We start from the raw sequence: 288,358 nt of genomic DNA on the forward strand, positions 1-288,358 counted from the left end.
GTTTCAATTGGATCTTGGGATGAAGGTACATGTAAAGTTTCAAATAGATCTTGGGATGAAGGTAGATGTAAAGTTTCAATTAGGTCTAGGGATGAAGGTACATGTAAAATTTCAACTAGATCTAGGGATGAAGGTACATGTAAAGTTTCAACTAGATCTAAAGATGAAGGTTCATGTAAAGTTTCAACTAGATCTAGGGATGAAGGTACATGTAAAGCTTCAATTAGATCTTGGGATGGAGGTACGTGTAAAGTTTCAATTAGATCTTGGGATGGAGGTACTTGTAAAGTTTCAATTAGATCTAGGGATGAAGGTACATGTGAAGTTTCAATTAGATTTTGGGATGAAGGTACATGTAAAGTTTCAATTAGATCTAGGGATGAAGGTACATGTAAAGTTTCAACTAGATGTAGGGATGAAGGTACATGTAAAGTTTCAACTAGATCTTGGGAGGAAGGTACATGTGAAGTTTCAGTTAGATCTAGGGATGAAGGTCGATGTAAAGTTTCAGTTAGATCTAGGGATGAAGGTACATGTAAAGTTTCAACTAGATCTTGTGATGAAGGTACATGTAAAGTTTCAGTTAGATCTTGGGATGAAGGTACATGTAAAGTTTCAACATGATCTTGGGATGAAGGTACATGTGAAGTGTCAGTTAGATTATGGGATGAAAGTCGATGTAAAGTTTCGATTAGATCTAGGGATGAAGGTACATGTAAAGTTATAACTAGATCTTGGGATGAAGGTACATGTAAAGTTTCAACTAGATCTTGAGATGTAGGTACATGTGACGTTTGAGTTAGATCTAGGGATGAAGGTACATGTAAAGTTTCAATTAGATCTTGGGATGACGGTACATGTAAAGTTTCGGTTAGATCTAGGGTTGAAGGTACATGTAAAGTTTCAGTTAGATCTAGGGATGAAGGTCGATGTAAAGTTTCAGTTAGATCTAGGGATGAAGGTACATGTAAAGTTTCAGTTTGATCTAGGGATGAAGGAACATGTAAAGTTTCAGTTAGATCTTGGGATGAAGGTACATGTAAAGTTTCAGTTAGATCTAGGGATGAAGGTACATGTAAAGTTTCAGTTAGATCTAGGGATGAAGGTACATGTAAAGTTTCAACTAGATTTTGGGATGAAGGTACATGTAAAGTTTTAACTAGATCTAGAGATGAAGGTTCATGTAAAGTTTCAGCTAGATCTAGGGATGAAGGTTCATGTAAAGTTTCAACTAGATCTAGGGATGAAGGGACATGTAAAGTTTCAACTAGATCTAGAGATGAAGGTTCATGTAAAGTTTCAACTAGATCTAGGGATGATGGGACATGTAAAGTTTCAACTAGATCTAGGGATGAAGGTACATGTGAAGTGTCAATTAGATTTTGGGATGAAGGTACATGTAAAGTTTCAATTAGATCTAGGGATGAAGGTACATGTAAAGTTATAACTAGATCTTGGGATGAAGGTACATGTAAAGTTTCAACTAGATCTTGAGATGTAGGTACATGTGACGTTTGAGTTAGATCTAGGGATGAAGGTCGATGTAAAGTTTCAGTTAGATCTAGGGATGAAGGTACATGTAAAGTTTCAATTAGATTTTGGGATGAAGGTACATGTAAAGTTTCAGCTAGATCTAGAGATGAAGGTCAGTGTAAAGTTTCAGTTAGATCTAGGGATGAAGGTACATGTAAAGTTTCAACTAGATTTTGGGATGAAGGTACATGTAAAGTTTTAACTAGATCTAGAGATGAAGGTTCATGTAAAGTTTCAGCTAGATCTAGGGATGAAGGTACATGTAAAGTTTCAACTAGATCTTGGGATGAAGGTAGATGTAAAGTTTCAGTTAGATCTTGGGATGAAGGTACATGTAAAGTTTCAACTAGATCTTGGGATGAAGGTACATGTAAAGTTTCAGTTAGATCTTGGGATGAAGGTAAATGTAAAGTTTCAACATGATCTAGGGATGAAGGTACATGTAAAGTTTCAATTAGATCAAGGATGGAGGTACTTGTAAAGTTTCAATTAGATCTTGGGATGGAGGTACTTGTAAAGTTTCAATTAGATCTAGGGATGAAGGTACATGTGAAATTTCAATTAGATTTTGGGATGAAGGTACATGTAAAGTTTCAATTAGATCTAGGGATGAATGTACATGTAAAGTTTCAACTATATTTTGGGATGAAGGTACATGTAAAGTTTCAACTAGATCTTGGGATGAAGGTACATGTAAAGTTTCAGTAAAGTTTCAGTTAGATCTAGGGATGAAGGTACATGTAAAGTTTCAACTAGATTTTGGGATGAAGGTACATGTAAAGTTTTAACTAGATCTAGAGATGAAGGTTCATGTGAAGTTTCAGCTAGATCTAGGGATGAAGGTACATGTAAAGTTTCAACTAGATCTAGGGATGAAGGGACATGTAAAGTTTCAACTAGATCTAGGGATGAAGGTACATGTAAAGTTTCAACTAGATCTTGGGATGAAGGTAGATGTAAAGTTTCAGCTAGATCTAGGGATGATGGTACATGTAAAGTTTCAACTAGATCTTGGGATAAAGGTACATGTAAAGTTTCAGTTAGATCTTGGGATGAAGGTAAATGTAAAGTTTCAACATGATCTAGGGATGAAGGTACATGTAAAGTTTCAATTAGATCAAGGATGGAGGTACTTGTAAAGTTTCAATTAGATCTTGGGATGGAGGTACTTGTAAAGTTTAAGTTAGATCTAGGGATGAAGGTACATGTAAAATTTCAATTAGATTTTGGGATGAAGGTACATGTAATGTTTCAATTAGATCTAGGGATGAAGGTACATGTAAAGTTTCAACTATATTTTGGGATGAAGGTACATGTAAAGTTTCAACTAGATCTTGTGATGAAGGTACATGTAAGGTTTCAATTAGATCTTGGGATGAAGGTACATGTAAAACTTCAGCTAGATCTAGGGATGAAGGTACATGTAAAGCTTCAACTTGATCTATGGATAAAGGTACATGTAAAGTTTGAATTAGATCCAGGGATGAAGGTACATGTAAAGCTTCAATTAGATGTTGGGATGAAGGTACATGTAAAGTTTCAATTAGATCTAGGGATGAAGGTACATGTAAAGTTTCAACTATATTTTGGGATGAAGGTACATGTAAAGTTTCAACTAGATCTTGTGATGAAGGTACATGTAAAGTTTCAATTAGATCTTGGGATGAAGGTACATGTAAAACTTCAGCTAGATCTAGGGATGAAGGTACATGTAAAGCTTCAACTGGATCTAGGGATGAAGGTACATGTAAAGTTTGAATTAGATCCAGGGATGAAGGTACATGTAAAGCTTCAATTAGATGTTGGGATGAAGGTACATGTAAAGTTTCAATTAGATCTAGGGATGAAGGTACATGTAAAGCTTCAACTAGATCTTGGGATGAAGGTACATGTAAAGTTTCAATTAGATCTTGGGATGAAGGTACATGTAAAGTTTGAATTAGATCTTGGGATGAAGGTACATGTAAAGTTTCAGTTAGATCTTGGGATGAAGGTACATGTAATGTTTCAATTAGATCTAGGGATGAAGGTACATATAAAGTTTCAACTATATTTTGTGATGAAGGTACATGTAAAGTTTCAACTAGATCTTGGGATGAAGGTACATGTAAAGTTTCAGTTAGATCTAGGGATGAAGGTACATGTAAAGTTTCAACTAGATCTTGGGATGAAGGTACATGTAAAGTTTCAACTAGATCTAGGGATGAAGGTACATGTAAAGTTTCACAGCAATCCTCCAAGTAAGTTTTTTAAGAGCTGTGAGAACAAACTTGTACTGGCAGATGATGAGCCATCGCATAAACACTTATGGTCTCGGACCAGTAAAGCTAAAAACAAAAAGTATAATACATATCGACCTAATTGTCCCATCCAATGACGTAATCCATGAGCAGGAATTGTACAAGATGGAGGTAAGAATGTAATGTCATACAGTATGCACTGAATGTCTCCACCCAGGAATATAGCCCTAGAAAAAAGTTGTGGTTGGGAGGAAGGAAAGCTGAGGATCTAACAGTATTCCAACTATGATGTGAACAGAGTCAGGAGTTGTTTAAATATCAGAACATTTTTTAAACCAAAATGTGTCTTTAACCTCCTGTTCTCATCCAAGGACAAAGTTAAAGAGACAACACAGTAAATATAGAAAGTAAAATCTGGGATCATAATATTCATAATTTGCAGTGAATTAGATCAAAACTTAAAGTATAAAAGAGGGAATCAAAAACTTGAACCAAAATGGTCGACTACTCAGGGGTCAGATTAATAATATTCATAAGATCAGTGTGTGATAATGCTGTATTCAAAACTAAAATGAACTGAATGGGCAAAACTTGAAGCAAAATGTGTCCCTGGTCTAATTCTTGACCACATGACCCATCTAGGACATATAAATATTAAGTCAATAAAGTTAGGGTTTACTAAGATACAAGTGCTGAAAAAACCCACAAAATGCAGCAATATAATTTTGACACCATGCTTGTACCCAGGGGTAGGAGTAGTATTGATATAAGGGGTAAATGTGATGATGTTATATTCCAAACCTTAATTGAACTGGTAATGGAATTTCAGAAAGGTAAGTGATACAAATTTCAACCAAAATATTTAGCAAAAATGTGTCTGGGGCAGGAGAGATACTGAGAAAAAGGGAGTATGTGATTTTGTTTTGGAATACATTTGTCAGGTAATGGGCTATAGAGTCAACAAGAACCGATATGTCCAAATATAAACTACATGTTCCTGTCTTGATGAACATAAAAACTATATGCTGGTATGTTTTAGGGCCAGAAAGTATATCCAAATTCCTGATGGCCGTTAGAAAAGTTAAAGCAAATTTAACTTTACCCTCATTTGTGCAAGGATGAGGAATGTAAAGATTTGATGCAAAGAATGGAAACAATAATTTGTCAAATGTCAACAGCATTTAGGAAGTTAAATTGTGCACAATATATGACCTTGTCCTCTCAACAATATATGACTGTTGTAGAAGAGAAGCTTGTTGCTGCTCAATATTTGTTGAAAGAAAAAGAGGGGAAACAAGTTAACGATTTCATACTTTAATGGATAAATTAAACAATTTAAATTACACATTGCTGCATAACAAGAAAAGTGTCTGTCATATGTCCACAACATTAAAATGAAGCCATTCTAATTATCTGATCTTTATTTATTCTTGGAGTTTATTATCACTGACATGTTCTGTAAGGAGATTTTACCCTGAAAATGAAATACAAAATATAAAGTTTGTACATTAAACTTCTACAAGTGTACAGAACATTTTTTAGTATGCCCAGCACCACAGTGGTAAGGGCATATGGTATTACCATTTATTTTAGTTATGCCCCACCACCACAATGATAAAGGCAATATGGCATTACCATTTATTTAGTTATGCCACACCACCAGTGGTAAGGGCATGTGGCATTACCATTTATTTAGTTATGCCCCACCACCAGTGGTAAGGGCATATGGCATTACCATTTATTTAGTTATGCCCCATTATCAGTGGTAAGGGCTTATGGCAGTACCATTTATTTAGTTATGCCCCACCACCAGTGGTAAGGGCTTATGGCAGTACCATTTATTTGGTTATGCCCCACCACCAGTAGTAAGGGCATATGGTATTACCATTTATTTTAGTTATGCCCCACCACCACAATGATAAAGGCAATATGGCATTACCATTTATTTAGTTATGCCCCACCACCAGTGGTAAGGGCATATGGCATTACCATTTATTTAGTTATGCCCCACCACCAGTAGTAAGGGTATATGGTATTACCATTTATTTAGTATGCCCACCACCACAGTGGTAAGGGCATATGGCATTATCATTTATTTAGTATGCATACCACCACAGTGGTAAGGGTATATGGCATTATCATTTATTTAGTATGCATACCACCACAGTGGTAAGGGTATATGGTATTACCATTTATTTAGTATGCCCACCACCACAGTGGTAAGGGTATATGGCATTATCATTTATTTAGTATGCATACCACCACAGTGGTAAGGGTATATGGCATTACCATCTGTCACTTGCTTACGGCTTGCATTTCAGTATGCTGGTTAGGTATTAATGTTTCATGAATTTATTTATTAATTCTTTTAAATCTGTAATGTAAAATAAATTATCAAGAGTTACTCCAGGCCACAAATTTGTTCATGTCATGGTATGATAATTTGACAATTCATTTATTATAATGTATATTACAAATGATATCCTCTTTTGAGCTCAAAAATGATGCTGGGTTATGAGTATACGTGCTCTTTTAAAAACAAGCAAATATAATATTCATCCATGAGATCATCATTAAAATTAAGATTTTTCTTTGTAAAATACATGTCCCCAATACAGACCAATGTCTAAGTCTAGAAAAGTTTGAAAAATGTGAGAAACTGATATAATGCAAATCTAATCAGATCATCCATAAGGGAAAACAAATAAGCCTTCAACATTTCATTTATATATGAGCTTGAATATTTTATACTTTATTGTACTTTAAATTTTTTTAATTTTTTTTTAAATTCCATGTCCAAAAGTTTTAAAAGGTCCATAAAAAATAAAACTTGCTGCAATTGCTTGAAATTCTAATCAGTTTATCTACATATGCATACAACTTTGTGATTTTTATCTGTGTGGAATATCCACATATGCATACAACTTTGTGATTTTCATCTGTGTGGATTATCCACATATGCATACAACTTTGTGATTTCTATATATGTGGATTATCCACATATGCATACAACTTTGTGATTTTTATCTGTGTGGATTATCCACATATGCATACAACTTTATGATTTCTGTGTGGATTATCCACATATGCATACAACTTTGTGATTTCTATCTGTGTGGATTATCCACATATGCATACAACTTTATGATTTTTATCTGTTTCCTAAAATACTCAGAATAGTGGACATGCATAAGGAAGCTCATACAGACCAATTCAAGATCAAAATTAATTACTGTAGATGCTTGAAAATATGTTCTATGCATAAACAGCAATGTGAAGAGAGTATCTATCACACTCAACCAAACAGTGTTTGTTAATATTTGCTTGAAGATTGTATCTATCACATTCAACCAAACAGTGTTTGTTAATATTTGCTTGAAGATTGAATCTATCACACTCAACCAAATAGTGTTTGTTATATTTGCTTGAAGACTGTATCTATCACACTCAACCAAATAGTGTTTGTTAATATCTGCTTGAAGATTGTATCTATCACACTCAACCAAATAGTGTTTGTTATATTTGCTTGAAGACTGTATCTATCACACTCAACCAAATAGTGTTTGTTATATTTGCTTGAAGATTGTATCTATCACACTCAACCAAATAGTGTTTGTTATATTTGCTTGAAGATTGTATCTATCACACTCAACCAAATAGTGTTTTTAATATTTGGTGAATGAAGATTGTATCTATCACACTCAACCAAATAGTGTTTGTTAATATTTGCTTGAAGACTGTATCTATCACACTCAACCAAATAGTGTTTGTTAATATTTCCTTGAAGATTGTATTTATCACACTCAACCAAATAGTGTTTGTTAATATTTGCTTGAAGGTTGTATCTATCAAACTCAACCAAATAGTGTTTTTAATATTTGGTGAATGAAGATTGTATCTATCACACTCAACCAAATAGTGTTTGTTAATATTTGCTTGAAGATTGTATCTATCACACTCAACCAAATAGTGTTTGTTAATATTTGCTTTAAGACTGTATCTATCACACTCAACCAAATAGTGTTTTTAATATTTGGTGAATGAAGATTGTATCTATCACACTCAACCAAATAGTGTTTTTAATATTTGGTGAATGAAGATTGTATCTATCACACTCAACCAAATAGTGTTTGTTAATATTTGCTTGAAGATTGTATCTATCACACTCAACCAAATAGTGTTTGTTAATATTTGCTTTAAGACTGTATCTATCACACTCAACCAACTAGTGTTTTTAATATTTGGTGAATGAAGATTGTATCTATCACACTCAACCAAATAGTGTTTTTAATATTTGGTGAATGAAGATTGTATCTATCATACTCAACCAAATAGTGTTTGTTAATATTTGCTTGAAGACTGTATCTATCACACTCAACCAAATAGTGTTTGTTATATTTGCTTGAAGACTGTATCTATCACACTCAACCAAATAGTGTTTGTTAATATTTCCTTGAAGATTGTATCTATCACACTCAACCAAACAGTGTTTGTTAATATTTGCTGAATGAAGATTGTATCTTTCACACTCAACCAAATAGTGTTTGTTAATATTTGCTTGAAGATTGTATCTATCACATTCAACCAAATAGTGTTTGTTAATATTTGCTTGAAGATTGTATCTATCACACTCAACCAAATAGTGTTTGTTAATATTTGCTTGAAGATTGTATCTATCACACTCAACCAAATAGTGTTTGTTAATATTTGCTTTAAGACTGTATCTATCACACTCAACCAAATAGTGTTTTTAATATTTGGTGAATGAAGATTGTATCTATCACACTCAACCAAATAGTGTTTTTAATATTTGCTGAATGAAGATTGTATCTATCACACTCAACCAAATAGTGTTTGTTAATATTTGCTGAATGAAGATTGTATCTTTCACACTCAACCAAATAGTGTTTGTTAATATTTGCTTGAAGATTGTATCTATCACACTCAACCAAATAGTGTTTGTTAATATTTGCTGAATGAAGATTGTATCTTTCACACTCATCCAAATAGTGTTTGTTAATATTTGCTTGAAGATTGTATCTATCACACTCAACCAAATAGTGTTTGTTAATATTTGCTGAATGAACTTTTAATGCTATATTACTGAGGGGTGATAATAAAACTTTAGGGGAACTACTACTACCATCTCATAGATCCAGTGTCCTCCCCCACCCCCACCCCAAGCTATAACTTTCAGGCCAAAAGTTATATGCCTACCTAGGTGGCAGTTAGAGATCTCCCCTTGATACAGGTATTGGTGCAAATTCCTTTGAACTCTTCAGTTACTACTACATTGCATAGAAAATATACCTGACCGCAGTGGAAACTATACAGTAATATAAATGAATTTTCTATACAACCTGTCAGGTATACAGTAATATAAATGAGTTTTCTATACAACCTGTCAGGTAAATAGTAATATAAATGAGTTTTCTATACAACCTGTCAGGTAAAATCAGTATAGCATCACTCCTCCAACTTTCTTTAAGATAGAAAACTTAAAAAATTCTTTTATATGGATTGTGAGGCCTCTCTGTCTGTAGAGAGAGTGCTATTCAGTGCAAGCAGAAGTAGTAACTGAAGAATTCACATGATATGAGAGTCCCTGTATCGATGGGAGACCACTCTAACTGCCACATAGGGAGGCAGATAACTTTTAGCTTTCTAGCTGGGAGGGCTGGACTTGTGAGGTAGTAGTAGCTTTTGTATTATGATCAGGTAACATATTTGAAAAAGAAAATAAATGGGTGTGTGTACACTATAACTCTATAATGAAGAAGACATGGTTGCAGATGCATTTGGTTGGAAACGGGGATTTTCTGATAGATATTGTAGTAGAAAAATCATTCATAAACAGCTGTACTTCATTTGTCACAGGTAAGTCTATACTCTTAAACCATTATATTTACATAAATACATAATGAAATGTAACAATAGCAAATGAAATAACCATTATATATACATAATGAATTGTAACAATAGCAGATGAAATAACCATTATATATACATAATGAATTGTAACAATAGCAGATGAAATATGTAAAATAAATACATGCTGCTCATTCTATTCCATACAACCAGAAAAGTGAAATCTGGAGATTTCACTTAAAAACAGGAGAAATTTAACGGACCCAATTTTTATATATAAAAGGGCAACAACAGCAATAACAAACCAATTTCAAAATATTGATATTTAAGTATGATTCAGCAGCAGGCAACCAAAACCAATATACAATTCAAAATCATCAAATATTAACAACTATCTTCAGTACAACAAAGCACAAAATATCAATATTTTCTATCTTGAACTTAAACAAGTAGTGTAAACTTGTTCTACTTAAACATGACAGCATCACTACTTATTAAATACTGTATAGGTCAAATAAATAACAAAAGTCTTGTGTACAAGTATAGTCTAAGTGACCAATGTACAAGTATAGTCTATGTGACTAATGTACAAGTATAGTCTATGTGACTAATGTACAAGTAAAGTCTATGTGACTAATGTAAATATGGTCTATGTGACTAATGTACAAGTAAAGTCTATGTGACTAATGTAAGTATGGTCTATGTGACTAATGTACAAGTATAGTCTGTGTGACCAATGTACAAGTATAGTCTATGTGACTAACAAGTAAAATACAGTACTCACTCATTATATGAGATCCATATACAACCTTATAGTAAAACTACCTTATAATGAAGTACGTGATGAAATGATATTCATTACCATACCTGTATCACAACAGGAATGGAGTTGCAATAAAGGAATGCTATATTTCAAGTGATGTGTAGAATGGAGGCTGACTAATTGAGACTAGCACTAGACATGCTTAAAACATCATATTCAAGGGAAAGGAAAACTGATTTTGAAATAATGAGAAAAACATGGAGCAAAAAAATCCCATAAATAAAAATACTAATTTGGTTTCATAGATGTCAAAGGTATTTTAAATGACGAGTCCAATTAAATACAACAGTTTGTTTCACTATTTAACCAGGATTGTCCATCCATCCATACATACATCCATATATACATCTTTCCATCCATACATGCATATATATATAAATACATACATATATTTTCCTTTGGTTTTACTGATGTAATCTATTTCACAACAGTAAAACAAATGGGTCCTTGATTACAAAAATGCTCCTTCCTTTATCAATACCCTGTTAATAATAAGGCGATTCAAAATCTTGTCTACAGTAAAATATCAAATAGCATAATTTGGAATCATTATTTGCATCGCTGAGGCAAAGCTATTTAAAACCTAGTAATCTCCCCTTGTTAACACTCCTTTGTCTCTGATGATTGAGAAGAATGGTTCCTCTGAGGCAGTGTAACCACTACTTGGGGTTGCTGATTAGAGCCTGAAAGAAATAAGAAATGCTTTTGAAATGAATATAGCCAAGTAAAGGCTGCAAAATTAACAAGAAGGATATGCAAATATATTCACTTGCCTGCATCTCATCAACAAATTGAAACCAGCTGATACACATAACCACACTGGTTGGTTATTTTCTTGGGGAGGCAACTCTATAATGCTACCTATAACATATTTCCTGTAAACTACAGCAATTGTTAACCAACCAGCTTCAAGTTCTAATTATTTCTTCTTTGTATTACTTTCAATAATGTTATATTCTTGTAATCCATTTTATCAAACAGTTTATAAATTATTCTTCCTGCACACACAGACAAACAGCTTAGTCAATACCTCTGACATGGCACAGGAGCTTACACAGAAGTTTTTTTCAGGGGCAGTAATCTGGCAGATAGAAGAAGGGGTTGTCTTACCTCTTTTACACCTTGGGCACTGGCTTGGCCACTTAAGACACAGACCCCCCCCCCCCATGACTTGGGGGCATCACAAGTAGGGATACTAGCTGGGGCCTGGGCTTGCCTACTTTACAAAAGACCTTGGAGATCGTGGAGTTTAAGGCCTGTACTCTTGTGAAGATCAACTTGCATGGCGATCTCTTTTTGGTGACCTCCTGAAGGAGGAATTATTGTTTCCAGCATGCTTCCATGTTCCAGATCACACGAGTTACTCTTATGTGGGACTTGATGGATTTTGAACCATCCCTATTCTATTGCCCTATTCATTCTGTTCTCCTCACAATGGTTTACTAAAAGATGCACCCTAATATAGCTTTCTAGGAACATGAAATATGGTTGTAATAAAATTTAATTACTGTATGCAAAAACTGGTCCATATTTTTGCTTTCATCCCTTTTTCAATTTTATATCAGAAACAAAAATAAAAGAAAAAATAAACAGAAAATGGCATTTAGAGGCAAAAAGGACAAAAAGAAAAGGGATTAAAGGATCTGGGATTGATGCTGCCCCCCTCCCCCCTAATTTATCAATATGGATCTGTTATGGTGTAATTATATTTCGGTGAAATGCATCATGTTATTTTCCTGGGACACTCACCAAAGTCCACCATCTTACCACATTTCACAACTGGGCATAGGACCTGGTTGCACTTTGGTCTGAACAATGACAATGTTCATTTATAAGCAAGGTTGCCAAAATGGTCAAGAACTGATCATAAGTGACCCATGATCCCCTCCCACCAATGTGGATAATCTTGCTAACTGCATGCAGACAGACCCTTATTCTGACTCACCGATGTCACCATTCCTGTCCAGGGAGCTATTTTCTGGGATTACTAACTCTGTTTCAATATTCAGGGGTGGGTCGTCATCTACCAGGTTCACTTCTTCCATGCGTCTGTTCAAGATTAGGGAATATTTCTGTTTGTTTCCAATGCGTCTGTAAAACATACAAGAGTAATAAATAATCTGCATATCTCAGTGAAATGGCGGTCTATTCATCAAAACATTTTTATGATACATTGGGGATGAATATTTCCATCACAAGTTAAAATGTTTTGCCATGCAAATTCAATATTCTAAGGATTCTACATCACATGTGGAAGAATGTACCTTTTTGTGCTGCTGTGAATTTATTTATTTTCATGGGTAGCAATTTTTGTGACTTTGTATTTATTGCATTTTAGAGCACCCACAAAATCTGTATTAACAGCAGTAATGCATTACCTGTTATTCAACAGTCAGAGGTTGTCAGTCACTGGTAATCCACAATCACAGGACTTCAAACACTATTCACCTGTGTTTGATTTTCAGTCTGAGAACAGGGATTGGTTCATTAACCCTCCCCCATTCCTATGTTACTGTTTAATCTGGATGGGAATGTGGAGTCAGGATGTATTCACCAAACAAGGGAGGGAATAAGATCAGCATGCTCTGTTCCCTTTTAACTGCTATTGGATGTGGAGACACTTTCCTTTTTGGGAAGTGAGTCTTCCTAACCCCCTCTCATGGTGCCATTGATGTTCCTTTCTTGGTTTTGGGTTAGGGCAGATGTGACATAGAAGGGATCAGTGATCCTATTTGCCTAGAAGGTCCACTAGCAGGGTTTGTCACATCACTCCATCATGAACAACTTTGGGATGAGAGCATTAACATCAGTGGAAGGACTTATTAGGAGGTACAGTCCTGTCTCACATTGGGAGCAGGCAAAAGTTGATACAGTCATTTCCATCATGGCAGACTCAAATGAATTCACAGAGGATCTGGTGTTGATAATCCCTCCCCTTCCAATATGGTCCCGATCTCATGGCCGCCCCCTCCCCCCCCCCCCCCCCCCGATCAGGTCAGGTCAGATCAGGAGTTTGCAGAAAAAGAAGTTTGGATGGTTGAAAAAGCAGTGAATGAAGTTTACTGTCCCCCAGACTTGTGTCCTATGGCTTCTGATGATTAGGACAAAAATCAGTCTGGAGAGGCTCCCTGAGACATAATCTCATCCATATCTTTTGTTGCTCTTGCATTCTGCAATGGTCCAGGAACTTACCCACTGATGTTTTTTTCAGGGAAGGTAATCTGGCAGGTAGAAGAGGTGGTCTGACCTCTTTTACTCCTTGGGCACTGGATTGGTAGCTTAAGACCCCACCCACACCCCCGTGACTCTGGGGTATCACAAATAGGGATATTAGTTGGGACCTGGATTTGCCTGCTGGGGTAATTTGTGATGCAGATTTCCAAAATACTGGGATGATTCTATTATAATAACTGGGGCTGCAAACAAACCCAGAAATTTATTTTCAAATATCCCAATTAAATGTTAGTAAATCCTACCTGCTGGAACTTTTATTTCATTTCATTATACTTGACACTGCTTTGAAATGCATTGAATTACAATAAGTCATGATCCAAGCCATACTCAAATATTTGGGTTTCCATACCTTTCTTTAGCCACAATAGCAATACTACTTATTACTATGTATGTATTTGTATGTATATAAAGTTCACAATGGTCGTTGAAACTGCTTTTTTAAATTTTGCAAATTTATGTCAGATGATTAAAATACTCATGAAAAGCTACTAGATGTGTATAAAAACAGTAAAACTTTCTTATATAGTTTACTTCAATTAAAGCTACTGTTGACAATCAGCAATCATTTCCATACCTGAAGATGTATTTTTATACATCTGTATGAAACAATATTTTATAGAATAATTATTTGCATTAGTAATAAACCTGGATATATCCACTGAATCATAATTGCCTTAGATTGAGCTACACAAATTAAAGTTTTCACTTTTCATGGATAATGTGTCAATTTTTGGCAGGAATACCTAAGAAAGCAATGTAATTTCTGGCATCATATTAGCTCCAAAACAAACAAAGGAAAATAAAAAAAATTCTATATTTCTACCTTCCTCTGAAAAGGAGATTTACAAAACAATTATGTTTAGTTTTGACTATTAATACACTGTATTTAAACAAAACTGGGTGGGGCAAACCAATACAAAAGGGGAAATTACAGACTAATTTTGCCTCAATCACCCACTAACATAGACCCACCCACTAACAAAGACCCACCCACTAACACAGACCCTGTAAGTATTTGGATTCTTCAACATGTGTCTAAAAGCTGACAAATAAGCAGACAGCTCATCCATTAGCTATGGATACATGTTTCTTCCTTAATTACAAAATATTTTTGACTAGCTGATTTGATAGTTGACAATTCATAATGCAATGATCCATTTTGTGGTTTGGATTACATAAATTCAACAAATGGCCCAAGATTCATTTGCCAAGACAGGCTTTGAGGCAGGTGGTCCAGCATGAAATTCTAAAAGATCCTTTTGACTACTTCTGATAACCAAATTATGTCATTTTACTTCATGCTTTATTTCATCGTCAAGGGAATATAGTTTTTAATAGTGTTTAGTATTCAAATTTTTTGACTTATATCTGCTTGGTAAATATGTTGCAAAATTCCTATCCTTTAAAACAGAACAGAACTTCAATTTCTGAAGTGAAATGAATGGTGCCATAGAATCACTGGGCACCTGTATTCCACTGACACTGAAAATGCAACCTAAAATTGTATGATGTTTGATGAAAAAACATAATTTGTTTCATAGTAAAGACGTGTTATTAAAAAAGGATATCCTCCTGCACTCTATGTCCAAGTCAAAAGAGGATGGTATTCTGTATGCTGGGACTACGAGTTGGACTGGGATCATGTTCTTTCCAATTATATAATTAAATATGGTCCCCCACCCACCAACAAACCAATTTTTGGGTGATTGTGAGGGGTGGGGTGGGGGGTTAATGATGCTTTTCACACATTATTGGTTAAATCTTGCTGAGGACATGGGAGCAAAGGTATGTTCTCAAGGACTCACACTGTGGCCACTGACAAAAGCTGGCTTAAGTTCATACCGAACCTATGCATGACCCTTGAATTATGAAAAAGACACTTTACCAACAGAGCTACTGTGGCTCCCCTGAAGAAACCATTTCAAAAACTCGATCAATTAAATATCCTGGTCATCAGGAATTAACAAGTCCCAAAAGCACTTAGTTTGCGTAGGCGAATATAATTAATTATATTCATTCATTCATACTTACTTTTTATAATGACAGACAACAATGATAACTATAATAACCCAGATAACTTACTTTTTATAATGACAGAAAACAATGATAACTATAATAACCCAGATAACTCACTTTTTATAATGACAGACAACAATGGTAACTATAATAACTGTAGCTAATGCAACTGGAATGATGATGTATGCAGCTGAAATGGAGTTTGAATTCGTATCTGCATTCTTCTCTGTGTTTCCATCATCAACTGAAAAATAAGACAAACCCTTCTTCATAAGCAGCATGAAGCAATTAACAGCTCAGTTCATTACCTTCCTATTAAAGGTGTTAAATCTATAGTTTTACCTTGACAATTAACAGCTCAGTGCATTACCTTCCTATTAAAGGTGTTAAATCTATAGTTCCACCTTGACAATTAACAGCTCAGTGCATTACCTTCCTATTAAAGGTGTTAAATCTATAGTTCCACCTTGACAATTAACAGCTCACTGCGTTACCTTCCTATTAAAGGTGTTAAATCTATAGTTCTACCTTGACAATTAACAGCTCAGTGCATTACCTTCTTATTAAAGGTGTTAAATCTATAGTTCCACCTTGACAATTAACAGCTCAGTGCATTACCTTCCTATTAAAGGTGTTAAATCTATAGTTCTACCTTGACAATTAACAGCTCAGTGCATTACCTTCCTATTAAAGGTGTTAAATCTATAGTTCCACCTTGACAATTAACAGCTCAGTGCATTACCTTCCTATTAAAGGTGTTAAATCTATAGTTCTACCTTGACAATTAACAGCTCAGTGCATTACCTTCCTATTAAAGGTGTTAAATCTATAGTTCCACCTTGACAATTAACAGTTCAATGCATTACCTTCCTGTACAATCAACCTTACTTAGAGGTGCGTTATTTCTTTGCCTATGACCAGTAACATGCCAACAACTCTGTGGACGAGTTCTTAATGTTCAGGTAATGATGGTCACATTGTTTTAATAATAAGCTCAGTTTTAATCAAACCTGATAAATCTGTAAATGAAGCATACTTTCAAGAAAGGAATTTAATCTGCAAGTAATAGTTCTAGCATGTCAGTTAACTTTACTTTTGCACATTTTTTCTTTATACATGTGACCTAAGCAGGTCTACCAGCTGTTTTATGGCATGATGGCATGAGTGACTGCACATAATTACATAAAAGATTAGCTTGTAGACACATATTTAATGAATTGAATTGACGTCCCACAAAGAAGTCTAAAATATATAACACTATAACTAGTTTTGGATTTAGCTCCAACCTTAGTTTGATTTTTTAAAAAAAAACAATAAGTTTAATCCATGTAGTACATGCCATAGAGAATTACTTCTATGAATAATATCAACTTTAAAAAAATCAAATATAACATTATTGAATTTATATGAGGGAAAGAGAGAGATAGTATGGCAATACATAGCTGTTCTTACAAATGCAAAGTCTATACTTTTATATTCTCAAAAGGCAACACAAAAAAATATTGGTTATTGAATGAGGGATTTTGTATGAAGTCACTATTTAACAAAGAAGAAAAAATAGACACATTTAAATTTGACAATAAGATGAAGTTCTCTTCCAAAGCACAAGTGTCAACATATTCCTACTTGTAAATGAAAGTGTTGTAAGCAGCAGTGACGTACCTACGCTGATTTTTTTTAACAGACTATATTTTCAGTTTACAACATACAGAGATGGAATGGGGTAAGAGAGGAACCACGGAATGGGGTAAGAGAGGAACCATGGAATGGGGTAAGAGAGGAACCACAGAATGGGGTAAGAGAGGAACCACGGAATGGGATAAGAGAGGAACCATGTGCATTGGTTTTTAAAAACAGACTACTGCATGAGCATGTATATTGCCAGTAAATTTGAGAGATAAAACCCTAAATTAATCTCAGATTTCATAGTGGAAGTTTGTAAAGGGTTGAAATAAATAAACATGATACATGTATTAAATATGTATTTCTTCACTAATCCATTGTTGAATGAATTATAGGTGAAACTAATTGACAGTCACAATGATACATACCACATCTTCATTAATTTCCACTTTGTTTGAGATGTCTGTTTCCAGTTGTCCACAGACATTATTTGCTAAGCTTGATAATTTAATCCAACAAAAGGTACTGGAGCAACTTAACAATCTCTATTTTAGGTAATATATTCAGTATTTTCAGGTAGTGCTAAGCCATATTTTTGGAAAACAAAAAAAATGACAAAAAACTCATTCACATCTTCTGATGGAAGTAAACAGTTGGAACAAAGTTTCTATTCTACTTAACTTCAGTTATGTTCACAAGTCTTTGAACAAGGGTGACTTGTCAATAATTTGACATCTTATTCAGCTTAAAAATGCATTCAAGAGTTACCTCCTTTACTGTATATTTATTAATCAAGGATATGTTCTATGTACATAATGGGAAACGGAATTAAATCAACAGAAAAAACACTAGTTTTCCACCCAAATTTGGGAATGAGATAAATCTCCGGAATAGTATTGTTATACCAGTTATATGAAGAAGAAAAAGACTGGGCATGGATAGGTGGGCGGGCATATGTATATATTACTGAATGCAGTAGGCGGTAGTCCTAACCATTATTTAAACCTTGGTATGCATGTGCTTTCTGTCAAAGCACTTTGCATATTATATAAATTTGAACTGTCCTTCATGAAAAGATTGGATACCATCTTTATGCTCATATTTTTGAAATGTTCTAAATATTTTCCTCTGAACCATTTCTTTTTCTTCACAATACAAAAGTTTTGGGCAGATGTGGTCTGAAAATTTTTCCTTCTAATTTTTAGATGTACTAAATAAGACTTACAGCTTCATGATGAAAAAGAAAAGGTATTTTGATTTAATGTTGCACACATTATTTGAAAAAGAAAAACCTGACATACACTGCCTGACAGTAGCCATTTTAGGATTATCAACCAACATCTTACACAGATAGCACATTTGCCAAAAAAAAAAAAAACCATACATTTTGATAGAGTTGGTTTTCATTAATTTTAATTTTCATTTAATGAAATGTGTGTTGAATCAGTCCTATGAAAGATGATTTGTGACTTCAGTTTAATATTGTCAGTCCCTCTTAAACCACATCATTAATTTTAATTTTCATTTAGTGAAATGTGTGTTGAAACAGTCCTATGAAAGATGATTTGTGACTTCAGTTTAATATTGTCAGTCCCTCATAAACCACATCACTGACGAGCTGTCTTAATTATAAAACACACTAAATACAGTATACACTGAAATCATCAGCCTCATTATCAAATAAATCTTGCTAATCATTCAAATAAAATAAACATTTTGATTTATTAGATTACTAAATAAACATAACAATCCTGTCCAACATTTAGAATTTTTAAGATCCCATTCTAATCAGTTAATATACTGTTTCTCCAGTTAGTTAGATAATATTAATCTTGTACATTTATCACTTCAAGTTGTTTCTTCGTTTCATTCAAGGAAAGACAGAGAAAGAGAGCTGCAGACAGACTTGTGCAAACATGATGTGATTGTTTCCAAAAACTTTAAAATCTGAACAAATTAATAAAAAATGATAATTTTTAAAACTCAGAACAAAGAAAAACAAATTTTCTTTCAAGTGTTCTCTTATGTCTTACAATACAATGATCCCCATCTTATGATCTGTGATGGTGGCCTTATTCAAGGAGTGGCCTCTCATTAATGGGACAAAATATTTCAAGCACAGGTTGCCATTGTACTAATTTTTCACAATATTTTTATTTAAAAAAATATGTTTGACATAAATTTGACATTTTATATCAAATACCAAAATTTATGGTAATGAATTCCAATTTCTGATATGAAAACTCTAAGATTTGTGATCAAAAATCTAATATTTGATGTCAAATATTATACATGATGTTTGATATGAAAAATACAAATTTTTGAGAAAAATCATCATCAAGTTTATATAAAATAATACTAAACTCATTCCACCCTTCATTAAAATGAAACTTAGAGGAACTACATTGTCTTCTGCATGGCATAAATCTTATGATATCCCTACATTGGGTCCTACATTGTGTTGACATAAATCAGATGGTATCCTTACACTGGGCCCTACATTGTGTTGACATAAATCAGATGGTATCCCTACACTGGGCCCTACATTGTGTTGACATAAATCAGATGGTATCCTTACACTGGGCCCTACATTGTGTTGACATAAATCAGATGGTATCCCTACACTGGGCCCTACATTGTGTTGACATATATCTGATGGTATCCCTACACTGGGCCCTACATTGTGTTGACATATATCTGATGGTATCCCTACACTGGGCCCTACAATGCGCTGCATGTGACATATATCTGATGGTACCCCTACACTGGGCCCTACATTGTGTTGACATAAATCAGATGGTATCCTTACACTGGGCCCTACATTGTGTTGACATAAATCTGATGGTATCCCTACACTGGGCCCTACATTGTGTTGACATATATCTGATGGTACCCCTACACTGGGCCCTACATTGTGTTGACATAAATCTGATGGTATCCCTACACTGGGCCCTACAATGCGCTGCATGTGACATATATCTGATGGTACCCCTACACTGGGCCCTACATTGTGTTGACATAAATCTGATGGTACCCCTACACTGGGCCCTACATTGTGTTGACATAAATCTGATGGTATCCCTACACTGGGCCCTACATTGTGTTGACATAAATCTGATGGTATTCATACACTGGGCCCTTTATTGTGTTGACATAAATCTGATGGTATCCCTACACTAAGCCCTACATTGTGTTGACATAAATCTAATGGTATCACTACACTGGGCTCTACATCATGTTGACATAAATCTGATGGTATCTCTACTCTGTATTGATATAAATCTAATGGTATCCCTACACTAAACCCTACATTGTGTTGACATAAATCTGATGGTATTCATACACTGGGCCCTTTATTGTGTTGACATAAATCTGATGGTATCCCTACACTAAGCCCTACATTGTGTTGACATAAATCTAATGGTATCACTACACTGGGCTCTACATCATGTTGACATAAATCTGATGGTATCTCTACTCTGTATTGATATAAATCTAATGGTATCCCTACACTAAACCCTACATTGTGTTGACATAAATCTGATGGTATCCCAACACTGAGTCCTACATTGTGTTGACATAAATCTAATGGTATCCCCTCACTAAGTCCTACATTGTGTTGACATAAATCTGATGATATCCCAACATTGAGTCCTACATTGTGTTATAAATCTGATGGTATCTCTCAGAATCCCATCCTTTTTCTTTGTGATTCTATCCCACTTTTTCTCTGAGATTCTATCCCACTTTTTCTCACTGATTCTATCCCTCTTTTTCTCTCTGATTCTATTCCTTTTTCTCTCTGATTCCTATCCCACTTTTCTCTCTGATTCCTATCCCACTTTTTTCCGATTCCTATCCCGCTTTTTTGTCTGATTCCTATTCCACTTTTTTCTCTGATTCCAATCCCACTTTTCTCTCTGTTTCCTATCCCACTTTTTTCTCTGATTCCTATCCCACTTTTTTCTCTGATTCCAATCCCACTTTTTATCTGATTCCTATCCCACTTTTTTCTCTGATTCCAATCCCACTTTTTTCCCTGATTCCTATCCCACTTTTTTGTCTGATTCCAATCCCACTTTTTTCTCTGATTCCAATCCTACTTTTTTCCCTGATTCCTATCCCACTTTTTTGTCTGATTCCTATTCCACTTTTATCTCTGATTCCTATCCCACTTTTTTCCCTGATTCCTATCCCACTTTTATCTCTGATTCCAATCTCACTTTTTTCTCTAACTCCTATCCAGATCATCTTGAACCAGTGGTGTGAAGAATTACCAAATCAGACCAGGTCTGACCACACTTAAGTACCTCCTGAAATCTGTGTAATTTCTCTCTCTCTCTTAATATATTTATACATACAATTAATTTTCTTGTAAATGAATATCAAAATTTAAAAGCCAGAGAAATGCTAAAACCATATTGATTATTCATATCATAGTTGTATGGTCTTACTATGGTAGAAATTGAAACTTATGGCTGTATTTTTAATATATATAAAAATTCTGTCTATAAAAATCTTTTTTTATATATACAAAATTGATTTTTTAATATAAAATATTCTATTTTTATATTAAACGTTATTCTGATATATAAAAAAATGCTGCATAAATAGTAAAATAGCACCCCAAATAAAACTCAGCTATATTAATTTCAGGAAAGTTGGCCTCTATATCAAATGGGGCTGTTTTTTTCCTGAGAAGGGTCCTCTCAAAGGGATATCAGTATCTCAATTCCTAAATGGGGTTTTTCCCTGAGAAGGTTCCTCTCAAAGGGATATCAGTATCTCAATTCCTAAATGGGGCTGTTTTTTCCTGAGAAGGTTCCTCTCAAAGGGATATCAGTATCTCAATTCCTAAATGGGCTGTTTTTCCCTGAGAAGGTTCCTCTCAAAGGGATATCAGTATCTCAATTCCTAAATGGGCTGTTTTTCCCTGAGAAGGTTCTTCTCCAAGGGTTATCTGTATCGCAATTCCTAAATGGGCTGTTTTTCCCTGAGAAGGTTCCTCTCAAAGGGATATCAGTATCTCAATTTCTTAAGGAAGATGACAATTCTGAGTAATTTAAAACTCACATCGGACAATCTCTGCGCCAACTATCTTGATGAAGTCATTCCGTGTGAAGAGTGGGAAGGAAAGGTATTTTTGCCGGGCTTGATGGATCAACATGTCCACTACCTGTAAAAAACATCAATTGTTACACTAATTATTTCTCTATCAGTCTCTGAAGTCATGAAGTCAAGCACAAAATTAAAAGTACATCCATATGGCATGCTCTGCCAGTATCATGAAGGGCAAAGTTTTAGTAAACAGAGGCAATTACTCCAAGAGATTTTGTCAGAAAATGTTTAATATTCAATTTTATTTCAATCATTTTAATGTAGAGCCTCATACCATATTTTAGTTTCAAATCTTGAAACCGTGTAATAGTATTAGAGTGGAAACAAAATTTTTAATCGACTGACATGGATAAAACTACAGCCTGTCCCACCCCAATTTGATAGGGAGTAATAACTCAAAATCTAAAATTCAAATCTGAAAACCATATTGGAACCCCTCAATATCATTGAAATTTTGTAAGATACACAAAAATAATTTGAGTCACAAAATAAGGAAGAAATACTGTGAGGTCATTAGTATTCATGGTGTACCAAGTTCTGTTGTTGCAACAAAAAAAAAGAAATTACAGATGATTGCCTCTGAAATAGTGGAGCATATAATTTTTTGAAAAATTAATATTTATATACAGCTAAGGGTACCAATGATCAAAAATAACTTAAAACCTTGCAATAACAGTCCTGTAAAAGAAAAGATAAAGTCAACAAGAATTATACAAGACCTTGGAAACTCTTTAGTGACTTACAACCTGCCTGTTGTAAACTGCCATGCAGGCTTACTTCTTCAAGCAAAAAATTTACATGGATTTGGTGTAAATGAATGACATCAGAATCTTATCTTGTGGCAATCAGGATGTTCTGAATGTTATTTAGATTCATAACATGTCATACATTTTCTTTGAAATTTGCTTTTGGTCCATCAACTCTGACCTAGCAGGTGAATATGTATTGTCCATTGTAGAAAAATGTCTTGAATACGTATTGTCCATTGTAGAAAAATGTTTTGAATACGTATTGTCCATTGTAGAAAAATGTTTTGAATATGTATTGTCCATTGTAGAAAAATGTTTTGAATACGTATTGTCCATTGTAGAAAAATGTTTTGAATACGTATTGTCCATTGTAGAAAAATGTTTTGACTACGTTAAATTTGTTAAGTTTATGCTACTACTGAAGGATTTTCTGTAAATTCATAAGGTGAAAAACACCTTGCAATTTCCAGTAGTGAATTTTGAAATAAGCTACTGCATTCATCATCTCCTGAAAGATCAAAAACAAATGTGCAATCCTTATATTTACATTAGTTTTACCTAATTTGTCAAATTTAGGAACTTTTGATAGGATTTTATCAGTGAAGAAAAGCTATTGCCACTGAATACGCAGTTTTGCCATTGCCAGTTTTTTCTATTACACTGCATTCTGTTAGTTTGGTTTTTATAAATACTTGTTTTATTTTGTTATTTGCTATCAGTAATGTAACATTGTATATTGGACTTGACCTTGTCCAAAATAAAGTTAATTTTCTACTTGACCTGAATCGTAGATTTATTTAATTCTGTTAACAACTAATACATAGCTAAAATATTCTGTATTCACATGGGTTAACTATTAAGATTATTATCTTTGCCTGAGTCAAGGACATTTACCATGTTCTTTATTAGAATTATTTTATTAGTAAACATTTGTTTACCATGTGTTTACCATGTTCTTTATTAGAATTATTTTATTAGTAAACATTTGTTTACCATGTGTTTACCATGTTCTTTATTAGAATTATTTTATTAGTAAACATTTGGAACTTTCTAGAATTTTTTTTCTCTCATTAGGTTATAGTTTTTTAAAAATAAAAATGTTCATTGTGACCTGAGATCAAGTAGAGGACTATGTCCAGAAATTATTTATTCATGCTATATGATCTTTAGCAGAATCAGTTGTATTATTGTTGTGTCCAGTAATTTATTTATTCAAATTATTTACCATATATAATCATGTATAAGCTTGTTCATGTTTAAGCTGACCCCCCCAACTGAATAGGTAAAAGCATTAAAAGTGCATGACCAGTACACAAGCCAACCCACAAGTCCAAGAAAACAGTACAAGTTACATTAGCAAAATTTTTGTTTATAACTCTCTTGGTGTTGGCTTGTATTGTTATTATTTACAAATGTTGTAAGTTAATAAAAAAATTCAAAAATTTATTGAATTTATTGTTTTGTTATAGTTCCTGCTTAATTCAGATTTGTGTATAATTTGACTGGATGATGACAAGAATTGAGCATTCGCAGGTTGGTGTCACAGTACCTCTTCCTTCTGACTCTATTTAATTATTGTTTATTCATATGTTATTGCATTTGAATTTTGTATCAACGCACCGGTAATTACATTTTCATTTTGCCTTGAAACTGTAAATACCTAACTCATTAAAATACGACTCCAGTACGATAACAATAAACAATAACATTCGCATTTAGGCTAGTGACCATATTTATATCATGGTGCCACCACATGTACATTGACGGTTTGAACTTGTGCTGGATGGAGAAGATACCATGGAACGAAGTACATTCCTTGGATTTGAATCATAGGCACAGCTACACTAAAGTTAAATAATATCTCCGAAACACAATAATGAAATTTCAGAAATGATGCTTCGAAAGTCACTGTAATACTGTGAAATGTGAGTTGTAGCATGCTTTGATGAAAGCAACCTTAATCCTTGTTTTTACAAAGCTACAGTAATCATGCTAATATTATGGAATTAAAAGGATAATGACACATCAAAGTGCTGGTATAGCTGCTGGTCAAATTCCCTCTTAACCCAAGCCAGTTTGAGGGTTTGAATAAGTATTACCTGAATTGTCATCGGAAAAAGAAAAAAAAATCTGCCACTTAACAAAGGAGATTCCAAAACAAACAGCTTTCCAGTATAGAAAATTATGATATTTTCAGCCAAAACACAAAACTAAAATAGATAGATGATATTTTAGTTGACCTATATCCAAAATGTTAGCCTTTATTATCACTATTCTTTCATGATCATGCAACAGTGAATATAATCTGATTATTTAACTTTCACAATAAAACACATGTACCTTTTCATAAAGACTACCTCAGTTTGTAGGATTGCTTATATCATTGAAAAAGAGTAACTCATAAGCATGTGAATCAATGTATGTCTATCTGAAATTCAATCTGGAAGAATGCGGTTTGGTAGAAACAATGAATAAAGCAAAATCTGCATCTTTTATTTTTGGGAATAAATAAGGATTAATGTGAAGCAAAGCATGATTTGCACTGTGTAAGTACTGTACATTAAAGTACAGCCTGGTCTCCTTGATAAACTTTAACCAACTGGGGAACTGTGAAGTCTTTATTTACCTTTATTTAATTTCATGTTGAAGAAATCTGAAAATATGCACAAGCAAAATAATAACAAAAAGAATCACAGTAATTTATAAAGAGTTTAGTAATGTACTTTTTATTTCATGCATATGTCTTAGGACATGGAAGAAAAAAATATTATATTTTCTTGTCCCAAGATTACAGCCATTATGTTAGTCAACAAATTGTTTTGTTTTCTTCAAGTATAGACCTTGCCCCACAGATAAGCTCCCCCCTTCTTCCAGACATTTATGTTTTCCTAAATTATTCAGCTTATATGAGAGTATATAAGGAATTCACTGGAAATACAAGGTGCTCATCAAAAATAATATTCTTGGAAATAGTTACTTGAATTTATGGTGAAATTTCAAATAAGTATATATTCTTGGATTGAATTATTCTGATCCAAAAGGATGTTTGCACATCACCACTACAAGGGCCACCACAGGGACATCAACACCTTCAGCATTTGATTTTTTTGGATTCCCACCAAAGTTTATTCAGAACTTTAATTATCAGGACTTGTGTCAGTAATTCTATGATTCTTTGGGATTTAATTCACAATATCATAAGTTATTTTTACATTTTTCACTTTGTATTATATGAAAGAAATTATTAATTGAATATTACAAAGGGAGTTGCTTCTTACTATTTTCTATTACTTATTTTAAGACCAAAAATTTGTAATACTAGTCTGGTACTTGTATCATTTGTTTCTGCTGATGTTATTTGTAAGTAAAATAAATATAGTGGTAGCAGACATGCGCTGGAGCCAAACAAAGTCTAACAAGGAATGTGAAACCTAATGCATTAATGAGTAATTGAAGCAAGTTTTTTTCCTATACTGTATAAGACAAAAAATAATATAATCTTATAAACATGTGTATATATCAGTATTATGTATAAAAGGAGTGGGGTCATATTCTGATGACTAGTGCCCATCAACTAAAAGATCATACCTTATCTGTGTCCTCTTCTTCATTTTCATTTTTGCCAGGTGGCTTTGCTGGCAACACAGTGACATCAACAACTACTGGCTTAAAGGGTTGTATGGTGATTGTCAATCGTGAACGTGGCACTTCTAAAATCTGAAGGAAAGGAGCAAAACAAATTCATCATTTATTAAATATACTAGCAACAATAGGTACATATTCAATTGTATCCAGGCATCATGTAATAAATATACTACCAACAATAGGTACATATTCAATTGTATCCAGGCATCATGTAATAAATATACTACCAACAATAGGTACATATTCAATTGTATCCAGGCATCATGTAATAAATATACTACCAACAATAGGTACATATTCAATTGTATCCAGGCATCATGTAATAAATATACTACCAACAATAGGTACATATTCAATTGTATCCAGGCATCATGTAATAAATATACTACCAACAATAGGTACATATTCAATTGTATCCAGGCATCATGTAATAAATATACTACCAACAAGAGGTACATATTCAATTGTATCCAGGCATCATGTAATAAATATACTACCAACAATAGGTACATATTCAATTGTATCCAGGCATCATGTAATAAATATACTACCAACAATAGGTACATATTCAATTGTATCCAGGCATCATGTAATAAATATACTACCAACAACAGGTACATATTCAATTAGGCATAAGATGCCAAAAATAACTTGACTCACATCTTTAATACAGAGATCATGCACAGTGTGCCAGAGTAAGAGGAAAACATCTTTAATACAGAGTTCATGCACAGTGTGCCAGAGTAAGAGGAAAAGATCTTTAATACAGAGATCATGCACAGTGTGCCTGAGTAAGAGGAAAACATCTTTAATACAGAGTTCATGCACAGTGTGCCAGAGTAAGAGGAAAACATCTTTAATACAGAGTTCATGCACAGTGTGCCAGAGTAAGAGGAAAACATCTTTAATACAGAGTTCATGCACAGTGTGCCAGAGTAAGAGGAAAACATCTTTAATACAGAGATCATGCACAGTGTGCCTGAGTAAGAGGAAAATATCTTTAATACAGAGTTCATGCACAGTGTGCCAGAGTAAGAGGAAAAGATCTTTAATACAGAGATCATGCACAGTGTGCCTGAGTAAGAGGAAAACATCTTTAATACAGAGTTCATGCACAGTGTGCCAGAGTAAGAGGAAAACATCTTTAATACAGAGTTCATGCACAGTGTGCCAGAGTAAGAGGAAAACATCTTTAATACAGAGTTCATGCACAGTGTGCCAGAGTAAGAGGAAAACATCTTTAATACAGAGATCATGCACAGTGTGCCTGAGTAAGAGGAAAATATCTTTAATACAGAGTTCATGCACAGTGTGCCAGAGTAAGAGGAAAACATCTGATCTGGAATATTCAAGGAAACAGTTTCATACAGAATATCAATTTAACAATCATTTATACTGAACACAAAACAATGGTATCTGTTGACAATACTGACAATTTATTATCTTACATTTCCTTGTTTTTATATTTTACATATTTGTTTTTATATCTACTGCTGTTTGGTGTACATGTACTTTTGAAACTGATAAAGCATATTATGTGTAAATGATTAGGTTGGTTTTGTGGAGTTTTCTGCACATGACAGGTTATACATGGCACCAGTATGTGGTGGAGAAAGAATACGGGAAGAACCACTGACCCACAGGAAGCTGCTGGCAAGCTTTCTCACATACCCGAATTGGCTGAGCTGAGACTTGAAGTCACATGGACAGAGGTATAATGTACGAGTAATCTGAGCTGAGACTTGAACTCACATGGACAGAGGTATAATGTACGGGTAATCTGTCAAGGTAAGAGTCTTAACACCACTTGGCCACCAGGGGCTTTATACATAAATGAACATTGTGCACTAGTATATTCAGGTGTAGCATGTACACTGTGACTAAATGAGGTCTTAGAATGTGTTATCTCATTACCTCAGTCTGTGACAAGAAAATGACATTTTTAACTTCAAAAGAAGCTTTTTTTAATGAAGATTGCAGTAGTAAGATAATAAATTTTTACCAAGTCATTGTGTAATTAGAATCATCATGTAGTGAATTAATACATTTTCCAAGCCATCATGTAATTAGAATCATCATGTAGTGAGATAATACATTTTCCAAGTCATCATGTAATTAGAATCATCATGTAGTGAGATAATACATTTTCCAAGTCATCATGTAATTAGAATCATCATGTAGTGAGATAATACATTTTCCAAGTCATCATGTAATTAGAATCATCATGCAGTGAGATAATACATTTTCCAAGTCATCATGTAATTAGAATCATCATGTAGTGAGATAATACATTTTCCAAGTCATCATGTAATTAGAACCATCATGTAGTGAGATAATACATTTTCCAAGCCATCATGTAATTAGGCTCATCATGTACTGAGATATTACATTTCCCACACAATCATGTAATTGGAATCATCATGCAGTGAGATATTACATTTCCCAAGCAATCATGTAATTAGAATCATCATGTGGTGTGATAATACATTTTCCAAGTCATCATGTAGTTAGAATCATCATGTAGTGAGATAATACATTTTCCAAGTCATCAAGTAATTAGAATCATCATGTACTGAGATATTACATTTCCCATGCAATCATGTAATTGGAATCATCATGTAGTGAATTAATACATTTCCCAAGCAATCATGCAGATAGAATCATCAAGTAGTGAGATAATACATTTTCCAAGTCATCATGTAATTAGAATCATCATGTAGTGAGATAATACATTTTCCAAGTCATCATGTAATTAGAATCATCATGTAGTAAGATAATACATTTTCCAAGTCATCATGTAATTAGAATCATCATGTAGTGAGATAATACATATTCCAAGTCATCATGTAATTAGAATCATCATGTAATAAGATAATACATTTTCCAAGTCATCATGTAATTAGAATCATCATGTAGTGAGATAATACATTTTCCAAGTCATTGAGTAATTAGAATCATCATGTAGTGAGATAATACATTTTCCAAGTCATCATGTAATTAGAATCATCATGTAGTGAGATAATACATTTTCCAATTCATCGTGTAATTAGAATCATCATGTAGTGAGATAATACATTTTCCAAGTCACTGTGTAATTAGAATCATCATGCAGTGAGATAATACATTTTCCAAGCCATCATGTAATTAGAATCATCATGTAGCATGTGCTAACAATGCATGAAGGTCAAGGTCATTTATGCATTATATATCTGTTTTGTTTCAGCAATTCTAACAACAATTTCGAAGTCGTCACACATTCTAAAAGTAAATTAAAATGGTTCAGCAAGTGAATGTAAAATATGAAACTTGCATACTGTTAAGTGATACCATATTTAGTTTTTTTGCTCAGCACATTTGGTACACATATTAATGGTATATTCCTAACAAATACAAAAATGATTTTTTAAACACAAAAAATCTGAATTAAGGCAGGACATGCAATTCTGAGAGAGTATGACTGACACCATAAACTTGTCAAATCAGCCTCAACAAGAATAATTGTATAACAAAAACTAATTGGTATCACTCATATTTGAAAAACACGAATCAGGTGTGAAAAAGAGACACTGTGGTTTAATGCCATTTTTAGCACATGATAGGCCTTACGCAGCAGTCGGTATATTTGGTGGAGGATGAGTCGATAAAGACCCCAAGAAAACCACTGACCCCCAGGAAGCTGCTGACAAGCTTTCTCACATACCACACTGGTTGCCAAGAACCCATAAGGACAGTGGTGACATGGGAGTGATCTGTAAAGATGACACCTTCAACCATTCAGCCACCTAGGGCCCCTTATTAAAAAGAACATCGTCTGGCTAAATTCAACCATTCAGCCACGCAGGGCCCCCTTATTAAAAAAAAACATCAGGCTAAATTCACCCATTCAGCCACCCAGGACCCCTTATTAAAAAAAACATCAGGCTAAATTCACCCATTCAGCCACCCAAGGCCCCTTATTAAAAAAGAGCATCATCCGACTAAATTCAACTATTTAGCTACCCAGGGCCCCTTTTTCAAAAAGAACATCACATGGCTAAATTCAACCATTCAGCGATCCAGGGTCCCTTATTGAAAAAGAACATCATCTGACTAAATTAAACCATTCAGCGACCCACGGCCACTTATTAAAAAAAGAACATCATCCAGCTAAATTCTATCAAAAAGGATTAAACTGATCCTGATAATTCTTGATCTATGATAGAAATGATCTGTGATAGAAATGATCAGCTGCAAGTTGTAATCCTAAAATGAAATCTTTGGAGATAACTTCTGTAACAAAAATAAAGTCAGTGGGATCCAAGTGTGAAGTTGTGACAAATTCATTTATATTTGTGTTGGTATTTGCTAGAATCATCATTACCACTACCACCACTATCATTATGATCATCATGATTGCAACCACCATCACCACCATCATCATCAATGATGCTACTGTCACCATCACCTACAATGCAGCTACCACCAGCACCATCATCATTATCAATATCATCGCTACCACCACCACCATTATCATTATCATCATAACCATTATCCATTAGAGAACAAAAGCTATAACTCAGGCACTATCTCTAGCAATAATGAGAACGTTACCTGTGCCACATTTTGACTAAAGATCTCCACCATTGCCTGCCGTATTTGTAGGTTGCTGATGTTGTAGGAATTGATTTCAGGAGAAATATTCAATCTTACAGTTGTAATGTCATCTGTATACAAATGAAACAAAGAATCAGTTCTAATGGAAAATGTTTCAAAGATCCATTTTTATAATTGAACCTTAATACATTCTTATTCATAAACATATTCCAGTCATGTGATATGCTAAATGTATATAAAAAAATAATGTTTTTTTGGCAAATTGGTAAATAATTTGCACAGGGTCCAGGTTCATGAAAATGTATAGTCTCAATTGTAGATCACTTGACATGTGATGTTAAAACTATGTTATCCTAGTGCCTTAATTTCATGAAAACTAACCTACTACCTTAATTTCATGATAAATAACATACTGCCTTAATTTCATGATAAATAACATACTGCCTTAATTTCATGAATATCACTGCCTTAATTTCATGATGAATGTCACTGCCTTAATTTCATGATGAATATCACTGCCTTAATTTCATGATGAATGTCACTGCCTTAATTTCATGATGAATATCACTGCCTTAATTTCATGATAAATATCACTGCCTTAATTTCATGATGAATATCACTGCCTTAATTTCAAAATGAATGTCACTGCCTTAATTTCATGATGAATATCACTGCCTTAATTTCATGATGAATATCACTGCCTTAATTTCAAAATGAATATCACTGCCTTAATTTCATGATGAATATCACTGCCTCAATTTCAAGATAAATATCACTGCCTTAATTTCATGATGAATATCACTGCCTTAATTTCATGATGAATATCACTGCCTTAATTTCATGATGAATATCACTGCCTTAATTTCATGATATGTATCCTACTTGCCTTCATTTCATGATAAATATTATACTTGCCTTCATTTCATGATCAATATCATATTGCCTTAATCTCATAATATTTATACTTGCCTTAATTTCATAATTATCCTACTTCCTTAGTTTAATAAATAACCTACTGCCTGAATTTCATGACAATTATTCTAGTGCCTTAGTTTCATCATAATAATCCTAATTTATTGGGATGTCATCTGCACTGTCATAAACAAACTTAGTGTAGACCCTTTCTATCCATGGTGTCACCCTTTCAAAATGGCAGCAGTGAGCTGAATCAGATGGGTTCTCCCTATTGAGGACAAATAAATAAATTTTCCCAGTCCAATAATTTTCCAATTTTTTGGGTGATTATTGGCAAGGTAAAAGATGTGTATCACTTCCAGTACTTATGAACTTTTCTGTGTGGAAATCTTCAGAACATATCATTGTCTCAACCAGCTTAAAAGCAACTATAGTTTGAATCATGAGTAGTCAACTGCTGCATTTTGTACAGGCTCTCACTCTGGTAGACATAAATGTGACAGTGTACAAATTGATGAACTTCAAAACACATGGGTCATTTAACATGTTGTAGCTGTAAAAAGCACTGTTTTCATAAGGAGATCAGGTGCACATTAAAAGTGTGGACACATATGTATATATGGTGCATATAGTGCCGTACCTGCAATAATTATACAACCTTCTACATATAAATCCTCAAAACATGAGCATGTTTTAACCAGATTATTAGCAACTATAAATTCAAATCAAGACATGCCAATTTTTTTCTGCTTTTTGTGATGCTAAAAAATGTATAGTATTTTTTTTGTACCCTTTGAAATTGTGTTTCCCCACCCAAACCTGGAGGACCTAGGGACACAAAATCCCATGCTCTTGGAATTGTCAGTGTAACACTGCATATGTATGTATGTGTTAAAAGAAAGGGTCAACAATGAGTTTCCTCACACCACTGATCTGGGTTCCATCTGGACTGTCACACTTTGCCTGCTCTAGCAAGACACAAACCTACTTTTGCCTATTTACATATTCATTATTTTTCCCAATTTAGCTGTTTTTTCATGTCCTGAAAAAATTAATTTCTTGCATTTTTTTATTTTGCATTTATAAGGACTCATATACATGTACATTACTTAGAGATACTGTAATATAAAGTATATTTTTGTCACCTGAAGTATAACAAGCAAACAAATGAATTCCTGGATAGAAAGAAAGATGATTCCTCTTCCTGCTACAAACAGGCCATATGATGAAAAATGAAATATTCTGCCCTAGCATTAGAAACTTACCATATACATGTATTTGCTGTGTATAGAATATGGAGCTAACAGAATTGTAAACCTCCAATGTCAAAGTATAGACTCCTGCTTTAGTGAAAACTTCATACATTTTGTCCTGCCAGGTGAGGGCCCGGATCAAACCAAGGACCTGAAATGAAAGTAAAAGGTGGACTTAACTTCAGTAAAAACAGCATACATTTTTTTGTGGACTTTATTTACAATTTACATTTTTGTCCTACTTATATTCACACAATAAATAAATATATTTGCTGACTCTAAGTCTGTATTTGATACACAAGTTATTCATCTTTATGCAATACTGATGAATTTTTCATACAGGCTAAAGGTCAATTTGAATAAAACCAATTTGGTTATTTCACTATTATCATAGGATTTATTGAAAATTCTCAAATGCTTTAACCACAGAACCAGTCCAGAAAGAGCTATGAAAGTCATACCTTGGCCCACATTGGCTTTCATAGATAGTCAATAAAAAGCCAAACCCAGTCCAGCAGAAAAAATGAAGCAAAACAAAAACAATGCCCCGTTTGTGCCACCGACTGCACCGTGAGATTTGACAATGAACAACAAATCATTGCCAAATTAACATATTTAAGGAAGCTATAATGCAGTAGCACTATGGACCTCAAATTCAAAATTAAATAAAATTTAATTAAAAAAAAAGAAAGAAAAAAACTGTTTCGACATAAGCTGAGATTTTTACATAAAAAAACTACTGTACTTGATTTGGAAAGTACCAGAATGTGTTTTTACAGTCAAGGTTAATCTCTCATCAGCCACTGTTATATTCAGGAAAGGTAAGATATTGTATTCCTAACAAGCTATTTAACACCCATGAAATTATCAATGTTTCTAATAAGCCATAATTGTCATTGGTCTGTATTAACTATTGTATTTAGCTGAAGTACATCTGACTGTTTAATTTGCCTTAGCACTAAAGCCACCAAGCAGTTCAGTGCCTTTATTGCTGTATCACTGATTAAACTGAAGACCAGTTTATTGTCTACCAATGTTTATTGACACAGAAACAAATCACAGAAAGGATTAGCAGCGGCATGTCTGTTGAACTTGCAGCCGCTTTCTGTACTCTATTGCAGTGCAGCCCAGAAGAGCTAAATGTTCATTTGCATAATGCAACAACAGTATAAATAGGCTCTATGCAAACAATTAAGTGTTTCCAGTTAAATCGGATTTAAAAGTGAGTTCAGTATTTATGAGTGAATTAAAACATTTACTCTTGCAATGGAGATGTCCAGGAAAAGGAAAGCTTATTTTGTTAATAGGATTGTGATTTTAAGGGATTCATGGAGGGTGATGTTGAGGAGGCTAAAGCTGTACTACAGGGGCATTTTAACTCATTTGACGATGTTCAGCACTTGATCAAAATTGAGGAGGACTGCCCCACTGTTCAATGCAAGACAGATGCTGACATCGTCCAGTTCTTCCTCTGTGCAAAAAGAGAAAATTTAAATCCCAATCAACAGAAAGTAGGATCTAGTATTGACAGTGTTGAAGAGGACCCGCTGGAAACATGAAATGCTGTTTCTGAAGCCATTTTGCATTCCAGAAAGGACTGCTGCAACTAGAAAGCGAGGACACTATGCCTTTGAACATTCTGCAGCTGAGAAATATCATGGACTTTATTTGTAAAAATCTGATTAGGTCTAAACAACCCAACTAAAGTCATGAAATATTTCCAGTAGGAAATGCACATCATGTGAGTGAATAGTGTTTCTATTTGGATTAGTACCTCCTTGTGAACAAACATGTTTGTTTGGGACAGAGAGTGAGATCTGGATATTTAATGTAGCTTTAAAAAATTTCAGTCGTATTGCTACGATATCTGTAGTGTGACAGTTTATAGTGATGTCTAGCACTGGGGCATCATGCCACAGACTGTTAAAATGACCATGATACTTTTCATAAAGGCACTGTTAAATTGACCATGATGCTCTTCACAATGGCACTGTTAAAATGACCATGATGCTCTTCACAATGGCACTGTTAAAATGACCATGATACTCTTCATAATGGCACTGTTAAAATGACCATGATACAATTCATAATGGCGCTGTTAAAATGACCATGATACAATTCATAATGGTACTGTTAAAATGACCATGATACTCTTCATAATGGCACTGTTAAAATGCCCATGATACTCTTCATAATGGTACTGTTTAAATGACCATGATACTCTTCATAATGGCACTGTTAAAATGACCATGATACTATAGATTAGGGTTTCTGAAAACAGTCATTTTTGAAAAACAGCTGTTTACTGTTTTCAATTTTCAAAAAACAGCTGTTAACAGCTGTTTTTACTGTTTTTTCCATATTTTCACTAATTTTACAGTCAATAGCTTATTTTTGTGATGAACACCGTTTTATTATATATCTTTCATGATAAGTTCTAAATCAATACATTTTTACTTCTTATAATAATATTTCAAGAATACAAGTGCATTAAGCGACTTGTCTGAGAGACGCGATCTTAATTTTGTACAGAAATTCGTACAGACCGAAAAAACTCTTTCAACGTCCGTTGATGTTGGTTTAGTGGATAGAATTGCGTTGTACAATTTCTGGAGATTTTCAGTGTGCTGGCCAGAGTTCCTGAAGAGCGTGAATTCAGACTTGAGCCATTTGAAACTGTCTTGCCCTCCAACTGCAATTGATGATCCATCTTTCTGAAGCAACAAATTCAATTCATCTTGAAGAGACAAGTTCACACTTTCAGCATCATTTGACAACTGTTTGACAACATCTTCTACATCGTTGACTTCAAAATAGACAAGACGCTAGATTTCCTGCGAAAGTAGACCTGCACACCTGCATTCTGCAGTATGCGCCAAGCCAATGACAGGTCCTGCACTCCACATGCAGAATGCAGACCACGATGACTAGCAAGCCAAGCAACCCAATGGCCAAGCCCGGCACAACGGTGAAGCCGGCCATGACCACAGAACGTTGGAGCTTCAGCTGTAGTATATTTTTGTTTAAAAATTTCCATTAGAAACAGTAAAACAGTTAGAAAAAAAAACAGCTGTTTACTGTTTTTTGATTTTGGACGAAAAACAGCTGTTTTACTGTTACTGTTAAACAGTTACCAGAAACCCTACTATAGATACTGGCACTGTTAAATTGACCATGATACTCTTCATAATGGCACTGTTAAAATGACCATGATACTCTTCATAATGGCACTGTTAAAATGACCATGATACAATTCATAATGGCACTGTTAAAATGACCATGATACTCTTCATAATGGCACTGTTAAAATGACCATGATACTCTTCATAATGGCACTGTTAAAATGACCATGATACTCTTCATAATGGCACTGTTAAAATGACCATGATACTCTTCATAATGGCACTGTTAAAATGACCATGATGCTATTCAAAATGGCACTGTCAAAATGACCATGTTACTATTCATAATGGACTGTTAAACTGACCATGATGCTATTCATAATGGCACTCTTAAAATGACCATGATATAATTCATAATGGCACTGTTAAACTGACCATGATATTCATGATGCCACTGTTAAAATGACCATGATGCTATTCATGATGGCACTGTTAAAATGACCATGATACAAGTTATAATGGCACGGTTAAAATGACCATGATACTATTCATGATGGCACTGTTAAAATGACCATGATGCTATTCATGATGGCACTGTTAAAATGACCATGATACAAGTTATAATGGCATGGTTAAAATGACCATGATGCTATTCATGATGGCACTGTTAAAATGACCATGATGCTATTCATAATGGTATTGTTAAAATGACCATGATACTATTCATAATGGCACTGTTAAACTGACCAAGATACTATTCATAATGGTACTGTTAAAATTACCATGATACTATTCATAATGGCACTATTAAACTGACCATGATGCTATTTATATTGGTACTGTTAAAATGACCATGATACTATTCATAATGGCACTGTTAAAATGACCATGATACTATTCATAATGGCACTATTAAACTGACCATGATGCTATTTATAATGGTACTGTTAAAATGATCATGATACTATTCATAATGGTACCATTAAAATGACCATGATACTATTCATAATGGTACTGTTAAAATGACCATGATACTATTCATAATGGCACTGTTAAAATGACCATGATACTATTCATAATGGCATTGCTAAAATGACCATGATACTATTAATAATGGTACTGTTAAAATGACCATGATACAATTCATAATGGCACTGTTAAAATGACCAAGATACTATTCATAATGGCGCTATTAAACTGACCAAGATACTATTCATAATGGTACTGTTAAAATGACCATGATACAGTTCATAATGGTACTGTTAAAATGACCAAGATACTATTCATAATGGCGCTATTAAACTGACCAAGATACTATTCATAATGGCGCTATTAAACTGACCATGATACTATTCAGTTTCTGGATTTACAGTAGTGAATACTATACAGAGATTGCATAATTTTGTTAAAAAAGTTTAAATGACTGTCAGTAGGCAAAGCATTGTCAATAGGTCAGTTAAGGATATACTGTTCTAATCTGACTCTGTGAGCACTTAAAATGTGGACAAAATTTGACTTGTACATATTATGGACTAATATCTATATAAAAGTCTACATCAGGTAAATAAATGGAACAGACAAATGAATGAGGCAGTATCTAGCAAAGGACTCCTCAAGATGATGTATAAATATTTCATGATAAGAAAGCTTAGCATGTCATACCTTGTTTTCAAAAATCCAAGCATAATGCACATGTTCCGGATGGATAAAAGTCTTATTGTTTGCCCCTAATACTGTGACATTGAAATAGGTTTTTCTTCCTGTCTGGGCTCCCCATGGAATCTCAACCAGCACCCCTGATATAACATCTGTGATGAAAATCAATACAAATTTTATCATATTTCAACACGTAAGATCTTTATTAAGGTGTTTACAGCAGATAGAGATTTCATGTGATCTTCATAATTACCTTCCCTGAAATCAAAGTCTGGCTTATCCTCTGGTTTTATCTTTAAGGCAGAAATTACCATATTTACTTATATCTAAAGTCTGATATTTAGAATTACTTGGAATTTAAATCACAATATTGTAAGTGTCTTCTGAATTTTCACTTTGTCCTGTAAAAAATAAATTAAATTCTTTAGTAAACTACATTTTTCCTTGAATACTTACTTAATCACAATAAATTACAAATATAAACCCTACTACCTCCCAAATCCAGCATTCCCAAAGACAAAAATTTGTCTTCTCTGTTTACATTATGTAGACAAATGGCAATAACTCTTTACTATTACCTCCCCTTGATAATTACATGGTGGTGTTAATATTAAGCTAAGCAGAACATCGTGTAACGAGATGTTCGCATCGCGTGGAAGATGGGAGGGTATTAAAGTAATATAATTGAGTAAGTATTCTAGGATCTAGAAAATGCACAATTCACTGAAAAATTTGCATTGTCCTTTGAACATATTCCATGATCACATTAATTTTAAGAGAATGGGTTACAAGCTGACAGTATGCTGAACATCCTACCCATATCAAGAGGGAAGATGATTGGATTCCCCATATATATAAATGTCAACCACTCTCCTAACTTCCAAGCATCACAACTGATCAGAGGTGAAGTGGTTAAGTCTGGGAGAATGAAAAAATAGATCTTCTTACCACATACAATTTCTGAATGAATCCAGCAAAAAGCTGCCCATACATGTATTGTGCCCGTCTCAGTTGGGTATGGTAACCAGTTGTGTGACTGAGACTGGGTCTTCCAGAGCCAGCATTTGTCACTGTGGAGATAAAACTCCAGAAGGTTGACTGTGCATACCAGCGTTTGTGTCCTCAGTGATATTTTTGATAGAGAAATGACAGTCGTGAGATTGCTTTTATCTCATAAGCCGAGATCTTCATGAGGCGACTTTGTTCTGGTGATATATCAGAGCATGCCATGCATATGACCTACTTCAACCATGATGAATGGGGTTGAGGGTTTATGTCTCTTTCCAAAGTTTAACTGAGAGAAAGAGGCATTTCTGAGCTCAGTCCGCTTCAGATAAACTCTGAGCAGACAAAATGGATCCTGCTTGAAAGCCTTTTGGATTGTGTCAATACAGAAGAGAGGCTGTATGATGACTTTTTGAATGGCCACCAACAGCAACCAATTCCTTGCAATGAAATTGGGCTGCATTGCCAAGTCATCTGATCAAAACTGACGGTAGGATGGGTCTACAAAGGGCATGTAATTCACTGACTCTGCATGCCAAAGTGAATACAATCAGGAAACCGGTTTTGTGAAAAAGGAACTTCACTGAGGTGCTGGCTAAAGGCTGAAATTATTTGAATTCAGCCAAGTCAGAATCCATTTAGTGAGTGATTAAGACCTATGCAAATCTAAGCTGAACAACAGAGACCTGTGTTATAACCAAAGTCCTCGTGATGATGGAATGTGCCCTTATTAGTAACTGAAGCCATCAAAAAGCCAAAGAAAAAATTTAGCTACTTGTGGGAAAGAGGCACTCAAAGGGATGATGTTATTGACTTAATAGTCCCTGAAAAGGCAACACTTCCATTCATAAACCTTTAAAGTGGAAGGTTTTCTAGCTCATATAATTCTTTCCACAACTGAAGTGATCAATTGTCTCTGCTGCAAGGCAATCAGGACAAGAACTAATCATGAAGGAGAAGACAGTCACGGCAAAGATAGAACAATATGGTCTGGGCTCTTTGAGAAATTCAGCCTGGCTGTGATCTTCCTGGACAGGTCCAAACAGCTCCAGGATTTGTCCCAGTGGACAGGGGCAGTCAGAATCGTGGTGAACTTCTGGCCACTCAATTTTTGTATAACCTTAGGAACTAAAATCATTGGGATTGAGGGTAGGCAAAAGGTCACAGACCCTCAAAACAGAGAGAAAAAGCATTGATGGACTAAGCCTCAGTTTTTGGAAATGGGGAGATGAAGGTGGACAGTTTGTGATTCCACATGGTTGTGAAAAGATCAACCATCGGATGCCCACATAGCTGGTAAATCTGATGAAAGACTGATGGATGGAGGGACCATTCAGTATGGAGAATCTGTTCCATCCTTGACTGAGAATTATCCAAACAATGCATCTGCCAGGAGTAGGTCTGATCTGGATGTTGTTGTTGCATTGTGTGCATCAACAGTGCAATGCCCTGACCAGAATGATGAGTTGATGTGATTTGGTATCACCCTGTTTGAGGAGGTATGTTACCAGTGCAGAGTTGTCTAACATGATGAGCACATCTTGTTCTGAAGATGTTCACTACAAAAATGAAGTGCTTTGATGACAGCTTTCATCTCCAAGAGACTGATGTGGAGACATGTGTCCTCTGGATTCCACTGATCAATGACAGTGTTGAAATCATAACAGACAGGTTCCTCAACCATAGATGCTTGTATCTGCACACATCTGGTTATGGTGCGGCTTTTCAAGAGGTATTCTTGTCATGAGCTAGCCTTGGTTGTGCCATGGATCCATGCTAATCCAGTACTTGAGTGGCATGGAAGGGAGATAACAACATCATCGGTAAAGGGAGACAAATATAGAGACAACTCAGAAGGATATCATTTTCTGCTCAGTTGCAGAAACTCCCTGGATCCATTTGGTGTTGGAAATGGATTGTGTGAGGACAATGATTCAGACCACCTGGAGTTGGGAAAGATGTGCCAGGATGAGGAGAAAATCCATACCAGATGGATGAACATATGGGTTGCACAAACATGGGACAACAAAAAAAAACTGGTTTCTTCTTCAAATATGTTACCCTGTCATAAAACCTTAGGACAATAGGTAAGAGGTGGAGGGAGATACATTACCACAGAGAGACATTCTCTGGTCCTCTTTGGTGTGTGAGACTGAATGTGTTTAGGTTGACAACCAAGCGCAGAGTGCCGTGTTTGTAGCTGAAGGAACTCTGATAAAGGAGAAGAAGAGCTGAAAGTGATACTTTTGTTGTTGTGGGGTTTAACGCCATTTTTCAGCACACGATAGGCTATAGATGGCAGCCAGTATTAATAGTGGAGGAAGAACCCAGGAAAACCCCAGAAAGAACCACCAACCCATGAGAAGCTACTGGCAAGCTTTCTCACATACCCACACTGGCTGAATCTGAGACTCAAACCAGCGCAGACAGAGGTGAGATGGCAGTGATCCATAACGGAGAGTGCTTTAGACCACTTGGCCACTCAGGGCCCCGAAAGTGATACTAAGACCCCTGGAAACCGCAGCATAATTGTATATAAGAAAGGCACTGAAACATCATTACTGATACTTATGAAGCGGAGACTAAAATATCCAACATGAGACAATATTCCCTGCAGGAAAGGCCCAACAATGCTCTATACAGGTAAAATCGGTAAAGAGTCATATATATAACTATGAAGTGGACGCTAAGACAAAATAAAAAACTTACCTGTATTTATTCAGATGTAGCAGAAATTAGACAACAATATTAAACAAGTTGTCTACATGATGCACCAGACCTGCACTTATTAATACAGTCTTAGCAATGTGAGGGATGCCACTGTGATCCAGACAGGTACCAAGGGCGCCTAAGTGTGTGAAGATTGAAGTGATAACACTGAAAAGTCAGAAACTTTGTTGCTGATAAAGCAAAGAACAGACAATTTGTAAATTTATTGATGAAGTAAACATTCCTTTTAAGATGAAACTCCTCCAACTTTTAATCTGGGAGGGCTGGATTTGTGAGGTAATAGTAGTTCTCCTATGGTACTATGATTGGGTAAGATAACTGAAGAAGAAATCCATAGTTAACTGTTATGAATGCCAGAAGGGTGATAAAAAAAATAGTGTGCCTGAACATCAACTTCAACAAATTCTGTTACAATGCAGTCATGTACAACCATGCAGTCAGAAAATGAAGAAACTAAGTCCACAATGTGAAAAAATTCTCATAATTATGGTCAAAATTCAATAATATATATCACCTGTAGAGTAAACACTATAACATCATAACAAAATAACAAAATCTCAATGGATGGTATGATAATTAGCACAAAAATCCAGTGGGAGGCAAAGTGAATGAGGTCGTCAGTTCACAGCAAAAGCTTAAAACTAACATAACCTGTAGGTGGCAAGTATATTTTTCACCAGATCTGAGCCTAGGTTTTGCATATTATGCTCTCTAAAATTATGATGTGCCAACACAAACCACATCTAACATCTATTTGAACTGATTCAGGGGCAACTACTTCATAATGGGGTCTTAAAAAGTCAACAAGATAAGCTCCAATACCTCTTTTGTCTGGTGTTTAGTCACTACATAGTGTTTAAACATTTGGGAAAACATACTGACCATGCAAGCTTAATCAGTGACACCTCTATCAACTGGCCGACAAAATAATTGTAAATTAAACCTAGCCACATAAGCTTAGTTGGCATCATCTCTATTAACTGTCTGATGAAATAATCTGTAAACTAGACTTACTGAATTTTACTTCATTAAATTACTTGGGAGTTTAATGGGTAAACAAATCAAAGGACCAGTGGATATCATGAGATTTGAGAACTGCTATGATTAATGTCTGGTTGCTCATAGCATGTGCCTGGCAAAACCTTTGATCTACTAGGTATGTCCAGCAAACAATGGGTTTTAGGATGACTGTCAATTTTACACAGTACTTACCCTCTACTTGTATACTGATTGTGGCCTTAGATGATCCTTTGTTGTTGGAAGCTGTAACTGTTACATTGTACTGCCCTGGTTGTTTATATATGTGGACCATTCTGGATGCATTTTGAAATCCCTGGATTGTCTTACGTGGGGAGCCATCTCCAAAGTCCCAGCTGTAGTTAGTTTTCTTCCATGAATACTATACAAATAAATAAAAAAATAAATGTGGTACTTTTCATTTTAAAAATTTTGATTCATTCTTCTAGTCATTAAAAATGCTGATGCTATATTTAATTTCTTTAAGAACTGTTTCATTTCTGGTTTATCAATTTTTGTTTTGTTAACTTCCAAGCTGTAAGAGAATATCAGTGGGAACAAATTCTTGAAACTGGGCTTCTTTGCAACAGTTTCAGATTTGTATATAGTATGTTTGTCCAGTAATAAAGGTTGTCCATGTAGCACATTACTTTATTCCCCATATAAATTTGATCAACTTTTTTACCTATCAAATATTCAGGTGTCAAAAATAAATTGTCCCAATTACATTTATGTCAATGGATAATGCTATGAATTACTCAGTATTTTGAATAACGTTATTCATATTCATATTAGTATTCATAGTTGTATTCATATTAGTATTCATAATCATACTAATATTCATATTTGTATTCATATTTGTTTTCATATTAGTATTCATATTCATACTAATATTCATATTAGTATTCATATTCATACTAATATTCATATTAGTATTCATATTCATACTAATATTCATATTGGTATTCATATTCATACTAATATTCATATTAGTATTCATATTCATACTAATATTCATATTAGTATTCAAATTATTATTCACATTAATATTCATATTAGTATTCCTATTCCTATTGTATTTGTATTCATATGAGTATTCATATTCATATTAATATTCATATTACTATTCATATTAGTATTCATATTAGTTGTCGTTGTTGTTCTAGGGTTTGACGCCATTTGTCAGCACAAGATAGGCTATACATGGTGGCCAGTATAACTGGTGGAGGAAGAACCCTGGAAAACCCAGGGAAGAACCACCGACCCACGAGAAGCTACTTGCAGGCTTTCCCACGTGCCTATACTAGCTGAGCCTTGGACTCGAACCCACACAGACAGAGGTGAGATGGCAGTGATCCGTAACGGTGAGCACTTTAGACCATTCGGCATTCATATTAGTATTCACATTAGTATTCATATTAGTATTCCTATTCCTATCGTATTTGTATTCATATTAGTATTCATATTCATATTAATATTAGTATTCATATTACTATTCATATTAGTATTCATATTACTATTCATATTAGTAGTCATATTACTATTCATATTAGTAGTCATATTAGTATTCATATTACTATTCATATTACTATTCATATTAGTAGTCATATTAGTATTCATATTAGCATCCATATTTGTCTTCAAAGTACAGAATGGTCATCTCTTAAAATATTTTTGAAAAAAGTATTGAAAATGTCTGTCTGTGTTGCTAAATGTCATAAAAAGTGTCAAAAAGGCATTAACATTTTGTGACAAATTATTGTTTATTTTTCTAACCATAAATGTTATTATTAAACCATGTAAATGGTGCACTACTTTGCAGATTTACTATTTGGAGTATTAATTGATTGTTGGATTAATCCTAAGTTTAGGAAAGGCAAACACTTTGACAATCAGATGAATTTGAGATCAGAAGAGTTGTACCCAGTACATATACTGTAAATCAGTCATATTTCAACTGAAATTTATTTTCACATACATTAGGAAGAAATGGAAAATTCAAATTAAAATATTTTGGGATTATAAATGCAAGAAGACTATTGAGAAGCACATGCAGTCCCATGAAATGACTGTCACAGTCAAGATTCTGTAATGTACAAATATGTTGATCAATTAATAATTTTTCATTTTTATTAGTTTTAAAACTTACCCTTGTAGCATTTATCAGGTATTATTAATTACATATGAGATAAATGGCTAAACAGAGTAATTTATTTTTCGGTGACTTACTAGTTCTTCCACTGCAGGATTATGCCTTGTGACAATATGGTGGCTTTCAAAGTCCTAGAATGAGATAACTAAATTACTACCATTCGCTTTTCTGGGTTTTTTTTATACTCTCTTTCTTGTAAACTTATAGTCCATAAAAACATAAATGTTTCCTATACTTCAATGTTTCTTAAATAGAACTGTTGTTATTAAAAGTTTTCTTAAGAATTAGCTGAAAATTATAATTAATATTAATTGCCAGAAACCAATTTTTTTTGTGGCAAAATATGTTACCTAAATCATAATACATGTACCTTAGGATAACTACTACTACCTTGCAAATCAGTACCTCCTGGGCTAAAACATTTTAGCCAAAAAGATAAAAGTTATCTGCCCACTCAGATGACAGTTAGAGTGATCTCCACTTGATACAGGGATTGGTACAAAATCCCATGAGGATGCCAAAGTGATGACATTGAAAAGCCATAAACTTTGTTGTCCAAAAAAAAAAAAAAAAAAGAATAGTTGGTTTATAAATGGTGTATACTTTTAAGAAGAGATTTATAAATGGTGTATACTATTAAAAGAACACTCCTCCAACTTACTTTGAGGTAGAAAACTTCCAAAATGCTTGTATGTGGATTGTGAGGCATCTTTGTCTGTAGAGAGTATGCTACATGGCACAGCGGATGAAACTAGTAACAAAAGTATTCATGGGATTTTGCACCAATCATGTGTGAATGGGACATCACTCTAACTGCCACCTAGGTAGGCAGATAACATTTAGCTTTTTAACTAAAATGTTTAAACCTGGGAGGGCTGAATTTGTGAAGTACCATATATATTGGGACACAAAAAGTATTTTTTTCCTGTCCCAGAAATTATGGTGAAACTTTTTTCACCTAGGTTATATGTCCCAAGACTTATGAAACAAAATAAATTTGTGTTGAATTTGCACCCCCTAATGCATGTTTGCAATAAAATAGATAAACAAAATGGTTATTCAATAATAAAATGAAAGAAACTAACCTTGTATCATTATAATTTATTCCTCTTTTTTTCATCACGAGCATTAAAGAACAAAATATATCCACTAACTCTGTGTATGCAGTGTAGGCATCCATAATGTAGTGTTTATTAGGCAACCATAATTTAGTGTTTATTAGGCATCCATAATGTAGTGTTTATTAGGCATCCATAATGTAGTGTGTATCACTTATGTCACACAACACATGACACATTGTTCATTGACGTGAACATAGAGAACCAAATCATATTTGTTTGTACTCAAACGTTTAAATATGTTATCCAGCTTAAAACTGGATCCAACAAAACTGCAAACAAGAGGGAAAAAGTCAAATGATTGCTTGAAGGCATCTGTCAATCATGCATGACACAGTGTTAGGTGCAAAATAACCAAGACTGTATTATATCCAACTATGTGACAGCATCTCACAAATAAAAATCATTATTTGAATATTCATTCACTTGAGTGCAAATGACAATCTTTTCAATAGCATGGGTTACACAAATATACCCACAAACATCAATGCCCATATATTTTAATTATGACTACAGATGCCAAGCAAATATAATCCTGGGTGGTGAATAAACACAACTGGCAGTGAGCAATAAGCTTATTGTTTGAAATTACCCTCAGGATCTCAAAGACAAAGGTTATTTTTATTACAAAGCAAGCCAACCTTAGAAGCCAACTTTGGATAATTTTCAGCTGATTTTTAAAAAAGGATAATAAAACAAAAGTTATTTTATTACAAAGCAAGCCAGTGTTGGAAGCTGACTTTGGGTTCTTTGAAGTGTGCTGATTTTATTTAAAATATACATAGTTGGCCAACATAGGGAAGCTAACTTTGGTTTCTTTTTCCTAGTATGCAAGAGAATTTAGAAAATAAATTGAAACAATGGAACAGTTTTTAAAGTGACAGGCTAGAAGAGAAGAAGATGATTTCACTGACAATATGATCATTAACATGGATGAAATTCGAGCGTACTTTGATTCTTGGATGGACTGTTGATAAGATGGGGGTTAAAAGTGTGAGAATTAGCATGACTGGTGCACATTTTAAAGCAAATCTTACTTAGTCCTTGCAGTTTCTGCTTCAGGAGATATGTTGCCTCCAATGATACTTATTCACAGCATGAGAGAGCTTAAACAACAATCATGCACCAAACGAATGGATCATAAGTGTGCAGGAGAAGGGTTGGGTTGATGAGATACTGCTGCATTGGGTTAAAGAGTTTTATCTGAAGTACACAGTTTTATATTTGTTAAAAGTAATTTCGGTTGAAGTGCATTTTCCAAAATATAATTTTTGAATGTTTTAAAAAATGTCCCACAACCTACAAAGAAACAAAAATGATGTGTCCCATAACATAGTGTACAAAAAATTACATTAAAAATTGATTTATGGTGTCTCAACAAATATGGTGTCCCAATATATATGATAAATATGGGAGTAGTAGTTCTAAGGTATTATGATCAGGTAATGTATTTGAAGAAACCACGGAATTCAATGTATATTGTTAACGTTACTTTGATGGAGATAGGTTGTAAATGAGTATGTCTGTATATTCCTGCTGTCATTTGTAGAAATTATTTTTTTTACAGTAAAATCTTTCTTTGCAATTACTTACCCAATTATAATACCTTAAGAGAACTACTACTACCTCACATATCCAGTCTTCCCAGATAACACATATAGCTAAAAGTGCTAAAAGTTATATGCCCAACAAAATGACAGGCAGAATGATCTCTCCTTGGTACTGGGATTGGTTCCAAATCCCATGAATATATCAGTTAATACTGGAGTGGAAGGCATGCTCTCTATATGGATGTAACTGCATGGATGCAGGGATGGTTATGTGTATTATGATTGGGGAAGTATTTGCAAAGAAACATATTTTATTAGTTATGTCTTTGACTACATTATCCCATCTTAATACCTTATGAGAATATGTATGAGGTGGAGGAATGTACATCCCTTTACCCCAGTCCCCTAAGGTATGTGAGACAGCTTCTAGATAACACCACTGCAGAAGACTCCATCTGTCAGTGAGTGGCTTCCTAAGAGGGAAAATGTTCCCTCCCACAAATCCAGCGGAAGTCATGAAGCCACATCTAGTATACCTGTTGAATAACCTGGAAAGGTGACTTGTTGCACCATGACTATAGGTCCCACCATATCAAGTTGAGGCCTTTGGTACAAAAGATCTCAGAGGTAAAAACTGGAGAATGGACTCCAATATCCATTCCATGGCATGGATAATATCAGTTCAAGAACAGTTCCAGTGAAAGGCATATGCTTGTAGCAACTGCTCCAACATCAAAATGCATGTCAAATTCAGTGAGCTGATTTACTTAATCCAGGACAAACGTTCTATACTGTTATATCATCCTGTCTGAGTGGTAAAAATAAACATGATGTCCCTCAATGCAATGGCTCGGATATTTTAAGATACCACTTCAAAGCTTGTAATTTATCTTGTATGTGGTCTTGAGCTAAGTGTCCAGAGTAGAGTGATTACATTATAAAAGTCTAGTTACCCCTATATGGGAGCTTGTTCTTGGCAATGAACGATGAAACTGACCCGTCATGTTGGAGCTGCATGAGTTTAGGCTAATTCTGTCTGTCATCACTAACGAGGAAGCAGGTGTTGTATGAAAGGCGAGTCAACAATGATGTCTCTGCAAGTGGGAGGCAACATGAACAATATTCATCCATCGTGTTGGAACTGCAAGTAAAAGGGTCCACCAAGAAATGTGTTGCTGATTTTGCCTGCCAACTGCCAAAGTAGTGAGGAGGTAGGATTTTGTATGATAGGTTAAATAATTAAGCGATTGAGTGCAGTTCTATTGGTGTCTTGTTCAGCCAGGTCTTTGTTTCATGTGATATCTTCTCTTCAATTTTAGTTTAACTGTGATGGGTGCTGTTTCTCATTGAAGAACCTATAAAATTTGCTATTGTGGTATGGATGTCTCCATTGGAATAAAGTACTCTGGTGTGAACCACTTAGCATGTATTCCATTGCTATCCTATACTGACCTGGTTGGCCCTGTATTACCTATTTTGTATTGCCTAACCCTAACCCTATATTCCATTGCCTTCCTATACTGACCTGGTTGGTCCTGTATTTTCTAATTAAGTAGAGTAATCAGGATGAAATGAGAGACACCTTTGGTTCCTGTATCGTGTTTGGAATCAAGATGTTTAAATGTGTATACATTTGGTCATTCCAATGTATAGGGAGCAGCAATTAGATCGACCCTTGGGCCCAGCATTGGTGTGACAAAGGTTGGGGCTGTTGGCATTCCACCTTGACACTAATGTCCATCATAAGTTGATCCCCTCAAGTATCATATAAAACTGAGGGATGAAAAGGCCATTCCATTTGTACAAGCTCCTGCTTGCAGAAATAAGAGTCCATCAATACATTAACATTGAACTGAAACCTGGATTGCCCTTGAGGACACCACTTTAGTAAATCCCAAACAAGAAAACAAAGGTCCAAGTACTTGTTCCACTTTGCTGTTTGTGATCAGACACCACAGGGAAGTTACTGGGCAGAATAAGAACTTGGTAGGTTCACCAGCCACCAATGACAGGCTTTCAAAAACCAGCATCCTTTCAATGATGTGGGCATATAAATAATTATCCTGAGAGGGCCACACTCTTACGGCAGTCTGAAAAGGTAGGAGACTTGCTCCCTCTAGTCCTCTGTGTTCACATTCGAAGCAATCATGATTGTCAGAAGATGTGTTTGCAGAGGAATCACCAAATTTGGGTCTGAAGCGCCTTCATAATGCAACCTCAAATGGTTGCCAATTTGAGAGAGTTGGTCCAATTGTCAGGGTTCATACTCTAATTGGACAACATAATCAATGTTATCAGTTACCATGGACTAAGATGTCCACTGCCATAATGAGCAAAACTCGGTGAATGTTTACTCTAGTTGATGGATTGCACCAGAGAGACATAAAACTTACCACTGCATGAATTCAAATCTCCTTTTCCCATGGAACACATTCTTTGTACTTGAACATCGAGTCCAGACCTAGTCAACCAAATCTTGAAAGGGTATGAGGTCTACGATGTCAAGAAATTAAGAATGAAATTAACACATACAAAATGTGTCCTGCTCCAAAATATAACGAGTCTGTTGTTTGTAGCCTGTTGTAGAAGAATCACAGAACTTCTGAAAGCTGTTTGATTGGGGCATGAAATTACACCTCTTGCATGTCCACACTGACTGCACAGTGTTCACAATTGACAGTGTTAGGACCATTGTTGTATTCCATCCCAAACCCAAGAGTGTAAGAGAACTGATTGAGTGTGCTTAGGTTGAGGATCAACTCATAACAGTTGTAGTTGAAAGAGCTTTGGCCAGAAGGTTAGAATGTTTACTAAATGTCCCCAAGAAGTATTGTTGGATCCACAGGTCATCATGGTAAATTTTCTCTAATCAGTCTTGAAAGATTGGAGTCTTCTTCCTACAGGGATGTGAGATCAGGGTGGGATGTGAGATCAGGGTAGGATGTGGGGTATCATGACACTGAAGTGGGGTATCATGACACTGATGTGGGGTATCATGACACTGATGTGGGGTATCATGACACTAAACTGGTCATCATACTCAGGAAGAGCTTGATAGTACTATGTGAGTCATGGAACTGGACAAGTTTGCTTTCTGTTGCCTGATATTGTATGATTGATTGTGGTGATGGTCCACTGTGGTCAGTTATATGGCCAAATCTGGTTATGAAGGATCTTGGTTGGCATGATGTAGTCCAGTTATTAAGGTTGGTATGGGTTATTGGCATGATGTAGTCCAGTTATTAAGGTTGGGATGAGTTATTGGCATGACGTAGTCCAGTTATTAAGGTTGGGATGGGTTATTGGCATGATGTAGTCCAGTTATTAAGGTTGGGATGGGTTATTGGCATGATGTAGTCCAGTTATTGAGGCTGGGATGAGTTATTGGCATGACGTAGTCCAGTTATTAAGGTTGGGATGGGTTATTGGCATGACGTAGTCCAGTTATTAAGGTTGGGATGGGTTATTGGCATGATGTAGTCCAGTTATTGAGGTTGGTATGGGTTATTGGCATGATGTAGTCCAGTTATTAAGGTTGGGATGAGTTATTGGCATGACGTAGTCCAGTTATTAAGGTTGGGATGGGTTATTGGCATGATGTAGTCCAGTTATTAAGGTTGGGATGAGTTATTGGCATGATGTAGTCCAGTTATTGAGGTTGGGATGGGTTATTGGCATGATGTAGTCCAGTTATTAAGGTTGGGATGAGTTATTGGCATGACGTAGTCCAGTTATTAAGGTTGGGATGGGTTATTGGCATGACGTAGTCCAGTTATTAAGGTTGGGATGGGTTATTGGCATGACGTAGTCCAGTTATTAAGGTTGGGATGAGTTATTGGCATGACGTAGTCCAGTTATTGAGGTTGGGATGGGTTATTGGCATGACGTAGTCCAGTTATTGAGGTTGGGATGGGTTACTGGCATGACGTAGTCCAGTTATTAAGGTTGGGATGGGTTACTGGCATGACGTAGTCCAGTTATTAAGGTTGGGATGGGTTACTGGCATGACGTAGTCCAGTTATTAAGGTTGGGATGGGTTACTGGCATGACGTAGTCCAGTTATTAAGGTTGGGATGGGTTATTGGCATGACGTAGTCCAGTTATTAAGGTTGGGATGGGTTACTGGCATGACGTAGTCCAGTTATTAAGGTTGGGATGGGTTACTGGCATGACGTAGTCCAGTTATTAAGGTTGGGATGGGTTATTGGCATGACGTAGTCCAGTTATTCAGGATGGGATGGGTTATGGGATGTATGATCCATGTTCCCAGTTCATAATTCTGATAGGAGAGACTGTCACTGATGCTTGTTGCTGCTCTCCATCCCGCTGATCAGGAAAGATATTGTGCAAACCCTTGGATGCAAGCTATAACTGACATCTGTTTATAAAAGACAAGTCCAAGATGTATTGCAGGAATGAAACTCAGAGAAAATTACACATTCTGAATGGTTGACAGGTCTCGCCCATGGTCTAAATCTGCCAGATGAAATAAAGCAGAAACTATATACATTTAGTGGAGTGAGTGTACTGCTTTAAGCTTGTAAGAAACAATGCAGGGTTACCCACTATGACAAACACCTATAGAGGGATGCACAGGATATGTACAGGTAGAAAAATATCATCAGTTAATAACTCGAAGTGGACACTAAATAAAAAATTCAAGTCACCAATGACCTATAGACAAGTGAATTTGACTGCCTGTCCAGGTAGAAGCACTGAAGCTTTGCTTTTGGTATTTACACAGACCAAGTGGAAATGCCAATTGCTTAGATGCCTAAAAATCACTCAAGCATCAATACAATAACATTGCATGAGCTGTAAGCTACTGTGTAAACCATGTATAAAAAACTGACATGCACTTATCTGACCAGGGAGGAAGCTATACAGTAATATAAACAAGTTTTCTATATGACACATAAAATACCCGTACATAAAAAAGGAACTTAAATACCATACCATGTAGGTGCTACAATATCGATTATGAGACAATTTACCTGTAGGAATAGGCCAATGACAAGTGCTAGCAGACAATTTACCTGTAGGAATAAGCCAATGACAAGTGCTAGCAGACAATTTACCTGTAGGAATAAGCCAATGACAAGTGCTAGCAGACAATTTACCTGTAGGAATAGGCCAATGACAAGTGCTAGCAGACAACCTAATGAAGGCAATGAAGTGTTAATATATCCTCAAAGTATCATTTTCAGCGCCCTTAAGAAGAAATCGTAGATTATGTAAACAACGCAAGCTTTATTAAAATGTTCATGTACATTTTGAATCATCAATATACCTGCACCAAAAGTCAAAACTTGAAACTTATTCAATGCTGCAGACATCTGTACCATGAAAGTTCATTTATGAGTATTACATATTGCTGGCTTTGTTCATGACATCATCTGTTTCAGAGTGGATGATCATATTGTCACTCATGGCCATCGTAGAAATGAGAAAATGAAATGGCAACAATGGCAAATATGACACCAAATAATCTTAACATGAATCAATGCTTTAAATTTTTGAATGGGTAATAAAGTGTATCATGCAATTTGATGTGTTTTTGGTCATTATTATGCATAAGGCATATACTTGGATTTAAACAAACTCAAAGCATTGTTTTTACTTGCAGCAAAGAGTGAAGCTACTGTCAACAAAACATCTGAAAACTGCATCATCAGCCACGTTATCAAGTGATACCATCAAAATACAACACACTGATAATGAGTTTTATATCCCACTAAATTCTTGCACACACATATAAATTATAACTATAACCTGAACTATTGCGAAGTCACACATGCTACTAGCGCAAGTATGTAGATACCAGCAAATGATGGCAAAGTGCTTTAATGTCAAGGCAAAACTTTGTCATCATAAGAAGAAAGACAAGTTGTAAATATAGAATGATTATACTTCAAGTGAATACTCCTCCAATTGTAGGACTTCCAGAAACTTAGCAGAAGTTTGTGTGGTGAGAGTGTGCTTCTTGGCACGAGAGGAAGTAGTAAATGGTATATTCATGGGATTTGGTACCAACCCACATACCATAGGGAGATCAGTCTGCCTGACCACCACCTATATAGTCAGATAACCCTTTTAGTTCATTTTAGCTTTTTATCCAGGATGGCTGGATTTGCAAGAAGTAGTAATATATATTTCCTGTTCTCTTTTTCCTAAACTATTTACTTTCATCTTATAGTGGCACAAAATAAATGTCTACAGGTGCCTAAACATTTTCTCTTCCTAAAAAGTGATTAAAATTCTGTTCCAATATTACCAAAGATCAGATTTTGAGATTTCTAAATATAATTTTAAAGAAATGAGTATTTTACTCCCTAGTTTTGGAATTAATTTTGATAAGTAATTTGTAAATACCATATAACACACACCTGTGATATGAGACCAAGTCTTAATCATGAAGATGTTATATCTTAGGGAATGCATCAAACAACTTGGTGACCATAAAAGTGTGTGCTCGATTATTGGACTATTTTATGGCTGTGCTCAGTATTATTGGACTATTTTATGGCTGTGCTCAGAATTATTGGACTATTTTATGGCTGTACTCAGAATTATTGGACTATTTTATGGCTGTGCTCAGTATTATTGGACTATTTTATGGCTGTGCTCAGAATTATTGGACTATTTTATGGCTGTGCTCAGTATTATTGGACTATTTTATGGCTGTGCTCAGTATTATTGGACTATTTTATGGCTGTGCTTAGTATTATTGAACTGTTTTATGGCTGTGCTTAGTATTATTGGGCAAAACAAGAGAAAACCACATCCACAGAATATTTAGAACTTGTCCCTATCAGGCAGTCTATACTGACAGAACATGCCATAATAAATAAAAAAAAACACAGACATGCTCATAGCAGGAGTAGTATGATGAGAACTATCAAGTAAATGCTTAGAAGTAAATTGCATATTTTTAATGCATTAAAAATTTTGTTTTTAGTTAATTACTTGCACGCAAATACACTGCTTATCCTATAGCTATGCAAAGACAAGTTTGCCAAAAGTAATCAGTTAATATAAGTGATTTACAGTGGCTGCTGCTGTAAAACAATTAATATTACCATGTCAATTATCTCACATACTAAGACGATTAATATTACCATGTCAGTTATCTCACAGACTAAGACAATTAATATTACCATGTAAATAACTTCAATTATCTCACATACTAAGACAATTAATATTACCATGTAAATAACTTCAATTATCTCACATACTAAGACAATTAATATTACCATGTAAATAACTTCAATTATCTCACATACTAAGACAATTCTCCTAAGCAAGTCACGATGACAGTTAATCTTACCGTTTCCTGAGACAAATGAAATGTTATGTTGGACTGGCTTGGTATGTGAATATACCACTTCTCTGTCTCCAGGTTGAGTCCCTTTGGGGCCAATTCAGGACAAGGGGCTTCTTTACTCTCATACTGTGTTGCAGAGCCCCCGTGGCAAGCATCAGCAGCAATTTTTCTATACCTGAAAGATCCAACAAATATGGGAACAAATTCCTCTTGTTTTCAAACGCTATTAACCCACATGCTGGCCATGTATTGGCTTTATAATCATTATTTTTATTTTCATCTAGTCTATCCAAAAACTATGAATGTAAACAACTTACTTTTAGATTTTGTGACTTAAAATCAAGAGAACATTTAAATTTTGACCCAATAAAAACAAATTATTAATTCTGTGATGAGAGTTGTTTTCAAACTAAAATGTTATTTATTATGAAAGGACTTTTAATGGCTGACTACAAGTGACAGGACTTTGGATGGTTTGCCACAAATGACAAGACTTGGATGGCTTACCATAAGTGGCAGGACTTTGCATGGCTTATCATAAGTGGAAGTAATTTGGACGGCTTACTGTGAGTGACAGGACTATGCATGAATTACCATAAGTTTGTTATAACCTACCCTGATGACTTGTTGTATACTTCATTTATACACTGAACCTCTACCATGTCAGTGTTGAACCAGGGGGCCATTTCACAAGTGTTGGTCTCTGACAGAATGTATCCAAAGTCACTGAAAAATTACAAAGAGAATGCTTCAATTCATTCTTTTCTGTTAATAAATATTCATTGACTGGAACAATGATCCAACTATTTCCATAGGACCATTGTTTGTTGGGTGTTTAAATTTGTGGTAAATTGTACCCCCTGCAAAATAATGAATTCCCAGTATCTGTGTCAAATCAGACTATACATCATGTGTGCAATCATTGCTTAGTTCAAGGTAAATAATGAATTCCCAGTATCTATGTCAAATCAGACTATACATCATGTGTGCAATCATTGCTTAGTTTAAGGTAAATGATGAATTCCCAGTATCTATATCAAATCAGACTATACATCATGTGTGCAATCATTGCTTAGTTCAAGGTAAATAATGATTTCCCAGTATCTATGTCAAATCAGACTATACATCATGTGTGCAATCATTGCTTAGTTCAAGGTAAATAATGAATTCCCAGTATCTTTGTCAAATCAGACTATACATCATGTGTGCAATCATTGCTTAGTTCAAGGTAAATAATGAATTCCCAGTATCTTTGTCAAATCAGACTATACATCATGTGTGCAATTATTGCTTAATTCAAGGTAAATAATGAATTCCCAGTATCTATGTCAAATCAGACTATACATCATGTGTGCAATTATTGCTTAATTCAAGGTAAATAATGAATTCCCAGTATCTATGTCAAATCAGACTATACATCATGTGTGCAATCATTGCTTAGTTTAAGGTAAATGATGAATTCCCAGTATCTATATCAAATCAGACTATACATCATGTGTGCAATCATTGCTTAGTTCAAGGTAAATAATGAATTCCCAGTATCTATGTCAAATCAGACTATACATCATGTGTGCAATCATTGCTTAGTTCAAGGTAAATAATGAATTCCCAGTATCTATGTCAAATCAGACTATACATCATGTGTGCAATCATTGCTTAGTTCAAGGTAAATAATGAATTCCCAGTATCTATGTCAAATCAGACTATACATCATGTGTGCAATCATTGCTTAGTTTAAGGTAAATGATGAATTCCCAGTATCTATATCAAATCAGACTATACATCATGTGTGCAATCATTGCTTAGTTTAAGGTAAATGATGAATTCCCAGTATCTATATCAAATCAGACTATACATCATGTGTGCAATCATTGCTTAGTTCAAGGTAAATAATGAATTCCCAGTATCTATGTCAAATCAGACTATACATCATGTGTGCAATCATTGCTTAGTTCAAGGTAAATAATGAATTCCCAGTATCTATGTCAAATCAGACTATACATCATGTGTGCAATCATTGCTTAGTTCAAGGTAAATAATGAATTCCCAGTATCTATGTCAAATCAGACTATACATCATGTGTGCAATCATTGCTTAGTTCAAGGTAAATAATGAATTCCCAGTATCTATGTCAAATCAGACTATACATCATGTGTGCAATCATTGCTTAGTTCAAGGTAAATAATGAATTCCCAGTATCTATGTCAAATCAGACTATACATCATGTGTGCAATCATTGCTTAGTTCAAGGTAAATAATGAATTCCCAGTATCTATGTCAAATCAGACTATACATCATGTGTGCAATCATTGCTTAGTTCAAGGTAAATAATGAATTCCCAGTATCTATGTCAAATCAGACTATACATCATGTGTGCAATCATTGCTTAGTTCAAGGTAAATAATGAATTCCCAGTATCTATGTCAAATCAGACTATACATCATGTGTGCAATCATTGCTTAGTTCAAGGTAAATAATGAATTCCCAGTATCTTTGTCAAATCAGACTATACATCATGTGTGCAATTATTGCTTAGTTCAAGGTAAATAATGAATTCCCAGTATCTTTGTCAAATCAGACTATACATCATGTGTGCAATTATTGCTTAGTTCAAGGTAAATAATGAATTCCCAGTATCTTTGTCAAATCAGACTATACATCATGTGTGCAATCATTGCTTAGTTCAAGGTAAATAATGAATTCCCAGTATCTATGTCAAATCAGACTATACATCATGTGTGCAATCATTGCTTAGTTCAAGGTAAATAATGAATTCCCAGTATCTATGTCAAATCAGACTATACATCATGTGTGCAATCATTGCTTAGTTCAAGGTAAATAATGAATTCCCAGTATCTATGTCAAATCAGACTATACATCATGTGTGCAATCATTGCTTAGTTCAAGGTAAATAATGAATTCCCAGTATCTATGTCAAATCAGACTATACATCATGTGTGCAATCATTGCTTAGTTCAAGGTAAATAATGAATTCCCAGTATCTATGTCAAATCAGACTATACATCATGTGTGCAATCATTGCTTAGTTCAAGGTAAATAATGAATTCCCAGTATCTATGTCAAATCAGACTATACATCATGTGTGCAATCATTGCTTAGTTCAAGGTAAATAATGAATTCCCAGTATCTTTGTCAAATCAGACTATACATCATGTGTGCAATTATTGCTTAGTTCAAGGTAAATAATGAATTCCCAGTATCTTTGTCAAATCAGACTATACATCATGTGTGCAATCATTGCTTAGTTCAAGGTAAATAATGAATTCCCAGTATCTATGTCAAATCAGACTATACATCATGTGTGCAATCATTGCTTAGTTCAAGGTAAATAATGAATTCCCAGTATCTTTGTCAAATCAGACTATACATCATGTGTGCAATCATTGCTTAGTTCAAGGTAAATAATGAATTCCCAGTATCTTTGTCAAATCAGACTATACATCATGTGTGCAATCATTGCTTAGTTCAAGGTAAATAATGAATTCCCAGTATCTTTGTCAAATCAGACTATACATCATGTGTGCAATCATTGCTTAGTTCAAGGTAAATAATGAATTCCCAGTATCTTTGTCAAATCAGACTATACATCATGTGTGCAATCATTGCTTAGTTCAAGGTAAATAATGAATTCCCAGTATCTTTGTCAAATCAGACTATACATCATGTGTGCAATTATTGCTTAGTTCAAGGTAAATAATGAATTCCCAGTATCTATGTCAAATCAGACTATACATCATGTGTGCAATTATTGCTTAGTTCAAGGTAAATAATGAATTCCCAGTATCTGTCAAATCAGACTATACATCATGTGTGCAATTATTGCTTAGTTCAAGGTAAATAATGAATTCCCAGTATCTATGTCAAATCAGACTATACATCATGTGTGCAATTATTGCTTAGTTCAAGGTAAATAATGAATTCCCAGTATCTATGTCAAATCAGACTATACATCATGTGTGCAATTATTGCTTAGTTCAAGGTAAATAATGAATTCCCAGTATCTTTGTCAAATCAGACTATACATCATGTGTGCAATCATTGCTTAGTTTAAGGTAAATAATGAATTCCCAGTATCTATGTCAAATCAGACTATACATCATGTGTGCAATCATTGCTTAGTTCAAGGTAAATAATGAATTCCCAGTATCTATGTCAAATCAGACTATACATCATGTGTGCAATCATTGCTTAGTTCAAGGTAAATAATGAATTCCCAGTATCTATGTCAAATCAGACTATACATCATGTGTGCAATCATTGCTTAGTTCAAGGTAAATAATGAATTCCCAGTATCTATGTCAAATCAGACTATACATCATGTGTGCAATCATTGCTTAGTTCAAGGTAAATAATGAATTCCCAGTATCTATGTCAAATCAGACTATACATCATGTGTGCAATCATTGCTTAGTTCAAGGTAAATAATGAATTCCCAGTATCTATGTCAAATCAGACTATACATCATGTGTGCAATCATTGCTTAGTTCAAGGTAAATAATGAATTCCCAGTATCTATGTCAAATCAGACTATACATCATGTGTGCAATTATTGCTTAGTTCAAGGTAAATAATGAATTCCCAGTATCTATGTCAAATCAGACTATACATCATGTGTGCAATTATTGCTTAGTTCAAGGTAAATAATGAATTCCCAGTATCTATGTCAAATCAGACTATACATCATGTGTGCAATCATTGCTTAGTTCAAGGTAAATAATGAATTCCCAGTATCTATGTCAAATCAGACTATACATCATGTGTGCAATTATTGCTTAGTTCAAGGTAAATAATGAATTCCCAGTATCTATGTCAAATCAGACTATACATCATGTGTGCAATCATTGCTTAGTTCAAGGTAAATAATGAATTCCCAGTATCTATGTCAAATCAGACTATACATCATGTGTGCAATCATTGCTTAGTTCAAGGTAAATAATGAATTCCCAGTATCTATGTCAAATCAGACTATACATCATGTGTGCAATCATTGCTTAGTTCAAGGTAAATAATGAATTCCCAGTATCTTTGTCAAATCAGACTATACATCATGTGTGCAATCATTGCTTAGTTCAAGGTAAATAATGAATTCCCAGTATCTATGTCAAATCAGACTATACATCATGTGTGCAATTATTGCTTAGTTCAAGGTAAATAATGAATTCCCAGTATCTATGTCAAATCAGACTATACATCATGTGTGCAATCATTGCTTAGTTCAAGGTAAATAATGAATTCCCAGTATCTATGTCAAATCAGACTATACATCATGTGTGCAATCATTGCTTAGTTCAAGGTAAATAATGAATTCCCAGTATCTTTGTCAAATCAGACTATACATCATGTGTGCAATCATTGCTTAGTTCAAGGTAAATAATGAATTCCCAGTATCTTTGTCAAATCAGACTATACATCACGTGTGCAATCATTGCTTAGTTCAAGGTAAATAATGAATTCCCAGTATCTATGTCAAATCAGACTATACATCATGTGTGCAATTATTGCTTAGTTCAAGGTAAATAATGAATTCCCAGTATCTTTGTCAAATCAGACTATACATCATGTGTGCAATTATTGCTTAGTTCAAGGTAAATAATGAATTCCCAGTATCTTTGTCAAATCAGACTATACATCATGTGTGCAATTATTGCTTAGTTCAAGGTAAATAATGAATTCCCAGTATCTATGTCAAATCAGACTATACATCATGTGTGCAATTATTGCTTAGTTCAAGGTAAATAATGAATTCCCAGTATCTATGTCAAATCAGACTATACATCATGTGTGCAATCATTGCTTAGTTCAAGGTAAATAATGAATTCCCAGTATCTATGTCAAATCAGACTATACATCATGTGTGCAATTATTGCTTAGTTCAAGGTAAATAATGAATTCCCAGTATCTATGTCAAATCAGACTATACATCATGTGTGCAATTATTGCTTAGTTCAAGGTAAATAATGAATTCCCAGTATCTTTGTCAAATCAGACTATACATCATGTGTGCAATCATTGCTTAGTTCAAGGTAAATAATGAATTCCCAGTATCTATGTCAAATCAGACTATACATCATGTGTGCAATCATTGCTTAGTTCAAGGTAAATAATGAATTCCCAGTATCTATGTCAAATCAGACTATACATCATGTGTGCAATTATTGCTTAGTTCAAGGTAAATAATGAATTCCCAGTATCTTTGTCAAATCAGACTATACATCATGTGTGCAATCATTGCTTAGTTCAAGGTAAATAATGAATTCCCAGTATCTATGTCAAATCAGACTATACATCATGTGTGCAATTATTGCTTAGTTCAAGGCAAATAATGAATTCCCAGTATCTTTGTCAAATCAGACTATACATCATGTGTGCAATCATTGCTTAGTTCAAGGTAAATAATGAATTCCCAGTATCTATGTCAAATCAGACTATACATCATGTGTGCAATCATTGCTTAGTTCAAGGTAAATAATGAATTCCCAGTATCTATGTCAAATCAGACTATACATCATGTGTGCAATTATTGCTTAGTTCAAGGTAAATAATGAATTCCCAGTATCTATGTCAAATCAGACTATACATCATGTGTGCAATTATTGCTTAGTTCAAGGTAAATAATGAATTCCCAGTATCTATGTCAAATCAGACTATACATCATGTGTGCAATTATTGCTTAGTTCAAGGTAAATAATGAATTCCCAGTATCTATGTCAAATCAGACTATACATCATGTGTGCAATCATTGCTTAGTTGAAGCTCAATAATAGCCGTCAACAGGCATAAATGACAAAGTATCAAACAATGCAGTGATTAATAAAAGATTTCGCACTCAGATTTATAAATCAGTTAATTTTCATTCCTAAATAAGTGCTATTCAACAATGTAAATGTAAAAAGCCTAAGGTTATTAAAAATATCAGGCACTGCATCATACAAAAAAGTAAAGCTGCCATTGTATGAATATGGCATAGCTGTTCCGTCAAACAATGATCATGCAATAACTAATTTTGACCAGTGAATCATACTGTCTATTCCTAAAAATAATTACAGTAACTCATTTATTTCTGAAAAATTATTCATGCTGTAGTTGAAGAAATTAGAGTATTCAGATTCATGTGAAATCTAAGAGAGAAAATTCTAGTGGTTTGAAATGACCTTGACAAGTACATGTGCATACACACTGAACTATAAATGCCCTTTATCTTTCCTTGTTAATTTTGGATTTTTGCATTGAATTCTGACACAGCATGACCTATGCTAACATGTACAGCCCTTCTACAGTATAAGGTGGTGGTCAGGATCCATAACAACAGACCACATCATGTACTGAACCACATTATATTGAGAACCACATCATGTACTGAACCACAATATATTTAGAATAGCATAATGTCAAAATGTTCTATAGAGGGCACCATCAACATTTGCTAAATATTGGTGTTTTGAAAAGGAGATAAAGATATAAGACAATGTTTCACTTTGGTTTGTTTTAAACCATACTGTTATACATTGATTTTGGTCAGGGGGTCCAGACTAAAATGACGTTATATCTAGAATCATGTTAAAATGAGGCATTTTATAATAGAGGAGAGCTCAAATTTTCAATTAACAGCAGTTTGAATTAACTGCTGTGGTGGGCATATTGGATGTCAGATCATTTTCATTTCGGACAAACTAGATACAAGAATTTTTTCAGTGAAAACTCTGTGTTGATATGACCATCCATTCAGGAGGATAATATTTTCAAGTTGGCAATTGTGATAGCCATATTAGTGAATTAGTGAGTAGCACCATTTTCAGGTTTTAAGTTACAGCAGTTTAAATTAACTGCTGTGGTGGACAAATTGGAAATCAGATAAAGCACCATTTTCATTCTGGACAAACCATAAGAAGTCTTTTAGTTCAAGCCTGAAGATATAACCATCCATTCAGTAGTGATAACAATATTTTCAAGATGGTTACTGTGGTGAACATACTAAATGTGCAAGTGGCATCATTTTCGTAGAAGTTTCTGGCTTTTGTTATTTGTTTTTGTGGGGCTTAACACCATTCTTCAGCACATTACAGGCTATACATGGTGGCCATTATATTTGGTATTGTGGGGTTTAACACCATTCTTCAGCACATTACAGGCTATACATGGTGGCCAGTATATTTGGTATTGTGGGGTTTAACACCATTCTTCAGCACATTACAGGATATACATGGTGGCCAGTATATTTGTTTTTGTGGGGTTTAACACCATTCTTCAGCACATTACAGGCTATACATGGTGGACAGTATATTTGTTTTTGTAGGGTTTAACATCATTATTCAGCACATTACAGGTTATATATGGTGGCCAGTATATTTGGTATTGTGGGGTTTAACACCATTCTTCAGCGCATGACAGGCTATACATGGTGGCCAGTATATTTGGTGGAGCAAGAAATCAGGAGGACCATCAAACCCCCATGTCAATAGGATGAGTAGTAATTATAAGAATTTCAAGATGGCTGCTGTGGTGTGTTTTATATTTTTGGCTTGCCTCAGCAAATTATGAAGTCTCGATGGGGATGAGGTGTAACTATTTTTAGCATTTAATACAATCCGTGTTTAATGTTGTAAAGAAATACTTGTGATTGGCGACATATTTCAAATATCGTTGGAATGCTATATGTTAGTGTATAACATTTTCAATTATGCCATTAATTAAAACAAGCCTGATTTTAATTGCTTGATTGTCTTTTAATGCATCAAGTTAATAACCTGATGCAACAAGTTTTCTATTTTTTTGCCGCAGGCATAAAAGATACAGCATATTTGCCTCCACATCGTGAAGTACGTTTGAATACTACGACGTCTTTTTCATGAATAGAATTCCAATAATATAAAGATTATTTTAGCCTTGTGGCATTTGTTTAGACAAAAATGCATGATAGGTTAAGGGTTTGCATAACGTCTTTTTATAGGACTGTACTTATTCCTGAAATGTGTGACAAAGTTAAAGAGATTCATTGTGCTGAGTAGTCTTTGTGAAGAAGTTGTTTAAAAGCTTTTGAGTAACAGTGGCCATATCTGATGATAGATTGGTCTAATTGGTACATATATGAAAGGACATTATACAGTTTTTGAGTTTTTTTTAAAGGTTTTCATTTAGTAGCAGATGCCATATTGAATCAGATTCATTTGAACCAATGTGAAAGATCTTCATGATGCCAGTATGATTTCTGTCAAACCTGGTTCAGTAGTTTTGAAAAGATGCTGTATAATATATTTCTAGTGTTAGCAATGGTGGTGAAATTGGATGACGGATCAGCACCCAATTAGTAATGGTTGTGAAACTGGATGAGGGATCAGCACCCAATTAGTAATGGTGGTGAAATTGGATGATGGATCAGCACCCAATTAGTAATGGTGGTGAAATTGGATGACAGATCAACACCCAGTTAGTAATAGTGGTGAAATTGGATGATGGATCAGCACCCAATTAGTAATGGTGGTGAAATTGGATGATGGATCAGCACCCAATTAGTAATGGTGGTGAAATTGGATGACAGATCAGTACCCAATTAGTAATGGTGGTGAAATTAGATTACAGATCAGTACCCAATTAGTAATGGTGGTGAAATTGGATGATGGATCAGCACACAATTAGTAATGGTGGTGAAATTGGATGATGGATCAGCACCCAATTAGTAATGGTGGTGAAACTGGATGACGGATCAGCACCCAATTAGTAATGGTGGTGAAATTGGATGACGGATCAGAACCCAATTAGAAATGGTGGTGAAATTGGATGATGGATCAGCACCCAATGAACAAATTTTAAAGGTCTTGATGCCAAAATGCTCCTTGTAAAATCAAGTGCAAATTGGTCAAATGATTTTTTAGGATATTTTTAAAATAACAATTATGAATGGGTAATGCATGATGGAAGAAAGACCAAATCCTAAGCTCACTGGTCCTTATGGCCAGAACAACACAAAGTATGAAAACACATAGTTCTCAAAACAGCACAAATTTCCACAGTATTTCCTTTAAGTTCTAAAATATATACATTTTATCTTCTAGTCTTGTTATTCTTATTATCTGATACAGTCAGTGATATAAAAAATTAATATAAAATCAAAGAGAATATTAACATTACTGGTAATATACTATGAAGTTTAATGAATCCATATAAATTCATAATTACATCAATGTATCTTGGTGTATATTACAAATTTCTTTTCTGTTTGTGCTTTAAAACAGCAACATGAAAATAAACACTTATTGCTTTGTTAATGACATAATATTTGTGACAGACTCTTGTAACAGATTTTGATAACTGTCATCAATAAACACTTCTGACCATACCACTGAAAATCCTCTCGCTGGCATTGACATCTTGTTGTGCTTTTCACTCGATTATAGTCACTGCCATAGTAACAGTGGGCAGTCAATATTCTTTTCTCCAGGATGATTTCCTGACCTAAAATACACTGAGAACCAGTCTGAAAAATAAAATGACACCCAACAAAAGTCATTAAAACAGGAGTACTGTAAAGAGCACATTATAAACCCATCCTGAGTTTAAAAGGCTCCAATGGAGGCATTTAACAGTCTAAATTAAATGTAGGCACTTAACAGGGTAAATTTAATGTGCAGAGCTCATTGTTTTCTTACTAGACTTACCATGACTATGATCACTGACCTTTTCAACCCAGAATCTCTAGGTTTCTTTATTACCCTAAATGAAAGTCATCAACAAAGTTTGATAAAAGGATTTACTTTAGAATAAAAGTTCTTCTGCAAAATCTATTTTTAGCCACAATGATACTGACCTGTTGTCACCCAAATCAAACTTCTATTCCATACTTTAACTGCAAGGCCACCACAAACACTGGTCACTGTATGTGGTCCACAACTGAAGTTATTTATGCCAAAAAAACAGTATTCCTTTTATCAGTCATAATGACCTTGACCATTTACCTTGTGACCTCAAAATATGTTGGCTTCTTCCTTGTCCCAATTACAAGCCATTCACAAACTCTGGGATCAGGTCTGTGATGTAGAAGTGATGTTACTGTGTGGAACCTAGTTTTCTTATTTCATTCACTGAGCCTTTGATCTCTGACTTTTTGACCCCACAAAAAAGAGACTTCTTCCTTAATCTGTGTGCAAGCCATCCACAAAGGTTGGTACAGTTATGTGATGTGCAACTAATTTTATTGTGCAGAAAAGTTTTCTTCTTTCAATGGCAGTGACACTGACCATGCATCTTTTGATTGAGAATCAATGGTTCTTCCTTACTACATAAATTTTGCAAACTCTGTACAAAGTTTAGCAACTGCAGATGGTGGAAACTATTGTTATTATTTTGGTCACAATCACCATGGCCTTTGAGTTTCTGATCCTGAAATACATAGTGTTCTTTGTTACCTCAATTCCAAGCATCCTCAAAGTTTTGTCACTCTAGATGAAAGACAACTAGAGTACCGGTAATTGTGTGAAAACAGTAACAGGCAGACAGATTAAAAATATATGTTCTACTTTACAAAAGGGTATATAAAAATGAAATAGAACCCACTGCACATAAAGTATTCCCTCATTATAAGGCCCTTTATTATAATGTATTCTCATTATAAGGCTAGTCTGGTCATAGATCCCATTCATGAATTGGTAGTGAAGTTATATGTTTAATGTACTTCATAATAAGTTGGTCTCACTATAAGGTGGTACACTCTATGGTTCAAATGAACAGCATCATAATGAGGGAGTACTGTACCTGGACTTCATTATAATGAGGGAATACTGTATCTGGACTTCATTATAATGAGGGTGTACTGTATCTGGACTTAATAATAAGACAGCCTCACTATAAGGCAGTACAGTAAACACACGATTTATGCACATATTGTGTTCCTAAGAAACCTCACCTATGCTGAATTCGTGTGACTCAAATCTATCTATATCAATGATGAGCCCAATTCTTCATCCCAGTCAAACACATCAGAAAATGGCAGTTCCTTCTTAGGAACTCATGCTGCGTGTCCATATATATATATATATATGAACATCATATGAGGGGCCCCGAGTGGCCGAGTGGTCTAAAGCGCTCTCCGTTACGGATCACTGCCATCTCACCTCTGTCTGCGTGAGTTCGAGTCTAGGATTCGGCTAATGTGGGTATGTGAGAAAGCTTGCCAGTAGCTTCTCGTGGGTCGGTGGTTCTTCCCGGGGTTTTCCTGGGTTCTTCCTCCACCATTAATACTGGCCGCCATGTATAGCCTATCGTGTGCTGAAAAATGGCGTTAAACCCCACAACAACAACAACAACATCATATGATGCAGGAGTACTCTGTCATGTACTTCTTCATAAAATGGTCTCACTATAAGGTGGTAAACTCTATTGCACAAATGAACAACATTATAATGAGGGAATACTGTATCATGTACTTCATTATACACTGAACTCACTACAAGGCAGCTTACTTCATAGATCTAATGGACAGCATTGTAATGAGGGAGTTTAATTTCATGTACTTCATTATAAGCTTGTATACTCTATGGCAACTATAGACTACATTGTAAAGAGGGAGTTTAATTTCATATACTTCATTATTAGCTTGTATACTCTATGACACCTATAGACTGCATTTTAATAAGGTAGTATAGTTTCATGTACTTCATTATAAGCTTGTATACTCTATGGCACCCATAGACTACATTGTAATGAGGGAGTTAAGTTTCATGTACTTCATTATAAGCATGTATACTCTATGGCATCCATAGACTACATTATAATGAGGGAGTTAGGTTTCATGTACTTCATTATAAGCATGTATACTCTATGGCACCCATAGACTGCATTTTAATGAGGTAGTATAGTTTCATGTACTTCATTATAAGCTTGTATACTCTATGACACCCATAGACTACATTGTAATGAGGGAGTTAAGTTTCATGTACTTCATTATAAGCTTGTATACTCTATGGCACCCATAGACTGCATTATAATGAGGGAGTTAAGTTTCATGTACTTCATTATAAGCGTGTATACTCTATGGCACCCATTGACTGCATTGTAATGAGGAAGTACTGTATCTGGAAGTTGAAGTAAAAAAAGAAAACTTGTGACCCTTCACGTGTAAGATGCAAATCTTAATGTTTTCATTTTATTCATATTCTTTAAAGCACATTTTGTAGTGAATTGTTTCTGTAAGAAAAGTTACCTGATCACTTTAACATCAGGAATATAAGCCTTTTAACTCCCAAATCTATCACTACATCTTTTCTGTCTATATCATATAGACAAAGGGAAGTAATTCCTGCTATGTACCTGCCCTTGCCACCATTAGGTGTTGACAGTTTAAAGCTGAGCAAACTACCAACAAAAATACTGGTGGGTGGAAGGGTCTTTAAGAAATGTGATTGGGTCATTATTCTTGGAGAAACAGAATTCTCTTTTGAATACATTCCCCGATCATATTAGCTTTAGGAGAATAGGTAATAGGTAAAGGGAATGCTGAGTATCATTGTTATGTACATCTATATATTTTTAACTCCTGGTACGTGATTTTATCTAATTTGTATAATTTTTATTCATGGCTGTAAATCATACAGAATACCTTTAGTTAGTTTTTGCTACCTGACATGAATCTGTCAAGAGCATATTATTGTGTAAGATCTATAAATAGATGCTTACATATGTGTTGACATTTTTTAATAATAATTTTAATAAGACTTAAATGACTCCTTTGGCTTAATTTCTCATTGGCTGATAAGGTTTTGATGTTTATGGAAGGACTCAGTAACTTCCCATTAGTTGGACTAGGTCACATGAATAGGCAAGTTTGTCACAAAATGAGTAGTGCATTATATCATGTGGGGTCTATTGCAAAATACAGTCTATAGTCACAATAGACGGTGTATAGAAAGAGAGAACTGAGCAGTCAGTTTAATTCTGATTTTGGAGTCATTCACATTTCTTGTGTTCCTGTTGTAAGTCTGCAGATGTGTTTTATGTTGTACTTAGATATTATTCGAGAGAAAAAAACATTTGTTTGGACTGTTCAGTGGAAATAGAAAGTGCTTATTATTTGAACTATAACTGAACTGTTATAGCTTATTTAACGGAATTTTGAACAATGCCATCTGGACATCACAGTTCTTGGAGGACCAGTACATTTCCAGTTTTAAAATTTATAAGGAACATTTCATTCCTTTAGGACTTTCATGGACCTTTATAAGGACTAGTTTAGATTCACTTCATAATACTCTAAGTTCCTCTCACATTTTCATGTATAACTTTGATAATTAAAATGTTTAAGTTTTACAAAATTTTTGGGTTTTGCTTCTTTTTTGTTACTTAGTTTATGACCATAGAGTCATACCTGTAAATTGGGGGCTCATCTTGCATATGAATTACAGAGAAAATGAAATTATCTTGAAATTTAAATTCATTTTGTTTCTCAATTTTCTTAGTCCCAAATCTTTTTGATTTTATACAGTGGAGCCAGCAAGTTTTCACAATGTCAACTAATGTGGAAAACTGACCCAGGACCTGTCCCATATAAGAGTAGCAATCAGAATAATCTTACAATTATGACCCCTTATTTTCAATATGCTCTATACCCCTCTTACAAATATGACCCCTTATTTTCAATATGCCCTATACCCCTCTTACAATTATGACCCCTTATTTTCAATATACCCTATACCCCTCTTACAATTATGACCCCTTATTTTCAATATGCCCTATACCCCTCTTACAAGTATGACCCCTTATTTTCAATATGCCCTATACCCCTCTTACAAGTATGACCCCTTATTTTCAATATGCCCTATGCCCCTCTTACAATTATGACCCCTTATTTTCAATATGCCCTATACCCCTCCTGTCAACTGACTGACAGTCCATCCACAGCCCTTGTATCTGGGTCCAGAACCAGTGAGACAAATGTGGGCAATTTGCAATTACACTTTATTGCAAAAAGGTTGATCATCAGAAGACCCCAAATACACAAATCTGATGAAAAGCCAATGGGAAGAAAGCTGGCCAGGAAACTGCTGGGAATGTGTCCAATTTGCACATCAATCTAAGTTGGTAACACCAACAAAGAAACTGCCAAATAAGGCCACACAGGTCAGGTGATTTTGTGCCCCCATTTCAGGAGGTAAGTCAATATGACAAAATTGTTGGATATAATCAGGACTGACTTCCCACAGTGTCAGTCCTTCCAGACCTGAAAATGCCTTTTTATGACTGCTTTCATTTCTAGATAGTTGATGTGAATAGGCAATTCTCCTTGTCCCCATTTGCCACTGACCAGCTTTGTGATGCTAACATAATACCTCTACCGCCGATAAACAGCCTACTGGTGAGCACCAGACTCCAGCTGTTCAGATGATGCTGGATCAACCTATTCCTGCAAATAGATGGGTGAGCCATGTCATTTTGGAGAGCTTCAGATTTTGTTTATCCCTCTCTTCTTTCTTCCTCTCCTAAATAACAGATGTGCCATCATACTGGAATCTATCATACCTACTAGCCAATTTCGATTTGAGTAGACCAGAATCTTGCACATGTTTCCAAAACGGAAACTGTCTTGGGTGTCAACATGGCTCAACCATACATACTGGTGGCTGTACATATCATTTTCAGTTGGAGTTTCTCCAGAGGAATTTCTGTTATGAACCAACTGTGGTTGTGCCACTGAAACAGGAATGATTGCACCTTTTGTGTGATATTGACCTTTCTGGTCAAGTGGACTGGAAAAGGGGTACCATCGAGCCAGCAGTCATTTGTTAATGGACACGTAAAAAGATGGCACAGAAACATCAGATCTACTGCAGCTGTAATGAGTAACCCATGGAGTTGCAAGAACTGAATTCCCCATCTTGTTGAAACTCACCGAGTTAATCCAGAAAGGGAGCTGCCAGTTAGATGGGCAGTTTCTGAGCTGTCTGCCTCTGAACTTCTTCAATTTAGTCCCAAAACAACAAAGGAAGTCATTCTTAAAGCCAGGGCATGATGAAGTGTGACACTTCAACATGCATCATAATGTCTCAAGTCAAGATTGGAGTTGTTGTTTTTGTTATTGTGGATTTAATGCCATTTTTCTGCACACAACTGGTGGATGCAGAACCTGAGAAAACCCCAGTAAGAACTAACAACCAACAGGAAGCTACTGGTAAGCCTTCTCACATACACACTATGGCCAAGTCCAAGATTAAAATCCAGGCAGAGAGAGGTGAGACAGCAGTGATTGGTAAAGGCCAGTACTTTAGACCACTATCTAACCAGGGCCCCCCCCACCCAAAGTCAAGATTGTCAGAGGAAGTCAATGCATTAGCTATTGTATGGTTAGCTATCAAAAACCTGAGTAATTCAGGCAATCAACTCCCATGCCAATTTATCCACCAGTCAGACAATTTTCTTGAGGCCAGATCAGGCATCCAAGACATGGCAACAATATTTCAAACTAGCTTCAATGTGGCAAGAAATGCATTCTTATCTATCTTATAAAATGGAGGGGTAGATATGCTAACCACCATTTCATTGTTATCAACCTTATAAAATGGTGGGGTACACATACTAACCACGGTTTCATTCTTATCAATATCAAGAGGTCAGTATGGTAGGCAGTGAAATGTGTCTTATTCCAGAGTGATGAGAACGTGGTTGGTACTTGGCTTTCTGAAATTAAATCTTTAGCCTTCCTCCAGGTCACATACATTTGGACAAATGATTGTTAATTTCCTTGACTTTAGTAACATAAGTAAAATTGATGGCTTGAATTTCACACAAAATGAATTCTGATTAATAGGATACTTGTTACATGAGATCTTGTGTATGGAAACAAAACTTAAAAACTGGCAACAGGGGAGGTAACGGCAAGAGTTACTGCCAACTGTCTATATGATATCAACAGAAGAGAATTTTTGTCTTTTAGTAGGGTTGGAGTTGGGAGGTAGCAGATTTATATTCCTTACATTAATATGATCAGGGAATGTATTTAAAGCAGACACAGCATAGCAAGTTTCATCAATGGTATAGGACAGAGTTTAGATACAAGATCTGATCAATGGATGACCCAACTCAAGAAATCATAACCAACCACAAGATATCTGCAAAAGTTGGCATGTAAACAATACAGAATACAGAATAAATTTTTTGATTTTCACAATGACCCTGGCTACCTAACATTTGTTATGGAATAGTGTACAATTTTGAAATTCAATTTCAACATGTCAATACTGCGTGATAAGCTGTTGTAAATTCACCTTGTAGTTTCACAAAAGATAGCTCATTTTAAAACTCTCTGCAAGCAATTCTAATTAAGCCCATACTAATATAGGGTTAAAATATTGTATTATCTAAATTGTACTTGGGGATGATGATGATATCCAGGTCACAGATATATATCAATGGAGTATTATTCAGTTTTTGTTTTGTTTTAAATAATAATCGACAGTTAAAAAAATTTAAAGTCTCACTTGAGACTCTATTAAGATTCATACCCTGGAAAATAATTCAATTCGTATAAAAGATATATTTATGTATTTTTACAATGGAATTTTTCTTTCTGTTCTTTTTAAAAATCTTTTCATTTTAAAAAGGGATATGATAATTCCATCTAACCCCTCACTTCCCTTTCTCATTTCTAACAAAATAAACCACACCACAATACTCTGCTTATTTAATAGAAAAACAAAATTTTTAAAAATCTTCCATCCAAAATAAATTACCAGCAGAACTACAATTAAATCTAGATAATCTAGTTCTGGCAAGCATTCGTCTGGGAAAGTAACCAGACTGCAGACTGACCTCATTGGGATTGGCTTTCCTGAAAGTAGGGCTCCAGATGGTGTAGTCAGAGGTATCACACTTTCTTGTTAACACTGACGAGAAATCCAGTCTAGCCATCAGCCAACCACTGTTGCCATCAGTTGTATGACCCAGGATACTAAGGAAAAAATATTAGTCTTATTATCACTGAAAGGGAGACTTGTTTAAATCAGTCATAAGTGTAATATGAATTAATATTCTGCTTAATACTTGACTTAATCTGATAAATACCCAAGTTAATTAGTCATACTGCTTAATACTTGAGCTAATCAGTCATACTGCTTGATACTTGAGCTAATCAGTCATACTGCTTAATAATTGAGTTCATGAGTCATACTGCTTAATAATTGAGTTTATGAGTCATACTGCTTGATACTTGAGTTAATCAGTCATACTGCTTAATACTTGACTTAATCAGTCATACTGCTTAATACTTGAGTTAATCTGTCATACTGCTTAATACTTGAGTTAATCAGTCATACTAATTAATATTTAAGAATAACTGAATATATGCCCATATGAAGAAACTTACTGATCAGCTTTCATTAGAGTGAAACCTGTCTTGAGTGAACACCCACCACTTCTATCATTAAAATGAGGTTTCTCCAGACAGAGGGTCTCTCTTTAAAGGTCACAATATAAAACCATTCATATGTACATGAAAAATGTGATCTTTCATGACAGGAAATCTTCAAAAACAGAGATATATGGACAGAGTCTCTCACAAGATACATGGACAGAGTCTCTTACAAGATATATGGACAGAGTCTCTCACAAGACATATGGACAGAGTCTCCCAAAAGATACCAAAACTCATATAAAAAATCAACAGTATACTTTGTAATGATAAGCATTATATTTAGTTTTATCATGAAACAATAGTCATTATAAACAACAACAATCCCATGACAAAAGCTTGACTTATCACATGTCTTGGGGCTTGGCACTCTGGTTTTTGTCCAGTATCCCATGATAAAAACTTGACTTATCACATGTCTTGGGGCTTGGCACTCTGGTTTTTGTCCAGTATCCCATGACAAAAGCTTGACTTATCACATGTCTTGGGGCTTGGCCCTCTGGTTTTTGCCCAGTATCCCATGACAAAAAGCTTGACTTATCACATGTCTTGGGGCTTGGCACTCTGGTTTTTGTCCAGTATCCCATGACAAAAGCTTGACTTATCACATGTCTTCGGGCCTGGCACTCTGGTTTTTGCCCAGTATCCCATGACAAAAGCTTGACTTATCACATGTCTTGGGGCTTGGCACTCTGGTTTTGTCCAGTATCCCATGACAAAAGCTTGACTTATCACATGTCTTCGGGCCTGGCACTCTGGTTTTTGTCCAGCATCCCATGACAAAAGCTTGACTTATCACATGTCTCTGGGCCTGGCACTCTGGTTTTTGCCCAGTATCCTATGATAAAAACTTGACACACTAATCACTTTGGCATTTGTGTGTTCATCTGTCTGTCCATACCATAATTAAAAGTCAATGCTAAAGAAATTTTAGATTAAGCTCCATGTTAAAATTTTTTTGCACTGTACTTAAATAAAAGGTAGCCTTAAAAAAATGGAAGTGACTTGTTTTATTTATATCAGTTCTACAAACCTGCTATGTTGAAAACAAAGCACACATGATTCTCACAATAATAAGGAAATTTAAAAGTAGATTTTTATTGACGTCATCATAATCATCAAGTTTGTCGTGATCATCACCTCTACTACAACCATTCTTTTCCTCCTCCTTCACCACCACCACCACTGTCATCATCAGGATCAACACCAATTCTACTCCTTTTCCTCAACCACTACCATCACCACCACCACCAACCACTATTATTGTTGTTGTCATTATTATTACATGCAGCATAACCATTATAACCCTTGTTTGTATTCACTACAGTACATCATCTCTAGCAGTAGGGCCATTATCACCATCTACCTACACAACAGCATGCCATAATACCTAACAATCAAGGTATTTATCCCTGGTTCATTGACGACACCATTTACATGGATTTCATGAGAAGAGAACTGGTGAGTTTCCCATGTAGCACCCTCTGTGCAGGAAAAGCTGCAAATAGATCATAGTATTGGTCATTATTTAATGGTAGCTAAGAAAATGACACGCTTAATTAATTATTGTCGCCTTCTTTATATTTGCTGAAAACTTCTATCAGCCCAGACATAATAGACATAGACATAATAGATTCAGTTCTTAATCTTGCTGATATACAATTTTATCAAATTTAGAGCTGGGTAACAGAAAATATTTTGTACTATGGTATTTCTGAACATACCACAATACACTCCATTGCATACCACAATTATAGTAGGGACCAACAATTTCATATTCTTGTGAGTAGGGCTTGTGATATTTTGGGGCAAACAGCTGAACAATTAGCTTCATTGGATTTATTGCCAAATAATGCCATATTATATCCATTATATTATTTGAAGAACAAAAAATTGTCTTCATATAAAATAAAATAAGGTATCTTGGCTCAAAAGATAATCACAGCCCAGAACCAAACACCCTGAAAATCAAATGGTCGGTACCTTACAGTACACAAAATTTCTAAGTGTATGTTAACTGTATAAGCACTGTATCTTAAGGGGGATGATTAAACTTACACTACAACTGACACTCTGTAAAGGACACCATTTTGAACATGGAGAGCTTGTTGATAAAATTTGGAAGTTTTGATAGTGAAGCTTATAATTTGCTAGCTACACTATTGATATAATAGACAGGGAATCTTTGAGTGGGATGCAAAGACACTATTGATATAATAGGTAGGGAATCTTTGAGTGGGATGCAATGATATTATTGATATAATAGACAGGGAAACTTTGGGTGGGATGCGAAGACACTGTTGATATAATAGGTAGGGAATCTTTGAGTGGGATGCAAAGACACTATTGATATAGTAGACAGGGAATCTTTGAGTGGGATGCAAAGACACTATTGATATAATAGACAGGGAATCTTTGAGTGGGATGCAAAGACACTATTGATACAATAGGTAGGGAAACTTTGAGTGGGATGCAAAGACCTGGGCAAGATATGTATAGCTACACTATTGATATAACTGGCAGGGAAACTTTGAGTGGGATGCAATGATATTATTGATATAATAGGCAGGGAAACTTTGAGTGGGATGCAAAGACACTATTGATATAATAGACAGGGAAACTTTGAGTGGGATGCAAAGACCTGGGCAAGATATTTATCAGCAAGGGCCAGTAAACATAAAACACAATGCAGTGTTTATCTACCCATGTGTCATGCGTCAAATATACACACTTTTCCAACCTGACACAAAAAAAACAGTGAGAAGTTTCAATTTTTTCTATGCCAAATAAATCTGCAGCAGATACCAAGAAGGCCAAGTAGACCTAACATTGCTCACTAGACTTATCATATGTACTTTCTTTGGGCTGTTCCATTCAAACATACATGGGACCCTGGGAGAGGCACTTTTAAATTGGGGTACTCACCCATAGATGCAATTTAGAATTTTTCTTATCATTTTAATATGAACTCAGCGAAATCAAAGTATCCTGGCATATGTTTTTAAAAAAACTGCCTTCCCTGGATACCATATATGTTTAATGGAACAGCCCTTATAAGTCAAAATTTTTTACTAAAAATTCAATTCATGCAGAGAAGGAATTGTCATATAAGTGTGACATACAAAAATTTGATAAGTCAAGGGAAATATTTAAAACTTTGTATGTTTGCATTACACACAAAATACTGTTAGTTCAAATATTTGTAACTATTCACATTTAAAAATACATATATGGTACGCATTGTGTTTACCCATTTCACTAAGATATTCATTGTACAATATTTGTACCTATATTTGGATTTTAATTGAACATTTTAAATTAATATTACCACAAAGTGAAGTGTTCATTACTGAAGGTGTTTGCTAGTGAGACTATTGCTTCAATTTAATGTTCTCTGAACAATCCATATTTTTTATATATTTTGTGTTTGTTGTAAAAACACCATTTGTATTAGATAAAACAGAAGTTTTGATTTGATTTGCATTGCTTTTTTCTGAAGCTAGATCTAATTCCAAAGTAATATTTCGCAAGTGATATGCCAGTACATGTGGAACAAGCCCTGAGCTTGCAAATGCACTACCACTTTGTTTTCCCAGTTCACAGCTCCTTTGATCCTACAGTCATTCTATTTATCTACTTTGAGTGTTACTTGTTGTATTCTTAGTTTATTCTTTTCTATTATTAATTACAAATGAATCATTTTAATCCCAAAGGTTTATTATTTTGCCAATTTTTAAAAACTGCTTTATCCAATGTTACTTGTTTTTTTATAATTGGCTTTGCATTTATTTTGCAATGGGAAGAATTTCTTTTTAACACAAAAACTGATTCTCAATAGTCAATGACATGTGTTACATCCTTTGCATTCCCTTAGAGAGAGAGAGAGAGAGAGAGAGAGACAGACAGACAGACAGAGAGAGAAGAAAGGTACATGAAAACAGAAAACTGCACTCAATTTTATTATTAAGTGCTGACCAGTCTCATAATAATGGTCACATGATACCTTGATAATATAAGCCTATTTACTATATTTAAAAAATCTGTATTAGTCACGTACATGTTAACAGGATCAACCATGTGATATGATACTGATGAAAGAATTACTCAAAATCAGAGACAGCCTCTAGAGTGGTAACAAGTTCAGTCTCAGTCGATCAGATGCAAGATCATCACAATAATATGTATCTCATTACTCTTGTGAGATTCTGATCATACAAGTCTTTAATGTGCTTGATCAAAATCAGATCAGAAATGCCGCCTCCAGAGCATTAACATGGTCATCCAATGAATGAAAAGATCACAACATTAATATGCGTGGATCTCACATAATCCAAGTTTTATAAAAACTGGGTCAAAAATATGGCTTCCAGAAAAGTAACAAACTCAACCAATTTGATGCAATATTACTACAATAATGTGTCTAATTCATTATTAAACATGTCGATGTTGATGTCATAAAGATATATTCTGAGTCAAATTCAGATCAAAAATATGGCTTCCAGAAAAGTAACAAACTCAAACAATTTGATGCAATATTACTACAATAATGTGTCTAATTCATTATTAAACACATCCAAGATCTTGATGTCATAAAGGTATATTCTGAGTCAAATTCAGATCAGAAAAAAAATCAAGATCACCTAATTAATCACATCAAATTTAACTGAGATTTTGATGTTATAAGCCCACATTCCAAGTTTGATTCAAAACAGAGTAGTAAGAAGTACATGTCTGATGAATGGACAACACACAACTCATGACAGATGAGTTGTGTGACATGGCAATTCTTTTGTATTGTTGGTACATTATTCCAATACAATCAGTTGGAATACCTATGGAACTCACTCAGATTATTCAAAACTTTTGAAGTTGACAAAACATTGAGGATTGCAGGAATTCCTACGCCATACTGTAAGATATTTTGTATTTTAGGGAAATGAATTACAATTTTCAATTATACAAATCTTGTCAGTTTTGCTCTTTCTTTTTACTTTTTTTAAGACCACATAATCATAACATTAGCCTTATGGCTCAGTGATCTACAAATTTTCATATGTTTCCAATGAAAGGAGTACTTCTTTGTGATTCTGTTTATACTTTAACTTCATTTTCCTTTCAGCCAAAAAAATTGCAGAATACAATGTATGATCATGATTATTGTTGTTGTTGTTGTTGTGGGGTTTAACGCCATTTTGCAGCACAGATCATGATTATTGAGATTCATGTATATTTATGTGAACAGAAAATTTATTTGGATCTAAACTTTATTTTTATCGTTATATATTATCACAAAAACTAGTCATCCTGACAAAAGTCATGTACCCAATGCACTGAGGTGATCGATCTGTCCCCCATGCACTGAGATGATCAATGTTTCAGTGTTGCAGTGAAATGGTTTTCATTTAAAACAATTTTTAGTGACCATAAACAAAAGTTCTGTGATGAGTTTATTAATTTCATAGGAAAAGAAATGAAGTTTTTTCTCTATTAAAAGAGCAATTTGACAAAGTCACACTTAATAAAATGTACCATGAAAAGAATCTCTGAATAAGTATTTTCAGGGCAAAAGAGTGGAAACTCTGATCTACTCATAAATATACAGGTAATTTAAGTTATATGCTATGAACTATAAATGGTTTTATATTTTAAATATGAATGTTTCAAACTACATGCTGTAAAATTCAGCTCCACATATATTCTACTGGCTGAAAACTCAAATTTGTACAAGGTAAAAACTCACTGGACTTCATTAGTTTTGGAGTCTGGGTCATCTATAATGGCAGTAATGGCCCCTCCTTGGTCCAGTATATTCAGCTGGTAATTTCCATGGAATGGAGCCTAAAAAATTTGATATCTAAATCGATCACCAAGTCTGCAATTGTTATGTATATCTATATTTTCTGTACTTCTTGGTACATGACAGTATCTGTATTAGGTGTAATTATTGTTCATAACAGTAAATTGTAATGATCATTTAAAATCAAGATATTCAATAGCTATTCCTTTTAGACAGGTATAACTTTCTATTATAAGATATTAAGATATAAATTGGTGTTTATGTAGGTATTTATGATGATTAATGATAATAATAATAAATCCTGTTGAGACATTTGGGGTAATTTCTCACTGGCTGGTGGGGTCAGGTGGGTTCTTAGAAGAATTAAGTTATTTCCAATTGGATGGGTTAGGTCAGATGGGTTCTTTTACAATGTGCAATATTTGCCAAATGTAACATAGTAGGAGCAAAATGTGTTTTCACACCTTATGCTTGTATATAAGAATGTGGAACTGGACAATTGGTTCATTCTCATTTCTTGTGTTCTTGTTGTAACATCAGTCTGAACAAATGTTTAATGTTGTGTTTAGATATTATTTGATAGGAAACATTTGAACTAAAAAGTGCTCATTGAACTAAAATATTATTCGTGGACAATCGAGAATTATTCAAAAGAGTTCTGGACAATGTCATTTTGATACATCAAAACTGTTAGCAGACCAGTACATTTGAGAATCTGAAATTCATTTGCAACATTCAATTCTTTTGGACTTGACCAGTGTATGTTCCTCTTAAATTTTCATTTTGTAAAGTTGTTTAAGTTTTACACAAATTGTTGGTAATGCTTCTTTCTGTTATTTAGTTTATGACCAGAGAGTTGTAACAGAAAAATAATACATGTACATTTTAAGACCTGTGATAAACCAGGCTTGTAAAATTGATTTCATGCATGTCATAGGTACATAGATTTGCACAAAAAATGCACCAAATTTATTTTGGCAGATTGACAGGTATTATCATCATCATGAGATAAATCAAATCTTCATTAGTTGCTTATTTCAAGTAAAAGTTTTGAAATTTTTTGAAAAATTGAAATGCTTGCTCAACTATGTTTGAAAAAAATTAACTATTCAAGAGGCTTCATAAATTTATTATGAAGTAAGCACTCAATTACATTTAGGATTCTCTATGTATCTTTCCAAAGATCTCTATTTATGCACAATAAATTTTACAGTGAAATCATTTTTACTTCCGAGAATGCCAATTTTGTCTTAATTCTGAAGTTGTTATAAATCTGTTGAAATGTCTTTGCCATAGATGAGATTTCAGAGAGAGGCTTATTAATGCATTAGGTACAATAAGGATATATTTGGTAAAACAATGATGCCAACAGAATGAGCAAAAATTCAAGACAATTTGGATATAGTAACAAATATGAGTGGAAATAATGTCTGCTCATGATAGTCTGATACAAACCATTACAATAACATCAAAATGTATTTTTATTCTATAGATGTATCACATTTTTAGTTATTCTAAACAGATCCGTCCTTTTTGATGTCATTTATTCACTTCAATATTGGACTGTATGTGTGTGTATACATAACTTGGAAGGAGGAAGGAATACTTTTTCCCCAATTTTTTTAACAAATTTACTGTAGATCACACAAACTCTCCTTTTTAGCAAAAGAAAGAACTTATTTAAGTGGTAACTGTTCCCTTTAAACACACATGGTACCAGAAGAAGGCAGTTTGTAAAAAAATGTATACATGCCAGGGAACGCTGCTTTCCCAAAGAGCTCATATGAGAATTATTTAAAATTCTATACTGTATCAATGGGTGATTACTCCGTGTTGAAAGCACCTTATCTTGGTTCAAAATGTATTTCTGGAACAGCCCTGAAAGAAATCTCCTAGATTTGAAATCTAAACATTTCTTATCACAGTCTAGTAGTCTAAGCACAGTTATCTTGCACTGGTTATTGGAATCTCCACAAGAAAGTTATTGGAGACTCCACATGAAGGTTATTGGAGACTCCACATGAAGGTTATTGGAGTCTCCACATGAAGGTTACTGAAGACTTCACATGAAGGATATTGGAGACTCCACATAAAGGTTATTGGAATCTCCAAATGAAGGTTATTGAGGTCTCAAAATGAAGGTTATTGGAGTCTCCACATGAAGTTTATTGGAGTCTCCACATGAAGGTTATTGGAATCTCCACATGAAAGTTATTGGAGACTCCACATGAAGGTTATTGGAGACTCCACATGAAGGTTATTAGACTCTCCACATGAAGGTTATTGGAGACTCCACATGAAGGTTATTTCAGACTCCACATAAAGGTTATTGGAATCTCCAAATGAAGGTTATTGGAGTCTCCAAATGAAGGTTATTGGAGTCTCCACATGAAGTTTATTGGAGTCTCCACATGAAGGTTATTGGAATCTCCACATGAAAGTTATTGGAGACTCCACATAAAGGTTATTGGAGACTCCACATGAAGGTTATTGTAGTCTCCACATGAAGGTTACTGAAGACTTCACATGAAGGATATTGGAGACTCCACATTGAGGTTATTGGAAACTCCACATGAAGGTTATTGGAGTCTCAACATGAAGGTCATTTGAGTCTCCACATGAAGGTTATTGGAGACTCCACATGAAGGTTATTGGAGACTCCACATGAAGGTTATTGGAGTCTCCGCATGAAGGGTATTAGAGACTCCACATGAAGGTTACTGGAGTCTCCACATGAAGGTTATTGGAGTCTTCAAATGAAGGTTATTTGAGTCTCCACATGAAGGTTATTGGAGTCTCCAAATGAAGGTTATTGGAGTCTCCACATGAAGGTTATTGGAATCTCCACAAGAAAGTTATTGGAGACTCCACATGAAGGTTATTGGAGACTCCACATGAAGGTTATTGGAGTCTCCACATGAAGGTTACTGAAGACTTCACATGAAGGATATTGGAATCTCCAAATGAAGGTTATTGGAGTCTCAAAATGAAGGTTATTGGAGTCTCCACATGACGTTTATTGGAGTCTCCACATGAAGGTTATTGGAATCTCCACATGAAAGTTATTGGAGACTCCACATGAAGGTTATTGGAGACTCCACATGAAGGTTATTGGAGTCTCCACATGAAGGTTATTGGAGACTCCACATGAAGGTTATTGGAGACTCCACATGAAGGTTATTGGAATCTCCAAATGAAGGTTATTGGAGTCTCCAAATGAAGGTTATTGGAATCTCCACATGAAAGTTATTGGAGACTCCACATGAAGGTTATTGGAGACTCCACATGAAGGTTATTGTAGTCTCCACATGAAGGTTACTGAAGACTTCACATGAAGGATATTGGAGACTCCACATTGAGGTTATTGGAGACTCCACATGAAGGTTATTGGAGTCTCCACATGAAAGTTATTGGAGACTCCACATGAAGGTTATTGGAGACTCCACATGAAGGTTATTAGAGACTCCACATGAAGGTTATTGGAATCTCCACATGAAGGGTATTGGAGACTCCACACGAAGGTTATTGGAGACTCCACATGAAGGTTATTGGAATCTCCACATGAAGGTTACTGAAGACTTCACATGAAGGTTATTGGAGACTCCACATTAAGGTTATTGGAATCTACACATGAAGGGTATTGGAGACTCCACATGAAGGTTACTGGAGTCTCCACATGAAGGTTATTGGAATCTCCACATGAAGGTTATTGGAGACTCCACATGAAGTTACTGAAGACTTCACATGAAGGTTATTGGAGACTCCACATGAAGGTTATTAGAGACTCCACATGAAGGTTATTGGAATCTCCACATGAAGGGTATTGGAGACTCCACATGAAGGTTACTGGAGTCTCCACATGAAGGTTATTGGAATCTCCACATGAAGGTTATTGGAGATTCCACATGAAGTTATTGGAGACTCCACATGAAGGTTATTGGAGATTCCACATGAAGGTTATTGGAGTTTCTAGATGAAGGTTTGATAACATACAATGGTAACATGCACTTTGACAACATTATAATGTTCAACATAACTTTTGCAATAAAAGCAAGCTACATATGTAATGGAACAACAGAGAGAATAGCTATTTTTGTCTTCACTTTGAAGAACAGAAAAGTAATCAACAAAGAGGCAAGCACTGGAACATGGAAATCAAAGTGGAAAGCTCTGACCCTTGCAAAAGGTATATAATGTAATCATCATGACTTGGATTTTCTTGTATTGGTGCCAACTCTATTATAGATCGGACAATTTTCTAGTAAAATTATATTTCTACAATAATACTTACACAATTACATTAATATTAGTGTTATAAGAATAATTCCAAATCAAGCCCTGGTCCCCATTTGCTGCTGGCCATATCAAAGTCTGGCAATAAGTGGGCTCCCCAAAAATATGTGCTGGTGTCTGTACATATCAACACTTCCAGCTGGGGTTTCTTCAGAAGAATTTGTGGTTGCACCACAACAAAGGAATGATCATACCTCATTTATGATATTGACCTATTTTAATTGAGTGGACTGCAATAAGGATGCCACTGAGCCAGCAAAGTCATTTGTAATGGACATATATAAAGCTGGCCCTACAGGGTCAAATATGCTGCAGCACTGAACTCAATGATATCACCATCTTGCTGGAAATGCACTCTGAGCATTTGATGATCCATATGACATGGATATGAGGGAGACATACAAGAATTCCAAGTCCAGGTGGGCAAAGCACCAGGATGGATGTGTATGAAGGTCAGATTTTTCCCAGTTCATGAGAAAACCAAGATGATTCAAAAGGGATAGATTATTTCTGCCCTTTAGGAAAATAAAACATTCCATACATTTTGGGGTTTTTAGATTATCCATATATGTCATACTTACTGTTGAGGAAGTAGTCAACTGGAACAGGGTGATGAAGACATAATTTGGTAAAGATGTTTAGACTGAACAGAAGGACTCAGAATGAGTAAACTTTGTTGCTGTAAACAAATCAAATAAACTTTTACAATACCGGATGAATAGGAACATGAAAGTAGGTATCTATAAAATCAAGACTGATGGCATACTCATCTATACATGCCAACCCCTGGCGAGGAAAAAGTGTAATCCAAGTGGACAAAAAGAGGAATCCAAGCAGAAAAAGAGTCATCCACATATAACATGATAAAAAATTCAATGAGCACATCTACAAAATGATTTATTTACCCCTTCTGGTCTTTTAACATCAATTACTGCTTCAAATTTTCATATATAGCACTCTGAGCTTTAAAATGCAACAGTCTCTCAAACTGCATTTCAAAACACTTTGTATCAGCTAAGACTATGAATGTTTTGCACACCAGTAGAGCACTAAGTGCTGGGTTACAGAGCTTGGATCTGAATTCAGTTTTATTTTTGTTAACAATACTGAACAATCTCTCACAGTCAGCATTAGAATGGTAAAGAACAAATATTCTTTTCATAACCTGACAAATAAGAGGAAATTTATATTTTCCAGTTATTGGATCTTTTAGCTGTGAAATAAGGTGCCATTGCACATCAACTCTGTCTGCACGAAGTACATTGTCAGATAGAATGCCAACTTGATACTTCAGGGGTTCTCCTTCTAATTTATCAGCAGCCTTTCCTGTGGCAGGGTGCATCATATGACAGGGATAACCTGATATGTACAATGATGAAGACATTTTTTCAAAATATAGAATGCAACTCTTTTATGAATTCCACTCATCACTGATGCATTATCAGCTGAAAACCCCATATAGTTCTGCCAACTTATGTTTATTCAAAGCATTATCAAGCAAATAAAAAATGTTTTCTCCAGTGGAATCTACTGTTAATTCTGATAATCAAAGAAGAGCACTCTGACTTTGCTGTGACGGTTGCACGCATTGGGGTGGGGTTCTTCCAATATATATTAATTAAATTATGATGAAAGTTCCACCCGGGCTGGTGGGGTTAGGAAGTTAAATTAGTGATGAGGTAGATTTACAGCTCTGAGCCCCCAGTCAGCAATGCTGATGGCTAAATTATACAGAACACGAAGATGAAATTCAATTAATAACAATTTAATAAATTTGATAATTTAAAATGATAAACTCTCAATCTTTCCCTTGACCAAGTGACAGCCTAATTCATCCTGTGTGAGTTCGATTTTCCCCCTGTCCTTGCGTCTACTCATCTCTTTCTTTCCCATTAATTCCTTCCTTCCTTCCGTTCCTCCAACACCTCCTTCGACTCCGTTTCCCTCTCGACTATCTCCTCCTCCAATTTCGCTCCCAAGTTCCTCTTCCTCCCTTCTCTCCCCTTCTCCTCCTAGACTTCAACTTCCCCTGACTTCTCTGCTTTCTTCTCCTTTCCTCCGTCTCTCTATCTGAGACTACGGGACCAAACTGTAACTGGTCTGTCCCTCAAAGCTTCCTTATTTGAAGCTGTCTGTACTTAGAATTTCCTGTTCTAAGATATTCCTGTCAATAACGAATGGCTATTCAGAGTTACGCTAACCTCCTCTGGGCAATCTCTCTTAGCGAACTAATTCTTGCCGGAAGATGCGGAGATATCATTCTACCCAAATCAGGGTCTCTCCCCATCTCGATTCTGATTGGGTGGCGCTGTGACCCTGTCCAATCGTCTTAGCGGCCAGTTCAACCTTGCTGGCTGTCTGCAGGGAAAAAGTTAAGGTGATAATTGACTATCTGGCGGCCTTGCAGCTCCTTGGTCTAGCTCTCCACTTCTAGCCACGGCAATCTTACGTAATGGATTAGTGATAGCCTGCGGCAATGTTTAACATCAAACAATGGCTTGTCAGAATTACCTTGATTATACATGTTTCAAACTGGGGCTACTCTGGGTCAGGGTAAACGTGACATTTGCCCTTTTTCATTGTCAAAGTCTCTTACACAGACTGGGTACAACATGTTGTCATCATAATCACTGCTCCCATCAGTTGCAATACAAAATGGCAGATGCATATTTTCTACAATTTTGGAATCAGGAAACATCCTTTTGAACAAAGGACCAACATAGGCTCTAGTCCGTGTTGTGATAAGAACTCGGTAAATAACGCCTATGTATTTATTAGTTCTGCTTTAAAAAAGAAGTCACAAGTTACCTTAGTATTGGAGTTTGTAAAACGAGCTAATTCAAGGTTTCTTTGTTTTACCATCATGACCAATATTGAAATTCTTTCCACACAGCCTGCAGTAGGCATGAAGCTGCCCTAGAATGGAATGCTGTTTAGTGTAATTCAAGTATTTATCTTTGAAACAGTTTTTAGTCTTTTTCTAATTGATCTGTGACATTATCTGAAAAACATTTTTGCTCTAACACACGCATCTACTAGAAAAAAACTTACTTGACTTTTAGTGCCAAACACCTATAGACTAGTTCTGTATCAGATATGAATTAGAACAAAGAATCTGCAAGCAAAGATTAAAAATTAGAAAACCAGTCATTTCTCTCTGAACTAATCCATACAGCTGCTATAAATAGAAACCGAGGTCAAAAGTTTGAAAGTAAAACCAGCATGTTTCTTGGAAATAGGGCAGATGCTATAAATAGAATATAATACTGTTAGGAAAGTGTATGCAAGGTTACGGACAAGCATACTCTTATGTCGTAGTTATGTAGCAGCCATCTTTTCTAGAATACAGTCTGAAAGATTACTGGGATGTTAATAAAATTAAGAAAACAAATTATTAATTTTTTTGGGAAGGGGACATACCAAAAACGCATAATCCGAATACATTTAAATGCAAGGCATAATTTAGTGAAAAAAAGCATAATGATTATGCCAAAAGCGTAATGGTATCTTACTGTCTTCATCTTGAAACTGTATAGATCTCATTGTCTCTATCTTGAAGTTGTATAGATCTCAGTGTCTCTGTCTTGAAGCTGTACAGATCTCATTGCATAGATCTCATTGTCTCGATCTTGAAGATGTATAGATCTCATTGTCTCAATCTTGAAGTTGTACAGATCTCATTGTCTCGATCTTGAAATTGTATAGATCTCATTGTCTCGATCTTAAAGTGTATATATCTCATTGTCTCTATCCTGAAGTTGTACATATCTCATCTTGATCTTAAAGTTGCACAGATCTCATTGTCTTGATCTTGAAGTGTATAGATCTCATTGTCTCTATCTTGAAGTTGTACAGATCTCATTGTCTTGATCTTGAAGTTGTACAGATTTCATTGTCTCTATCTTGAAGTTGTACAGATTTCATTGTTTCTATCTTGCAGTTGTATGGAACAACCATGAATAGAACCTTGCCAATGGTAGTTTTGTGTATCTCCATTGTTCAGCATGGTAGGCAGTGGAATATGTCTTGAACCAGAACAATGAAAATGTCACTTGAACATGATTTTCATACCTCAGCATACCCCCAGTCACATCCAGACAAACATTAATCAACTTGATTTTTGTTGACTGTGTAATGTTATGTATATTTGATTTAATTTATATTTGATTGAATTTAATTGTTTGTTTTTTAAGTTTAATTTTTTTTAAATATTCCATTACACGTTAATGTAATGTAATTTCATTTACTGGATTTGACATTGTCCAGAAATTTAATTCAGTAGTAAAAAAGAAATAATAGAAACTTTGTATATAATGCTCACCTAGTTACTGACCTTGATTCAGAACCACTAAGAGTTCTAGTAAACAATTTGTTAAAATTTTTTAAAAATTCTTTATCAGAGTAAGATTCATAAAGTGTAATCAAGGCTATACTTGGAGTATGTGACAAACAACATATATCAATTAGGTTTTTCCAGCAGATTGACTCACATCCAGGCATCTCTTTTGCGTTGTAGCTAGATTTATTATTGATGTTTCAAGAAAGAATAGTCATTAGTGCATTTTAGAAGTTAAAGTGTTTTATATTGTGACCAGATTTTAGGCTAATTATTTTATTTTTCTTCAAATTATTTGGATTCCAAGAGATTATTTTCCCTGGAAATACTTGTGCTTAAATTAATTCTTGGACAAAAACATTTATTGAAATTTACACAGAATAAAAAAACTGGAATATTATTTTCTGTGATTCAACAAAGAACTGTTGACACATCAGTATGATGCTGACCACAGCATACATCATCACCTTCCATTTTGGATTTCATCTGGCTTCGAAGTCACTTTTATTTGGACTTTTTATTACTAGAAATTCTTTGTTTTAATTTTTGGAATATTTTTGGATTTTATTCATAAAAAAGTTTTTTTTCTCATTTTTACCTGGTTTTTCAAGGGAAATAAATTATTTGTTAAATTTTAGAAAGCTTGTTGTCTTACTTTTTCAAGTAACAAAGAAAACTGGGGTTGCTTGTCCCTGGATATATAAATTTAGGCTAAAATATTTCAGAACACTTTGTTTTTGAAATTTAAAATCCCCATGTTTTTGAAAAAAAATTTAAATCCCAAGAATTATTTTACACTTTAGAAATCTTTAGTGAAACCAGCAAGCTTTTTTACAACATCATCAAAAGTGGAGATCTTTTTTTAAAATCCTAACCAGGAACAGTTGGACTGTTTGAAAAAAGATGAATTGATTCAACTTGCCAGAAAATATGATCTTTCTGAGGCAAAAACTTCCTTAACGATGCAAGAAATAAAAAATATTTTTGTCCAATATTTGGTTGAAAAGAATGTTTTTGGATAAAAGTGCTTTGGTTTCGATCAGTAAGTCTGTGTCAGACTCTGACATAAAAGTAAAGGAATTAAAATTAAAATACAAGATGGAATTAGAGTTAGGGAAGCTGGAACTTCAGAAAGATAAAGAAGAAAAACAAATGCAGTTGCAATTGGAGAAAAAGAACAAATGTTATTACAGAAAAAACATTCTCGTGGGTCGGTGGTTCTTCCCTGGGTTTTCCAGGGTTCTTCCTCCACCAGTTATACTGGCCGCCATGTATAGCCTATCTTGTGCTGAAAAAATGGCGTTAAACCCTAGAACAACAACAACAGAAAAAACAAAACAAATGCAGTTGCAGTTACAGAAAGAAGAAAAACAAGTGTTGTTGGAGAAAGAGGAGAGAGAGAGAAACAAATGTAGTTACAAGCAGAGAAAGAGGAGAGAGAAAGACAAATGCAGTTACAAAAAGAACAATTGAAGTTACAGGAGACAGAGAAACAAATGCGGTTACAATTAGAGAAAGAGGAGAGAGAGACAGATGCAAAGGAAGAGAGGGAATATCAAATTAGAATAAAAGAAATAGAACTGGCAAATTCCCATTTCACAAACAAATTTTTGTTTTGATGTCACTAAGAATATTAGGTTTGTGCTGAAAATTTGAAATGGCAAAGGGAGAATTGGACTCAATTATTACAGTGTGCACTTTTTGGCGAAGCCTGAGATATCTATGCATCCCTATCAGTACAGCAGAGTGCTGACTATGATTTGGTGAAGGAATGGATCTTAAAGGATTATGAGTTAGTTTTTGAGGCTTATCGTCACAAATTCAGAAACTATAAAATAGAAGCTGGACAAACTCATTTTGAATTTGCAAGAAAAAAAGAGCAGTTGTTTGATAGATGGTGCTTAGCCAAGAAAGTTTATCAAGATTATGAAAGTCATAGACAACTTGTATTACTTGAAGAGTTCAAGAACTGTGTCCATAGTGACATAAAAACTTATCTTGACAAGCATAAGGTAGAAACCTTGGAAAATGCTAATTGTGCTGCTGACAAGTATTCCTTAGCTCATAAAGTTTCTTTTGTAAATAAGACTTCCACTCAGCAGTCTTGGGGCAGAAAAGTATTTCAGTCTAATATAAGCCCTTCTAAATCTCAGTTTCGCACAACTTTTAAAAATCAAGCTTCTGATAAGCTTGATAAAAAATCCTTGTCTCTTCCTACATGCACCTATTGCAAGAAGAAAGGAATGTTATATTTGATTGCTACAAACTGAAAAATAAGCATCAGAATCAAGACAGACCTATTCCAAATGCTCTTGTTTCTAAGAGGTCAGGGTCATGGTCATGTATTGAAAGCAATACATTTGTTGGGTCTAATAAACACCAGTCTGATTTTATTATGGAGAATTATGAACCATTCATGTTGAAGTGTTCTATATCACTCTTGGGTCATTTGGCCAATCCCATCAAAATTAAAATTTTAAGGGACACAGGAGCTTCTCAAAGTCTTTTATTGTCAGGTACTTTGCCTTTTACTGAGAAGTCTTCTTCTAATGAAAGTGTTCTTACTCAGGGAGTAGATTGCAGCTTTGTTAATGTTCCTCTCCATTGTGTAAATCTGTCATCAGACTAAGTCTCAGGACCTGTGATAGTCAGAACAGTGGCTGCTCTACCCATTGAGGGCATTCATTTATTACATGGCAATGACCTAGCTGGAGATAAGGTTGTGGTTAATCAATTTGTAACTGACATCCCTTGTCTGGATCAAAAGTCGATCCTATTGAAAAACAATTCCCTGATTTATACCCAGCTTGTGCAGTTACTAGAGCTATGGCAAAGAAAGCTCTTGAGAAAGCTCTTGATCAGGAAATTATTCCTTTAGCTGACACATGTATTGGTCAGGCTTTTGATGAGGTCACTTTCACTCCTTGTTTGGATCAATCAAAAGGTATTATTCACAGTGATCCTCTTTTAACTACTCATTCTCGTTATTCTATTCAGGGAGACAAATGACAATCACTTGTCATTGAACAGGAAAAAGATCCTGAGATCTCGTCTTTATTTCAAAGGGCCATTAGTGAAAATCAAGCCACTGAAGTACCTGTCTGTTATTTCATTAAAAATAGATTTCTTATGAGAAAATGGATACCCCCGAGGTACCTGCTGGTGACGAGTGGTCAGTGAACTATCAAATTGTAGTTCCAAAATCATACAGACAGGAAATTCTTAGTCTAGCCCATGAAACTCCTTTGGCTGGTCATTTAGGGATTAATAAGTCTCATCACAAGATCTTGAGTCACTTCTTTTGGCCAAAAATCAAAAGTGATGTGTGTAAATATTGCAGATCTTGTCATACTTATCAAATGGTAGGAAAACCCAATCAGAAGATAACTAAGGCTCATCTGCAACCTTTCTTGCATCTGACAAACCATTTAACAGAATAGTGGTAGACTGTGTTGGTCCCTTACCTAAGACCAAGTCAGGTAACCAATACTTGTTGATCATAATGTGTGTGTCAACAAGGTTTCCAGAGGCGATTCATTTGAGGAATATTAAATCTAAAACAATAGTAAAAGCTTTGATAAAGTTTTTTTACTCAGTTTGGTCTTCCCAAATCTGTCCAATCTGATCAAGTGTCAAATTTCATGTCTGGAATTTTTCAGCAAGTTATGTATGAATTAGGCATCCAAAAATTCAAATCTTCTGCCTATCACCCTGAGAGCCATGGGGCTTTAGTAAGATTTCATCTTTGAAAAATATGATTCATCATATTGTTTTGATACGGGTAAAGATTGGAATGAAGGCATTCATTTACTATTGTTTGCTATTAGGAAATCAGTTCAAGAATCTTTAAGATTCAATTCTTTGAACTAGTTTTTGGACACAGTGTGTGTGGACCATTGAAGCTGCTGAAAGAGAAACTTCTTTCTAATGAAGATACTCAAATTAATCTTCTTGATTATGTTTCCAATTTTAAGTATAAGTTGTCAAAGGCTTGTGAGGTTGCAAGAGTAAATCTGCACTCTACTCAGTCAAAAATGAAATTAAGGTATGATAAAAACTCAAAGGAAAGGAGTTTTCAGCCTGGTGATAAGAGTCCTGGCTCTCTTGCCCATACCACAAAATCCTCTTCAGGCCTAGTATTATGGTCCCTACACAGTTGAAAAGAAAGTAAATGATTTAAATTACATCATAAATACTCCTGGGAGGCAAAAGCAAAAACAACTTTGCCACATAAACATGTTAAAGGAGTATATTGAGAGAGATAGCCAGGTTAAACATGCAGTTGATTTAGTTGTACCTGTCCCACTCAGTTAAGATTTAAGTGAAGGAATACCATCAGACTCTACAGATTTTGGAGTGACAAATCTTCGGAATTCAGAAATTATGAATGATCTGGACCAGAAAATTTCACATTTGCAACAACATGAAAGAAATGAACTTAAACAGTTATTATTTGAATATGAGCACTTACTTCCAGATGTTCCTTGAAGAACAAAATTTTTCATGGCATTGAATATGTAAATTAAACACCTGTGGAACAACACCCATACAGGATGAACCCTCTTAAACAGGAATATTTGAGAAAAGAAATTCAATATTTGTTGGAGAATGATTTTATTGAGACCAGTAAATGTGACTGGAGTTCACCATGTATACTTGTTCTGAAACCAGATAAAACTTGCCGTATGTGCACTGATTAAAGGAAGGTGAACAGTGTGAATAAAAGAGATTCATTTCCATTACCAAGAATCGATGACTGCATTGAAAAAATCAGAAATGCCAAGTATGTCACCAAATCTGACCTTATGAATGGATTTTGGCAAATTCCTCTGATGGAAAGAGCAAAGAAAATTTCAGCATTCATGACTCCAGATGGACGTTATCAATATAAGGTGATGCTGTTTGAGATCTGCCATGCTAGTTAACATTTCTAGGACATGTCGTGGGACATGGACAAGTTAAACCTATAGATGCTAAGTTCAAGGCTTCTCTGAATTCCCTGTGCCTGTTAGTAAGAAGTAACTGATGCGATTTTCAGATATGACTGGATACTATCAGAATTTTTCCGTAACTGCTAAACCCCTGACAAATTTATTGAGCAAGAAAACAAAGTTTCATTGGACTGAAATGTGTTAGGAGGCTTTTAATAAGTTAAAAGCCATACTTAAAAGTGCACAAGTTTTTACAGCTCCAAATTTCAGCCAATCATTTAAACTGTCTATTAATGCATGTGATGCTGGAGTTGGAGCAGTATTGATTCAAGAAGACAAAAATGGTATTGATCATCCACTGTGCTATTTTTAAGATATTAAATAAGCACCAAAGAAATTATTCAACAGTCAAGAAGGAATGTTTGTCTTTGATACTGGCATTAAAACATTTTGAAGTTTACATTAGTTCAGCTCCTTCTTCGATTATTGTGGTTTAGTGATCACAACCCCCTTACTTTGATTGGCAAGATGAAAAATAAAACTCAAAGACTACTAAGGTAGATTTTGTTGTTACAGGAATATAATATTGACATAGTGCTCATCAAGGGGAAAAGATGATTTAATAGCAGGTGCACTTTCCCGTGGCGAAATGGACATATCAATCACTAAGGCATCCTGTTATGACTCTATGGTCTTAAACTAAGTTACAGAAAAGAGTGAAACCGACAAGTCTTTTAAAATTCATGAAATAATTTATTTCCCTAGAACACAAAGCGAAAATTTAAAAAGAACTTACAGTAATGGAAATTAAATTCCAAATAGTCCTAACAGTTCTATCACAAGTACAAATATATGAAGATCCAACTGAATTCCAATGGTGTTCCAAATAAATTCCAATACTGAATGTGTTGACGTGCTGTAGTCTTTAATGTGCTAATGTGCCATTGGCCTGGATGTGGTGATGTGCAAACAGACTTTTGAGTATCACATTAATATTATCCAAAATGTCTTTTTCTGGAGTCACTATAATTCCAAATTAAAGATTTAGTCCAAGAATATTATTCAACATTTTGTAATTCCAGTGAATAATAATTTAAATAAACTGACCCATATAAAAAACTGAACACAATAATAAGACTGTATTCTGCTTCAGATATTAAGGTAAGAATGGATATTCCTAATGTAAACAATATTATATACCCCTCTACTTGACCTAGGTTACTCTGTCAACTTAATGGCAAATTTCTATTCTGGAAGTTTCTAAAGTCAGAATCAAGACTATCTTTAACTCAAATTAAAGTAAACATGTTTACAATTAATAATTATCTGAGTATTAAATCATTGAGAAATATTAGCTATATATTATGTTGTTTAGAAAATAAATATCACTTGTCAGGTACACCATTAACTTGATCTTGGACAATGGTCATGTACAAAATACAGATATATATATATAACATATAATTATAGAAAAAAGCCAACAAACTATCCAAATTAAATAACAATCAATCACATGATTGCAAGGTAGGATATTTTTCTATTGGATTACTGAATTTTATGCCAATATGCAGAATTTGTGCTAATGCAACTTCGATCCAAATGATTATTTATTGAACATATTTTTTAAATTTAAATTCTGTATTAATAAAGATATTGAGGAGTTTGATATACATGTATAGTACGTACACAGAAAAGCCCCCAAACATTTACATCTAACTCCATCTCACCTCAAACCAACTGACACCTGCATCAGAGCTGATGAAGACCTGTGCCTCTAACGTCAGAAACTCGCCAATCATTCCATGAGCCATTATTAACCCTGGGGCTGCATCCTTTGATATCACAAATGGGATGGAGAAAAACCGATTGGTGGCACCAAGATGGAAATGAAGGTAACAGTTCTGAAATTATGGAGAAAATAAAAAATTGCAGCTCACTGAGTAACATATCTGAACTTGACGCCTTTCTGCTTAGCAACATTTTGGTTCTCTAAATTACTTTATAACTGCAGTAAGTCAAGTATTATAGCATGAGTCAAACTGGAATAACTGACCAAGATGTCATAATTGAAACAAGAAAAGCTGTTGCAAAGTTAGTGGTGGACAAAATATGAGTCATCTTGCAGTATTGTTTTCTTAATGACAATAGAGGCTCATACATAAGCGTAATTTATCTGTTACAAGCCTTGGCAAATAAAATTTGAAATTACAAAGTGATTTTCAGACATCTTACTTGAAATAAGCTTTTATTTAGCACATGATGAAAAACACTGATTCAATGGCTTAAAAAAAGAAAGGTAATGAAATGACTTTATTTGCATGCCCCATATATTATGCTTTTGCCTTGCATGATATCATTCATGGTATCGAAAGCTGTTATAATCTGTAATATAACAAAAATACAACATTGGTTTATGAGTATAAACAACAGAGAAGTCTTGTGAAAATATATTTTTCCAATGATAATAGAATTCACTAAACATGTATTATCTTGACTGATGTCATCAACATACAAAGCAATTTATCGCACAGACATCAAGTGCTCTAGACACAGCTAACACACCTGATGTGATAGAAAAAACTGACTCATTAAAATCTTATCTTGTTAACCAAACTAGATTTTGAATGACTGTACAACCATGCTTACTGTTGGATTTGTACATGCGGCCCTGGAATTGTTGGGGACAGGAATTAGGTCCCAGTGACCTCCCTTGTCAAATGTAATGACTGTCTGGGTCTGGGTGAGGGCTCCCTGTTCTCCACGTGGCTTGGTAAATTTGTTCACAATGTAAACACCTGGCATTCCTTGCACCTGTAAGAAAATGGCAGTCATGTACGCTTAATATTGCGAATGTTCAATATGTCACTGACTAAAAATGATGTGTTTTAATTCTAATAAAACTGTTTCAAATCAGCTTAAGTTTCTTAGTAAACATTTGACCCAAGCAAAAAAATTACCAAAACTGCCACTAAGATTATAAAAGAAATCCAGTTTTAGCCAACAACAATAATATTCTTCATAAGTGTAGTTAGGAGTTAGAAAGTAGAATGAAGAATATTTGCAAAATAGTTATCTGCATGTATATTTCTTTTACTATTTACTATTAGTTGTGGTATGTATATCTATATTGTGTGTTTAATATTTGTCCACTGTTTGTAGATTGTAAGGGTCATTTTGTAAACAACATAATACACAGCTAACTTTTGTCCATGAGTATTGACTAACAATAAGATAAACGTTGCAAACATATTTACTTGGATCTGAGTTCAGGACACTGGTTTTCCCCCTAGAAATTCCTGGCCTACCTGATGTTTGTCATGTTCTTTATTTAAATTAGTAAAAGATTGTTTACAGGTTAAAATGTTCTGGAAATGAACGTTTGACCCTCATCCTGGTCCTCTTATTTTGTCTTAGGCTTTTATATTTAGGTTGTTTACTTAAGAATTATTCATTCCTATCATAACATTTTTTGTTGTTGTGTTGAGTTATTGAGAGGATTTATTTTTTAAATTATTCATTTGACTCATTGATACTTTTGGACTAAATCTCTATTTTGGATTATTGTGAATTCATTTAGAGACATTCTGGAATATATAATAGTGATAAATCAAGACTGTTAGCTCATCACCACATTCCAGGCTACTGGTACAGCAGCACATTCAAGATTGGGATTAGTTTGGAAACCACTAGAATTTATTTGGAACACCCTATACTTTTAGATTTGTGACAGAACTTTAACATTAATTGAAACATTACTTACGTGCTGATCTCTAATTAACAATTTCAATGTATCTAATTAATTTCAGTGTATCTGTTGTTAATATCGAGGTAATATATGGTTTTCTGTTTGTCATATGTGCGGACTAAACAAACTGGTTTAAAAGATCATATTTCATATAATTAGAAAAGTGATATTTACTGTGACTCTTGTGCACGCATGCCAAAAATTTCTGGTCGGTTTATATTTGCTAAGTTTGTCATCATCTGTCTAAATTCAATTTAAAATGATAACAAATTTGCAATACAGTGATACAATTTACATGATTATCTCTGAGTGTGAATCTATTGCTGCATAAAAATGTTAAACATAATGATAATTTACACAAAAGTTTTCAACACAGTGATACAATTTACATGATTATCTCCACGTGTGAGTCTGCATAAAAATCTTAAACATAACAATAATTTACACAAAAGGTTTCAATTAGAATTTTGATGATGTTGCAGTTATAAGAAATATTATAATAGTGAAAACTGTACTTGGTGCATGTCCATGATGTATGATCCTGGAATCCTCATTCCCATCACATTTTCCAGTGACAGAGTGTAGTACTGACCAGAAACATCAGACAGATACAGATTTGCTATGTCTGTGGCATGATCCACTACCAGAAACACCTGATTCTCTTCCGTGCTGATAATGTTATAGTCCTGAAGAAATTGAAAAGAAACTAGATATGTGAGAACACGACAGATTTTCCCACCAATGTGATGTAATGTAATTGAAGCAGAAAGATGCAAGTCAAACAAGTGTCATAAAAGTATGTCGCAGAAAAAGGTGAAACTTAAACTTGACATAGATTGTCTTAATGTACAAAATTATATAAAATTTGCTTTCAATACATGCTGTCCATCAAAAGTTATTAAGCAGAAATAAAATTTCACAATGTAAAGTTTACTTTGACCGTAATTACCTCCAGTACTGTTTTACAAAACTGCAGTTCCAAACCCCATGGAGCTCAATGGATACTTGACACCTCTCAACTTAACGCAATCCTTTAAAAAAATAATTCACATGGGCCATGGTGATGGCAAACATCTTTCCCATCATGTGACACAATCAAAGCAACATATGATGTCCACTAAATTAATTACTGCCCTTCCTTCCCCAAAAATCTGAATATTCACTTTAATTCTTCTGCATTATTAAAACATTTTAAGAGGTTTATTGTCCCTTTCAGCCTGACATGTTGCTTGTTGGATGCTATTAAATAAATATAAGCAACAGCATGATCATGCAGACGTTTAGCATCAAACAATTGCATAGTTTAAAGCATCTGATGTACTCCAGTAAAATTAGTCCGGTTCACTGACCAGTTCCATTGAATCTAATATAAAAACCCAAATCAAACATGAACAAAACAGTATCTGGATCTTACCACAAACAATAATATTTCTATTATTTGTGCTTTTATTCTGTCCTTATTTTAAGGGTAATTTTGGTAAGACTTTCAGCAAAATCATACGGGGTGGCAGGTCTGACAAGACTTAAACTGTTGCAGAATCATGTGCTGTTTGTTGAAGGATTAGACAAAAGACTGCTCTTAAATCAAACAGAGAGAAAAACTGTGACCTTCTTTTGTAAATGGGGGCTCTTAAGCAAAAATTATTTTTAAAAGAAAACAAAACCCTCAAACAGAACTCATATTTTGATCTTGCATCTTTGCATGCCTCACAAAATGAAATGATCATAACAATGCATCAGTGAGTACTTAACCACTGTGTGGAGTATTCCTGAGTTGTAAAATCAAAGCTGCATGCTCTGGCTTGTGATTCTTGTAACTCATGGCAACACAGAGTTTGTAAAATAGCTATGTTACAATATCAACATTTTGGTGTCCAAATTGTGTTCATAATGACAATTACAATATCTTTTACTTGATGAAGATTTTTTCTGGGAACTGAATATGTAGGCAAAACAATTTTAAAACTTACTCCATATTCAGCATTTGATCAAACAGAATTCAAACCTTTTGTTTTTATTTTATAAATTGATTGATAACAAGTTTCACCCATATCAACTGATGCTGTAAATCTGGTATATCTAAACAGAGACAATATTCAATAAATATTTTTAAACCATTATATTTAATATTTTGTTTAAAAAAATAATATACTTATTTATTGGCATGTTCTAGTTTTGATAGGATTATCACCTGGAAAAAGATTAAAAATGAAAGTAATTATTACATCAATTATAAACCCTTATTTTGAACACTGGTAGACGCAGATCAAGGATTTTTTAAATGTGGGTACATTTTATTGTGTTTATGAAAATGTTTAAGATGTCATATCTTTGCTAAAAACTTCTCCCAATTATTCAGTAATTTGTATCAAGCTGATAAGCAGAATTTACTTAACATCTTATGATTTCAATGTGTCTTTAATTGTTTATTCTATCTTATTATACGAATCACTCGCTATTGGGGTTTAGACACATCCTTTTAAATCCTCTATACAATTCAGTTTTATAATATTTTAGGGATTTCTCAGACAGACTACTGTCACATGATGAAAGATGGCACTGCCATTTCCAACTGGATATTAAAAATCATAAACAGATGCACTGAACATAAAAAATATATAACATTTTTAAAAAAAATATGAAGTGATCATTGACAAAGGACATTATATCCACATTATAGTACAAACTGTCCTGAGTGACCTGTGCTATGAGTGAACACCTGCCATTTACAACCACAATCATCATGCATGGGTCAATTTTGTTACATAAATGGAGTGACATCTGTGACCACCTGTAGAATACGACCAGAGACCATTATTTTCAGGCAAAAAATGCAGTTTAACACTGCTATGAATGAATATTTTACAAAAACAACACTGTTAATGTTTATTTAGTCTGTTGTAACCACAACTGCTTAGGAAGTGCAGATTGTTCTTAAACAACACTGCTGTGCATGACTGCATCACAATAACAACACTGCTATGCATGACTGCATCACAAAAACAACACTGCTATGCATGACTGCATCACAAAAACTGAGATCAATACCACTGATCTTTATTTAATCCCTTAAAATCATGACCATTTATGAGAGTGTTTCTGCTATATAGAAAAAAAAAAAACAATAGATGAGTCTGGTTACCAGTTCCTAAAATCTATAGGAGATTCAGGTAGCTATAGACCATAAACCAGACTAAAGTACATGTCTTTAACTGCCATTATGGTGCCAAAGTCCTGTAAATCCCCATAATGATTAACTACTGCTTCATTAAAAGGAGCTGTCACAGATGTACTTAGTCAATTCAAGGGTTTGTATTGTTTATTTATCTTTTGTGAAAAACTGCAAAACCCTAATAAGACCTCCTTTGAAAGGGCTAAATTCATACAGCTGAGTGTCATTTGAAGTGCATCTGTAATGCCTGTGATAAATGAGGTCTTTTCCATTGTCTTCATGGTGCTTGTTGAGTTTTTGATGTTACAGTTATTAAAATCCACACCAAGTCAAAATTTGTTGACTGCGTTGCACCTTTATTTATCAAATTAATCTCTTGATGTCATTGGTGACAAGCATTTTAGTTAAATTCATACACAGGATGATTAAAGTATTATCATAGCTAACAGTGTAATTCAGCATAGGATGATTTAAGTGTTATCACAGCTAACAGTTTAATTAATACACAGGATGATTTAAGTGTTATCACAGCTAACAGTTTAATTAATACATAGGATGATTTAAGTGTTATCATAGCTAACAGTTTAATACACAGGATGATTTAAGTGTTATCATAGCTAACAGTTTAATTAATACATAGGATGATTTAAGTGTTATCATAGCTAACAGTTTAATTAATACACAGGATGATTTAAGTGTTATAACACAGCTAACAGTGTAATTCAGCATAGGATGATTTAAGTGTTATCATAGCTAACAGTTTAATTAATACACAGGATGATTTAAGTGTTATCATAGCTAACAGTTTAATACACAGGATGATTTAAGTGTTATCACAGCTAACAGTTTAATTAATACATAGGATGATTTAAGTGTTATCATAGCTAACAGTTTAATACACAGGATGATTTAAGTGTTATCATAGCTAACAGTTTAATTAATACATAGGATGATTTAAGTGTTATCATAGCTAACAGTTTAATTAATACACAGGATGATTTAAGTGTTATAACACAGCTAACAGTGTAATTCAGCATAGGATGATTTAAGTGTTATCATAGCTAACAGTTTAATTAATACACAGGATGATTTAAGTGTTATCATAGCTAACAGTTTAATACACAGGATGATTTAAGTGTTATCATAGCTAACAGTTTAATTAATACATAGGATGATTTAAGTGTTATCATAGCTAACAGTTAATTAATACACAGGATGATTTAAGTGTTATAACACAGCTAACAGTGTAATTCAGGATGAGTAAGTGTTATCATTGCTAACAGTGTAATTCATACACAGGATAACTGAGTGTGTGTGATTTGAATTTTTAGCCTAGCTTTAACAATTTTTCAGTTGCTATGATGTTTGCAGTGTGGCAGTTTATAGTGATGTCAAGCACTTTGGCATCATGCCATAGACATGTAGCATGATGTCCCACCCAGTCACATTATCCTGACACCAGGCCAACCAGTACTAACACTAACCTCTTACTGCTGAGCACCAAGTGAGGAAGCTGTTAGTACCATTTTTATAAGTCTTTGGTATAACTCGACTGGGGATCAAACCCACGACCTTCCGCATCCAAGGCAGACGCTCTAACCACGAGGCCACTGGAGCGGTCCAGGATAATTGAAATATTACCATGTAATTCATACACAGGATGATTTAAGTGTTATCATAGCTAACAGTTAATTCATACACAGGATGAGTAAGTGTTATCATAGCTAACAGTTTAATTAATACACAGGATGAGTAAGTGTTATCAGAGCTAAAGGTGTAATTCATACACAGGATGAGTAAGTGTTATTAGAGCTACCAGTGTCATTCATACACAGGATGAGTAAGTGTTATCATAGCTAACAGTGTAATTAATACACAGGATGAGTAAGTGTTATCAGAGCTAAAGGTGTAATTCATACACAGGATGAGTAAGTGTTATCATAGCTACCAGTGTAATTCATACACAGGATGAGTAAGTGTTATCATAGCTACCAGTGTAATTCATACACAAGATGAGTAAGTGTTATCATAGCTACCAGTTTAATTCATACACAGGATGAGTAAGTGTTATTAGAGCTACCAGTGTCATTCATACACAGGATGATTTAAGTGTTATCACAGCTAACAGTTTAATTAATACACAGGATAAGTAAGTGTTATCATAGCTAACAGTGTAATTCATACACAGGATGAGTAAGTGTTATCATAGCTACCAGTTTAATTCATACACAGGATGTAAGTAAGTGTTATCAGAGCTAAAGGTGTAATTCATACACAGGATGAGTAAGTGTTATTAGAGCTACCAGTGTCATTCATACACAGGATGAGTAAGTGTTATCATAGCTAACAGTGTAATTCATACACAGGATGAGTAATTGTTATCATAGCTAACAGTGTAATTCATACACAGGATGAGTAAGTGTTATCAGAGCTAAAGGTGTAATTCATACACAGGATGAGTAAGTGTTATCATAGCTACCAGTGTAATTCATACACAGGATGAGTAAGTGTTATCATAGCTAACAGTGTAATTCATACACAGGATGAGTAAGTGTTATCATAGCTAACAGTGTAATTCATACACAGGATGAGTAAGTGTTATCATAGCTACCAGTTTAATTCATACACAGGATGGGTAAGTGTTATCATAGCTAACAGTGTCATTCATACACAGGATGAGTAAGTGTTATCATAGCTAACAGTGTAATTCATACACAGGATGAGTAAGTGTTATCATAGCTAACAGTGTAATTCATATACAGGATGAGTAAGTGTTATCAGAGCTAAAGGTGTAATTCATACACAGGATGAGTAAGTGTTATCAGAGCTACCAGTGTAATTCATACACAGGATGAGTAAGTGTTATCACTGGTAACAGTGTAAATCATAGACAGGATAAGTAAGTGTTATCATAGCTACCAGTGTAATTCATACACAGGATGAGTAAGTGTTATCACTGCTAACAGTGTATTTCATACACAGGATGAGTAAGTGTTATCAGAGCTAAAGGTGTAATTCATACACATGATAAGTAAGTGTTATCATAGCTACCAGTGTAATTCATACACAAGATGAGTAAGTGTTACCACTGCTAACAATGTAATTCATACAAAGGATGAGTAAGTGTTATCATAACTAACAGTGTAATTCATATACAGGATGAGTAAGTGTTATCATGGCTAACAGTGTAACTCATGCACAGGATAAGTAAGTGATATCACAGCTAATAATGTAATTCATATATATGATGAGTACGTGTTATCACTGCTAACAGTGTAATTCATACACAGGATGAGTAAGTGTTATCATAGCTAACAGTGTAATTCAAACAAAAGATGATTTAAGCATTATCACAGCCAACAATGTAATTCATACACAGGATGATTAAATGTAATCATAGCTAGGAATCAATGGACAATGACATGCAACAATACATAAACATAGCAGGGTATACGTAAACATGGCAGGAGTATACATAAACATGGTAGGGGTATACATAACCATGGCAGGGGTATATATAAACATGGCAGGGGTATATATAAACATGGCAGGGGTATACATAAACATGGTAGGGGTATACACAAACATGACAGGGGTATACATAAACATGGTAGGGGTATACATAACCATGGCAGGGGTATATATAAACATGGCAGGGGTATATATAAACATGGCAGGGGTATATATAAACATGGCAGGGGTATATATAAACATGGCAGGGGTATACACAAACATGGCAGGGGTATACATAAACATGGTAGGGGTATACACAAACATGACAGGGGTATACATAAACATGGTAGGGGTATACATAACCATGGCAGGGGTATATATAAACATGGCAGGGGTATATATAAACATGGCAGGGGTATATGTAAACATGGCCGGGTATACATAAACATGGCAGGGGTATACATAAACATGGCAGGGGTATACATAAACATGGTAGGGGTATACATAAACATGGCAGGGGTATACACAAACATGGCAGGGTTATACATAAACATGGCAGGGGTATACATAAACATGGTAGGTCCCCTGAGTGGCAGAGTGATCTAAGGCGCTCACCTTCTCATCTTTACAGGTCACTCTCATCTCGCTCCATATGTTTGAGTCTCATCTCAACCAACATGTGAGAAGGCTTGCTAATGGTTTTCCACAGGTCATTGGTTCTACCCAGGCTCTTCACTGCTTCTTCCTCCACCAAATATACTGTCTGCCATGTAAAGCCTATCATATGCTGAAAAATGGCATAAAACCCCACAAAACCAAAACCAATCACGTGATAAGGGTATGCAACATAAACATGGCAGAGGTATACAAATTCGTGTGTGAATTGTCATATATGCTCCAGCCTGATATGCACTGAATTGCAAATATCACAAACTGATACAATTTGCCAGGGGATCATTATCTACATTGTTTACACATGTTGTTAAGTGAATGGCCATGACTTTGATCTACATTGTTCAGTTTACGCACGATCTTTTAACTACTCATTCTCTTTATTCAAATCAGAGTGACAAATGACAATTATTTGTCAATGAACAGGAAAGTGATCCTGAGATCTCCTGTTTGTTTATGAGGGCTATTAGTGACACTGAAGCCACAGAAGTACCTGTTTGTTACTTTGTTAAAAACTGGGTCCTTATGAGAAAATAGAGACCACCTGAGGCGACGAGTGGATGAACTATCAAATTGCAATTCAAAAATTGTATAGACAGGAACCTCTTAGACTAGCCCATGAAACTCCCTTGGCTGGTCATTTAGGGATCAATAAAACTTATCACAAGATCTTGAATCACTTTTATTGAAAGTGATGTTTGTAAATACATTAGATCTTGTTACAATTATCAAAATGGTAGGAAAACCCAATCAGAAGATACCTAAGGCTCATCTGCAACCTATTCCTGCCTTTTGACAAACCATTTAGCAGAATAATGATAAACTGTGTTCGCCCCTTACCTAAAACTTAGCCAGGCAACCAATACTTACTGACCAATAATATCTGTATCTACAAGATTCCCAGTGGCAATTCCTTTGAGGAATATTAAAACTAAAACAATAGTAAAGTCTTTGATAAAAATTTTTTATACATAATTTGGCCTTCCCAAATCTGTCCAGTCTGATCAAAGGTCAAATTTTATGTCTGGAATTTTCCAGCAAATTATGCATGAATTAGGCATCCAGCAATTCAAGTCTTGTGTCTATCACCCTGAAAGCAACGAGGCTTTAGAAAGGTTCATCAAGCTTTGAAAAATATGATTTGGTCATATTGTTTTGATACTGGAAAAGATTGGGATGAAGGTGTTCATATACTGCGGTTTGCTGTCAGGAAATCAGTTCAAGAATCTTAAGGATTCAGTCCCTTTGAACTAGTTTTTTGACATAATGCGTGGATTATGGAAGTTGTTAAAAGAGAAACTTCTCTAAAATAAAGATACAGAAATAAATCATATTGATTATGTTTCTAATTTGAACGACATGTTGTCAAAGGTTTGTGAGGTGGTAAAAACTAATCTGCACTCTACTCAGTCAAAAATGAAATTTAATGAACACGATTACAACACGATTACGTGTGATACTTACTTCGACGAGGTCATCATCTATAACGAGACAATTGGGAAGATCACTACGAGACAATTCAGAAATTCTTTGACAGACTCACTGATGCAAATTTGACGAATAATTTATCCATAAGTGAGATTTGTCATGCTTAAATTACATTTCTAGAACATATCATGGGACATGAACAAGTTAAACCTATATATATTAAAGTCAAGGCTATATCTGAATTCCCTGTGCCTATCAGTAAAAAGTAACTGATGCAATTTTTGGGTAAGGCTGGATTCTATTGGAAATATCAGGAGGTTTTTGATTAGTTAATGGCCATAATTAAGAATGCACCAGTTCTTTCAGCTCCAAATTTCAATCATTTAAAATGTCTGTTGATGCAAGTGATATTGTGGTTGGTGCAGCATTGATTCAAGAAGACAAAAATGGTGTAGATAATCCTGTGTTCTATTTTTCTAAAAAAATTAAATAAGCACCAGAGACATTATTCCATAATGAATAAGGAATGTTTGGCTTTGATACTGGCATTGCAACACTTTGAAGTGTGTATTAATTCAGATCCTTCTCCAATTACTGTGTTTAGTGATCACAACTCCATCACTTTCATTGGCAAGAATTCATAATAATTCATCTTATGTAATTTTGTTTGTCATGTATATTTGCATAAATCTTTCTTTTTCTTTATGAGGGTAAGCATTGTGTATATTTAATTTGCATTGTTTGTTTATTTATTTATTTCATTATATGCTATTGTAATATTACGTTATATGTTGGACTTGACCTTGTCCAAAATCAAGTTTATTTTCAACTTGAACCACCGCTCCGGTGGCCTAGTGGTTAGAGCGTCCGCCTCGGATGCAGGAGGTCATGTGTTCGATCCCCAGCCGAGTCATACCAAAGACTTATAAAAATGGTACTAACAGTGTTAGGACTGGTCGGTCTGGTGTCAGGATAATGTGACTGGGTGGGACATCATGCTACATGTCTGCGTCATGATGCCCCAGTGCTAGACATCACTATGAACTATCACACTGCAGACATCGTAGCGATATGACTGAAAAATTGTTAAAGCCACGTTAAAAATCCAAATCACACATACACACACAACCTGAACCAAGTTTTTTAAAAATTCTGTAAGCAGCTGATACATAGCTAAAATATGCTCTATCTGTATGAGTTTAATATTAAGATTATTATTAGTAGAAGTAAACATATTTACTTTTGTCTGGGTCTGGTCTGGGTCTAGATTATTGGGACTCTACTGGCATACCTGACATATTCTATATAATAATTTTAGTAACAGACCTAATTATAACTAACATTTTATCATTCTAAACATTTAGAACCTTCCAGATTGAAATTTTCATTTAGGTATTAGATTTTATTAATTGCTAATTGTGACTTGAGGTCAAGTAGAGGACTATATAATCTTGTCACTGGAAAGACTACTATTTCAAGCTTTAAGATCTATTGGAATCAACTGTATATTGTTGTGTCCAGTAGTTCATTTTGGCTGGAATTTATTTCTTCAAATTATTTAATTCAAACGAGTTTTCTCAGGAAATACAGAGTGCTTATAACAATATTCTTGAACAGAGACATTCACTGGGATTTATAGTGAATTCAAACCTGGAATTATATTACAATACCGTGTTTCAACAAAAAGACTGTTGATACCCTAATACAGGCCATGACAGACACAGCAACAATTTCAGCATTGGATTTAATTTCCACTCAAGTTTATTCAGAAATTTTATTTTATAGACTTGTGCCTGTATTTAGAATTATTTGGGATTCAGTTTGCAATACTGTAAGTTCTTGTTTTTTATACAAATTCTCTCTGCATTCTTGGGAAATAAATTACTTGTTGAATTTTACAAAGCATGTTGCTTTTCACTCTTTTCTGTTACTTAATTTAAGAACATAGACTTGTAACAATTGTTATGTTGTTATGTGAGAGGCCATGACTTTGATCTACATTATTAAGTTTAAGCATGTTGTTCAATGATACTGATCTACATTGTTTACACATGTTGTTAAGTGAATGGCAATGACTTTGATCTACATTTTCAAGTTTACGCATGTTAAGTGAATGGCAATGACTTTGATCTACATTTTCAAGTTTTCGCATGTTAAGTGAATGGCAGTGACTTTGATCTACATTTTCAAGTTTACGCATGTTAAGTGAATGGCAGTGACTTTGATCTACATTGTTTATGCATGCTGTTATGTGAATGGTTTGTGACTTTGCTGCTAGCACACTATTATATGAACTTTTTCTTACCCTTTCTCTTACTACTCTGGATAGTGCAGAGTTTATGAAAAATTTGAAAAACAGTAAACTGTTAATAAAAGAGACCAAACTACAAAAAAGATGGACTCAATATTCAGGTATTACTTTGCAAAGCAAGCACAAAATTTTATCAACTAAGTGGCCCATACTTGTTTAACCTTTGAAAATGTTGGTTTTTAGTTCAACCACTTTTACTGAATACAGATCTACCATTTGAGGATATATAACCAATCCCTAAAATTGTTCCTGGTTTGGTCAAAACTCTTCCTTAAGAGCTTAACGCTGTTTTTTCTGAAGGGCATTATGTAAGCTGTGTGTCAGCAACTGAGAGTTTATGCCATGATAAACTCGGAAAAAATGTTAAACTCTTATAATTGCAATTCTTTATAATATTTTTATATTTATTATTTTCTTCTTTTTTAAAAGATATTTCCTATCAGTTCTAGATATTGTTTAAGCACATGAATTCTTGTTGAGGCATCTGCTATGTAGCTATTTACAGAACAGGGAATTCTCCATCTGTAATGTAATAGCTACATCAATATCAAACAAAAAGTTCTACTAATGGTAGGCGATCTAAGGTTTTGAACATTCCACAGCATGGTCTTAATCTTTTATCTAAACTGGCATATGTTTTCTGAGTAGAATTCAATATTGAAAGCAAAGGATGTGTTGTTTTGTCTAACATATGAATGGCTTTAGGATTTTATGTTATCACGAGTTCATTGTGACTTGTGAATCGCTATTGTCAATTTTCATGTCTTGAAATCTATTTTTGTATTGATGAACAGTTTAGCTTATCTACTGGAGCTACTTACAAATGAAATTAAGACTATCATCAAATATTTATAGTGATGGGGCTCCAATAGGCAAACAGTTCAAGACATCAACACTGACAATTACGATGGGTGGGTGGGGTGTAGCTAATCTTCCACCCACCCCACATCGTAACTCTCAAGGTCGGCATCTTACATTGTGGGATTGTGAATCCAATTGTTATAATGTTAGTCTTTGAACACCCCAATCCCTGCATCCATTTACCTATAGTTTTAAATTCATTTGTAACGAGCTGCAGTAAAAAGTGCTGTACCCACAATGCTCTTGGCAGATTTTGAGTTTCCCAGCTTTTCTTTTTCAACTCTACTAAAATAAAGAATTATTTATATTCAGAAAAACAGCAAACGTGTGTTATTTCATTTTGTCAAATCTATTTATTCAATTTTCTACATAAAATACAAACCCACCATTTTTATGTCATTTTAAAGGCATGCGTGTGTATGCCTTCCATTTCAGTGTTTAAGTTAGTTACTTTGCACATGACTATTCATTGAAGTATAAAGTAGTTCTACGTACAGTTTATACAGAAATGAATGCAACTGGGTCTGATCATATGATTATGTTCTGACCAATAGAAATCATCCCTTCAATTATCAACTGATGCAACTACAATTATATAATGATCAAAGGAAGGAATAAGACTGGTTTTCACTTAATTCTTATATAAAGCAGTTTTCCCCTAGGAATGTGCCTATCCTACATGACTGCCCTTAATTAATTCTGCAACACAGCAACAAAGTCATGATACTATTGATATGCACTGGTTGTTTTTATACCAAAATGACAACTTTTATCAGCATAAAAAGACCAATTTGAGTTTACAACAAAAAAAAAACACCCTCATGCTATTGATACTTACATAAAATATTTCAAACAAATAGATTCTGTATTTGTATCTATAACTCCAGTCATCTGCCGTTCTGCTTTTGACTACTACATCTAGATTAAAGAAACGAATTTGTGGTGTTGTGGGATGAACACCATTTTTAAGTACATGATAGACAATACATGGCAGCCAGAATATCTGGTGGAGAAAGAACCTAGGAAAGCATCGGGAAGAATCACCAAATATGGGACACTGCCGGCAAGCCTTTTCACATATCCACATTGATTGAGCCCAAGACTTCAATCCACAGTGACTGAGGTGATATGGCGGTGACTGGTAAAGGCCTTAGACCACTTGGTAGTACATGCATTGATGTGTATCAGATAACTACCACACTCATGCACAAAGTTACAGGTACAAAAGTTACAGTCACATGTACTGCTGAATTAATGCATGCAAATTATGACACACACACCCACCCAGCCCCCCAGTGATATATGACTATCCCATGAGAATAAATATGATTGTATAAAGTTTACCTGTGGGACATGTGGCACTGGGAAATAACTTTTCTTGAATGGTCCCCTGTTGTAAGACACATACAATTCTTTTAGCTCTCCAGGCTTCTGAACGAAGATGTACTGGTTTTCCACGACAAGGGAGAGAAGTTCAATGGTTCCAATTGCTGTATCATGGGTATTATCATCACAATTGGGAACAATACAAGACCTGTAATGAGCAGTCCCCATGAAGTCCTGAATTTCCATATGGACTGTAAGTAAATCCACATCCTGCCCTGGCACAGCCCAGTAGAAACGCTCTGTCACATGATCTTGCAACAGCCTCCATGATTTTCCAAAGTCATCTGACACATAGAGCTGTCATATACAAAGGGTTAACAAGAATGTCATGAAAAATAATCACCTTGTCTCTCTCTCTCCAAGGTGAAACCAATTATAAGCTGCTATTATCTCATCAGATGAGATGATTGACCTTGACCTTTGTCCCTATGACCCCTCTGACTTCAGTAACCATTTGAAACTGCAATGATATTTACTTCAGAAATTTTTTATCATGAAGGCAAATGATAATATTTTCTTGATTTTCTAAACTTTACATTTGAAACAAATCAGAAATTAAGAAGTTCAAAATTTTAATGCAAGACTGTGAATATGGTCAAAATAAAAACTCAAAATCAGGTTATTCATTACAACATGGTTCTTGTTACCAGGCAGGCAGGCAGGTATGATCATAGATCTCACCGCATTATGTAATACTAACACAGCATCCCCTCAATTACAATATCATTCTTATTACCAGGCTGGTATGATCATAGATCTCACTACATTATGTAATACAAACACAGCATCCCCTCAATTATAACATGATTCTTGTTACCAGGCAGGTAGGATCATAGACCTCACTGCATTATGTAATACTAACACAACATCCCCTCAATTATAACATGGTTCTTGTTACCAGGCAGGTAGGATCATAGATCTCACTGCATTATGTAATACTAACACAGCATCCCCTCAATTATAACATGATTCTTGTTACCAGGCAGGTAGGATCATAGACCTCACTGCATTATGTAATACTAACACAGCATTCCCTCAATTATAACATGGTTCTTGTTACCAGACAGGTAGGATCATAGATCTCACTGCATTATGTAATACTAACACAGCACACAGCATCCCCTCAATTATAACATGGTTCTTGTTACCAGACAGGTAGGATCATAGATATCACTGCATTATGTAATACTAACACAGCATCCCCTCAATTATAACATGGTTCTTGTTACCAGACAGGTATGATCATAGATCTCACTGCATTATGTAATACTAACACAGCATCCCCTCAATTATAACATGGTTCTTGTTACACCAGACAGGTATGATCATAGATCTCACTGCATTATGTAATACTAACACAGCATCCCCTCAATTATAACATGGTTCTTGTTACCAGACAGGTATGATCATAGATCTCACTGCATTATGTAATACTAACACAGCATCCCCTCAATTATAACATGATTCTTGTTACCAGGCAGGTAGGATCATAGATCTCACTGCATTATGTAATACTAACACAGCATCCCCTCAATTATAACATGGTTCTTGTTACCAGACAGGTATGATCATAGATCTCACTGCATTATGTAATACTAACACAGCATCCCCTCAATTACAACATGGTTTATGTTATAAGGCAGGTAGGATCATGAATCCCAACTTGTATGTATTTCACTATAAGGCAGAATATTAGACTGGTTCCCATAGTGTAATATTGAGGGAGTAATGTATTAGCAAAAATCTTAATGAAAGAAAGCTTCATTTAAAGATCTGTTGTGAATGTTGCAGTGAGCTAGATATACAATGCAACATGTCATTTACAGTGGAAAAAGGAGTTACTGAAGTAACACTAGATTAACCTGTAATGTAGATTGGGATTGCTATAGAAAAGTTTGAAAGCAGTTGACTTGGTTTGGTGTCTTATGGCACACGAATGTTATTTAGTGCAAAGGCATATATTTACGGGGAGAAACTTAATACTTAACAGAATTGCCCAAGGACACATCATAGTGGTCAGTCCTAGCTAATCCAATGGTAGGATTCAAACCCACACCAACACATCATAGTAGCCAGTCCTAGCTAATCCGATGGAAGGATTCAAGCCCACACCAGTTCAGTCACAAGACTGGCACTCTAATCAATTAAGCCACCATGCTCCTCAAAAGTGAATCACACTTAAACATTACTAGTACAGGTCATTAATGGAGGTAAGATGAAGTTAAATAGAATAGAAGTTATGTATTATACAAGAAAAGCATGCAAAATGGAATTAACAACAGATATAATTTTTAAATACAAACTGTCATTGACAGAAAATGATTCCTTGATCTTTTTCAAAATGCACCCACCCACCCCAAAAAAGACATTACTATTTCAGATACAAACAATTTGTTGGGCTCTGAGCATTGTCACATAAATACATCTTCCATATTCACCATCTCCCTCTACACACACACACACACACACATCTTGTATTTCTTGTACATCTTCCATATTCTGTCTCCTTCCACACACACACACACATTTCTTGTATTTCTTGTACATCTTTCATATTCTCTGTCTCCCTTAACACACACACACACACACACACACATTGCTTATACATCTTTCATACTGTCTCCCTCCACATGCACACACACTTTTTTTCTTATACACCTTTCTTCCATATTCTGTCTCCCTCCACAAATATGCATGTATTTCTTATAAATCTTCCATATTCTTTGTCTCCCTCCACATACACCCTGTGAAGTGTCGAATTTTGAATTGTATTGAACCTTAAAGTTGAATGCATTGAGCATTAAAATGTTATCGCATTTAAGCCAGAATAGTCTTTGTGAAGGGTCACATTGACCTTTCTTCTTTTCTCTTCCTGTGTCAGTGATAAAACTAAAAAGGCTAGAATTTATGACTGAGTGAGATTTGACCAAGGGCATTGCTACGCTGTCCTGAGAATGTAAATATCTGAGCTACCAACCATAATGCTTGATAGAAGCCCATGTCAAATTATCATTTTCAAAGGGAAATTGATATACCCTGTAGTTCACAGATTCTATGCTGTCTAAATCTGATGAAAGAAATTATTATCTTGGGGAAAATTTAGGAACCACTGTCTATGATTGGGAAGAGTAAATTAAGGCCTAAACTTTAGAAGCAATGTGAACTTAAAATGACGACCTTAGTCAGAATTCTTTTGTCTTAATTTTCTGAGAGAGGAGTAGTTTTGGCTCCAGGGGAAGCCTAAAGAGAATAGTGCTTTCCTCGTTAAACAAGAAAGGGACCAGGTGGCTGTCTTGTGAGAAAAAGACAGGGTTTAGTGCTAGGATGCACAAGTTCTGAAAGAGAACAGCATTAAGGAACAGCTTTCTTGGAAGAGAGACAGGTCAGTCCTAAGATGGAAGTCCAAAGAAAAAGAAGTGACGAGTTCAGAATAAGGGACTAGGAAGTCCTGGAAGGGACAAAGCATAGAGAATAGGAAGTCAAGGAAATAGGAAGATGCTGATACACAATCATAGGAGGAAGGTGATGCAAATCAGTCATGGACATTGTGCTCTTTTCACCACTCATTATTATGATGAAATAAATCCAAACTGGACAATGCTATTCAATTCTGTTGACATAAATTAGATTGAATTGGAATTGCTGCATTTAATTTGTTTGATTAAATTTGTTATTTTTCTTGTCTAAGGGGGCTCGTATTACTTTATTTCTTCCCAGTATTCTTGCTGAGTTCTCTGTTCAATTTCTATTCTTTTTTCACTCCAACTGGGCTATAACATCAAGGGAAGTCATCCTCTAGATAATGCCAGCCAAATCCAATCAACCACCCCACTTACTAAGAGGGTGACATTACACACCCACATAAATCTCTTATATATCTCTGAACATTATCTGACTCCCTCAATGCACACATATTTCTTATACATCTTCCATATTATCTCCATCTCCCTCCACACACACACATACACATATTTTCCTACAAGAAAATGGAAAGTCCTGCTTTAATTCAACATATGTTTATATGAAATAAATTCAAGGTGTCATCTGTCATCCCTATCCCCAACACCTTCCAAATGGTTGGTGCTCATGAGTATAAATTACCATATGTCATTCTATATGCAAACTGAGTTCATACCATTTTTATCTGTTCACATTTTTAAAATCAGAATAATAAATGACCCTGTAAAGGACATTTTCTGTATTTTGACTATGCATTAGAGTTGCATGAGAAAAACAGGAAGCTAGGTTAGGGTGTGAACTACAGACTAACACAGAACAAGCTGAGTACTCTACCATAGGTGTATTTCAGCTATATCTGTTAAAACCCTGTTCCAGCTATCATTTCCTCTTGTAATTTGGAGAAATGTCCCTGTCAATCAATTCGTACCAAGCCCCATTAGACACCATTGATCCCCTTCAGGTGCCAAAAGTGAAAAGCATGAAAAACATGCTCAACTGACATATGAAACTGGATTTCAAGTTGCAACCTCACTGAGGTTTAACCCAACAGACCCCAACAACCTCACTGGGGTTTAAACCCAACAGCATTCTACTACCTAAGCCAATGTTTCTGAGCTCTTAATGTAGCCTATAAAATCTAACCTGCAACTGAGGTAAAGAATAAGCAAGCATCCAGTCTGCCATGTTTGGATGAAGAACCAGTCTACTGGGGGTGAAGTCCAGATGGATGGATGACCAAGTCTCTCCTGTGTCCTCAGTTATGTGTAATCTCTCATTTGTTGTGTCTGTCAGTATCAGCTGGATAAAAAATATTCAATGTAGGAATTTAACATTGAATAAATAATGAAAATAAAAGGTACAAAATATCTTAAGAAATGAGACTAGTTCTATTATTTATGTTATGCCAACTGTCAAAAAATATAAAAATGTTTGACCTTCACCTTTGGGTGAAGTCATGCTAATTAATCTCTCATGAACACTTTAATATCCATTCTTATGCACCAAGTTTTCTCATTTTTAACATTCCATTCATTTAGCAGGCAAATACAGGAGGGCAGATAGAAGAATCTGCAAGTCTTTTTCCTGTGAAGGAAACATCTTAAAGTCTATAATGAAATTAATAACATTCTCAACATTTTGGGCCAAAAAATCTGTATATTGCAAATTTTATGAGCATCATACACCAAGAATACATATATGCTGCTTGTTTGCTTGGTATTTAATGGGATATAATTACATAATAATGTATTTTGTGCTTACACATTAGGAGTAAAAAGCCTTACCAAAGGATACATCAAAGCAGTCAACCCTGCCAGATTGATATTTAGACAGGATTCAAACATGGCTTGCAAGTCTGCCTGGCTGATATTAGACAGGATTCCAACATGGATTGCAAGTCTGCCTGACTGATATTTAGACAGGATTCAAAAATGATTTGCAAGTCAGCCAGACTGATATACTGACAAGATTCAAATATGGATTGCAAATCTGTCAGACTTATATTTAGACAGGATTTAAACATGGCTTTCACATCTGCCAGGCTGATATGTAGACAGGATTCAAACTTGAATTGCATGTCTGCCAGAATGAAATTTAGACAGGATTTAAACATGGCTTGCACATTGGCCAGGCTGATATTTAGACAGGATTCAAACTTGGATTGAAAGTCTGCCAGACATATTTAGACAGGATTCAAAAATAGATTGCAAGTCAGCCAGACTGATATACTGACAAGATTCAAACATGGATTGCAAGTCTGCCAGGCTGATATTTAGACAGGATTCAAACATGGCTTGCATGTATGCCAGATTGATATTTAGACAGGATTCAAATTTGGCTCACAAGTCTGTCAGACTGATATTTAGATAGGGTTCAAACAGATCGAAAAGGACCAATACAGCAAAATTTCTTATGAGAATGGAGCATTATGAAAATTACTATGGTAACATATGGCATTTTCTTAAAACATAAACATTATTTTATTTTACACACAGCTCTATCTTACAGCACATGTTCATTATTTGGTACAGTACTCTGACAATCTTCCTGCCCTGACCTCACTGGCATTGACCTTATAGGAATTGTTACATCATTTGAGTTGGTTCATGGGTTGTATGTGGCATCAAAACAAAGAACATGGCAAGTTTTCTTTTGGTTTTTATCAATGCAATGGCAGCTTTCTCTTGGTTTCTGTCAATGCAATGACAAGCTTTCTCTTGCTTTCTATCAATGTAATGGAGAGCTTTCTCTTGGTTTCTATCAATGCAATGACAAGCTTTCTCTTGCTTTCTATCAATGCAATGGCAGCTTTCTCTTGCTTTCTCTTGGTTGATATCAATGCAATGGAGAGCTTTCTCTTGCTTTATATCAATGCAATGACAAGCTTTCTCTTGGTTGATATCAATGCAATAGAGAGCTTTCTCTTGCTTTCTATCAATGCAATGACAAGCTTTCTCGTGCTTTCTATCAATGCAATGACTAGCTTTCTCTTGGTTTCTGTCTAGAAATTCCATGCACCAACAAAGTGTTTTGGAGGAAAGATGGCACATGTTAAGTACCTGTATGTTTTCTGTGGTTAACTAAAAAGGATGGGCCTTATTTAGAGGCTGTAAAAGTATAGACTAAATAAAGGCTGATTTTAAGGAAACAAGTTGCATGCCGTATGGTTTTTGTGCTGTAAGTATATAAAACAATAAAAAGTCACCGTTTTTCCAGGGGCAGGAAACTTCATCATCTTGCTGATGATATTTTAATCCTGATCTGCCCAGTGGCTGCTTCTACTTACTTGGTTTTCATTGTAAAGTCAGAAATGCTGAAGACCAACGCTATACACAGCACAAAATACTCCAAAATTTGTTGATAAAGAGGTATCAAATTGTAACAATGTTTCCATGTCTCATTCTTAATAATCTGACCAACTTTTTGTTTTAATATCTTGAAATAATTTTGAGTTATTGTGTTCATACACGCAAACATACACACTCTCTTGTAAAACCTACAAAATATGATTCTTACCATCAAAACAGGGACATCATTATTTTAAGAAATTTCAGGTTATAAAGATCTGTTTTACCATGCATCTGATATATAAATGTCCTTTATAATTGATTTGTGGTTAATATCCAAGAAACAAGGTATGAACTTTTACCAACAGAATGGGGACACACAAATACACGCAAAGTGTCAAAAATTATACGTTGAAATAAGGACATTACATAAGTATTATTTTAATTCTAAATAACTATCAGTTTAATCCATTCTTAAATTAAAATAACTTTATTGGCAACAATACACTTTAGAATTTAATATGTCCCACAAAGTTTCTAATTTTGAACCTTTGTGTACTAAAATCTGCCACCTTGAACCTTTGTGTACTATAACTTGCCTCTTCATTAATAAACCAATGCATAAGATCTATTTGATATGAAAAACACACCAAAATATATACTTTTAAAATGTCTTTCTTAGAAGAATTAAGTTTTCTTCCATTGGATGGGTTAGGTCAGGTGGGTTCCTTTATGACGTGGGATATTTGCAAAAGGTCACGTAGCTAACAGTAGCAAAATGGGTTGTCACCACTTCTGCTTGTATATAAATTTGTGGAGCTGGACTGTTCTGGTCAGTTTTATTTCTTATGTTCTTTTTCTAAAATCAGTCTTCAGATATATTTAATGTCGTGTTACATATTATTTGAGAGGAAACATTTGCCTAGATTATTCATTGAAACTAAAAAATGCTCATTGGACTAAATGTTATTCTAGGATTGTTGTGAATTATTCAAAGGAGTTCTGGAAAATGTAATTTTCATTCATCAGGACTTTTGGCAGACCAATTCATTTGCTGATCTGAAATTCATTTGGAACATTCGATTCTTTTTGACTTTCATTGAACTTTTATTTATAATTATTCTGGATTCAATTCATAATGCTGTAAGGGCCTCTTAATTTTTTTTTTACAACACTGATATATCACTTGTTGCTTTTGCTTCTTTCTGTTAATTAGTTTATGACCAAAGAGTTGTAAGACTAGGATGCTACTTTTGGTTATTCTCTTCAAATACTCTCACAAGAAGATTAGTACACCCAAACAAATAAGAATTTAATATGAACATGCCAATCAATAATATTAACCAACCATATTAACTACTCTCCATCCTAAAACCATCTTTTTACCTGATCTACATGAGTTCCGCAGAGATGGAAAAAAAATGCTTGAATTAGTCATATCAACACATTAAAAGGTATTTCTATGAATCAATTGGAAAACATATAACCAGCAGACCTTTGCAAGTAAAACCGTATCTTATATAATGGGTTTTACCACGACATGTATTCGGCAAGAAATAGTATATTTCTCTCATAAAATTACATCCATTCAACTTACTATGGGATTTTTAACATCTACTAGTGTCGTTTTGTTTATACATTAAGCAATTTAAGATTTGTATCCTTGAACAACTTCTATGAGATGCATCTTGCATACTGAATTGGTTAAAATGTAAATGACAGAGCATGAACCAATGGTACATCTTAGACAAAGGTTCTAGCACCTGGCATTAGTTACGTTTTTACCTTCCATCATTGGCATTTTGGAACTAACTGATATTCCATTATTGGCAATTTGGAACTAACTGATACTGTGCTTTCCATCCATAGTAGAGCCTCCATTTAATTGGTAGGGTTGTTTAAATAGGACCTTTATAAAGTAGCTGATTAAAATACATTAACTGAATTTTCTGTACAAATAAAGCAAGTCCCAAATTCAATCAAATAACTTTATCTTGGGTATTAAAAACTAAAGGAAAACAGAGCTGTATATATTACATTTTAACTTCCTGAATAAAAAAATACCTGAGAATAACAGTTCACCTTTCCAGTTGTCTTTATTCACCTTTCCAGTTGTCTTTAGAAGAGAATTAACTTGTTGGGTAAGTTTATAATCTCTTTGTTCATATCCATCAAACCAAATGCAAGCACCTGGATGTGAAAATACTGGAAATATGTTGGTCCCAATATTACATACAATAAGAAATAAAATGTTCCTATTGGAAAAGTTAAGGAGCAAATGATGGAGGTAAATATTATGTTCTGCTGGAAAATTATAGATTATAACCCTAACTTACTGGAGCACTTCAGTCTTAGTTGTATCATAGTCAATGAAATGTGTCATTCAGCCAAGCTTAGTTGTATCATATAGTCAATGAAATGTGTCATTCAGCCAAGCTAAGATGTATCATAGTCAATGAAATGTAATTCAGCCAAGCTTAGTTGTATCATAGTCAATGAAATATGTCATTCAGTCAAGCTTAGTTTTATCATAGTCAATGAAATGTCATTCAGCCAAGCTTAGTTGTATTATATAGTCAATGAAATGTGTCATTCAGCCAAGTTTAGTTGTATCATAGTCAATGAAATGTGTCATTCAGCCAAGCTTAGTTGTATCATATAGTCAATGAAATGTGTCATTCGGCCAAGCTTAGTTGTATCATATAGTCAATGAAATGTGTCATTCAGCCAAGCTTAGTTGTATCATAGTCAATGAAATGTGTCATTCAGCCAAGCTTACTTTTATCATAGTCAATGAAATGTGTCATTCAGCTAAGCTTAGTTGTATCATATAGTCAATGAAATGTGTCATTCAGCCAAGCTTCAATATGAAATCATTATACAAATATTGTTTGCTAACTTTGTTTTCTGTAAGATATTAACAACTTTCATTCTAAATATTGCGTCAAAGGTATCCATCAAGAATACTGTTGGATGGTGTTCTCCACTTCGTTTTCATCCTTCACTCACAGATTTATGAAATCCAGAGAGTTCCTGAGCCTCAAGCAGATTCCACCATTCTCTGTCCTCAGCAGCAGCTTACTAACTTTTGAGACCTGGATTGAATACAGTACTTCTTTCTAAACCCAGATATTGTAACCCAGATGACTGGTTAGAATTGTCTTCATGTTTATCAGTTGCAACATGGTTGCATTTTGTTTTCAGTATGGTATTAGCTGAACAGAATCATTTAAGCTAACACCATTTCTGAAAGTTCAACCTAATTTTGTCTCACTGCTTCATTCTGTGTGGGCCTAATATGGGAAGAAGCAGTGAATTTAACGGAGCCATCATTTGTCATTTTCCCTCTTTTTTTGATAGTTTAAAAGAAAAATTGTGCCGCCAGAGCTTCCTGTGCACAAAGTAACCAAAACAGTATGGACATGGGCCATAGTCGACTACTAGGAAATTACTCCATGTAGGCCAATAGGGTACAGCCCTTGATTGTTGTGGATGTAATTGGCTATATTTCTGAGTTTATCTAGGATCTCTCTCTTTTACCTCTCGTTTATTTCGAGAACTGTCAGCAGCCCATCGATTTGAGTACAGGTTCGAAACAGGTAAATCAAACTATTGTATTTGTAATTGATTTCACAACTTTAGGAGTTACTTTTGGTATGTAATCATTTTGTTGACAACTGTTCTTTTTTATATGGAAATTACTTGGATTATATGTCATTCATGCATGCTGTTGTAGTGTTCTTTGAAGCCTTGGGCTTTGTATATTCCTCTAGTACAGGCAATCCAACTTAAGCCCATATGGAACAATATCTGAAGTGCACGAGTCATTAGATTATAAAGCGAAGACTTTATTGCTCATGATCTGGGTACTTCCTGTAATCCAGAATAAATAAACATTACTGATCGTATTATCACCAATTACATTAATGAAATTGTACAGGAAACACCTAACTATAAACTAAATTAGCAATACATATACACATGATTTTCACACCATGCAAACCTAATTAAATGGCAGCACTAGTCTGAAAATGCTTGTGTCATTAGAACCTGTACCTGGTAAATACATGTAAAATCTAAGTTACTTGCTGCCCATTACTGAATTGCAGCTATTGATCATTCAATAATGCATGTAGGATTTTACTCACGTTTGACACTTCTCTGAGGTCTGCATCTGAAAAGCTGATTTAAAGAATGGCAATACTTCTGATCTTAAAATATTTAGAAAAATATAATAATAACTGCATTATTGGGAAGATATTTATGTTCATTTGCTTCTCATAATAGACCATTCTGGTGGCCTAAGTCGTTGGAGCATCTGCCTTGGACTCCAGCCGAGTCATTAGAAAGAATTATAAAAATGGTAGTAGCAGCTGCCTCGCTTGGTGCTCAGCATTAAAAGGTTAGTGTTAGGACTGGTTGACCTGGTATCAGGATGTGAATGGGTGGGACATGATGCTACATGTCTGCAGCATGATGCCTCAGTGCTAGACATCAATATAAACTGCCATACTGCAGACATCGTAGTGATATGGCTAAAATTGTTAAAGCTACATTAAAAAATCTGAAAAACACAAAAAACTTCTTGTAATATAAGAATCATATGATTGCAATTCAATCCAATGAAGACAGTGTACATTAGTTCTTCAATTCCAGTTCATTCAGTGTGAAATCGGCAAAATTTTGAAATAATTATTAAAATCTATGCCATACTATTTGCAGCTGAAGGCAGAATTTTATATTTAAAATATAAAATGGATTGAAAATTTTATTACATTAAGATATGAATACATACTGATCAATGCAAATCGTTACTAAGGCAAACCACAGAGGTTTTATCACTGTATTTAGAAAAAATACATTATTTTTCCAGCCGGCAAACAGCATACATATTTCTCCTCTTTTGCTTCTTTGTATGAGCTAAGATCAAAACCCCATAATATTCTAGACAATACTCTATATCTTTGATTTCATGACGGTATTCATTATACAATACTTGTATATACAGTTATCTGGGTATTAAAGATTTGAAAATATTACCTGTAAATTAAACACAACCTACCACAAAGTGAAGTTCTATCAATGTTTTTTACCATATGTGTTTACTAGCAAGTATATTTCTTCCATTTGTGTGCAAATCTTAACAACCTGAACTTTTATTAATATATGTTTTACTTTACAAACACTATGTTTGATGCAATAAAAGTTTTGATTTAATTTTTATTTTCCATTTCAATAAGTTATATTTAATTCCCAAGTGATATTTCCCAAGTTTTCTGCCAGTACACATGATCTGATAAGCTCTTGGCTTGTAAAAGCATTACTCAGTTCTTTGTGGGGGCAAGTTGGCAATCCTTTTTGAAATCAAGCAGCAAATTTAGTACATGTACATGTACTCGTTCCCTGGCAAGTAGAGTTCTACAGCATGAAGTGAATGTTTGATCTAATACTTTAGCTTGAAAAGGAAACATCCTCTTCATTTTCCTATGTAACAACCCTTTGATCGAGCCACAAGTTTCATACTTGTTCAGTGACAAGTAACTTCCATAGTTATTTGAACTCCCTGTCATCTTGCTGCAAAATTGACACTTGTTCTGTTGCAGGCTTTAATAAGTTTCACAGACTGTATGATTAAAGCATTAAATTTCCTATGTAAATAAAATGTGAAGACAATATTTATGATGACTAGACAATGATTTAAATGACTAGACAATGACTTTGTACCTGATAATATAAGATAGTGGCATCTATAGGATACTTTGAATCACAAAAATTGGACTTAACTTTCATTGTTTTTTTGTAAGATATGTGGAATTAACATATTTACGGGATACTGTGAAATGAGTGATTCTGCACTAGTTTAAGCGGTATATGAACTATACTTGATTTCATGGACTTATCATATAAATCAGGAGTCTCAAAAATGCGGCCTGCCTAGCCGTATCCTGTGGCCCGCAAAATGACTGATGTCACATGGTGTCATGAGAGATAACAAAGATGGTGCAGCCCTTGAGCCATCAAAAATGCCCTCATACTGCCCTCAGTTTGGTTTGAGTTTGAGACCCCTGATATAAATGGATCTAGAATGTCAAAAATTGAGGATTAATATGGTTTTAATTAGAACAAATTGTAATTTGTCATTTATTTGTGACATATTCCACTCAATAATATCATTTAATTTTACACTGGTTTTGTCTTTATTTTTCCTTTCTAATATAACCAGTTTGACTAATTTGTTTTAGAGTGCAGAGCTGACTCACTGACGATAAGTCACCCTTCAGACAGATGTGACTTGCAGAATACACCTCAACCTACAGGTGGGTCAATGAGAACTTGACTATTAGTAGCCCTACAAAAAAAGGGGGCAGGTGACTAATTGTTGAATTATAAGCGAGTATACAGTTTTGTTTTTTTTAATCTGAGAAAGAAAGAAAGAGAGACAGACCAAGAAAAGTCATAAGAAAATGATTCTATTGAAAATGATGTTTGAGCTGCCTGTGAATATGTAGGTTGATTTTTTCGCTGTTAAATGTTTGTGAACTTAAAATTTTTACAATCTAGTTTGATGTATATTTCAACACATGCTGAAATAAACCGTTACTTTCTCAACTTTTGAGTCACTGAATTTTCACAATATTTTGACTAGTTTGAGAAAGTTGCTAAATTTAAACACTGTCATACTATCAATGCTTTGACATAGTCCTAAACTGGATACAAATATAATACCAAAAAAGTACCAACAATAATATTTTAAAGCACATCAAAACAAGACACTATTAATAGGCCCGATTTTGATGGATTGATAGAGAGAGAGAGAGAGAGAGAGTGATAGAGAGGCAAAGAGAGAGAGAGAAAGAATGAAGGAGAGACAGACTTGTGAGCATTATTACTTGCAACATTATTACTTTCTATGATTGGCAATGAATTCGTACAAGTCGAGAGTGTTATTTCACTAAAATTGTTAATTACTTTCTCAGATCTGGTGGACACAGTTCATCGAGACAGATAATAATGCATAGCTGCTTAGATTGAACCAATGTAATTTATTTTAAAAACAGGTAATTCATTTATATACACACACACATGGTATATATATATATATATATATATATATATATATATATATATATATATATATATATATATATAACAGCAACTATCAAAGTTTTGCAAACACGATGGTTTTTCTTTTTTATTTGTTTGTCTTGTCTTTGTTTTGAATTTGCCTTTGAAAAAGACTCATTAAGACTCAAAAGTACTCAGGCTAGTTATATACTAGTTCTGCACTGTTTGTTGTCAGTTTGTTACATTTATCTTAATCAATCCCTGACAAACGCGATCCCTTGCTGGATCCAGTGCACTTGAAAGGACTGTTATTCGCCATATGATTTGTAATCTTATATATATATATATATATATATATATATATATATATATATATATATATATATATATATATATATATATATATATATATATATATTTGTGTTTCAGTTATTTACTCAAAATGTACATGTGTTGTGTAGCCAATACTAAAATCTGCCATACAGATTTTAAGATACATGTTGTTTTTATTACAATATGTTTCCATTTTATAACCATGTAAAACTTGTAGCTATTATCTGTGATTGCAGATTGCAACATATCATTTGTAATTGTTTTGTAAGTTTACGTCAACTATTAAGATGTGTTGCAAGATACTCATTGTGATCCCCCCCTTCCTCTTTTATTTTAATTCAATTGGAGAGAGATTCATTATTCTAAGAAATATTTAGCTATTTACAAATACATTTTAGCTGACCTTACATAAGTTGAAAATAAGCAAATTCCTCCGGAAAAACTGACATTAACATTAATTCTGGACTCAACTATTTTCAAAATTTATCTTTAAGCCATTAATATTTTTAGAACTCAACTTCACAACAGACAAGGACATGTATTTAAGTTGCAGCTCCATCAACTTTGAAAATAAAATGAGTGCAGTCTTTGACATAGGTCATGTGCTTTTGCAGAAAACTGGTTAAATATCTCTTGGGAATTAAATTTAACTTATAGAACGGGTAATATAAAAAAATGTTTGTGCATCAAACACTGTTTATAAACACAAACATTATTATGCTGTTAGGACTTGCATGAAAAATGGAAGCAACATTATTATGTTGTTAGGACTGTTAGGACTTGCATGAAAAATGGAAGCAACATTATTATGTTGTTAGGACTAGCATGAAAAATGGCAGCAATATAGATGTACTTGCTAGTAAATACCATGTTAGACAACACGGACTGAAAGTTCACTCTGTGGTAGGTAGTATTTAACTGTAATATTTTCATATTACTAAAATCCAAATAATGTAGATACAAGTACTGCAAACAGCTAGAGTTTCCAACATTAACATTAAATTTATCAAATTTTTTTGTATGTCGTGTTTATATGACAAACTCTACTCTGCATTAATAGAAGACCAAAACAAAACGTCAATTTATAAGCAATAATATATCGTAATGCCTTTTATTTGTTGATTAATTAACCAGCATATCTGGAGGTCGAACTGGTAAGTCTGACTCGTGTTCCTGTCCGCAACGAAATTTACTACTGACCTACTGCAGTCCATAATTCTGGGGGGAAAAAAGAAAGGAGGATAAGAAAAAAAAGTGTTAGATTTTTCCAATATTCATGTTATACTGTCATTATATTTGCTGCAGTCTGATATATTATGAGTGTATGATATATTACTGGTAGAGACTAAACCACCCTGGACCAAATATTTTGACTGCACTCACATTTAGACCAAATATATAGACTGTGGTCACATTTAGACCAAATATTCAGACTGCTCACATTTAGACCAAATATTTAGACTGCTCACATTTAGACCAAATATTCAGACTGCTCACATTTAGACCAAATATTTAGACTGTGCTCACATTTAGACCAAATATTTAGACTGTGCTCACATTTAGACCAATTATTTAGACTGTGCTCATATTTAGACTAAATATTTAGACTGTGCTCACATTTAGACCAAATATTTAGACTCTGCTCACATTTAGACCAAATATTTAGACTGTGCTCACATTTTTCAAAAAAGTGCTCTATTAGTCTCTGGATTTTTTAAAAAAAAGAATGAAAACAAGCTAGCTAAAAGGAAGATACACAGAAGGAACAGACCAAAGAGAAAGAATGAAAGAAATCAAGAAATATGTAAGAGAATATGAAAAAGTACTGACTAAATGGAGGAAAGGAAGAGAAATATTTGATAATTTACTGCAGTCAAACAGAATTTATGAATGTTTTGTTTTTACATTATTTGTACTTCAGCAAGCTTGCACATTTATGTTACATGAGAAAAACTAAATATCAGTATGAAAACTGTTTTAGTTTCACCGTTGTGACTGGTGCCATGTACATATTCTTACAAAATGTCTTTTTATTTCCTATTAGCTTGAGATTAACTTATTGGATTCAACTAAGACACAGTCAATTGGAGGAAAGAAACATTTTTTGGTTACCATTTAGGTTATTCATTATTATTCTTATCAACAGTGATGATGATGATGATGATGATGATGATGATAATGATGATGATAGTTTGTGGCTGTAGAAGTTGTGGCAGTAGCAATAAACTGAAATATTTGAACTGAATATAAACACAAACAAATCACCCTTGTTACGAGACATTAATGAAAATTAAAATCAATACCCACATACTTAGAATCTGACAACAAAATCATTTAATATAACCATTTTTAAACTGAATAAATTATAACTTGATTTCAGCATTTCCACTTGATTAAAAACAAAATAACCACATCTGAATGAACTGAAATCTATGTTGATATTTTCTAATGTATTACTTATCCAAAAGCGAAAGGCCCACAGTTACAAAATAAAAGTTAAAATGTACAATCACACATGAATGGCTAGAATCTCTTGCCCATTGTTTAAAAAAACCCAGCTTAATATTTGCATGAAACCTTTTATCAGTTTTCTTGTGTAATTAAGCAAAATGTGTTATGAATGTCCGACTACTCATTAGTAAACACATCAATATTACTCTCTGTCAAAAAAAGAAAATATATAAAAAAAAATATTTGTCGATGTTTACATACCTGATTTCAATCCTAGTTAGATCCTCTTGATACCATCTTCAATGAGTAATTCAAAAGCAAAGTGCACCAGCCAACACCGAAGCAGTGTGAATTTTGTCTGCGTAAATGGGGATGCATTTTTCTGACTTAGATACATAGGGTTTGGGGTCGGGTGGGACATGTGTACTGTGGTGTGTATTATATAATATGAAAAAATACTGACCAAATGGGGACATGATCAAATACACTAATTTCATGGTCTTTATCACTAAGTAAGGTTGTGGCAGTCCATTTTAGCAGCTAATACAAAACAGGGATGTCCCCTGTTAGGAGGTGTGTCCCTGTTCGGTTGGTGTGTATTCACACTGATATCCCAGTTTGAGCCTTTTACAAATGCACACACATACACACACACACACAGATGTTTGATTACACAACTCTTTCTACTACAAATCTAAGGGTAATGATATATTTTATCTGGAAGACCAAACATAAGAGGAATTACTTATAAGCTCGATTGATGCAAAGTGAGTTAGGGTCTAATCTAAAATTGAAAAATTTAATGCATAATTCCTTACTTAATTTGAAAATGAGTTCTGTGAATAACACATTATATGCTCTACCAGTGTTTAATAGTCCTCTATGCAAATAACAGAAATTTTTGCGCAGAAACCATTTCTTAATTTTTTCACAATGACTTTAAAATTTAACCTTTGATTCCAAAATCAAAAGGCTTCTTCCTAAACTTAAGGACAAGTCATCCACAAAGTTTGGTGTAGATCTGTGATTTAGAACTAATATAATTGTGCACAAACCATTTTCCTTCTTTCAGTCATGGTGACCTTGACTTTTGACCCCAACAAACCAACAGGCTTCTATTTTACACCAAGTGCAAGCCATTCACAAAGTTTAGACCATGTATATGATCCAGAATTGATGTTATTGTGCAAAATAAAACATTGTTATTATCTCTCGCAATGACCTTGGTAATAGAGATGCTGGAGAACTTTTGCTGTTCTGCAGAACAATTTTTCTTCTTTCAGTTAATGACCTTGACCCTTGAGCTTTTGACCCTGAAATCAGTTGGGTTCTTCCTTGCTCTAAGTGCAAGCCATCCACAAAATTAGGTAACTGTAAATAGTAGAGAATTCAATTTATTGTGCAGACACAAAATTGGTAACAGAAACAGGGACAGATGGCTTGTCAGATGAACAACATCATTAACATAATAACCTCTGCCTTATGGATGGCATATAAAAAAGAGGGAATTTGTCTAAATATGATGATATTTAACAAAGCTAAGAAAGGTGGTGGTTCCAGCTATGATGCATGATTTACACATGCACACACATTTGGCTGAGTTTTTTATTGATTTTTAAAACAATATAAATTAGTATGAATCCTGTGATCATACATGTTAGAACAGTAAGTGGTATAGAAATACTATACCTTTGACCTGTTAACCTTTGATGTTTGCATAGAGCTGATGATGGATGACTCCGAGAGGTTTGCTTTCTGAAAGCTTATTCCATAGTCAGCTGACCTAAAAATATAAAAAGAACAAAACAAAATTAGAAGCTAGTACAGAAGTAAGTCTTTTATGCACAATATAAATAAATAACTATAGCTTATAAGTTGAACAAGCTCAGGGCTGGATGATGGATGATGTAAGTAGGGCTGGATGATTGATGATGTAAATAGGGCAGGATGATGCATGATGTAAGTAGGGCTGGATGATGCATGATGTAAGTAGGGCTGGATGATGGATAATGTAAGTGGGCTGGATGATGGATGATGTAAGTAGGGCTGAATGATGGATAATATAAGTAGGGCTGGATGATGGATGATGTAAGTAGGGCTGGATGATGCATGATGTAAGTAGGGCTGGATGATGTAAGTAGGGCAGGATGATGCATGATGTAACTAGGGCTGGATGATGCATGATGTAAGTAGGGCTGGATGATGGATGATGTAATTAGGGCTGGATGATGGATGATGTAACTAGGGCTAGATGATGGATGATGTAAGTAGGGCTGGATGATGGATGATGTAAGTTGGGCTGGATGATGCATGATGTAAGTAGGGCTGGATGATGCATGATGTAACTAGGGCTGGATGATGGATGATGCAAGTAGGGCTGGATGATGCATGATGTAAGTAGGGGTGGATGATGTATGATGTAACTAGGGCTGGATGATGCATGATGTAACTAGGGCTGGATGATGCATGATATAAGTAGGGCAGGATGATGGATGATGTAACTAGGGCTGGATGATGGATGATGCAAGTAGGGCTGGATGATGCATGATGTAATTAGGGGTGGATGATGTATGATGTAACTAGGGCTGGATGATGGATGATGTAAGTAGGGCTGGATGATGGATGATGTAAGTAGGGCTGGATGATGGATGATGTAAGTAGGGCTGGATGATAGATGATGTAAGTAGGACTGGATGATGCATGATGTAAGTAGGGCTGGATGATGAATGATGTAAGTAGGGCTGGATGATGTATGATGTAAGTAGGGCTGGATGATGTATGATGTAACTAGGGCTGGATGATGCATGATGTAACTAGGGCTGGATGATGCATGATATAAGTAGGGCAGGATGATGGATGATGTAACTAGGGCTGGATGATGGATGATGCAAGTAGGGCTGGATGATGCATGATGTAAGTAGGGGTGGATGATGTATGATGTAACTAGGGCTGGATGATGGATGATGTAAGTAGGGCTGGATGATGGATGATGTAAGTAGGGCTGGATGATGGATAATGTAAGTAGGGCTGGATGATGCATGATGTAACTAGGGCTGGATGATGGATGATGTAAGTAGGGCTGGATGATGGATGATGTAAGTAGGGCTGGATGATGCATGATGTAAGTAGGGCTGGATGATAGATGATGTAAGTAGGACTGGATGATGCATGATGTAAGTAGGGCTGGATGATGAATGATGTAAGTAGGGCTGGATGATGTATGATGTAACTAGGGCTGGATGATGTATGATGTAACTAGGGCTGGATGATGCATGATGTAACTAGGGCTGGATGATGCATGATATAAGTAGGGCAGGATGATGGATGATGTAACTAGGGCTGGATGATGGATGATGCAAGAAGGGCTGGATGATGCATGATGTAAGTAGGGGTGGATGATGTATGATGTAACTAGGGCTGGATGATGGATGATGTAAGTAGGGCTGGATGATGGATAATGTAAGTAGGGCTGGATGATGCATGATGTAACTAGGGCTGGATGATGGATGATGTAAGTAGGGCTGGATGATGGATGATGTAAGTAGGGCTGGATGATGCATGATGTAAGTAGGGCTGGATGATGATGTAAGTAGGGCTGGATGATGGATGATGTAATTAGGGCTGGATAATGGATGATGTAAGTAGGGCTGGATGATGCATGATGTAAGTAGGGCTGGATGATAGATGATGTAAGTAGGACTGGATGATGGATAATGTAAGTAAGGCTGGATGATGGATGATATAAGTAGGGCTGGATGATGGATGATGTAAGTAGGGGTGGATGATGGATGATGTACAACACCCACATAAGCAGTGCAGGTCAGCTACCTCTGTATCCTTCAGAAGGACACTGAGCTTTCCATTGCCTCAGCAAGATATTGCCAACAATGTGTGTTGAAAATGCTAATGAAACCAACAAAGAAAAATTAATCAATGACCCTTACATTTTACATTTTACCCCAAAATTGATATTTTGCATACCTTACCCCAACTGCAAGCCATCCACAAAGTTTGGTAGTATTTCATGCACGTAGTAGTCAGCACGCTATTGTGCATCAACCATTTTTCTTCTTTCACTAACAATGACCTTGAACTTTAAACTTTTAACCCTGATATCAACAGGGTTTTTCCTTACCCCAAAAGCAAACAATCCACAACGGTAACTGCGGATGGTGAACAGCTCAATTTAATATGTGCAAAAAAAAATTGGCAAAAGACAGATGGATGGACAGAAAGACAACATTATAACATAGTATGTTCTTTCTTACCAGTGGGTATATTCTAAAGTCACATTGTGGCATAACCACCAGATAATTGCATAATGTATTATTAATGGAGCATGCACACTATTTATAGTTATGAGACAAACAGCATGTCCAACTTGTGTCACTCATACAGAAGGTTTGTGAAAATGAATGATAGAAAATGCTTTTGCTGCATGTAGTTCATGCCTATTTTAATCATGTCATTTTTCAGTGTCTGATGATTACTCATTCTCTGTGTACAAAATGTGTATTAGTACCGATTCAAACAGGAAGATTATTTTTGTAGCAAGAGATGAAATTTGAATATATCCAACTTGATAACCTGTAAAGCAATAAAAGTTCTTGGGTATCTGCAAATGGTAATATAATTTACATATTGGAAAGAAAAAGAAATAAAATTTATTTATGTTCCTACATATATGTCTGGTGTATGATTGCATGAATCCAAATAATTCTGAAAAGGGTCAAGTAACAAAAACCTACCTCCATAACATGCTCTCAGTAATATCCCCAGTAGGTGAACTTAGTCTGGTCAGAACAAACACAGTCTGGAACAGAGAAAATAAAAGATACACCAGGTAAATAAAAGATACACCAGGTAAATTACATCCAATAAAAGATACACCACATAAGTTACATCCAATGAAAGATACACCAGGTAAATTACATCCAATAGAAGATACACCAGGTAAATTACATCCAATCATTGCACTATGCACATCATCTTCAAAGACAAGATGGTGATTTGTTGACCAAACCAATGGCGCAACTGTTTCTACATCACTTAAGTTAGAGTGACTTCCAACTTTAGGATAAGATCCAGCATCTAGCCCTACTTACATCATCCATCACTCAGCCCTACTTACATCATGCATCATCCAGCCCTAGTTACATCATGCATCATCCAGCCCTAGTTACATCATCCATCATCCAGCCCTAGTTACATTATCCATCATCCAGCCCTACTTACATCATGCATCATCCAGCCCTAGTTACATCATGCATCATCCAGCCCTACTTACATCATCCATCATCCAGCCCTACTTACATTATCCATCATCCAGCCCTAGTTACATTATCCATCATCCTGCCCTACTTACATCATGCATCATCCAGCCCTACTTACATTATCCATCATCCAGCCCTACTTACATCATCCAGCCCTAGTTACATTATCCATCATCCTGCCCTACTTACATCATGTATCATCCAGCCCTACTTACATTATCCATCATCCAGCCCTACTTACATCATCCATCATCCAGCCCTACTTACATCATCCATCATCCAGCCCTACTTACATCATCCATCATCCAGCCCTACTTACATCATACATCATCCTGCCCTATTTACATCATCCATCATCCAGTCCTACTTACATCATGCATCATCTAGCCCTACTTACATCATGCATCATCTAGCCCTACTTACATCATCCATCATCCAGCCCTACTTACATCATGCATCATCCAGCCCTACTTACACCATCCATCATCCAGCCCTACTTTCATCATGCATCATCCAACCCAACTTACACCATCCATGTACTGTTGATATATATAATCAGTGGCAATTCCAGAGTTGTCACACCATTTAATATTGATTCTCTTACAGCTATTTCCAACAGCATATAATATTTATTTCTTACAAATAAACTGTCATACAACAATTAATACGGATTCTCATAGAGGTAAGTCTTCCTACAAAATTTATATGGATTCTCAGAGAGCTGTCTTTTTACAAAATTTATATGGATTCTCTGAGCCAATTTTTCCTACAAAATTTCATGTAAATTTTCTTACAACTCCTCCTACATTTAATGTTGATTTTTTTTACAGCTAACTCTTTCTAAAACATTTAATATGGATTTTGTTTTAAATAATCACTTCCACAACTTTTAATGATGCTTTTCCTACAACTAACTCTTCATACAACATGACAACTTCTCAAGCAAGATTTAATGTGGAATTTCTGCATGTGTGTGTGTGTGTGTGCATGTTAGTGTGATTTTAAACATAGCTTTAACACTTTTTCAGTCATATCACTACCATATCTGCAGTGTGACAATTTATTGTGATGTCTAGCACAGAGGCAACATTCCACAGACATGTGGCATCATGTCCCACCCTGTCACATTATCCTGACATCAGGCCGACTAGTCCTCAAACTACCCTCTTAGTGCTGAGCACCAAGTGAGGCAGTTGCTACAAGCATTTTTAAGTCTTTGGTTTGATGTGGTATTTCTATAACCATTGTTATGAATATTTAATCTGCATTGTTTGTTAAGTATTTTTTATATCAATATATGCTTTTATAATGTAACATTGAATGTTGGATATAGCCTTGTCCAAAATCAAGCTTATTTTCTACCTGACCTGAATATAGATTTTTTTCCTGTAAACAACTAACACATAGCTAAAATATTCTTTATGAGTATGGGTTTATTATCATTAGTAATAGAATTCAAGCCCTGTTTGGATCAGAAATTTAATCTTTACTGAAAAAGAAATCCCTGATTTATACCAAGCTTGTTCAGTTACTAGAACTATGACAAAGAAAGCTCTAGAGAATGATGTTGATCAGGAATGTAATCCTTTAGCTGACAGATGTACTGGTCAGGCTTCTGATGAGGTCACTTTTTACTCCTCATTCTGATCAATAAGAGGGTATCAAAGAAGCACTGTTTGTTATTTTGTTTAAAATGGGGTCCTTATGAAAAAATTGAGCCTACCTGAGGTACATGCTGGTGACAAGTGGTTGGTCAACAATCAAATTGCAGTTCCAAAATATTACAGACAGGAAATTCTTAGTTTGGCCAATGGCTGGTCATTTAGGATGAATAAGACTTATCACAAGATCTGGACTCACTTCTACTGGCCAAAAATTAAAAGTGATGTTTGTAATGCTGTAGATCTTGTCATGCTTGTCAAATGGTAGGAAAATCCAATCAGAAAATTCCCAAGGCTCATCTGCAAACTATTCCTGCATTTGACAAACCATTTAACAGAATAATGGTAGATTGTGTTGGTCCCTTACCTAAGACCAAGTCAGGTAACTAATACTTGTTGACCATTGTGTGTTTGTCAACAAGTTTTCCAGAATCAATTCTTTTGAGGAATATTAAATCTAAGATAATGGTAAAAGCTGTAGTAAAGTTTTTTTTTAACTCAGTTTGGCCTTCACAAATTGGTCCAATCTGACCAAGGGTCAAATTTTATGTCTGGAACTTTCCAGCTAATTATTCTTGAATCTGACATTCAGCAATTCAAGTCAAAAGTCAAATTATGGTTTGACAGAACTATAATGGAGAGAACTTTTGAGACTAGTAATAGAATTCTATCTCTCTTGCTCATTCTTAAAAATTTTCTTCAGTACAAAATTAGAAGAAAATGAATGAGTTAAATTATAATATTAGTACTCCTGGGATCTAAATAAATTAAAGGAGTACCAGTATATTGAGAGAGATAGCCAGGTTAATCACGCAATTAATTTAGTTGTACCTGTCTCACTCATGATAGATTTATGTGAAGGAATATCATCAGATTCTACTGATTTTTGGAGTGAAAAATCTTCAGAATTCAGACCAGAAACTTTCACATTTGCAACAGCAATAAAGGAATGAACTTAAACAGTTATTATTTGAATATGAACACTTATCTCCAATGTTCCTTCAAGAACAAACAAAATTTTCCATGATGTTGAAATTGTAAATTCCAAACCTGTGAAATAACACCTGTACAGGTTGAACCCTCTCAAACATGAATACTTGAAAAAAGAAATTCAGTATTTGCTGGAAACTGATTTCCTAGAGCCCAGTAAAAGTGACTGGAATTAACCATGTATACTTGTTGCGAAACAAGATAAAACTTTCTATATGTGCACTGATTATAGTAAGGTGAACAGTGTGACTAAAACAGATTCATTTCCATCACCAAGAATTGATGACTGCATTGATAAGATCAGAAATGCCAAGTATGTCACCAAATTTGACCTTCTGAAAGGATTTTGGCAAATTTCACTGATGGAAAAAGCAAAGGAAATTTTGGCATTTGTGACACCAGATGGTCTTTATTAATATAAAGTGATGCCATTTGGGATGAAGGGTTCGCCAAGTACTTTTCAGTGACTAATGAATATGATTACCTCTGGTCTAGATAACTGTGATGCTTACATCGATGATGTCATCATCTACAATGACACCTGGAAAGAACATTTAACAACAATTAGGAAATTCTTTGACAGACTCAATGATGCAAGTTTGACAATCAATTTATCCAAAAGTGAGTTCTGCCATGCTAGTGTAACATTTCTAGGACATATCGTGAGACATGGACAAGTTAAACCTATAGATGCTAAGGTCAAGGCTATCTCTGAATTCCCTGTGCCTATCAGTAAAAAGCAAATGATGTGATTTTTATGTATGGCTGGATACTATCAGAATTTTTTTTCTCCAATTTTTCTATAATTGCTTAACCCCTGCAAAATTTACTGAGCAAGGAAAACAAGTTTCTTTGCACTAAAAAATGTCAGGAGGCTTTTAATAAGTTAAAAGCCATACTTAAAAGCATGCCAGTTCTTACAGCTCCAAATTTCAGGCAATCATTTAAACTGTCTGTTGATGCAAGTGATGTTGGAGTTAGAGCAGTATTGATTCAAGAAGACAAAAATGGTGCTGATCATCCACTAAGCTATTTTTCTAAGAAATTAAATAAGCACCAAAAAAGTTATTCAACAATCAAGAAGCAATGTTTGGCTTTGATACTGGCATTACAACATTTTGAAGTTTGCATAAGTTCAGCTCCTTCTTTGATTATTGTGTTTAGTGATCACAACCCCCTTACTTTCATCAGCAAGATGAAAAATAAAAATCAAAGACTATTAAGGTAGAGTTTTTTGTTACAGGAATATAATATTGACATCAAGCACATCAAGGGAAAGATAACTTAATAGCAGATGCACTTACTGTGTATAAAAATGTATTATTTCATGTACACTTTGTATAATTCATAAGAGTTCTTCTTATGTTATTTTTTTAAACCTCATGTATAAAATTAATCTATGGTAAAAAGAAAGCTTTATTTTATAAATCTTTTATTTTCTTTATGGGTGGAAGTGTTATGTATATTTGATTTAATTTATATTTGTTCAATTTAACTGTTTGTTAGTTTTAAAAAAAAGTTTTATTCCATTACATGCTATTGTAATGTAATTTTATTTAACGGACTTGACATGTTCCAGAAATTCAGTTCAGTCTGACCTGATTGTTTTTCATAAACACTAATAATAGAAACTTTGTATCTAATGCTGACCTAGTTCCTGGCCTTGATTCAGAAATCATTAAGAGCTAAAGTAAACAACTTTTTTATTTTTTATTTTTTCTTAGAGTAGATTCATAAAGTGAAATCGAGGCCATACATGGAGTACATGACAAATAGTAGCAATTGTTTCAAACTTCTTACCGGAGATTGACACACATCCGGGTATCTGTTTTGCGCTGTAGCTAGATTCAATATCAATGTATTGAGAAATAATAGTCATTCTTGTCATAATACTGAGAACTCAAAGTGTTTTATGTTGTGACCAGTTTGAGCTGAATTTTTTAATTTTTCTTCAAATTATTTGGATTCCAAGAGATTATTTTTCCCTGGAATAATTTGTGCTCTAAATTAAATCTTGACAAGGACAGTTATCAAAATTTACAAAGAATTCAAACACTGGAATATTTTTTTCTGTGATTCAACAAAGAACTGTGGACACATCAGTACAACAGTGACCAAAGCATAGTCATCACCTTCCATTCTGGATTTGATCAGGATTCGAACTTAGTTTCATTAGGACTTTTTATTACTTGAGCTTCTATTTTTAATTCTTGGATTATTTTTGGATTTGATTTGTAAAACCATAAGTTATTTTTCTCATTTTTACCTTGTTTTTCTAGGGAAATAAATTATTTGTTAAATTTTACAAAGCTTTTTGTCTTCATTCTTTTCTTGTTGCATTTTTTAAGAGCCTAAATGTAACATATGCTATCTGAAAACCTGAGGCAGATGTTTTTATGAGATGTGCACCAATCTGATCAAGTCATGTGGCTTTCTTTGTATCATGTTCAATGAGACACTTTTTAACTGTTTTGATACTGGTAGCATAGAGAAACATAACTCCCTAGGGATTTGATGCTGGTAGCATAGAGAAACATAACTCCCTAGTGATTTTGCTGGTGCAGAACTTATTCAGTTCAAAGTTGGTTTCTATTAATTTTTTGGCCATGTTGATGACAAAAATCATTGAAAGCTTCTGCAATGTCAGTGTCACCAGTGACAATGGGGTCATTTAACAGAAGTCTGTGCATTTTATTGGTCTGATCTTTGTGTGTTTATTGAAAACTTTGCAAAGAGAATTTGAGTTGCTCTTTTTGTTTTCAAGTATTGACTGATAATAAGCTGTCTTTTAAGCTTTTTTAAAATCAAACCTGATATTTTATTTCTCCATACTTTATATTGTGCATTGTTTCTCACTGCCTTGAATTAGACTCATGTTTTCATGACCCTTGAGATTTCAGTAGTAAGCCAATTCGATCTGATTTCATACTTTACCTGTTGTACTTTGAGTAGAGCATGTTTAGAGACTACATCCACTGAATCAGCCCACACCCTTCAATGTCATCAAAATTTTGGATTAAATTCCATGGAACTTTGTTTAGGTCATCCATAAATTGTTCATCATTAAAATTTTTGAATGATGTTTAAGTGATAGTTTTGTGTGTATTTTTTGACTTGCATTTTACCTTTCTTGTAAGAAAAGTTGGGTCACTAAGGCCAATATGCGGTACATTAACCAGAGGTCTCGCTAGGATTTTAAAACAAGGAGTCCAGGACTCCCATTTTGGTAAAAATCGGAGTCCCACCATCAAAAGTTGCAGTCCCTTCTTTCCTACAGAATCAACACAGACGTTGAGTACATCTATTTTTAGATGGAGAGGTTTTCGTAATGTAATCACTCAATATAATATAGCTTCATTACAACAGCCCATTGACAGGATTGCAAACTTATGGTTTATTTATTTGTATACGTACTTGTAGTAATCTTAGGCAAATAAATAGTATCTGATTTGCTTTTTCCACCGTTCTTTCCGCAAATACGTGTCAAGTCAGAAAACAGCTTACACCTTAAAGCGCATCTCGCGAATTCCACAACATAGCATTGTCCCATATGTTTCTGACCTACATAATTTGCATTTTAAAATTAAATCTTTAATAAAATAATATCTAGGCTTTGGTTTCAATGATTTGTATATTTTTTCTGAATACATTTGCCCGATGATTTAAGAAAACAGACAATCTAATAAACTGGTACATCCCTGACTTTGCGAAGTCCGCCATTATTTCCCGTAAGGCCTACTGGTTCACTTAGAGTATCAAACTAATTTTAGAGTGTATAAGAGGCAGTTAATATATATCCAGATCACCGATTCTGATCTTAAAACACAAGTTTGTAAGTTTTATCATCAACGGATAGCATGCAGGAAATCGATAGTTGCTACCTTACTCGGACAAGGATTAATGGTCAATCAGCTATCAAAACATAATGCTTGTGAATGGGCAAGAGTTTGTTTGTCAACGTAATTGATATAAAAGCTAGGCCTAGCTACTGATGCCTTGATGAATACACTTCGCTACAGCACTAGAACTAACCGGGCTAAGGCGAGGGGCCTTAAAAAAAATATGATATGGTCAGTCAATGTACCTCTTAAATAATCACAGGGCAAAGTCGTTTTCGTTTTCCTAACAGGAAAAGGCGAAGTTTACATTTTTAGCGACTTGTTACCCACTTACGAATGACATTTTGTCCAAGTCTCAACATGTCTTGATTCTGAGGTCACGTGCACTGCTTATTCCGCTACATTCGGAAATGAATACATTAACAAAGCTAAAGTTGTTTATTTGATGTACTTTTATAATGACCACATGTACATCTCTGGGTCTTTCTGCCTCTGAATTCAATCACTGTAAATATCTACATCTTCCCACCCTGCCGCAAGTCAAAGCCTTTGAACTTGCCGCCCAGCTATTGCATCATGTTCTTTTTTTATGTACTCTTATAAAATGGCAACATGTATGTATCTTGGGGTCTTTCAGTCACTGAATTCTGTCATTGTAAATATCAGCACAGCTAATTGATCAACACATTTTCCCACAAAGCAGGTGGTTGAAGCAGGACTAGCATGTCTTTGAATTTTGCCGCACACACATGCGTACGGAGGACTACCGCCTCAGTGATTTTCTGCGTCCCAGATCAAAAATTGGCGTCCAGATACGCGTAATTAAGCGTTTCCGAAATCTCTGATTAACATATGCTACATTGTCTCTTAGGTTGGTATAAATGTGGTAAATTAAAGTGCTTGATATTTCTGTTACCCTTGTGGGTTCATTTACCATCTGGACAAGACCTAACGATTCAATCAACTCCACCCAGTTCGTCCTTACTTGAGTACCGATTAGTTCTTATTTACAATGCCTACAATATTATTTCTACTGTGCAAAAACAATCTCTATTTGTGTCAAAAATTATCATTCCAAATTGCTCTGAAGGTAGGTGGCCTGTAAATGGAACCAACAAGGAATGATTTTCTATTATTTTGAGAAATTTCCATCCAAATACTTTCAATCCTAATGTATATATTGCAAGACCTCCCCTGTGTAATGGTTTATTGTAGCCTTGACAATGAAATAGATTATCATTGTGGTTAGCATTTAACTTGGTTTCAGTGCATCCTAATAAATTAACTTCGTCTGGTCTTTTTAATTTCAATGTTTGGCATGTTATGAGTCTATGCTCTTAAAATAAGTAACAGAAAAGAAAGAAAGACAACAAGCTTTGTAAAATTTAACAGATAATTTATTTCCATAAAATACAAAGTGAAAAAAGAACTTATGGTATTGCGAATTAATTCCCAAAATAATCCAAGAATTATAGACACAAGTCCTAACAATAAAAAGTCCTGAACAAAACTCAGTTCAAGTCCCAAAGAGATCCAAAACTGATGGTGCTGATGTGTCAAGTCTCTTGTTGAATCACAGAAATATTATTCCAGGTTTGAATTCAGTACAAATTGCAGTGAATGTCTTTATCCAAGAATTTTATCAGAGCACTTTTGTATTTCCAGAGAAAATAATCACTTGAATTCAATAATTTGAAGAAAATAAAAATCAGCTCAAACTGGTCACAACATAACAACTCAAAAGTGCTAGATGTTAAAGTATGACTGACCAAATGCCTCACAATAACTAGATTATACAGTTCTCTACCTGACATCAGGTCACAATTAGCATTTTCTTTAAAAAAACATTACCTAATGAAAATAACCTTCTAGATTGATCTAATGAGTCTTGTTTATTAACAACACAATAACCTGTAAAATTCACATAGGCAACTATAAAAAAAAACAACAGATAAACATATTTACTCCTTCTTGTTTACCTGAAAAAATCTTGATATTAAGCTCATACACATATAGAATAATGAAGTTATGATTAGCTGTTGACATAAATGAAATATATAAAAAAAAATTAAAAGTCAACCAGGTCAAACAGAAATTAACTCACTTTTGGACAAGGTCAAGTCCAGTATACAAATTTACATTACAGTAGCATGTAATGAAATATAAAAAAATTAAAAGCTAACAAACAAATAATTAAATTAAAAATACATAACAGGCATATCAAGGTCTATGTTGTTTGTGGCTGAACTTGACTTATAAGTGACAATATACTGCCTAATAGACACACCCAGACCATATAAACATGTGACAATATACTGCCCAATAGACACACCCAGACCATATAAACATGTGACAATGTTAATTAAAGATTCAGATAGCTATATTTACAGTGTACTCTGTAAGTGAATTTTGGTTTTCATCTGTTGCAATCCAGTGCAGACAAAAATATAAACATCAACCCAATCATCTGTGAAACAACATAGCACCTTTTTATATCATTTTCCTTCAGTTTTTTACTTTTTTAAAATAATAACTGATCATCAATCTTTAAAAGAATTCTATTTCTCTTTTTTAATGATTAAATTGAGGATACAATTCAGCTTTTTGTGTTGTCATTGAATCTCTTCTAAAACTGCAGGAACAGTGTCATTGTATCAATTAATTGTATAATTTATGCTCGTTTACAAATCTGGCCCAACTGCAAACAACACAGATCCTGATCTGCCATCACATATGGTCATTCACTTGTAACAGGATAAAAATAGTTCTAATGGAAATTCACCAGGATATGATAGGTGATCATTGAATAAAGGTGATCATCATGAGAAGTTGGACTGTATGTCAGATTGGCATGAAAAGGAGTATGGTTACCACACTGGCAACCTATGTGACAAATTTGATTAATTTCCACCTAGCGGCTTACAAAAAGATGTGGTCACAGACAGACGGTATCAAAATATCCCTTATATAGAATGTGTAGATAATAGTTAATAATAATTAATGACTTACAAAACAAATTTATAGCTGTTGTTTAAACACCAATTTTCAGAGCAATTAGGCTATACATGGTGGCCACTATAATTGGTGGAGGAAAAACCTAGGAAAACCTGGGTAAGAACCACTGACCCACAGGAAAACACAGGCAAAATTTCTCCCATATTCACATTGGCTGAGCCAAGACTTAAACCCACATGGACAGAGGTGAGATGGCAGCAATAGGTAAAGCCAAGTGCTTTAGACCACACAGCCACCAGGAGACCCTAATATCATTATGAAAGATGCTGTTGTCTGGTATTTTTAATGCATAATACATATACTGTATCTGCATTTCATAAAATTAAAATTCCAGGTCATTTCATGTAAGATAAATTATGCTTACAAAAGCTGCTTGACTTTTTTTAAGCCTGTTGTCTAAAACATAGTTTATCGAGATGATAAATTCACTTTACATTGATATGGACTGATATACTGTCCTTTTTTGTTGTTGCACTAAATGGATACACACAAGAAATCTGAACCAGTCCATGATAAATGGTAGATTATCTATAAAGGTGGATTTATTCCATTTTGCACTCAATTAGAGTAAAACTTTGTTTAAATAATCATTTGCATACTTTTCACAGTGATTTATTTAGAAATTTCTTTGAGAAATTAAAGGGTGTATACAGACCTGCCTCCTGCAAAACTATTTCTGTGATGAGAAGTGTCTTTTTTAAGATACAATAGTGTAAAATGTAAACCTTTTCAATATGTATTGAAATATTTTTTTTACAAACTATCCCATCACATGTGAAACATTTTTTTTAAAAGTGGAATATTAGTGGGTAATGATGAAATTTTGTATACCAGTTTCACTGGAAATTTGCAACAAGTCATAGAGGCAGACATGGGGACTTTTCAGAAGGCATAGAGGGGGTCCCCAGTATACTGCCTATTTTACCTTCTGGCTAATACCCAGTCAGCATACATAACATACTTGGAATTAAGTCAAATATTTCCTACATTAAAATACCAGTGAAAAATTTAGTGCAACTTGTCTTTTTGACTTCTAAACAATATATTTTTGTCAATGAACTTGACAACTATTTTAAGGTCAAATACAAGGGCAAGACTTATCTACGTAGGCCATGCTGAATCACTCTTAAAACCACCAAGTAACAGACAGAAATAGACATGTGCAGTTTAATAATAACTCATGTCAACACTGAATATGTGGTATGTAGACATTTGCAATCATGAGAGTTGTATTGTAGTGTGGGCTTTGTGCCATTTTTCAGCACATGATAGGCTATACATGGCAGCCAATATCACTGGGAGAAAGAACCCAGGAAATTGCTGGGAAACCCATCAATCCATGGGAAGCTAATAGTAAGCTTTCTTGCATACCCAACATTGGCCAAGCCAGAGGCTTGAACCCATGCAGACAGAGGTAAGATGGCAGTGATTGGTAAAGGCAAGCATCTTAGACCACCTGGCCACCTTAGACCACCTGGGGCATTAGACCACCTAGCCACCTGGGGCATTAGACCACCTAGCCACCTGGGGCACCTAGTGAGTTATAAAACTTCTCAAACATGTATTTCAATATTTTCAACTCCATAAAGTCCAAACTTTTAATCTATCTTTATTCATAAATTTAAAATTAGATTCCATGTTTGAAAATTACACTAATGTAATTCTGCTAATTTACTCAATCTGGCTTTTGGTTGAAAAAATATCTGGATTTAGTTCAAAGAAATGGATAAACTGTTGAAATAAAATGGAATTGCACATAAACATGAAATATGACAATAAAATGCACACCTGCCCAATGAAGTGCAACTCCTGATTCTGGTCATTTAAAGACCATGTTATAACCATACAGTTTTTGTGTTACCTGTAACCAAAATGTTTGTGTCGAGAGAGAGGGAGAGTGTATGATTTTGATTTTGATTTTTAACGTAGCTTTAACAATTTTTCAGTCATATCACTACGATTTCAGCAGTGTGACAGTTTATAGTGATGTGTAGCACTGGGGCATCATGCTGCTCCTAATACTAACCTCTATATGCTGAGTGCCAAGCGAGGCCGCTGTTAGCACAATTTTTAAAGTCTTTGGTATGATTTGGTCAGGGTTCGAAAGCCCGCAACCTCCCACATCCGAGAAGGACACTCTAACCACTAGGCCACCAGAGCGGTCAGAGAGAGAAAGAGAGAGAGTGAGGAGTGTTTAATAAATCAGTACAAATATTCCTGTAATTATGTAAGTGAAGAAAGGGCCACAGTGTTCCCAGAAATGTGTCAACCTCTTAAATAAAGTTATTATTTGTATTGTTGTTGTTGTTATTATTATTATTAGTAGTAGTAGTAGTATCAAATCACCACTTATAAGGGTAACGAAACAAGTGGGTTTTTCAAGTACTGGTACGAGTTTTATTTGACTGGAGAAAGTCACTGTTGTGAAAAACAATTTACATTTTCAAGATGTCTTGTTGGTCTATAAATTCTGCAAGTCACTGACAAGGTCCATGATTTATATATTTGTTATAAACTTTTACATGAGATGGAAATGATTCAAATCCTTGTACTGAAACTTGACACAAACAGAACTAAATTCTGTCATCCATAAGAGAATTAGCATATACAATATATACACTGTATATCTCCAATGAAATGCCTGTGCTTGATGATAAGACACCCCCCAACTTTAACAAATTTTTGAAAATGTTTGCATGAGAAAAGAAATGTCTTATTATTATTATTATATTGTTGTTGTTGTTGTAATAAGGTTCAATGCCATTTTTAAGCACAACATGGCAGCCTGTTGGGGAAAGAACCACCAACCCACAGGAAGCTACTGGCAAGCTTTCTCATGTACCTACATTGGTCGAGCCAGAGACTCGAACTCATGCAGACAGAGGTGAGATGGCATTGAACCATAACAGCGAACATTTTAAACCACTCTGTCACTCAGAGATCTCAAATGCCTTATAATAAACCCACCGTAATTTTTTCTATGAATATAAAGGGCTGGTTACCTGGACTTAACATGGGAGTAATATTGTAACCTTAAAGTAAATGGCTGCAGTGCAAATATAAACTTTGAGTTGTTTGAGTTTTTCTTGTAATAAATGATATCTGTCAAGATATATACAAAAAATGCAGTAGTAAAATCTATAACAGAATGTTAAAGTATATACTGTAAATCTACATGTATTAGCCCATCTTCAGCCATATATTGTAAATCTACATGTATTAGCCCATCTTCAACTATATATTATAAATCTACATGTATTAGCCCACCTTCAACTACATATTGTAATCTACATGTATTAGCCCACCTTCAACTATATATTATAAATCTACATGTATTAGCCCATCTTCAACTATATATTGTAAATCTACATGTATTAGTCTATCTTCAACCATATCTATGACTTACTTATCTTCTGATGGAGTATTTCAGTAAATCATGTTCAACCACAAATCTATAACTTACTCTATACTTACTTATAAGTTGAGTCCAACTGCAAACTGCACAGACCCAGATCTGCCATAGTATAATGCACCTGTAGATCCAGGCTGATGCAATCTGTTAGTAGTAATCAATAGAACAAACAACCTGGACCCTGATCTGCTTGCACATTATGCAACAGATCAGAATCTATGTTGTTTGTAGTTGGACACAGACTTACACAAGGAAATATTCTACAAGTCAAATTATCATCAATTTTGTTTAAAACACAAAGAATGCATAAATAATAAACATTGATCAAACTCAAATCAATCCTTAATGAAATATCTCAATATTCATTAAATAATAATAATAATAATATGTACATGCAATGTTGAATTTATAAAGGATGGCTAAAATAGTTAAAGACTCTTCTTCCTTGGATCTGGCACCATTCAGCCATTATAAATCCTAATACATACCAGTTATACCCTTATGTAAGTAGAGTCCAAATGAAAATGCACAGACCAAGACCTGCCACTGCATAATGTGCTGGAATATCAAAATCAATGTAGTTTGTTGGTAGTAATCAGTAGAATAAAAGACAGACCCTGATGTGCCAGGAAATTACATGACATCAGACACTGTTTTCAGTTTGGACTTATATGTGAGGATATACAGTTCATATCCTTTAATATAAATGTACTGTGGTTTCCTGTGTGTCAGAAATTTTCTGTTTTATATTCAAGACTGCTAAATAAGGATAGCAATTTACTGAATTATGTTAACTCTGTAAATATGATTGTCACCTAAGTCCTTTCCTAAGTACATTACAGGATTTATAATTCTACGGCTGTACAAAAAATTGATATGAACATGCAAAGACACAGACCCACAAAGCTTCCAACTTGTTCCAACTTTCTGGAATTTTGTTTTCTTCACAGCACTATTATTAACTACTTTTGAAGAGAAAATTTATATAAAGCCTAGCAAAACATGTCCGAGATTTTGTCTAGATTACGTCCTCAGCAATCTTTTTACAGGAATAAAGAGGCCAAATTCTGAATCAAACAAGTTATTTTTTTTAAAAAGTTGATTTTTGCCATTTGCTATTAACCTTCAAACTGTGACCTTTGCTTATTTGTTGCATGCAAACTACACTAACAGGTGTTCTAAGCTACCATATATTGACTGAATGGTGTAGGAGTATATCCATTGACTGGACTGCCAAGTAATTCCCATTGCATCATTTAACATCTGCCATATATTTTACATTATATATTCTGGCGGTATGCTACATTTATGCTCAAATAAACACACATATTGTCAAAATGTACAATAAATAAATTGTGAAATGCCATTTCAAGAGGGAATTTTACAATAAGTATTGTCAATTTTTTCTATCTCTTTGTCTCTCTGTCTCTCTGCCTGATGTGAAGTAAATTAGAACTTTTTGCAATTTAAATTTTCTATTAATTGAATTTTTAATAAATATCAAGAACCAAAATTAATTTTGTTTATTTAAAAAAAAAACACAGTGGAAACAACACATGTTCACTCTCCAAATCCCACACCCCCCCCCAATTAGAATATAATAATATTATTAGGGCCCATCCACTTTTCTGGGATGAGGAGCTGGGTAAAAGAAACAAATATGACCTAACAATATTTTGAAAAAGATATTTTGCTTTGATTTATTGGAATTACTGAACATATAATATCCCTTATATTAGCTTCAAAGAAAATTCCCAAAGGAAAAGAAAGAAGAAAACATCCATTCAAAAGAAAACCACAGCTCCCTCAAAAAACGAAATGGTTAAAATTGCCTTGATACAGGGGAAATCTGCTCATCAAATACAACTACACCATTTGTCTCTCTTTAACCATCACATTCAACCCATATATCTGACCAAAGAGAATACATTTTAATGCTACCATGGGTGCCTTTGATAGTTTTAAAATTCTAACTATGGAAAATTTGGCTACAAATTTGATGTAGTGTACTAGCTCTCAGTATTGAGAGTCATTGCTGGTCCTAGACTCCAAGTTTTCAAAACTGGATGTATGACGTTTTCTAAACTGGACTCTCAGTAAGTGGCATTGCCAATTTCCCTTCTGAAAAAATCCTAAAGAGAACTCTTTAGTTTGTCAATATATTTGAACTTTTCATTGTTAAATAACAGGTAAAAGTGACCAGTGACCAGTAAAAGTGACCAGTGATAGAATTTACAAAAATAATTTGAATACAAATTCTATCATGAGTAGTTTTCAAAATTAGCTTTCAGAACCGGCTGGAATTCTGGGAAACAATTACTGAAATAAATATCAAGTTCCTTAGAAAGTTCTTATTTTTTCTGAATGATGGTTTTGGGTAGATAGGCATATGCTAATTAATTGTTTTGGACAGATGTGAATGTGTCAATTTCCAACACTGCTGGTTAATGAGACCAGTCTTCCAGGAATTGATGTACTTTCTACTTGCAACCCCACTTTCACATACATGTTGGGATTGGTTGTCAGTCTGTTCATCCAATCTGAACCCCACTCTCACATATATGTTAGGACTGGTTGTCAGTCTGTTCATTCAATCTTAACCCCACTCTCACCTATGTGTTGCACTTAGTCATCAGTCTGTTCATTCAATCTTAAACCCACTCTCACATATATGTTGGGACTGGTTGTCAGTCTGTTCATTCAATCTTAACCCCACTCTCACCTATGTGTTGTGATTGGTCGTCAGTCTGTTCATTCAATCTTAACCCCACTCTCACATATATGTTGGGACTGGTTGTCAGTCTGTTCATTCAATCTTAACCCCACTCTCACATATATGTTGGGATTAGTTGTCAGTCTGTTCATCCAGTCTTAACCCCACTCTCACATATATGTTGGGACTGGTTGTCAGTCTATTCAATCAATCTTAACCAAACTCTCACATATATGTTGGGAATGGTTGTCAGTCTATTCATTCACTCTGAGTTTTCCTTGTAATCTCATTTTTGATAGATTTTTCTCTCTCTATACTTTGAACTCTCAATCTCATTCTCTCAAATCCCTACAGCCAGCTCCAAATACAGACTAGCATAGAAACCTTGAAGTGATGCAATCACTGTAGTGAGCTGTTACAACAACATTGGTTAAGGAGGATTGCATCAGATTAGGGTGCAGTCAAGTTCAATACAATGTCAAGCACCAAACATTTGTAACACAATTTGCATATATTTGCATAAAATATTCAATAATTTTATTAAGGTCACACAAAAAAGGGACTATACTAGTTGTTAATTGAACTGGATACCTCATAAATGTTGTGTCTTATTTAATTCATAGAGTATTTAGCCAGTGAATGAGAAAATAACATTCACCACTTTTTTTGCAAGTAACAAACAGACGCTCTGATGTCTTAGTTATTTAATAATCTGCATGGACTTGCTTTTACTGGACTGTATGGACTTACTTCAATGATCTGTATGGACTTGCTTTTGCTGGACTGTATGGACTTACTTCAATAATCTGTATCGACTTGCTCTTACTGCAAATTGCACATCTCTAGACCTTCCATCCCATAATCTCTAGATCTCCCAACCCATAATCTCTAGATCTACCATCCCATAATATGCCAGCAGATCTTAGTCTATGCAGTCTGTTTGAAGTCAATCAATAAAACAAACACCACAAACGCTGATCTGTAGTCACATTATGTGATGGCACATCGGGGTCTATGTTGTTTGCAGTTGGACCCAACATATAAGAGTGTACGTATGTAAAGTAACAATACTATAATTTATCAGTTCTCTGAAATGAATTAAACACTCCTGCATATATTTGGTTTTTTCAATATTGTTTTTACTGCAGTATCCCCAAGGCAAATCTCAGTATGGTAAGGAACATGAGAGAAAGTAATAAAACTTTCTTTCAGAATTTACACCGATTAATAAATATAACTTGAAATATTTGTTGACAATAAATTAACTTTCATACAGTTGTGTGTTAATTAACATGGCTGAATTAATTTTTAGGTCACCAGGCCAAACAGGTGATCCACTTTGCTTATTTAGATTTAGAAGTCTGCTTTAAATTAACTATTTCATCCACAGTTCCCATCAGCAAAGCTGATTGTTATTTGACTAAAATAAACTTAATTTCAGGACAAAATACTTACATATATTACAAAGCAAACTCATTTATATATATATATATATATATATATATATATATATATATATATATATATATATATATATATATATATACACACACACACACACACACACACACATAACTATTAAGATATTTCATCATTTACATTAGGGTTGCAAACAGCTTGTTTTTGTCCTATGGTGAACTATAGAGTAAAATAATTGCATTAGCAAGGTCCTTGTTAGTTGTACAGGCCCTTGTTAGTAGTACAGCCTTGTTAGTAGTACAGGTCCTTGTTAGCAGTACAGCCACAATGGTCATACCATATTTCTTGCCAAAAAATAATTTTGTTCATAATATTGCATGAGGATATAATTTTATAATTTCTGTATTGCACACAATAACGATATCATCTTCTTCAATTAACACATACATCATGCACAGTAGATTTGGTTTTGTGGCACAGCAACAAAAGAAGGATCAAGGCAACACAAGCGATCAAGGCAATCAGATCACAGACCCTGGACCAACTGTATTAATACACATGTGGATGGAATTGAATGAAGACAATGGAAAAATAGGAAAGAAAGGACTTCCCCTTCCTAACAAATCAGGAATAGTTTCTAGTATATCTTGTCAGCGCCATATCAGTCTACAATGCTCAAAAGATTTAAAATATTTTTTTGAAATAGAAAAGGTTACATCATTTAAAATTAGATAACCATTAAAAAGCAAAAACTTGTATGATTTAAAAATTATACCTGGATCGGATTGCAGTATTCAACTTTGCACCAAAGCCTTATCCCAAGGATTTCCCTAGTTATCAAAAGAGGTGGATCCTCAAGAAAAACATATGGTGAGTGAGAGTTTGCAAGCATGGTCCAGGGGCACGCTACCCTGAACAAATTTGAAATCAAAGATGCAGAAATTATGTAATGTTACTTCTTCTTAAAAATATACCTTTGGCAACATTCTGTAAAACTGACAACAAAATCGCAAACCCCGCCTACATCCAAAATTAGCATTATGCTCCTCCAATTTATGATGTAATCTTCTGAAATATGTTATTTTGTGTTGCCACAAATTTTCCTATAATTGTTTTGATAAAACGTCTGACCCTTGCAGTGGCCCAGGGTAGCAACATATAACATCAATAATAATAATAATAATAATAATAATAACAATAAAACTGATATTGTTAGTTACATTTCTTGTTGCTAAATTAATCAATTTGTACTCAACAAAAAGTACATAAGATACTTTTATTGTTTATATTTTTCATTTGGAAAAGCAATATAAATGGAATTTTTCACCGAATAGCAACACACACACACACACACACACTCGCAGACAGTTTATGAAAAGACGGTGATGAAATTTTGCAGACTCACGTTATTTTTCTCTCCTGACCAGTGGACAAAGGCCTGGTTATGTTGGCTATCCCCCAAGTAGAACTGGTTTGTTGACAGGTTGGATGCTTTTTGATGAACATCCGATTCACTCTTCTTTGGTTCTTGCTGAGTTAATTCCCGAATAAAACGCCGTTTAACTGCATTGTCTCCATGTAAACGTTTTGATATCCAAATCTCATTTTGACTATTTTCAAGGGCACGTCCGTAAATTCTTCCCTCGGAGAAAGAAAGTAAATAGAGGAAGATGATGAATGAATGAACACTCGTAACCACGTTGTCCCTACTCGCCATGTTTACTATACACATGTTACTGTAATCGGTTAACTTCTCGATTTATGGGTAACTCTAGAAGTCCTCGATATAAATAAAAAATTTGGATTGGTCAATTGCAAAGCAAAATACTGTCACGTGACTTTTACCTTTCCCATTGCATCATCAAGGTAATTCATTCAATAATGCAAAGCAAACATTTGTTTAAAGAAAGAAAAGATGCAAACTTACAAAAATATGACAAAGTAGCGATAATGATAAAGGGAGAATTTATGGAGTATAAAGCTAGTCTAATGGAAAGCAGTAAAGTTTGGCACATATATACTTCGCATATGTTGTCATAATGTAAAGTTCAGTAAGTACGGTTTTATTTGGCCAATCCTATGCAACCACGGGAGTAAATTCTGGCTTTCTGCCACGATGTCTGGCATATGTGTTGATCCTGCTATTTTGTTACTCATGACCTCCATTTACGACACTGTTGTACCAACTAGAAAGTCTTTGTGATTTGTCAAACGTTGCGTCTATGTTATTATTACACATTGACGTATATAATACATGTTCTGTCTATATTATTATTACACAGACACATATAATACATGTTCTGTCTATAATATTATTACACAGAGACATATAATACATGTTCTGTCTATATTATTATTACACAGCGACGTATATAATACATTTTATGTCGATATTATTATTACACAGCGACGTATATAATACATATTCTGTCTATATTATTATTACACAGACACATATAATACATGTTCTGTCTATAATATTATTACACAGAGACATATAATACAATTTCTGTCTATATTATTATTATTACACAGACACATATAATACATGTTCTGTCTATATTATTATTACACAGAGACATATAATACATGTTCTGTCTATATTATTATTACACAGCGACGTATATAATACATGTTCTGTCTATATTATTATTACACAGAGACATACATAATACACGTTCTGTATATATTAGTATTACACAGAGGCATACAATACATGTTATGTCTATATTATTATTACACGGAGACATATATAATACATGTTCTGTCTATGAATAAGATCAAGACTGTACTAAGTTTTCATTAAATGACTAAAAACATTTAACGTATAGTGTGCCTCTTTATTTTTCTTAAGGGAAAAGGTCACTCGCGACTGTATCATAACCGCCTCCTGGGTCTTAGTGCAAGTCGCCACCACCCACACCACAATAACCACAACAGTAACATAAAATTAAAAACAAGTATTTTAAGGAAAATACAGTGATTTAAACGCTATTCATCACCGTGGTCGTCGAAAACAATTTTAATAAACTACGACAACACAACAACAACAACAACAACTACTACTACTAATAATAATAATAATGATAATAATAATAATAAATAATAATAATAGTCACCATCATCATCATATTAGTCATCACATAATTGTCGTCTTTTGCATCATTTGTATCATCATTTATCACTAGTTACTACCACTTGCCGACGCCACCTGCGATCAAAGATAGGCAAAGGTAATTCCATAGCTATGGCAAATCCCATATACCACCCCACCCCCTCTTCCTTACAATGCTCATAACCCCAAATCCATTACGTATAGTATTGTGCCTACCGTGATAATTGCATCTATGCAGTTTGGTAATAACATATTAAAACATAGCACTGAAACCAGTTTGAAGCATTTGACGTTTTACCCCCTCCTACGGAGACAAGGAGAGGAGGAAAACATTATACCCGACTCAGTGATTACTACTTTGCAAACAGCTTATCTAAGAGACTTGGCGAATTTTAACGTAGGAATTTATGGGAATATAGTTTCGCACAGAAGCATGCACAGATGGATGGAGGTGTGTCCGGATACCCACCTCTCCCTAACTAAATCGTGGCAGAGAAGACAATAAACGAACTAGGCGATAACATTTGGTAACTATACCGTTTCAACAAGTATTCTTTTTAGATAGGTGTTTTTTTAAATATTTTTTTTCGTTTTAATATTTAGAGTTCCAAAAATAATGTAAAATTTATCACTAGAACAAGCAATATAAAGTTGAATTTTGGGTAAAGCCTATGATACAACTGCTGCGTGCGAACATTTGCAGTAACCGACAAAAGAGGATTTTTTAAAATATAAAAAGTCCAAACTGTATGAACTCATACGTCAGATATAAGCAGTATATGAATGGTAATTGTTTGACCAAATATTCCACAACCTCAAACATAATCAGAACTAACTAGCACTCAGTACCCAAGTCGCTGAGACATACCCTCATCCAAACTAGCTTAAGAGACCATATTCGATATCACCCGAAACAACGTGATCAAAGCGAACAAATTCTTGGAGAAAGTAAACGTTTGTGATTTAGTTGGGGTATGAAAATCCAGATTTTTGTTTCAATCGTGTTTGTTCGCGTTTGGTTTCAAACTTTAGATGTATGTCACGTTTGCTATGTCCCAGCTTTAAAGTTACGTATATGCTATAATCTAGGGATAATAGGCCAAATTTAAATTTTCATCTCAGGTTAATAAATATGGCATTTTTTAGAAGGTCAAAGCATCAGAAATAACAAATTAGCAAATAAAGTATATTCCTTTTCATGGTTTTTGCTCATAGCAAATGCAAACAACTTATTTTATTGCCTGCAAAAAAAAATATCTAAAAGTGAGCATTTTTTGTACAGTGTATATATTGAAAACAAATCCAGTAATGGAATTTTTTGTTGTTGTTAATTAATGAAGCAGTCACTAGAGAATATAACCAGACTGTTCTTGAGGCATAATTTACGAATGTATGTGGTATATAAAAGGAAATTTTGGGGAAATGTGCCTCGGCCAATCCAGAATTTGCAGTTTTAATTACTCAGAATTTACAATTATGAGTGTATGTCCAACCCAAAAGCCATATTATGTATAAAGCTTGTTATTTATTCATGTGACAGTGAGAAACAAAGGAGATTGGTAACATCTGCCTCCTTGCTTTTCAAAAAAAATCTACATAGACAATGTAACAAGACAACCCAGGTATTTATTCATGTTAAATGCCTAGCTGTATTAGAATTTGTTTTAGACTAATTCATCTAAAAATATTGTTTTTATGACTGAAAGTTGACATAAAATATTGATTTTTCTCTAAAATTACATATGAAAAGTTAAATACAGTACTGTGTATATATATATATATATATATATATATATATATATATATATATATATATATATATATATATATATATATATATATATATATATATATATATATTGCACTTGCTTTATTGCATATTTGGATTGTTCTGGCATTGTTTGTCAAAACAATATAAATTTATTTTTTAAACAGTGTAAAATAACGATAAAATCACAGACAAATGAAGATGTTTATGCAAGATGTATGGATGCTACAACAGTCTGAGAGTAACCATAAAAAGCTACAAAAGTTTCTTTTAAATTATTACAGTGTGTGTGTGTGTGTGGGGTGTCTTATTCTTCAGACAGAAAACAATCACATCTCATCTTGGAAGATACAAGTATAAATTTGTATTAATCTTTTTTACTACTACATTAATTTCATATCCAAATGTATCAAGCAGGTTTTATTCTATTTTGTAGCAGTAATAATAAAACAACCTGCTGGTTACAGGTAGCGGTAGCAACGATAATTATATTCATTATACAGTTGCTACCGAAGGAGTCTGACGTTTTGTCAGTAAAGTATCTTACAATAAATCACCTTAATGTAATATAAATATATGTATATTTATTATACTGATAATATGATTTCGTGTTGTCACAGATTTCGTTGTACTTTATTGATAAAACGTCAGACTGTGGTTGCTACCTCTGCCAGGTGCTCAAGGAAGAGAACTGACACACATTTCCGGTAATAGATGAGACGGAGGGTATGCTATAATAAAACCATATTCCCACGGAACCAGTATAAGTACCAAACTATTCTTAGCACATTCTATATTTAGATACATAAATAAAACCTCTCCCGCGTTAAACCCTCCATGATCCACACGTGTTGTGGAATTTTCATGAAAATTTTCTCGGAGCCGTATAAAATTCTTACCAATAACGTATAGTTTAAAAGAAAAGCCAGATGATTTCCTTTGCGCAGGTTATGACGTAAAATGTTTCCGGTATTCGTGAAATTATTAAATCAAAGCTAAAAGAATGGGAGGCCCGTAAAGAGGGGTACTCTCTCTGTACAAAATTAGTAAGATGTTGGCACTCTGCGCGACTGAAGCGCCATCTAGTTACGTTGTTATTGCTATATAATCTACTGTCTTTGATATATTACTGCGGCCATGTGTTTGATGTCTAACGATTTCCGCAGGCTAGTGTTAAACTTTTATTCAATGTAACCTGACCAGCCAGAAGACCGGAAATTGAGTTGTCGAAGGCGACCGCTCGCATCACTTAACAAAGGCTTTCCGTATCACAGCTAGGTGTTACCTCTTAGTCCTAAGATCAGAGGGAAGCCCGTGGGGTGAACGAGGCGTGTTCTTGTCCGTACCCCCGTTGACAGACAGCGAGGTGGACTTTGTCCGCTAAGTTTGATTGGATCGGTTCACAGCGACATCCAATCAGAAATTGAGATAGAGAGCGTGATTACAATTCGCCACGAATTGTACTTTCAGAACTTGTAAATGAATTTAGTCTCGCCTAGGAAGATTGCTGAGCAATATAGGGTTAATCAGAGGAAGCCACTCGTAATTTGGCGGTAACAGCAAACATCACGAAAGTCCACAGGATTCTAAAGACAGGAACCAAGGATTACAAATTGATGGGAGACCAATAATCGATGTAGAGGAATAACGAGGAATAAATAACATTATATGTTACAGAAGAAACGCAGAAATACTAATCAAAGAGGAAACAACCAGTGAACTTTACACGCGAGAAACATGGAAAAAATGGCGTCTGCTCGAACGGAACTGAAAAAGCTAAATAAATTCTTTAAAACTAGGAGAAAGAAACAAGTGAAGGATCGTTCCTTGAATGTGCATACAGAGAAGGGACACAAGACCTAGACAGGACACAAATACCGAGATAAAAGATAGCAGTAACAATAACCATAATGATAGAGCTGAAGGTACTGAATCCAGAATACATACAAAAACTGTATTCCATCAACCCAAACGGATACAAAGGCTACATAACAAGACCTAGAGGAAAACAACCGATACTCCCGCTTGGAGAAATAAACATAGCAGGAGAGAAAGTCACTGTAAAGGAGAAGAGACAGGCATCAATGAACACTAGTTTGGAAAACATACAACAGGAAAAACAAAAACAGACAGAACAAAGAGAGGGCCAACTAGATGAACAAGGAGATAAACAGTGCATCATATAAAAAAATACAACAACAACAGCACCAAAAGAGACAAAAACAACTGAACCAGAACAATCAATCCTGATAGAAGATCAAATAAAAGAATTAGACAGAAGCAGAAGAAAGGTAAAAAGGAGGGGAAAAAAGAAGAGCGCAGAATGATGGAAGAATAGTTACTTGATGACGACGAATGACTAGAAAAATGATTGAGAAAAAAAGTATTATTAAAAAACAATATACAACACAAGATACAATTTTAAAGAACCAAAAAACCCATACAAAATCAAAACCTGTAACATACAGGCAACTATAATAGTAGGGCAGGAGGGCCTACCTAACTGGTCTGAAAAGATCAAACAGGGGAGAGCACCATAAAAAAAAAAAACTAATTTGGCGGTAAAACTTAGAGGTAGATTCAAGGGAACGAAAAAGCTTCGATAAGATCAGTAAGTTATTTGCTCGATTTTTGCAGAATATTATGGCATCATAATTGTAATTATTTGTAGTATGTATACTTAATTACTAGGATCGTTTATTAAGTAGAATTACCTTCGTAGTGTTTCATTTACATGCGTATTTGCGTCTTGCGTTGAGAATTATTCACTGCGAGGCGGAATCATGTAGATTGATAGCTTGTTGTCAGAATTAATTTTGTAATTCGCTATTAGGTTACTTCGTAGGAAACATATGCATTTATTAATGTGATAGGTTAGAATTTGCACATGCTTGAAGTGTGAATTGGAAAATGGGTGAAGTATGTAAGATTAGTTACTATGTACGTATGCATATATCAGAGCATGGATATTTGAATATTAACATACTTTGTATGAGTGTAAGGTAAAGAAATGCATCTGATTATTGTGATATTGTTTAGTATAACGGGATTAGGAATATTAACTGATGTGACGGAATTTATTGATGCGTGTATAAGAAGTAATTGATACCGTGCTGTATTATGACATTTGTTTTACCATACAATAACGTATGGGTATCTCGATGTGAATGAATGCGTGACCCAAGAAGTTTAATAGCCGTTATCTGATGACAGACTGGGTGTAGTGTGAGATGAGAGGGCTAAGGAAAATAGTGTACCGTCCTGGTGTTTTCACAGGAAGCTTTTTAAGGGACACATAACTTCGTGTTCGATTGAGTCCTGAGTCGTCAAGAAGAGTTGGAGAGGGAAGTGAGACTAGCTGAAACAGTCGAAGTCGATGGAAGTCTAGTCGGTGGAGAGAAGGTGGAGGAGGAGGAAAAGGGGTCTGGGGGAGAAAGTAGAGGAGGGGACAAGGAGTATAGAGAAGTCGAGGAGGAGGAGAAGAATTTGGGAGAAAGTCGGGGAGGAAGAGCAGAATGAATTTGGAGAAATAGGAGAGAGAAGAATACCACAGATGAGTAGAATACAGGGACAAGTGGAAATCGATCTCACACTGCTAATCAAGTGATGCAACAGGCTTTTAAAGGGTCAAGCGGCAGGAGTGTAACTGAGAATCTGCATCATTTGATTAATGAATTGTTATTAAATTGTTATTCATTGAATTTCAACCTTTTTGTATATTTAACCATCTAACCGTCGGCATAGCTGACTGGGGGCTCGGAGCTTTACACATGTCTCTCACTAATTAACTTCCAGCCAAAATGGAACCTGGGTAGGACTTCTATAATATTTTAAATACAATATTGGAAACACCCCACCCCAACCATAACAACCCTCACAATATATAGGCAAAGAAAAGCAATCGATATGCATATTTCCTGTGTGAACTGTAAATATTGTTTCGCTGTATGTGTGCTAGTGTCAATTTTATATATTATTATTAATTGGCGTGACTGCTATAACAGTGTACGTCCAGTCAGATGAAAATGGAAACGTCAAATTGCAAGAATTGTTGCAAAACAATGAAAGCAATAGAGTTCACATAGTCGAACAATGAATATATTTATCGAATAACTTTAGACATAATGTTAATAACATAAATGTTAAACTTAGAGAAGAGTCATCGTTCAAAGAAGTTTTTTTTAATCACTTGCTGTGAAGTTGATTAAGGTATTAAATCAGCAACTCTTGGTTGTTGTCGTTGAGTCACCATTATTAAGCACACGATATGTGGCCAGTATATCAGGTGGAGGAAGAAACCGAGGAAAATGATGATAAGAACTATTGACCCAAGGAAAACACTGGCAATCTTTATCACATACCTACATTGGCTAAGAATTTCCTGCCGATATAGCGTCGGAACAACAATTTGCTGACAACTCGTCCCCAACGCGTACATCAGGTTTTCTCTATGTACTCATAAGGACGAAATTTTCACAAAATAACAAATACGTACTTCTGTGGATTCCTTTTTGCAAATAGCACTTTGAAACAAACATAATCTTGTTCTTTTACGACAAAGAATGATTGTCTTCTGTCACCCTAATAAAATTAACGCGAATGAGTAGTAAAACGAGGATCACCGTGATCAATATATATTGATTGATTAATACACTAGTAAAACGAGGATCACCGTGATAAATATATATTGATTGATTAATACAGTAGCAAAACGAGGATCACCGTGATCAATATATATTGATTGATTAATACACTAGTAAAACGAGGATCACCGTGATCAATATATATTGATTGATTAATGCAGTAGCAAAACTGGCATCATCAAAAGACTGAAAGAACTACCAACAAATATGTCAGCTATAGGAATCATTTCCTGATCAACATCATTGACAAATCTCGTTTTCGCCATAGCTCTAGTAAATTCACGGGATACAAAGCAGTGATTCCACTCTCAAGCAGGTCAATCTTTTGATCCAAACAATTTTGTCGTTGAGTCACCATTTTAAGCACACGATAGGTCGTGGTTAATCCACTTGTAACTGACAAACCTTATTTGGTTTAGAAAGTCCATTCTATTAAAAATAAATCTCAGATATGTACCCATCTACTAGAGCTATTAAAAACGAATTCTCTGATTTATACCCAGCTTGTGCAGTAACTATGGCAAAACGAGCTCATGAGAATCATGTATACCTTTAACTGACACATGTATTGGTCAGGCTTTTGATGTACGTTTTGCTCGAATATGGTGATCCTCTTTTAACTAATCATTCTCTTTATTCTAATTAGGGTGACAAACGACAAGCACTTGTCGCGAACATGAAAAAGATCCCGAGATCTCCTGTTTATTTCTGAAGGTCATTAGTGAAACTGAAGCCACATAAATATATGTTTGTTATTTCGTTAAAAATGGGATTCTTATGAGAAAATGGAGACCACCTGTTGTACCCTCTGGTGACGAGTGGTCAGTGAGCTATCAAATTGTAGTTCCGTATAGACAGGTAAAATCTCAGTCTGGTCCATGAAACTCCTTTGGGTGGTCATTTAGGGATCAATAAGACTTATTACAAGATCACGAGTCATTTGCATTAGCCAAAAATTAAAAGTGATGTTTGTAAATAATGCGGTTCTCGTCACACTTGTCAAATAGTAGGAAAACTCAGTCCGAAGATACCTAAGGCTCATTTGCAATCTATTCCTGCCTTTGGGGAACCGTTTAGCAGAATAATGGTAGACTGTCGGTCCCTTACCTAAGACTAAGTCAGACAACCAATACTTGCTGACCATAATGTATGCATCTACAAGATTCCAAGATTCAATTCTTCTGAGGAATATTAAAACTAAAACAGTAGTGAAAGGTTTTATACATTTTTATTTGAACAATTTGTCCTTTACAAATCTGTCCAATCTGATCAAGGGTCAAATTTTATGTCTGGCATTTTCCAGCAAGTTATGTACCAATTAGGCATCCAACAAATGAAATATTCTGCCTATCACCCTGAAAGCCAAGGGGCATTAGAAAGATTTCATCAAACATTAACAAATATAATCTGGTCATATCATTTTAAAACTGATAAAGATTGAGACGAAGGTGTTCATTTGCTGTTGTTTACTGTTAGGGAATCAACTGAATAATCTTTAGAATTTAGTCCCTTTGAACTAGTTTATGGACACCCTGTCCGTGGACCATTCCAGTTGTCAAAAGAGAAATCTCTTTTAAATTAAGATACAGAATCGTTGACTACATTGATGAAATTAGACATATAAAATATGTCACCAAATTGACCCTTGAAATCATTCTTACAAATACCACTGTCGGAAAGGGCAAAGGAAATTTCAGCATTCGTGACTCCCATATGGACTTTATCAGTATAAAGTATTGTCGTTTGGGACGAAATGTTGGCCTAGTACTTTCAAAATGTAATGAAGATGATTACATCTGGTTCATATAATTGTGATGCTTACTTCGATGATGTCATCATCTAAAATCGACACATGGAAACATCACTTAGAGAGAATTCGGAAATTGTTACACAGACTCATTGATGCAAATTTGACAATGAATGTATCCAAAAGTGAGTTTTGCTTGTGTTACATTTTCTTAGACATATCGTGCGACAAGTTAAAACTGCAGATGCTAACGTCAAGGCTATCTCTGAATTCCCTGTGCCTTGATGTAATAAGCAATTGAAGCGAGATTTGGTCATGGCTGGATACTATCGGAAACGTTGCTCCAGGATTTCCATAATTGCTAAACCCCTGACAAATTTATTGAGTAAGAAAACGAAGTTTCATTGGTCTGAAAAATATCCGGAGGCTTTTGATAAGTAAAAGATCATACTTGTTTCTCACTCTTTTCTATTACTTATGTTAAGACCATAGTGTTGAAAATTATATATATAATTAAAATGTCGTTTGTATGCATTAACCACATCAGCTGATGTAGGTACTCCCAAAGCCCGATGTACATTTCTTCAGGACCGTTATCAGTAGGATATTCATTGTTTCCAGTCAACGCAGACAAGAAGGAATATGAAAGATATACAGAATGTCTTATATATGAGTGTTTGTTGGATGAAAGCGTGCTCGTTACTTAAGGACATGATACACTTCAAGAAGAGTTTTCGTATATGGAACTGTATGTCAAACCTATATATTTGACTTATCAGCTTGGAAATACTTTGATCTAAAGAATGCCAATATAATATTTAACATCTTGCCATTTATAGAGATCAGTTTAATTGATTTTTGCCTGAATTTCATGGCACAGTGGACCCTGTATCTGTATCATCAAGGTAAAATCTTAGTGTATTTACAAAAATGTTGAATGGTTTATATATTTATTTTCTGTGTAGTTGATTTTTTTATCTCTATATTTTGTTTCTCTTAAAAGGAACGTGAAACTGTCATGAAGAGTAAAGTTAATGTGTACGGGATTTTTGTTTTGAAAAAGTCAGACGTTATCTTTTTAACTGTTAAAACTTGTCATACCTAAACTAAATCAAAAACATTTACGTTGTCCACGAACTTGTTAACCTTACGTAGTCATGGGTGTAAATAGTATAAGTTGGATGTGGTCTGTTAAATTTTCTCTCTCTCGCTCTCGCTCTAGCTCGTACAACGATACAGATTTACAGGGATTCAGGAGTATCCACATTTGTAATAATGTAAAATCAATATTCGTGGGAGAAAGAAAAACTCCACAAAACAAAAGTTTCCATCAATCTAAAATCATAACACATCTGTGGTCAAAACTGTGCCAACTGTTCAGTTTGTCTGGGCCTCAACCGATCCGCCGCATAACGTAACTGCATGTGTGTTTGGTTTTGACCTCCTATTACATCCTTCTACAGGAATTTGTATTTACCGTAAACATTCAAATAGTATATCTTTAGTAGATTAGTGGGATATTCACCATACCTATAACTGGGGGAAGTAATTTTTCCATGAACCGGTACAGTGAACTGCAATTTACTGTGAAAAAGATGACCTAGTCAAGCTATCGCATACCTGTAGGCAGGGCCGGCGTCAGACCCGGCCAGACTATCTGGCGCCCTAGGCAAGGTTAGATTCTGGCGCCCTCCCCCCCGGGAAATATCAATTTCCAAATTTATAAACAATAAAAAAAAATTTAAAAATGCGCCCCCTGAAATCAGCGCCCTAGGCGGCTGCCTAGTTTGCCTATATGGTAGCGCCGGCCCTGCCTGTAGGGCTACTAACAGTCGTTACCATGGTTGAAACATTTTAGAATGTACCCCTGTCTGATTCTCGATGTACAAAGACTCACTCGGTTAACAGGTATTCAAGTCTGCGAAGGACCGTCAGAAAACCCCACATGCAGAGCATGGACAAACAGAACACAACCACGTAAGACTAATTAAAGAATAAGCATAACAAAAAGAGTTACCCACACTAACCTTTAGGAACTAATCTCGTACTAAACCCTTTTGGAACTTTTCTAATTTTAATGATAAATGAGAGGGCTATAACCCGCAGATAAGAGAAACATAAACGAATAAAGAAAACGTGGCTCCTTACTCTGGCATAGCTGCTCTCAGTTTGGATACAATTATTATATGACGAGAAAAGGACACACAATGAACACACATATCAAACATTAGGATTTCTTTATTCTTTTTTCTTTTAAAATAAAAAACTCACAGTTCTCTCGTCAAAATTCAAAATTTCCAAATAAAATTCTTACATAACCATACTGAACATTTTATAAGGTCCAAATATGTTATAAAACAACCGGGGATAAACTTTGATTGAATCTGCCGTCCCTACATACAAATCTATAACACACATACAATATATCAAAGACACACATAACACACACGAGACATAGGAGATCTCTGGCAAAGATCACGTTACAAACAAGGGAAGTAATTCCGATACTGGGGATCAAAACCACAATAGGATGAACAACCCTTTAGAACACACTAGGAAAATAAATACCCAATAAAAAAATTAGGTATATTTATCAATGGCCATTTAAAGGATTAGTGAGACTGTTGTAATTTCATAATACCAATGCAATAGGCTTGAGACTTTATAATAGAGAATAAAATCTTAGGAGTATAACAACACTTTATTTCTAAGAAAAACAAATCTATTCAGATCTTTATTTGAAGAACAAGAAAGCAACAACAACAACTATAGATTACATAGCAAACAATGTACACTAGGTTCAACAGATCTTTAAATTCGTAACTCCAACTACCAGGGCCGTAGAGATCGATCACGGGCCCTGGGGTAAGAAACACCCGGGCCTCTCCTAGTTCTTGTTCAAACAAAAAAAGTATTTTTTAAAAATAGAAAAGCATTGTTCGGCCTGGGCCCCCTTACGGTCCCGGGCCCCGGGGATATATCTCTGGTTGCCCCCCCCCCTTGTTGGCCCTGCCAACTACTATACAAGTAGAACTACTGGAGATCAGAGTCTGCTTGTATGACAGTCAAATCATCATATGTAGAACAAAATACAATGGAAGGCTAAAAAAGGAAACAAAGTAGAATAGTCACAATCTTTTCTTGAAATTCTACACTCATATATATAATTTGCACACATGACCACACTACAACCACTGACTTTTTAAGTCATGACCACACTACAACCACTGACCACACATGACCACACTACAACCACCGACCACACATGACCACACTACAACCACTGACTTTTTAAGTGCTAAGTTCTTTAACATGGTCAGCAATTTCATTTTCAGAAGTTTCCATTTCTGACTGCTTGTGCAGTTTTTCTTTCTTTCGTCCATTGGCTTATGTAAAAAAGGAGATTTTTTTCTGTCTTTTCATATAATTTGTCTGATGTTTTCTCGAGATGCTGGATGCTGTCCTTAATCATTTGCTTCTTTTTCTTCAACTCATCCATATACCCAGTCAGATGGGATGAATAAATGCACAACACTTAGAAACAAAAATCAGCAGGAAATGTTTATTGAGATCCAGATTTGATAACCTTGTTATTTGTTACGGCAAATTTATTGAATGTGTCATTATGGAGGTATAGTCCACTATTATTTCACTTTCAAGTGTACGGGAAATTAATTACCAGGTCTTTTCTTCTTGTTTTTGACACCAAGTGGAGTTGAACACACTTCCCAGGCATTTTCTCCATGTGAAATGGGTAGGCTCTTGCAGAAAAATACCCAGATAAATATGTGTTCTAAATGCCACGTACACGTGTTTATCCTTTGGCAGGTGTTAATACAGACTCCTGAATATTCGGTAGCAGTGATCGGAGTTTATGGAGATTGCCGAAACCCACTTTCTCTCTCTGACACACTTCACGAAAACACATCGGCCAACCTCGTATATATAGCGATTTGCATAATTGATGCGTAACTGACGTTGTCCGAGGTGGACAAAATCGATTTCTGGAATAACATCGATATGTTGTATTCACGCAGCATCTTAAAATCATCCGCCGCGAAAGTGTGCCGCGTGTCGCCGCGTCTAATTTTTTATATCTGCTGTCGCGTGATCGCTTATCGAAATTTTTACAGGTACATTTTACACGTAGATGTAAGTACATAGTGTATAAAGCAGCCTTTCTGTTAACAGGCATACGACCATAATTTACTCCCAAAGTTTGGTCGCGACGCCAATTATAGCCTTTTAGCAGACTTCCGAATTGTAGATCGTACGCCGAAAATCAGAAACTTGGACGTACAATAAGAAAAAATTCTGACCATTTTGGATATATTTTTCATTACCTTTTGTTTCTAGGGTTTGAAAGGTGATTCATAATGATTTCAAGTACAAAGATGTACCAATGCCGCCCCCGCCCCCCCCCCCCCCAACAAAAAACAAACAAGAAGAATGATCTTATAAAAGATTCACGCACCTTTTAAGGACCTCTATAATCAATTCCGCGTGCAATTATAAATATCTGATTGGTCACGTTTTGTAAACCACCCAATAGGAAGCAGTTTTATTTCGATTACATGACATAATGGTATGAAATGAAACTTTTGTACATTCGTTTGTCGATTTATTTTAAATTTTTCAAGGACCGAGGCTTATTTGCAGTTACTTTTCAAGGACGTTTGACGGTAAAAACGATTTTCAAGTACTTTTCAAGGATGAATCGAAATTCAAGTACTTTTTCAGGGTACCGTGCGAACCCTGACTATAATTGGTATATAGGGTATAGTTCTGTGCATTTGGACACTGGTGTCTGAAGGGCACATTTGGCAACTTTATCTGCCCTTCTTTACCTTTGATACCAACGCGACTAGGCAGCCAACAGTACATAATACTTCTTTCCAGACTGCACATGCAAATCATGTTTCTGTAACATCCGGGATATTAATGGGTTGCAAATTTTCTGGTTTTACAAGACTTTCCGCGTGCAAAAGGAAATTAGAAAAGACGTGCTTTTCATTGGGTTTAATGTAATCAAGGATTTAAATAAGGCTATAATGTCAGCAGTTGGAGGTGGTTCATCACGGTGCATACTACGTGACAACTGTCCCGTAGTTTCCTGTAGATGTAATGTACTAAATGGCGTAGTTCTTGTAAGATAAGGTCTATTTACACACAGTGTGTGTTTGAAGCTTTGTGTAAACGTGTGTCTACGTTTAAGTGAATTTTACGTTTTATATATGAGTAGACAAATACTCTACACGTGTGTGTTTTGTGTGTGTTTGTGTGTGTGTGTGTGTGTGTGAGAGAGAGAGAGAGAGAGAGAGAGTACATTTTCTTCTGGACAAATAAACGTGGCGTATTACATGAGCAGCCAGGACCTGCATGATGAGCTGAAACTAATGGTATTATTATAATAAAATTCTTCGTGAACCGAGACACCGGCTCTGAGCTCGTCATCATAATTGTTGCGTTCTGGTCTCAGTCGCGTTGTCTCGCTAAACAGGTCTGAAATATTATCGACAACGATGATTATGATGACGATGAAAATGACAACAATTACAGCAACAACAAGAATTCGTGAATTCATCCAAATATCCCTCAGTCAATCTATTGAAAAGAATTCAGGTTCAGTCTTGTAAGATTCAAGAAACAAAATGGCAAGTCTGTTGAATGCGCTGACTCTCTTTTTAATTTTTTTTTAATTGTTAAAGAAGAAGAGTACCACCAAAAGCCCATTTTCGAGTGTAGCCTATTTCCCAAAATAAACCGATTAATTGAAAGTTCTATTACAAGACCGGTTTCCATAAAATGTTTCATGAGTATATACTACTTAATCGGACGAAATAAGCTAAAAAGTTATCACTTTATTTTGTAGGTGTCAGGGTGTCACTTTGTTCTCAATATGTTGTCATGATTAATTCACATGTTCATTGTTACGACAAGGAAATGACAACGTTAATATTATTTAATTACAGATGATGTATGACGTTTGTTTTGTAAATGGCATGCATATTTCACACACCTCTTTATGGTGCAATCGGTTGGCAGTATTCAGGCTTTTGCAAATTTATTTCAAACTATTATTTATTTGAAAGGGTAGAACTTGAGAAAGTTATTGTTTTGCATTTAAGATGGTTCATCGGGACGAAGACATGTTTAGAAAAGTGTTTGTTTTCGGTATTCGAAATGAAATAAGACATCTCTCCCTATGTAATTTTATGGCCCATCCAAAGTACATGCATATTTAATGGCGCACGATATTGAGAGCAAGGACACGTACTAAATTTATGCAGATGTGAATATGTTTTCAAATTAATGCACAAACATCACAGCATTTTTTCTTTTCACGGAACCTGCACTTTCTACGGTAAATTCTCAACTCATATTTCCGGGAAAAAAATATTTAGAAAGGTTGATTGGAGGAATGTTGCGCTTTTCGGGTTCGATGTCGGATTCAATTTGTCCACCATACCTCATAGGTTTATTTCTTCTCTGTCTTGGCTGTAAATCATATTATTAATCATATTGCCAGTAAATCAACATTGATCGGAACATCGTTCAGCCACTTCCGACAGGATGAGAATATTCTTACTGGAGACGAAGGTGTGTAACATACTAAAACTTGTAGCCTTCTTCTAGTTTCCAGGGTTTATTCCAACCTGCAGCAGCAACCAACAGTTACAACAGGGGCCGGTCGATATTTCTTTTTCGACCGGCGAAGGGAAAAGCGACAACGAGATTGTTACACATTATAAGAAACAATGCAATATGTTCAGATTTTGGCGAGAGGCTGCGCAAACTTTTATACCTAACTTGGATTTAGTTATATTTGTGTTTCTAAATAAATAATGCAAAAGTACATTGTTGGCGTACAGCGTACATTGAGTGTTTGCACTTGAAAAAGAGAAGAACATTTTTATCCGCAACTTAGAAGATGGAAAGCTAAATGTGGAAAGGTAAATGTTACCGTCGCAATCACTTTTGTTATATACGAATGAATGAATGGATGACAAGAATTAATGCGTTATCGAGTCCAAAAACTAAATAAATGGTAAGTAAGTACGATCCATAGCATACACTCTTAGAAAGAAATTCTCCTTCTTACAAAACTACAAGATGCATTGAACAGTGCAACAGTGAAGGCGTATCGTCATGAAAGCAGATAGGACGATCAATGATGGGTATCAACGCCACCATAAAGAGCATCGTAGGGTGAAAGTTGCCCTGTAGCACCCTATAATTATTTTCAAATCCACCATGTTAACGTCGAGAAAATATCGAACGACAGCGTACATTTCCATACGCAAATAGTTTTACGTTTATTACTGATTTGTTTGATTATGTTTGTTCTAATTGCCAGTCCAAAAATCATGTGTTGAAAACGTATAACTTCATAATCAAAATTTTGCAATATTGCACCCCTGCCGAGTCATACCAAAGACTTATATAAAAATAGTACTAACAGCTGCCTCGCTGGGCGCTCAGCATTAAGAGAGGTTAGATTTAGAATTTATCGACCTGGTGTCATGGTAACCTGTCTGCGGCATGAAGCCCCAGAGTTAGACATCACTATAAACTGCCACACTGCAGACATCGTAGCGATATGACTAAAACAAAATTGTTAAAGCTACGTTAATTCTAAATATCAAACGCACACACACACCCACACGCACCCACGCATGATTACATATTAGTTTCTTTATATGATGAACGTAAGGCCTGATCATTTTAACAAACGAAGCAGGCGAAGGAGCTTGGTTACTTAAATGTTTCATTTTATTCGTCTGTGCCCTCTGACGTAAGATTAGACATGGGTGTTACAAAAGGTTGATTAAAGTTACAGGAACGCATTATGACCCTAACCTAACAACACACACACACACACACACACACACACACACACACACATATATATATATATATATATATATATATATATATATATATATATATATATATATATATATATATATATATTAAAAATAACGTGACATTTAAAGTTTTGCTAGAAAGCAAATTGATATACCACAACTGTTGGTATATCAAACTGTGATCCGCCCATGGTGGCGCAATAATACTAATATATAAACATTCTTTCAACTGCATGCCTATAGATAAATGATGAATGTCCACTCATTAATCATTAATGATGTTAGAAAATAACCATCAAAAGTATTATTAGTCAACGTTTTCTAAATGAATTTATCATGGTACACATTTTCATCGCAATCCTTTCTTTTTTTCGTTCCCCTCTTCCCTATCATGCATAATGGGCAACATACGCATAAATATGGAGTGAGAAAAAAACAATTTGGGCTGGACGATAACCTTAAAACTGAACATGCACCAAGTAACCCATTATAATATGGTTCGTCGTGACGGTATGTTTACACTTTCCGTGGGATCTATCTACAGCGTTCATAATATCAATGGTATATAGTTGCAATAGCCGTCGACACTACAAGTTAAATTTGTCGGTTGCGATGCACGCATACTGTAACGTATTTAATGCTTTATTGTTGTTGTTGTCTCTTAAACCTATTATAATGTTCTAAAAATTGATTATTATTAACTAAATATGAAAATGTCCAATCGGCGACCACCCTCTCTCTCTCTCTCTCTCTCCGAACCATCGTAGCAAGATACGGGTGAATATCCATGAAAATGCGAGCGTTGGGGATTTTCGCTTTTGTCATACGACGATTATCTGGATTTTGAATGATGGTAAAGTAAAGTCAAACCGTCCAAAGGAAAAGGAGAGAGAGAGAGAGAGAGAGAGAGAGTTTATGGTCAATAGTAATGTTAATTAAAACGGAATAATAATTTAGATCAACTGTAACTATATTAAAATGTTTTAATTACCTCTTGTTGGTTCGTCATTTCCCTTAATTTCTATCCCACGCTAATTTCCATACGCCAGTACGTGAATGCCTGAGCGTTCAGTGTGTGCAAGAGGCTAACCTGTTCGTAGTGCTCTACTTTCTTCATTAAAACAATCTTTTATGTTTAAATCTTAACTGTGTCTAAATTAATTTAATCAATGTGAATAAAAATAGAAACTTACAAAGAAAACAATCATCTTATCGATTGTGAACAACAAGAAAAGGCATATAACTATATTTGTAGCGGACACACTCGCAGGTATGTGAGGAGTTTATTCACTAGGTCAATATACAACGGCCCGGTGCATATCTTAACTCCGTTCAAAGGTCAATTATGTGTATTTGTAAGTGATATAAATAAAATGTATGTAAGTATCATGCTGTATCAATGACACACCACTCGTTGTATACAATTTTCATTAAAAGGAAACTCGGCAAGCCTCATTTAGTTTTAATGAAAACTTTACACATCTCGTGGTATATCATTGATAAAGCGAACATACTATATATTGAAAAACGATGTTTCTAACACAACTAGGCATTATGTTATTGGAAACTCACCTGGAAGTTGATTTATTAGGATTTATTCAAAAATAGCTTTCAAAATATGTTTCTTACTCAATTTCAGGCGAAAACGACAAAAACCTCCAGGGGTTAATGTGTTAAGACGAACCAGATTACTGTAGGTTACTTGGTACAAGTTCAGTTTTAATGTTTTCGTTCAGCGCAATATGTTTTTCTCTCTCACTTTAGATTTATGCTTATTTTGTCATTTACGCACGAGAGGGGAATGGAGAAAAGAAAGTATTCCGATGAAATTGTGTACCATTTTAATTTCATTTAGAAAACAGGGACTATTAATACTTTTTATCGTTATTTTCATATGTCATTTATGATTAATGAATGAGTAGAAATTCGTCATTGATCTATAGGCCTGCGGTTGAAAGAATGTTGATATATTCGTATTATTGCGACATGGGCGGATCACAATTTGATTTACCAATAGTAATGGTATATCAGTTTGCTTTATAACAACACTTTAAATGCCATGTTATTTTTAATGTACGTGATATATATATATATATATATATATATATATATATATATATATATATATATATATATATATATATATATATATATATATGTGTGTGTGTGTGTGTGTGTGTGTGTGTGTGTGTTGAATCACTGAAAACTGACCTTGCAAATTTTATGAAATTTACAAATTCTTTATGTAAATTTAACTGAATACAAAATTGGGTATCAATGTTCTTCAAATATTTAATTTATTTTTCCTTAAACTCTACTGTTTGAAAGATGCATTTCTCAATACTGTCGTTATTGGATGTATTACATAATTCATCCATTTCAAAAACAATTTATGGTATATATTTTATATTTGAAATAAATACAATATTTTGATTCACTTGTGTGTCATTTGGTAACGCAACAAGCTTTGACCATACTTTTATCCCATCCAAAACTTGTAAATAAATCCACGTATCGGCATTGTTGCTTTCAGTGACATTTCTATCGCATTTCTGAAAACTTTGGAATTCAATAAATATAGGTTTGCGACAATATTTTTGTTGTTTAAAAACAATTCAAAATAAGTGCTCTGCATGCCACTGCAATATACAGAACAAACTGTTTACTATGGTCCAGGGACATAGTAGTATTTTGGTCTTTAGAAATATATGGGTGGTCCAGAAATGTTCTCGCATAGGGGTATATCATTTAAAATTGCATGAAATACTTTCTGGCTTAAACCGGAATAAACCGATATACTCTTCAAGGAATATAGGCGTCGCATATATACACTACTTAATGCCGATTGTTGAAAAAAGACCCACGTCACTGGTAGCTCGGAACTTGTCAAGTCAGGCGTATTTCTGCCAGTAACAACGTCGAATTATTTCCCATTATGAAGCTCACTGTTGACAATGTATCCTGTTAATATTATCCAAGAAATTTCCGGCTGTATTCTTGGTATGATTACCAACTAATATTTGTAAAACATTAACGCCAGGCAGCTATACCACTGGAAGGTATATAAAGCCGATTGATATGTTATTGATGTGTTACGATTCTATGGTCTTAAACTAAGCAACAACAAAAAAAAGCATAAGTAGCAAAGTTCGTAAAATCAGTAGACAATTTATAAACTAAAATACAAAGTGAACATTTAAATGGAACGTACAGTAGTTTGAATTAAACCCCAAATAATCTTAAATGTTATATCAAAATTCCAAATGTACAGAATATTCTGAATGTCTTTAATTCTAATAGTCTTGAGTAAGTAGACGTACCAATAGTCTCGATGTAACGCCATGACATATACCAGAGTGTGTCTTTGAATGAGTACTGTATAATGCCAAAGTAGTGTTATAATCCAAAACGTCAATGAGAACTTTGTAATTCCAATGAATAATTTAAATAAACAATTCCTTTCAAATTATAACTGAATACTACTAAAAGTGATTCTACAGATAGATATTAAAATATGAAGGAATAATGGTTTACCTGGTCCTTTGTATACAGCGTGTCACCTGACCAATGACACAACAAAATGACCTGGATCTAGGTAATTTTCAGTGGAAAATCCCATCAAATACTGTCAATAAATTCGCTTCCAGAACATCCTAAGGTCATAATCAATGCTAGGTCCTGAACTCAATTTCAAGTAAACGTCTTTAGAAAAATGACAACAGTTAGGTAAGTCAGAAGTCTACCCTCAATCAAAGACAAAGGTTAAGTCGACGATATAAATTAAATATACATAACATATGCTTCTCTTATTCTTTAGCACACAAGCTGGTAGCGCTGGAAATACACAATACATCAAGTCTAGAGAATGAGACCAATTGATGCTGCCGGACCTCCGAATATTTTTTCGATGTTCTGCTTTTCCAAGATTACTTCCGTAATGATGTACTTTGCATTAAATAGCTTTTATTTTTGTTTTGAATGTTATACAGTTCATCCAATGCAATTTTGAAATGCTTTCTCAAAGATTTTTTTATGCTGGCATCAAGAAAACACGTATTAAAACTGGACCTCCTACACAGTATGTAGATTCACCGGAAACGTTCTTAGTAGCATACATGTTCCTATGCCATGCATCAACTGATTTCGATCCAGCTCTCAAATAGATCACCCGAAAGATTCTCTAAATAGTACCGTTCAACAGACCTCTCGCGTGGCTCTTTGTTGTCTCCACTATATGGTAGAGATCTCACTGAAAAGTACGAGAGTTTGTATGAACGAGATTAATGCATAAATAAATGAGTTTTCATAATTTGATATTAAATCTGTAAGATCCGTCTTGATATTGACAGAAGTGCTAAAATCTCTTTCATTGTTTTTCGTCTTCTAAAAAAAAAAAACTAAAAAAAAAACAAAACAAAAACGGACACAACTGCAACGAAAAACCCCAACCAATCAAGATTAAATGGTATAATGCACTTGCTATATGTTGTGTTATTTCGGATTCGAGTTCGTATGGAATGTTCTATACATTAGATGTAATAAATAAAGTATATTAACATAAAACTATTGCATCCTAAAAAGTGCTTCTGGTATTTTTAATGATACTTAATTCAGAGTAATAAATAATGTGTGTGGTAATGAATAACTTTGTTGTTATTTTCAATACCATCGCGATGATTGCCCTTTTTTTCTCTGTATGATTGCTTCGCTCGTTCTTTTAAGTTTGAATTATTATTTAAAAAACAAAAGTACCTCCGTATAAATGGCAACTATTTACAAAGAACAATATAAAGCACATCTGATCACAAGGGACGAGTTTTATGATCCCAAGTGTCTTTTTAAATAGGTGTCAGGTTAGTAATACATGTAGGATTTAAGGTTCCTGCTGATCTCTACTTAAAGCAAGCGTGAAATCTTATGTATTGATTTTGAGCTCGTGAAACACTGGCCGCGTCATAAACTGTTTATCTTTTTTTCGGAGAGGTTGTGCAGAGACGGCGATTTTCCAATGAATCGAACTGTTAAAAGATTTTTCAGTGCTATGAGCCACATCACATCTGTCATAGGCAACTGGAATGGACTCATAACTATGCTATTTTTCACTGCCGACCTGTATTTGTACGAATACATTCTTTCACTTAAGTACACCGGTAATGACATCTCTTTGGTACCTAGTCATAATTTCGATGTTAAACTTACAAAATATCCTTTTGATATCAGTTGCCTTGACATTTATTTTTTGGTCAATGTACAATGCACGGCTGTTACACGCTGTTGGCTAGTTGGCATTACACACTAAGGGAGGTAATTCATGTAGTCCAAGAAATGTCGCTAGGAAAAAGTAATGAAATATCTGATCGATCCGCCTAGGTGTAGATAGGGTTAACATATCAGAACCTTGGTTAGCAAAGATGTATTAGGTCAAAATGGAAACAAGCATTGATATTATTCTGGAAAATTATATAGAACATTACGCAAGACGAAACTCAACATTGATCTGGGTAACATTCATACATAAATTCAGAATAGAAGAAAAAAATACATTTGTGGCAAGTACGGTACAGCAAAGGGACTATAGTTATTTTTTGCAAAACTTGACGAAATAATCCATCGCCTCTTCCTGAAGACTTTGCGTGCTGAATAATTGAAGAGACAGTAAATTGACAATGGGTCATAACAATATCAGACTGGAATTTTTATTTTTTAAGAAGGTTTGTCCCCCTTAATGATTTGCAAGATTATGGGCAGATTTATTATTCAAATTTATAAAACTCCAAATGAGAAGACAGAGATATTTCTACAAATTTTATGGAGGATACCTTTTTCAGATAATTATTTTCCAATTGTTTTTTATGGGGTGGCGAAGGGAGTATTTTTTAAATGGAAAATAACTTAGATATTTTATGTACGTTTATAGTGTGCAATGATTATCATACAGGGCTGAGGAAAATGTTTTGGACCTTATCCTGTGAAAATATGCGAGCATTTAATTTATATTGATATTTTAGATATTTTGAGATTTGAAGGCTTTTTATATAAATTGCTCTGACTTTCTTTCTATTTTAGCACTCAAAAATTAATTTTAAGGAAAATAATCTGGTGTTGAATGCAAACATCAGTAATACAGAGTACGAGCTGGGTCAAATATTTGTGTATCACGATCTAGTATAAGGAATACAATATCATCCAGAAAAAAATATTTGTAAACAAATTACTAGTTAACACCGAAGTAAAATAAACAAAATATCGGCTGCTTTAGTTCTACGGCAAAATACATGTTGCAATTATATGGACTGCTTGATGAAGTGTAAAGAATATGAATTCAAAGTGAAATGTCTGTAGTTCAAAGCATGGCAGAGGACCAGAAAGTATGTTCCATCGTAAAAAATACGTATTGGAAAACGGCGTACGCCAATTTGACTTGAAAATAGTATAGTGGAAAAGTCAGTTTAGTAAAAGTATGAATGGCGTTATCCAATTTTGATTAGGTACCCAATACCCTATGACGTATAATAGAGGATCTCAAAAGGGTAATGATGTAATATTGAATTTATAAAACGAATTTAATAATTTTCAGCTTTTGCGAGCCTCGGCAAGCGAAAGCTGGACATAATTCAACGAATTTCATAAATTTAATATTATATCATTACCCATATGAGAGTCTGTTTATCATATAGCTTTTATGTTAATGTTAATCGATCTGAGGGAAAGAATACAGACTTGTAAACAAACAAAAAAATTAACCCCGTATTTCCTTCTGATAAATAAGCAGATAGAAGAGTTCTCTCCAGAAAGGGTCAACGTAACGACTACGACAACCCAATTTTAAGTCATAATGAAGGAATCATCATACAAAGGAAGTGTGGAGCACATAAAACAAATTACAATCATATTCTGCTCTTTTGTAATGAACATGATCCTGCAGTGCTTGTTTGCAGGAAACCTTATAGAAAAGATAAGAACAAGATCTCACTTAAAATTACTCCTTGTTTAACACCTACTCTCAAAATGTTATTGTAAAAAAATAGCCCTCCCCCCATAATGCCATTACTTTAAACACAAATCTACAAGTCATTTGTTGGAAGCCTTGTTTTCCACCGATTGATAAGTCTGCTCAGTTTATATGCCACCAAACACCAACTTGCAACCAAAGGAATTAGACAACCTCGTCTAAGAGCTGCCTAACATCACGGGGATTTCAAAGCCCGTAACATTTCATAGGGATCGAAGTACATAAGTGACGTGTGCAAAAAGGAGAAGATTTCACTTCCAGACACAATTTGTGTGTGCATAACACCAAACGCTGACATATTTTTGTCCAGGAACAGGCACATATACGTTTTTGTTCTCCATTGCTGCTTCTGGATTATGACTGGAAGGTCGCTTAGGAAATACACAGCAGTGACCACTTCCCAATCTCTCTAAGAAACATCAACTCAAACATCAATGAGCCAATTCCACAATGGAATTTGAAAAAGGCCGATTGAGCCAAGTTTGAAACACTTTGTAAAACAAGACCCAACAGAGATACTTTTTAAACGTCAATGATCTTATTCAATATTTTACATCTATTGTAACCGGGATTGCAGAAAAATCAATCCCTAAGTCCTCGTCTAACTCTAGCCCCCTCCCCCAATAACATGGTACACTAAAGGCTGTAAAGAAGGCACTAGTCAACGCCGATAATTCTTGAGAAAACTTAACAATGGTCGAAAGCCCGAAAACTGACATAGGTACTGCATGTTCTGGGATAAAGCTCGCCGCACGATTAAAAAATGTCAAAGATCATCATGGAAAAAATATCTATCTACTTTAAACTCTGATTCCTCCTTAAAGAAAGTATGGGACACGATTTATAAATAAATAAATGGTATGGGAAAAAACAATTGTTTCCGATATCTAAAATTAAACAAAAAACATTTCAATTCCAAACATGACATAGCAAATGTATTTGACAAATAGTTGTTCTAAAAAGATCTTTTCATCTATTCAGCAGATTTTCGAAGACTGAAGAATAAAAAGAGAATACATATTTAAAATTCACATCCAATAATTCAGAAAGTTATAATCAACCGTTTGGAACTTATGGAAGCTTTAAACAAGACCCATGATACACTTGCAGAGTATGAATAAATATATTACCAGATTCTGAAAGACATACATGAACCAATAATAGTGTCTCTTTTTGGAACTTTTAAATGCTTTTTGGCCACTGGTAATATGTCAAAAATTTCCAAAGAAGTTATGGTAATAACTGTTCCCAAAGCAGGTAAGTATACCACGAATCCAACCAATTACTGTAACATTGCTCTGACGCGCCGTGTCTGCAAAATGATGGACGATCAATGCAAGGCTTGCTCGGTACTTAGAGACAAATAATTTAATATCTCCTTTCCAAAGTGGCTTCAGATATAACCGTAATATCACTATCATCTTGGTAGACGTGAAACGCGATGCACTTTTCAGGAAAGAACATTTAGTAACTATTTTTTTCGATTTAGAAAAGGAGGATGGCACATCATGCAGTACGGACTGATTGATTGATTGATTGATTGATTGATCGATTGAATGGTTGGTTGGTTGATTGATTGATTGGTTGGTTGGTTGGTTGGTTGATTAGGGTTTTACAGTGAATCAGCACTGTAAGGTTATTCAGCGCCTTAGAAAAGGTTAATTGCTAAATTATTTACAGCTGATGAAAGTTTTTTTTTATCGACCTGCTATAATGAAATCAAGCAATTAGAAGCAAAACGATGAGATGGTGAGAGCAATATGTGAAGATTCCCGGTCAGTGGGGAATGGTAATGGTGTGTGTCAGTGAATAATTAGGTATAGCAATATAGTTATATTTTAGAGTAGATGTTAACTTCCTTCAAGAAATTTAAAATGTAAGACACGTCAACGTTTCAGAACGTTCCTTCATGTGTTGAACACTGTAGTAACATAGCGATCTGGTTTTTCATCATCTTTAATACCGACGTGGCTGGGTATTCATGAGTATATCATATTGTGAAAGGCACGCCCTTCGGTATGTCGATGAGAATATTGGTCAGTAATGGGTTTTCCAACACCCTATTGTGAGTGAATGAAGTACTGATAGTGAATTGGAGAAGATGGCAGAGTTTAAAATAAAATTGGTTTCGACATATTTTAAGGCTGGAATACATTCTAATATCAAAGATAGGTACGTAATTTTGTTTGTGTTGGTATAATGTTTTGTATTTGGGTTGAAATAAAGTCGCAAACGCAGGATTCGAAGGGTTGGATCCTAGTTTATTGGCATATTGTATAGATATTATTTCTCTATTATATGATTGATATGACTCATTGTATAGATTGTATTTCCCTATTATTATTGATATGGAATATCGTATAGATAGTATTTCTCTGTTATATTATTATTGATATGACTTATTGTATAGATTGCATTTCTCTGTCATATTATTGATATTGCATATTGTATAGATATTATTTCTCTGTTATATTATTATTGATATGACTTATTGTATAGATTGCATTTCTCTGTCATATTATTGATATTGCATATTGTATAAATAGTATTTCTCTATTATATTATTGATATGGCTTATTGTATAGATATTATTTCTCTGTTATATTATTATTGGTATGACTTATTGTATAGATTGTATTTCTCTGTTATATTATTGATATGGCATATCGTATAGATAGTATTTCTCTGTTATATTATTATTGATATGACTTATTGTATAGATAGTATTTCTCTGTTATATTATTATTGATATGACTTATTGTATAGATTGCATTTCTCTGTTATATTATTGATATCGCATATTGTATAAATAGTATTTCTCTATTATATTATTGATATGGCTTATTGTATAGATATTATTTCTCTGTTATATGATGGATATAGCATATTGTATGGATATAATTTCTCTATTATATGTCTGAGATGGCATATTGTATAGATAGTATTTCTCTATTCTATGATTGATATGGCTTATTGTATATATTGTATTTCTCTGTTATATTATTGATATGGCTTATTCACTCACAAAGCAAGTCTTATTTCTTGGTGATGAATTGGATCAGATATTGTTTAGAATGACTTTTGGTTGAATCACAAACAACACAAACATGGTCCAGTTTCGATCGAATAAAGCGATGTTTTTATCAACACCCCAGTCAGTTTGCGTCACTACTTTACAGGGTTTTTAAGTATTGGTCTTCGACAAAACTCGTCTTCATTCAACACATTAAGCAATTGAAAGCTCTATGCATGAGAGCCCACGATCAACTCAAAATAGTAAAGCAAACTAGATGGGGTGGTGATATAAAATTAATTTTTAACCATTATTAAATCCAAACTGGGCTACGGTTGTGATGTTTTCGGTTCAGCAGGAAAATCATATTTAAGAATGCTTGACACAATTCACCATCAAGCGAATCAACTCGCTTTGGGAGCGTTTAGGACTTCTCCACGTGAAAGCCTTTAGGCTGAGCGAGCGAACCATCTCTATCACATCGCAGAGAAACATTATCTTTATACGGACAATGTTCTTTTGCATATCAGGGCCCAACAACGTGGAATGAATTGCCCACTGAACTTAGACACAAAGACACAGTGATCCAATTCAACAGTGCTCTTAAAGCTCACTTATTTCGACTGCAAGAACAAACTTAAAGATCTAATAATGTTTCCTACCTTAAATATTTTCAGCATGTTTTTTGTTTTCTAATTTCGTTGTGTTTGTTTTTGTAATCATATCATTATATATGGGATTTGTATGTTATAGGTGTTGTCAAATATTATAATGCGCTTAGAGCTTCTAAAGATTAGGCGCTATACAAAGTCCTCATTATTATTATTATTATTATTATTGTTATTATGCCTTAAAATTGAGATCTAACCTTTTAACCCCTCTTTTTGTATCTGTTTTCAAACCCAACTAGAAACGTTTTCACGAATATAAACCAAATGCCTTTGGCACGATAATATCTCCCAGCCTCAACAGTACAAAACTTATATAGCCTTACAGTGCTGGTGCGCAATCAATCAATCAAGGATTTCGATGTGCTAATGGTATGATGAGATTTAACTCGGTATATTTATCCAGGTTTTCATTTGTTGGACTGGCATTGAAGAACCATCATTTCGGTTTCATGATAGCTTCTTTGCAAGCATCATCAAAAAATATTTTTTTCTACAGAAAATAAGTTTCGATGATGTATGCAAAGAAGCACACACGTGTTTAGGAAAGACAGAAAATTTAAAATGCAAACGTTTACATTACTGCCTTGTTCAATTTCGGTCTATTCCTGAGTCCCTGATGTTTTGGAGTATTACTTTTTAAGTATATTGGAATGTGATCCCCACCCCAACTTTTGTCGCCATAAACAGTCTGACAGAATGGAAAGCATGGATGGAGACATGCAGAGCATTATTTAAAAGTCTGGGTACATACGCACGAAAGGTCATAGCCTTCAGAGTATTACTGAGATTAATTTGGCTGCGAGAAGTTTTGTTATGACACTGGACATTTGTCCAGGGTCCTATCAATATTTCTTCAAATTTTGTTTTAGGTTAGTAAGTTTTGACGGCTCTGTTGCTTTAAAAAAAATTCTTGAACATAGACAGGTAAATGGTCATTTTCGTTATATAAAAAAGACTTCATCAACATTCGCCTGTATAGATCGACAATACCATTCTGTTATGGCGTTAGATATATGTATGAAAGTGGTGTAAGTAAGTGGATTCTGGGTTGTGTCTCTGAAGCAGTGTGAGGGATCCCTGGTGTGTATTACTTAAGACTTGATCACTAGATCCTATCGGAAAGCTAACAGATTCTTATATTTGTTCTTTTTTTAAATTTTATTTTTTATTTTCAGCAAGTATTCCGACGGGTTGTGTCGATTTGACGCTTTTCTGGTGGACCGGTTCAAGCCAATTTTCTCACAAGTAAATTTAGGTTGGATCTACTGACAGTAAATATTCGCTTTAAGGTATAACGGTACCAATTGCGCAAGTCCAGGTGGGTGGAGCCTAAAGTGTAGGAACATTGCATTCAGAAATAAAGAACAACACTAGTTGTGATTGGTGCATTTTTTAAATGTGGTATACATGGCTGAAACTGTGTCTGTTGTGACTAGATAACTCTTACCCATGTCTAGTTCCAGCAGAGTTATCTCTCTTAAAGGCAAAGGAGTACCTGGTTTTTGTCTTTGTCAAATTGACAATCTAGCATTGTTCTCTATGACAGTGTGTGACATGCATGTTGAAGTAGGATAGAAAGTATATTTATTTCACAAAACATTAGCATTGAGGTATATGGGAAAACAATTGGTACCGTGATACCTTAAATTTTGCTCTAACCTGAGCCAAGTGATTCGGCCAGTTTGCACTCTTTGTGAGTCTATGGAGTCAGCGCCTTCGTTTAGCGAGTTTCCTCACTGCCTTACGCATCCGTAGTGGATCACGAGATCGAATAATAACAATTTTGGATGGCACATAATTTTATACTGCTGCTTTTGTTTTCAGTCGCTAACATGACCTGCTGCTTATTGCTTTTACACATGAAATCTCACTTACCCTTTTATTTATATCTGTAACACGTTGAAGACATAGTAGTCCTGGTCATGGTTCCAAATACATGCATGAAACCCGTGATTATAAAAACAGGACACTGGTCGCTACAAAATGCACCTCATACATCGCTCCCTAAAATATTAAGCTGTTTGTTTACTAGAATTAGAACAACTAACGCTGATGAATTTGGGGTTATTATGACGTGTTCTTCTACAATTTGATCGAGATTTCTAATGTAGTGGATTGATTGATTGATTGATTTATTGTGGTTTTACGGTGCACAAGAAATGTAAATTTATTTAGCGCCAAAGAAAAGTTTGTATGCTAGAATATTAAAAGCTGATAAAAGGTTAATATCGACCAGAGATAATAAGACTAAATGCTAAATAATTAACATCAAAACGATGAGAAGGTGAGGTAACATCAGGGTCGTAGAGAGCGATCACGGGCCCTGGGGTTAGAAACACCCGGACCTCCCCTCATTCTTGTTCAGACAAAATTTTTCTTTTATAAAATAAAAAAGTGTTGTTCGGTCCGGGCCCTTGGGATATATACCCAGTTGCCCCCCCCCCCCGTTGGCCATGGGTAACATCTGAAGGGACCCGATCAACTGGGAATGAATGCTATCAGTGATAATTAGATAAAATGGTGTTTAGGATGAATGACAATAAAAAATACTCAACGAGATAGCGCTATTCAAATGTTTATTTTCTTCAAGAAATTTAAAATGCAAGACACGTTTACTGTATCAGAAAGTTCCTTCATTTGCTGAACATTGTAGTAATGATCGCGTGTAGGGTGAAAATCGATACGATCGCGTGTAGGTTGATGATCGATACGATCGCGTGTAGGTTGAAGATCGATACGATCGCGTGTAGGTTGAAGATCGATACAATCTATTGGAAAGTGCTTTACAGTGTAAGGCTTCGTTGTAATAAAGGCACTCAGGTGGGTCTTCGCCCTTTAATGAGCAGGAATGTCTTATATAGGTATGTCATATTAAAATTCTTGCAAAGGCCACTTCTGCCTTACGAATGGTTCTTTGGAAGGACGCCCGAGGATTGTTTGATCCTGTTGTCTGGACTATTCTCTATTAAATATCGATGAAATATGGTTCTGAAAGTCACTGGTAAAAATAAAGAGCAACTGTTTCAAAAACATACAAAAATTAGATGAAGTGACAAATACATTGGTCGAAACATTGTCGAAAAACTCCTCACAGGAAAATTATTCCGAAAACGCCCGTCGTTCAAAAATGTGCAAATAACTGTTCCTTTAAATTTCCACTCGGCTCTCGCTGAATACTATACACATTTCACTCTCGGAGAACTACATGACCATTGACTAAATCCACGACACTTCAGCAAGTCCAGATGATATCTACTATGACCTTTTTGAAACACTTACATAATAAAGCTTTCACATTTGAACGTTTCGACTTTCGAATACAATTTGGGAAACTGACTACTTTCCGCAACAATCAATACCAGTACCTTTTCCTGGATAGGGCCATACCGATTCTCCTGGATAGGGCCATACCGATTCTCCTGGAGAGGACCATACCGATTCTCCTGGAGAGGGCAATACCGATTCTCCTGGAGAGGACCATAACGATTCTCCTGGAGAGGACCATACCGATTCTCCTGGAGAGGGCCATACCGATTCTCCTGGAGAGGACCATACCGATTCTCCTGGAGAGGGCCATACCGATTCTCCTGGAGAGGGCCATACCGATTCTCCTGGAGAGGGCCATACAGATTCTTCTAATTGCTGTTCTGTACCACTAACAAACACTATGTGCAAAAGTATGGAAAGACAGACAGACAAACGACAGAATTATCTGGCATGTTGAATCCATGAAACCACTGACAATTATCAAACTTTAAATGTGGATTCAAATGCCAGAGAAGCAGAAATGACCATCTGGTTATCATTTATTAGAGAAGCTTTCTCAAAAGAAAAAACCCATATTTGTCATTGTTTTCGACTTGGAGAACGCTGGTGACACTGCACTGATGTACAGAATGCATGCAGAATGCCATTTCGACCTGTGCACAAGTGGCCACCTACATTATTCCATGTATACACTCGGTTCGAAGGATGGAGACATGGTTGGAGCTGGCATAACAACACCTCGTTGAACCATCTCGAATTGGTTTCCAGATAACACTGCTATTTTTACTGCTGTAACAACAGCCATACTTAAATCATTGAACAATATTTAAACCGCTCAAGAACAAATATCATCAACTTTTCTGGTTTCCTTCCCACACTTAAAACCTTATAAAAGCTAAGACATTCCTCCTATATCCCAAATGTTACAGGAACACCATTTGGTTATACAATCTGGAATTTTTTTATTTTGTACAGCTTGCTGCATTGTCACATTCGTATAAAGGGTAAGAAATGGCAGAGAATGGGGCAAAAATTGCCCTGAAGTCACCTTTTTCCGAATGGAATATTCCATATCTCAGTATCAAATATTATACAAAATGATATATTACACATACTTGGCAAGATATGTGGAATAAAAACTCCACAACCAAATTTTGAAACACCAAACATCATTTGAGAGTGGCATGCTGTTCATCTAGCCGTGTGTGGGACACGTATCTTGACTTGTGCTTACCTCCTGAAGAGTGAACCTCAACCAGAATGCATACCATGCCTGTGTTCACTGCAGTAGAACACATTCTAGTGTATCGAGTACCACCAGAGAAAAGCTTGGACATTGTGATGGAATTTGTATAACGAATTTTAGCTCTGTATTTTAAGAATTTATATTTTATGCCTGTATCTTTAGTTTAATGTACATTTGAAACTATTTTAAAATTAATCATTTGTTTTGTGATTATTTATGTTTACGTTTATTTGGAAGAGCGTATCTTCGTTAAACATTTTAATATTTACAGTTTGAGAAGTGTATTTTAAATCGGCACCAAATATCCATTAGTGTACTGACCCTGCGTTAAACGATGATACATGCTAGCCTTGATAACTAAGTCAACATTTTCCTGGCCATAATGCTCTATCTCAGAAACAGAAGATTTAATACATTTTTCATTTCACGACCAGTTTCTGAGCGATATCATTCGGTTTCCACGCAATACTCGTTAATTCAAGCTCAATTTCCGGTAATTAACAGGCACATAATACTAATGGCTTATAGTTGTATAAACATAATTTAATTGCCATATTTTAATGAAATTCATTTTGTTTAGTTAATTCTCATACAGGACTTAAACTGTTGATATACTGACTACCCGTACCTTATTTTCCAGCTCGCTGTACAGAAGGCATTTAAGTCATAAAGGGGAAAAAGATAAAATCATTTCATTTACATTCCTTTAAACTTTGGCCTTCATGAAAACGGCGGAAAATGGGCTTTCTTAAAGCTAGTATCAGCACTGTCGTTATGATGTATTACAAAAGAGTATACAGAAGAGAGATTTATTATGATCGTATAACGTCCTGATTATTAAGGTTATAATGGATATTAAATGACTTTCATGAAATGGAAAACCGATTTATTTGTTGTTGCTGGAATCTGAAGATTGGATTTTATTAAATGGTAGTATTTTCCCCCGAAGTCTAAAGAATGAATAAATAGTGTTTCAATCTTAATCAACAAGGTGCTATTATTCATAATTTCATTAATAATGTATAAATTTCATTTAATTAGGTGTTATATGGATGCACCTGTTGATCTGAACTCAAAGACTTTCGAGCTGAGTAACGGCTTTGCACGAGGAAGCAATGTATCACATATACAGCGTTAAAGTTTATTTCCAAGAATTGCCAAGAAAAACTTTGGCTAAATTCTTTTATTAAAGCATTTGAAAATTTTCAGTCGGTAAGAACAATAAAAGAAAAGTAAACCGGCTAGTTTTACCTACCAGAAATAGGGGTTTGGCATATATGAAAAAATAATTTTATTATAACTCGAGTGTCTAGATAATCGATATCACACATCCAAAAATCTTTTAGGCTAATGTACCACTATTCCTATCGATTGTGATTATCTTATCGCATTAGTCATGATGCTTAGAGGTTTTACCATTATTTTTCAGTTATCTTCTGATAAGATTTAATGGACAAATATGTTTGTTGGGCAATAAGATGTACTACACCTTGCGGAACTGTATCGCCATTTAGTGCCACCACGCCGGTTCCTCGGTTAGAGTCGGTTGCCATGCTTAGTATCACCTATGTATACAAGGCACAGAAGTAGTGAATAGGGTCACTTTAGTGACAATGGGAATTAGCATTACAGAGACCCCTGGGTCGTTTTAGCGACAATGGAAATTTAACATGGAGAAAAATCGTGGGTCGTTTTAGCGACAAGGGAATTTAACATGGAGAAAAATCGTGGGTCGTTTTAGCGACAAGGGGAATTTAACATGGGGAATAGAGTTTGGGCTTGTCTAGGGACAAGGGGAATTGAACATGGGATTTTTTTAAAAAAAAAAATTTTTTAAATTTAAATTTAAATTTAAATTTAAAAAAGGGGTAGGCAATTGAAAAGGCTATCTCTTTTCGAGAAATATGGGTGGCCCTGAAAAGGGCCTTTGGTTTCATCATTATCTTCTTCTTTTATTTCCTCCACTTCTGTAGCCATCTTCTAACTTTTGCCATTATTCCCGTCTTCTTCTTTATTTCTGATTCAGGCATCCAGTCCGGGTGACCCATAGCTCGGAATTTCTCCTGTATTCGTATCCAGTTATTGTTGAGTTTCTCAAAGCTTTCTTTTCTCTTTCTATTTTCTTCTTCTTTTTTTTCCTTAGTCCACTTTTCTTTGATGTTCTTTACCTCTTCCGTCATCACTTTCCTCATTACTTCTTCCGTTTTTGTCAGCTGGTCCAACCCCCATTTTACATATCGCCACTCCGTCCAATTCAATATCTTTTTTAAGAAGCACCTGACTTCGATGACATTTTCAAGTGCTTCCTTTAAACTTCCCACTCTTACATAAGGCGGGTCAATCAATCCTCTAAGTCTCTTATCCTCTTCTTCCATCATTCCTGTTACTATCTCCTTTGCTTCCTTCAAATTATTGAAACAGTCGAGACACTTTTCTAATTTGAATTCTTTCTCTATCTTTTCCATGACAAACGTAACATCTACTATCCAATAATAAATGCCTATCAAATGATTTAGTAACGCTGTTGCTACCACCATTTTCTTTGTCTTTATTCCGTGGAATGGGTTCTAATGGCTAAACTGTTAGCTTTATAGTTAAAGTGCGGACGTGATTGAAAACATCCCCCCTAAGACATAAAATTGATCTTACCTAGATCATGACCAAAAACAACAACGCGCGGACGTGAAGGAAAACATCCCCCATCTTTCTCATTTTTTATAATGAAACCCAAACTATACTCTTCACATACGCTAAGAAACAATAAACAAACCCATAATCTACTATTCACACAAACTTACGTGAGCACTTACAAACACACAAACACACATACACTCATACTATGAAAAAAGAGTTAGTGTTTATATTCACACTACTCTACCTACACACACTGGCAAATGGATGGTTATTTTTTTTTCTAGAGTATTGGGTAGCCCTTAAAAGGGCTGTTTTTGTGAACTCCAGATGCACCTATCTAATGATGGCACCTTCCTGGCCTGGCGCCACACACGCATCTTATTCCCCAGTCTCCTTTCACCTTTCTTCTGGGGAGCGCAGAGGGAGGATGATTCGCTTCAACACCCCAATCCTCTGTCTCGGGAATATTGTACGACATCCTCTCTCCTATTTTCTTTTCCTCCTCTTCCTTCTGTCTTCTCTCCTCCTCTTCCTTCTTTATTCTTTCCTCTTCTACTATAGCCTCCGCGGCCAGTTCATTTAACAGGCGCCTGACATATTCCAGATGTATCTGGAGTTCAAGAAGTTTGCTTATTCTGCTATTCATTTTTGGTGTTGATCAATCAACAAGGGTAGCGAGATAGCGGAACGAGTTTCAATTTATAGTGAAAGCGCGGACGTGAAGGAAAACATCCCCCTAAAAAGATAAAATTGATCTTACCTAGATCATGACAAAAAAAACAACAACGCGCGGACCTAAAAGAAACACTCACTCACTTTTTTATGCTACCCATCACTATTTTAAAATTTTTTATAAATCACTTCAATAGACTATCCACATACGCAAAGCAATCCAATCTAACCCCAAATCTACACCTCTAACAGCCCCAAAAAAACCAAACATCATTTTAATCTACTATCCATACCAACGTACGTGAGCACTTACAAACACACAAACACATACCCTCACATTTTTTTAAAAAAAGAGTTAGTGTTTATATTCACACTACTCTACCTACACACATTGGCAAATTTATCGTTATTTCTTTTCTAGAGTATTGGGTAGCCCTGAAAAGGGCTGTTTTTTTGTTTGCTATGGCAATCTTTTTAGTTTCTAAGAATGCGATGTCCTCTGAGGATAGACTTTCTGGCGATAGGTCTGCTTCTTCGGAAAGAGAAGAAGAATTCTTTGGTGTCGATACGACAATCGACAAAGCCTCTGTCAGCTTCAGGTTGCTGCTGCTGTTGTTGTTGCTGCTGTTGCTGCTGTCTCTGAAGTCTGTACTTCTCTGTCCATTCTTCTTTTTCCCTGTTCATTTCTTCTCTGAAGAGCTCTTCTATCAGGTCTTCAGTGACTTTTAACATTTTCACATTCTCTATTTCTTCTGGCTTCGGTATCAGACTGTGTCTGACCCTATGCAAATTCACGTAGGCTTCGTTGAGCTTAGCTAGTTTGGAGCACATCTTCTTAGGAGGATGAGTCGACAATGGATGGTTAGACTGGAAACAACCCCGGTTCTTAAAGTCAAAGCGCGGACGTGAAGGAAAACATCCCCCACACGGTTTTCGAGCCGCAACGTTCAGTGAGTGTCATGAGAGGGACAGTAAGAAATGAAAGAGCATCAATCCAACATTCTTATAGCTAAACAAAAGACAAAGGCATTTTTTTCAAAACACAACATTTTTTATTCAAAAATCACTTAACACTAAACAACAACTCTAACATTTTTAACAATAATCCAACAATATAACATCAAACAATTTTTTCAAATCACAAACATTTTTTTATCAATTGACAATCTACTTTAAACAGGGCTGACAACGTTGTGAATGAAATTGTGATTTCCACTGTTGGAAGTCATTAGGCCATTGATGGACACTACGTTTCCTAGCTTGAGACAAAAGATAAGCATACTGGTCACAAAACCATCGATCTACTTTCACATCGTTTCTAGAAGAAGAACGAGGATCAAAATGAGTCACTAAATGTTCTAAGGAATAGCCCAGGCTGCGATGATGCAGAAAATACACACAGTACTGTCCACACACCAAGGAATCTGTGCCTTGTAATTTCACATTATTGAATCGGGTAGTCTGAGCATTTCTTCTCATAAAGTCAATGATATCGTCTTCCAAAGGGGGCAATCCGTACGAATCGAAATATTCCACATATCCTTCTTGAGGAAAGTAGACGGCTACCCAGTGGGTTCCTGGGAGATGACTGTCGTCCATGTTGATCACGTAAGCTTGATGGTCTTTAGGTTTGCGATGAGGGAGTTCATCTTTAGCACAGACGACAGGATTCCAAGAAGCCGTATACGAACTCTGGTTCAAAAGGTAATAAAGTTCCCAGGTATCCATGTTTTGTGTGTGCTTTTTTTCTTCTTCACAGGTAATAATAAGTCGTCAATTCGATTCTGACTTTTTGCTTGAAAATGTCTGACGAATAAACGGTTATTCGTTCTGTTTCCTCACTCTGATTCAGGAGAGCTTCGATACGATGGATCTCTTGAGTGGTTAATGGTGGACAAGAATGTTCACGCAAGTCTTTATACCACTGATGCAACACGTCTTTGTTCGAGATGAGACTCCAAGCTTCGTCCAGATACTCGTCCAATTTTTCTTCTTGACTCAACATCAGGCATTTATCGTGTTGAATTTGACTGGGATGATCGTTTTGACATCCATAACAATTTTTCTTGCTCAATTCCGTCATTGTTTCCACCAAGTGTTTGGCAAAAGAGAAGACTAAATGGGCTTCTTGTTCTGGCCATCTCGATTTCATCATGATCACTTCTTCTTCTTTTTCCACGGTCTCCTCACATTCCATCTTTAAAGTTTCTCCACTAGGTAAAGAGGGATAACAGTCTTCCATGGCTTCTAAAAATCTAGAATGACTTCTCTCAAACTGTTGATTTCTATGGTATTATCGAATTCTGCATACAGGATGACGTTCACTGTCTCGTCCAGTTGCTTTGCAAACTGAAGTTCCACACGAATCTGGCCGGATTTTATAGGGTGGAAATGTCCCTCGTCGCTGCCTTGGTGTGGAGTGAAATCGAAAGCCCACAAAGCATAGCCTCCTGCATACTCGTCGTACGTAATGCCGTGACTGGTGTTGGTTCCTAACTGGCCGGTGGCTTCGTACAGGGACAAGTACGATCTCAAGTAATTCATCTTCTTGTCACTAAAGTCAGGTTCGAAAGGTCGGGTACACAAGGTCTTGCCATCGCGACTGACTTCGATTTTCTTCACGTTGAAGTGTTGAAAGTTGAAAGGATTTTTTTTGAAGGCTCCGTTGAAGGCTTCATTCTCGACCATACCAAGGATCAAACGTTTGGGTAACTGTCCTTGAAACAGATGATCTTCGATCATGGAATGATGGTTAGCGGGAATGGTGAACGTTTTCACTTCCACACGTCGTATGGGATACTTGGCGGTCGTTCTGCTCAACGTTTGACTGATTTCGTTACCTACTTTGGGTAACACTTCCACGCGTCGTACGTAGAGTTTGGCCTCCTCGATTTTGCTTTTGGGATTGCCACCAGTAGTAGCATCACTATCAGCCAACAAATGGAAAGCGGTACTGCTACGATTCAGTCTCAAGCGAACATTGACCCCGTTCAGCAAATATTTCTCTTGCAACCACATGTCCAAATGCAAACGATCCATTAGTTCTAAACTCTTTCCACCTAGGATTTTCTTTTGTCTTTCCCCAAAGCCGTCATTGTCTTTATCTAGTTCGTCAAACTCCTTAACCTCGTCAGGTTCCCATAGCACACAAGCATTGAGATGAGTATCCTTGGCATCTATTCCGTACGTCAAGAGATTTTCCAGGTAGGCACGGTAAGGGTAAGTATCCATGCTGCTACTGACTAGTTTGTTATTCAAGTACAAGTCCACTGAGCTGAACAAGGAATGCATGAAATTGTTGACGGGAGCTATATTCTCAGTGTCTTCTACTGTTTTATTATCCTTATCTTGAACTTGGACTTTCAAGTACAAGTAACTGCTATTCAGATCGATGTAATCTTCGGGTTGTCCTTTGATTTCAAACTCGATGGGAGCGGAATCGGTCAATGAGGAGACGGGGTGAAATTCCACCCATTGGGATTCTTGCATGGTCATCATGGTGGGGGGCATGGCAAACAGATCCAGTTCCGTCTTGGAAAAGGCGCAAGACTCTCGGTGCATCATTTTTTTTTCTGTGTTTCAATAATCGAAAACGTCTAAGTCTCGAACGGTTCTTCTTTTCTTGGCCTTTCTAGCTTGAAGTCTGGTGAAAGGGTGTTTTCTTCGTCGTCTTTTTCTGCCTTGTCCTTGCTGAATGCCTGACTCGGTAGCGTGCAGGGCATTTATAGGTGTGTCTTGTCGGCCTAAAATGTCTTTACCCGTTTGCAGCAAGACATTTTTGCCTGCCCTCATGAAGGCTTCTTTAGGGTTTTGTTTGTCGATGATGACATTTTGGAGAAATTCTTTGCCTTGCGTCAGTGCCGCATCTTTCAAGGCGTGCAATCCGCGTGTCACCATCGGTTTCAACACCGGGGCCACCGAACGAAAGGCCGATTTTAACATATCTCCTAAACCGTGTCCTCGCTGTCGTGCAACCCCTCGGTACACTGGATACATGACTTACGAGTCGTGAGAAAACCGTTTCGAAAATGGAGTTTCACCGTGACGTTTCCTTTGGTGAATGGAATATTTTGTCCCAAATCTCCTTTTATAGTAATGTTGACCGTGTCCAAATACGACTTGCTGACAGGCAAATAGTGAGGATGGACAAATTCGCGGTGGACGTGGTAAGTGTTTCCACCTTCCTCGTCAGCGTTCGTGGCAGAATCCACTTTGAAAGGAATGACACGCATTAACGGCACGGAGGTGTGTCCCACCACGTTGTACTCCACCACATCGGAGTACACAAACATCAAATTCAGTCCTTGGTTCAGTTCTACCTGGGAACGAAAATACTTGGCAAAAGAATCGTTGTCAGAAATGACTGGTAATTTGAGTTTTTGTTCTACTTTCTTCCTCACCTCCATGTTACCGCCCAACATGTCAAACAATTCAGGACAAAATACAATGGACACGGTTTTACTCGGCTCAGATTTCATCAAGAAGCGACGAGCTGCTTTGTGGTACTCCATGGTGACCTTTTTTTGTTGGGCAAGCTCCAACGCTTTCCCAAACACGGCATTAAACCTGGAGCTTATGGTGCTGACCAAATGTTGACCACTAAAATAATAGCCTGGGGGAATCAAAAACTGGTAGGTCTACGTTCGAGTTGTTTCATTATATTTTTTGAGATCATATTTGACATTATTCAAGTGCTTTTGCACTTGCTCGTCATGAACTTCCACCGTAAAAAAATTTTGGTTGTTAAGGACATTGAGGACTTGGGTCGGGTGAATCATTTCTACTAAAGCCACTTCCCAGTGGGCTTCGTGATCTAAGGGGATGGCCTGAGGTAATTTGGCTGTGTAACAGCACAACGTGTTGTTGGGAAACACCTCCATGGAACTGTCACTGGGTAAGGTTAAGTAAAATTAGTTTTGGTGACTCATAATTCCAGAGTTCTGTGGCTGTCCGAGGGGTTACTGGACGTCAGAGGCGTGTCTCCGTCCAAAATGGGGTTCTGGTTGTGGTTGTTGTTGTTGGAGTGGTGACTGACACTGGCACTGGACACAAGGTTCCCGTTCGAGGAGAATTTCAGGGAGGGATTGGGAAGCAGGTAACCGATGCAACTGCTCAATAAAATGGTCCACAATTGTTTGTCTCCTTGTTGCAAACTCAATTTGGCGATGGCTGCCCCGATGACACAATACACCACGAAGATTTGGCAGAAAAAGACGATTTGCGTTTTAGGCACACGTTCTCCACACCACACCCACAAGGGTTGTTTTTGTAAATCTTGCACAGAAGAACTAGGTGAAGAAGGAGTGGTCGACGTAGCTGCGTCTGCTGTGTGAAAGGGCATGATGGTCACTTCTTTTTATAGTCGATGACTTGCGAAACGTCGATCCAAGAATCAAAACTGGGTGGATATCCTTTCCAACGTACTTTGACTTCTTTGACACGTCGTTTGCCTACTTTACGGGTTCTGCGTTCGAGAATGCTTTCGATGTCGTACACGTCGTCTTCTTTTTTGGTGACACGTTGTAACTCAGGTAAATAAAACATTCCTTTGAGCACTTCTCCGTTCATGTCTTCCAATTTATAGACGGCAGGATGACGGCCATGCACTCGTCCAGTGACGGGAAACAATTCGGTCGTCCAGTTAGGTAAGTAACCTTTGTCGAAAGTGCGTTTGGTTTTGCCAATGCGCACCCAGTCTCCTACGGTCAGATCTCCACTTTTCTTGGGGACAGCCCTCGTCGGGAACGTACCAAACAGGCGCTCGAACACCAGCACTTCGTTGTCGGGAGTCACGTCTTGCGGGGCACGTCCGATGCTTCGATGGTAAGATTGGTTGTACGCTTGCACCAGGTGCGGTAAGATGTCGATGTACTTCAGAGTGTGGTGATGCGTAAAATATTTCCACATGCGTTGTTTCAAAGTGCGTTGAAAACGTTCCACGATGCTGGCTTTGGTTTCGGGATTCTCGGTGGTAAAAAAATGAATGTCACGTTTCTTTAATTCTTTTTGGAAAGCTTGGTTCAGAAATTTGGTGCCTTTGTCCGTTTGCCATCGAAGAAGGTGACGACCGCTTTGTTTCAACACCCGTTGCAGGGCTCGCACTAACTCGCTGCTGGATTTGGAAGTCAAGGGCACGACCCAGGCAAATTTGGAAAAGACGTCGATGACACAAAACAAATATTTGTAGCCACGATTGTAGCTGGCCAAATGAGAGACATCGGCTAAATCTGCTTGCCATTGATGATCGATGCCTTCCACTCGGGTGCGACTTCTGGCAAACTTGCGTCGAATGGGTTTGTGTAAAGTGTAGGTAGCTTGTTCTTGTAACCATCGTTGCACTTGAGGTAAACGGAGACTTTTCAGTCGCGTTTTGGCAGCACGATACAGTTTTTGAACTCCTGCGTAACCTGCAGGATGCGAGGGATCGTAGTAAATGCTGGCTAAGACTTTTTCCATTTTTTGTGTTTGTGTGTTAATAAGGCACGCAATCTTGGACGATGCTACTCTTTTTCTCTTGGGGTATTTTCTTGGATTGCAATGCTTTGCGTGTGCGACCGGCAATAGGTGTTGAAGAGGAGGATGTCTGAGCGGAGGATATCGGTTCTTGTTTCACTTCTGTCTTCACTTTCTTTTTCTCTTGTGATGAAGAAGGGGTGGCCATCATCTTTTTAATCCATCCAATTCTGGAGGTAGGTGGTGTTGTTAACTTGCGTTTTTTTTCTGGTGGAGTTTGAAACCCTTCTTCTTCTTCTCCTTTTTCTGTCTTGGTCACGGGTACTGGTGGTACTGGTACTGGTACTGGTGATGGTGCTGGGCTTTTCATCAAGGTCTTAAAATCTTTCAGAGTGGGTAGAGCTGTTTCGTCTAAAGCTTTCTGGTAAAAGAGTTGCAGTCGTTGCAAGAGTTGACCGTACTTTTGCGATTTTTCTGTTTCGGACAAATCTTGGCGATCCATCAAGGACTGCAATTCGTGTTGTAACTGGGACATCTCGCTCAAATTGGGATTGGGAGGTAAATGCGGGGTGCGTTGTTCTTGCCACCGATGGTATTCCATCCATCGTTTGTAAGGCACTAAGCTAGTTTTCGTCCTTCCATGGGGTTGTCAGCGATCGATTCTGAGATCTTGGGACTTCCGAGGGCCTTTTTATCTTGCTCCCACCAGTCCTCCCAACATGGTTCCCAAGACTCCTTTCAGTATGGGGCCTAACAAGAGAGGCAAAATACCTCCACGTTGCACTAACATCTTCTTTTTTTGACGAATGGGAATTTTCTTTTGAACCATTTGGCGAAGAACGTGACGATGTTTGCCTAAGCATTGTTTCTGGTGTTTGGACAAAGAGATCGTGCCTTTCAAGATGTTCAAACAACATTCGCACACGGTATCGATGACCTCTTTGGAGGCCGTTTGAATGAGTTTTTTTCGTAGGGGTGGAGAAGCTTTGGACAGGACAGATAACATGTCCCCATGTTTGGCTAAACGTGGTGGCAGTCCTTTCCTTTTCTTTCCTTGGGGTTTTCTGGAGGGTGACATCTTTGAGTCTTCAGGAGCACCAAAAAAACACTGATACCCTACTTGGTCACAGGCCTTTTTATACTGGAACGCGTCGCCACTGATTGTCTTTACACCGTATCAGTTTGAGGACAGGCATGACACGTCGTGCAGGGGTACGTAACGGACTAAATCGAGCCAGTTCTTGCTTGGACAAATCCAGTAAACTTTGTAACATGCCCGATCTTTCTTGGACTTTGATTTTGGGAGAAGGTACTTTGTGAGCAGCAGCCACTGTCACTAAATTGGAAGGTCCTGCCACTGGGGAAGTTCTTTTGGGGGTCATCAACGGAGAAGTTCTTGGTGTGATCAACGTCTCCAAGTACTCTTCAGTTCTGGGTGTCATTAACGGAGAAGTGGATGAACGTGAGGCTGCCGGAGACGCAGTCACTGCCGTGGCAGGTCGTGGTTTGCGAGTGTAAGGTTGCGTCCTGGCCGAAGTACCTCTCTTGCGACTAGTTTTCTTCTGTGGACTTTTCTTTTTCTGGGGACTTTTTTCTGTTTCTTTTTCTGGGGGCTTCTTTTCTTTTTCCGGGGTGGTGTCTGGTAAGAGGAGGGTCCTGCCACTGGAGAAGTTCTCCTTGGGGACCTGGTCTTTTTCTTCTTCTTGGGGCTTCGTTGGACTTTTTTCTTGGGTATAACTTTGGGGGCATTAGGATCCCATCTTAAGAGAGAGCGAATGATGACCCCTCCTAGAGTACCGCTCCCTCCAGGTTTCAAAATGATTTGTTTTTTGGTTTGAGTGTCGATGCGGGGATCGGCCAGTTGGACCAAAGCGACTTTGTTTCGATCGAAAAAGCGTTTGGTTTGATGAGGAATCTGAATGATTCCTTGGAGTATTTGACGTGCCGTCACCGTGAACCATCGTAAGACTTCTTTGAGACTAGCTTCTAAGACACGGGCTCGTGTTTGTGGATTTTTTTCTCGACTGATGCCATACAAGGCACGAATCAATTTGACGGGAAGATGCGACTGAAGGGACGTCATGTTCACACTGTGTGAGACAGACGAAAAAGGGTCTGAGGTTTTTATAGATTTTTTTTTATGGGGAGTGAAATGAAGTCGAGGACGGAGATGTGTACAGGACAGGACCTCCGTCTTGGCACCAGTGGTGAAACAAGTGGGTACGAAATCGTAAATCCTCGGGAGTCGTAGGTTTCAAATCGACGAGTAAATAGGCGTGTGGTGTTTGAGTGGCATCGTCGTACGCCTGAGTCAGCCAAGGCGTTCCTAACTGTTTGGCTAAGACTTGCACTTGCGATTTATCTCGAGGGCTTTTAAACAAGACCACGTAATGCGCATTGAGACTGATGGTGCGATGGGCTTTACTTTGTTGAAACAAATTTTGGGTGATGTAAACGACACTGGCATTACGGTGATGCCCTTTGCGCGTGAACCACAATTTAATTTCTTCTTCGTCTTCTCCTAACATGTCGTCGAAAATGACCAAATGGGTTTGACGGGAGTCAGAGACAATGCTGTCGTCTTCTTTAGGAATGCCTTCCACAAACACGATGGAATCGCCTTGACTTTCTCGCAAGAGGCTGTACGCCGATTGCCACTCTTTGTAACACCACACGATCCGTTGAGGTGGCCGATCGATCAAATGATGTTTATGTTCGATCAAACGTTTGACGAATTCGGTTTTGCCTGAACCGCTAGGTCCAGCAATGAGCATGTTAAAGGGATGGCGAAGATACAAAGCCTCCCAACTTGCACGATCTAAGTGTTCGTCGATGACTTTGACAGTAGAGGAAGAGGGAGCAGAGACAGCAGAGGTAGCCATTGTGTGAGAAATGTCACTTGTGACATGAAAACAAATAAGTCAAGAGTTTATATACTTTTTCAGAACACGTTTATTGAATGTTTTTTTTTTTTCAAACATGAATACGAAAGACAAAAATACATAAAAGCCAAACGCTTAAGTACAAGAATAAAAGGCACATGATAACCATTAACGTGGAATAAAAACAAGTGTCTGTACAACCACATGTTTTGGGTAATGTTCTAACCAGTTCTATAGTAGGGGTAAGGTCACACAAGTGTCCTCCCGAAAGGGTCTTTCAGGCCTGTCCACGACAGTCCCGTCCTGGGTAACGGGTTCTTCTGGCACCGTCACTAACACGGGATGAAAAGTAACTTTTTTCCTTGAACAACTCTCGTGCATACTGGGCCACTTCTTGGGTCCAAGCCTCAAAACCCCATTCTTTCCAGGCACGGACATCTGTCCAATGGGGATGTAAGTCACAAGCTACACACACATCGTCATACACGTCTTGGGTAGCTAAAAGTTGACGAATCTTTTTTTCCTGTTGAGGTCGAGAAGTATCTAGATGAAAACGCAAGGCTTTGAGCAAAAGGAGTTTTTCGTGAACATTTAAGGCCATTGAGGTGGTAAGTACTGATCGTAAAGAATCCACAAAGAATCGGCTGGTAAACGAAATCCCAGCAAACAAGTCACTAAGACACACACCACTTGTCGTCCCAAATTGAACGGATACAGTTCTTGTAATAATTGATGGTAATGATCCACGGTTTGAATATGGTCATTGAGTACCTTCCACGGAACCTGTTCAATAATATGTGACATAATCCGTGGCATGGCAACTTGATTTTATAGTGTCTTAGTTTCGGAAGCAATAAAGGCAATTTCTAACTAAACATGTTCGTTCTCCAGTAGGGAATTTAAATGTTACATACTGTAACTGAAACGTCAGAGTTTGTCTAGATGTTTCGTCTTTTTCTAAGCAGATTCCATGTAACAAATGTTGGTAATCCTTTAACTCGTCTTCCTCAATACGTTGCAGTAAGTGAATCTCGAAGTAACCAAAATTACGAACGTCTAGTCCATCATCATCCCCAAACTGAAAGTGTTCAACAAGGTCTGACCACTGAAAAAATTTCTGACGAATCAGTCCTCTTATACCATTCAGGTACCAGTGTTTAAAGATCTGGTGACGTAACGGATGCAATTGTTCTTTACGTTTCACTTGTATTTTCACCAGCTCTCGGTAAATCCTTTCTCTCAACTCCTCAGGCAAGCCCAAAATGTTCTCTTGTAAAGTACCATAAGTATATACACTGTTTTTGGAATCGTTGGGTGGTGGCCAATAGCCTCGTTTAACTTTGTGCCTGATGTAATATCCACTCATAATCAGTCTTCTTGTACTTTGGAACAGAGCACAATTTAAAAACGGATGAATCACTTTGAGTTTGCGTTTCACTTGTATTTTGATCAGTTCTCGGTAAATGCGTTCTCTCAACTCCACAGGCAAAGCACGAATGTTCTCTAGCAACGTATCCATGAATAGGTCATACTAAATCCTCTTTGGTCTGACACAAGAAATGTACTGTTTGCACAAACATGGTTTTACTTCAGTGTCGAATTTAAATCTTTTTGTTACTAATTTGCACATTACAATTCGTTCAGAAGTTTCCTCTTTCACTAAGTTGACATTGTGTTCAAGATGTTGGTAATTCGTTAACTCTTCCTCTGGAATTCGATGCAATAAGTTTACAATGATGTAGGTAGAATCGTCCATAACAAACCAATCCTTTTTAAAACTAGAGGATCGTTCATCAATGTCTGTCCGATGGAACACTTTCAATTGAATCAGTCCTTGTATAGCCTTCAGGTACCAGTGATTCAAACACCGGTGACGTAACGGATGCAATTGTTCTTTACGTTTCACTTGTATTTTGACCAGCTCTCGGTAAATGCGTTCTCTCAACTCCACAGGCAAAGCACGAATGTTCTCTTGTAAAGTATCCATGAACAGATTATGGTAAGAAGTTACTTCAATGTCTCGGTCCCACTAAGGGTAAGTAATGACAATTCGGTGACCATCGAGCATGTTCTACGTAGGCCGAATCTTGCGGTTCCCAGTGGTGAAGTGACACACCGCAACTGAAGCACTTGACTTTATCTCCTTCGCCCAAGTAGAAAAATCCGGTTCTGGCTAATTCTTCGGGGGTCGGTCCTCCCAGATACTTTGGCCATTTTCCTTTGAACGATTGAAGACGATTTTCAAAGTCGCAGTATTCCGACAAACGCACAGGGAACGAATATTCGTCTTTCACAGCTTCGTTTCGATGAGGGTTGAGTGACATGGGTAGGAGTTTGCTCAGGGCTGGATGACATTCGTAAGGGGGTAGACGTGAAGGTGAACATTCCCCTTTAAAACGAAACCCAGTAAAATGTCCAAGAGGACGAGCGGCATCACTTTCGCATCCCTCAGGTTTGACACGCACAGCATCAGTTTTCCATGATAGGGGTAGGGAAACTAAAGTTCCCATGATGCTTTACGGCATCACTCAGGTCACAACGTACAGCATCGTACCAATCGCAAGGCTCACAATCGCATTCCACTTCCGAAGCCTCACACTTGAATTGTGCCTTTCTAAAGAACTTGTTCTGTGTTTCTCTGAAAGTATTCATCTTGTTCGCTTGGTCTTGGTAGTCACAATGAACTATCGATCTTACCTAGGGTTCCTTTTTATATACAGACCAATACCGACGTGTCCATACGGTAAGGTGAAATGATTGGGAAGTCGCACTCGCTTCTGGTACACGATTTGATAGACTTTTTCCAAGGGCCGACTGACGATGTGGTGAGTGGGTAAACGTACAATCTAGTTCGGTTGGTGAGTGGTCACTTTAAAGTTTCCATCCTCTCCCGATTGTAAGGCTTCTTTGAATACCCCAAAATTGACTACTCGACTGGTACGATAATTCAGAGTCAGTCCTTTCACTTTGCACGTCGTGTGCACTTCTCCTTGTTTGTCACGGTATTCGTAGCCGTAATTTTTGGGACCGCCACTGACGAAACTTAGAATCTTGTCGTCGGGATGCTCGTCTGTCCAGGCTCCTAAACGGTCTCCTTTGATGTTAGGGTGATGTTGAATCGGGTGATGGATGTAAATGCAACTGTCCATGTCAAAGTACAGGACGCGTTCTTCTAACAGTTCTAAAGCTGCGTACAATTTTAAGCGAGCATGGGCTGTCACGTAAGCCGCAATGATGACATTTACGAAAGGGTCGTCTTGTACAAAGTCCAGATCTTCTTCTTAATTAACCAAGATGAAATTCTCTCGAACGACGTCCACGTGTTTCATGTATTTGGTTTTGTCGTGAATCATCTGGAAGTAGCGGGAAGGTTCTGTCAAATATTCCGTCTTGGGTAAACACGGTCGTTGTGCTATTTTACCCCACAAGCAATTTAACATCACTTTGGCAAACGATCGCCTGCCTTCGTTTTTCTCGATGTGGTCTAAAGAGATGCCTTCTTGTTCATAGTATTTCTCTTTGAATTGTATTTGGTCTTCGGGAGTGTGACACCAGGAAGGATAGCCGCTGGCTTCTTGTTTCAGTTTCAAAAAGGCATCCACGTAGTCAGCGAAAATGCCTTTCTGACTAGGATCACGCTTGTGGTACTGTTGTGTCTTGGGAAAGTGGCAAATTTCGTACACTTCTAACAGTTGGTATCCCATGACCAGAGCTTTGAACAATTCTACGCTGACCCAGGTTCCCGTCAAGGCACGTTCTTCCTGGGTATGCTGACAAGGTTGGTCTTGGTTGCACGTTTCGGCACAAGTACGGCACAAGGGAAACATCAGTTTGCCTTGACAATGGTGAGGTAAGACGGGATGGTATAGGTTCGTGGGAGGCAAAACTTTACACTTGATCAAGCCTTCGTATTGTCGAATGTTTTTCAGGTCGATGTGTTCCGTCAGCAATTGCTGGTGCCCTACAGGAAAGCGACAATATTTGCACACGTAGGGATACAGCGAACACACGTCCAAGTATTTGATTTCTTCTCCTTTCTCTTCGTCGGCTTGGTGCAGCAAACAGGTGGCATCGGTCCTTCCTCCGTACAAACTATCCCTCGGGTTCAGCGGGTCCATGAACTGGTAACTTTCCACGAGGCGTTTAAACTCGGGATCGGTTTTCATACGGTGATCGTACTCGTGTTCCCACATTTCCACCACTTGGTATCCTTGCTGTTCTAACTTTAGGCGCCGCTGACAAGTGTCCTGGTACAAGTCTTCCATGGTTCGTTGTAAAAGCTGGTTTTTAGTGCTACGGTCAGGGTAACAGACGGGATATCCGTGAAATAAGCAGCAGTTAAACTCGTACACGATCTTGGGGTTTTCTAAGTCCCAGCCATCAACCGAATACGTTCCGATGGTCTTTTCACCCCCTCCGTTGCGGGCATGCTGAATCCATTTGTCTTCCTTGTCGCACAAGTAATGTAACCAGCGTAGGGCTTTGACCGAGTATTGACGCTTGACACAGTGGGTCGTTTGAGGGCTGATGACAGCTACGGTGTTTTCAGGCATGAATCGTTGTCGGTACACTAAGGAACACGCTTTGGCAATGGTGCAAGCTTCTTTCAAAGGATCGACCCCTCCGTGTTCCATGAACAGTTCTCGAAATTTTCCACAGCAACGCCGTAAAATGTCCACGTCGGAACGACAATACTTTAGCATTTCTTCCTGAAAGTCGAAAGGGTCCGAGGCGTGAGCCTGCTACCAAGCGTAGAAAGCTTCTCGTAGTTCGGTACGCATGTTGTCGGGGTCGTAATAGTGAGCCTCAGGTAAATGGGGTAGAACGGCGTGTTGATTGGCTTCCGTATTGAAAAAGTGTGGAAAGTACCCTTTAGCCATTTCTGTCATTCCAAACGTTTTAGGCATTCGACTCAAAGGCATGGCCAAATAGCTCATCGAATCTTTAAACTGCACTTGTCCCACTTGCATGAAAATGATTTTGGCTCCGTTCAAAGTGACTTTAGGACGTTCGGTGCCTTGTTCCGTATAGTATCTGAGAAGAAACTGTCCATCGTATCCGGAGAAATTGTGAACCATCACCGTGGCATGACGATGACAATCTCCGTAACGTTCGATGTCCTCTTGGCTCCACGTCTTGTCGACGGGGTCTAAGACCCATTGGGCAAAATCGGCTAACGTGTTCGGTCCCCGAAAGATTTTTTCACGCCCTCCAGGAATCTTGCTGCAGTGAGGGCAATGACTGAAGATAGGTTCTTGAATGCACTTCTCGCACGCTCGATGAGCCACGCAGAAATTAGCAATGTGAATGCCGGTCTCTTGCATGCATTCGAAATCGAAAAAGATGAAATTCCCTTTCTTCTTTTGACCGTCCTTTTTCTCTGGTGGGGGTTGGTATTTTTGCACGTAGCATTGGTGTTCCAAGTCCACGATGTGGTGACAAATGTGACATTTTTTCTTTCCTCGACATACGTGTGCCTTGGCAGTATTGGTACATATGCCTTGTCCACAGGTAGGGCACAGTCTCAGGAGTTGACAAGCACATTTCTTCTGTGAACTTTGTGTTTTCAAATGTTGTTGGTAACAGGTAGGGCTGACAAACGTGTGCAGACAAGTTGAACAAGGCACTGGTTCTTCGCTCAGACAGGGTGGAGAGGCCAAACATCCTGAGCATTTTAATCCACAATGCTTGTGTTGCTCTCGATTATTATAACCATAATCACATTTCTCACAATAATAAATATATCCCAGGAATCCGGTGATAGTGGTAATGGTATCGAAATGGTCATCGTGATAATAGACATGAATGTATTTTCCGTCCTTGAAATCTTGGCCTCGAAACAACAGAGGTCCGCGCACTTCTTGAGGGTGCACTTTCAAGGTGTATCGTGGAGCTAGGACATCTTGCAATTTTTGCATTTCAGGAATGCCACAGGGTGTGTCTTTGGACAGTCCGGCTTGTTGTAACAGGAGTTCTGCTTCATTTCGTTGTTTGACTCGATCGGATCGTTGAATAGTTTTCCAGGTTCTTTTCCATTCTACCGTGTCGTTCTTGTTGGCATAAGTTCGTCCCACCACGATGGCTCGAGCTAAATACATCTGGTCCTGAGGGTTGTTAATTCGGACGAGACTCTTTTTGGTGCTGCGAAGGTCGTCCACCAATAACATCTTTTTGCGTCCAGTCCCTTGAGGAGGAGAGACGTGGATCATGTCCAGTGTGGCTTTTCCATCGGTGATGTCAAACTGGTCATTAGATTGTTGTACGTGTTGAATCTTGTCCATGACTTTGGAAGCGGTCAATTCTGCAGGGGTGCTAAACTCGATCCAAACAGGGGATTTCAAACCGTCGTGTTGTAGGGAAAGTCTCAAGCGATCGTCTTCTTTGGGTTGACATTGTCGCTTGAGTGCAGTGAGCAAAGAATCCCATACCCCAGTGATAAACACTTCTGCTTTCTCTAACGGCACTTCAGCCTTGAAATCTTTAAACTTCACCGTGTATTTGTAAGTCGTGGTTCTACATTTTCTAGAGGAGCGCTTTTCCGTCTCTCGAATGGAATAGTACTTTTCAGGGTTGACTAAGGGTGGTGAACTTGGTTTAGAGGGTTCGGATTCTGGTTCACTCGTGTCCTCTTCAAAATCACTGGCATGAATTTGTGCCAAGATTTCAGCCCTGGTTCGAGGCGATAGATCACGTTTCTGCCTCTTACTTTCTTCTTCTTTCTTCTCGAATGAATAGGATCGTTTCATCTTGAGTGCAAAACGTCAAATGACTCAAGTTTAAACACCATAGACTAATTTATAGTCATGGCAGACCAGCGTATATAAAAGGGTGTGTGTCTTGTCCTTTCACTATTCATTTCACTCTCAAGCCGAGCACAACGATGGAAGAGACTAACCAAATCGAGTGTTTCGTCAGAGCTTTGCGAGGGGTCATTAGAAAATTCTCTTCAGACCAGCCCACGGACTAATCTCCTTCCTTTCGAGATCAAAGTCAAGATACTTGCTATATCTGTCAGAAGAAAGGGCATTGGTCTTCAGAGTGTCCAGACCGTCAAAAAAGAAAAAAAAACAAGGGCTAAAAAAGACAAAAGTAAAGATACCTGTTATTATTGTAAAGAAAAAGGACATTGGTCTCCAGATTGCTAAAAAAGGAAACAAGAGGAATCAGAAGAAAAGAGGAATTCTTCAGAAGAAGAGAGGGATTCTTCAGAGGAAGAGAGGGATTCTTCTGAGGAAGAAAGAAGACAGGTGAAGAAAAAGAAACAGGAGAAAAAAAAGAAGAAGGGAAGAAAGCGAGGAGGAAGAAGAAGAGGAAAAGAGTGTGACGGTGAAAAAATTCAAAAAACAGAGAGACTAAACAAGGAGACAGAAGAAGTCAATGAACTTTTAATTAAAGTGTTCTGTTGTGAATTGTGAATTGGATTGTAACAATGGATAAAAGAATAAATTAATGATACAAGGTAAGTGTCTTTGAGTTGTGATTTTAAAATAAGAAGCTACACTCACGCACTCATACACAGACACGTACTATAAGGGTAAAATGGGTGTTTTTTTTTTTTTTTTTTTGAGTTATTGGCAAATTGAAATTGTATTTCTTTTCGAGAAATGTGGGTGGCCCTAAAAAGGGCCTTTTTATTATGGTGTGGGATGAGTTTAAGCAATCAACTTTAACTGCCTTAAGCCTTTGCCACGGCCAAGGCCTACTTCTGGACTGCGTAATGTTGATGATGATGATTGGGTTGAAATCACTAAGGGTGGTACGGTAGGCTTAGTCACAGGGTTGACGTGTTTAGCTCGGGAAGGTCGTATTCTCTTCGGTCGTAATAAAGAAGTCTGATACATTTGTTTCAGACTTCTTAACTCCGCTAAAATGTCCAACAGTACCGTGACCGTTTGATTTTCACCCTCTTGTTTCTTTGCTGCTACTTCTTCTTGCTGTTGTTGCTGTTTTTTTTCTTACCTCTTCTTCTTGCTGCTGTTGCTGTAGGAGAAAAGCTTGTTCCGCTTCCTTTTGTCGTTGTATAAATTTCTCCAATTCTTCTTTCTGTCTCTGTCTAAAATTCTCCACTTGCGGTAATGAAGAAGGTAACGAAGGTTCCGGAACAAATTCTTGCGAGGAGAGAAAATCCACAAAATCCCAATTCACCTCTTCTGAAAGTAAGTCCGGGTTCCCTTGGGCAGTCTCCCCTGCTGGTGCACCCCAATGGATCGTTTTCTGAATTTCCGTCATGTTGAATCACTGTCGCATAGATTGACTGTACACAAGCACTAGCGAATCTATATAGACCACGTGACGTCACAGACTGCTCTCTTCGGATTGGATGTGGGCTGACTGAATTTTGTAACGCGTGTTCAGATTGGTGAATGAACTCAATCCGTTTCAATCCTTCCTCTACCTATAAATAAGCGCAGTTCACTGCATTGATTCACCTGTTCTCGTCGCTTCAAGATGTGGACCACAGTTGAATCATCCACCCTTGTGTCTTCAATGATGTTTAGGACGGACATGCTCATGTATGTCCGGTCCAAGTGGACCGTTGTCCACAGGACAAACACCAGCCTGTGGATACGTAGGATCTACGTTGAAAGACAAGGATGCCTGAAAAGAGTGCTGATTTACGGGCCAACAGTGAGACGCAGCCTAAGGACAAGAAGAAGACCAATGCGGTGCCCTTTATGTTAATGAATACATTAACATAAACCCAAAGGCCCTTTTCAGGGCCACCCATATTTCTCGAAAAGAGATAGCCTTTTCAATTGCCTACCCCTTTTTTAAATTTAAATTTAAATTTAAATTTAAAAAAAATTTAAAAAAAAATCCCATGTTCAATTCCCCTTGTCCCTAGACAAGCCCAAACTCTATTCCCCATGTTAAATTCCCCTTGTCGCTAAAACGACCCACGATTTTTCTCCATGTTAAATTCCCTTGTCGCTAAAACGACCCACGATTTTTCTCCATGTTAAATTTTCATTGTCGCTAAAACGACCCAGGGGTCTCTGTAATGCTAATTCCCATTGTCACTAAAGTGACCCTATTCACTACTCACAGAAAGACTGTAAGCTCTCGAATGGGTGACACGAAGTGTCGATAATGTTGATTCGATGTGCACGTACATTATAAATTCTCTGTAAGAAGGAATACTTTTTCTTAAATATATATTATGATATACGCATATTAATTGGTTGATTACGTAGTGTATATATATATATATATATATATATATATATATATATATATATATATATATATATATATATATATATATATATATATATATATATATATATATATACACTTGATAACTGCGCAAAATCAACACAGTTTTGACAACGTTTTGGGCTAAACAAGCTCTTTGGGAAAACCCAAACTTACATACATAAAACAAACATTTAAAAAAATCTACAAAATCTATCACATAGCGGACAGGTATGTTGGACCTAATTCTAAGTTGTGAATAAAAGACGGAAATGCCGCTTGGCGAGAGATCAACGCCATCTACAGGATTTAGTAAAGAAATTATATCCACGTAGAGTTATGCAGGTTCTGAGGGAAAGATGTAAGATTTTTGTGTACCGGGATAATGGAGGATAACAACAACAACAACGATGATGATAATAATAATAATAATTAATAATAATAATAATAATAATAATAATAATAATAATAATAATAATAAATCATTAAAAAGTAATTACTTGATAGATATTAGCGCAAATTTTCGCTGGGTGCAAAACTGATGGTTAATTTTGATAAGACCGCACACTGATGACGTCATCATTTGCAAGCGATACTCACTTGGAGACCATTCGGTAGTTCTTTGATTGACTCATTCATGCAAATATGACGCTCATTTTAGGTAAAGGCGAGTTTTACCGTGCTTGTGCTACATTTTAGGACATACTGTTGGGGAAGGTCAAGTTATCCCTATAGAACTCAAAGTTCAAAAAGTTCGAAACAGCTGCTCGGATCATACTTAGAGTACCACGATCAGAGCACACCTCCCCGCTACTCTGTACTCTACACTGGCTATCCATTCGATCCAGAATCAAACACAAAATTTGTTCTCTGTGTTACTTTTCACTGACGGACTCTAGTCCAACATACCTATCCGACCTCACCCGTGTGTACACACCAGCAAGATACTTACGCTCCTCTTCTGACAATCGTATACTCATTATTCCCACTATGAAAACAAAGTCATATAGACAACGTTCTTTTGTATACCAAGGTCCAACAACGTGGAATGAATTGCCCACTGAACTTAGACACAAAGACACAGTGATCACATTCAAGAGTGCTCTTAAAACTCACTTATTTCGACTGCAAGAACAAACTTAAAGACCTAATAATGTTTCCTACCTTAAATATTATCAGCATGTTTTTTATGTTTTCTAATTTTATGGTGTTTGTTTATGTAATCATATCATTATGAATGTTTTTTTTAAATATCTTATAGGTGTTGTCTAATGTTGTAAAGCGCTTAGGGCTTCTAAAGATTAGGCACTATGCAAAGTCCTCATTATTATTGTTAAGGTCAAGGCCATCTCCAAACTACTAGTGCATATTAGTAAAAAGCAGCTGATGAGACTTTTGGGTATGGCTGGATAACATCGGAAATTTTGTTCAAATTTCTTCATAATTGCCGAGTTTCTGACAAATTTCTTGACTAAGACATCCAAGTTTCAAAAGTCTGTCAAATGCTAGAAATCTTTTGACAAAATAAAAAACTTCAAAAAAAAAAAAAAAAAAATAAACAAAATAAAACGACCGTTGTTAGAAATGCACCAGTTTTTTCAGCACCAACTTTCAGCCATTTATTTCAAATGTCTGTTGATGCAAGTGATGTAGGGGTTGGTGTGCATAAGTTGAAGAAGATAAAAAATACGTCGATCATCTAGTGTGCTATTTTTCTAACAACGCTAACCAAGCACCAGATAAATCATTCCACAATCGAAAGAGACTGTTTGGCTTTTGATGTTGGCATTGCAACATTTTGAAGTGTTTGTTATTTCAGCTCTTTCTGCGGTGGTTTCATTTAGTGATCGCAACACTCTTGTCTTTACAAAATTAAAAAAAATAAATACCCCAGAGATTGTTAGGGTTGAGTTTGACACTGCAAGAATATAAAATTGACATTTAGACACATTAACGGAACAGATTATGTGATTGCATTTGCATCCTCATTAGTAGGGAATTACTGCTTTATGATGTTTGGTTTTTTGTTTAATTAAGCTGATTGTCATTCATAAGAGATCTTTCGATATAATTTTATTAGTATAGTATCATCTGTATATTTCACAACTTTGTACAAGAAAGCTTTATTGCATAAATCTTTATTTTTCTTATCGGAGGAAGTGTTTTCTATATATGCATTGTGTGCTTAACCTTCGTCCGTGACTGTATATTGTACCTTTTTAGATAACGGTGTTATGGATATCTATATTTTGGGTAACACTTGGTACATTACTGTGTCTATTTTGTACTTTTCACTTGTTGGTACATAGATTGTATAGGATTTATGAATAGGTGTTGGCAAAGTTTCTAATAATAAAAGCTATTTACGAGTTTGGAATTCTTTATGGTTGGCTATTTATTTTAAGTCAGGTGGTTGAGTATTGCGACGTAGGACGTGTGAGTAGGTATTGTGAAATGCAAGATTAAGTAGTGAACTCTTGTCAAATGGGATTATATTGCGACATACAGTTGTAATATATTCTTGAAGGTGTATATAAAAGAATAACCGAGCAATTAATTCATTCCTTTTTCGGATTCTTATTCACATGTTCTTGTGTTAGTATCAGTACGCAGGTGTGTTTAATGTTGTGTTTAGATATAATTTGTGAGGATACATTTGTTTGGATTATTCATTGAAACTTTCGCGTATTGATATCCAAATAATCTTTCGGCGAGTGTTCGATTAAATCTCTCAAAGATTGCCTGATCACGATGAATTTCAGTGTGTCCTCGTCGTATGGTAACGTTATGTTGCTTCATCAGCGATGATACTGCACCTTGAAATTCTTTGCCAGGATCAACTTGTAGCAGATGTGGCCATCGTAGACGTCCTCGTTGATAAATTTGTTTAAACGCATCGGCTACCTCAGACGCCGTTTTAGTTGTTAACGATTCCGCATCTTTGTATCTACTTGCAACATCAACCACTGTTAACGCGTATTTATATGTTTTTCGACGAACAACATCATGTGGCAGAAATAGTATGTCAGCCTGATGAACTTCGTTGGGTACACTAACATCGAAATGCGCGAAGTGAATTTGTTTGGGCGGTGGTAAATAAATTTGCCATATTGCCTGTTTCGATAGCCAATTTTTGGCAACCTCTCTTGTTACCGACGCTGACTTGGCGAGTTTATTAATTGCTGCGTTACCCCTCCAGTATCCGATCGGGGAATAATAAATCGCCTCTATTGGAGATGCTTGCATTGTTATTAATTACTAGCGCCTAATACTAGTTTAGATTTCATTGCGGATCTTATTAACCAGTTAGCGAGTGATTCTCTGATAGATTTATTTTTGATGGCGTTTAGTGAATGAATTAATTTCACATCTGCGATATGTCGTTGCTGCAAATCAGGATTTGTATAAGCTACATCATGAACATGACAAGCCGCATCGATAGCGTTTATCGGATACTCGCCAGTTTTTGGTTGATTTTCGCTGTCAAGTCTGATGTCAAGTCTGGTTCCGGGGCCGCAGTAGTTGTATCCTGGAAGATGTTTTTCTCCGGGATACTTTGCCCAGGGAGTTCCAGGGAGTTTTCCAAGTTGGGCTGCAATGTCGCCTCCACTAAACGTTTTTTTTGAAATCTAAATTTTTTTGTGCCACATCGAGCACATATTCTTGTGAGCGCCTGGCGATTGTTTTTTGTCGTAATTTTTGTTAAGTCGTTTGTTGGGGTTCGTGCCCGGCACATCACACAATATAAATCCATAATATTATTCATTTGTATACAAATGGAAGTCACTGATTTTTCCGCGACGAAGAAAAAAGAACCGGTAAAGCATAATAGTGTGCTACCAAATTCTATCCGCATGATCATCATAGGACCATCTGGGTCAGGTAAAACACAGCTGTTGTTGAATCTGATAATGAAGTGGATGAAATGGGATAAATTATATTTGGTAGCACCATCTGTGGACGATCAGCGATGCTATGATGTGATAAAAGATTTCAACGAGAGTGCAAAAGCGGCCATAGGAAGCGATAACGACATAGTTGATTTTATAACTGATATCAATGATGCACCTGGCATTGATGACATAGATGGATCAATTAACAACTTAGTTGTGTACGATGATGTTATGCTGGATAAGCAAGTAAACCCTGCAAGAATATTTTCTCGTGGGCGTCATAAAAACACAGATGTCATTTATGTGACTCAACGTTACACACAAATTCCAAACGTGATCAGAGATAACTGTAACGTTCTCGCGGTGTTCAACGGAGTTGACGTACACACGCTACGAAATATTCATCAGACTTGGTGCAGCGGAGATATGGACCTAAATAAATTCAAAAATTTCTTTAGTCATGCTCAACGAAAACCACACGGGTTTGTGACGATAAATTTACACGACCCCAGGACACGATATCGAGTTGGACTTGATACGTTATTTTGTTAAGAGCAGCAGGGAGGGCGCTAACCCAAGTTGGTTTTATTATGTAATCGGTGCAGCAATAACGTTTCCAAGACTAGATTATATGATTAAACCCTTTATTTTGGTAAATAGACACCTTTATTGTCATTGTTGCCAAAATAAAGGGTTTGTTTTCCAAAATAAGACTTATTTTTTGTAAATGGATTGATAGAGATGATTTCAGGCGGAAAAACTTGTATGATTCGCCCTCCCTGCTGCTATACATTTGCTTGGATTATTCATTGAAACTACATAGTGCTCATTTGACTAAAACAGTATTAATGTATTCAAAGAAGTTCTGGACAATGCCATTGTGATACAGTAGGACTGTCAGCAGACCAGTAAATTGAAGGATCTGGAATTCCTTCGGAACATTCGATTCTTTTGGACACGTGTAGAACGTAATGTAATTGGAATTCATTCGGAACATTTTAGACTTTTAGACTTGTCGTAGTACGTATTGATTATTTGTAATTTATTTCACAATAATGTAAATGTCTCTTTTTTCTTTTTGTATTTTAAGGAAATATAATGCTTGTTTATTGTACTGGACCTGCTGGTTTCGCTTCTTTCTGTTACATAATTTACGACCTGGACCTAAAAGTACCGTATATCATCTGCCCGGACTTTAAATGTCTTAACATTGTGGTTAACTGTCCTGAGGTTCTAACAAACACAATGCAAGTAGCTGAACAAATTCATTGCGGGATATGTTATAACGTAGTCAGATGCGAGGAGCCGCCTGTTCCACCGATGTTGTTCCACACCTTGGGCGCTTGAGCCCCAAACATCATAGGGTTGTTTCTTAAATAATTCGAGGTTACAGTGACTTAGATCCGACAACAGCTCGCCTCCCGCGCAGATATGATTATAATTAATGATGACACCACTCACTGATTAATCTGTGATGGCCCCTTTGGTACTGATTACTGGATATATAATGGAGCAACCAACAGCTCATGCAATCTACAGTTGCAAAGTTAAAAAGGTATAACAAAATTCTTTGTTCTACTTCATATTCCGCGTGAAAAGTTCAAAGGTTAGGGACATCACACTTAAAATGTATACCTTTTTTATCACCTACTCAAAAAATGTTGACAGAGCTTCAGGAGGAGTTTCCGTAATTGTGAACAATAGGGCCCCTCATAAGGTCATTTCTTTAAACACAAATTTACAGGTTGTTTCTGTAAGCTTCACCCTACTTCGTGTAATTTGTTCCATTTTTATACCACGAACTAGCAACTTACAATATAATCCCTACTGGTAATGAAGAAAGCCATCATACATCTAAATTATCGAGCACTTTAACCTAATTGCCATGAGGCCCTATCAACATTTTTAGAGTAGTTTTTAAAAAAAACAACACATGAGTAATGTTTAAGTATGATGTTGTCCGTACTTTTTAAGAGGCAGACTTAGCACTACTGGATCATGTTTACTAAAAAGCGGAAGAATATCAGTTTTAAGTGCTCGACAGTTTAGATGTTTTTCATTTTCAGTTAAAACTAGAGATTGTTTAATAATTGGGTCAGACAAATTTATCAGAAGGAAGTAGAGGTTAAAGTTTTGGCTCTTAAGTTTGCAGCTTCCTTGAGTACACGGAGCAATTTTAACCGGATTCAAAGTCGCCCAACCTATTATGCAGCTTATAGTTCATAAGACCCCTTTTTACTGGATATTTGATTCTTATCTCTTTTCTTTTCTATCGTGATTTTAGAGTTGGTGTGTTATTTATTGTTGTTTGAGTGGATATTGTGTTTTTCTGAGGTTTATAATGTGGAGTGTTTGAACTTGCTGCTGAATCAGGTGTGCTTCCTGAGTTATTTCTCGGGCCTGTCATCACTACAAGTTGAGAAGGTTGGGTCAGGTAGTGAGGTTGTAGCTCGAAAAATTATTCTGGTCCACATAAAGGTGATATTGGATGTGTATTATACCCTTTTTATTTCCATCTCGTGTTCCCGGTTTCACAGTCCTTTGAATTGGAGCGGTGTTCCTTTCCGCAGTTGATATAGTAACGAGTGACTTTGCATTCGGTTTCACGATTAGAAGGAACCCCGCATCGGCCACATCCTGGGCGTTTGGAACGTCTATCTTCCTGGTGGCCATGCTTCCGACACTGAAACATAGAGGTAGGTTTGGTGACCTTAACCTTAAAATCCAACTTTGACTACATTGTTAATGTGTTGAGGGTGAGTATAATGGTATTGTTGTGCTGTAAATTTCCGTTAGGATGGATGTGATTTCCACTGATGGCAGTGACACCTTCATTTCGTATCCCTTGAATGATTTTTGTGTCGCTTCCTCCAGCCAAGTCACGACAGCGGATCACGCCCTTGGGCGAAATTAGTAAGGCATCACGAAAGAGGTTATTTCAATATCGTGGAAAGTCTTAGTTTTGGGACGTTTTCAGTATGCGCTTTCGCTCACATTCTACAAGTAAACTATCTGATTTATTTTTTCCTAACGTTTGCTTTGTTGCCGATAATTCAAGTAGTCTTTTGACTATAAATGGCGATAATTGGACAAGTAGTCTGCTGTCATCTTTGGATTGGATGACCGTGAAGTCTATGAAATGCACTACACCATGTGGTTCATCATCTGATTCGGCACGCGTTTTGGTACTTTTAAACTGTTTTTGTTTTGCTTTTGTTCCCAGCATGCTTTGTTTCCCATAATGCTTTGTTGTTTCCCATCATGTTTTGATGTTTATGCATCACTCGTGCTCACCTATCCACCAAGGAGTTCAACAATGGGACACTTTTTATATGCCAGGGAAACACATATGGTATACTCAGTAGAAAAAGATACCACCCGATTTGGCCTTATGTGAAGTCTTTTGTGAGGAACAAATAAGGAAAACAAAAGAGTGGACTGTAGGGGTAACGGTGGTATCAAGAGAGAAAGGATTGAGAGAAAGTGACAGAAATAAAATAAGACCCATGGCTTGACATGACCAGCCGATTTGTCGAGTCTGGGCCCAACACGACAACCAGTCTTAGAAAAAGACGCGGCCAATTCATTTGATACAGATATTCGTAAATAAGAATGTTTTCAATAAAAAATATAATTTTAGTGAAATGTAGATGGATTAAGAGTAGTTGTCTTAATTTATTCCGAGGGTATCGGAAGCGAAAACAATGTATGTTATTTACACTGAAACAAAGCATAGACTGGCATTTTCACAAATATGAATCGATCGAAAAATAAAACACGAATGATTATTACAGACTTTGTAAGCCACACCATCGACAGTTTTGAATAATTAGTAGCAAGAAGTGTTTTCTTCCAAATAACCTCATACGTGACCGGTACTTCACAACGACAACATATTGGTGATTCTCGTCTAAATAAATCCCAGATATAACAGTCAGCCTATATATTGCAATATACAATATCAGAATTGGCAAGGGGTCATGGGAACGTGTGCAAATGTCAGCAAAAGGTAAGGGTTACCTTAAACAATAGCGATGCGCAAAGGCTAGAATGACAATGATAATACAAGTTTATGATACCATGATATTCTGGAGAAGAATTCCTACTACTGTTATAAAACTCGATATTTTAGAGCAATTGACCTCTGTCGCATGTTGCAGGTGATTATTAACTTTCGCATAATAAACTGCTGATCAAAAGCCACTTAAATGCAAATAAGTACTTAATCTCATCAGACTGGTTGGGTGGACAGTAAGGACGTCTAGGACAGTTTTAGTACTATAATACATGTTGTTGTAGGGTTTAACGGAGAGCGCTTTAGACCATTCGGCCACTCGGGGCCCCACTATAATACAAATATATCTGTGTAATATTTACAGTTTTTGTGCCGTTAACATAAATATTAACTATATTCTAAAAGCTCCTATCTCAAATCTATGTCTATTTTCTTTTATACACGAGGTAAAATAAAAAAAAGCAATTTGAAAGAAAACGTTCTGCAAATAAAGTTAAGGAAACAATCTATAATGGCTAACGATGAAACAGTGTATTAATTTTTTTTGCTGACGTAAATGCTTACGTCAAACCAGATATGACATACACTAAACCTTTTGCCAGAGATTAAAACGATTTTGACAGATATTAGAATGTTAAAGCAATGATCTACAACATGAATATACGACCAATAACACACATATACTTCCTAGAAGAATAAGAGATTGCATTTGAATAACTGGAACAAATCACGTGTACCAACGTATATATAGGCGAAACTGCCATCGAGTTCGCTGATTTTCATACCACCTTCAATAAAAAATATTATAAATAAATTGAACGTGAAAAACTGAACTAGACTGCAGAAAAAACACCACGTCGTGTAGGAATCGTCTGTTTGATAAGTTTTTTTGCACTTTTAACTTTACTGTGGTATGGGCCTCATTTTAATTGTCGTTAAGATCAGAAAACAACGAGAGAGAGAGAGAGAGAGAGAGAGAGAGGGGGGGGGGGGGAGAGGCAGGCTAATGTCGTTTCGGAAGCCTTACATTATCGTCTTAAAGAATAAATGAAAGTTTAAAAGACTGACAGCAGGAGACGAAGATGTAAAGGCAGGATCGCAGACCCATCCATTCATCAAATGTAATCAAGATAACTGATCTGAAGTACGTTTCTCGAGAAAGCAAATTAGCGAGCGCAAAATAATCTAGAGAGAAGGAATAGTCGGATGTCTCCAGGGTCCGTGAGAAGAATTTTTTCTTTTTGTTTTTTTTTCGTTTAATTGACCAGAAACTACTTCCATGTACATGACCGTGCAAGTTCTACAATTCTCACACATCTGGCTCACGAAATATGTCAAAGACAGTCGAAATCCGCCAAAGTCGTCAGAGAAAGTTGATTTACGCTAAAATATTCAATGACAAATAACGCCGTAGTACTAAAGGAGGACACCGTGTTCCGACTCAGCGGTAAGATATACGGTATGTCGGACATGACAGGTCCTTATCTGCTTGGGTCTAAAGTAATTAGGGTTTCGGCACTTAGAAAATTAAGTGTCCGGTGGATGAATAAGAGATAAAGGATTGTTTCTCAAATACAAATTGTCAGATGCAGACATAATTTGTTCCTGTTGACATATAACTCTCCTATCTGGAACGATCTCACTTTATCAGACAAATCTGGCTTATTGTCGAAAGATCATCGCCGAAATTCTTCTTTAATGACAAATAAAAAAAATGTTACATTTGTTTACGATGTTGTTCTATCAAATGTGTTGTTAGAGAAGCCCGAAAACGATGTATGTTCAGATAAACACAACAAGAACTTGTGTAATACTGGCCATTGCCCTTTGGTCGTATACATTCATTCAATCGACGTCTCTTGTCATACGTTGTTTCGCTTTATTTTCACCCTTAATTACTGTCGAATTTTATCATCATACTCGTATTCCTAAGTATATAAATAAAAAATAAATAATAATTTTAAATAAAATGAATATGACGAGGAAATGTGAACAATTTTCCAGTAGGACATGACGGTGATAAAATGTAATGGGAATACAATTCGAATTTTAAGAAAGAACTTCAAAACATATTCCATATAACGTATTTCCATAGTCTTAAGTACGGAGATTGCACAGATTTGTTTTCTGCTTGTTGTTTTGTGAACATTCCCTGGTGTACGAGGGACGAGTTCGAACCCAAGGGTTCAATCTCTTTCCCTAGTACTCCGCCAAACGTAGCACATAGCGAACCGCGTCATTTTTACGTTACCAATTACTAATTAAATAAATCATATACAATAAACCTGTAAATATTATGGGTTTTATTAACGCTATAAGAACTTGTACTCAAACAACACGTGCAAATGCCATATTTGAGTACAGCTGACGTAAACAAAAGCGAATCCACACATAACAAATCAATTGTCAAACTAGATAAAACCGGTCTGTTGAAGTATATATGTTAAATATAATAAATGACTATTTTATTCCAACTGGTGCATTAACTGTAAATAATGGGTCAAGAGAACAGGCTGACGATCACTAGCTTAATATCGATAGTTTTCCTTTGTGATGGTAACAACACGTCTTCTGCCTAGAAAGCCATTAAATAACTCTCTCTCTCTATATATATTAAAGAATCCACATTAAATACGCTACAACTATGTATATTATAGGGTCTGCATGAAATAACGCTACAACTATGTATATTAAAGGATCCGCATGAAATAACCCCACGACTATGTATATTAAAGGATCCACATGAGATAACGCTACAACTATGTATGTTAAAGGATCCACATTAAAAACGCTACAACTATGTATATTAAAGGGTCTGCATGAAATAACCCCACGACTATGTATATTAAAGGATCCACATGAGATAACACTACAACTATGTATATTAAAGGATCCACATGAGATAACACTACAACTATGTATATTAAAGGATCAACATGAGATAACGCTACAACTATGTATATTATAGGGTCTGCATGAAATAACGCTACAAAATGTATATTAAAGGATCCACATTAATAACGATATAACTATGTATGTTAAAGGATCCGCATGAAATAACGCTACAAAATGTATGTTAAAGGATCCACATGAAATAGCGCTACAACTATGTATGTTAAAGGATCCACATTAAAAACGCTACAACTATGTATATTAAAGGGTCTGCATGAAATAACCCCACGACTATGTATGTTAAAGGATCCACATGAGATAACGCTACAACTATGTATATTAAAGGACCCACATGAGATAACGCTACAACTATGTATATTAAAGGATTCACATGAGATAACGCTACAACTATGCATATTAAAGGATCCACATTAATAATGCTACAACTATGTATATTAAAGGATCTGCATGAAATAACCCCACGACTATGTATATTAAAGGATCCACATGAGATAACGCTACAACTATGTATATTAAAGGATCCACATAAGATAACGCTACAACTATGTATATTAAAGGATCCACATGAGATAACGCTACAACTATGTATATTAAAGGATCCACATGAGATAACGCTACAACTATGTATATTAAAGGATCCACATGAGACAACGCTACAACTATGTATATTAAAGGATCCACATGAGATAACGCTACAACTATGTATATTAAAGGATCCACATGAGATAACGCTACAACTATGTATATTAAAGGATCCACATGAGACAACGCTACAACTATGTATATTAAAGGATCCACATGAGATAACGCTACAACTATGTATATTAAAGGATCCACATGAGATAACGCTACAACTATGTATATTAAAGGATTTGCATGAAATAACCCCACGACTATGTATATGTAATGGGGGGGGGGAGAATTGTCCCTGGTGGGTGTCCCGCCAAATTTGGTTTTCGTTATCTAGGGGTTGACCGCCCTCGATGTTATTGCGCGGTTCGAGTAAATATAAATATAAGTGGTGAAACTTATATGTGAAATAGATAGAGATCTGAGCAGTTATATAGAACAAACCAACACGAACCCCCGTACATGTAAACAAACAATTTAATCAATTACATAAAACAACTGTGAAAATTCATTACGTCAGGAATATACTCTGCTTTTAGAAATTTAAACTTTCACCGAATTACAAAGAAAACGCAAATAGATTTAAATAAAACAACCGATCTGTTTACTGATAGATTTAGTTCATCATAGGATCGAGTGGACAATCGAAGTCAACGTCTTGTACGATTGCATAACCTGTTCGTCCTCAGTTGTTCTGCTGCCAGTGTAGCTGTTCAGACGCTTGGATCTCAGGATGATACTTTCCACCATCCGTCTCAGGATACTCTCAGAATACGTTTCAGAAATTAATACGTCGCAGGATTGCGTCACAGGATCATACGTTTAATTGCACTTCTCTCTATACTTCTCAGTATACGTCTCAGAATAACATCACATCATACGTCCCAGAATAATGCGTCTCAGAATAATACTTCTCAGGATTATACATCTCAGGATAATACGTCTCAGTATTATACGTCTCAGGATTATACGTCTCAGGATAATACGTCTCAGGATTATACGTCTCAGAATTATACGTCTCAGGATTATACGTCTCAGGAGCTATTTTCTCCCTTTTAAATAAATATAAATAAAGACAACCTAAATTTCCCGTTATTTATGAAACAGTTAATTCTTCATTATTCTCCCTCGTTATCAGATTTTACTTTCAGTGCTAAACAGACGCTAAGGCTTTCAATCAACTCCACATATTCTATAATGACCCTAGTTAGTCAAATGGCTAATTCGTTACACCTTGACCTTACACATTAACACATACGCGAGGCCTGGGGTTCTGAGCCAGCTTCAATTTACACAGCGAATAAATAGGATACATCACATCAATCAATTACTAGATCATTTCAGTCAATACACACTTATTCTTAATCATACGTGAAATCTTCTAAATTCGGTGAATTCACACGGATTCTCGTAATCATATTAACTAATGTAATGCATTAAATTCTTAGAACATAATTCTTATGCAAACAAGACGACAAATTCAAACAATTCGTCAAACTTATCTAAAGAAGATTAATGTACGACATTCCTATGCATAAACTCAACACAGCTATACTTCATAAAGCAAATTATTACACGAATGTAGAAAAAAAGATTCATGCAACTACAAGTAAATAACTTCAGCAAAGCATTATATATGGCATCAACAAATTACATGGAATTGTCACACTACCTTTGCTTTCAACGTTCCTCCCTCTAATCGGCAAATTATTTCGTCGGTTCCTTTCGACAATGGTCCCCTTTGGACAACAGTTCTTTTTACGAGGAATTTTTTGCAAATCCCCGGGAGCCTACTCTGATTTCTCTCGTAGAAAAGCTTAGACTGATTAAAATTTCCGATGTGGCAATTTTTAAAGCCTAGAAAATTTTGTGTGGGAAACACGCCCCTTATTTCACGTAACCAATCAGAATCAAATATCTCTGCCGCCTTTTTCCAGAGGCGCCAAAGTCAGGGTCAGCTTGACCTGGTAGTTTGAGTAACAGAGTTTCTGCGATCTCTCAATTGTGACAACTTTACCATGAAAATGAAGTTTTCCGTGTCCCTAATAGACCCTCTGGCTGCTGTATAAACAAATGTTTAGTTAGGAACAAAATTCTCCCTCTAAAGGACATTACCGTACACGGTAGTATGGCGATATGATATGCGCCTGTCTCCATAAATCTAATTAATGGTTCTCTGGTCTCAGCTAATGTATTCTTGTTAGATCGCCATAAAATTTGCCCCTTCACAGTATATTAAAGGATCCACATGAAATAACGCTACAACTATGTATATTAAAGGATCCACATGAGATAACGCTACACCTATGTATATTAAAGGATCCACATGAGATAACGCTACAACTATGTATATTAAAGAATCCACATTAATAATGCTACAACTATGTATATTAACGGATCCGCACTCAAAACGCTACAACTATGCATATTAAAGGATCCCATGAAATAACGCTACAAAATGTATATTAAAGGATCCACATTAATAACCATATAACTATGTATGTTAAAGGATCCACATTAATAATGTTACAACAATATATATCAAAGGCTCCACATTAAAAAAACGCTACAGCTATGCATATTAGTTAGTAGTGATGGGGGCGATCGAGCAACAAAGGGAATTTAACATGTGCTTTGGGCCTATCAAGCAACAATGGGAATTTATCATGGGCTTTGGGTCTATTGAGCGACAATGGGGATTTTACATGGGCTTTGGGCCTATCGAGGGACAATGAAAATTTAACACGGGACTTTGGGGCCTATCCAGGAACAATGGGAAATTTAACATGGTAGGACTTTATAGCCTCAAGAGGCAATGGAACAGGGTGAGAGATTAGCCTCAAATAGGGATTGAACAGGGTGGGACTGTCTATCCTCAAGGGGAAATGAACATGGCTGCGACCATTGAGATCCAAGACGTCAAGCAGCACAGGGGGTCAACAGGCTCGCTAAATTGTGTGGCTCAACCTGTAAGAGAACATTTTGTAAACTCAAAATGAGGAAGCGGACTTACAGAATCACAAGTAAAAAGAATAAATAACTGGGAAAAATCTCTTATTAATGGAGCTAAAACAAACAACGTTGCCACACTTGAAAAAACACTGAAGATTCCAATCGTGGTAAAAACAGTAACCAATGAGATTTTATACGACTCTGGTAATTATAGTAGCAAGGTGCTCCAATAACATTAATTAATCATAACTCTCATGCGTGGACAGTAGCAGTAAGAACATTTCCACAAGAAAGAACAATATGATTTTACGACAGTGATAATTTTGAGGAAATTCACAACATAGGCAAACGTGACCATGTATTAGTCTGGTTATTTTACAGTGGCATCGTGGACGTCGCTTACATAAATAGCTTCGACGACGAATAATTTGATCAGCTTCTTTTGCCATCTAGAATTCATTATCGGACGGAAACGCTCCAACGTGCTATGAAACAGATTCAGGTAAAATATGATTGCGACAACGATGATTTAGTCGTTAACTGTTTTGCTATTTCGTCTGTTGTATCTCATATTGCACAAAAATAAATAAAAAGGTGGCGTCCAACACCAAATTAATTTCTGAGCGATATATCTAATTCTTGTGTCGAATTTGGTAATGGTGGTCTCTGGAACACAAAATATAATCCATCCGACATGATCTCAGTTGATAATTTAGCAGCTTATCAGGCGGCTTTTTTGGATTTGGTGAGTGTCATAGTTATTTTGAACGATTCGGGCACCCAACACACGAAATGACACGACTTGCACTAAACTGGTAACTATCAAATATCGATCTTACTGGATTTGCCGAGATTAAATCATTCGAGTTTTCAGCGAGTATTCATCCTGTGATACCAAATTGGTTTGATAGACATCTTAATAAACCAGGTACCAATATCAGTCTCAACGACGGTTGCGCAAAAAACATCAGCGTGGTTGGGCTCCACTAGTGCTGTTACGACACATGCTCGATGGTAAGATTCTCTCATCATTGACTGTAACCTCTTCGATAATTTCATACAAACAACAAACACAAATCTGGTCACCACAAGATGACAAAATAATTTGTTGAAAAATAGTTGGTAAATTCACATAGGCGACATCATGTCGTTGTACAAGATTAATCATGGATCCAGTAGAATTAGATTTTGTTGTCAAGGATACAGCGGCAAAGTAATTATTGGTGTCACGGAGAAATGCAAAAACACACGATGGAACAATCATTGGCATGATCGTTAGTTACTGCGACGGCAATTATCCTCAGTTTACGCATTTGGAATAATCTATGCTGGCATACTCGTCAATAAATCTGTTATCGATGATCAACATATTTCCCAATGACGCTGTTAGAGTCTCCACGGATTCTTTCTATATTTGTCCTTGTAAAATGAATATCGTTTAGCCATTTATTTATAAGGACACTTATGCGGATACTCATTGGGGTTCGTGGCAAATAAAACACGAACATATACGCATATCTCCAGTCAGCCGACGGTAAAGCACCTGATGTTTATTATTGCAACGATAATTTATCACATATTTCATCATCACCGTCAGTGTATGATCCAATCACGAGACATGGCATAGTAATTCTGGTAAAACAACGCGTGCGATAGCATTATTCAGAAATTCAGATATGATTGTGTTGACGCCAACTCACCGGCTTGCTAGAAAGATACAACATCGTGGTGTCATCGCATGCACGTATCTTTAGATGGCGTGGTGATGCATGGACACCAGAACGAATAGGTGAGAAATATACCCCGAGAATAATTATTTGAGACGAAATATGCACAGTGTCCAAAGAAACATTACAGACATTTCTTGATTACCTAACGACGAAAAACACTGCAATTATTATGTGTGGCAATCCTTCACCATTTTCTGGAATATCCCCACATGACTGGCTGGAAAATTTCGTTGGCCACTACAAAGAAATATTATGCGACCACCGATCACACGATGAAACATTACGACACTTAAAGTCGCTAATCAGAATACAGCCAGATACAATTTAATGTGAAATCATGCGTTTAGTAATTCCAGAGACACCGACGTCTGCTTTTTGGAACTCATGGCGTCCTAATGATCTAATAGTTGTATCCAGGAAAATTGTACGAGATCACGTGCAACGTAAACTATTTGGTCGTCATAAACAAATATATCCAATTCAGCATATCCCATTATGTTACCGCCCTGCAAATACACGCCGACAAAATATGCTCGTTGATATTCCTGGTGCCACCAATGGTGTCCGCATGAAACATAAATTCGTTCTTAATGATATCGTCAAGGTTCCAGTTAAGGCTGTACAACAGGAGTTGTCGTTAAACCCATCGTGCTGAACTCTGGGATATGCAATAACAATCCATTTGTCTCAGGGATTAACAATATCAGATACCAGTATCTGGATTTTCGATGATCGTATAGACTGGTCAAATTTAGTTTATCTGGCTGTGTCTATAGTAACAAAACTATCTCAGTTACATAGCGTTGTCTACGTGATGGAGCTGCCAACAACGTCTTCTACCTTACAGATAACAGCCTCAACAGGAATTATCAAAGCAGTGACGAAAAAATTAGCTGGTTATACGCGGCATGATAAAAAAGTACAGCGCCAGTTTGATCAGGGTGTGGAATTTGTCTTGACGCTGATACAACGACAAAAATATCACTGCGCCTGGTGTAACACAATAATGTTGTGGCCATATTTTCCTAATGACGTAAGACAATTTACCGTGGACAGTATCGATAGTAGTCTCGGCCACACACGAGAAAATGTTACACTGACATGTCTTGAATGTAACAGACGTAGAGGAGTTTCGTTCTTCAGAGCGTGTGATTCTTGTTAGCGTTTTATGTTAACGCGTATCCAATCTGGTGGTAACTGGGTGTTTTCAGGAATTACCTGTAATTATTCGCGGACAAATCCACGTTGAGGAGCTATTGAATCTAGTCTTTAGATTGGTGACTGCGTAGTAGATCTTACCACGCTTGAAATTTTTTGTGTTGTTATACTCCACACGGGATCAGTTGCTCTTGCTGCACCGCCCTCACGTTCACCATTTTCATATAAATACCTCACTGTTACTTTACTGCCCAACACTGTGGTTGATCCACTGGTGATTTTCATCGTGGTATATGTCTTTTCGCAATTGCCTCGATGAGTTTCATGTTAATTTGACTCGTACCCTCGTGGCCACCACATGAGGTAGTCTAGCAACCCATTCACGAGATCTGTCCTGAACGTGCATGGTTCCGCTCAGTAATTCCTGGGCATATTGATGTCCGAAGATTCGCTGTACAAGTGTTTGATTCAATCGTTCAACGATTGCCTGGTGTATCTTGGTGTGTCTACGTCTGATTTTGACGTTATGTTGTTGCATCAGCGTCGTTATTGCACCGATAAATTCTTTGCCAGGATCGACCTGTAACAGTTGTTATCCATCGTAATGGTCCTCGCGAATAAATTCGTTCAAACGCTGGTGAGACTCCAGTTGCTGTTTTAGACGATATCGGTTCAGTCTCTTTGTATCTACTTGCAACACCTACAACAGTCGACGCGTATTTGTATATTCACCGTTTATACACGTCCTGCTTGATAAACCTGGTTGGTGTGCTGACATCAAACCGTCCATGTTGAATCGTTTTGGGACGTGGAAGATAAATGTGCCATATGGCCTGTCATGACAACCAATCAGCGGCTACAGCTCGTGTGACACCTGCTGCATCGGTGAGTTTTTTAATTGCTGCTTTACCTTTCCAATATCCTCTTGGACTATAATAAATCAACTCCATTATGTAATTATTGGCATTTAATTGCCAGCTCGGGAAGCTACGCTCCCAACACTATTTTACCTTTCATCACCGATATTATCAACCAATTAGCGAGTGATTCTCGTATGTTTTTATTCTTAATCGAATTCAGCGTGTGAATCAACTTGACATCCGCGATATATCGTTGTTGCAGATCTGGATTTTTATATGCGACATCATGAACATGGCATTCTTGATCAATCGCATTTACATGAAATTCGCCTGGTTTGGTTGAATTTTTTCGTTAAGTCTAATATCAAGGCGAGTTCCAGGACCACAATAATTATATAATGGAAGATGTTTTTCCCCAGGATACTTAGCCCATGGCGTTCCAGGTGTTTTCCCGAGTGCCTTAGCAATGTCGCCTCCCGCTGTTGCAACAGGAATACTCACAAACTTATATTTTTGTGTGCCGCATTTACACATTTACTGGCGTGTTATTTTTCAACGTGGTTGCTCTCAGAAATTTTGTACCAGTGACTGTCATGCATCGAACACAATATAAACTCATGATTATAAATAATAGTATATTTGTACAATATGAACGTCATTGACTTTTCAGCGACACGTGAGCAAGCACCGGTCAAGCATCATCAAGTGTTATCAAATTCCATTTGAGCTATTATAATTCTTCCATCTGGGTCAGGTAAAACCCAGTTGTTGCTCAACCTGATAATGAGGTGGCTCAAATGGGAAAAACTTTATTTAGTAGCGCTATCCATGGATGACCTACGATACTATAATGTTCGTAAGGAATTTAATGAATATATCGCGGCTGATGACGATGTTATTGAATTTATAACAGATATCTATGAAGCGCCGTTCTTCGAGGATCTTAACGGGGATATCAACAATCTAGGTTTATGATGATGTCATGATTGACAACAAGCAAATTCAACCAGAATTTTTCCACGGGGCAGACGTACAACACGGATTTCATCTACGTTACTCAGCGGTATACTCAGCTTTCCAAAGTGATCAGAAATACCTGTAATTGTTTGGTTCTTTTTAACGGGATTGATACACATACGCTGCGAAATATTCATCAGACATGGTGTCCCAGCGACATGAACATAGATAAGTTTAAAAACGTCTTCGCACATGCTCAGAGAAACCCGCATAGATTCATCACGATAAGTTTACATGATCCATCAACACGTTATCGAATTGGTCTAGATAATATCTTTTTTTTTAAGAAATACACTTGTCGTATAATGAACCAGGAAAACATTAAAGAGACTATGTCTACGATCGAACAATTTCAGCAAAATGGTCTCGGGGTTCAACTAAATGAAAAATTCAACGATGATTTTGAGATGATACAGCAGCGACGCGAAGAGGGCAGATATACACTTTCGGTTGAGTACAGCTTATCAAATTACTCCAGCGTGAAATAGAATTGTCATTGGCGGATTTACACGAACAATATGATATAGCTAAATGTGTTCCATTGGCAAGCATCATTGCGAAAATACGATCAGATTTGTCTCGACAATATGAAACTTCAGTGTCTGTAAGTGCACGTGCGAGACAACTAAAAATACGTGTGTCAGATTGCTTGCAATCCGCCCTAAGATTCCAGACTCCGCCAAGGGGGAATAGCCCGAACAACAACAACAACAACAATAACAAAATAAAAACAAAAAATAACGACAAAAATAGTTTTGTTTGTTATTTTTGTTTGTTAATTATTTTTTCATCATGGTGTACTGTCATGGCCTGTCGCGCACATACAAACTAACGGCCAGTTCTTCATTACCTGTGTCCAATAAATTACTGTCTTGGTCAGTTAGAAGAAAACGTATTCGTGACAGTGATGGTTTATGACATCGTAAATAAACATCATTACTGGGCACCGACACAAGCAAATGACCCGGTAGGACATCTAGAGAAAAGGTGTAAAGAACATATTCCTGCTGGGCCTGCTCTTGTAAAGTTTGCCCAGACGTGGTATAGCTACCGTCGACTGCGTCACATATTACATATTAGATTTACAGAAATCGTCCACGTGATATTGACAGTACCCGGCGACACATGACGACCACCACCAGTTGGATCATTATTATGTCGAAGAATACTTAGCAGGAGTTGTAACTTCTCCCATGCGGCATAGATCTTTGGAAAATATTCGTCAATTATATCAACGACATCCTTATGCATTTTATCGGTATCGAACCTGGGAAGTTTGACCATACTCAGCTGGTCTTCGGTGATATTATATTGAAGAAGCAATAACTTTTTTAATTGGAATCATTATTGGATATGTTGAAAACATATTGTTAATGTTATAGCATCGTGATTCACCACCAGCAGATGTTTTATTGTATCAATACTTTTTTGTTAAGATCATTATTCGGATATTCAACCACATATTGCTCAAAGAACGGTCGTAGATTGCGCTGTGTATTTTAATATTCTTGCAATATCGCGCTGGCGATTGCTCCTAATCGAGGAATTGATACTATCCTATCCAGACGGAAGTTTCTAGAGAAGGGTCTCCGGTACTCTGAGTTTTTATAAAATCAAAATATGTCGGTGAATAATCAAATCGCTTTGGTTGTGGTGGTCCAGTTGCATCAGTCGCTTGTTTATGTGAAAATACCAGCGAATTATTAGCGTCTAATCCACCATATGATTTTTCTCTGATGTTTGGCCAACAATAATAAAGTCGTAATTGTGCCAGTGCGATCTTAAGTGAACGACCGTAAGCGCTTTTATGGGAGTTGGAAAATCAATATCTAATTCCGGCCGTGTTGACGTTGCTGATATCATTGTGGTCGTTGGCGGTGTTGTGTTAGCTATGATCTGTTGCAGTCGTGTGGTTATTTCTGCGGTCATTATTATCTAAACCGCGGATTCTAAATATCCCTAATTGCAGCGAATTTATTGTCTGATATTGCACCATCGTTTAACCCCGCTGACAGTTTCAGTGATATATTTATGCACGCATATGTCGCCGCGTAAGTTATTTTCTGTGTGCTCATGCATTTTTTTACTGGTACATGTATATATATTTTTTCTCGCGATAATATTGAGTATATCAGTAACACTGACATCAACAGCGACACCGATTCCAACCAGGGGAGGTATCACGTGCGTCGCTAATAATGTGCCGATTAACATCGTTGTTTCAGCGACCAGCTAGGAAACTGCGTATAGAACATTGTCGATGACGATAATTCGTCTGCGATATTTTTTTGGTTTCATCATGTGATTGTCTATGATTTCTTCCAACGATGCCTTTCACGCACATGCTTGATTATGCCGAAAGGATTGTGTGGGATTCATTATGGTATATACTAAGTACCAATTGACGTGTTTTCGCTACGAATTCCAGATACCATGAATATGTCGTTGCGATTATTTCTTTTTGTCTTCTGGATCCAGTATGCATGTTTCGTCGGCTTTTGATTTAACACAACTGACACAGTATCAGGAAAATCTATCGGTGGAATGACGTTATAGATATGTCGTAAATATCTCAAATTTAGCGGCGCTAAACACAGAGAGCCTGTACACCCCGATGACCTGAGCGATATGTTTGATGGAGTTGTTTTGTTGTGACCACTTTGCCGATCCAGATGCTACTGTGTATACCGTGTTGATGAGCGGAGTCGTGTGAACTACAAGATCTTGAATCGCTTTGATTTTTCAGCTATTTCAGTGAGCTTAATGTTGACGACTCTTTGATTTCTAGAGAAATTATCTAAGGGTTTATTTATGTTTCTACGAAAATACAAATACGCTTTTACATGATTACTATAGTCGGTTCTGAATACAGCCAATCCTTCATTGATTGTTATTAACGAGGCCCTAATCGCGATGTCGTAGTTGTCCATCAATCTCTTCGTTGTAGCGTTATTTTCTGATGCTGGTTATTTTTCTTCTCAAATTAGCAATACTATTTCCGCCCATATTGAGTTCACCAATTATTGTATCGCCGGCTTTAGCAACACGTCTACTGAGATCACTGTGGATAATTGTGAGTGATACGCATGAGTCTTTGATTCTTCCGTTGCCGGTAAATACCACGATGTTATTGTTGGTCGCCCCTGAAACTCGCAGGACAATATCGACACATTTTATATTGCTCGTCTTTAACCGTCCTTGCTGATCCTGAATCCCGGCGAGACGCATTACATCAGCAAGTTAATCTCGTGTTGCATATTTGGATAAATCAATGTCACTGGGACCTTTGCGCATAGCAGATCTTCCGTAAATATCTACCTTTATAAACCATTAACCTGTTTAAAAGGACTGCTGTGTGACCTAGTGTGGCTCGATTATAAAATTTCCTCGGCAAAAACAGTAATATTAAGTTTCTCAAACTTTTTATATACATATAATATTGAATATGTTATTTCAATATTCTCCCGCTTACCAACTTTGAGAGTAAAAGTGTTTTGTCGAGATTCTTTACTCGTCTCATAATCCCCGAATTTTACTCCAATGCCACGTAAATATATTCTATCATAACATACTGTTAAATCTTCCACTTTTCTGTAACCAATATATGATAGTGATATTCTAAAATACCCCTCTATTATCTCCTTTTTGTCATTTTTATACTCAAAAACACCATTCTATAATTTAGTAATTTCATATTCAACGAGTATAAAAATACTCTACTAACTACATCTTTCTGTCCATCATTTATTAATGTATCTATATTATTTATCTTGTTGTTTATCTCTTTAATGTTACTATCAAATCTCATATTGCCCAGTGTCCAGCTATGTCCATTATCTACTGCGCTCTTGATCAATATTATTAACTCTATTCTAAATAGTATTTGATTGTTTTAAACTCGTTTATCTTTCCATCAAATCCTTTAACCGATGCTATATTTCTTCCAGCGTTCTGTTAATTGTTAATTCGGCTAATGTGGATATGTGAGAAAGCTTGCCAGTAGCTTCTCGTGGATAGGTGGTTCTTTCCGGGGTTTTCCCGGGGTCTTCCTCCACCATTAATACTTGCCGCCATGTATAGCCTATCGTGTGATGAAAAATGGCGTTAAACCCTACAACAACAACAACAACAAAACTCTGCAACTGATATATTTGAGTTTTTCATTTTTCCGTCGCCGGAAAATACCACGATGTTATCATTGGTTGCACCTAAAACTCGCAGGATAATATCGGCCCACTTAAATTTGCTCGTATTTAATCGTCCTTGCTGATCCTGAAAAACAACTTCATTCAGATCAAGCCCGGTGAGACGAATAAGATCAGCAAATTGATCTCGCGTCACAACGCAGACAGATCAGCTTCACCTGGGCATTAACGTATAGCAGCAGATCTTCCTTAAATATCTACCATTATAAGCCATTAACCTTTTTAAAACGACCACTATGTGTATTCGTGTAAGACTTTATGCAGCGACGCTGATGACCTTGACACAGTCTTAAGTACCGCAAGCACTTCTTGACCGCATCTAGGTGGATCCGTTATTGTCTGTGATGGTAATATTGAATACCAGATTGGAATGCATTGCACTCTGGTGATATACTGTAAAAATTCTCTCGGTCCGTACGAATAAAAATAAACAAAGCTATGTGTGTCAACCGCGTATGAAACTCAATGACTACCAGGGAGGGAAAGTCCATCGATGTTAATGATACTGGTTTCAGCATGGTTTGTTTTTTTCTGGTAATTGATCACGCATAAAAACACCTCTGAAAATTTTATGTTTTATCGCCAAGCAACATCAAGTAAGTCAAACTTTGACATAAGAAGCTTTAACGATTCGTCCCCGGCACTCTCAGACCTTGACCATACTACTTTCCTGGTAATCTTAGACCAAGTCCGTTTTTGTTGAGGTGTTTAGACCGTGTCCTGTTGCTACGGCTGTAATTGGCGCTGGTAACGCCTATGAAACGGAAATATACTGCCAGTTTTTGTTGCGTCGCTGATCGCATTCGTAGAAAGATCAAGTCGATCGCCAGTTTAGGATTTCATGGTGTCATTGTAGTGCTTGAACTGCAGTTCAGTCAACGATAATTTATTTGGGCCATGCAACACCGCTGGTTTCAGAGTTAAATTTGCCCTAGAATCCTTCGTCGATGCGGATTACACCTTTTTAATATTTCCTGGTGTCACCCATGAAAACACCTCTGAAATTTTTATGTCAATGGCTTTTCTCACAAGCACCACCGTGTGTTTAGCACCAAAAATAACTTTTCTGACATTTCTCCAATTACACATGAAAATTCCTTATTACCCTTTAACAGCGATCGACGCGCTGAGAACCCTAGGATCACATTTTCATTCATCGATGCGGCTGCATCTCTAGCGCCTTTTATTGTCACGTTGCGACTGTCGGGGTGATCAGTGGTATCCTTCACGAAAATCATTGACGGACCAGCAGACCGTAAAAAATCATCGGCATATCTTACAAGGCCGAGAATCGTCGGGGAAAGTTTGACGTTTTCGAGACATGATTCAATGTTTTTTTTTTTCCATCGATCATATACGTGGTACTGTTAAATAATGCCATAACACCATTATTAACAAAACCAACTCGAACTTCATCCCCATATGTTGTATCATCTGCGTTAAGATGTCTCCTTTAGATCTCATTAAATTCCATCTGCGGGCAAGAAATATCTGATTGTATCATGAACGTGTAGCTCGATTGGTTCGCGTGCGTCTGGTACACGTACATCATCATCATCATCATCATCATCATCATAATAATCACGCACTTATTCATCTTTGAGGACCGGTGCGTCCATGTCCAATGATGGATCAGATACACGCTTGAACATTTGTATTTATATTCGTTGTTGTCTAAAACGACCGTCGAGCCAACCACTTCACGCTATTAGACTTGCCATAATAGTTTCTTCTCTCTCTCGACGCTTCTTGTTGTTTTGTCGGTGATGGCACTCCAGGTAATTCTTTGAACCGCTCATTTGCAGATTGATTTATTATTTTGCTGACACTTGCTGAAATCACTTCGGTGCTGGACAGTTTTACTGGCTGTGGTTTTCGTCGTACTAATCGTGCGAGTCTGTCTTTGATCGCCGAGAATGCTTTACCAGCAACATCATCAACAGTGTCAATACCTTATCATGAACAACTTCGATGGCTTTCATGCCTAATTGTTTTGCAATCGGAACAGCTTTTGTTGTTATCCTTCTTAATAAACCCTGAATAACATCACCGAGTCCATCGCCGTAGATCATTTTATAAACCGGCAATCGTGAATTCATCAACATGACGTTTTCAGGTCCACGTTGATCATTGTGTATAATCAGGTTATTTTGTTATCGCCAATCTAATTGATCACTCACTATAGTAATTGTCGGCAATTTCATCGGTCAGCGCCCGAAAAACTCTACTCTCCATAACTCCACCGGTAAATAAACGGTGACAAATAGCGGCTACTTCATTGATGATTTCAGGGAACTGTTACCAGTTCGTCTTCCACCAATCATAATTCCTATTCGATCAACATCAGCGAGGATGTTATTGGGACAAAGATTATGCTGAATCACCAGCGATTCAGCGATCACATTACCACCTTGTTTTTGCGACGTCGATCGTGAGTGACAAGGCCGCGTCCAGTTGCTTCTTCATGTGGTTCTCGTTCTGGTTCAGGAGAGCACTGCTGGAGTGTCTCTGATGCAGCTTTTCTCCTTTCCTTGGTTATTTAAAGGCCTAGTTTTTACACTTGGTTTTATTTTAACTTCTTTCGCTTTTTCAAGGTTAAGCTTCATTTCTTCTTGATTTTTTTCCTTTCCAATTCTACTCGCAGCATGTTCATCTGCTGTTAGTTTAACGTTTTCAAAATAATTGTCGTCCTTTTTGATTTGTTGAGTATTAGCAGCAATCTGACATACATCTTTGACCCAATCGGCGGATTTTAGAGTGTAAATATATTCTGGTTTTACGTAGAGATCTCTACGACTATATCCATATGCGGCAATATCAATTATTTGGTCTGGATCCCTGAAAGCGGAAATACCTCCGCAGTAAATTTATCTATTATGTTGGTTCTACTTCTTGGCGGCGGTGGTGTTAGTTGAATTTCGGGTGTTGGCTGAACTGGTGGTGGTGGGGTTGAAGACAGCCAGCAATGTCAGCAGTTAATGTCTCAAGACCTTTTTGTGAAACTGGTGGTGGCGCGGATTTGCACCACCTCGGGTACGCCCGGTAGCGGGTGTGCAAAAATTGTCAGTAATAGGTGCGTATCCTGTTAACAGTAGAACCTTGGGGCGCGCGAATTTATGGACAACCCTCTGAACTTCTTCGTTTCGTATCTAGGAATTCACCGGGGGGTATGTATACGTGACCAGAAAGGGGTCAGTAGAGGTAAAGAGTCCCAAAATAGCTAGAAATAAATATAGCCAGAAATACATGAAATATATATATCCAAAAATACATGGGAAATCCAAAAGTAAAATTATAATTTATTGAAGGGTACCCAGGAAGGGACCCCATGAAGGTAGAAATTAGCAAAATCAGAAAACTTCAGTGATTGGATATGCAAAAATATAAAAAAATACCCCATGATTGGTATAACTGGCAATAAATTGTTTTTCCATAGGATTTTAATAAAAGATGAGACTATAAATATATACTCGCATCTTCCAAAGGATTTATCACAAGTTGTAGTTATAAATAGAGACTGGGCTTTTCCAATAAAGGAATTTCAACACGTTGTAGCTATAAATATATACTGGTGTTTTCTATAGGATTTTTATACAAGTTGTGGCTATAAATAGTTACTAGGTTTATCCATTTTAGTCTAAACCAATTCAATCTAATGTTCCGGGATATGTTTAGTCTCTGCTAATTTCTGGGACAATTTCGTAATTTTAACGTTACTTTTAGTCACATCCATTTTGGCGTTGGTCTTTTCCTTGATTACAGCTGTTTAGCTATACATTATAGCATCATTACAATCATGCAATAATGAACACCGCCAACATAACTTCAGGTCTATGTAATGCGTGATATATAAATCTCAGATACAAGAATATATTCATTATGCAACAGGTTCTTATTACACACTTGTGCAATCTGAGGTCAGCCACTTTTAGCATTGTTACTATGTAGCCCAAATTGAGGTCAGCCACATGTAACATTGTTCCCATTGCTGTGACGTCTAGGATCTCAATGGTCCCATCCATGATCATTTATTCTGGAGGATAGACAGTCCCACCCTGTTCAATCCCTATTTGAAGCTATACAGTCCCACCCTGTTTCATTTCCCCTTGAGGCTAGACAATACCACCTTGTTAAATTAACCATTGTTCCTGGATAGACCAAAAACTCCCATGTTAAATTTGTCCCACGATAGGCTCAAAGCCCTTGTAAAACCTCATTGTCGCTCGACAGGCCCAAAGCCCATGTACAGTTCCTATTGTCACTCGATAGGCCCAAAGCCCATGTTAAATTCCCATTCTCGCTCGACAGGCCCAAAGCCCATGTTAAATTCCAGTTGTCGCTCGATAGGCCCTAATCCCATGTTAAATTCCCATTGTCGCTCGATCGCCCCCATTATTACTCATATTAAAGATTCCACATTATCTTTTGGTGTGATCAACAAGCCACCAAACCATCCATCTATAACTGCCACTTTATTTGAAAAATTTGCACGAAAAATCAATCTATTCACAGGCGTGAATGAGTTCAAATTTTACCATTCCAGTAGTTGGTGCACACACAGCTACTTATGCGCATAGTCACCATGTACTAATTAGATTTTCATAACATTGGTTTTACAAAAAATGAATTATTGTATATTCACCTGGTAAAGTTGATGAGATCTTCCAGTTGCGCCTTAAATTTATCAAATACGTAGTTTGATCCCTCTTCATATCGCACACTTAGATCATCATGCTCTCCGGGTTGATTGTGCTCATGTCAGTGTTTTCATTATTGAATGAAACCTGTAAATCAGTAACGTTTATGCTTCAACTAGGCGATCAACATGTCCATCATGCTGTATATTTTTTTTCTCACCACTAACTCTGAGCAAACTTAAATCCAATCGGAACTTCTAAACCAGCCCACTATATATTCTGATAACGAAATTGCTGCTTTTATGTCGAACCCATATTTATATGACCTCTCAGAAAACTGTACACCTGTTCACAGTGTAGCTTTGCTGCATCTTTTGTGTTGTTCAAATATTTCAACATCTAATGTGTTGATCTTTTTACTACCACAACTGTAAAATTTTACCATCTCCATTTACGTCAGCAGGAAGATTTTAACATCACATTAATATAATAGTATTTCAGGAATAATGAACATAAGAGTTCTTGCGCACATATCTAAAAACTAGGTGAGGAAATGGTCACAGGCTCAATGGTATTTTATGTTTTTATGCAGTAGCAAGATGGGTGACTTCGTAATCACATTCGAGTGGATGTCGGCAGTAGTATGTGATATATTGGAGGGCTTTTGATAAGTAAAAGACCATACTTTAAAATGCACCAGTTCTTTCAGCTCCAAAATTTCAATCATTTAAAATGTCTACTGATGGAAGTGAAGGTGGCGTTGGTTCAATATTGATTCAAGAAGACAAAAATGGTGTAGATAATTAAGTGTACAATTTAAAATAAATGTAAAATATAAACCATATAAATTATTCCACAACCCTAAATATGCTTGTCTTTGTTACTGGCTTTTCAACATATATTAGGTCATCTGCTTCTCCGGTTATTGCATCCAGTGATCACGACCCCTTACTTTCGTTGCCAAGATGAACAACAAAAATCAGAGATTATTAAAATAGAGTTTGCTGTTGCAGGAATACAACACTGACATCAGGCACATCAGGGAAAAGATGTTTTAATTGCAGATGTACTTTCACGTCGTGGCGTCTGTACTGAACTTACTTATTTGAGATCGTAACAAGAGACTTAATACCAATGACTAACTAATATCATATCAATCACTTTCTAATTTGAAAAGATAACTCCTGTACGTGATTCGCATACTGGGACGTTATCAGCAAAATTCCATGATTTCAAAACATTGTATGTCTTTGTGTAAATTGTATAAGTTCAATGTTTGTGTGAAAGCTGTTCTCCATTTAATGGGACTCTGCTTACAAGGTATGGGCAGTTTGGGACTCGGCTTACAAGGCCTGGGCCGTTATTGCGGGAATTGCTCCCTTATGCATGCTTTAATAGAAAACTTCGTTCCCTACTTAAGTAATGTTTGAACATACTGATAGACGGAAAAGATTTGGTATGGCCAGGCAGTAGATTCTAATCTCTCACATGGATACAAGTTTGTTCTACAAAATGGATCCAGCAGACTATTGTTTCTAATTAGTTGTCGATTTTTATTTTGCTTACATTGTTAGAAACGAAGACACGGATAAAAGATGGGACACTAGCATGAATCATTTTCAAGAAACTTATCTTTTTATTCTTATGTATATTTAATTTGTATTCTTTGTTGGTTTTTCGTACCGATTATATGTTATATGCATTTGTAGTTTGTACTTGACCTTGTCCAAAATCAAGTATAACTATCTACCTAACCATTGACATTTATTTTGTAAACAGCAGAACACACATCTAGATATTTCTCTATGATTGTGGATTATATATTCAGATCATTATTAATGTACACATGTTCATAGTCTTGATTCCGACCCAAGAAACGTCTAGAATGGAAAATTACATTAAATGACAGAGTATTTTCAGAAAATGGTAATTTTGTTTATCTAAAAATTATTAATTCTTTTAATCTTGAATTAGAATCAGTCTTATTGTTGTGTTCATATTTTTCATTTGATTGGAATTATTTGTTCTGATTACTGTCACTGGAAATACAAAATGCTCATCAATAATATTCCTGGATTGGAACATTAATTTGGAATTATAGTTAATTCAGACAAGAACACTTTGGGATTATATTATTGTGATACATCAAGGACTGTTAGCACATCATCAAAATTCAGGCCATTGGTACATTACCACGCTCGAGACTATAGGCACATCAACACGATCAATATTGGAACTTATTTGGAATACTGCTGGAATTCAGTCTGAACATTTTACATTTGGACTTGTTATAAAACATTTAGGACTATTTAGTATATAATTCACATTGCTGTACATGACATATATTGTCAACAGTCAAGATTCAACACAGTAAAAATCTTTAAGTCGGAATGCATGAAAATAAAGCTTTTAATTTTGCATTTACTGTCTTTTTTGAGAATTTATTCGTGTCTAAGGCATGTTTATTTATAGCATTATAGTTTATTTATAGTATTATAGTTTATTTATAGCATTATGGTTTATTTATAGCATTATAATTTATTTATAGGATTATAGTTTATTTATAGCATTATGGTTTATTTATAGCATTATAGTTTATTTATAGCATTATAGTTTATTAATAGCATTATGGTTTATTTATACATTATGAGGTCGACTTGGTGATATCCAAAATATTAATCAGACTATACCTCTTTCTATTTTTCCAAACTTTCTCTACAATATTAATAGCCTGGATTATTATTGCTCTAAACCAAGCTAACCAATTAGAATGGTTTGTCAGCTTCTGAAAACGATAAAGTATACACAAATAAAAAATAAAAGTTTTGGCCAAGATTTATATGAAGGCCTGTTTATTGCATGGACTCTTTTAATTAGGTCCGGGGGCCTCCGACCTGGTATTACCCGCTTACATGCATAATAGGCTGTGGCTTTAATAATCGTTTATCCGGTTCTTACGTGGAGGAGGTTGTACATACATGTACAAAATGAATCAATAGGACTCTTGTATCATTTGAGCCGAATACCGTCCTTGGGGTCTTAGGGGCTAACAATCGTATTCTTAAATAAAATATCTTGCTTTTTTAACTTTCTTTGATTGCGCGTTCGTATATCTGGTAATAATCCATTTTTACATTGATTGATTGATTGATTCATCCATCCATTCTTTCATTCATTCATTAAATGCACTCTCGTTTACACACAAAACGTTTGATAAATTCATTCAGTCAATGCTCTCTCATTTAACCCTAATGTATTGATACATTCATTCAATTAATGCTCTCTGTTTGCCAAAGAGGTTGCCCGCCTAGAGAGTTTCGCAATAGCTAAAAATAAGAAAGAAGAACAGGAGAGTAAATTAAATTTAATTCAACATGAGAAATAATTGCTCGAAAAGCGGACATGGGAACATGAAGATAAAACAGAGGCTGCCGAGGCTCAGTCGAAAGGAGCCAAATAACAAGAACAAAAGTTGCTGCGTGAGGAAGCGTCCGAAGAGCTGATTGCCGAGACGAAGTATATATCCCTTAATACAACCAAGACATGGTTGGAAGACTTCGTGAATAATAAAGTGGCAATCATGATTAACTTTTTAACGCGACCATGCTGCTTACGGCGCATGAGAGTTTGGTAAAGTAAACAATAGTTACGGCAATGTAATTGATGGGCTGCATGATTATGAGAGGAAAGAGAAAATGAACGGTATTCTCGACCAACTAAAGACATTAAAAAGCGATTCGCGCAATATTTAGAATGAGACTGAGCATTCGTATAAGTCCGGTACACAACGCTTCTTACCCACTACTCATTTCAAGCGTGAGTCGAAATGTTGTTTCACTAGAGTAAAGGCACCGCTGGAAATTCGGGCAACTCCATTGTCGGAGACGCACCGGACATTGAATACATACCGGGCATTGGCAAAACTGGATCTGGCATTAAATACTACCAAAATCCGTCCGAGGTTGTCGCACCGTTAAAATTAATATTCGCTTTTAAACAAGCTCTATTCAAGCGCGATCAGTACCAAAACTTGTACCAGGATTTAATTCGTTAAAATTTCGTTGTTTCAAAGCCAATCCATTGCTTGAAAACCAATCCACGGCTAAAAGCCAATCTAATGGCCAACTAAGTTAACAGTTCACCAATAAAATAAAATGTCTCTCGACGATACCACGCTCTTATTCGATTTACGCTCGGTGAATCAGGCTGATAACGGCTAACGGAAATATTGCCGAGAACATCAAAATCGAGCCGAATTATTAGACATTGCGCCCCAGATTGACCATTACCGGAAATTACCAGGTGCGGTTTAACGTGAATAATTCTATCGGTTCCGTACTTGGTTTTAAGGATCCGTTCATTTTTGACAGCAATGGAGTGTACGAATGGGACCTCCCGATTAATAAAAGTAAAAGCATAAAACATGATTCGATCAGCGTTACCAGGGATTGCCTCTAAAGCCGCTCTGATTCTCTCAAAGCCGTTGAAGCCGGAGTGACCGTGCCGAAAATTCGTGAGTAAAATTGCAGGAACACCAAAGGCGATAACTGTGTCGCCTGCGACACAGGCGCCGTTACCAAACGAGAATGTTTATCTGCTTCCACATAAAGCTCCTTTAATGGACGGCGGAAAATCCAACCAGCACCAGGTGGAGACAATGCTGCCGAAGCTCAAGTCACGTGGATGAAATTAATGGGTATTTGCTCCAAGCTAGCACTATTCTCAATTTAATAATGTTCAGCGATGATTACATGCGATCGTGCACCATCAACATGTAGTGGTACAAGGACACGAATATTAGTGCTCAAGCCTCTTAGAATTTCTCCCGGGAGTGTTACCTTTCAATATCGCAGGGATTACTGACACCGAAGCCGTTAACTCTATCATTTATCAGCATGCAACAGCTGGGGTGACCTGATTTCAGCGACGATCGCTGATTCCGCCAGGTCAGCTAATGTGAGGGCGGCAATTTGCATCCGCGTTAGATCAGGCACAAACTAATAATTATTACTCGGGATTTTCGAACTGGCGCTTCCCACTGATGCCGGCTATGAAATTTGCATGATGCTTTCTCTCTGCGGTATTTTTGGAGTGTGGTGCGATATCCATACGGTGTTAAGAGGTGTCAAGCACACGTAGATTCTCGAGATGGACATGCCTGCGCAATACATGCACTGGGCTGATGCAGTTGCAGATGGTCAGTTTACCATGACGTGGCTAGCGTTGTGGATGCCCACAATCTTACCGTCAATCACATACCCGTCGGAATTAGAAGCGACGCTGGCTAAATTTACCTAGAAACTTTACTTTGAGCAAAACCGGATTTACATGCAGAAATTTCCTCAGCGCAGTCAGATAGTCATGAAGAGTGACTACTAACGCGACAAGCGAAGCGAGCTTTCATTGCATGTGTTTGTGGCGTAGCAGTTATCAGCATGCAGGAATGCAAATCAGGAAGGAAACACATTTTCGACAATCTTAATTTATCTCGAATTAACGTAAGCATCAGTTCGAAACATCCAGAACGTGGACTCAAGTGCAATTTTGCCGTCGTCACGAAACCACGCAAAAATACCAGGACACAGACACTGTTATGCAAGTTTCTTTAAAGGAATTTGCAGCATTGTGTCCCATTTTCCTTTCCTTGATGTTTCCAAGCACTCTGAGCTCCTATGGAATTCACCTGCTGGTATCGGGATTCAGTGTACCGTGGCACCTGGTGAAGATAATAATTACGATTTTTACGCGCATGTGACATCTGACCGGCCAATGACGCTTGACGTACTCAGTGGTAAAATGAATGTAGTTGTCTGACAGAGTTGCTGTTCACAGACAACCGATTGTGTCCATACTTTGCCGTTGTCCTGTAAAAAATAACGGCTAAGCCATTTTATACAAAATGCCAAAGTGACAAGGCATTCATAGAGAAAGATAGTGTCGTTTAATTGCTAATGCGATAGTTCCGTTTGTCAACATGTTTGCGCCAAAACTGCTTACTTCAGTATTGCTATTGTTAGGTCTTTGCGTGGCTTCAGAAGCGTTATCTGGCGCTACTAAACAAGCGGAAATGGCAATGGACTTGCCTGAAAGGATTTGCCTTCTCCCGTCAAAAGCGCATCAACATTACTTACGCAGGTGGTTACACAGTGAACAAAGGAAACTAAAACGGCGTAGAAAAGCATAAGACAAGATAATAGCATCTGTTTTAAAATAAATCATGCCGTACATGCTAGTAGGATAAACCCTGACGCTGCTGAAAAAGAAAAGCATTACAGCAGCACACAGCAAAAACCGATATCAGTGAAAATTAGCGCGGCTGAATTAACTGAGCCAGATAATCTCAAACTGACGCAGCACCAGGCTACATCGTTAGCTAATCACGCCACCGCTGAAACAGGACTCGCTCTAAGATTTTCTGCGTCTCAATTGGCAAAAGAAGGAGATTTTATCGGACCGGGTAGATAATTCTAGGTCAGCTCGGCATCGGAGGGAAGATGGCTCAGAATAATAGGAAGAGGACTAGCATTACCCGTAGCAGCAAAGCTATCATTGTCCAACTTTGATATCGAGAGTGAGTTATCTCCGACCGTTAAGAATTTCAGTGGAGTGTTTGTTTTCCCAAAGCTCAGCTTCCCAACAAAATCTGGCCTGATGAAAGTTGCGTAGTTAATATCCAAAATTATTACGACGGAATTGGCACGCTCTAGGTCGTGGTGATTAACAATTTTGCACAGCGCGACGTCGAGTATTTCGATTTCTTTGGTTTACCTCCTCCAGACGATGTTGCTTGGTATTTATCAGCATCAACGGCGAGACGGGATGTGGTGTATGTGACGGAAGAGTTGCAGTCGACAACATCGCCAATGGGAGACGAGTATAATTCGTTCCAGCTTCAGGACATGGACGATAGCACGTGTGGCTGGTATTGTTTTTATTACATCAGGCAGAGTTACAATGGAAATTCACACGTGGAAGCTTTTTGTTGTTGTTGTTGTTGTTGTAGGGTTTAACGCTCTTTTTTCAACACACCATAGGCTATACATGGCGGCCAGTATTAATGGTGGAGGATGAACACGGGAAAACCCCGGAAAGAACCATCGACCCACAAGAAGCTACTGGTCACGTGGAAGCGATTTTCTTGCTGTACAATTTTCCAATTTAGTAGACAAAGTTATAAAGTATAAATCCATGTCACCGTGGTGTCTCTAGTGTAGAACTAGGACAGGTAAGATAGACCTGATGGAGGTCATCACAAAATATAATCACCTGATGGTCATTTCGTTGTGCGATGCCTGCGGTGCCAAGAAGTCAGGGATCATAGCTAATGTTGGCCTAGCAACTCTCTGTGTGTGTGTGTGTGTGTGTGTGTGTGTGTGAGGTTGTGTCCGATGTGTTGAACGTAAACTCCTGGGGTGGTGGTGTCATATGTGTCCATAAACTCATCGGTAAACTTCCAAGGCCCATTAGAGGCTGGACATTACCCAGTCGTTCAGTGGAACCTATTGGAAAACCATCTCGAAGAAAACGATCAGCACAATATTTGTTACTGGGATCATCCAGACAATAAAGCCGGATGCGATAAATACATGTTGAGGGATATGATGGAGCTAAAACCAAACATTTCAGGAAGCGAGTGAGCCACATTCTTGTGCGTGGCATCATAGGTGCTAAACATAAGTTTGACGTCCCACTTACACCCAGGGGTGAGTTCCAGTACACAGCAGGCGTCGGAAACGCTAGCGGAAGAGCTTCACAAGGCCTGCGTAAATGTTTTCCGCGTCGTAAGGTTATTGATGTGACGATGGATGATGTGTAGTCAGCAGATTACGTCAGCATGAGAGATTACAGCTCGCACAACGATAATTTCAAATATCTGCCTAACGTCATTGATGGTTTTAAGAAATTGGATTGGGTGGTTCGGCTGAAAAACAAAAACAAAAAGAAGTAAATTCTATCATTGAGGCACTGGTTATCATTATCAGGGCAACGGTCGGTATTGTGCGGCCACCAAAACCCTAATAATTGTGGGAGGACCACAGCAGTGAATTTTACAACAAAACTCGGATTGGCTTAAAACAAAAACAAATATTGTCTTGTACGGCAAGAAAAAAGTCAGGTTAAAGCTGCTGTCGTTGAGCGATTAAAAGGACGCTAATACACCGCATGTGGAAGACATTTACCAGCGATAACACTAATCGGTACTTGGATTTGTTACCGGAGATCGTGAACCAGTAAAATCTCACGAGGAACGGCAACACTAAAATGACCACAACGTAAGCTCGTACTAACAGCCGCAAGCAGGAACTGACAGACGTGTTATTTTTAGGCATTACATTTAAGATGGATTACCGTTTAAGAATTAGCAGGCAAAAAAAAAAAGCACGTTTGAGAAAGGATGCACGCCTAACTGGACAGAGCAGGTGTTTGTAGTGGATTAAATGAAGAAAACTATATCGGACACGTATACACCTAAAGATGTAGCAGGAGAGCCCATCGAATGTTCTTTATACGAACAGGAATTACAGAAATCCAACCAGGACATATTTAGGATCTTGAATGTCCTCTCAGTTAAAGATAAATAATCTTTCAAATGGTTTGGTTATTCTGACAAATTTAACTCGTGTATCCCTGAAGGCGGCGTTGACGGTGTTAACCCTTCCGAAGTAATTTTATCATATGCTGCTGACACATTTTTGCCAAAGAAAGGTTTGCATTTCGCGGCCTGCTCGGGCAGTCCCATCATCTCAAAAAATACGCTTAAACACCTAATCGAATATAATAAATTTCATCCCTCCTGGAGGACGCACCAGCTTGAGTAATTGATAAAATTGCTCTCGTAGTGACGTCGTCAGATTAAAACGCTTGACCTTATTTTGGATGTGGTAATGCTTATATTTGTGTGTCTGCCTCTGATGACCGTGACACCGTCTCCTCCACTGGTCTTCGTCGTACTCATCTGGATCCTCTTCTGGAAAAATTATTTCTGTGATACGACTCAAATCTTAATTGAACATCTCCAACATCGCGTCAACACGTTTCAAAATGTCATAGTGGATCCATTTTATACTGGTACTGAACTGAGCAGAGTGCAGGCCTTTGCAGGGTTTGACAAAAGTTATCACCTTAAATATGACAATCCTGTGTCGATAAACGACATCGCTGCTGTGTCACAGCATGGAATACGACGCCTGCTAAGTTCGCAAATCAGAAAGCACCGCAACGTCAGTATAACGTGATTGCCGATGTGCTTTTTACGAGGTCGTCACGTGAGCAAGATGATGAGAGTCACATCATACCACCCAGGGACGATGAGAAAAGAGCACATTTTGCCATACGGCATCGTGCTCGTTTTTGAGTGTGTGTGTGTATGTTTTAGATTTTTAACGTAGCTTTAACAATGTTTCAGTCATATCGCTACGAAGTCTGCACTGTGTCAGTTTATTGTAATGTATAGCACTGCAGACTCATGCCGCAGACATGTAGCATGATGTCCCACTCAGTCACATTATCGTTACACCAAGCCGACTAGTCCTAACATTAACTTCTTAATGCTAAGCGCCTAGCGAAGCAGCTGTTAGTACCATTTGTATAAGTCTTTGGTATGACTAGGCTGGGATTCGAACCCACGACCTCCCGCATGCGAGGAGGACGCTCTAACCACTAGGTCACCGAAGCAGTCTCGAGCTCTTTTTGACGCATCAGACAGCGACATCGGATCGATTTACAAGAAGGTAGCAGTCGATGTGGAAAAGTTTCAGCCGGACGGGGGTGACGAGACTTACCGTCAACACGTCCAAGTACAATCCGCTCAGGGCATGTTTGTGGTTTCCTCTGCCCCACAAAATAGCTAAAACCAGGGCTGCATCAACGTTAGAAATAACGACAACCAATGTTTCAAGTGGGCGGTGTTATTCGCGTTTCATCCTGTTGGGAAAAACTCAGACTGAGTTAATCATTACACGGCCTACCAAAAACACGCTGAAATTTTACTGGAATTCCGTTCCTGTTACGCAACACCTATATTCCCAATTTGGAAAAGCAAAATCACATCAGAATTAATTTATCTGGGTTTGTAGAGGGAATAGAACTTTAATCACTCAAGCTGTCTGCACTGGACGCAGCAGGCACGTGCATTGATTTATTGTACGTTGCCGGTGATGGCACTAATGGCGCTGGTCACTATTGCTGGATCAAGACTTTTTCCAGGATCATGAGTGGGCAGCTGTCCCAAAAGAAGTGCGTGATATTTTCCCGCAAAAAATTCATGGTAGATTTAGCAACGCAGGATAAACTTAAAACTCAAGGCCTCGATTGCGTGAATGTCATGGCGATAAAACAGCCTAAAGAGAAAAAGAATAAGATCACATTAACCAATTTCCATTGCACAGACAGGATTCCTTTTGTCGTGTACTCCGATTTCGATGCACTGATCGTGACAGCGGGTGTCTTTCATGACACAGGTGAAGCTACGTCACTGGGGACAACATGATCCGTATCAGTAGCACGTGTCGTGTAGTTTCGCTTATAAGATCGTGATCATCAAACGGTAATTACAGTTCAGTCGTTAAGCATTCACGATCTCAAAACCCGTATTTTATTCCGGTGGTTCGGTATAAGTATAGGGCACGACTCGCATCTCATCGCCAAATCTTTCAGCAAATTTCCTCAGCACAAAATCCAATGTATCCCTAGTGACAAGGAACAGTACATGTCGTTCTCATTAGGTAAATTGAGGTTCATCGACAGTTTTCAGTTTATACCTTCGTTGCTGGACGATCTAGTGAAAAAAAACAACAAACAAACAAGATTTCGACACACCGAGGAGCACTACGGGACAAAAACCAAGCACTTTCCGCACTAGGCAGTTATCCCTACGAGAACAAGAGGAGACGTCGCTGCCGCCCAAAGAAGCGTTTTACAGCTCTCTCATCGATTCCAGCATAACCGATGCGTATTATGCCCATGGGCAGCGAGTGTGGGACGTCTTTGGCATGACTAAACTTGGAGATTATCACGATTTGTATCTGACCACGGACGTATTACTGCCCGTGAACGTTTTTCTGAATTTCAGGGACGTGTGCATTAATCTTTATCGGTTGGATCTATGCTGACACTACTCGGTGCCGGCACTGGCGTGGGATGCTGAGTTGAAGAGCAGTGGAGTCACCCTGGATTTGTTTACCAAATTCGACATGTTCAACTTTGTCGCAAATGGATCACGCGGAGGAATCACTGTGATCACTCTCAAACACTCGGTCGCCAACAACAAGTACATTTCCGGCTATGACCCTGGAAAAGAGTTCAAATGCATCTTTTACCTTGGTCATAATAATCTGTATGATTGCGCCATGTCTCAGCCGATGTCGATGGAAAGTTTTACCTGGATGAATCCGGAAAAGTTCATCGAGGAAATGCTCAACAGTGATGACGACACCGGATATTTCCTCTAGATCGAGTTATACTATCTGCCTCAACTTCAAGACGCGCATAACGATTATCGGCTAGCACCAGAAACATTAACAGTGACCAAGGGCATGCTCAGTCGTCACACTCTCGCCACAATCTCAGGCAGTGCATCTGCTTCGGAGTAGAGATCGTCCGGATTCATCGCGTGCTAAACTCGACCTGAAAAATGGCTAAGACTTACATCCACTTTAGTACTTCCAAACGAGCTTTGCCTGAGACAGATTTCGCAAAGAAACTTTTCAAGCTCATGAACAACTTGGTGTTTGGCAAGAACATGGAAAGCATTCGAAAAGGAGTCAACGTCGAACTCGTCAACGACGTCGAACACAGAAACAAGCTGGTCGACGATCCCACGTTTGTAAACATGAAAAGCTTTGTCGATAATCTATTAGCCATCCACAGTTAACCCCCCTCAACAATCTCGTCATAAGCAAGCCCATCTACTGCGGATTTACAGTGCTTGAGTTGTCTAAGCTGCCCATGTACGATTTCCGACACGGGTACATAAATCGCGCTACGGTCCAGATGCAGAATTACTGTTTACAGACACGGACAGCTTATGCTAGGAGATCAAGACCGAAGATGTGTAATAAGACATGTTTGAGGACAAGCGCGTGTTTAACGTTTCGGATTATCCTAAGCCCAGTCAGTTTTACGATGACTCTAACAAAAAGGTTATCGTTAAGTTCAAGGACGAAACTAACTTGTTACCCATAGTGAAAGTCGTCGAACTATTTAGTAAAATGTACTCGATCAAATTAGCAGGTCGCGAAGTCAGAAAGCGCGCTAAAGGCATTAAGAAAAGCGTCTTTAAAAATATCTCCTGCATAAAAGTTACTTGGCGGCGTTATGAGGCTTCAAAATATTCTCAAAAATGAATAACATCCGGTCGAATTGTTACAATCTGTATACATTGCACTCAGCAAAGTCGGATTATCCTGTTATGATGACAAGCGATACGTACTGAAAGATGGTATTAGCACTCTTGCACATGGTCAAAGAGATGGAGCATCTGTACAGGATTCTGTCCTGGTTGACCTCGAACTAATGTAAACGAAGAGGGTTCGGGGGACGGGGAGGGGCTAAAAAAATTGCCATCTGAAATCGGTAGTAATCGGAGGACGGGAATGCAAGCAGAGATCATCCTTTAATGAACCTGTGTTCGGAACCTCCCTTATAGACCATTTTTCTCTAACTGAAATGAACCCTATGTTCGGAACCACCGTAATAGACCATTTTTCTCTAATTGAAATGAACATGTGTTCGGAACTGCCATTATAGACTATTTTTCTCTAATTGAAATAAACCTGTTTTCATAAATGTCCTCCGTACGGCAATATTCGTACGTCTATTGTCAGTAGTCTGGGGAGACCAGAGATCATTTTCTGAACCTATTTTTAGGGTCGGGTGACATCTTCTGTGCTCATTGCTGAACGTGTTGTCATAATGTTTTCGGAAATGCCAATATTCATACAACTGTTAAATTAATATCAAAGACTTGGAGAATAAATGATTTATCCAAATAATGTTAGGGTAGAGAATAATGAACAAAATATTTTGGTCACGTCTAGGTTTATAAATATTTTGTAGATTTAGTTAAAAATAAAGGGGCCAAACATCATTTGACTTAATTCTACGTAAATGCTTATGATAACAAATCAATGTCAATGATGTGTAAATGATATCTATATGATAGTACCAATTTTTAAACATTTTCTCTTAATAATTTTCTGCAATGAATTTTATGTGAAAAAGATAACTGCTAACAAATCTTTGCAAGAGATCCGACATGTTTTAAGAACCGTCTTGCGATATTAGAGGCTAACGAATTTCTGGACAAATTCATAAATTTTTATTTCTTATTATGCTTAATTTTGTTTTACACAGAATAAGCATAACCTTCTATTTTATTCATGAAGAAAAATGTCCTGTAATAATGTGGTCAATTTATTTTAACGGCAAAGAGATTTTTATGGAAGTATTAAAATCAACATTGTAATTTATTTTAGAATATTCAGTCTCAATGAAATAGGAAACAGTTATATTATTCATCAGATACGCCATCAAAGATAAAGGCGCTTTGAAACTTACGTAATAACCAAGCATGTATTTTAATGAAAGTGGTTGTGGGTTAACAAACGCTAATAATGTTGTACCTTCATAATCGAGAGGCCCCGTGTGGCAGAGTGGTTTAAAGGGCTCGCCATTGCCGATTACTGCAATCTCTGTCGGCTTGTGTTCGAGTCTCGGCTTCTGCCTTAGTGGTTAAGCGAGAAAGGTTGCCAGTAGCTTTACGTGGGTCAGTGGTTGTCACCGGTGTTTTCTCGTGTTCCTCCTCAACCGATTTTACTGTCCCCTATGTATATCATATGTTGCGTTGAAAAATGGCGTGGCTCCCCCACAAAAAGACAAACAAACACCCCCCACAAAAAACACATCAACTTTCTTTGTTTAATAGCCTATTTTCTTCCACTCAATAACATCATTCATTCATTCATTCATTCATCATTCATCCATCCATCCATCCATCCATCCATCCATCATTCATTCATTCATTCATTCATTCATTCATTCATTCATTGGCTTTTCTCGCTCTCTCTGGGACAAGGTACACTCGCTATGAAATCACGCATTATCTTGCGAAAAGTAGGGAGTAGCGGTGATTGGAGGTACTAGTATACTTTCATCGTTTATTGAGTGCAGTATGATTTTCAGCTTGAAAATCGACCAGAGTTTCGGTGTTTATCAGGTTTTGCCGGATTTGAAGAACTAAGTACATTTTTTTTAGGAAATTCAAGATGCATAAATATAAGTATATGTATTACCATTCTTATTACCAGCTAAAGAAAAAATGTTTATGCTCTGTCACTTGCATCTCGCCGTTTAAGGGGTCCCAGCTATGGCCTGTATCATAGTGTTTGTCTTCTATCGCTAGGATAACATTGTAGCAAAATATTTACACGAGGAACATTGAAAAGCAACAGTTGTGTGACATTCCATTTACCCAGCGGAAATAATAGTTTCGTCTTCTTGGCTTATTGAATATGACGCTTCTAGTTTCCTACCAAAACCTTCAGTTACATTTTTTTCCGAATCTACTATTGTGACAGACTTGCGAAATGATACGTATCTGATAGATATGCAATAGCCCTTGGCCCCAATATGCTTTTCTGTTATATTTTTTAGACCCTGAGAACACTGGTCATAATACGAACCATTCTAATTTCGAAAAGATATGAATATTCTCCTAAATAACTGTTTCCATGATCAGAACGGTATTTTCAATTTCTGTGTCTCTCACGTTAGTTGTTGACATTGCTAATATCACGTTCATTCTTTTGAAAGTTCGTCCACATCGTTAGCTTTATCATCTCTACTTTCAAACGGATGAAACAGCTGCTTTTGTTCATTCATAAATAAATTGAATCAATCAAAACCTAAAGCGTCTACTACACTAGTGGACATGGTTTACAAAGTAGATCCTAATACACTATACTTTCTTTAGGCACACGTGTCGTGCACGTGCGTGAAGTATGAAGGTGTTCAGTATCGTAAAATACTGCACAAATCTAACAATGTTAAATTAAGGAGACAAACATGAGCATATAATAATAAATAATATAGTATTGACAGAAAATGTGATTTCCTTAGTATACAAAGTTCAGTGAGATACCTTCATGTAAGCTAAAGAGTGCGGACAAGATATTATCTTCTGTTAGCAGTGGTAACTTAAGATACAAAGAACGTCTCGTTTAATGATTGTTTTATTGTTTCTTGATATATTGGTCTTTTATAAGAGAGAATCACTTTATTGAATTTGGCTTGTTATATAATAGTACTTTTGGGCGTTTTACTGCTTTAATTCGAAGACTATTTCCTTGTTGGACTCTCAGTTTTACAAAAGAAAGGATTACTACAATAGGAGAAAGGCGTAATCGACATGGACAATGTAAATATAACTTTGTGTCCGACAATATTGGATTTTTTACACACCCATTTAATCTTAAATGCTTGGTCTGGCGTTCGACAAGCTGTTCAGTCCGTAGTTCCGTATCACACCCCGAGATTTAAACTACTTACGTGCTTTCCTTGACATCCACGCGTAAATATTTATAGACTCGATGAATTCAAATTGTATAAATCCCAGGTCATTTTGAATTTGATTCAAATAATAAAGCTAAAACAATTTAAAAGGCATGAATAAAGGGTATTGATAAACACAAAACCCCATTCGTGTTGTGTACTGAATCCGGAAAAACCGCATTCGTGTTTTTGTACTGAATCTGGGGAAAGAACTCGTTTGAAATGGCTTATGAAAACCTATCCCTACGCCATTTCAAACTCGTTCTTTCAGCCGACTCAAAAGAAAACACGTATGCCGTTTATGTGTATGCACTTTCCACCTTTAAACAAGAGACAAACTTTAAGTATAATGTACCCGGATGAATAAAGAAAGAAAAGCGAACAACACGAGAAGAATATATTTTTATTGATATCACGTGATCTAAAAAAATAAAAAAAGTTAATATAATAACAATGATAATAAATGCATTTTCTCGGTTCCTTGGGCATCATTCTTAAGTCAGGCATGGATGTGCTTGGATCTTATTGTTTGTCAGACACTAAGATTATTGGATGTAGTTGACTCTGAACATTTTTGTTGAATTTGTATCATTAATGTTAGCAGTTAAATTTAGGGTTGACACTTAAAGTGCAGTTTTCAAACATGATGTAGTTAGATATATCCGGCGATTATAATTGCTTTGAGAAATTGCGACATGCACTCGTTATCGCTAAATGCATCTAACTCAATTTCCTGGACACTGTCACGCAATTTGATTTATGCATTCGTCTTTGTTAATATGTTAACACCCATAAAAAGTAAACTGTAGTTCAAATGGCCAGTGTTTGTAGTTAAACTGGCTATGCTCAGTGTTAATTCTACATAATTTCCTGCTGATTTATTCTTAGCACAGATCTTCACCCCCGTGTCCAATTATTAGCATTATTAGCGTGAAAGAAGAGAACAAGTCATTCCTATAGACTTGTAATATTATATTCCCGTCAGTCATTCCTATAGACTTGTAATATTGTATTCCCGTCAGTCATTCCTATAGACTTGTAATATTGTATTTCCGTCAGTCATTCCTATAGACTTGTTCCCTCTTTGCTTTTTTCTAAAGCACCAGTTGTATTTTTGTATTAAGATCATTTCAACACATTGTTTTAGTTTATTGTATATGATTACACATTACATTTCCCCATGCGTTTAGTGTTATCCCTTATGTGCCATGCTGTGGTTGTTTGCGTTAAATAAAATCAAGACAATGTAAAATCAGGGCATGGAATAGCTGCTACATTTTGGACATCATGCAGTTTAAGCCTCTGTCATATAGGGAATGAGGTCACATTGACCTACTCAGTCTCATTTCTTATCTGACGAAACGCAACGTTTATACACATAGCATGCAACATCATGCGATGGACTTATTATCTGTCTTTCAAAGGTTTAGGGTCATTTCCATTACATGCAATACAAGACCCATCTGCAGCAAGCTCGACTAACTCACAATGACGGTGAAAAACAAGGTTAGACACTGAAAGATTGGAATCATTAATACTTATCATAGCATTATCTGATTTAACACTCACCCACTATTTGAAGTGACATATTGGTTCACGTCCTCTCAAAGAGAACGCTTCTGATATCCCATTAAATAAATTGGCGAGTATTTGATTTGATCCAGATGGATATTGGCTTCTTTTATAAGGTTCAAACGAAGCATTCACTCAGCTTTTTTCGGCAGTCGTGTGGAAGAAAGATTTCTATTTGATAAGGAAACAATCAAAGCAGGAAAAAAATACCTCGCAAAATACGAACAAGCGTAGCAAACTCTTTACAAATGAATACAAGATCTGAAAGGTCTTGAACATTCTATCTTGATTTTAAATAAATAATTAAGACCTGATTCATCCGTGACTCCTTATAACCTGAACACAAATGGTGCTGCAATATGTTTAAATTTGTATACAGTTTTAATCAGAAACCATTTTATCAATGACATATATATATGCTATTGTATCGCAACATTAATTAACAGGACAAGTATCGGGATTCAGTAAGTGAGTAGTCTGTACATGCACTTCTCTTTTGTATTTCGGAATACACAGTATGGTTCCCAATATAAATTGTAGACACAATCTTATCTGAGGTTTTATTTAATTAAAATGAAACTTCTATGCATGGGCTATACGAAACAAAATAAAACCAAAACAAATATCGTTCAATAAATGGACAATTGCATCGACCAGTACAAAACATAAATTAAGAAGGTGCGTTCGATCTCGTCAAGATTATAAAATAGATGATACACACATAATTGCAACCAAGTATTTGTTCAAAGTTCATGGTCTCATGCCAATCATAATTATCTTACGTGATAAATAGAAAGACAAAATAATCAATGTTGGTTGCGTTCTTTTCAACTATTGCATCGATATTCAGTAAACACATTAACCCCTGGTGACGAGTTTAAGTGGCAGGAGGTAATATCATACTGCCGAGCTCTGTAGCGTCAAGGTCATGTATGATACACTAAAGTGGGTGGTATTATAGAAAGGTAGACAGATGTAGCTCTACAATGATACCAGATAATCTGGAATTTCTAGTTGCACTACAAAATACAGAAGGAAAATCTCACTTTTTGGACCCTTTTTTTGTTTCTATCCAAAATTCGCCCGTGGTCGGAATCCGATTTTGTGTCCGGATTTTAGACTTTTTGGTGTCAGATCTAAGGCAAACCGGTATGAACTGCAGACAGATGAACCTTTGCAAAAAGTTGGATAAGATGGGCAATTGGAATAAAGAGTGGTCTTGATACGAAGATAATAGGTCCGTTAAGCAAAAAAAAAAAAAAAAAATGTTTTATCCAACTTTTACTCTTCTGCTCATGAGCGAGCCAAATAGCCAGTGCAAAACGATGTGTCTAACACAACTAGGCAGTATGCTATTTGGAAGATCACATGGAAGTTGGTGTTTTCGGATGTATTCAGAAATAGCTTTCAAAATGTGTTTCCTACTCGAATTTCAGACGAAAACGACAAAAACCTCCAGGGGTTAATGTGTTTATCAGCACTCCATCGTTTTCAGCTATTGCATCGATATTCAGTTAATCAGAACTCCATCGTTTTCAGCTATTGCATCGATATTCAGTTAATCAGAACTCCATCGTTTTCAGCTATTGCATTGATATTAATTTTAACCATGATGCAGGTTTGTTTACTTGGTATATAATGGCAGAGTACAGTTTCTGTTTTCATGTGCATTCTCTGTGGTGTGCAATGATTACACTAGTGTAAATAAATATGTGTTTGTACTAGAAACAAGATTTTGTTTCTGCAAGTTACCGGCATTTTGCTCTCGGAACGGTTTTACATTATCTTGAATATGCATATGAAAAAAACACACACACACACACACACACACACACACACACACACACACAGCAAACGTAACTTAAAAATAAATTATTGAGAAAGGATCTTCAGTGTTTTTAACTTTCGAAGAAAAATTATAAAGTGAGATACAAGAACGATACATTTTGTAAATAACTGGATTGAAAAATAACGAAAATTTAACGAAACAGGTATATTTGAATTTGACTTGAAGAATTTTTTTATTCTGTTAAGACTACAATAAAATGTTTCAGAATCAACCATGGAACTGTAATTGTTTTTTAATTATTACATACCCATTTAACTTGACATGCATGATTTCCGTTACAACAGCTGTTATCATATCCAGATTCAAATTACTTTGGTCTCCATTTCGACTTCCGATTGTAGATATTTTTATACACCGAATAGAACCCTCAACGTATCCCTAAGCCACATCAAACTCTTTATTTCCGCACATTCATAACAAGGCACACATTCAGTTTGTTTGTTTACATCCCGTTCGTCCGTCGGACCGTCACACTTTCATTTCCAGTCTAACGTTTTTCGTCGTGAGATTAATTAAATTTTGCTTGATTTACATATCATCAGGTGTTTAGCATACCGCATGGGGGTGCTACCTCTTAAAGGTCAAGGTCACCGATCCATACTTGTTTCCACAGCTGAACTCAAAGCTGATGAAGATAAAGGAATGAAGTTAGGTGTGTGTGTGTGTGTGTGTTTGTGTGTGTGATTTGGATTTTTAACACAGCTTTAACAATTTTTGAGTCATATCGCTACGATGTATGCAGTGTGACAGTTTATAGTGATGTCTAGCACTGGGGCATCTTGCCGCAGACATATAGCATGATGTCCCACCCAGTCACATTATCCTGACACCAGGCCGACTAGTCCTAACACTAACCTCTTAATGCCGAGCGCTAAGCGAGGCAGCTGTTAGTACCATTTCTGTACCTCAACCAGATTTTGTACCTCAACCAGATGGTATATCACGATTAAACTTATGTCGTTACGGTCAAGGTTACTGACCAACAACTCCTTTTTGTCCCGTTATGCTCTATTACTTTATCGCAATTTGAGACAGATAGTAAACTCAGGAAACATTGCTTACTACATATCACACGAAGAGAATGCGTTGTATCATGGGCGATGTCCAAGGTCAACATTATATTTTTGTTTACTTCTCTCCAACTTTGTTGTCACTTGATGTAGATACAAATAGTTCATTTTACTGACGTACATGAATGTGTAACTTAAGAATGCATTGGATACTATATATAGGTTTATTTAGCGTCAACGATGCAAGACAAAAGAAAAACATGGGAAAAAAATCTACAACAAAACAGAACAAATATTTAAATATACAATTCCACAAACGAGGCAAATACGATACATAACCCGCACGCCGGTATTTCAATATATATCAACACAATAATATAAAAACGAAAGCTTGCCAGACACAAAGACTCTACATATCTAGATACCACAATTCTCACGAATTGCATTCGTCATAACAGGCGAAGACACAATGAAAAATGTATCATTAGTCCAGAGACGATACGACGAGCGCATAGGGCAATTGTTAAGTGCATGTCGCTCGACGGTATCGTCCCCTTCAAGCGCCTCGTGCACTGATCGATCACTCACTAACTCACGCGCTCACTCATGACAAACACGCACTTCGGTCACACACATACACACACACACACACACACACACACACACACACACACACACACACATATATATATATATATATATATATATATATATATATATGAGATTTTCAACTCCAAGGTCAAAGTTCAACATTAGATGTTTCTTTGTTTCTGCTCCATAACACTACAGTTATTTTGTTCTTAACCTATATAACCTGGTTTATAGTTTTTGTATTACCACGAGAAGTAAAATAACTCAACAGTTTATTTCTCCCCATTTAGTATGCTGATTTGATGCGCCTCTTTCTACAGGTTTTATCACTTGAACTATAGTATGCATCAACTGTATGTACTGTTCTTTATCTAAAGTAATTATAATGCACAAATTTAGCATTCCAATGAAGGCTTTGACGAACTAGTGTAAAAATACATGTGAAAATCGATCCATTTTTTTCTATTTGTTTTGCTTCTATCTTAAGCTGTGCGTAATGGCTAATATAAATTCAGCGGCGATATGTCAGCAGAGCGACTGTGTGATAAAGCAAGAATATTTATGGTCCAAAAATTACTGAATGGCTCGAGTTTATTACAGACTAGTGGAAGTTAAAGAAATACACGCATACATTCAAGCACGAAAGGTTTCAAGCTGGAACAGTAAGAGGCGAAAACGAACAGTGCTTATTGGTGATAGCATTTCAACGACTCGGGAAGTAATAAGAAATACTCCATAACAACGTAACGGACTAATGGCCAATGACCTTAAACGTATAGAATGTTTCAGTATTTAATTTGCATTATATTTTTACTTTGTTTTTGTATTTTTTTATTTCATTGTATGTTATGGATAATTGTATATTGGAATTGACCATGTCCAAAATCAAGTTCTTTTTCTATCCGACCTGAATTATAGAATTTGTTTTATTATGCAAACAACTAATATATAGGTAATATTTTCTCTAAGAGAATGAGTTAACTATTAGGATCATTATCTTTGCCTGAGTCAAAAACATTGTGTTTACCATTTTCTTTATTCTAATTTTAGTAATAGACCTTCTAATTATAACTAAGATTTTATCTTGTAAGGATTTGGAACCTTCCATAATGTAATTTTCCATTAGGTAATAGTCTTTTTAAATAGAAAATGTTAATGGTGACCTGAGGCTAAGTAAAGGACTATATGATCTTGTTTTTCTAGAAGTTATTTATTCTTGCTGTGATATCTGAGCAGAAACAGTTGTCTTATTGTTGTGTCCAATATTTAATTTGGGCTTGAATTTATTTTTTCAAATTATTTAATTCAAGTTATTCTTCTTTGGAAATACAAAGTACTCGAACATAATATTTTTGGAAATAGAGACTTGTATTATTAGTGAAATTTCAAATAAGGATGTATTCTTGAATCTCATTATTGTGATTCAACAAAAGACAGTTGGCAAATCACTACGACACATTCCACCACATGCACACGAACACTTCGAGCGCTGGATTTATACCACTAAAGATTAATCAGAACTTTAATCGTTAGGACCTGTGGTCGAAATTATATGATTATTTGGGATTTATTTCCCAATACCAAAGTTCTCACTTTTTTCTACTACTCATTTTAAGACCGTAGAGTCGTAAGAAGAAGAACATTAATTTACTAATCTTTAATACCTCAGATAATTTGCCCTGACCATTTGGAAATACATCGTCATGACAGAAACAAGCGCTGGAAACAAATGTTTACCATAGGTAAGTTGAAGCATTGATTTAATTTGTACAATGTATTTTAATTCTTAAATACGTTGTTTGCCGTGTAATTCCCGTTGCAATTGCAGAATTGACTCATTAAAAATGAACCTTCTTTTCATCCATACATATTCAATTATGCATCCTGTTAAAAGCTTAGTCTGTACTCTTATTTATTTTGCAGAAAGAAAGAAGAAGAGAGAGGGGACTTAAAAATCAGCAAAGTTTGTACCCTATCAGAGTAACTGAATCATGTAATAATAGGATATAAATAAAATGAAATTGGCATGCATTCGTCATATATATATATATATATATATATATATATATATATATATATATATATATATATATATATATATAATGGTAGATACAGAATGGTAGATAGAGATAGAGATAAATATAAAGATAGAGAGATAGAGATAGCTAGAGAGATTGAGATACACACACATACACACAAATATACACACACACACGTACACACATCCATCCATACACACACATCCATACACACACACCCCTACATACACACAAACCCCCTACATAAACATACATACATACATACATACATACACACATACATGCATACATACATACACACACATATATACTTACATACATACACACACATACATACATACATAAATACATACATACACATATACATACACACATTCACATATATATATATATACATAGATACACACACATACATACATACACACACACATACATACATACATACATACATACACACAGAGACATACTTACGTACGCATACATACATACATACAAACATAGATAGATAGATAGATACATACATACATAGATACATAGATACATACATACATACATACATACATACACACACATATACATACATACATACATACATACATACATACATACATACATATATACATCCATCCATCCATCCATCCATACATACATACATACAGTTAAGTCTACACATGCCTACTGAATTGCGATACAGACACACATAATTGCAGTACGGTTAAGATGTAGGCAGGCAATTTACTGACCATTAATCAAACAATGTTACAATTAAGGACTTGGTCATATATATATATATATATATATATATATATATATATATATATATATATATATATATATATATATATATATATATATATATATATATATATATATACACACACACACATATATATATATATATATATATATATATATATATACATATACATATATATATATATATATATATATATATATAGAGAGAGAGAGAGAGAGAGAGAGAGAGAGAGAGGGAGAGAGAGAAAACGAGAAAGATAGAGATAGGTATATAGAGAGATAGATATAGAAAGAAAGAAATAGAATGGTAGATAGAGATAGAGAGCTAGATAGACAGAGATCAATATAAAGATAGAGAGATAGAGATAGCTAGAGAGATTGAGATATACACACATACACACAAACATAAACACACACACGTACACACATCCATCCATACACACACACACAACCTACATACATATATACATACATGCATACATACATACATACATACATACATGCATGCATGCATGCATGCATAGATACATAGATACATACATACATACATACATACATACATACATATATGCATACATACATACACACACATATATACATACATACACACATATATACATACATACACAGATCTATACATACGTACATACACACATATATATACATACACACACATACATACATACACACATATATATACATACATACATACATACATACATACATATATACACACACAGAGACATACTTACGTACACATACATACATACATACATACATACATACATACACACAGAGACATACTTACGTACACATACTTACATACATACATACATGCATGCATACGCACACATAGATACATACATGCATACATACACGCATATATACATACATACACAGACATACATACATACATACATACATACATACATACATACATACATGCATACATACATACATACACACATACATACACACAGAGACATACATAGAAACACACACAGACATACTTACGTACACATACATACATACAAATATATATATATATATATATATATATATATATATATATATATATATATATATATATATATATATATATATATATATATATATATATATATATATATGAATTCGGGACTGGACAATGAATTTGTCACTATCACATACCCAATTTTGTATGTCGCTATCAACCTGTTCAACCGTACACTCACCGTTCGTCAAACCGTTGTCGCATTTGTTGCACTGACTGTGTACTATTATATTAGAGAGAGCACTGACTGTGTACTATTATATTAGATGGTGCACATCTAGAAGACACGTAGAGCCTTTATTTTATATTTACTTAAATTGGATCAGTTTCCCTGGTCTTTAAAGACGACAAGGAATAGAGATGCATCACCACCACAGGCAAAATAATTGTATGAGCACCGATGAAAAGATGATATTCAAGCTCAGGTACAGTCGCACAATTGGCTTACAGTTTTTGTGATTGACCTGAACTCACCTCGCATCTCTCTCTCTCTCTCTCTCTCTCTCTCTCTCTCTCTCTCTCTCTCTCTCACACACACACACACAGTCTCCCAATCCCCGTAAAAAAAAACCAATATGGTGCACACAATCCTATGTTTTTCTCCATAAGAGGCTAAGTTGGTCTGTGTGTAAACTGTTGAAAACATAATTCAGATATGAATGTCGTATCCGGGAAACATAATTCAGATATGAATTTCGTATCCGGGAAACCAACCTTAAAGATTCCTAGCATTTGCTGATGATATTCTCATTTTGCCTCTGGAAGACACTTGAACTTTCTTCTGCCATTTGCTTATGACATATACAGATCTGCCATACTATTTTCCAAGTGTATCGTTTTTATCTTCAGCTGGAAAGAACACACTTCATCACTGGGATGAACCAATCAGAAGTCAATATTGTTTCATTAGAAAAGATTCCTTTGGTATTTGTCGCTATAACTCCAATACTTTCATTGACCAATATAGAAATAACTCTTATTTATTTATTCATTTTGGTGAGAAATTTGTGTGACGGAAAGCATTAAAACATTTATTCACTGATTTATTTAAATCTATTCAGATAAACAAGAAATAATTAAGTTTGAAAAGTCAATGCAATACTGTGGGATAAGATCCGAGTAATTCAAATGTTTTACTTACCATAAACGGGGCTTTGACCCGTATGGTGAAATTATAGATTACTCGTTATGAAGTCTTCCCGGTACATCATATCAGCTGCCATCGATTGTCCTGAGTCTGATGAAGTTGTCCTTGGGTGACAATGAGTCCAATTTATGATAGAAAAGCAAACATAGCCTTTTGAGCTTTGTATGCATAAAAGGGCATCCAATCTGGCAAACTGTCTGTCAGTCCATTAAAACTGTATTTTATGACAGGAATGCATCCGTCCATATTGACTTGATTAAATAACGAGACATAGGAGCACTTCTTCAAGACATTCCAAAAGAAGGCGGCGGTCGAATTAAATATTGCATTACAGGGAAATGAATAGGATTCTTACTTAGTGATGCGAAGAAAATGGGTCCTTAGAAAATGAAATTAAGCTGAAGTCTTCAGATTTTGTTTTCTCTCTTTGTTTACACAGAAGAAGTGCGTTAAAATGGCTTTGATTTTCGTATTCATTATTAAAATTGATGATGTAACACAGAGCGAGCGAGCGAGCGAGCGAGAGAGAGAGAGAGAGAGAGCGAGAGCGAGAGAGAGAATTTCATCCATGTTTCTTTTATAGTTTCTTGGCATCTAGGTTTCTTTATTTTGCTATACAATTTGTAGATAACCCTGAAAACCCATTTGTTACTTGCACATATTAAGCAAGTACGTTGCAGAAAGGACTTTTTGAGAAACTGATTATTGTATATGTAATGTATGTATGCAGTAGTGTTTTACGGTACCTCAGCAATAATGATTATGTCATATCTAGGCTAATAACAGAATGTCAGATTTAACATTCTGCCAGACTTTCAAATATGGAAAGGGAATCCGGAAAGATAATGTAAGTTGATTTTTGAGAGGTTTCTACGTAGTTTAAGGCTTCAAGTATGGCAGTAATTTGTGCATATAGGGACTTATTTTAAGGCTTCAAGTATGGTAGTAATTTGTGCGTTTAGGGACTTAGTTTAAGGCTTCAAGTATGGCAGTAATTTTGTGCATATAGGGACTTAGTTTAAGGCTTCAAGTATGGCAGTAATTTGTGCATATAGGGACTTATTTTAAGGCTTCAAGTATGGCAGTAATTTGGACATATAGGGACTTGTAATTTGCAATAATTTGGACATATAGGGACTTTTAGCTACAGTAGAAGACTGATTTCATTGAATTTATCAAGGAGAAGATTTGTGGAAGACATTTTGAATCCGCTAAGTTAGGACGAATTTTTATACCAGAAGGTGGTATGAAGTTTGGTATCTTAACCTATACGGTTTGGCATTTGGGCCTAAACACCACATCATATATGAAGCGAGATGGATTAGAACATAGTTTGGTGTGTGTGTGTGATCTGGATTTTTAACATAGCTTTAACAATTTTTCAGTCATATCGCTATGATGTCTGCAGTGTGACAGTTTATAGTGATGTCTGGCACTGGGACATCATGCCGCAGACATGTAGCACGATGTCCCACCTAGTCACATTATCCTGACACCAGGCCGACCTGTCCTAACACTAATCTCTTAATGCTGAAGGCTAAGCAAGGCAGTTGTTAGTACCATTTTTATACGTTTGTGGTATGATTCGGCAGGGGATCGAACCCACGACCTTCCGCATCCGAAGGGACGCTCTAATCACTAGGCCACCGGAGCGGTCACATAGTTTTATAGCATAGTGAATGGTCAGTTTGGTTCGTCTGTGATAAAGTGATGCTTTATCTGCTTCGTGATCGAGGAAGGATAAGTTTGAAATGCACCCATGCACAGTCTAAGTCCTTAACTGTATATCAGATCTACAACTGCATATACTAGCTGATCAATACACAATCAATTTCACCCATGACCTGGATAGCCATGAGCAAAACATTCCGATCAACTCCCTAATTTGTCTTTGCCACGGCTCGTATTAAATCCAGTGATTTTTTTTCATTTGTCCCTGACACATCTAATAGGTGAAAGACACGATAGTTTGCGGTAGAAATAAACCTTAAAAAGTTGCTCTCATCCACAACAGGAAAACGAAAACCGCCAAGATAGAACTCTGGAACTTCTTGAACACCATGTAATCAGAAGAACTGCATACAGTTGTCGAATTCTTAAGTTTGAACCCGTTTTCATCTGCCCATATCTGAACTTTGTTTATGCTTATCATGTATTCTCTTGACCTACAGCAGACCCAAATTATGTTAACTGGTATGTTGAACGTGGGTGACTGACATCATACTGTCCTTACGTACAACCATCTCTTGAGGATATTAATCATACAGGGTGCTGCATACTTTAACTCTGAAGTGTCAATTTTTCAATAAATTGGCGATAACGTTATGTAGACAGTTTGATTAGGTCACTCACTTTGCCGTACTTTCACTTTGGTGTCATACGTTTTCTCGCAAAAACAAAACAAAACAGAGAACTACATGTTCCTGATTTATGAAATCTTCTCTAATAAATGCTAAAAGTCGGACAAGATGGTCTATCGTGGTTCTTTGGCATTCATAATCCACATTGAACGTCTGATAATGGGTTGGATTCGAAATAACGGAGTAGTGTATTATTTCTGATCCATTCCATGGATTTGAAAACAGAGCTTGTTAAAGACATGGGGCGTAATTCGAAGGGTTGATCAAGTCCTTTCCAGGACTTAAAACTGGTATCACCTTTGTTTCTTGCTAAGACTGTGGAAAGACGTCAGTTTTCCAAATTTTATTGCAAATATATGCAGTGTATTTAGAGCTGTGTCAGTAGTGAATGGGGGTAATATACGAACAATAGGACTTCCGTGTTAAAAAGTGCCGCGGCACTATTCGGACAACAAAAGGAGTGTGCTAATATACGGACAAGGGAAATTTAACATAGGACTGTATAGTGACAATGTATTGGGCCTGTCTACGGACAATAGGAATTGGAGAGGGGTGACGTCACGGTACTGGACTCTGGGGAAACAATGGCAACAATGTTGCAAGGGACTGACCTCAGTCGGGCGGAACATTGTTGCAAGGGGCTGACCTGAATACGCGTTACTCTAGGGACATATAGAGACATAGACATAGGGACGTGGTTAGAGAAAGGGTTAGAGACATAGACAGCGACATAGACATACATAGATTTATCGACATAAATCTATCACACAAAAATCGACTAAAATATTTTTAGGCATGAGAGATTATGTGTGTTTTCGAAACAGTTGACGGTCCCTGCAAAGGGTCTTTGGCTTTTTTTGGTGAAACCATTCAGTTAACATTTAGTGCATCGCACGGATCTTCATCTCTTCCTCAAACTTCGACTGACATCTGGACCGTATATTAAGCCTCTCTTCAGACAGCCTTGTCTGTCCACATGGATCCTTCGTTTCCGAAAGGCCGTCTTTGTGATCTTAGTAATTGCCCATGATAATCTGACATACATGGGGTAGTCTGGGTTGAGCAGCATCGACGATATGAGAGTAGACGATTCTACGTTATTTTACATCTTGTGAACAGAACAGGTGAATGGAATGAATTGAACCGCGGTTATTTATAGTAGAAGAGCGGATCGAAACGCATTGAGTTCTTTCACCAATCCTAACACGCATTACAAAATTCAGTCACAATGCGGAGTCTCTTCCAATCCGAAGAGAGCTGCCTGTGACATGACATTCCCAATATAGGTGCGCTATTGTCTGTACGTAGTTAATCAGTGTGACATTGTTAGAACATGACGGAAACTATGAATACGGTACATTGGAGTGCACCGGCCGTGGAGACTATGAGTAATGACATTGCAGCAGCTAATAAAACAACCACAGTCCTATTTCCAGACGAGAACGATTTTAATTGGGATTTGCGGATTTTCTCTTTTTGCAAGAATGTGTTCCGGTATCAGTACCTTCTCCACCTTCTTCTTTCTTACCGTACGTTGAGAATTTTAAAGAGAGGCAGAAAGAAGAATTGGAGAAATTATTGCAACAGCAGAAAGATGCAGAACAAGCCTTTCTCATTCAACAGCAACAGCGAGACGAAGAAGAAGCAGAGAAGAAACAAGATCTAGGAGAGAAGGAGGACAGTGAAAGTCAAACGGTGGCGGTACTCTTAGACATTTTGGTAGAGTTAAGGAGTCTGAAACAAATATATCAGACTTCTTTATTACGGCCCAAGAGAAAAAGACCTTCCCAGGCCAGACAATTTAATCCCGTCATCACTGCCATTGCGCCTGAGATACCAACACTAGTGATTTCTACCAAACCATCGACAGTAGCAGGTCAAGAAGCAAGCCTTGGTCGTGGCAAACGGATAAGGCTGTCAAAGCGCATTACCTCCCGTTCCTGAGTTTGTTTTTAATTAAAAGATTTGCAAACACCCTACGGTCCTTTTCAGGGCCACCCATCTTTCTCGAAAAAAAAACTACTCAGTATTTGCCAAAATCAAATAAAACTCAAATCCCTTTTTCCACATGATGTGCGTGTGTGAGTGCATTAGTGTAAGTCCTTATTATGATTATAAAAATCAAAAACGGGAGACACGTTTTTCTTTCTGGTATATTCTCTTTAATAATTTATAATCTAATTTCACAAAACATCACTTTAAAAGGATCATAGATTTCTTCTTTTGTCTTGTCACTCTCTCCTTTTTTGAATTTTTTCACTGTCACAGGTTTTTCCTCTTTTCCTCACGTTTTCTCGTCTTCTTTTCTTCTCTTTCTGGACATGTCTGGGTTCTTCCTTTTCCTAAGGTACCTCTTTCAGTTCGGAACCCTTCTCTTCCTCCTGCTCCTGTTGTTTCTTAGGGCAGTCTGAAGATCAATGTCTTTTCTCTTGACAATGGTAACATGTATCTTGGTCTTTGTCTCTTTTTATCTTTTTACGTTTGTCTTGCTTTGACTTGTGGGCATTTTGAAGACCAATGCTCATTCTTCTGACAGATATAGCAAGTGTCTTGACTTTTATCTCGAAAGGAGGGGAGGGGGTTTAGTCCGTCGGCTTCTCTAATGCGAAAGTGATACCACTCGTCGTCCTCAACGTGAAGCCTTGCCGCTATCACCCTACGGCTGTCGGCTGAGCAAACTACTTCGGGTTCCACCGTACCCTCATCGAAATGAACCTGTGAAAGAAGAATATTCATTTTCTGTGCGTTTGTCTGAATACTTTGACTTTGAAAGTCGTTTCGAAACCTATCAAGGAAATTGGCCTAAATATCTGGGAGGACCTATCACCGAAGAAATAGCCAGAGTCGGATTTGTCTACTTGGGTGAAGGTGACTAAGTCAAGTGTGTCACTACACGAATTCCAACGGAAGAGTTAGAGAATTACCAAAATCGTTTACATGAAGAAATCTTGGTTCAAGAGGAAAATTATGTGCGACGTGTGGTATGTGTTAGTGACTAAACACTTTTGGTAAGGTACTGAAATACAACCGCTTCTGTTCAAAAAGTACATTTATTACCTTCAACGAAAGAGGGTATAAAAACTTTCTACCATGCCACGACATTTATCAGTCGTGATACAATAGATTCCGTGGAAGGAAGTCAATGACACTATTCACACTGGAGGTTACTAACACGTTTTACGAGAATTGTTCATTGAAATGGGTTGTCGTGTGGTATGTGTCTTAGTGACTTACTTCCTTTCTCGGATTTCGTTTAACAACCGATTCCTTAAGGACTCTTTACGAACAGTACTTACCACCAAAAACATGAGGGTGGTATCTTTAACTGTACACGAGAAACTAACTCTGTTAAAAACTTGCGTTTTCATCTCGATACTTCTCTGCCTTTACTGGAAAAAAGATATTCGTCAACTTTTAGTCACTGACGATGTTTACGAAGATGTGTGCGTATCTTGTGACTTATACCCTCCGGAGTAATGATCTCACCCAAATCAAATACCAATAGAAATTACCCGACCCTTGACATCCAAGGCGAACAAGTAAATTTACAAAAGATATCGAAATTCTAGACATGTATTTGATGAACATCTTACGTGGAACTACCATATCTCTAACTTTGTCCGAGCATGCAACCAAGACTTAACCCTTCGAAATATTACAGGATTTAACTGGAGAGAAGACCAAGATACGCTTTTGACACTATATAGATCACTAATAAGGTCTAATTAGATCATGGGTGGTGCCAAGTTTATGCGTCAGCCAAGCCAACTTTACAAACAAAACTGGATACTATCCAATCCAAGGCATTACGTGTATGTACAGAAAGGCACAAAAATACCCTTAAGGAAGAACTTCAGATACTTTCAGGAGAACCACCACTCACACTAAGAAGAGAAGAGCTAATACTTAGATACGCGGCAAGAATCTCGGTACATGAAGATTCTCACTCCATCAAATCAATCATCAGAATATGCAATACTGCATTCAGCTGCAGATTAGTACAAAATCCACCAGGAGGAATGAAGTTCCACGAATTAAATAAGGCCCTAGAATTACAAAACCTACAATCAGACCAAATACAATTTTCCGATCCAATACCATGGACACGTAAAACACCCAAAATCAACTTACAAGTGATAAACTTTGGATCCAAGCACGACCATCCGCTAGAAATAAGATCAAGAATACTAGCAGATATTGACGTGTCCTACAATGACTACATCAGAATCTACTCTGACGGATCCAAAACCAATACTTCTGACAGAACAACAGCCGCTGTAGTTATACCAGAAAAAGAATACAGAACTGGGAAACAGGCTCACAGACAACTTCTCAATCTATACCACATAATTCTTGTCTGTAATGAAAGCACTCAAATGAGTTTAATCAAACAATATCCGCAGATCTATAATTATTAGTGATTCACTAAGCGTCCTAAAATCACTAGAAACTGGACACTCTGATAGCCGGGACAATTTGATGAAAGATACTAATCTCCTCTTAAAGAACATGGACTATAACAGCCAAATTATAGAATTTATGTGGGGACCTTCTCACATCGACATTCCTGGAAATGAAAAAGCGGATCTAACATCAAAGCTCAAACTCAAAGAAATTGAATATAATAAGCTGAAATATACATTTAAATTGATAGTATCATAGGCAGAAAAATTATAGAAAACGGCAACACGAATGAGACAACTGCCCAAAGGGACATACACTGTACTCTGTCCAAAAAACAGTGTACAGGAATGCCAAAACACCAAAGCTGGATAATAAACACTACCAAAAAAAAAAATAAGACAGTGGAAGAATTAGAAGCCACAAAGGTCCTTTTCAGGGCGACTCACCTGTCTCGAAAAGATGCCTTTTCTCTCTTGCCTAAATATTTTTAGTCGATTTTTTTGTGTGTGATAGTTTTATGTCGATAAATACATTTATGACTATATATCTGTTTATGTCTCTAACCCTCTCTCTAACCACGTATCTATGTCAATGTCTCTATTTGTCCCTAGAGTAACGCGTATTCAGGTCAGTGACGAGGTAGTCATTGGAATAACTGGAATAGGTCATGCTTGTATAACCCACTCCTACATAGTAGAGGGTGAAGACTCATCTGAGTGTTTCTCGCAACGATGCCTTCACTGTGAAGATAGATTGTTTTGATCTTTAACCTAGAGGCGATCATTACTACTATATATATGTGGTGTGTTTAACTTTTGTCAATGATTGTCGATTAAACTTTATGATAATGAACATTTGTAAACATTTTCATTTGGATTTGAGTTCAGGACATTTCCTTCCTTGGTAACGCCATGGTCTAAATGATCTTTGTCAGGCACTTTGCTAAATGTAATCAAACAGATTTGATCTTGTTTGATGGAAATTTTCACTAGAAATGATCTCGTTCCAGTGCATTGTGGTGTGTCATAAGTCAGGTGACAGTCTGTATACAAGTTTGAAGTAAACAAAATTATTTCATTTCTATCGTAATATCAGTCATTTAGTTTTTGTTTTGTTATAATTTTGGAGGAATCTTTACCAGGATTGAAACCGAATGGATTTTGGATTGAGTAAATACACCGAACACAATGTATGCGAATGAATGAGATTTTGTGAAATGAAAATAAGCAACCAGATAAAGCTCTAATAATGGTCTACCTTGTACACTGAGAATTCATTAAAAAAAGATTCATAATCATGTGGGAAAACTGCCACACTGAATGTATCAATAAACAAAATACGATTCATGTACGATAGAATAATGATGAATGTGGTTCATGCAATGTTTAAAAAAGATGAGTATGGTTCCTTGAACCGAATGCTTTCAAAATGAATAATGTTCATACTACCATTTGATTTAGAACTAAGAATGGTCCATACAACAATGTTAAAAGATAAGATGGTTCTGACAAGCACGTAATGTTTTACTCACAGAACACTGTTCACTGTCTTTTGCACATTCAGGAATCCTTCAAACAATTTCTGTTACAAACTGCACTACCCCTGGCAGGTAATTTGCCCCACCCCCCGCGTGTATTGCAGTTACACACAGAGCTTTATCACCATATTGCTGGTTAATCTATTACACTAATACATATGCCGCTTCACTGCAGGTCACGCTACTACAATAGCTATATGCTACTACGCTGACCAGCCCTTCTAGCCTTTTCTAACCATTTCTGCCCAGGTCAGCCTTTTTCTAGCCCTTTCTGCCCTTTCAGCCTTTTCTAACACCCACCCCGTCCAGCTATAAATAGACCAAACTGGCCATCGTGTTACACTGATTATGCGATAACTATGCTAAAATATAAACATCTCTTAAATCATCACCAACATACATAAACACACTAAACATTGCAGAAAAATCATCCATGAAATACACGATCCCTCTATTTCTACGTCAAAATAAAGCCTTCAACGATGAATGACATCAAACCGATAATTTGCTATACTCAAACACTGTACAGTTTTCTAGAGTTTTAAAACTACAAGAATGAAAGATAAAAACGATGTATCGGTACGAGGCATATAAAATATAGATATAATTTCAAACTTGACTTCTGTATAATCTACTACTTACCCGTATGGCTCCATAAGTCGTGTACCAGAGACACTCCCTGACAAGATCCAGGCGATCACTGTGTCTGTATATGACAACATGTTGCCTAAAATACTAAAAGAGTGCAAAAACCAGGGATAAAGTACCCGTGTACATCGTGATATATGGACATCGCGATGTTAGCAAAAAACATGGGTAAGTACCCGTGCGCATCTTGATATATGGACATCGCGATGTTAACAACCTACGACGACATGCATGTACTAATCAGTCACCATTAGAACAGAAGAAAATGGGAAATAGAAACATACCCTAGGTAACGCTGCACACATCTAAAAAATAGTTCAAAGGCATTACCAAGTTATTTTCTTGCCTTATTCAGTGATAAAATCGTTTTTTTAAACATTATTTATTGGAATTACAAAGTGTTCATTGACTGCTTGGACTAAAAGACTATTTTGGGATTATTGTAATACAAACTTATATCAATGAATAAATTGTGTGCGACTTAAACCTTGTGTTTCCCGAGACTTGCTTTTCCTATGCAGCCGAATCTCTTGTTCCTTTAAGTTCCGTGTCCCTCAACTTTCAGATACCTGTCCCTTGAACAATTTTATTTTTTGATGGAGCTATATTCTGGCCTCCCTGCAGAAATTTAGACTGACTGATTACGCCAGGGAAATTACATCAAACATTGAAACTGGGTAACACATACTCATCATTTAGCTTAGCCAATCAGGATAAACTTTATCTAACCGTTATAAATTAGACCACGCCTATCCAAGTTTTAGTAACATACATTTCCACGCTTTTTTAATAATTATCTCTGGAAAGACTCATTTTATGATACTCATTTCTAATGTGACAAATTACTGTATGGATTGTCTCCACTTTGTCATTTGTCCTCTACTTAACCACAAACTAATCTCGCCTCACTATCTGTCTGACCATTATCTCAACGGATTCTAATTAAAAATCAACCATTCCCCAAACTACGGAGCTTAAACCATCGCAGGCTATCGATTTATTGCGGGCCTAGCCCATAAGTCAATCTTAATTAGTACGTGCCGCGCTGACTGCGACAATATTCCCTGTTATAGTGCAGTAATCATCTTTCAAAATGCACTGTTACAACTAGACAGCCATGAAACTGAAATGTTTGATACGGTAAATATGTTTTGTATTTTATATTTCTCGAATGAAGTTAAGATTTATTCAAAAATATAGCTTGTGTGTAGTTTTATTACTTTGAGTACTTTTGACCAAAAGTTGTACTGTCGAAAATCCTGGTTTATCTGTAATTGTCTGATTGCATTTTATAGTACCATTTACATCTCCCGTTGATCGGAAACCTTCATATATTATCAATATTGTGCTCCAACTTGGCATTGGGCATTTTCCAGAAATTGCGCGCAACAACTTGAAATTTCAAATTGTTGCGCTCTTTCTGGAGAAATTGCATGGTAGTTGGCTCCAACTTGGAATAGCCATTTCTTGAGAAATTGCATGGTCGTTGGCTCCAATTTGGAATAGGCCATTTCCCAAGAAATTGCACGCAACAACTTGGAATTCCAGATTAATTGGTGTGTGTGTGTTTGTTCTGTACTTCGAAATTACATTAAAAAAGGAATAAAGAAAGTTACTTTTGTAAATTCTAAGTACTACTCTGCTATCTAATTATTTCATATTAGTTTTCAAAGAATTATATATTTATTTAAAATCTTTTTATTTATTTAATCAGATTTTTATTTTCCATGGCATTTCTTAAAACATAATTGTACCTGAAATGTTTCAAAAAATATTTGTACTTGAAATATGTTTGCAAACATATTGGATAAAATAATATAATTAAATTTTGATTTATTTCTTATTTTTTATTTATTTATCTCTTTATTTAACCACTAATATTATTTCTTTGTACTATATTTGTAATAAGTTTGATTTTGTGTTGCTGGATAAGACTGAATCAAAACATTTTGTTTAAGAATGTTGCACAGAACTATTTGTAAAATAGATATTTAACGAGGAAACTTTTTATGTGATGGTAGGGAAATATTTCACAAGAATAGCTTGAATGTAGGAAAGATCTAATTGGACGATTGCCAAGTTTCACCAATATGAAATTTACTACAAGCTGTTGCCAGATGTCCTAAAGAGAGTCATTTCATGAAATGTATATCTGGAATGTATTAAAGATCTAAAAGGATTGTGACTATCCCCCAAAGACTTATATTTCACAGTCATGAAGATTGTTTCCAAGTGGTTGCATGATGCCTGCTTGCCATTTTTGGAAATTTAATCATTTAAGGACCATTTTAAAAGTATTCATGGGATTTGATACAGAGAAAGAATATATAGAAGATACAAAAGGTTTCAAAATTGCCCTATAGAGTTATAATTCACTGTTATGGGTGTTATTCCAAGCAAAATTGGAATTTAGTCCTAAAAAAGACTATTTTAAAGGTAAGAGAGGTTTTGAGGGGAGTTCTTGCATAAAATGAATGTTTGGAAGATATTAAACTTCTAAAGTTATTTTTACTATTGTCCCATAGATTTATATTTCACGGTTATGAGGATTATTCTAAGTTGCTGCACAATGCATGTACACTTTGTTTGGCAGTTTAATAATTTTAAAACCATTGTAAATGTAGGAAAGGTATTCAAGGGAGTTGTTGCAGAAAAAGAATATTTGGAAGATATTTAAGGTCCAAGGGTCTTGTTACTATCGTCCCACAGAACTTAATTGGGTTATTCCAAGTTGTTGCATGATGCCTGCATGCAACATTTTGGAATTTAGTCCTGGAAAGATTGATTTAAAGGTAGAAAAGGTCTTGGGGGAGATGAAGCACAAAATTAATATTTGGAACATATTAACAATCTCAAGGGAATACTACTGTTACCCTGTATCATTATATTTCACAGCCTAGGATGTTTATTTAAAATTGTTGCCTTTGTTTCTTCAAATATAGTTCTAAAAAGACTAATTTCAAGGTAGGAGAGACCTAGATGGGAAATGTTGCATAACACGAGTAGTAGGAAGACATTAAATGTCTAAAGTGAATTTTACTATTGCCACAAAGACTTGTATTTCACAGTTATGGGGGTTATTCCAGTGGATGATGTATGATGCATACATGCCATTTTGTTGAAGTTAATCATTTTAAATATTATTGTAAAGTCTTCAAGGTATTTGTTGCAGAAAAAGAACATCTTGAAGATATTAAAGGTCTGTAGGTGTTGTTGCTATTACCCTAAAGAGTTATATTTCTCTATGGAGAATATTCCAAGCTGCTGCATGCCATATTTTGAAATTTAGTAGAAGAATGACTGGGTTAAATGTAGGAAAGGTCTTGAGGGGAGTTTTTGCATAAAATGAATATTTGGATGATATTAAACATCTCAAGGGATTGATACTATCACTCAGTAGGGTTATATGTCATAGTTATGGGGGTTATTCGAAATTGTTGCATGATGCTTGCATTCCATTTTGAGGAATTCAGCCTTAGAAAAGACTGATTTAAATGGAGGAAAGGTCTTGAATCGAGTCTAGGTTCAGTAGAGATAATAAAGTAGGCATGTAGACACATAAAGAAATTTAAATGGAAATTTGTGTTTTTGTAGATATCTTCCTTACATGATTTTACAACAAATAAGCATAACATCTTCATGGTAGTAAAAGGTATGGCATGTATTCTTACAAAGGGTTACAGATAAGAAAAAATATATGCTGGCTTAAAGGTATTGTCATTTCATGTGTGGTACAAATGATAAAGCAACTACTACATGATGATTTTAAGAATTTCGTTTATGTTCTCATTTAGAGTTTTGTATAAAAAATATCAAACAAGCTAGAAATCCACATATTAAGAACTAATTCTGTTTTAACAACTTTCCAGTATAATGACGTCAACCACAAGATGGGGATGCCTTCAACATCTGCTGTCATATGTACCAATACCTTGAAGATGATGAAGAAATAAAAGCTGCTTTAAAATATTTTATCAAACATGAGAATGTCATCTAATGTGTCCAAGTACTTCATTCAGTATATATCCATATACATACCAAGATGTACTGATTGGACTCTTTGGTCTTAAAGTCAGTAATAAAAAAGAGTGAAAACCAACAGTTTTGTAAAATTCAAAAAATTAATTATTTACCTATAATAAAAATTTAAAATTTAAAATGAACTTATAGTATTGTGAATTAATAATAATAATAATAATAATAATAATAATAATAATCCTGTATTTATAGAGGGTGACTCATTAGTCAAGGACTATTCTCCCTTGAGGCCCTCTAAAGGAGAGTAAAATAATATACATTATATGAAATATAGCAAACATTACTGTTTATTTTAACCTGTTTAGTATTAAAATACTAAATTCCATTATCTATTAGGAACACATACATGCTTGTGATATCTCTTCTTGAATACTGTAATATTTGCAGCAGATTTTACATGTAGTGGAAGCTTGTTCCACAGAACTGTACCAGAGTATTGGAAGCTTGTTCCACAGAACTGTACCAGAGTATTGGAAGCTTGTACCACGGAACTGTACCAGAGTATTGGAAGCTTGTACCACAGAACTGTACCAGAGTATTGGAAGCTTGTACCACAGAACTGTACCAGAGTATTGGAAGCTTGTTCCACAGAACTGTACCAGAGTATTGGAAGCTCTTTTTAAATTGCTCTGTTATGACACAATATGAGGACCAAGATGTTATCTTAGTGAAAATTTCCATCAACCTGTAAAATTTATTTTAAAATTTGCTGAGGCCAAAAACAAGTTTGTTTCTAGAACTCAAGACCAAGTAAACATGTTTACACAAATAATAATAATCTTAATATATAATCTTCAAGAGACAAAGAATATATGGAAGATATTAATGCTTAAAATGGTTGTTACTGTTTCTCCACCGAATTGTATTTCACAGCTATGAGAGTTATTTCAAACTGTTCGACTATGCTTTCCTGCCATATTTTGGAATTTAGTGCATAAGACTATTATAAGCGTAGGAAAGGTCTTGACAGTAGTTCTTGCATGAAATGAATATTAAAGGTCTGTCGGGAGTTTGTCTGTTGCCCCACAGAGTTATATTTCTCATTTAGGGGGTTATTCTATGTTCTTGAACAATACTTGCACGCCATGTTTATAAATTTAATCACGTCAAGTCTATTGAAAATTAGGAAACATCATAGCTACCCCCAATCACAAGTCTGGCAGTACAGGTGTCAACAAGTCTGGCGTACACGTGTCAACACGTCTGGCAGTAGAAAGATGCTGAAAACACTTTGAATTTTAATGATCATATAAATAATCAACAACCTGCATCTTACCTCAGCTTGGGCTGACATTCTCGTCATCTGCTTCCGGTCCATTGGCAGTCTGTAAAAACGTGCACAGAGCATAACTGTCTCATTGACAACAGCAAGATGAGTTAATGAATGACATTTTATAGTTGCCATATCATATACTGCTTACGGTTTGAAGTAATTAAAGAAATAATAAAAATCATTCTTCCAAAAAATATACGATGGAAGTTATATTTTTCGTGCATAGTTTTCCTAGAGTGAAAAAAGAACACTTGGGCGGGCCCTTATTATTGTGAAATATGATGCTGGATATTAACGCGGCGCCGTAACAAAAGCGCGCAAGAGAAACGCGCCGACTTAAGCGCGCCGACAACTGCGACCAATGATAAACAACCGGACAAATACGCGCAGAGAAAAACGCCATGTATACTAAGATATACAGAGGACACGAGGTAAAAAATATTATTTCGTTCCCTCAAATGAATATTTTGAAGATAAGGTTGAGAAGAGAATAATAATAATAAAAAAAAAGGTTAACCGAGAAGACAATACAAAAATGTTAACTGAGAAGACAGTACAAAAATGCTGAGAAGAAAATACGCACAAGTAAATTGTACGGTCTTCTTTACAGTTTAACTGTGTGGATCAACTAACTTTTACTCATAGTACATTAATTCTAAACAATGCCAACTTCTCAAGTCTTCTCAACCACTGAAGTTAATTTATTCACACAGTTAAATTGTAAAGAAGACCACAAGACTGAGCTTTAACCTTTCCCACTCATTCTTGTTTGGGTCAATTATAAATAAATTTAACCCTCCATCGATTGGCAATAATTGACCAGTGAAGCGTGTTAATTGGCAATGCATGTGGCTGTTCAAAAATGTTCTAAATTGTTATAAACACGTATGCCTAATTGTTTATAATATCTAAAACAAATTTAGAATCATGAAGAAAACGCTATCGAAGAAGCAGAAGGATCATAACATTAACATCAAATATTTCTACTTATGATTTACACATAAATCAGGCTAGTTTGGCACTATATTCTCCTTTTTTTCAATATTTTAATAAGTCAATAATAGGTTTATTAACATTTTACAACAAGTGTATATAGGGTGCCCGCCTTGTATAGATTAATAAACATTCTAAGTAAATAAACCAACATTTTTAGAAGCAAATTTATGTTTTATTTATTCAATGCATTATATTGTAAGAACATTTGCTCAGAAATTCTTAGGCGCGCGTATGTCTGCGCGCTTATGTCCTGCGCGCATTTGTCGCTGCGCACTTTTTTCGGGTCACCATTAACGCTGTACCAAGCATTTCAAGCAACTAATCATTAGTTGGAGAAAATGGCTTTATAAAAAAAATCTAACAACTCTTCCAGTGAGGGACTACTACTACTACTACTAAAAATAACAATAATAATAATAATAATAATAATAATAATAATAATAATAATAATGTTTTGTTACTCCAGCATAGCTGTGGTCAAGCAATGGATCACGTTCTTGACTATAATCTTGTGACTCTTCCACATCCACCTCTTCTTGGGCAATCACTTTAGCATGCCATCCTAGTGGTGGTGGTGATGGTGTTTGCTTTCCAAATACACACTCATATGGTGTCATCTGTATCACCCTGCTCACTATGGTGTTGAGTTGACCTGAAAGTGTTTACTGACATTTGAAAGATAGTATCATATCCAAATACTCTTTTAAAAAATGGGTTTAAAGAAAGTGCACCCTGGTAACAGCATATGCAGAGCAAGTATACAGTCTTGAACTGATTATAAATCTGGGTGGGGCTTGAGTAACTTGGCTGATTATAACTCTGGGTGGGGCTTGAGTAACTTGGCTGATTATAACTTTGGGTGGGGCTTGTATAACTTGGCTGATTATAACTCTGGGTGGGGCTTGTATAACTTGGCTGATTATAACTCTGGGTGGGGAGTAGTGAATGGGGATCCTATAGGGTCTATGGGACTTATCATTAAAAACACCCTTGGGAACATATAGGGTCTATGTAAATTTAACATGGAGAAAAATCGTGGGACAATATAGGGTCTATGGGAATTAACATGGCCAAAAACCCTGGGACAATATAGGGTCTATGTAAATTTAACATGGCCAAAAACCCCTGGGACTGTATAGGGTCTATGTAAAATTGAAACAGGGAGGGTCTCTAAATTTTTAAAAAAAATAAAATAAAAAAAGGGGTAGGCAATGGAAAGGCTATCTCTTTTCGAGAAATATGGGGGCCCTGAAAAGGGCCTTTGGTTTATGTTAATATGCCCTTAACATAAAGGGCATTTGCGACATCTTCTTGTCCTCAAACTTCGTCTTACAGCAGGGCCATACATCAGAGTCCTCTTGAGGCAACCTTGTCTCTCTATATAGACTCTTCTTATCCACAGGCTGCTGCTGGTCCTGTGGACAACGGTCCACTTGGATCGGACATACATGAGCATGTCCGTCCTGAACATCACTGTTGACACAAGGGTTGAAGATTCAACGTCGGTCCACATGTTGAGGCTCCGAGAATAGGTGAATCAATGCAGTGAACTGCGCTTATTTATAGGGACAGAAAGGATTGAAACGGATTGAGTTCATTCACCAATCCGAACACGCGTTACAGAATTCAGTCAGCCCGCATCCAATCCGAAGAAAGCAGTCTGTGACGTCACGTAGTCAATATAGATTCGCTAGCGCTTGTGTGCAGTCAATCTATGCGACAGTGATTCAACATGACGGAAACTCAGAAAACGATCCAATGGGGTGCACCAGCAGGGGAGACTGCCCAAGGGAACCCGGACTTACTTTCAGAAGAGGTGAATTGGGATTTTGTGGATTTTCTCTCCTCGCAAGAATTTGTTCCGGAACCTGTGTTACCTTCTTCATTACCGCAAGTGGAGAATTTTAGACAGAGACAGAAAGAAGAATTGGAGAAATTTATGCAACGACAAAAGGAAGCCGAACAAGTTTTTCTCCTACAGCAACAGCAGCAAGAAGAAGAGGTAAGAAAAAAACAACAGCAGCAACAGCAAGAAGAAGTAGCAGCAAAGAAACAAGAGGGTGAAAATCAAACGGTCACGGTACTGTTGGACATTTTAGCGGAGTTAAGAAGTCTGAAACAAATGTATCAGACTTCTTTATCACGACCAAAGAGAATACGACCTTCCCGAGCTAAACACGTCAACCCTGTGACTAAGCCTACCGTACCACCCTTAGTGATTTCAACCCAATCATCAACATTACGCAGTTCAGAAGTAGGCCTTGGCCGTGGCAAAGGCATAAGGCAGTTAAAGTTGATTGGTTAAACTCACCCCTGCACCGAAATAAAAAAGGCCCTTTTCAGGGCCAGCCACATTTCTCGAAAAGATATACAATTTCAATTTTCCAATAACTCAAAAATAAACCCCACCCATTTTACCCTTATTGTACGTGTCTGTGTATGAGTGCGTGAGTGTACGTTCTTATTTTAAAATCATAACTCAAAGACTCTTACCTTATATCATTCATTTATTCTTTTATCCATTTTTTTACAATCCAATTCACAATTCACAACACAACACTTTAATAAAAAGTTCATTGACTTCTTCTTTCTCCTTGTTTAGTCTCTCTGTTTTTTAAATTTCTTCACCGTCTTTTCCTCATTTTCTTCCCTTCTTCTTTTCTTCTCCTGTTTCTTTGCCTCTTGTAAATAGAATTGTCTTCTTTCTTCCTCTTCTTCCTCTGAAGAATCCCTCTCTTCTTCCGAAGAATCCCTCTCTTCTTCCGAAGAATCCCTCTCTTCTTCTGAAGAATCCTTCTTTTCTTCTGACTCCTCGTGTTTCTTTTTTGGGCAATCTGGAGACCAATGTCCTTTTTCTTTACAATAATAACAGGTATCTTGACTTTTGTCTTTTTTTGTCCCTGTTTTTGTTCTTTTTTGACGGTCTGGACACTCTGAAGACCAATGCCCTTTCTTCTGACAGATATAGCAAGTATCTTGACTTTTATCTCTAAAGGAAGGAGAGTAGTCCGTAGGCTGGTCTGAAGAGAATTTTCTAATGACCCCTCGCAAAGCTCTGACGAAACGTTCCATCTGGTTAGTCTCTTCCATCGTTGTGCTCGGCTTGAGAGTGAAATGAATAGTGAAAGGATAAGACACACACCCTTTTATATATGCTGGTCTGCTATGACTATAAAGTAGCTCATGGTGTTTGAACTTGAGTCATTTGACTTTTTGCTTTCAAGATGAAACGATCTAATTCATTCGAGAAGAAAGAAGAAGAAGAAAGTAAGAGGCAGAAACGTGATCTATCGCCTCGTACCAGGGCTGAAATCTTGGCACAAATTCATGCCAGTGATTTTGAAGAGGACATGAGTGAACCAGAATCAGAAACCTCTAAACCAAGTTCGTCACCCTTAGTCAACCCTGAAAAATACTATTCCATTCGAGAGACGGAAAAGCGTTCCTCTAGAAAATTTAGAACCACGGCTTACATATACACGGTGAAGTTTAAAGATTTCAGGTCCGAAGTACCGTTAGAGAAAGCAGAAGGGTTCATCACCGGAGTGTGGGATTCTCTGCTCACTTCACTCAAGCAACAATGTCAACCCAAAGAAGACGATCGCTTGATACTTTCCATACAAAACGACGGTTTGAAATCCCCTGTTTGGATCGAGTTTAGCACCCCTGCAGAATTGACCGCTTCCAAAGTCATGGACAAGATTCAACACGTGCAACAATCTAATGACCAGTTTGACATCACCGATGGAAAAGCCACATTGGACATGACCCACGTCTCTCCTCCTCAAGGGACCGGACGCAAAAAGATGTTATTGGTGAACGACCTTCGCAGCATTAAGCGTAGCCTTGTCCAAATTCACAATCCTCATGACCAGATGTGTTTAGCCCGTGCCATCGTGGTGGGACGAACCTATGCCAAGAAGAACGACACGGCAGAATGGAAAAGAGACTGGGAGAACATTCGACAATCGGACCGAGCCAAACAACGAAGTGAAGCAGAACTCCTGTTACGACAAGCTGGCATGTCCAAAGACACACCCTGTGGCATTCCTGAGATGCAAAAATTGCAAGATGCCCTAGCTCCACGATACACTTTGAAAGTGCACCCTCAAGAAGTGCGCGGGTCTCTGTTGTTTCGAGGGCAAGATTTTAAGGACGGAAAATACATTCATGTTTATCATCACGATGACCATTTTGATACATTACCAGTATCACCGGATTCCTGGGATACGGTTATTACTGTGAGAAATGTGACCATGGTTATAATAATCGAGAGCAACACAAGCATTGTGGATCGAAATGCTCAGGATGTTTGGCCTCTTCATCCTGTCTGAGCGAAGAACCAGTGCCTTGTTCAACTTGTCTGCGCACGTTTGTCAGCCCTATCTGTTACCAACAACATCTGAAAACGCAAGGTTCACAGAAGAAATGTGCTTGTCAACTCCTGAGATTGTGCCCTACGTGTGAACAAGTCATACGTACCAATAGTACCAAGGCACACGTACGTCGAGGAAAGAAAAAATGTCACATTTGTCATCACATCGTGGACTTGGAACACCAATGTTACGTGCAAAAATACCAACCCCCACCAGAGAAAGAGGATGGTCACAAGAAGAAAGGCAATTTCATCTTTTTCGATTTCGAATGCATGCAAGAGACCGGCATTCACATTCCTAATTTCTGCGTGGCTCATCGAGCGTGCGAGAAGTGCATTCAAGAACCTATCTTCAGTCATTGCCCTCACTGCAGCAAGATTCCTGGAGGGCGTGAAAAAATCTTTCGGGGACCGAACACGTTAGCCGATTTTGCCCAATGGGTCTTAGACCCCATCGACAAGACGTGGAGCCAAGAGGACATCGAACTTTACGGAGATTGTCATCGTCATGCCACGGTGATGGCTCACAATTTCTCCGGATACGATGGACAGTTTCTTTTGAGGTACTATACGGAACAAGGCACCGAACGTCCTAAAGTGACTTTGAACGGAGCCAAAATCATTTTCATGCAAGTGGGACAAGTACAGTTTAAAGATTCGATGAGCTATTTGGCCATGCCTTTGAGTCGAATGCCTAAAACGTTTGGAATGACAGAAATGGCTAAAGGGTACTTTCCACACTTTTTCAATACGGAAGCCAATCAACACGCCGTTCTACCCCATTTACCCGAGGCTCACTATTACGACCCCGACAACATGAGTACCGAACAACGAGAAGCTTTCTACGCTTGGTAGCAGGCTCACGCCTCGGACCTTTTCGACTTTCAGGAAGAAATGTTAAAGTATTGTCGTTCCGACGTGGACATTTTACGACGTTGCTGTGGAAAATTTCGAGAACTGTTCATGGAACACGGAGGGGTCGATCCTTTGAAAGAAGCTTGCACCATTGCCAAAGCGTGTTCCTTAGTGTATCGACAACGATTCATGCCTGAAAACACCGTGGCTATCATCAGTCCTCAAACGACCCACTTTGTCAAACGTCAATACTCGGTCAAAGCCCTACGTTGGTTACATTACTTGTGCGACAAGGAAGACAAGTGGATTCAGCATGCCCGCAACGGAGGGGGCGAAAAGACCATCGGAACGCATTCGGTCGATGGCTGGGACTTAGAAAACCCCAAGATCGTGTATGAGTTTAATGGTTGCTTATTTCACGGATGTCCCGTCTGTTACCCTGACCGTGACACTAAAAATCAGTTTTTGCAACGAACCATGGAAGACTTGTACCAGGACACTTGTCAGCGGTGCCTAAAGTTAGAACAGCAAGGATACCAAGTGGTGGAAATGTGGGAACACGAGTACGATCACCGTATGAAAACTGATCCCGAGTTTAAACGCCTCGTGGAAAGTTACCAGTTCATGGACCCGCTGAACCCGAGCGATAGTTTGTACGGAGGAAGGACCAATGCCACCTGTTTGCTGTACCAAGCCGACGAAGAGAAAGGAGAAGAAATCAAATACTTGGACGTGTGTTCGCTGTATCCCTACGTGTGCAAATATTGTCGCTTTCCTGTAGGGCACCCACAATTGTTCACGGAACACATCGACCTGAAAAACATTCGACAATACGAAGGCTTGATCAAGTGTACAGTTTTGCCTCCCACGAACCTATACCATCCCGTCTTACCTCACCATTGTCAAGGCAAACTGATGTTTCCCTTGTGCCGTACTTGTGCCGAAACGTGCAACCAAGACCAGCCTTGTCATCACAGCCAGGAAGAACGTGCCTTGACGGGAACCTGGGTCAGCGTAGAATTGTTCAAAGCTCTGGACATGGGATACCAACTGTTAGAAGTGTACGCAATTTGCCACTTTCCCAAGACACAACAATACCGCAAGGGTGACCCTACTCAGAAAGGCATTTTCGCCGACTACGTGGATGCCTTTTGAAACTGAAGCAAGAAGCCAGCGGCTATCCTTCCTGGTGTCACACTCCCGAAGACCAAATAAAATTCAAAGAGAAATACCGGGAACAAGAAGGCATCACTTTAGACCACATCGAGAAAAACGAAGGCAGGCGATCGTTTGCCAAAGTGATGTTAAATTGCTTGTGGGGTAAAATGGCACAACGACCGTGTTTACCCAAGACGGAATATTTGACAGAACCTTCCCGCTACTTCCAGATGATTCACGACAAAACCAAATACATGAAACACGTGGACGTCGTTCGAGAGAATTTGATCTTGGTCAATTACGAAGAAGATCTGGACTTTGTACAAGACGACCCTTTTGGAAATGTTATCATTGCGGCTTACGTGACAGCTCATGCTCGCTTAAAATTGTACGAAACTTTAGAACTGTTAGAAGAACGCGTCCTGTACTTTGACACGGACAGTTGCATTTACATCCATCACCCGATTCAACATCACCCTAACATCGAAGGAGACCGTTTAGGAGCCTGGACAGACGAGCATCCCGACGACAAGATTCTAAGTTTCGTCAGTGGCGGTCCCAAAAATTACGGCTACGAATACCGGGACAAACAAGGAGAAGTGCACACGACGTGCAAAGTGAAAGGACTGACTCTGAATTATCGTACCAGTCGAGTGGTCAACTTTGGGGTATTGAAAGAAGCCTTGCAATCGGGAGAGGATGGAAACTTTAAAGTGACCACTTACCAACCGAACAAGATTGTACGTTTACCCACTCACCACATCGTCAGTCGACCTTTGGAAAAAGTTTATCAAATCGTGTACCAGAAGCGAGTTCGACTTCCCAATCATTTCACCTTACCGTATGGACACGTTGGTATAAAACATTGGTTGTAAGAGGATAGTCACCCACCCGAAAGATGACTTCGCCACAGCAAGAATCGAGTGAGAAACCCGATGAGAACTCCAAGTTCAAACCCTACCATTTTCCAGTCTTCTTACCTGACTATTGTGATTGTGCCCGTCGATTGGACACGTTTCAGAAATGGCCTACGGATAGGGAAGGATTACCTTCTTCGCATGTTTTAGCTAGAACAGGATTTGTCTACTTGGGACCTGAGTCAGGATTGGGATACGAGGTACAGTGTTTCGCTTGCGGACTGAAGTTACGAATGGATCTATGTATCTATAAAGATTCAGCTATTCTGGAACATACTCGATGGTCTCCGCACTGCCCTTACCTTTCTATGGCCTTTCCACCTATCACACTACGGTACAATGTTGACGGTACCTTAGAGACGGTACCTTCCGAAACAAGACATAAAAAACGTAAAAAAGGAAAGATGTACAAGCTGGAGACTGCATTGCGACTAGTATAAAAAGGGGCTATGGTCAAGATCGATAGTTCATTGTGACTACCAAGACCGAGCGAACAAGATGAATACTTTGAAAGAGACATCGTTCCAGTTTGGGGATTGTAAAAAAGTTGTATCTTCCTCTAGTGTGACTAATATTGGATGGATAAGACCCATGCATTGCGACGGAAAATGTCCGGAAGGAAACTGCGATTGTCCATGTGGTTACCATTGTAATTGCGTAACGGAGTTTGCAGACGAGTGCGATTGTGAGCCATGCGATCGGTACGATGCTGTACCTTGTGACCTGAGCGATGCCGTAAAGCATCATGGGAACTTTGTTCTCACTGCCCCTGTCATGGAAAGTGATGCTGTGCGTGTCAAACCTGAGGGATGCGAAAGTGATGCCGCTCGTCCTCTTGGACATTTTACTGGGTTTCGTTTTAAAGGGGAATGTTCACCTTCACGTCTACCCCCCTACGGATGTCATCCAGCCCTGAGCAAACTCCTGTTCATGTCACCCAACCCTCATCGAACCCAACCTGTGAAAGACGAATATTCGTTCCTTGTGCGTTTGTCGGAATACTGCGACTTTGAAAATCGTCTTCAATCGTTCAAAGGAAAATGGCCTAAGTATCTGGGAGGACCGACCCCCGAAGAATTAGCCAGAGCTGGATTTTTCTACTTGGGCGAAGGAGATAAAGTCAAGTGCTTCAGTTGCGGTGTGTCACTTCACCACTGGGAACCGCAAGATTCGGCCTACGTTGAACATGCTCGATGGTCACCGAATTGTCATTACTTACCCTTAGTGGGACCGAGACATTGAAGTAACTTACCATGTCGTTGACGAAGAAGAAACCAGATTGGTTAGGAGTCCAATGTTGGACATCACCGAGACCAGTATTTAAACTTCATTTCAAAAACGATATTGAATCATTACCTAAAGAACTGCAAGAGAAGATTTACAAAGAAGTTTGGCAGGGGTTTGCCAGAGTGAAATCTCAATGGGTCACTGTAGAACTTTTGTGTCGAGAAATTCATAAGAGGAAAGTGAAAAAAGTCAACCAGTGTGTTAGATTTCTTTGGGTCAAGGGTGCATTCCTCCTATTGTATCGCTTTAGACCGTTTACATCAAAAGAGTTCAGTGACATTCTTGGACGTTACCCTGAATGGCAGTGGTCAGAAATTACTCACTATGTGGATTACTTTTGTGAATTGTACGGACTGACCTATTCATGAATACTTTACAAGAGAACATTCGTGCTTTGCCTGTGGAGTTGAGAGAAAGGATTTACCGAGAGCTGGTCAAAATACAAGTGAAACGTAAAGAACAATTGCATCCGTTACGTCACCGGTGTTTGAACCACTGGTACCTGAAGGCTATACAAGGATTGATTCAATTGAAAGTGTTCCATCGGACAGACATTGATCAACGATCCTCTAGTTTTAAAAAGGATTGGTTTGGTATGGACGATTCTACCTACATCATTGTAAACGTACTGCATCGAATTCCAGAGGAAGAGTTAACGAATTACCAACATCTTGAACGCAGTGTCAACTTGGTGAAAGAGGAAACTTCTGAACGAATTGTAATGTGTAGATTAGTGACTCAACGATTTAAATTTGACACTGAAGTGAAACCATGTTTGTGCAAAGAGTACATTTCTTGTGTCAGACCAAAGAGGATTTAGTATGACCTATTCATGGATACTTTGCTAGAGAACATTCGTGCTTTGCCTGTGGAGTTGAGAGAACGCATTTACCGAGAACTGATCAAAATACAAGTGAAACGTAAAGAACAATTGCATCCGTTACGTCACCAGATCTTTAAGCACTGGTACCTGAATGGTATAAGAGAACTGATTCGTCAGAAATTGTTTCAGTGGTCAGACCTTGTTCAATACTTCCAGGCCCCCAATGATTCACGTGTTGATCATTTTGGTTACTTCGAGATTCACCTAGAGCAACCCATTGAGGAAGACGAGGTAAAGGATTACCAACATTTGTTACGTGGAATCTACTTAGCGGAAGAGGAAACTTCTAATCGAAATCTGAAGTTCAGGTTACAGTATGCAAGATTTACATTCCCAACTGGAAAACGAACATCACTGGCTAGAAAGTACGTGTATTCTTTTCGAAACAAAGAGACTATAAAAACAGGCTGCTATGCCACGACTTATGTCGTATGTAATCCAACAGATTCCGTGGAAGGAACTCAATGACCATATTAAAACCGTGGATCATTACCATCGATTATTACAAGAACTGTATCCATTCAATTTGGGACGACAAGTGGTGTGTGTCTTAGTGACTTGTTTTCTGGGATTTCGTTGACCAGCCGATTCTTTGTGGACTCTTTACGATCAGTATTTACCACCTCCATGGCCTTAAATGGTCACGAAAAACTCCTTTTGCTCAAAGCCTTGCGTTTTCATCTGGATACTTCTCGACCTCAACAGGAAAAAAAGATTCGTCAACTTTTAGCTACCCAAGACGTGTATGACGATGTGTGTGTAGCTTGTGACTTACAACCCCATTGGACAGATGTCCGTGCCTGGAAAGAATGGGGTTTTGAGGCTTGGACCCAAGAAGTGGCCCAGTATGCACGAGAGTTGTTCAAGGAAAAAAGTTACTTTTCAACCCGTGTTAGTGACGGTGCCAGAAGAACCCGTCACCCAGGACAGGACTGTCGTGGACAGACCTGAAAGACCTGAAAGACCCTTTCGGGAGGACACTTGTGTGACCTTACCCCCTACTATAGAACTATTTAGAACATTACCCAAAACATGTTGTACAGACACTTGTGTTTATTCCACGTTCATCGTTATCATGTGCCTTTTATCCTTGTACTTAAGCCTTTGGCTTTTATGTATTTTTGTCTTTCGTATTCATGTTTAAAAAAAAACATTCAATAAACGTGTTCTGAAAAAGTATATAAACTCTTGTCTTGTTTGTTTTTCGTGTCACAAGTGACATTTCTCACACCATGGCTACCTCTACTGTCTCTGCTCCCTCTTCCTCTACTGTCAAAGTCATCGACGAACACTTAGATCGTGCCAGTTGGGAGGCTTTGTATCTTCGCCATCCCTTTAACATGCTCATTGCTGGACCTAGCGGTTCAGGCAAAACCGAATTCGTCAAACGTTTGATTGAACATAAACATCATTTGATCGATCGACCCCCTCAACGGATCGTGTGGTGTTACAAAGAGTGGCAATCGGCGTACAGCCTCTTGCGAGAAAGTCAAGGCGATTCCATCGTGTTTGTGGAAGGCATTCCTAAAGAAGACGATGGCATCGTCTCTGACTCCCGTCTAACCCATTTGGTCATTTTCGACGACATGTTAGGAGAAGACGAAGAAGAAATTAAACTGTGGTTCACGCGCAAAGGGCATCACCGTAATGCCAGTGTCGTTTACATCACCCAAAATTTGTTTCAACAAAGTAAAGCCCATCGCACCATCAGTCTTAATGCGCATTACGTGGTCTTGTTTAAAAGCCCTCGAGATAAATCGCAAGTGCAAGTCTTAGCCAAACAGTTAGGAACGCCTTGGTTGACTCAGGCGTACGACGATGCCACTCAAACGCCACACGCCTATTTACTCGTCGATTTGAAACCTACGACTCCCGAGGATTTGCGATTTCGTACCCACTTGTTTCACCACTGGTGCCAAGACGGAGGGCCTGTCCTGTACACGTCTCCGTCCTCGACTTCATTTCACTCCCCATGAAAAAAATCTATAAAAACCTCAGACCCTTTTTCGTCTGTCTCACTCTCAGTGCAAACATGACGTCCCTTCAGTCGCATCTTCCCGTCAAATTGATTCGTGCCTTGTATGGCATCAGTCGAGAAAAAGATCCACAAACACGAGCTCGTGTCTTAGAAGCTAGTCTCAAAGAAGTCTTACGATGGTTCACGGTGACGGCACGTCAATTACTCCAAGGAATCATTCAGATTCCTCATCAAACCAAACGCTTTTTCGATCGAAACAAAGTCGCTTTGGTCCAACTGGCCGATCCCCGCATCGACACTCAAACCAAAAAACAAATCATTTTGAAACCTGGAGGGAGCGGTACTCTAGGAGGGGTCATCATTCGCTCTCTCTTAAGATGGGATCCTAATGCCCCCAAAGTTATCCCCAAGACAAAAGTTCAACGAAGCCCCAAGAACAAAAAGAAAAAGACCAGGTCCCCAAGAAGAATAACTTCTCCAGTGGCGGGACCCTCCTCTTACCAGACACCACCCCGGAAAAAGAAAAGAAGCCCCCAGAAAAAGAAACAGAGAAAAAGTCCCCAGAAAAAGAAAAGTCCACAGAAGAAAACTAGTCGCAAGAGAGGCACTTCGGCCAGGACGCAACCTTACACTCGCAAACCACGACCTGCCACAGCGGTGACTGCGTCTCCGGCAGCCTCACGTTTATCCACTTCTCCGTTGATGTCACCAGGAACTGAAGAGTACTTGGAGACGTTGATCACACCAAGAACTTCTCCGTTGATGACCCCCAAAAGAACTTCCCCAGTGGCAGGACCTTCCAATTTAGCGGCAGTGGCTGCTGCTCACAAAGTACCTTCTCCCAAAATCAAAGTCCATGAAAGATCGGGCATGTTACAAAGTTTACTGGATTTGTCCAAGCAAGAACTGGCTCGATTTAGTCCGTTGCGTACCCCTGCACGACGTGTCATGCCTGTCCTCAAACTGATCAGTGGCGACGCGTACCAGTATAAAAAGACCTGTGACCAAGTCGGGGTATCAGTGAACTTGTAAAAGATGTCACCTCCAAGAAGCCACAAAAGAAAGAGACAAAGGCAGACGCGTCATCCGACAAAGCGCTTAGCCAAGCATCGACGTTACCCTAAAAAAAGACACAGTCGTTCCAAGAAAAAGAGGCGTCAACAAAGGGGAGGATTCCTTGGCGATTTTGGGAAAAACATTGTCACCTTTATGACAAATCGATAGTCCCAAAAAAGATTAAAGGGTGTGTGTTAAGTCATCGACGTTAGTGTCTGTTTGGTGAATGTCCCGGAACCCACAAGCAAAGATGTCACCCTCCAGAAAACCCCAAGGAAAGAAAAGAAAAGGACTACCACCACGTTTAGCCAAACATGGGGACATGTTATCTGTCCTGTCCAAAGCTTCTCCACCCCTACGAAAAAAACTCATTCAAACGGCCTCCAAAGAGGTCATCGATACCGTGTGCGAATGTTGTTTGAACGTTTTGAAAGGCACGATCCCTTTGTCCAAACACCAGAAACAATGCTTAGGCAAACATCGTCACGTTCTTCGGAAAATGGTTCAAAAGAAAATTCCCATTCGTCAAAAAAAGAAGATGTTGGTCCAACGTGGAGGCATTTTACCTCTCTTGTTAGGCCCCATACTGAAAGGAGTCTTGGGAACCATGTTGGGAGGACTGGTGGGAGCAAGATAAAAAGGCCCTCGGAAGTCCCAAGATCTCAGAATTCACCACTGACAACCCCATGGAAGGACGAAAACTAGCTTTAGTACCTTACAAACGATGGATGGAATACCATCGGTGGCAAGAACAACGCACCCCGCATTTACCTCCCAATCCCAATTTGAGCGAGATGTCCCAGTTACAACACGAATTGCAATCCTTGATGGATCGCCAAGATTTGTCCGAAACAGAAAAATCGCAAAAGTACGGTCAACTCTTGCAAAGACTGCAACTCTTTCACCAGAAAGCTTTAGACGAAACAGCTTTACCCACTCTGAAAGATTTTAAGACCTTGATGAAAAGTCCAGCACCATCATCATCATTACCACCACCACCACTACTGTCATCCCCAACCGTCACCAGAGATGCTATCCCACAAAGACCTGAGGAAGAAGAGACGCGCGAAGTGTTTCAAACACCGTCAGCAGCTCCCATTTCGAGTAAGATTGCAGCATCCTTATTGACCCCGTCCCCCACACCCCAACGAGAAGAAATGAAAGCTTGGGTTAAAAAGATGATGTCCACGCCTCCTTCGACAGAAGTGAAAAAGAAAGAAGGGAAACCAGAACCGAAAAAAGAAAAGAAAACCAAAGCCATTCTATTGCCACCTCCACCACCACCACCACTACCTTCGACTTCCACTCCCGTAGCCCATTGGACACGTAAATCTGTTTCCAAACCACCCTTTCGACCCACCCAAAGTAGCATCACCGAAGAGTGGGTGACTTATTAACACACCAACACAAAATAAAAAATGGAAAAAGTCTTAGCCAGCATTTACTACGATCCCTCGCATCCTGCAGGTTACGCAGGAGTTCAAAAATTGTATCGTGCTGCCAAAACGCGACTGAAAAGTCTCCGTTTACCTCAAGTGCAACGATGGTTACAAGAACAAGCTACCTACACTTTACACAAACCCATTCGACGCAAGTTTGCCAGAAGTCGCACCCGAGTGGAAGGCATCGATCATCAATGGCAAGCCGATTTAGCCGATGTCTCTCATTTGGCCAGCTACAATCGTGGTTACAAATATTTGTTTTGTGTCATCGACGTCTTTTCCAAATTTGCCTGGGTCGTGCCCTTGACTTCCAAATCGATCAGCGAGTTAGTGCGAGCCCTGCAACGGGTGTTGAAACAAAGCGGTCGTCACCCTCTTCGATGGCAAACGGACAAAGGCACCGAATTTCTGAAC

The 288,358-nt window shown here is 36.4% G+C and overlaps 1 protein-coding gene across 3 annotated transcripts; it reads right to left on the minus strand.

Moving 5' to 3' along the window:
* Positions 1-5,071: 5,071 nt before the first annotated feature.
* On the minus strand, positions 5,072-150,773 carry LOC149795655 (VPS10 domain-containing receptor SorCS1-like). Of its 3 annotated transcripts, XM_089965497.1 has the most exons (24): positions 150,401-150,773; positions 131,422-131,486; positions 128,363-128,456; positions 114,681-114,836; positions 110,037-110,375; positions 97,311-97,481; positions 95,697-95,861; positions 94,778-94,951; positions 79,434-79,531; positions 75,084-75,191; positions 73,096-73,234; positions 65,640-65,776; positions 55,900-56,010; positions 55,288-55,459; positions 45,370-45,423; positions 43,336-43,522; positions 38,395-38,540; positions 33,623-33,761; positions 31,440-31,552; positions 26,793-26,921; positions 22,411-22,513; positions 15,832-15,958; positions 12,410-12,555; positions 5,072-11,147 (listed from the first exon to the last, which is right to left on the minus strand). In XM_089965497.1, the coding sequence occupies exons 1-24, from the start codon at positions 150,725-150,727 to the stop codon at positions 11,065-11,067; spliced, it is 3,483 nt and encodes a 1,160-aa protein (XP_089821623.1). In that variant the 5' UTR covers positions 150,728-150,773; the 3' UTR covers positions 5,072-11,064. The 3 variants fall into 3 exon arrangements, with proteins under 3 accessions (XP_089821623.1, XP_089821624.1, XP_089821625.1); XM_089965498.1 differs by lacking the exon at positions 45,370-45,423; XM_089965499.1 differs by lacking the exons at positions 110,037-110,375; positions 114,681-114,836; positions 128,363-128,456; positions 131,422-131,486; positions 150,401-150,773 and adding an exon at positions 104,036-104,185.
* Between the last annotated feature and the right edge of the window lie 137,585 nt (positions 150,774-288,358).

The sequence above is a fragment of the Sinohyriopsis cumingii genome, chromosome 7 (genome assembly GCF_028554795.1).
Source record: "Sinohyriopsis cumingii isolate HCF-2022 chromosome 7, ASM2855479v2, whole genome shotgun sequence".
Taxonomy (NCBI): domain Eukaryota; kingdom Metazoa; phylum Mollusca; class Bivalvia; order Unionida; family Unionidae; genus Sinohyriopsis; species Sinohyriopsis cumingii.

What these genes read in the sequence shown, in the direction of transcription:
- LOC149795655 (XM_089965497.1), bottom strand. Translation starts at nt 150,727, where the DNA reads ATGTGTATAGTAAACATGGCGAGTAGGGACAACGTGGTTACGAGTGTT. An exon ending in CCGCATGTACAAATCCAACA is followed by an intron (nt 94,952 to 95,696) that starts GTAAGCATGGTT and finishes CCATAATTTCAG; the next exon opens with AACTGTTACCTTCATTTCCA. An exon ending in TTCATTTGTCTCAGGAAACG is followed by an intron (nt 45,424 to 55,287) that starts GTAAGATTAACT and finishes ATCTCATTCTAG; the next exon opens with GACTTTGAAAGCCACCATAT.